This window comes from Pseudoliparis swirei, chromosome 6 (assembly GCF_029220125.1).
Source record: "Pseudoliparis swirei isolate HS2019 ecotype Mariana Trench chromosome 6, NWPU_hadal_v1, whole genome shotgun sequence".
Lineage (NCBI taxonomy): Eukaryota > Metazoa > Chordata > Actinopteri > Perciformes > Liparidae > Pseudoliparis > Pseudoliparis swirei.
The window spans coordinates 24,224,574-24,472,796 of NC_079393.1; the positions used below are offsets into that span (position 1 = coordinate 24,224,574).

The window sequence follows — 248,223 nt, forward strand, 5'->3', positions numbered from 1 at the left end:
GGTTGGTCTCCTCTCCTCCGGCAACTAGCCGGGAACATAGCAGAGGAACTAGAAACTTAGGAGCCACCTATTTCCCCTCGAGGAGTTGGTGGAGACCAAAGTATAGCTGAAAGGAGAGCGAATATGTCCCGATAGTCATGTCGACTAAATTAATTATTCTCGTGATTGTCAAAAACAAGTTTTTAAGGAAGTTTCAAACAAATTAATTCAGCTTTTTAAACAAAAATGGAAGGTGAACCTGTTGAACCCCCGTAATGCACTATTACATGCCCACATGTAACATTATCAATATCAATCTAATAAAAAAATGTTTTATTAGAATGGAGAAACTCCAGGATGGGGGAGGGAACAAACTAAATGCAGGTTTTATATGGTCATGGAAAACCTGGAGAAGTCCAAGAATTGTAAAATAGTTATTTCCAGGCCTGGAAAAGTCCCTGTGACAAATTAAATCCCCAAAGTTTGGAAAAGTCCTGGAAATTATATTATATTTCAATGTTCATTTCCGCAGTTTGATTAAACTAATATACATTTATATAGATATGTATTCTTTTACTCAACCTATCATGTATACGCCGAGATTTCACAAAATGTTTGGCCATGGACATTTGGTTTAAAGTCCTGCAAATCCACTGGTCAACATGTATATGAACCCTGTAAATAGACAACAAATCAAACCTTTGTGTCCTTTGCCCATCCATCACCAGGTGTTTGTGCAGACGCCCACCGCCAACTACACCGTGCTGGACTACGAGCGCCTCTACTCCGACATAGGCTTCCAGGAGGGCTGGATGATGCGGCAGGACACGGTGTCGCTGGTGGCCGACCTCACGCCGCCCGGCGTGGCCGTCCACTGCATGTACGGCAGCGGCGTGGCCACCTCGGAGGCCTTCCGGTACTCGGACAAGTTCCCCGACGACGAGCCCACGGTGGTGCTGGGTGACGGCGACGGCACGGTGAACCTGAGGAGCGCCATGCAGTGCGGCCGCTGGGCGGGGCAGCAGAAGCAGCCCGTGATGCTGATGGAGCTGCCCGGCAACGAGCACGTGGACATGCTGCTGAACTACACGACCGTGGTGTACATCAAGAGCGTGCTGTTCTCCCCGTGACCCACACCAAGATACTTAAGCACACACACACACACCTTCCCCCCTGCCTTTTTAACACCGATTGCCAAAATGTTGCCACATTCCTTGGGAAAAAGAATTGACAGATTTGTCAAAGTAAATTCATTTTAAGGACATTTTTATATTTGTAATTATACAAATGATGTTTACTGTCAGGCAAGCCTGCACACAAATACTTTTATATCGGTCTCAGCTTTTGAACAACCCGTGAATGTATCTACTTAATCCACGACATGATGATACAGGACGTGTGTGTGTTTGTACACGAGTCCAAAAAACAAACAGGGATATACTGTGTGTGCCACTTTCCTGAGTTATTAATCAAAGTCAGAGCTTTTTTTTTATTAATGTGAAATGGTTTTTGACTAAACAGTACAGCGCATGCAACAGGTCACATGGTTCAGAATACTATTTTATTTCTAGTGAAATTATCCTTTTTATTTTCATTGTCTTATGTCACGTCCCTGATAATCTGAGGGTTTTGTTTTAATCGTGTTCCGCTTTTTAACAAGTGTTGTGTGTTTCAGAACCAAACCTGAGATATGGAAGTTGATTTTAGTCGCGTTGAAATCACGCAAATTGAATTTAGGTTAAAGCCCTATGTTTACTTTTGTACTTTGTTTTGGAATCCAAACTAAATCATTTTAAATTTGAATGAGCGCCCATGTGTGAATTGATTAGCCGATGTATGAGACATAAAATCGGCTTGCAAGAGTATGGTCAACTTTGGCTGTAGCTTCATTTGTAAGCAATGTTAAATTATTATTTAAAAAGCCAGAAACGGGGGCCCTGGAGCATTTTCAGACACAAATAAGGGGAAGTTTTGTTTTAAGGTTAACTTTTTTTCTTTTTTTTACTGGAGTATAACGGTTTGAACTCGACTCCTTGTCTTTGTAAACATGTCGTCAGATGTCTGCCCTGGGTGATCGTACCGCTCCATCCAGCCCTCACGGGGCCAGACAAAGACCTCATATCTGTGAACTATCATAAGTGTCATAAACATGTGCGGCCTTCTAGTAAAAGTATTTTAAATGTGACATTTTGACCCGTGTCTTGTTTGCTGTTGCAGTAAATTCATCTCGTTAGCTTTTCACACTTAAAGACATCGAGGACATCAGTCTTGAGATTAAACGCAAGTCATCTTTACGGACGTGACCAATTCCCTCCTTTTGTATTAATGCCAGCGAAGTAAATGAAGAAAATTGTGGCGCTCTGAGATGTTTCACTACTGGTTAACAGCCACAACTTCCTGTTGGAGGCTTTGGTATATCACCCCATCATGAACAGTCTTTGAACACTGATCACTTGGCGTTAGTAGAAAACCATTTGAAACTTTATGTACAGTAACAAAATACAATTAATTGTCGTTTCAAAAATACTTTTTCCACATTGATTCTCGTGTGTTAAACCACAAACATTCCCACAGCGGTAAAGGTAGAGTGGTCAGGGTTGCACAGGGAAGTGGAAGGTCTTGTTTCCTGTCCTGCAGCGCAGCTCCGTGCAGTCCAACCTCAGCAGAAATGGTCCGTCTTCATGGTCATCAATCAGACTCTGGGCAGTAAAGAGAAATATATCAAATCAGAGATGTGTGAACAGAAATCAGCTAGTAAATTATGTGAGTCATTTGGGCAACACCCCTGTAACTGAGTCCAGCTCTACACGAGACATAGCTGCAATGAACTGCTAATGCATGGGTGGAGCACACTGGGGCACTTGAATGGGCCGAGGAGTAACAGCTGAGATGTCCCAGTACCTGCATCCCCAGAATGCACTCCCTCATCTGGCTGGTCAGGTCCCCGACACACCAGGCCAGACTCACATGGAAAGATGGATCCTAGAAAAACCAAGCAGTAGGAACCTTATTGTGAGCGCTACTTCTTGAGGAAGATATGTTCACAGATGTACAATCATTCATTGACTTGATAATTAGTTCTACAATAAATCAGAACTCTGCTGGGTATTTTAATGCGAGAACACACCTGTCCTTTACGATGAAATCAAAATGAGAAAAATAGTTGCGACAGCATTAACTCGTTTTGAGTGACTGTTTAGCCTGGAATCAACCACAACAGCAGAGACGGACGAAACAGAAACTGGTCGACCTATATACTTCAAGTGTGTGAAAATGTGTTGATTAGAACCTGATAGAAAGTCTCCAGGCGAAACTCCGTCATTGTTCTGTCCACTGCTTTGACCAGGTCCAACAGCTGAGCCTGCCCAGTACACACTTCCATCCCCAGAAATGTCCTGGAGGGGACAACAGACCGTTATTTTTATATCTAAATATATATATAAAACATTATACACGCACAGAAAGAGAGACCATGACTGTACCTCGTCCTCTCAGCGTTACAATAGACCTTCAGTCTCCCTGCAAAGCACACAAACCTGGCAACAAGAAACAGGGAAAATAAACATCTGAATCAATCATAACCTTCTGATGTAACTTTCTTTTTCTTTTTTCAACTATTCCAGTGCAAAAGATTCTCTTGGATGTTGCTGCAAAGCCAGTTCTACTCACCTCACTCTGAAAATTATTATTAAGAGTTATATTTGTGGTGCGTATATATTTATTATATACAAATGATTGCACTCTCTTTATTGCCAATTCCCCTTGCACAACCCTTTTTTTCTAACATTCAGAATTTTACTTTGTCCCAAACTCAATAGTGTGGGTGGGGAAACAAATCAAATACCATTAATACCCCCCAATGTACACGTTTATTCAAGCAAACCTCTTGCTCTGCACCAGGCCTGCCCGGAGGCTCCGGTTGAAGGGCTGGATCCAGTGGTGTCTGAGCACAACCGTCTGAGACAGGCTCAGGTGGAACTCCTCCTGTGGGGTCCAATCCACACCGTGGGCCCCGGCTAATGAGAGCAGCTCCTCCAACAGATCCCCAAACTCCTCCTCAGGGTGGTCTGAAGGTGCAGAGGATAAATATGCACATCAATAATCCAAAATCAGGGTTAAATAATTGGCAATCGGTGGTCAGCTCATCAGGAGGACAGTGGTGTTTGGTCTTACAAGGCAAATAGACATAGGTGGCCCAGTTGCCTTGCTCGTGTTTGAAGGAGCGGAGGCGTCCACCATGAAGAGAGCCCTCCTCGGTCTGTGAGCTCAAGTCCTCTGGAAACATGGCCAACAGGCAGCCAGGAACAGGCAGTCTGATGGAAACACAGCACAGAAAGACATTACCCTTAAAACAGGTGCAATAGGTTAATCATCATCTGGGATTACAGGTACATTTGAACTTAACATGAAGTTCAATAATAACTCTTGATCACGCGCTGCAATTACACACATGGTATTTTATTGTATTTTCTTCGATCTTCACGCAGTTGGTAATTCATGTTACACTCAGGCGAGGACGCCACCTCCGCGCACCTTGTTTTAGCAACCTGTTGTTCCTCAATTCTGGGTTTCTTCCTCTCTGAGCTGGCGTTGTCACCTCCATCTTCCTCTTGACACTTTCGAGAACAACTTTTGTTTCGGCCAGCGGTCGCCTCGCTTTCCTCCTCCGAGCTGCTGCTGTATCCGACCAACATCCTGTGGCAGGGTGACGCGCGCGGGCATTAAAACGACAACTAGACGTGATTTATCAACGTGACGGCGAGGAATCAACGTCGATATTTAAATAAATGAAGAATCGACATGTTTGCTCGGCTTCAAAAACGTATTTTCGAAGTAAACAGCCGACGTAGCTTCCACGCAATCCCTCGCTTCCGATGTAAACAACCTGGTGTAACGCTAATATGCGTCCCAGTGAAACGCAACCCCCCCTGGAAGTTGTTCCCCCTTTGGGAGGTTTGCCACAGGGCGCGGACGAGGCGTCGATGAAGAGGCCAGAAATTATCCCTCAAATGAGTCACAAATGCATTTAATCCAATGACATTTGGAACAGTGACGGGTTCAGATAAAACTGGAGGGATGTGTTATTATTTTTAAATAATATTTGTGACTTTATAAACAGTCACTGACACATTTATTCTTTTGGACATTAGAATATATCTGGTGTAAAAAACGGTTTGTTACATTAAAACCGCCATAGACGGTTCCCGGTGTATGTGTGTTTGACATGTGTGCGCGCGCGCACGCGTGTGTATGTTGTGAGCGTGCCAATTAACTATTGATTTATTCATGTTCCCGTGCGCGGGCAGGGGCTCAGATGCTAGCCGATAGCAAGCTAGCAATTTATATCAAAATGCATGTAGTCTCGACAGCCGGGAGGAAACACTAGTGTCCAAATACATGTCCACGTGAAGCGATACGGTTCGTGGGGGCGATTGGGGAAACCGCGGGAGAGTTCTTCCCCATTTTAATGACCCGCAAATCCACCAAATTATTTTTTTCCCCGGCCCCTGGAGCCAGAGCGCTCGAACAAGAGGCGCCCGAGCACCGTGTGCGGATGTGAAGAAGAAACCCGATGTTAACCGGGGGAGTAACGGCGAGCTAACCGACGGCGGACTGGAATCTACCGTGAAACACTAGCGGGCTTGGACTGACCCCTCCGGGTACGTGAATAGGTTGTTTTTCTTACTCGTAACTGTTTACACGCCGCTCCTTCACAAAGGTGTCGCTGCAGCTCGGAGGCGGTTCTAAGGCTAGCCCGCTAGCGTTGGCATGTGGCTAGGCTAACTAGCTAGCTAGCTAACCAACTCTGATTACAGTGATCTTTGCCCGCAGATGAAGCACGTTACGATGCGCGGATGCTGTTTTCCTTTTTTCTTTTTTTTCCTTAAAAAAACAACAACCGCGAATCCTTGAGCGTTTTTCGATTTCAGCATATAGATTGGAACTACATAACCAATACAATACTGATTTACATATCCGACTGCGTCCGGTGTTTTGTGTCCGAACTCTGTTAATGAACGATCACCGTCGCTCGCGGTGCACGTCTCCTAAAGTTGTTTACATTTTTCGGAAAAATTCGGTTACACATTCGGTCACGTTACATATCCATGTCGGGGGTGTTTTTTATACGTGACTCTGCCTATTGGGGTGATCGATGGGACTGATTGTAAACACGCCGAGTGCCTGCACAGTCTGGCACCTGCTAAAATTGCAACACCTCTCACGGTATTTCTAATCCCGAAAGTTTCCCTTTATTCTGCTGAGTTTAAACAGCAGCTGGAGCAACATTTCAAACGAAAATGCTGTTTTGAAAAGCATCTTGCTCCACAAAAATCCTTTTTTTTCTCCATCCAGGGAGGTTTGTCTGTTGGCCCAGCGGATGTTGGAGGTGCAACATAGTACACACTGTTGTGACTGAGAAACCTCCTTCCTGCCCTTTGATAAATTGACTTTCTTTGACTCTTTTTTTCTCTCTCCTGCAGATAGTGGTGATGTTCTGAGCCTGAGCTCCACGCAGCCGTTCTAATCTGAACCTTTGAATCCTGCTGTCACAGCCCCCTTTACCGAGCACCTTCTCCAGTTGTTCAGCGCCACTTGCTATAATGGAGTGAGTTTTTTTTCCCCCATTAGTCTTTTTTCTTCTCCGAAACACTCTGAAACCGTCAGCCCATTTCCTTAAATATCCTCCGATCTACCTTTCTCACCGCAGTTGGGCCACGCCAGCCGCCAAACTGAATCCCTACACCCGAGCCCGCATGTCCGAGGCCTGGCAGCAGCATGCGGTCGCTCCGCCTGCGGTCGTCCACACCCTCCCCCCGGGGGCGGAGAGCGCGCTGGGCTGCGCCGTGTACGGCATCGTGCTGCAGCCGGACGCCACGTCTTTGCAGCAGAGCCAGCACGGCCAGCAGCACAGCGGGACGCCGCAGCACGGCAGCGTGCAGCACGGCCAGCAGCACCCCGCCCAGGCCCAGCCGACCGCCCTCCAGGTCGGGGCCGAGGGGGGACACAAATGCGGGGCCTGCGGGCACGACATCTCCCACCTGGCCAACCCGCACGAGCACCAGTGCATGGTGAACCAGGACCGGTCGTTCCAGTGCACCCAGTGCATGAAGATCTTCCACCAGGCGACGGACTTGCTGGAACACCAGTGCGTGCAGGTGGAGCAGAAGCCGTTTGTGTGCGGGGTGTGCAAGATGGGCTTCTCCCTGCTCACCTCCCTGGCCCAGCACCACACCGCCCACAACAGCACCAACCCGATGAAGTGTTCCATCTGCGAGAAGACCTTCCGGCCCGGCTCCTCCGGCGACGTCACGCCCAACTCCAACAACGCCCAGCAGCCCACCAGCGACGGCGCGTCGGCCAGCAGCAGCTCCGCCGTCCCGCCCTTCCCGTCGGCGCGGGACCGGCCGTACAAGTGCTCCGTCTGCCAGAAGGGCTTCCGGCACCTGTCGGAGCTGACGCGGCACGAGCGCGTGCACACGGGCGAGAAGCCCTTCAAGTGCGACACGTGCGACAAAGCCTTCAGCCAGTCGTCCCACCTGCAGCACCACCAGCGGACGCACAGCAGCGAGCGGCCGTTCAAGTGCGCCGTCTGCGAGAAGAGCTTCAAGCACCGCTCCCACCTGGTGCGCCACATGTACGTGCACTCGGGCGAGCACCTCTTCAAGTGCAACCTGTGCGAGCTGCACTTCAAGGAGTCGTCGGAGCTCCTCCACCACCCCTGCCACCCGCAGGGCTCCCGGCCGTTCCGCTGCGCCACCTGCGGCAAGGGCTTCAAGCGGCCGTCGGACCTGCGGCAGCACGAGCGCACGCACTCGGAGGAGCGGCCCTTCCACTGCGAGGAGTGCCAGATGAGCTTCAAGCAGCAGTACGCGCTGGTGCGCCACCGCCGCACGCACAAAGACCCCTCCGACCGGCCGTTCAAGTGCAACCTGTGCGACAAGGGCTTCATGCAGCCGTCGCACCTCCTCTACCACCAGCACGTCCACGGCATGGACAACCTGTTCAAGTGCGCCTCCTGCCAGAAGGAGTTCAGCCAGTCGGGGGAGCTGCTGCGGCACAAGTGCGGCGAGTCGGCCAACTCCTCGCCGGACAAGCCGTACAAGTGCGACGTGTGCGGCAAGGGCTACAAGAAGAGCGCCACGCTGCAGCGCCACCAGAACTCCCACTGCCAGGAGAAGCCGCTCAAGTGCTCGCTGTGCGACCGCCGCTTCCTGTCCTCCTCGGAGTTCGTGCAGCACCGCTGCGACCCGTCGCGGGAGAAGCCGCTCAAGTGCCCCGAGTGCGAGAAGCGCTTCAAGTACTCGTCGGACCTGGGCCGGCACCGGCGCGTGCACTCGGGCGAGAAGCCGTACAAGTGCGACCACTGCAACAAGGGCTTCAAGCAGCGCGAGCACCTGGTCAAGCACCAGAGCACGCACTCCAGGGAGGGCCAGTTCAAGTGCGTGTGGTGCGGCGAGCGCTTCAGCGACTTGGGCTCGTTGCAGGACCACACGGCGCAGCACACGGCCGAGGGGGGGGCGTACCCGGTGCCCCAGGGCTGATGGAGCCGCCGAGACTTCTGAACAGACAAGCCCCCCCCCCCCAAACCCCCGTCTCCGCGCTTTGCAGTCCAGACTATTATCGTTGCGTTCATTCCCACCGGGTACACTTTACTGACCCGCCCAGAGCCCCCTTTTAATACCATGGTCGTGTCATTCCATAAGACCCTCCAGCTGCACCTTCCTTTTGGGGCCACCCTCTTCTTTTGCTTTTCGTCCCTCCCCCCTCCCCCCCAATCAGACAGTGGATGGCAGCGAAGAGGCCCCGGCTGCTCCGGCTCCCCCGGTCATACTTCCTCAGACGATGCAGGTGGATCCAAAAAATCCCTCCTTATTTCCTCCCTTTTTATATTTTGACTGACTGAATCAATAGCGTTGAGTATCCATCTGAACTGACTCGAGGGGCATCATTCACCTTGTTCTTTTCCCCCTCCTCCCTCTTCATCTCTGATCACTTCAGTTTCTTCCTCTCCTCTTTCTTTTGCTTCCTCAGTGTCGGATGCGCTGGGGCACGTTTTGACCAAACCCCTCAGACACACCTGTACTCTCATTCATTTGTCTGTAGTCGGGCGAAGAGTGATTTCGAAACGCTTTTGGATTTTTCATCTCCCTCCAGTTCCAGGGCCACGGCTCTTGTCCCGCGTCGACATCGCCGCGTTAGGAAGGTTCACATCGCTGGATGCTGAGAGCCACGTGGAGGCAAAAGATCCCATCTGAAGTTTTACATTTTGCGCCTTTTTGAACATATTTATACGGTCGTCAGTAAACCGCTCGGCGTGTGTGAAGGGAAAGGTGTGTGTGGGGGGCGGGATTTATGATCCTATAGTGAAGTAATTCCAATGATCATTTGTCTGAGTGTATGTGGGGGCCGTGCTTTTTAAGTGTGTCGACAAACCAGCAAGCCGAAGTTACCATCAATAAATACCCAGAGGATTGATGCTAATGTCACCCTTCAGTATAGACAAATATTAAATATATATTTCACACTAATATAATATTCGTATTCCTGCAGACGTCAGTGCTGTCGGACATCTTTTGAACTGAGTTTGTCCAATTTGGAACATTACACTCCATCTCTCAGCCTGTACATACTGTGTGTGTGTGTGTGTGTGTGTGTGTGTGTACACGTCGTCTGACGAGTTGGATAAGTCAGAATGTGTCTTTCTTAAAAACAATATGTGAGAACTGTTTTTGTATTCTTGCTACTTTCTACCACGTAAAAGAATAGTCCTTTTTTTGTAGTGATTGTATCGGTGTGTTGCAGGGAATCTCAAAGAGCAGCCTGTGTGTGTGTGTGTGTGTGTGTGTGTGCATGTGTGTGAATGGAAACGGTATTCTGTCAAACAGGGATATTCAGACTGTAGAGAAATGTCTTAGAAATGTTCACGCAGACCCTTTGTCTTTCATTTTCCGTTGTTCAATACTTCCCACGTCTTGGAAGGAATGTAACCGCCGCTCCTCGTTGCGTTGAGCGTGGCGTCACATCCGGGTCTTTCTCCCGGACTGAACGGCGCCGTCTCCTCCGAACGCCATGAGATTGTAGTCGCGCTTGGAGAAACCCGGAGAACAAGTTGGTTTATGATCAATACCTGTGATCAGGGGTTCCTTTTGGGCTGCAGCGCTGAATACAAGTATTTCTTCTTCTTCGGGCTTGCACTTCCTTTCTTTTCGTTTGAGCCTTAGAGCCTCTCCGCCTCTTTTCCTCCCCTCCTGCTTTCTGACTGAAGTCGGGTGGTTGGTGTCTCGTCAGCCGTCACATTTTTTATTTTGTAATCTTCTGAATCTGGCATTATAAGACTGAAAACAACTTGAAGAAGTACTGTCTGTGTTTTTTTATTTTTTATGTTTTCACATTTGTTTGTGTATTTCTTTTTTTATTATTATTATGAATCTATAAAGTGATATGAAAATCTGTATTCCTCGTCGGAGAGACCAGGGCCGTGGGGTAGGATTTGGGAGGGAGGAATATGGCGTGTTTTTTTAATTTAATAATCTTTTTTTAACTGCCTGAGTTGCGCTTCTCAATGTCCCTCGGCTTCTGAAGCCGACTCGACGTCCCCACAAAGGATTCTGTGAGGCGGTGGCTCAAAATAACCGTCATTGATTCCATATGACTTGACTTGGTGCTGACATCAGAAGTGTATGATATGAAGAAGAAAACAACAACAAGAAAGCAGCCAGTCACGTGATTGTCCTGTGTGTTTTACAGAGAACCAGTGAGCATCAGTTCTGGGTTCAAAAGCTCAAATCCCACGTCAGGGAAAGGAGAGGAACGTCTCCTGTATAAGCACAAATACAATAAACCCACCCCACCTGGGGGGGGGGGGGGGATAGTTTAGGCGCCACCCTCGCTGACCTCCTGGGCTCCGGGGGATGACCCCGTCGGACCCTGGTGTCTCTTGCTCTCTGCATGCTTGTTGTGTTAGTTCCTGTGTTCTGTCCCCGGGAACCGGTGCTCCCCCTCGCCCCCTCTTCACAACACTGTTCCCTCCTATAGCTTTTTTTATTTGTTTTAATTTTTTAATTTTTTCAAATTGTATTGTAGTTTATGTGAATGATGTTGGGGAAAACTTAATAAAAAAAAAAAAAAAAAACTTGTGGCGACGTACAGTACGTGTACGTTCATGCTAAGATTATCTCTATGTATGTATGTAGCATTCAATTACACAGCACTAACAAATAAAACTTTTTCATTTATAAACCAACACAAGTTCTGAGGTTATTTAAGCAGAAAACATGTGGTTCTTCTGATTTAAAAACATTTTACATATGTATTATTAATAATAATAATAATAGCTCTTTAAAAAGAGGACATCTGACGTAGCATCACTCCCCCATCATCATCATCATCATCATCAACCCCTCTCCCTCCGGTAGAACCCCCGCTACCCAAGGGTCTCGCCATGCCGGGTCCGGTGGTCGGTAGCAAGTCCCGTGTGTACGCAGACGCCAACACCCTGAAGAGCCGGGAGTACTGGGACTACGAGGCCCACGTGCCCACCTGGAAGTGAGGACATGTCTGTCCCATTGCATGCATGTGATGTCTGACCACAGCAGCTACTGGGCCCCACTGTGCATGTGATGTCTGGCCACTGGGTCCTGTTGTGTGCATGTGATGTCTGACCTCTGGGTCCCATTGTGTGCATGTGATGTCTGACCACTGGGCCCCACTGTGTGCATGTGATGTCTGACCACTGGGCCCCACTGTGTGCATGTGATGTCTGACCACTGGGTCCCATTGTGTGCATGTGATGTCTGACCACTGGGCCCCACTATGCATGTGATGTTATTTATATAGACTTCTATACAACCAGAGGAGTCGCCCCCTGGTGGCCATTAGGAAGAAGGCACGGCGATGACACTTAGCATTGGCTTCACTCTTCAGACCCGTTGGTCGGTATGCAATTCCACTGAACTCCCCCTGGAGTTGTACCAGGAGTTGACTGATTTTGATTGACGTTTCTATATGAACTACTGAAGGTGAGATCTTTGATTTCTCCTTTTCCCCATTACGTTGTCTTTTTAAAGAGTTGCGTCTCATGAATCAAACATTTTCCCACTAAGTCTATATTTTTTCCACGGTCCTGGGAATTAAAAAATACTGTGTAGGGCACATGCTTTTATATATTTGTCAGCTCTGATAATGCGAGTGTGTGTGTGTGTGTGTGTGTGTGTCTGCCAGGCTCTGGACTACTGTCACAGTATGGGAATCATGCACCGTGACGTCAAACCGCACAATGTGATGATCGACCACCAGTTGAGAAAGGTAGGCGGTGCCCCATATAGTCCTATGTTGTTTTAATGTAGTCTTCACACACTCTAAATATGCTCTCTCTCTCTCTCTCTCTCACTCACTCACTCACCCTTATTCGGCGACGCTGGAATGTATTCGAGTACAGTCAGAATAATTTCCCTCCATGCTAGTAGCCATAACGACTAACTGTTACTATAACTAGTCGGCGGTCTTGCTGCCGTAGTTTTTATTTTTATTTTTTACGGCACCAAATATAGTTATTTAGGCCAGGCCCGGGGTGGGTAATCGGGAGAAGAGAGAGTGGTGGGGGTGCTTCACTTCCTGGGCCGGTTTAGAATTTTGTTGTTGTTTTGTCGTATTTTCTTCATCTTCTCTCTGGGGCTACATGTTCCATGTTCTGACACCGCAGCTGCATGCATGGGTTATGGGGAGGAGGAAGTTTTGGTTCGGTCCTTAGCGTCTTTTTTCCAAAGTTCTCTCTACGGATATAGGGGCGCCCCGGCAGCAACGATACGCAGGGAGGAGGAAGAGGGCAGGGGGCTGAAAAAAAAAAAGAAAAAAAAAAAAAAGGCATTGAGAGGAGATGCCTGCCCAAGCTTACAGATTTATTTTTTATTTTCAAGATAAACACAAACTGGGTAAAGAGAGAAGAGAGACAAATGATTAAAGCAACATAACTATTCTATTCGGCTAGCCTTTGATTAATATTATTGTTGTTTTGTCAACCATTCCCAAGCAAAAAAAATATTAAATTTAAATTAAATATTTTTATATTACCCCAAATACAAATATCCATAGACTTTAAATATTTGCATATATAAATATTATTATATGATTGATATATTAGTATGCATATGACTTAATTTTTCTTTTTTTTCTTAGCAGACGCAGAAGTCTCCTGCTGAAAATGAAATGAGCCCATGAATGATGAATGAGGAGGAGGCAGGGACAGGACATAGGTAGACAGAGGAAGAGGAAACTAATATATAAGTTGATTATATGATATATAGAGAGAGCAGTATATGAGTATACTTGTTGGTCAGGAGTGCATTGTTTGCTCAGGGGTGGTGTAGTCACCATAATAATCACTATATAATAAATGATGAGAAAATGATGACCATGCCAATGACGGCCCTGATGACAAATCACCTCCAACAAATCTGGCCTACTCTGAGCTGCTGAGCCCCCTAATGCCTTTTTAATTCTTCCTTTTTTTTTTGTTTATTTTTTTTTTTGTTAACATATTTAATTATTGTATTATTTAATTGTTATTTTATTTGCATTATTCGTTGAACCATGGTATTAAAAAAAACAACTACAGGATAGTTAGAGCTGAACTGTTGCTTCTTCTATCAAATTTCTACTTCCATTGAAAAAGTGGGCCGGTCTTGGGCCTGAAATTCCCGGGCTGAAAAGTGGCCCCACTCCGGCCCTGATTTAGGCCATGAAAGCATGGTGCGCTACCAGCCTTGACCAGCAGGAGGCATCAGGCTAAAACAGATGTGGATTAAGCCCAAAGACTGCTTATGTCTCACACAAACACTGTTAATTTTCTTTATCTAACCAAACGTGGTGATACGTTTCACCTGTTAGGCATATTATGATTATGATTATTATAATTATTATAATTGTGTTATGTTCTGTGAAGTTGAATGAGGATGAATTGTGTGTTTCCACAGCTCCGCCTTTATAGACCGGGGCTTGGCAGAGTTCTGCCACCCATCCCAGGAGTCTAACGTCAGAGTGGCCTCACGATACTTTAGAGGGCCCGAACTCCTGGTGGACTACCGGGTAACACATACACACACACGCACACACACACACCTACATCTTGAACCAGCCCCTCTTTAAACACCCTTCATAGAAACACTAGACTAGAAAAACACGTGTGTTTAAAAAATAAAAAGAAGCTTTGCCAGTCACACACACACACACATTTGAGAACGCGTTGGTCAGCACACATGGATTCTTGTGACGACTTGTGTTTTCATCATCGGCTGTTTGATGATCTTGTGTTTCAGATGTCGGTCACAGCCTCGACGTGTGGAGCCTGGGCTGCGTGCCAACAACCTTTCTTCCACGGACAAGACACCTCCGACCAGCTGCGTCCTACTAGTGGGAGTTTTGTCAGCTTTTCTTATTGTAATATTACCTTTTTTTTGGTCCTGTTAGTTATTATTTTTTTTAAAGAAATATTTTTGTCAAAGAAACACTTTCAATTAGTGAAGTAAAGTTTTACTGCGTAAATTGTATATTTAATTCACACACGAGTGTCCACAATAGTATGGTTATTTAAAAAATATATTTACAGTGGAGGAAATAAGTATTTGATCCCTTGACGATTTTATCATTTTAATGGTTTATTTGAACAGTGAGAGACAGAATATCCCAAAAGAAAATCCGAGCTCTCGTGTTATAAAGATTACATCACCATATCCTTCAAGAAGTCTTCTTGTTAAACGTTTCAACACAAAATGAAATGTTTTTGGGAATGGATACCGGATCACAAAACATACTGCCTCCGTACTTCTTCTTTCTTACTCCCGCCAAACGTCTGCCTTGCTCCTCGGCCCGGTGACGCAGGGCATCCTGTGTCGTCTGTTGCATTATGTTTCAAACTCCTGAGTTTAATCTGTTTTTAAGTCTTATTCTTATTAGCTGCTGCGAATTGCCAAAGTCCTGGGGACGGACGAGCTGTTGGGCTACCGCATCGAACTGGACCCACGCTTCAAAGACCTGCAGGCACAGGAGGGGACTTGATGTGCGGAGGGGAAACGTCTTAAAGGGACCCCGTCCCATGTCCCCTGGAGACGCTGACGGGACAATTCACAAATACGGGATTGCGGCCAATGAGAGTTCGGCATCACTTGTAAGCGTTATCTACCCGTCTCAGGGTCCCCAAAAAATCCCCATTGAGTTTCCAAAACTAACTCCAACCATTAGCACCAACATAAGGATGGGACGATCGCTGCCGTGACACGCATCACGTGTGACCAGCAGCGGCGCGAAGACGCCTGATCTGAAGAGTCACGTGATCATATTTCTCCATTTGTCAGACGTCTGCATGACGCCTAGAGGAAGGAGCTAAGGAGGAAGAGGAGAAGGAGGAAGAGATGTTTGGTACCTCAGCTTTGAACCCCGACAGACACGTCAGACGTCTGAGCTCTAGCCCAGTTCTGAGCGTGGCGTGGTGGACTCTCTAGATAGAATGATGATGACATTAACGACAAATAAATGTTTTTTATTTAGAAGTCTGCTTGTGTGAATTATTGCTCCTTGATTATTTATTTCTCACAATACGATATTTTATTGATTCTGTGGTCAAAGCGGGGCTTTCTGGGCCGGAACCGTCTCGGACCCCCTTGTGTTCTCCTGACCGCCTGAGACCACTCTGTCCTCCTGCGTCATAGTATTACTATACTTCTACTTCCTTTTTTATTTTAGACACTTTAGTTTATTAAAAAATTGTGTTTGTGTGTTATTCGCTTATTCGCCTGTTGATTTGTGTGACTTGCTCTTCATCAGGCAACAAAGGCATTTATCAAACTGACTTTTTAATCAATAAATTACAGATAAATACAACAAACACGCTACATTGACACACATATTATTGTGGAGAGGAGAAGCATAAGAAGAGTAAGCACATTTCAATCCTTGAGAAAGAAAGAAAGAGAGAAAGAGAGAGAGACCAGAAAAATAAATATAAAGACTGACAGTAATCAAACAATTTGAAACTGGTAGTTTGAGTCATTTTTTGGTGTTCAATCAAATCGCCATCCTCTCCTGTCGGCTGACCGCCGTCCACCGATCTCTTCTATGGAGGACTCAAAATGACTTAAGTATAAATAAATAAATAAATGCATGAATAAATATAGAAATAAATAAATTCTTAAATAAATGTATAAATAAATAAGTAAATACAGGAATAAATAAAGAAATGCTTAAATAAATGTATAAATAAATAAATACAATAATAAATCTATAAATAAATAAATACAGAAATGAATAAATATAAGTTATAACTCAACAGGACATCATTAAATAAATGTATTTCAACTTTTCTGTATTTCTTCATTTATTTATATCTCTATTTGTGTCCACACGTATTTCTTCATTTATTTACGTGTGACATTTATGTGTCCATATATTCAAATGAACTGGGCGGTCCGAACCTCATTGTTGAACAGGATTGGTCAAGTCGGGGAGCAAGACAGAAGCAATCGATCCCTAGCACTTGGACCTGTAGTCGAACAGCGTTTATTATGCATTCTTGTCTGTACATTCTAAATACTACTGTTGTTGAGTCACGGAATGTAATTTAAGGATGTTTTCAGCCGAGAAGTTAGTAGTTTAAGCATCAAATCTGTGGTCGGTTTATCGAGATTCAGCCTAATAAGGATATGCGACGGAGATTTGAGGTCCTGCTCGCAGGACCACTAAGCTCCGGGCCCTCAGTGGGGCCTGTGTGGCTGCCGAGAGCAACCTGATCTCGGCAGGACTTTTTGAAATGCTCCGCTGGCTCTGACGTCTCCGTAGCGGCTAAACATGAGATATAATTAGGTTTTGGAGGATCTAAAGAGCACAAAGAGTTTATTATTTATTTAAAGATAACGTTAAGTCAAATTGACTGAGGGTTAAGATTCATAGCTTCATATTGTAGCGACCCTGGGTCAGGAAAGCTACGAGACGGTGTATATTTATTACCGTTTATTCGTAGCCTACGCCAAACAACAGTGAACACCGCAACACATTCTACTCCACTGTAAAGTATTTTACAGTGAATAATTGGAGGAAATTTATGAGCAAGAACAGTTGATGTGGTGACGTCACAAGACCAGAAAGACCGTCCTGCGTCCTCGAGAGTCTGGACAACCAAGACCAGACTCCAAGAAAACACGAGTCTGTACTCAGTGTACATGGAATTGATAAACGGCTGAAGTCAAAAAGCTGTCTAGGCTAACCTCTGCTAACGGTGAGCTGAGGAGCCAACTTCAGCTTCATGTGCCAGGCAGAAGTAGTAGAGCACAACACACCAGGTGCATTACACTCCTGTGACCAATCATGCTTTAGACAGAGGTTCGGACCGCCCAGCTCATTTGAATATACAGACACGTAAATGTCCCACATAAATAAATGAAGAAATACGTGTGGACACGTAAATAGAGAAATAGATAAATGAAGAAATACAGAAATGTAGAAATATATATATTTAATGATGTCCTGTTGATTTATAACTTATATTTATTCATTCCTGTATTTATTTATTTCTACATTTATTTATATTTTTATTTAAGCATTTATTTATTTATACATCTATTCAAGCATTTATTTATTTATTCCTATATTTATTCATGCATTTATTTATTTATACTTAAGTCATTTTGAGTCCTCCATACTCTTCGGCCGCACACCGACTTTCACAAATTGTAATATTGGGAGTGAACGTTCCCGTCGGAGCGCTGCTGATCCCCCGTGTCACAGAGTTGTGACTGGGCCCGGCGGGTCAGCCCGCCCGCTTGATGCTGCGCTTGTGTCTGAGACAACTGGGGACGCACTTCTTCTCAGGCTTGGTGGCGGGCGGCGCGGGGGGCGTGGCTGCGGACCCCTGCTTCCTGTTGGGAGAAACCAGACAACACCGGCAGAGAAATGAGAGGAGGAAGCGAGAGAGAGTGTTTGTTCTGAAGCGCCGGACTGATCACCGACCAGTTTGGCTGTCCTCTCTCAATTCATCAATAATATAATAACAATAATCTTAGCACGTGTAGGTCTTCGTTTGTGTTTGACTTGTTTCGTGTGTATTGTGGAAGTTGCATTAAAAGGCAAAACACAATTCCTCAAGTTGAGCACACAAGTGTGTGTCTCGTTTATTCCGTAACACAAAAACGAATGAACACAAAATGGCGCTGCCCAGATACCAAACCCGCATGGGGCTCGACGTCACAAACAGCAACACAACACTTAAAGGGACCGTGATCCCGGAACAGTCACACCGATGTGTGTGACACATTACTTTAATCATTGTGTAAAGAACTACACCAGGAACAAGGGTGAATTATGACATCACATTCACTACACACGTCCCCCCAGAATTCACCAAATAAGAAAAAGGTCATCGGCGAGGTGGTCGTAGTAACCGGCCAGCACGGCTGTGCTTTACAGGGGGTCGAGGAGACACTACTGTGGCAGGTGTACCACCATGACATGGGTGTGGGGCCTGGAGTGTGGGAGTTTTGGGAGGGAGGGGAGCAGGGGGTGGGTGCAGAGCTGGAGGACGCCCGCGTCGTGGGGGCTGGGCCAATTCAATGGGCCTAGCCACGTCCAAATGAGCTGGTTTGAGGCGGTCAATGGAGAGTCGCTCCGGTTTACCACCCATGTCCACCATAAAATGTTTGTCTCCCGTCTCCAAAACACGGAATGGACCCTCGTAGGGCGGGCGTAGCGGTCCCCTGTGAGCGTCGTGGCGAATAAAGACGTATTCAGCCGTCTGAAGCCCAGCGGGGATGTGCGACTGAGGGAGGCCGTGATGGGAAGTAGGGACCGGTGCGAAAAGCCTCGCATTGTCCCGTAGCGCGGCCCGCTGGAGAGTGGCAGACCAGGGAACGGTGGAGGCGGGAACAAAATCCCCTGGAACCCGCAGTGGCTGGCCATAGACGAGCTCCGCGGATGAGGACTGTAGGTCTTCCTTTGGCGCAGTCCTGATGCCAAGCATCACCCACGGGAGCTTGTCGACCCAGTTGCTGTCCTTGAGGCCGGCACGAAGAGAAGCTTTCATGGACCTATGAAATCGTTCACAGAGTCCTGCGGGTGGTATGCAGTCGTGCGGTGGAGTTTGGCTCCGAGGCTCTGGGCCACCGCGTTCCACAGCTCAGACGTGAACTGCGCGCCCAGGTCAGAGGATATGTCCGAAGGGGTGCCGAAACGGGCAACCCAGGTGCCGATAAATGCCCGTGTCATCTCGACAGATGCCAACGATGTCAGTGGCACAGCCTCGGGCCAACGGGTGGTCCTGTCAACCATGGTCAACAGGTAGGTGAAACCCTGAGAGGAGGGCAGAGGGCCAACCAGATCCACGTTAACATGGTCAAAACGCCTCTCTGGCACCGGGAACAACTCTAGCGGGGCTTTAGTGTGGCGATGTATTTTGGCCCGTTGGCACTCAAGGCAAGTGGTAGCCCAGTCTCTTACGTCCTTTTTGAGGCCGCGCCAAACAAACCGCCGCCACCAGCCTCTGTGACGCTTCGAACCGGGGTGGGAGAGACCGTGGATGGCATCAAAGACGCGTCGTCTCCACCCCGTGGGCACGATCGGCCGAGGACTGCCTGTGGAGACGTCACACATGAGCGTGGTGCCGGCTTCTCCAAAAACCACATCCTCTATTTTCAGACCTGTAGTCGAGGTCTTCAGGATGTGCACGTCTGGGTCTGTGGTCTGATCCGCTGCCATGTGGCTGTAATCCAAACCAAGATGGACTGCCCCTGCCACCGCCCGTGACAGGCAGTCCGCCACCTGGTTGTCCTTACCGGCCACGTGCTGTAAATCCGTGGTGAACTCGGAAATGTAGGACAGATGACGTTGCTGGCGGGCGGACCACGGCTCGGCTACTTTGGCCATGGCGAAAACCAGTGGCTTGTGGTCGACAAAGGCGGTGAAGTGTCGACCTTCCAGCAGGAAACGAAAGTGTCTGATGGCGAGGTAGAGACCCAGCAGCTCCCGGTCGAAAGTGCTGTACTTACGCTCGTTAGCGCGCAGCTGGCGGCTGAAGAAGGCAAGGGGCTGCCAGGCCCCGCCTACCCACTGCTCGTAGACAGCACCGACAGCGTAGTCAGAGGCGTCCGAGGTGATGGCGATGGAGGCTGTGGCTGAAGGATGTGCCAGCATGGTGGCCTGCGCCAGGGCTGCCTTAGTGTCAGCAAAAGCCTTGTCCCTGCCCTCAGTCCAGTCCACAGCGTGCGTGGGTTTACCTTTCAAGGCCTCGTGCAAGGGCTGCATGAGCTGAGCGGCTCGAGGGATGAAACGGTGGTAAAAGTTTACCATGCCGAGGAACTCCTGCAGGGCTTTCACGGTGAGCGGGCGTGGAAACTGTGTGACCGCCTCCACCTTTGATGGGAGAGGGACTGCACCGTCCTTGGTGACTCTGTGTCCCAGGAAGTCGATGGTGGAGAGACCAAACTGGCACTTGGCAGGGTTAACAATCAGGCCATGTTGGTTGAGCCGCTCGAAAAGTGTTCGGAGGTGCGACAGGTGCTGAGATTTGGACGTGCTCGCTACCAGAATGTCGTCCAAATACACAAAAAGAAAAGGCAGGTCACGTAAAACAGAGTCCATGAGGCGCTGGAAAGATTGGGCTGAGTTTTTAAGGCCGAACGACATCCTTAAGAACTCAAAAAGACCAAACGGCGTAATAACTGCTGTTTTTGAAATGTCCAGTGAGTGCATGGGCACCTGATGATAGCCCCGGACGAGGTCCACTTTAGAAAAAATCACCATACCGGCCAGGTGTGCTGAAAAATCCTGTATGTTCGGGACTGGGTATCGGTCAGGTGTCGTTGCCTCATTAAGCCTCCGGTAGTCGCCATTACATTACATTACAGTACATGTCATTTAGCAGACGCTTTTATCCAAAGCGACTTCCAATAAGTGCATTCAACCTAGAGTATAAACCAAGAACAACAAGAACACAGGAAGCAATACTTCCTCAACTCAGTCGAACCACAAGCACCACAATAAGTGCCATCCCAGTGCCACTGAAATGCAAATCTGTGTTTTAATCCAGATATAGTCGGAAAAGATGTGTTTTCAGTCTCAGGCGGAAGATGTAGAGACTTTCTGCTGTCCTGATGTCAGTGGGGAGCTCATTCCACCACTGAGGAGCCAGGACAGCAAACAGTCTGGATGTAGAGTGATTAGCTCGAGGTGCAGGAGGCACAAGACGATTGGCTGTTGCCGAGCGGAGCGAACGTGCCGGGGTGTACGGTGTGACCATATCCCGGATGTAGACGGGGCCCGATCCGTTTAGAGCACATGGGCGCCAGCCGCCACCAGATTTGGGGACGATGTGAAGGGGTGACGCCCACGGGCTGTCGGATCGGCGGACTATGCCGAGGCGTTCCATGTTGGAAAACTCAGCCTTAGCAACGGCGAGCTTGGTCGGGTCGAGGCGCCGAGCACGGGCGTAGACGGGTGGACCAGTAGTGGCGATATGGTGCTCCACACCATGCTTCACGGCCGACGCAGAGAAAGTGGGCTGAGTGAGTGCTGGAAAACTAGCCAGTAAACGGTGGAAGTCATCGGATGGTGAGAGCATGCTCGACAGTCGTATGGAGTCCGCACCGCTGAGCGTGCACGTTTACGCAGAATGTGACAGCGTCGATCAAACGGCGGTTCTTAACATCCACCAACAGTCCATGCGCACACACAAAATCAGCGCCAAGGAGGGGAACAGCGATTTTTGCCGTGACAAAATCCCAGCCAAATCGACGCCCTTCGAAACACAAGTCAATGTACCTCGTTCCATACGTGCGGATGGGGGTCCTGTTAGCCGCTTCCATCGGGGGGCCATGGCTGTCGGTCGCCATGTCCAAACGGGAAGCAGGCAGGACGCTCCTCTGTGCACCCGTGTCGCACAGGAAACGTCGTCCGGAGATGCTGTCCCGGATAAAAAGCAGCTTGCCTACGCGGCCGACGCTCATGGCCACTACTGAGCGCCGGCCCTGGCGTTTCCCAACCCGCCGAAGCTGCATGGCGAGCGGCATTTAAGAGCCTTCGGTCCAAACTTCTCGTGATAGAAGCACAAGCCTGAAGAAGACTGCTGTGGGCCGGAAGACTGCTGCCGACGAGAACAGGTTGCTGCGACAAGTGTGGAATCCGCCATTGTCACCGGAGCGCCGTGCGTGGGGAGAAGCGCGGCCATGACAGTGCTCTTGACTCGCCAGGAAAAATGTATCAGCCTCTTCAGCCAGTGTTCGACAGTCAGTGATGGTGGTGTTGGCCAGTGCAGCTCTGACTTGGGAAGGCAGCTGACGCAGGAAAAGTTGGGTGAAAAGAAAATCGGGTCTGTGCTCACCCAGGAGATCCAGCATACGGTCCATGAGCTCGGACGGTTTGCCGTCACCTAGCCCTTGGAGCGAGAGCAGCCTGCTAGCTCTCTCAGCGTCGGACAGTTCAAAAGTCTTTAGCAGGTGGGCTTTGAGCTCCGCATATTTCTCCGTGGACGCTTCAGGAGACTCACCACTCGGGTCGCTGTTGAGTTACCGAGAGCTGACACAACGTAGTAGTACCGTGTTGTATCCGTGGTTATATCCCGCAGCGCGAACTGCGCTCCGCCTGAGCGAACCATGACGACGCTGAAGATTCCCAGAATTCGGGAGTTTGAGGGTAACAGCATTCGCGGCCATGGTCGAGTCGTGTTTGCGAATACGTCCAGCAAACAGGCATCGAGGTCACCAGTGTGGAAGTTGCATTAAAAGGCAAAACACAATTCCTCAAGTTGAGCACACAAGTGTGTGTCTCGTTTATTCCGTAACACAAAAACGAATGAACACAAAATGGCGCTGCCCAGATACCAAACCCGCATGGGGCTCGACGTCACAAACAGCAACACAACACTTAAAGGGACCGTGATCCCGGAACAGTCACACCGATGTGTGTGACACATTACTTTAATCATTGTGTAAAGAACTACACCAGGAACAAGGGTGAATTATGACATCACATTCACTACAGTATTTTATTAAATTTAATGTTTTGCACTATCTGCACTTCAAGTCTGTAATAAAAGTTTGATTGATTGATTGATTGATTAAAAGCTTGAGTTTTGCCGGGTTGTGATGGGACACACCGTTTGGAAATGGCCCAACATCCAACCATGAATTACTTATGAAGCATTTATTAATGAATACTTACATTTATAGCGGCATTAGAATTATGAACAGTAGCCATCAAATATTTTTACAACCTGGAAACCCTAAACGTGTTGTTATCAGTGGTTTATAGTCGTTGAAGCACCGGTGAATTACTTAACCATTCATAACGCCAAAGATTACAGCTGTTGATAAAAAGGCGCCTCCATAGCAAAGCGGTAGTAAAGCGTATTTTAATATGCTCTTCTGCGTTTCTACTTTTTGACCATCACAAATTTATGTGCTGAATATATATATATATATATGTCTCTTGGCTACAAACGTTATTCACATATTATAATTATTATTATTATATTGGCGCTACCAGCAGGTCAAAATGCTAACTCTTAAAGCAAAGTATCTCAATATATCCAGAGAACGTATTAGCACAAATATTACTGCAACAGATGTAGAGTAATAACTTTTGACAATCATATTCATCATTTGTGATGCAAAACAAATACAAAACTGATGTAATTCCCATCGGCATCGGCTGTGCTTTGTTTGGCGCTAGCCGACGTTAGCATGCTAATATGCTATGCTAATATGCTAAACATAAAAGCCAACATCAACTCATGCTCCGGTGATTTGCCACGAGTTAGAGGCCCCTGAGGTGCTCCTCACCTGTTGGCGGCGGTGGGTTGGGGGCGGCGGCCTCTCTGTTCCTGACCTGCTTCATCAGCTTCAGCAGGCGGCAGATCTGCCTCAGGCTCATCCGGGGGGCGTGGCCCACCAGGCGGGGCCGCGGGGCGAAGCGGGGGCCGCGGTGGGCGAGCAGGAGCAGGTAGTTGGCCCCCCCGGGTCGAACACTGGCATAGCAGGACGCAAACTGGGGGACCGAATGGTAAACCGTCAACAATAACATTTTTGTATTAGTGCAACATGTTGGTTGAATAAATGTCAACAGGGGGACAACACTGGGTAAACGACCTGATGGCGACACAAGAATGTAGGTTTAATTATACAAAAGAGTGGTGAAACTATCCTTAAACACCATTTTAATTAGTGTACGAACCGCAGACTTAATCATCCATTCAATCAGAAACCCGACACACACACACACACACACACACACACACACACACACGCAGGAGCGATCACACAAAGAGAATTCAGTTGTGCAGATTCATTTACAGCAACGACACTTGATCTTGATCGTGGAGATTTGTCCAACAGTTGTCTGCGCACGCGCGCGCACACACACACACACACACACACACACACACACACACACTGACCTAGAGTGTTTACATTTTCGAGCGAAGACAAAACAATACCTTTGAGCATATCCAATAACACTATATAAAGTACATTCTTTTGGAGTCTGGAAACGGATCTCGCAGATCGCTGAGAACATCTAACACCTCAAGTCACACAGCGATGCATCACTCTGCACCGCTGACACAGCACTTAATAGCCGAGACAAGACACTTTTGAAAAGTTTGAGACACACACACACACACACACACACACACACACACACACACACACACACACACACAACCCAACTTCTATACGTGTGAGGACCCTTATTGACAACACATCTGCTCGCCCCCTTACCTAGTCTGAACACACACACACACACACAGAGATACTTACAGAGACCACAGTAGCCATGGAGAAGTGTCGGTGCTCTGCGGTAGAGAGAAAGTTCATCCCAATGGGAATCTTTGCCTTCTTATGCAGGTTGACGGGACCGGGCCACGGACCGTGGGCCAATCAGTCATCAGAAGAGAACATGGCCCGGCCTACTTCTGATATCACACACACGTTGTTTTTCCTCAGGTTACACGACATTGACACGCAGTCTATTATTGAGGACTCTTTTGTTTAGCCGGGAATATTTAGAAGCGACTGTAACATAGGGAAGGAAGGAGGGAAGGATGGGGTGCAGGGGGTGATAACTGAGAGAGGAAGAGAGACAGGAAGGGGAGTGTGAGGACAGACGAGCTGACAAAGGGGGGAGGCGTCACACCGTGTGCGGTGACGGGCCAGAACAAAGTGATGCACCGGTGCGTTGCGCGTCGTCGATCCGCAAATTATCACACGCCGCCGCCGGGAAGCGACACAAAGGGCGAGAAGCACTCCTGTGAAGGAAAAGGAAACCGGAGGAGGGCCGAGCGACCGACACGTCCAACTGGTCCAACTCATCGTCTCAGCATCACCATTCAAGTCCGCTGGACTCGACGTTTGATTGGATCGAGATGCTCGACGACGGGCATGAACATGATGCACAAGACATCTGAAGTTGCATGTTTTTTTATAATTAAATTGTTTCTTAGGATATTGATACTGAGGACCAGCAGGCTGAGGTCCAGCAGGCATCACCTGAGGGAATATGCACTGATGTAGTCCAGATACCATCACAAGGAGTGAGTTGGATAGGAGTAATAGTTTTCACAACTTGCTCTTACCAGATCACTGGAGAACTATAAAATTCAATTCTACAATATGATATTTGAGGCACTCCTGGGATTTGAACCCAGACTCTCCTGTTTACTGAACATGCACTTTAACACACTAAGCCACAGCACCATTTGAAAAAATCATTTTCACAGTACTTCAAGTTCTGATCTCTACCAAAATTACAAAATTCAATTCTACAATCTGATTCTTGAGGCACTGCTGGGATTTGAACCCAGGATCTCCTGTTTACAAGACAAATGATTCGACCAACTAAGCGACAGCACGACTATGAAATGCTTCTTCTTTAATTATGTTAAACTTCCTCTATTTTTGTGTGGCACTGCTGGCATTCCAAGTCAGACCAACTAAGCCACACTACAGTTCACCGACTCCAGTTCCCCGTCACTTCTGGGTAGAGATCCCCGCCCTCCGGAGTACCCAAGTAACACGCTCTCCGGATACTTTACTGCACGTCCGATCGCCTCACCAGCCGACTCCAGTTCCCCGTCTCTTCTGTGTCCAGATCCCGACCTCCCCAAGTACCACTCTCTCCAGAGACTTCACTTCTCCCCCGTTCCAATCCTCCGGCCCCGGCCAACCCCCGGAACTGCATCTGCGTGGCCCGTCGTCGCACTTTAGCACACTAAGCTACAGCACCTTTAAAAATATCATTTTCACAGTACTTCAATTTCTGATCTTTACCAAAACTACAAAACCATGAATTACAATTGGATTCTTAAGACACTGCTGGGATTTGAACCCACTAAACATGCACTTTAACCGACTAAGCCAGAGAACTTATGTAAAAATTCCTTTTCACAGTACTTCAAGTTCTGTTCTTAACCAAAACTACAAAACCATAAATTTTAATTCTACAAATTCATTCAAGATTCAAGATTCAAGATTCAAGATGTTTTATTTGTCACATACACACACAGGGTGTGCAGTGAAATGAAAGTGGCAATGCTCAGGCAGGAATATGCAAGGCAACAACTACACACTAAAAAACACAAAAAAAACACACAATATTTGTGTGTGTGTGTGTGTGTGTGTGTGTGTGTGGGCTGTGGGGGGGGTGGGTCTTGGGGGGTGAGACTGAGGGTCCTGGTCCCGAAACTCCGAAAACTCCCTCAGTCTTCTCTCTCTTCTCGTCATGTCAAGCTGATGCTCATGGAGGAGCTCAAATGACTAAATAAATAACCTCAAAATAAATAAAATAAATAAAAAATAAAAATAATAATAACATAAAATATAAATATATAAAATAATATATAAAATAAATATATATAATAAATAATAGATAAATTAATATATATAATAAATCAATATAATATATATAATTATGTACTATATAATTATTTAATACATTTATTTATTAATTTTTATATCTATTTATGTATTTATATCTTTTGTCCATCACGTTATTTATGTGACATTTACGTGTCCGTGATATTCAAATGAGCATTCAAATGACTGGTGGTATTGACCAGGAAGCAGCACATTCTGTGGTCAGACCTATCACTTGGATCTGTCCATTCGACATTAGTGTTCTTGTCTGTTTATTGCGCATTCTACTGTTTTCTTGTCTGTAATTTCCTAAACTTTACTGTCGAGTTCCGGAAAGGATTTTTGTTGTTTAAGCAGCGTTTATTGATTGTTTAAACATCAAATCTTTGCGAGGTTTATTTGAGGTCCTGCTCAATGACCAGTGAGCTCCTCCGCGCGCTCGCCGTGTGGCCGCCGAGGAGCAGCCTGATCTCGGCAGGACTTTTTGAAATGCTCGCTGGCTCTGGCGTCTCCGTGGCGGCTAAACATGAGATATAATTTTGTTTTGAGGAAAAGAAGAGAGTTTTATATTTATTATTTAGATAAATTACGTCAATAATACTGAGGTTAATATTCATATTCATTCATTGACCTGACCCTGAAGCTAAAAGGAAAGTTACGTTGTATATATTTTTTATATTATTTATACTCTCTACGCCAAAACACACAACACACACGCAACATATGTCTAAATTTCTTACAGTGAATAATTCTGAATAATTTGGTAATACTGAAGAAAATTTGGTGGGATGACAGAACAGAGACAGACCAGACCAGGGAGAATCCTCCCCCCCAAAAGACCACTACATGGAGAAACCAAAGAACACGAGTCTGTACTCAGTGTTCTTGTCTGTAATGGACCGTGAGTCAAAAATGAAAGAACGGCTAGTCAAAAGTTGTCGAGGCTAAGTGTGAGCTGGCATGAGTCCATTTCAGCGTCATGTGCCATGAGCCACAACACACCAGGTGCATTGTGACAGCAAGGCCTGAAGGTAGCTCATGTGATGGCCTGGACTTCTTTGGACCAAGGACTTTATAATGAAATTACATATAACAATGAAGAAATACGCACATATATAAAACATAAATAAATAATGAAATAAATAGAGAAATAAAATAATGAAGATAGAAATACAGAAATTTGATTTTATATTTAATATTTTATTTCATATTGTATTTATTATTTATAACTATTATTTATTCATTATATTTATTATTTATTTTAGCCTTTTATTAATTCTGACTGCCTATTATTATACTCCACTGCTGTCTTGTCTGTAGTGGGACATTTGCATGATCCTGCCAAGCCTGTTGAGATTGTGGCTGTCACTAGACGGTTCTGGACCTGCTGGAGTTCTGAGAATCTTTCAACAAAACCAGGGCTTCTGGTCAGAGCCTTCCTGTCCTGAGCGGATTTGAACCCAGGATCTCCTGTTTCCTAAACAAGCAGTTTAACACACTAAGCCACAGCACCTATAAAATTTATCCTTTTCACAGTACTTCAAGTTCTGATCTTTACCAAAACCATAAAATTCAATTCTACAATTTGATTCTTGAGGCACTGCTGGGATTTGAAACCAAACTCTACTGTTTACTAAACAAGCACTTTAACCCACTAAGGCACAGCACCTATATAAATTGTCCTTTTCACAGTACTTCAATTTCTGATCTTTACCAAAACTACAAAACCATAAATTTCAATTCTACAATCTGATTCTTAAGGCACCGCTGGGATTTGAACCCAGGATCTCAAAGGACCTTCAGGAGCCGCTAAGGCTTAGCGGCTCCTGAAGGTCCCGTCACTGCAAAATGTGACGATGATTAACCAAATGACTCATTATGAAGGAAACTGATAGAATGAAGTGCACCTACCTTTGAGATGAGGCCTCCCCCCACTACTGTCCACCTCTCCAGAGGAGCTGCCCCCAGCTACGCCCTCCATTATGGGCCTTACCCCTATTGTGCCGGAGTGCCAGCTCCTCAGCATGAGTAAAGTCTGGAGTCTTTGGTCCTCCCCCCGTCTTGACCATTTCAGCCCTTGTTATTGCTCTTTTTATTTGCTAAAATATGAAGGACATGACACTGACACACTGTTCAATACATTCTCATGGCACACATTGTATTGACTCACCATTCTGAGTCATGTTCTGGTGCTTAGTGATGACTCCCATGTCCTCTTGTTGTACATGGGGCTTGAAAGCACTCAGAATGATATGCCAGTGTTATGAGGACTCCACAGCACATGATTGAGAATAGAGACTCCCACACAATCTGATTATGATTAATATATGCATGCATACTGATCCGTCCACACACATATTCAAACTCCAAGTTCTATATGGTAATCTAAACACACTACCATTCAACAGTTTGGAGTCACCCAGACAATTTCTTGTTTTCCATGAAAACTCATACTTCTATTTATCCAATGAATTGCAAAATGAATAGAAAATATAGTCAAGACATTGACATGGTTAGAAATAATAAACGTCAAGCTCAAAGGAAGGCCAGTTTTATAGCTTCTCTCATCAGCGTAACTGTTTTCAGCTGCGCTAACATAAAATGGGTTTTAAAGGGTTTTCTAACCCTCCGTTAGTCTTCTAAGGCGATAACACAATGTGCCATGAGAACACTGGAGATGGGCCTCTATACACCTGTGTAGAGATTTCATTAAAAATCAGAGAAGAGTCATTTACCACATTAACTATTTAGAGAGTGTATTTATGATTCATTTAATGTTATCTTCATTGAAAAAACATTGCTTTTCTTTGAAAATAAGGACATTTTTAAGTGACCCCAAACGTTTGAACGGTAGTGTATATACACTCATATAGTACATGATACATAAAGTACATATATTTTCATGAGTATCTATTAATTTGTATCAATTAGATACTCTTTGGGCTTATTTGTATCTACTTATTCTGAAAGAGTTGAAAATAATCAAGATCTCATTGGATGAGATGCATTCCATTAAGCCGACCGCCAGCAGCATTTAAAGAAATATAATTGATTGATTGGGCTGATGAGGCACTTACAATTAAGAGTATACATTTCTCCAACACGTACACATTTACCTTGTGTGCGATATGTTGCCATACTTCTTGTTTCGCCCTCGCAGCGATGGCGGTGTTAGATTTTTGCCGTGAATACGAATGAGAGCCTTTTCTGAAATAATTAATATCTTATTAAAGTTGCAACGTGTCACTGTGGTTTGATGTTTTTTTAAATTTTCCCAGGGACTTTGTTACCACTTCTGGCAATAACTGCCAAACAGGCCCCAAAAAAAGGTGGAACAACCTGATGGACAAATACAAGGGAATCTGTGCTTTGCATACTGAGAGAGCCTCTCTATGATAACTACACTCACAGAAACCACTTGGTTTTAGTTGGTCAGGCCAGCTATGGAATGTAACATTAATAACAGTCCGTGTTCCCAGAAAATACAACAAAAGCTATTATTTTATATATATATATATATATATATAAATATATAAATAAATACCCCAAAACATGTAGCTGGACCTGAGCTAGCAACCTCTTCATGCATGCTCTTTATTTTTTGTTTTTCAAATGTTTTAATGTCTTAATTTCATAAATCATGATTTTTTTTTAATAGGATTATTATGATCATAATTTATTTGCTAATATATCGGTTTATTTGTTACCATTCACATTCAATGCATCTTTTTGTCCAGTAGAGTTATTCGCGCCACGTCGTTTTAAACTCCATATAAACTCCACATTTATGTCGAAAACCATAACATGAGATGATGTGATTTGCTTCATGTGTCATTTACGGCCCTCTGCTCCACGCAGCCTCCACCCTGTGGCGCTGCACTGCTCCCTACTGTTCACTCCGCCGCTCTACCTCAAAACAGCTGACACTAGTTGCATCTGTGTTGCACTCACCCCTCAGATAAGGCACTGTGTTGCATGCATTCATCATATTATATAGCACTGTTATACATTTTTATTGTGTGTTGTTCAAATATTGACCCTGGTGTTGCATGCTGATGCCAGCAGAGCAGTATATGAGTATAGTGGCTTACACCCTTCCTCACTTCCTTTGTTGATAAGCCTCTTGACCACCAAGGCATTTTAAACTAAATATAAACCCCACATTTAGTGGCACTTTCTACAAAGACTACAAAGTACTATGCTTTATAATATGTGTATAACAATAATTACAATATGAGCACTTGGTCACAATCCATAATGTTTTATAACAATAACCATCAGTCCTTAATATGCTTTTTTTTATACTTAGGGTCTAGAATACTCCATGCTGGTCACACAAGGATCAAATTATATTTGAGACTTTTCCAAGTAGTCAATGTTGTCTATCAAATGTCGGCATTTAAAAACATTAAAGATTACAGCTGAAGGTTAAGTTCCATATTTTGAGTCAACTGAGTGAATAGTGACTTATGTTACATTACTGAAATGAAATGTGCATAATTCCAGTGTTCATCATCAAGTCAATTTCTGTTTCTGCCTGCTAAACAAATTAATTAATCTTACAATATTGGGTGTGTTGTCCTTGCTTGAAGTTAATTATGTTTTTTTTATACTGACAGCAAACAATGCACACAGTCACTTATATTCAGCTTTAATGTATTGCGTCTGCCTATATCAATTACACAATAACCACAGAGAGTAATCACAATATAATGCACAGTGATTATAATGCGTTGTAAAATTAAACAGAATGTACCACAACTATAATTGGAAACAATGTTGATGAAACAATTATGAAGTATGTTGAAACTTGACCTCACACTCATTATGAATTGCTTTATGTTTGGGTTTTTTTCATAATGAAAACATGAGTATGAGTGTTTATAAGTACACATTGCCGTGCAGATTTTAATGACTTCTGTCATAGAAAAGTGCTTCAAATGTCGATCACTAAAACTTGTGTTGAACGGTGAGAGAGAGAGAGATGTGTGTTGTTGTAAAGCAAAATAAAGGGTAAAATAAAACCATGCAGCTTAACAGTAACGGAACAATTGATCTTTGTTATTATCTGAATTACATAATAATGATAATGATGATAATAACAATAACGCGTATACCATCAATAATCGCTGCACTTTTAAATGTGGATGATATTGAAAATTCGCACACTATTTTGTTACTTTTCTACTATCGGGGCTCACCTAAGGAAATTAGTATTTCCGACAACACGTGAATGCCCCAAATGAGCTCTTCTGCAGGGTCAAGATGAGAGAGAGAGAGAGAGAGAGAGAGAGAGAGAGAGAGAGAGAGAGAGAGAGAGAGAGAGAGAGATGCGTAAACAACAACACACCCCCTACAAAAAGGTCAGGTTCATGATAAATTTGCATTTAGATATATCTGAATTTGTTATAGTACATTCCTAATCGTAAGGGCAATGACCTCATCGTTATTTATCAGGGAGTGATGACAGATACACTGTAAAAAAAGATCCTAATTTTACGGAAAATAACTCTAAATATTTACAGTATTTTTCTTTTTTTTAAAATTACATACAAACTCTGTGAAATTACAGACATAATCTTTACATTAACAACCCAACTGTTAATTTAAGTTTTATGCTCATAATACAAAATAACATTTTTTTCCCATTTTTGTAAAGAAAAATGACTGTATTAATAGTCTTTTTACCGTTTTCTTAAATGACATACAAATTCATGTAAAACAACAATTATTACCTGTAATTAAATGTGGAGCTCCTTATATGAAGGTTTATGTCCATACTAACAATTTAACGATTTTCTTTGTAATTTTAAGGTAGATCATATTATATTTATATTAATGTGTACTTTTACATTCAAACTCTGTAAATCTGAATCTAAATGTAGCTAACTTTTGTCATTACATTAATTCAATTCAATTCAATTCAGTTTATTTGTATAGCCCAATTTCACAAATTACAAATTTGTCTCGGAGTGCTTTACAATCTGTACACATAGACATCCCTGCCCCAAAACCTCACATCGGACCAGGAAAAACTCCCAAATAACCCTTCAGGGGGGAAAAAAGGGAAGAAACCTGGAGGAGAGCAACAGAGGAGGATCCCTCTCCAGGATGGACAGATGCAATAGATGTAATGTGTACAGAAGGACAGATTTAGAGTTAAAATACATTCAATGAATATGACAGAGTGTATAAATAGTTCATAGTAGGCATATTCCACGATGGAGACCTCCACGATCCATCAGGCAGATGGCGGTGGGGAGGAGGTGGGCGGAGTCTCAACAGTAGGCGGAGTCTCAACAGGACAGTGGCGTAGTCAGGAGCAGGAATTCCACGACCCAGACCTCAATGATCCATCAGGCAGATAGAATCTATGCCGACTCATAGGGTCCGATGACCCCATGAGACGTGAAGTCAAAAGGACTCCGGGAGAAAGCAGAGTTAGTAACGTGTGATTGAGAGATGAAAATTCATCCTTAAGGAGAGAAAAAGAGGAGAGAGGTGCTCAGTGTATCCTAAACGTCCCCAGGCAGCTATAAGCCTATAGCAGCATATCAAGGGGCTGGACCAGGTGAACCTGATTCAGCCCTAACTATAAGCTCTGTCAAAGAGGAAGGTCTTAAGTCTACTCTTAAACGAGGTGACTGTGTCTGCCTCCCGGACTGAAATTGGAAGCTGGTTCCATAAAGAGGAGCTTGATAACCAAAGGCTCTGGCTCCCATTCTACTTTTTAAGACTCTAGGAACTACAAGTAGTCCCGCATTTAGTGAGCGTAGCTCTCTAGTGGGGCAATATGGTACTACAAGCTCCTTAAGATATGATGGTGCATCACCAATCAAGGCTTTGTACGTTAAGAGAAGAATTTTAAAAGTGATTCTTGATTTTACTGGGAGCCAGTGCAGAGCAGCTAGTGCAGGAGTGATGTGATCTCTTTCTTAGTTTTAGTGAGAACACGAGCTGCAGCATTCTGGATCAACTGAGGGACCTAAGAGACTTATTAGAGCAGCCTGATAATAAGGAGGTGCAGTAATCCAGTCTCGAAGTAACGGACCCGTGAACCAATGTTTCTGCATCTTGTTGAGACAAGATGTGCCTGATTTTTGAAATATTACGTAGATGAAAGAATGCAGTCCTTGAGATTTGCTTTACGTGGGAGTTAAAGGACAAGTCCCGATCAAAGATAACGCCAAGATTCTTTACCGTGGTGTTGGATGCCAGGGCAATGCCGTCTACAGAATCCACATCACCAGATAATTGATCTCTGAGGTGCTCAGGGCCGATTAAAATTACTTCGGTTTTGTCTGAGTTTAACATCAAGAAATTGCAGGTCATCCATGTTTTTATGTCTTTAAGACATGCTTGAATTTTACCGAGTTGGTTGCTCTCCTCTGGTTTTATCGATAAATATAGTTGAGTATCATCTGCATAACAATGAAAGTTTATGGAGTGTTTCCTGATAATATTGCCCAAAGGAAGCATGTATAAGGTAAATAAAATTGGTCCAAGCACAGAACCTTGTGGAACTCCGTGACTAACGTTGGTGGTTATCGGCGTCATCGTTTACAAATACAAGCTGAGATCGATCTGATAAATAGGATTTAAACCAAATTAGTGCCGTGCCTGAAATGCCAATCGACTGCTCCAGTCTCTGTAACAGGATGTCATGGTCAATGGTGTCGAATGCAGCACTAAGGTCTAACAAGACCAGGACAGAGAGGAGTCCTTTATCTGCTGCCATTAAGAGGTCATTTGTAATTTTCACCAGTGCTGTCTCGGTGCTGTGGTGTTTTCTAAATCCTGATTGAAATTTCTCAAATAAACTATTATGATGTAGAAAGTCGCACAACTGATTTGCGACCACTTTCTCAAGGATCTTGGAGAGGAAGGGAGGTTAGAGATCGGTCTGTAGTTAGCCAACACCTCTGGATCCAGAGTGGGCTTCTTCAGGAGAGGTTTAATAACAGCCACCTTGAAGGAGTGTTGTACGTGGCCTGTTAGCAGAGACACATTGATAATATCTAATAGAGAGCCGCCAATTAAAGGCAAAACGTCTTTAAGCAGCCTCGTCGGGATGGGGTCCAAGAGACAGGTAGACGTGTTCGAAGTAGAAACTGTTGAAGATAATTGGTCACGGTTGATGGGAGAAAAGCCCTCCAAATATACACCAGGGCATACAGCGGTTTCCAAGGCCATTCCACTTGAGGACAGATTGGCACTGGTTATGGGCAAGAGAATATTAATCTTGTCCCTAATAGTTAAAATCTTTTCATTAAAGAAGTTCATAAAGTCATTACCACTGAGGTTTATAGGAATGCTCGGCTCCACAGAGCTGTGACTCTCTGTCAGCCTGGCTACAGTGCTGAAGAGAAACCTGGGGTTGTTTTTTTCTATTATTGATGAGTAATAGGCTGCTCTGGCATTACGGAGGGCCTTCTTATATGTTTTAAGACTATCTCGCCAAACTAAGCGGGATTCTTCGAGATTAGTTGAACGCCATATGCGTTCAAGCTTTCGTCCCCTTTGCTTCAGTTTGCGGGTCTGAGGGTTATACCAGGAGCAAACCTCCTCTTCCTCACTGTCTTCTTCTTCAGAGGGCTATCGAGTCCAGTGTCATTCTCAGAGAGCCTATGGCACTGTCAACAAGATGATCAATCTGGGATCATGTAAAACAACAATTATTACCTGTAATTAAATGTGGAGCTCCTTATATGAAGGTTTATGTCCATACTAACAATTTAACGATTTTCTTTGTAATTTTAAGGTAGATCATATTATATTTATATTAATGTGTACTTTTACATTCAAACTCTGTAAATCTGAATCTAAATGTAGCTAACTTTGTCATTACATTAATTCAATTCAATTCAATTCAGTTTATTTGTATAGCCCAATTTCACAAATTACAAATTTGTCTCGAGTGCTTTACAATCTGTACACATAGACATCCCTGCCCCAAAACCTCACATCGGACCAGGAAAACTCCCAAATAACCCTTCAGGGGAAAAAGGAAGAAACCTGGAGGAGAGCAACAGAGGAGGATCCTCTCCAGGATGGACAGATGCAATAGATGTAATGTGTACAGAAGGACAGATTTAGAGTTAAAATACATTCAATGAATATGACAGAGTGTATAAATAGTTCATAGTAGGCATATTCCACGATGGAGACCTCCACGATCCATCAGGCAGATGGCGGTGGGGAGGAGGAGGGCGGAGTCTCAACAGTAGGCGGAGTCTCAACAGGACAGTGGCGTAGTCAGGAGCAGGAATTCCACGACCCAGACCTCAATGATCCATCAGGCAGATAGATCTATGCCGTCTCATAGGGTCCGATGACCCCATGAGACGTGAAGTCAAAAGGACTCCGGGAGAAAGCAGAGTTAGTAACGTGTGATTGAGAGATGAAAATTCATCCTTAAGGAGAGAAAAAGAGGAGATAGGTACTCAGTGCATCCTAACGTCCCCGGCAGCTATAAGCCTATAGCAGCATATCAAGGGGCTGGACCAGGTGAACCTGATTCAGCCCTAACTATAAGCTCTGTCAAAGAGGAAGGTCTTAAGTCTACTCTTAAACGAGGTGACTGTGTCTGCCTCCCGGACTGAAATTGGAAGCTGGTTCCATAAAAGAGGAGCTTGATAACTAAAGGCTCTGGCTCCCATTCTACTTTTTAAGACTCTAGGAACTACAAGTAGTCCCGCATTTAGTGAGCGTAGCTCTCTAGTGGGCAATATGGTACTACAAGCTCCTTAAGATATGATGGTGCATCACCAATCAAGGCTTTGTACGTTAAGAGAAGAATTTTAAAAGTGATTCTTGATTTTACTGGGAGCCAGTGCAGAGCAGCTAGTGCAGGAGTGATGTGATCTCTTTTCTTAGTTTTAGTGAGAACACGAGCTGCAGCATTCTGGATCAACTGGAGGGACCTAAGAGACTTATTAGAGCAGCCTGATAATAAGGAGTTGCAGTAATCCAGTCTCAAGTAACGAACGTGAACCAATTTTTCTGCATCTTTTGAGACAAGATGTGCCTGATTTTGAAATATTACGTAGATGAAAGAATGCAGTCCTTGAGATTTGCTTTACGTGGGAGTTAAAGGACAAGTCCCGATCAAAGATAACGCCAAGATTCTTTACCGTGGTGTTGGATGCCAGGGCAATGCCGTCTACAGAATCCACATCACCAGATAATTGATCTCTGAGGTGCTCAGGGCCGATTAAAATTACTTCGGTTTTGTCTGAGTTTAACATCAAGAAATTGCAGGTCATCCATGTTTTTATGTCTTTAAGACATGCTTGAATTTACCGAGTTGGTTGCTCTCCTCTGGTTTTATCGATAAATATAGTTGAGTATCATCTGCATAACAATGAAAGTTTATGGAGTGTTTCCTGATAATATTGCCCAAAGGAAGCATGTATAAGGTAAATAAAATTGGTCCAAGCACAGAACCTTGTGGAACTCCGTGACTAACGTTGGTGGTTATCGGCGTCATCGTTTACAAATACAAGCTGAGATCGATCTGATAAATAGGATTTAAACCAAATTAGTGCCGTGCCTGAAATGCCAATCGACTGCTCCAGTCTCTGTAACAGGATGTCATGGTCAATGGTGTCGAATGCAGCACTAAGGTCTAACAAGACCAGGACAGAGAGGAGTCCTTTATCTGCTGCCATTAAGAGGTCATTTGTAATTTTCACCAGTGCTGTCTCGGTGCTGTGGTGTTTTCTAAATCCTGATTGAAATTTCTCAAATAAACTATTATGATGTAGAAAGTCGCACAACTGATTTGCGACCACTTTCTCAAGGATCTTGGAGAGGAAGGGAGGTTAGAGATCGGTCTGTAGTTAGCCAACACCTCTGGATCCAGAGTGGGCTTCTTCAGGAGAGGTTTAATAACAGCCACCTTGAAGGAGTGTTGTACGTGGCCTGTTAGCAGAGACACATTGATAATATCTAATAGAGAGCCGCCAATTAAAGGCAAAACGTCTTTAAGCAGCCTCGTCGGGATGGGGTCCAAGAGACAGGTAGACGTGTTCAAGTAGAAACTGTTGAAGATAATTGGTCACGGTTGATGGGAGAAAAGCCATCCAAATATACACCAGGGCATACAGCGGTTTCCAAGGCCATTCCACTTGAGGACAGATTGGCACTGGTTATGGGCAAGAGAATATTAATCTTGTCCCTAATAGTTAAAATCTTTTCATTAAAGAAGTTCATAAAGTCATTACCACTGAGGTTTATAGGAATGCTCGGCTCCACAGAGCTGTGACTCTCTGTCAGCCTGGCTACAGTGCTGAAGAGAAACCTGGGGTTGTTTTATTTTTTTCTATTATTGATGAGTAATAGGCTGCTCTGGCATTACGGAGGGCCTTCTTATATGTTTTAAGACTATCTCGCCAAACTAAGCGGGATTCTTCGAGATTAGTTGAACGCCATATGCTCAAGCTTTCGTGACGTTTGCTTCAGTTTGCGGGTCTGAGGGTTATACCAGGGAGCAAACCTCCTCTTCCTCACTGTCTTCTTCTTCAGAGGGGCTATCGAGTCCAGTGTCATTCTCAGAGAGCCTATGGCACTGTCAACAAGATGATCAATCTGGGACGGACTAAAGTTAGACCAGGAGTCCTCTGTTATATTGAGACGTGGTATCGAATCAAAACAGAAGGAATCGCTTCTTTAAATTTAGCTACAGCACTGACAGCTAGACATCTGGTGTAGAAACTTTTGACTAACGGAGAACACATCGGTAGTATAAATTCAAAAGTGATGAGGTTGTGGTCTGACAGAAGAGGATTCTGTGGAAGACGCTCAAATGCTCAATGTCAACGCCATAAGTAAGAACAAGATCAAGCGTGTGGCCAAAGCTGTGAGTGGGTTTCTGTACTCTCTGACAGAAGCCAATCGAGTCCAACAAGGAGATGAATGCAGCACTAAGGCAATCATTATCAACATCCACATGGATATTAAAATCTCCAACAATAATAACTTCATCGGTCTTAAGAACCAAACTTGATATAAATTCTGAGAATTCAGATATAAACTCTGAATATGGACCTGGTGGCGGTACAGAATCACAAATCGAATTGGCTGTAGTGTTTTCCAGGTTGGATGTGAAAGACTAAGAACAAGGCTTTCAAATGAGGTGTAGTGTAATTTTGGTTGAGGATTAATTAATAGGCTCGATTCAAAGATGGCTGCTACTCCACCTCCTCGACCGGTGCCTCGAGGAATGTGAGTATTAATATGACTTGGAGGAGTCGATTCATTCAGGCAGACATATTCTTCATGGCTCAGCCAGGTTTCAGTTAGGCAACATAAATCAATGTGATTATCTGATATTAAATCATTTAGTAACACAGCTTTAGATGACAGAGATCGAATATTTAGGAGACCACATTTAATAGTCCTGTTTTGTTGCACTGCTGAAATAATGGTGTTAACTTGTATAAGGTTATTGTGTACGACTCCTCTTCTGCTTACTTTTGATTTATTTAATTGAAGTGGCCGTGGGACAGACACAGTCTCTACTCTAAAGTCATGGGTGGGTAACTGCTCGAATGGAAGAGCAGAGAAGGGTGTTAAACTACAACTCTGCTCCTGGTTCCTGATCTGAACCCTGGGTTGTCATGGATTATGTCCGGTCATATTCGCAGAAATGAGACGCGCTCCGTCCAACGTGGGATGGATGCCGTCTCTCCTCATCAGATCAGGTTTTCCCCAGAAAGTCTTCCAGTTGTCTACGTAGCCCACATTATTCGCTGGGCACCACCTCGACAGCCAGCGGTTGAAAGACGACATTCGGCTATACAATTCGTCTGTCTGCAAATTTGGGAGAGGGCCAGAGAAAATTACGGTGTCCGACAACGTCTTGGCATAAGCACACACCGATTCCACATTAATTTTAGTGACTTCCGACCGACGGGCTCGGGCGTCATTACCACCGGCGTGTATTACAATCTGACTGTATCTCCGCTTATCCTTAGCCAGCAGCTTCAAACAAGACTCCACGTCGCCCGCATTTTTTTTAAGAGTACAAAGTAGAAGAAATAATAGGTTTTGATACTTGTTCTTTATAGGAGCATTATAGGGCGACCGTGAGTATTTGTCCAGTGTCGGTGTCCCGGAGCGAGACATCTAACTTCTAACTGTAAGTCGCTTTTGGATAAAAGCGCCAGCTAAATGCATGTAACATGCTTGAAAGTTTCAACCTCAAGAGAGCAGTGCAGCAGAAACTTGCCATATAAGATTTAGTGTCAACTAAAAATAAGACCGTCACAACCCAGCTAAAAAGGCTGCAACAAACAGGGAGACAAACGAGCGGGCTGCAAACAAAATTGATTTATTTTGAACAAAGTAGAGGTATCAGTTATCAATAGTGAAGTGCATGTATGGATGTGTGGCAGTATGTATAAAGAAACATATACGTGCAAAGAAACATATACAAACTAAAGTGGCAACGCCAGCAACACAAAGGATCTCCCACACCCAGAGAGACCAGGATGCCAAATGCAGGTCTTCAAGGCCAGGCCACAGGTGTGGATCAAGCAGGTTGACGACAATCTAATCAGCACCTGTAACAAAGAATCAAAACAGTGACACCTAAGGTATGGGAGGAGGGTCGTCACACTTGGTTGCATTTTATTAAAATCTCGTGTACATCGCTTTAAATTAAAGCATAACCTGCTTTATTTTTTGTTTTATTCCAAACGAGAACATCATTTATGAATGAATGCCATGTCGCATTAAAGACTTGAAACTAGTGATTGAGATCATAAACTAATTTGGAAAATGTAATTAATCAAGTGAGACATTGGGTAATTTTTTCATAGACTTCTATACAATCAGACTTATTTTTTAAAGTAGTAGATTTGCCCCCTGCTGGCAGTTTTAAGGCACTTCTGCATTGGCTTCACTTTTCCAGAACCAGAGGTTGAGATAATGTTGGGGAGTGGTTACCATGGTTACCTACTGCCTTGCTGGAGGAAAGATCCTAAACATTCTGTGAGAAGTTGACCGTATACGACACCTCAAGTGAGAGTTTAAACACTCATAATTAGAAAATAGCAATATTAGCAACAACAAAAAAATAGATTAATATTGCTGTGGTTTTTGTTTATAATTCAGAAGTATATTCTATTTAAACTTGGTTCTCAAATTGAATGCAAGTGAATAAGAAGGAGCCTGACACCGGAGAGGAATGGTGGTTTTGACAGCAGATGACAGAGACAGTAGTGCTCATTTGTAGATTACTTTAGAGGTAAGACTGCTGACTTTTGTATTGAACTCAATTTCTGTTAGACATGTTAAACAAGTAAATTAACATTTTGTTTTCACTTTAATTAAAGCAAAAGATGACTACTTATAATGACTTATAACCAGCTTGTAATGTGTTAAATCAGCTTACATTGCATTATAACAGTGATTGCAATGTATTATAAAATTATAACATATTACAACAATGATCATAATAATACAACAATGATCCTTGCAAAAGAATGTCAGTGAGTAGCAGCAATTATGAAGTATTGTGATACTTGATAAGTCATTATAAACGTTTTGTAATGTGGTTTTATAAATATTTTTGTGCTTGAGTGCTTAGAACTATAATTGTAGCTATGAAGCAGATAAGGCATTACAAGTATCTTTATAATGCAATAGTATCTTTATAATGCATTATAGACATGGGCTTCATAGAAAGTTTTACTGCATTTTAATAGCCTGTTAAGACACTGATCACATCGCTAAGCAAACCATCACAACAGGACAAAACGAATCAACAAACAAACAAGAACCAGAAATCAATACTGCACCTTGGTTTGCTCTTGTTTCCAAAACTAACACAGGAGCTGGTTTGGACTGAACAATGTATATATTTATTGTCTGTTGATTGTGTTTGTTTGGTGAAGGAGTGAGCTTAACCGTTACTCTCCACTCAAAATTTGCGATAACCGAAATGAGGCTCAGCACCCTTGGGTTGACAGCATACTGACGGCCCTTTCCTTTCCGTGCAACTTTGGTCCCTTGATCTGGGTTTATTTTGAAGATGCATCTGTTGGAAAAAAAGAAAGAAAATTGTAACATAGGATATTCAGAGTAATTAGATAAGTAATTCTGGCATGACAAAGTTAGTGAAATAACATTTAGCTGCAAAGTTAACAATTAGTTTCTGGCAAACTGCTTTGAATTAACCTTTTCTCTTGAGGCACTCGCGCCATGGATCTGAAATTTGTAAAGGTTTGACTGCAGAATGTGACGTTTCAGAGGCGCTTTGACTGAAGTTGAAGCGTCAAAGGGATGAGGAGGGCAGAGGAGGAGCTTGTTTGGGCCGATACAGAAATTTAGCAATTGTATGGTTGAACGAAGACCCACAGGGATGACACATTACAAGGGGTCATTTTACTGTGATAAAATGCATTTAATATTGTTTTATGTGGCTTTAAGGAATACATGTTTTGGAATTCAACAAGTGAAAACTTTGCACACTTTGACAACAGCATTGTTGCTGTATAATCCTTAATCAGACTTCGAAATGCCATGACTTAATTACTTAAAGTAAAATTTATTTCATATCCCATATTGTGACACTTAAATTGAAAAAAAAGATACATTAAATAAATGAGAATCATGGGTGAAAATGAAGAAATATCTTTCAAGAAGGAAAAATAAGTAGGAAATACCGTTTGAAACTCAAAGATATATTATATTCAGCTCATATCCCTAGAATGAAGAATGAAAATTATCCAAAGACTCTGAAAAACTGAATCTATCTCAGTATCTGACATGTTCGTATTAACCTTAAGTGTCTCTTTAATCTTGTCGTTTGTGTGCTGATGGCAAATGTCATTTAAACCATTGATCTCTTCAACAATCATTTGAATAGTTGAAGATGGAACAAGATACTTTGCCTGGAGTTGCATGTAAAACAAGGACAGATTTCTCATGTACAAAGACCTAATATCAATATCTTCCGTGACCTGAGAGATTTTCACTTTGGACCATTCCAGTTTCATTGGGCTCAATCTGAGAGGATACAGATGGCTCAGAGTATGTGACTCTAGTATTTACATCAGTGTCATGTTTATGTGTTCTTGAAACATGGGATGTAAATGATGACTTCACTTGGAATGTCTTGTTACAATTGCTAAATGGGCAATGTATTACCTCATCCTTACTCAAATGTACTTTGAGGTGTGTAAGAAGATCTCTCAGATCAATGCATTGCTTTTTACAATAAACAGCATCACACACAAATGACCGTTGTGTGTCATCAAACTGTGAAACAGGGCTGTTGTGGGAACGATAGACATGAGCTTTTAAGGCAGTGTACTTAGTGAATTTTTGTTTGCAGTCTGAAAAGCAACATGGATAGTAACTGTTTGCCTCATGTCTATGCAGAATCTGATGATCAACATAGGTTTTGATACTTTTCAGTAACATACCACATAAGCGGCCTGTAAACTTTGGCATAACATATGCCATTCTAGCCGACTGTTGGAAATGTTGACTCTTCACAGACCCACGGTGCACACACCTGCCAACAGCCTCAAGCTGAGGTTGCATGTAAGATGTGACATACCAATGGCTGTGGTGGAATAACTGTCTTGGTCGTTGAAGGCAAGCCCGAGAGTGGCCTGTGGTTCAATGTCACCTGTAGCCAGAGGGAAAAATAAAGCACATGCTGTTTTAGAGATCTGCATAACCTTGAAATGCAGCAAGAAACTCGGCAAAACAAAAAAATGCCTAAATATTATGTTAGCAGAATAATTGATGAATTGTAAAGAATATATATTATAGCTTAGCACAGCCTAGTATTGTTTGCATATATATTATGTGTAAGATGGAAAACACTGAATGGAAGTTAAAATCTCCAGCGGAGCACTCTGGTGCCTGACTGATCTAAAGAAAGATAACAGTGACACTTGGTGAGGTTTTGTGAGCCCCCCTCCTCCGCATCCACACATTCCGGAGGTGATCACATACAAAGAGCTCTCTATACTCTCAGAGCATAGGAAGGGTCCAGATGTGGCCATTATTCTCCTTTTAGACACTCGAGGCCCATCACTGTCCCTCCTCACTTCCCCTCCTTCACCTATCCCCCTCACACGCTCACACACTCACACGTGGGAAGAAGCCCCCCGGTGTGTGGACGACCTTCGGAGAAGATCCAGGCCCCGTCCCTGAAGAGATAAGGCCCCGAAGGGAGTCTTCTTACAAGAGAGGGACTATTAAATCAACTATCTCCCCTTCCCACACTCTTTTTCACAACATATGCACTCATTGGCAGACGAGAAGAACCAATGAAGGAGCGACAACGGCGGAAGCAGAGGAGCAAGAGCCAATGAGAAAACCCCACCCCCTTATCTCCTGACCAATCAAAACTGGTCCGATCGGCTATTTAAAATGGCCGAACACTCCGAACCGGCGTCCTTTCTCCAGCGCTGAGGCCATCGGTCAGAGCTCAGGAGGGGGGTCCATGCATGATTGCCTACTTGTATCCTGATTTCTGAATAAACGCTTTATAGAGTTAAAGTAAAAGTCTACCGCTATTTTCTTCCAGTGAGTACCGTACAGGTGTGGTGTGTCGCTGTCCAACTCCAACAAATGGTAGCAGAGCGATGGTTGTGAAAACCGGTCCAGAGACCTGAGGAGGACAGCACCTGAGATCCCGGACGGTCCACTTGCTTCAAGGCCCACTCTAAGAAACTGATCGAACACCGGTGTCAACAAAAGGTAAGACTGAACCTGTTATTTTCAAATCAGTCAAATTGAACACTCTAAATTTGATCAGGAGTATTGGAAGTGAGTATTGAAACTGCAAATTGTTTTTTTTTTGGACTTGATTTAAATAATAAAATAAAGCGTAAAAAGGGAAATCAGGATACAGTTTGACATAAAAAGTCCTCAATAGGAGGCCAGTCTGGTTGAGCTGGAAGTCGAGTTCGACGAACAGAACCCGCATTAGGAGTCCTCAACAGGAGGCCAGCGGTTAAAGCTGGAAGACGACCCTGACGAAGTGAGGGCCGCAGAGTGAGTCCTCAAATTTATTGAGGCCAGCGGTTAAAGCTGGAAGACGACCCCGACGAAGTGAGGGCCGCAGAGTGAGTCCTCAAATTTATTGAGGCCAGCGGTTAAAGCTGGAAGACGACCCCGACGAAGTGAGGGCCGCAGAGTGAGTCCTCAAATTTATTGAGGCCAGCGGTTAAAGCTGGAAGACGACCCCGACGAAGTGAGGGCCGCATATTGAGTCCTCAAATTGATTGAGGCCAGCCATAAGACTGGAAGACGACCCGACGAACTGAGGCCAAATAGAAATAACAGAAGCTGAAGGAGCGAAGTCGGGTCAGGGGCCCGCACGTAGAAGACTCTACAGAGAGCCGGTCAGGGGCCGAAGTCGGGTCAGGGGCCCGCACGTAGAAGACTCTACAGAGAGCCGGTCAGGGGCCGAAGACGGGTCAGGGGCCCGCATTTAAAAGACTCTACAGAGAGCCGGTCAGGGGCCGAAGTCGGGTCAGGGGCCCGCATCAGAACACATGTGTATGCATAATCTGTGAATGAATGTTGAATACCGGTGGTGAATAAATGTTGTCAAAGTGGAATCAACAAAGCAGAGTCGAAACCTGACGGTGTCAACAAAAGCTCTGGTCTGTTGAATTGCACGAGTGATAAATGAGGATTTATTGTTCTGAAAGGCACGCTGCCGAGTAAAGAACACATTGTATGGCGATTATGTACTACGTTTAAGAGCAGGTACGAGTTTGAGATTGAGGAGGATACTGAGAAACAAAGAGGTAACTCCGCTTAACACGCAAAAATACAAGAGCAGAAAGGAGGGGGGACAAGCAGAGAGCTGCTGCGCGTCCCCGCTGAGGGCACGCGCCTTCACAGACAGAGCAGCCCCTCCCCTACCCACTTCGCTGCGCGCGTCTGTCTCAGAGCAGAGCAGAGTGAGAGCGGAGCGAAGCCATATAGTGACTGAATAATTCTTTTTGAAGATAACTATTAATTGATAGAGTGTGTGACCATCATCTTCCTTTCTGAAACATAGTTTTTTAATAAATACGTATTTAGACAATACTAACAGCAAACGGTCATTTGTAGACACCCAGATAAAAATAGAAATAACAGAGGCTGAAGAAGAGGAGCAGGTCAAACAATGGGCCCTCGAGGAACTGGAACGTAAAACAAAATCAATGAGAGACGACAGGGTAGAGAAAGCTCAGCAGCAGGACAACAGCTTAAACCCACACTAAAAAACCACTGATCTAAAAATAGACAGCAGAGCAGGCCCAACAGCGCCTCCCTCATATCATTCAAGCAACCCATTCATGCAGATGCCTGTAATAGAAGTGGCCGACGGAGGAATAAAGGCCTCCATCTCAGGCATAGTAACACTAAATGCAGTGCAGGGACAGGTGAATGCAGACTTGAAACCCAGAACCACAGGTGACAAAGAGAGACTAAGCAACTTGTCAGGGACAACAGGAGGACTGGAAGACATGACTACACGTACAGCAAAAACACTAAGCAACCAACAGGCACAAGATGAGCATAAACAAGAAGCCTCACAGCCCCCCAGCACGCCAACAGCAGTAGAGGTTGAGAGAGAACAGCTGGCCAAGAGTAGCAGAGAACGCCTCCAGAGGAGATGCAACTTAGGAGAGGAGCTCGATCTGAAAAGCCGTACAGAAGAGATGCTGAGCAGAGTGATAGAAAAACTTGATGGGCAGGAAAAAGAGAGAAAAATCAGACAAAAGATAGACAGACAGCAGAAATCAGATAGTGACGTAAACAGCAACAGTGACGAAACTGGTTCAGCGGAGGGAGGCAGTGAGTCAGAAGAGCATGAGGACCGGTCTAGAGCAGAGGACTCACCACTAGGTAATACCGCCAGCTACAATGTGTGCGGCAGACTTGAACTCTCCCCTCCCACTGACACCTCCCCCCTCAGAACCAGATCAGGTCATCAGTATGAAAGAAGACGCTCACAGGGCGCACCTGTCTGGAGGGACCCCATTTCACCTGACCTTTCACCTGTCACACAATTCCCATTGGTGCAAGCCCCCGGACACGCCGCTGGAGTGATGGATTATGTTCCATACTCACCTGTAGACACAACAGCAGTACTGACAACATTACCCCCCCTGATAAACGGGGCTGACGAGTGGATCGCAGCACTTAAGGTGACCACTACTGGAACATATTTGTCTCTAGGCGACTTTCGCCGCTTTTTGGCAGGATGTGTGGGTACAGCGGCCGCACAAACAATTTGGGATAAGATAGGGGTTACAGAGAAACACCCGCATAACATAAGTCAGAATAGATTCCAAGAAGCACTCTACGGAGCATTACGAGGAAAATACCCCAGTAAACACACAGCTACCGCAGTCGAGGATTTTTCCTGGAACACAAAAGAGTCCCCAGCTGCATTCATGGCGAGGAGTGAAGCTATATGGAGAAAGGCATTTGGAGAGGAACATGCACAAACACCCCCAACCAGAAAAATGTATCGAGCCATGGTCATTAAGGGACTGCCAGACACGGTGCAGGCTCAGCTAAAGAATGTAGTGGGACTAAAAAATTCATCCCATGAAGTGTGGACTGAGAATATAATGCACTTCCTAGAAAACGTAGCTCCAGAGGTCCCAGAGCCTACTAATGCAGAAGCTCTAAAGTTAGAGCTACTGAGACTACAGATTCAGAATGAAAAGAAAATCGCAGCAGATAATTCCAAAACAGCCAAAGATGACAAAGCCCAGAAGCAGCTGGTAGCCACACAAGAACAGTTAGCGAGCGTACTGGAATCCATGCAGGGATCAAAAAATAGCTCCAGTCGTGCAGGCAGTACAACAACAATTGCCCCCCCCCCTCCTCCTTTCTACCCTCCTCAACCCACATGGTCCCCACAGATGATTCCCCAGCCGTTGACTAACGGGTGGTACGGACAGATTGACGACACACGACACCATAACGACTCCAACTATATACCTGGTAGAGGAGGCAGGAGAACAGGCCCATACAATTGCTACAACTGTAATGAGCCAGGGCACTGTGCCAGAAACTGTAAGAGGAAGAGGAAGAGGAAGATACAGAGGAGGAAGTTATGGAGGACCTGGAGGTTATAGAGGACCCCAGGGAAACCCTGTTCAACCACAGCAGCAGCCTCCACAGCAGCAGCCTCCACAGCAACAGCCCCCCCTCTGCAGCAGACAGCAGCACAACCACAATACATCATAGTCTGTATCCAGCCCCTCCTCCAAATCCATAAGCACTGATCTATCAACAGCCACAGCAAGCCACGTGTGCACCGCTTCAAGCTTAGTTCCCTCAAACCTTATGTCCCGCAACAGGTGGGTCAGCAGCCCAAAAATGGGGCCCAACAACAGAGAGATAATATGCATAAAAGAAGCCCGTTCAGGAGTAAGAGGAGTAACAACTGGGGCAACGGAGGCTTTAGACTAGTATTAATAAATTTTTAATTATAGTCAGGCTGGACATTGGGCTAATTTTTGTCCTTATCCACCACAGGGTTAGCAGTCTCAGTCAGGACCGCTTCAGTACTCCCATAATGTCAACCCCGCCATAACAAGCACCCAACACACAGCCACAGCCACAAGGCAATAGTGATCCACGGCACCAGGCCCGGACCAGAGACACAAAATTAGGCGTGCCCAGATCCAACAGCTGACAGCGAACTGTACTCACTGAACAGAAATGTGCCACACCCACTCGTCACCCAATGATTCAACTGGAGACTAAAGAGACACTGAACAGGAAGCAAAGCGTCCGGTGGGACAGAGTAGATGATGATGACATCACACCTCTGCATGACAACAGCCAGCAGTGGAGACTTTGGTTCAAAGTCCTGCATCCCGACTCGCCACCAGGGGACCAAAGACATTGTGCCCTTAACTACACCTTGATACAAGATGAGATCTGAATTCCTGAGGGACTGCCGGCAACACAAGATTGAGGTTCGTGAAGACCCAGCTGAGGAGGCTTGGAGATCGATGCAGAGAAGCAAGGAGTAGCAGCGGCCTGTTGAATGAACACCAGAGTTGCAGAGTGTATGCAGTCGTTGACACCGCAGCTCCACATCACAGTGTTTGTCCAGAGTGGAGGCACAGAGAAGAACAAAGGTGAAAGCAGAGGTTGAGGCTACGGACTGGGTGCACACACAAAATTAACACTATCATTACTCCACATTTGAGAACATGAACAGAACTGCATACACATCGGAGGTCCAGTTAGTATTAGAGACACATGCTGAGACACATGCTTAGACACACACATGGTAGAGAGAACACTGATCATGGGGACACTGACAACATGCTTAGCTTATTACAAGACACTTTTAGGACTGAAGGGTGAACTGATGTGTGACTGATTCCGATAGCTCCCGTAGAGGTAGAGTTAAAACCGCGTACGATTCCAATTTAATCGTCACCAGCATCCCTTAAGGATGGAACAAACAGTAGATATATATTTTTTTAAATCATAGAATGGTTGTTATAGACAGGTGTACTGGAGAGGACGAGGGCTCCCTGGAATACATTAATTAATTAATTTCCTAAACCTGGAAAATGGGCCTTGATTTGGGGCCAGTAAAATAAATTTGTAACCTGTTCTTTACTAATTAGGCCGACTTATTATGACATTCCTTACCCAAGCACAATGATGATGCTGTGAGTTCAGACAAGACATGGTTCTCCTGCATTGATTTGACAGACGTATGCATTTTAATTTTATTTCTCTCTTCTTCTAGAGGTTGACTGTTTATTAAGATTATTATTATTGAAAAGGATTGATTCAGGAATTCCATCCTATTTCAAAAGAGGGGTATGTTGATGCCAGACTATTAAGAGGAGGGCCAGACAAGTACAGACTAATAGATCAGATAGCAGTAGGTTTAGAATCAGTGACTCAAACGAGAACCATAAAAATAATTTTTTGAAATCATAATATGCTTGATAAATGAAAAGATGTAATCTTATTTGTGTTCCTTCCATAGTTGTGGTGATAGTAGATGGGGTTCAACGTCGACTGATTCGAAGAAGAGCCGCCACTCCTGTACACATAACTTGCTAGTGTTTGATCACATCCCATATAGTGCACACACTCAAGGTATAGAGTTACAAGACGCATCAGGTCCGACAACGGAACACATTTTAACAACAAACTGCTGGGGAAAGTTGATATGCACTGGGCATAACCTACAAGTTTGGGTCCATATATCACCCTCAGTCTCAAGGATTGGTCGAGAGAGCCAATCAAATAATTAAGAGGATAATGTGCGAAGGCGCTTCCACTGGTACTGATGACCATGAGATCATTACCAGGGGGGAAGACATCACCAAGTGAGTTGTTAACAGGAAGAAGTATGCCAGAGCCACCCAGAGATGGAGGTCATATGCCACCTCTGGATGTCTGTAAAATTGAAATATCAGAATACATAAAAGCTCTAATCTCTCTCACCAAAGCTCTCTCAAACCAGGTTGTTCGAGCCCAGACGATCGATCAGGAGGCAGCAGAGCCAACCAAAGTAAAAGTAGGTGACTGGGTCAGGGTCAGGGTTCACAAGAGGAAGTGGACTGAGCCTAGGTGGACTGGTCTGTACGAAGTGAAGGAGGTTACTTCACACATGGTCCAGGTCAAGGGTAAGGCAGAGGCACCTTGACACCACCTGACACATTGTGCCCCAGCTACCTGTCCAACAAGGACATTGACAGAAACACGATCGGATCTAAAGATGTTGATGCCACAGAGGTCGTTCCGTAGGTGTTTCGGGGAGCCTGATAGCCCAGCTAGAAGGCCCCCCCCGCAAACCACTATAGGAACAGCTGGAAGTCAGACAAACTGTTCTAATGGTCATGGGACTGACTCTTGCCATTATCATAGGATTAGTCATGTGAGGTTTAGAGAAGAACCTGCCAAAAAAGACAAAATAGAAAAGATTAGGGAGAACATTGTTTTTAATGTATGTTGCATGAGAGTGACTGCATGTTAGTATTATAGATTGACGAAGCCAGTTGAATTACGTGAAGTGACTTAGAATAACAAAGACAGGACTTTTATGATGACAATGACTTTAATGTGGACAATAACAAGGACAGGACTTTTATTGTGAAAATGATTTTAATGCAGACAATAACAAAGACGAGACTCTTATTTTGAAAATACTTGGTTAGCAACTTGACCGGAAGCGACGTTTTGACCGTGGGTTAGTGACATTTGACCCCTCCATTGTTCTAGCGGAACTTTGAACTAATCACTAGGTGTTAAAGGCTGGACTCACCTTTGAGTGAGGATTGGCAGATTTTGAGTCTAAGACTCTGGGGATTAGAGATAGCGGGGTCTCATCAACAGATATCTCGACGCTGGAAGGCTGAGGAAGCAGAGGAGCCGGGAGCCAATGAAGAGCACGCTCTACCACCCACAATGCTGCACATGGGAGTCATGTCGAATCCAGGGCCCATGCGACACCAGTGAAAGAACAACAACAAGCCTGACCAGGACGATCCAGACGAAATCAAGTTCGAGACCACCGGATAAAGACCCCATCGACAGCCGGAGGAGACGCTGACGCGGACCAGAGGAGCAGAGGGACCAGAAGGACCCAGAGGACCCGAGGACCCAGAGGAGACCAGACTCAGACCGAGTTGAAGCAGACGAGTTGCAGAAGAGACCAGACCGGGTAGAAGCAGACGAGATCCAGGACCCAGCCAGGGTTGAAGCAGACGAGTTGCCTGACCACCCCCCTGCCTGACCACTCTCAATTTCACCTCTTTCCTTCGACACCTGCACACTACAGATTTAACGCACACAGACCTACTGACTTCCCTAGGATGGAAGATCTAAGAGGGTGGATCGGAGTATATTTTACACAACAAAGCTTTCAAGGATCCCTCAGAGCTTTGAAACATATTGAAGGATAATAAACAAACAAGCAAGCGTGTATCTACTGTCTGTTCTGTGAATGATCTCGTAAAAGCTCTGCCACTGATCTGATTTACTGCACAGCCACACTGCCCGGATCACTTGGCCCTTCCTGTAACACAACATGCCCATCATACTGATGAACACTGGTCCGTCAGATCAATAAGGAGGTGGGTGTACAATACATCAGCTATGGGACATGTTATGGTTTCTGGTCATACTCAGGAGGGGTTCATTTTCATGCAGGAGAGATGCTTTTAGCCACAAATTGTATGCGATAAAGTGCCCTTCAAGGTCCATTAGGGGGTCCGTTTTGACAGAGCCTGTTTTGGAAGCTCTTTCGAGGGCTGGGTTCTCTATCACTAACCAACAACCTAATCCAAAAACAGACGGCTTTACTCTGTCTCCAGAGGAGGTCCAGAGGAGATGAGGATTAAATAGCGGTAACCCAATTAAGACAAGGCTGATAGAGTAAAAAAAAAAAGGGATTTAAGAGAAAAAAAGGTTTAAGGTCGGGACACAGTGAGTGTTGTCCTGTTGCAAGATGCTACATGGAGAAGATTTTAAATTTAATTCTGTCTGTAAGGTAATCTGTCGGGGGAAATTATGTCAGCCTTTAAGAGAAGCAGTTGTGAAGAAACAGATTCACAGAAGAATTTGTACGTTTTATTATTCTCAAAATTGATCAAATTATTTTTAGAATCTATTTTTGTCCAATTAATTAACCCACGAATCTGTTGTTTAACTAATTCGTTCAGTTTCAATTATATGTCAGTCCTACAGTATAGCCTAAACCCTTACCTTAATGTTTCCTTATTTTCCCTTACTTTGACATGGACTATAATTAAAGTTGAAACAATTAGTCAATTAATAAATTGAATCAATCAGCACGGTTCCAGCTACTCAACTGTAAAGACTCACTGCATTCTCTGTTTTACATCTTAGTAAATTGCTTTTGTTTGGATTTTGGGAGTCTAGGTCTGAAAAAACAAGACATTTGAGGATGTGACCTTGGGCTCTCACAGACTCGGACGCACTGTTGAAGGGTGTAGGATTTGGTGGCATCTAGTGGGGTGGTTGCAGATTGCAACCAACTGCTCTGCCAACAAATGCAAAATGCCTCGCTCAGAGGCCACCATAACAACACTGCTCTCGGAGCAACAGAGGTCAGGTGGCGGCTGACGATAACCACAGTTTTGCACTCTGTGGTCCACGTTACCTCAGCTTCACAAGCGTATCAGACAACTACGGTGGCCTTCAGAAAGATGCAAAAGACTCTTGCTATCACCATTGTTTGGTTGTGTCTGTTCTGGGCTGTAGAAACCTGTCTGTGCACCATGGCAAAACTATTCTTAGTTTTGGGTGATTATACACTGATAAATGCTTAACACTGGCCCTTTAAATCAAGCCAGTAGCTTCACATAGTTTCAGAAATGACTCAATATACAACTCCTGACCCTAAAAGGTCATTGAGAGGAAACATATCCATAATCTTAAAATGAACTCAGACTGGTTATCATTATCCCACTGCTGTCCTGTGTCTAAAAACCTGCCTGCTCACATCACATCATATTGCTGGCTGGTTTTTGGCTGATGAACAGTGTTGGGCAAGTTACTGAAAATTAGTAATTAGTTATAGTTACTTCTTTTAAAAGTAATTTAATTACTTTACTAGTTACTGTATATCAAAAGTAATTAGTTACTCGGGAAAGTAACTTTTAAGTTACTTTTATGTCTGCTTTTTTAATGTAATGAACAGTACTGAACAGTCAAACACAATAAACATATGTTGTAGACCTATTTATTGCAATCAACAGGGCAACAGGCCTTCAAATCAAGCAGTAGTACAAAAGTCCCTATTAATACTTAACTTGATCCAAAATAACTGTCTCAGTCATTTAACAGTGGTTTTTTTACATTAGGCCCAATGAAATAAAAGTGATTGGCCTACAGTATTAACACTAATTAAAAGAGAAAACAAAGGTGCCTTGAGGTGCTGCATATAATTGAGGGGGGGGGGGGTGCTAGTGAGGCGTGTACGTGCTGATCTGGAGTCAGTTTGGTAGGATTTGGGTATAAATATATTATTTCATTTAAAATATGGATTTTTATTTAAAGATATTCATGTAATTTGCATGCAAAATAGGTCTACCCGAACCAGCGGACAAAAAATTCAACCAGCGGCAAAAACCGCGGACCTGGCAACACTGGAAGTGGCTGTCAATCAGTGTGGCACCGTGCGTGCTGGTCGAGGGGGCGTGCCTGTGATTGGCGGAGTAGAGGGGAGGCGTGCCTGTGATTGACGGAGTAGAGGGGAGGCGGGGTTAACCTGTTGTAAAACGGAAGTTACGGGTGGTTGACGGGTACCGTTGTTGTTGCTGTTCGAGCTGCTGAGCGGAGAGGAGCAGCTGTCTGTGTTGGTGGATGCCCAATAAAGGAAGGAATAATAACGTCGTCCCGTCTCCGTGTCATCAGTCCATAACGTTCGAGACGTTACAATATCATTGCGCCACCAAGGTCCTGCGATGTCAGATCAGAAGCAGCTAAAGTAGCCTAGCTTGTCTTCTTGTCTGCAAGTGTTCATTTTTCACAAAAGAGAGTAACGCGAGTAACGAACTCATTTAAATTTCAGTAACTGTAACTGCGTTAGTTGATTTAAAAAATACTTCGTTACACGCTCGTTACCGCTAAAAGTAGTGGAATTACAGTAACGCGGTACAAAGTAACGCGTTACTCCCAACACTGCTGATGAATAACAAAGACTCAACCCTCATCGTGAAGAGAGAACAAAGTTTGATCCTGCAGTATGTGGTTCTTCAGATGTTTTTACAACAGTCTTGTTAATCCTGTAATAACTTAACCGCGTGACACGTTTGTCAGGTGGAATTATATTTTTGATTTCACTACATTCCACAGTGGGATTATAAATGTTGAGCATATTTACAATAAAAAATAAGGTCAAAAGGGTCGTGTGCAAAGGAAAGACGGACAGGTTCTCCTCCCGACCCCGAGCGCGTCAATCACACATTTGTTTTCCATTCAACGGAGGGTGCTTTCAAAGAAATATGGAAACCTCCCGTTGGCAGCGCGTCGGTACGCTTTTCCTCTTTCAAGTCGTCTTATTTAGCGGATCTTATCCCCCCCACCACATCTGTAGCGTGGTTTGGTTTGGAAAGCAGGGAGAGTGATGGAGGGAGGGAGTGAGTGTGGGGTGAGAGAGAGTTAAACGTCTGCATGCAGCTCCATCACGTCTCCCCTGATCCCCCCGAGAGGCGTCTTCAAGACGTACGCAGGTGTGCGCTGAGCAAGATCTCAGAGGCGATGGAACTGCATTAGCGTGAAGATACGGGGACCCGTCTCACACCGGAGGCCCAAATGTGGTCTTGAGGGGAACATGGTTCCTCATAGGAAAGGGGGGGGGGGGGTCATGGCACGTTTCCTGGCCTGCTGGATGCCACTTTAAAGCATCTGAGCCGGAGGTTTTTGCTCATTTTTAGCTCATCCACAAATCCCATGCGACCTTCCAGAAACTCTCCCGTTTGTTTCCAACCTTTGGACGACTGCGGCCAGAAATGGAAACTCAAGGCAGATTATTTTTGGTTAACTTTGACCCGCCGGCTACACGAGTTGATCTGCTTCACGTCGCGGCGGCCAAGTACAAATATGGAAAGACACTTTGAATTAGTTTTTTCCTTCAAGGAAAGGCCAAATATTTCACAAATAATACTCTTGTATCTTCTTGTCTGCCTGATATGGGTTTAAACCTCGATGTGGCGTAGAAAAAAAGAGACGAGAGCCGAAAGACACATTGACAGGTTTGGGGTCATCACAAGGTCATTTTCCCAGAGAGGGAATGTGGGTCGTTGTTACGGTGGGATTAGGGTGGACCCAAATGCACGACTCAGGAGACAGATCATTCAAATAAAGATCCTTTACTGAGAGCCTCGTCAGGAACGGATCAGACAGAATACTCAAACACACTGTGGAACGCTCGAGGGCTCGGTCGGAAAACACAAGACAACCTGGCAGAGGACAAGTGAGGGAACCTGAGTAGACAGGGACTAACGAGGGAATGAGCAACAGGTGAGACGGGCATGAGGACCAGGTGAAGGTAATGAGGGACTAACGAGGGAATGAGCAACAGGTGAGACGGGCATGAGGACCAGGTGAAGGTAATGAGGGACTAACGAGGGAATGGACAACAGGTGAGACGGGCATGAGGACCAGGTGAAGGTAATGAGGGACTAACGAGGGAATGAGCAACAGGTGAGACGGGCATGAGGACCAGGTGAAGGTAATGAGGGACTAACGAGGAATGGACAACAGGTGAGACGGGCATGAGGACCAGGTGAAGGTAATGAGGGACTAATGAAGGAATGGGCAACAGGTGAGACGGGCATGAGGACCAGGTGAAGGTAATGAGGGACTAACGAGGGAATGGACAACAGGTGAGACGGGCATGAGGACCAGGTGAAGGTAATGAGGGACTAACGAGGGAATGGACAACAGGTGAGACGGGCATGAGGACCAGGTGAAGGTAATGAGGGACTAACGAGGGAATGGACAACAGGTGAGACGGGCATGAGGACCAGGTGAAGGTAATGAGGGACTAACGAGGGAATGGACAACAGGTGAGATGGGCATGAGGACCAGGTGATGGTGATGAGGGACTAACGAGGGAGTGACCAGAGGCAGCTGAAGGGAGCTGGACTGACGAGATGGGAAGCAGGATCTGGAAGGACGTGATAGTGAGACAGGATGAAAACCACTAATAAACTAGAACGGGCACTCGGTAGAGTGCATACCTTCGCATATCACAAGATTGGGCATTGAATTATGAACATTTTGGCATTAGTTGCATGCCAATTGGATAGAAATTGATAAAAATAAGATTTTGACCTTTTCATGACCTTGACCTTTGACCCGATCAATCCTAAAATCTAATCAAATGGTCCCCGGATAATAACCAATCATCCCACCAAATGGCATGCGACTCAAGAAGATGTTGACCTTTTCATGACCTTGACCTTGACCTTTGACCCGATCAATCCCAAAATCTAATCAAATGGTCCCCGGATAATAACCAATCATCCCACCAAATTTCATGCGATTCGGTTTAATACTTTTTGACTTATGCGAGTAACACGCATACAAATAAATAAATACACGGCGATCAAAATATTACCTTCCGCATTTTCAATGTGAAGGTAAAAAAAGGAAGGTGTGGAGCTGAACTGTTACAGTCGTTATCTCAAATCGAGAACAGACTTTTACCACCAAAGTATTCAAATGTTCACATGTAAAGATCATGAAAGGGAAATATGGAGCGCCGGCATAATCCCAAATGACAGCTGACTAGCGCGTACGTTCTGCACCTGCATGAGACGGTCTGTGCTTGTGATTCCAACAGGTACGCCAACAGGACTGCTCCAGGTACACAAACCACTACAATACAAACTAGAACGGGCACTCGGTAGAGCGCATACCTTCGCTTATCACAAGATTGGGCATTGAATTATGAACATTTTGGCATTAGTTGGATAAAAATTGACCGCGCTATGGTAAAAAGAAGATGTTGACCTTTTCATGACCTTGACCTTGACCTTTGCCCAAAATCTAATCAAATGGTCCCCGGATAATAACCAATCATCCCACCGAATTTCATATGATTCGGTTTAATACTTTTTTAGTTATGCGAGGAACACGCATACAGATAAATAAATAAATACACGACGATCAAAACATAACCTTTGCATTGAAAATGCGAAGGTAAATATAAACAATAACACTAATATAAACACATAAATAATCATATCATGTGACCGTCACGCTGCTGGTGGTTCACTTCCACACTGCGATCTGAAGCGTCAGCTTCTATCTTTATCATTTTGAGGACACATATTGTGAACCCTCCGGTCTGCTTCTCCCTGAAATAGCTTTTTGTTGTTGTTTACCAAACATTTGACGATATCAGTGCAGTTAGGGACAGTGTGGTCTCCATGGTAACAGAGCTCTGACAGCTGGTCAAAGCAGCAGCGGGGGTCAATTGACACGTATCAACGCAGGACGGTGATGCATATTAAAAAAGTTGATGAGTGTAAGTCCGCCGTGATGAGCGCGTGGGGATATATATATTCATAAAACAATTCTTGAAAGTTATAAATGTGATTAAAAACGTATTTATGTGGAAGATGTATGTTGAAGTGTGTCTGTATGTATGTGTATATGTGTATGCATATGTATATATATATATATATGTGTATGTATGTATATATATATATGAATATATTTTATTTATTTATTTTTTCTTTATTTTATATTAATTTTCTGATTTATTTGATTTTAATTTAGGATAGGAATTTATAAGCATTTTGTGCTTCTACCTATACCTTTTCAGTTTTTCTCTTTTGTATATTATAGAGAATAATATTGTATTTGATTTGATTTGATTGACTGAATAAAATAAAAGACACAAAAATACACACTATATCTTTTAAAAGGACGTAATGACGTTTTATCTCACATCCAGCCTCTAGCCCTGCTGTCCAGAGTTGAAGAATGTACCTCAGTAAACAAACACGATGCTGGTTTCACAACAGAACACGAATTCTGTCACTCCGCCTCCGTCGGCTGTTGCCGGGCGGACGTCTACGAACCCAGACTCTCAGTTCCCGTTTATACGAGACGAGTCAGAGCGAGAGCGGCTCCTTCTGTGCGGCGGTGTGAATTCACCATCGTGGTGATAAAATGCTGATGATGGTCCTTAAAAAGCGCTCAGAGAGAGAGCTACCAATTAGAGGGAAGATGGTGATTAAATGGGAACAATACAGCTTTATCTGCTCTGCCACACACACACACAGACATGCATGTTGAAAACAGGTACACATACAACGTTCAGAGAAGTATACACACACCATTATAACATTACACAGAACCTCAGACACCCACACAAGCAGATGTTTGCACTACTTGTGAGGGCCCATATGCAAGGCTCATTTTTAAATGCTGTATACTTTCTTTTCCTTTTAGCCTAAATGTCAAATGTTAACCTTCAGACGACTTGAAAAAACGATATCCTTGCTTTCAAAATCCTCTGTTTGCAAGTATCTCAGCATTTTGGCCGTCGCCATGTTGGTTTATCGCAGCCAGTGAAAGGAAGTGACCATATTTGGACTTTGGAGGAGGGGCCGTAGGGACCCATAAACGGCTCTGGTAGCGACCCGTCGATCCCCGCCCTGAAGCACACTCTGCTTTGTGAAGTATAATTACCTTCGCATTGAAAATGCGGAAGGTTATGTTTTGATCGCCGTGTATTTATTTATTTATTTGTATGCGTGTTATTCGCAAAACTCAAAAAGTATTGAACCGAATCGCATGAAATTTGGTGGGATGATTGTTTATTATCCGGGGACCAGTTGATTAGATTTTGGGATCGATCGGGTCAAAGGTCAAGGTCATGAACAGGTCAAAATCTTTCGCAGAACTCAAAAAGTATTGAACCGAATCGCATGAAATTTGGTGGGATGATTGTTTATTATCCGGGGACCAGTTGATTAGATTTTGGGATTGATCGGGTCAAAGGTCAAGGTCAAAGGTCATGAACAGGTCAAATCTTCTTGAATCACATGGAATTTGGTGGGATGATTGGTTATTATCCGGGGACCATTTGATTAGATTTTGGGATCAATCGGGTCAAAGGTCAAGGTCATGGAAAGGTCAACATCTTTTTTTTACCATAACACGATACATTTTTGTCCAATTGGCATGCAACTAATGCCAAAATGTTCATAATTCAATGCCCAATCTTGTGATATGCGAAAGGTATGCGCTCTACCGAGTGCCGATTCTAGTTCATTTATTTATTTGTATGCGTGTTATTCGCATAACTAAAAAAGTATTAAATCGAATCGCATGAAATTTTGTGGGATGATTGGTTATTATCCGGGGACCATTTGATTAGATTTTGGGATCGATCGGGTCAAAGTCATGGAAAGGTCAAAATCTTGTTTTTACCATAGCGCGCGGTCAATTTGTATCCAATTGGCATGCAACTAATGCCAAATGCCCAATCTTGTGATATGCGAAGGTGTGCGCTCTACCGAGTGCCCGTTCTAGTTGACCTTAATTTACTAAATGACCATCATGCTGTCTTGAAGAAGACTTGAAACAAGCAATTGAGACCGTAAACTCTCGTCTACAATGTTAACTGGGAGAATAAATCAAGTGAGAAGTCATTTTCTCATCGATTTCTAGACAACCGGAGGAGTCGCCCCCAGGTAGACAGTAGAAAGAATGCAGGTTTAAGGGTCTCGCTCGTTGATTCGCCTTTCAGAACCGGAGGTTTCCGTCTTGCACCCACTACAAACCTTCTCGTTCCACGATGACCTCACTCAGACCGGAAAATACGATCATCGATCCGATCAGATCTTTATCGACCTTTAGTGGGAGGAGACATTTGATGAAATGTCCTCACTCTTATTTATTTTAATTTTATTAGTGTTCAGAATCTCACATACACATATTTAAATTTTTCAGATTCTTTGTATAAAGAGAAGTAAAAAACAAAAAAATAAACACATATGCAAACTAGAATGGGCACTCGGTAGAGCGCATACCTTCGCATATCACAAGATTGGGCATTGAATTATGAACATGTTGGCATTAGTTGCATGCCAATTGGACACAAATGTATCGTGCTACGGTAAAAAAAAGATTTTGACCTTTTCATGACATTGACCTTTGACCCGATTGATCCCAAAATCTAATCAAATGGTCCCCGGATAATAACCAATCATCCCACCAAATTTCATGCGATTCAAGAAGATTTTGACCTGTTCATGACCTTTGACCTTTGACCCGATCGATCCCAAAATCTAATCAAATGGTCCCCGGATAATAACCAATCATCCCACCAAATTTCATGCGATTCGGTTGAATACTTTTTGAGTTCTGCGAATAACACGCATACAAATAAATAAATAAATAAATACACAGCGATCAAAACATAACCTTCCGCATTTTCAATGCGAAGGTAATAAAGAAACAAAAACAATACCATAGTAACAAAACTATAAATAAATGAAGCAGGGAGAAATCATTTTCAATAGAGTAAAGAAATACAGTCAGGCCATTTCACTCCAAAATGTGAGGGGTTGAAGCTCATGCGTGTGCAGATATTACTCTCGATGCACAATGCAATCCCCCCCTCCACACACACACACACACACACACACACACACACACACACACACACACACACACACACACACACACACACACACACACACACACACACACACACACACACACACACACACACACACACACACACACACACACACACACACACACACAGAGCTCCTGCCAGTGAAGCAGCAGTCGTGGCTTTTGCTTTCTCTGGTGTTTGTTCGTTGAACTCGGCGATGCCACCAGACATCGGCACCCGATGCGGCTCCTAACGAGTCTCTGCGGAGCGGCCAGCTGCGCAGCCGCCAGGAAACAAGCCTGTTTAAAAACCGTCATCTCATCCCTGACGCTCGCCCACTTCCCTCCCAGACATCCCAGCGCTGCGTCGGACCTCACCGCCGGCCAGACAACGCCTCCGTCTCCCTCCCTCCGCCCCCCCGCACTGAACTGTGAACCCGGACACGCGGCCAAACGCTCGGCCTCCCGGTACTTGAACGCATCATCTAGCATTTAAATTAAAAAACTCACTTTTGCGATGCACTCAGGGGTCCGGTGGTGTTTCTGCACGCAGGAGAGTCTGAGGTAAACAGCTGATTCTACTGGTTATATTATGTAAAGGTAAATACTTCAGGTGAACAGGGTAAATATCACCATGAAACGTCCCCACTTCATTACTTACATTAATAACTCGAATGGGCACTCGGTAGAGCGCATACCTTCGCATATCACAAGATTGGGCATTGAATTATGAACATGTTGGCATTAGTTGCATGCCAATTGGACAACAATTTATCGTACTATGGTAAAAACAAAGATTTTGACCTTTTCATGACCTTGACCTTTGACCCGATTGATCCCAAAATCTATTAATAATAATAAGCAATCATCCCACCAAATTTCATGCGATTCAAGAAGATTTTGACCTGTTCATGACCTTTGACCTTGACCTTTGACCCGATCGATCCCAAAATCTAATCAAATGGTCCCCGGATAATAACCAATCATCCCACCAAATGTCATGCGATTCGGTTCAATACTTTTTGAGTTCTGCGAATAACACGCATACAAATAAATAAATAAATACACGGCGATCAAAACATAACCTTCCGCATTTTCAATGGGAAGGTAATAATATTTGTTGGTATTACAAGTTTTATGAAATGTTATGTTTGAATATGCAAATGAGGCCTTATCTTGTCAAATATATTGTTTTAATTATTTCTTCATGATTTTAGAGATACAATGTTGTATAAATCAGGTTATAATAATAATAATAATAATAATAATAATAATAATACATTACATTTCTATAGCGCTTTTCAGAGTACTCAAAGACGCTATATGAACGATATATGAAGAAATCGCTCTGTAAAAAATTAAGAATATATACAGGAATGAAACTGGAAATAGGTTTTGTAAAATGACACACATGGTAAAAAATAAAATAGATATCATGGTGAAGATTATATCTCCCAGCTGGCTGGGAACGCCTCGGAATCCCCCAGAATGAGCTGGGAAGTGTTGCGGGTGAAAGGGGGCGTGTGGGTCAGCGCCTCCGCGACCCGACCCCAGATTAAGCGGATGAAAACGGATGGATGGATGAAGCTTACCCACATGATTACAGTCCAGAACGCTGCTGCCCGCATCATCACCAAAACCCCTTCCATCACCCCAACTCCACTGGCTTCCCATCAAACACTGCGTTGAATTTAAGATCCTCCTCCATGCCTTCAAGGCCCTCCACGACCTCGCCCCTCCACACCTGTCTCACCTCCTCCAAATCAGCATCCCCACCCGGTCTCTCAGGTCGGCCTCCTCCATCGACCTGACTGTCCCCCCAGCTCGTCTGTCCACCACGGGGTCAAGAGCCTTGAGCCGCTCCGCCTCTCGCCTCTGGAGCTCCTCCACCCCTGACATCAGAAACATCGACTCAATCTTTTTATTCAAAACTCACCTCAAAACTCACCTTTGAGGCCGGCCTATGCCTGACTTGTCCCTCCCTTGGTTGCTCTGCTTTTTTAACTGTTCTGCTTTTTAAACTGTGTCCATCCTTGAACTGTTTTTAATGTGTTGTACGGCGACCTTGAGTGCCTTGAAAGGCGCCTTATAAAATAAATGTATTATTATTATATTATTAAGTTTCCTGAAATGTTATTTTTAAATATCCAATCGAGGCATTATCTAATGCTAACTGTTGGTGAATTTAAAAGGAAATCTAGAAACACAAACAGAGAAATCAGTCAAATTAAAAGCTAAATGTGTATTTTGGTTGTTTTCTGTCCACGAGTCAGAAAGAAGACATGCTATGCAAGCAAATCAGACCAAAATCTCTCAATCGATCAGCTCATGATGCACCATAGTTGCTTGCATTGTGCCGCATATTGGTCACATCGATTCAGCGCTTTGACAACATTAGTAGTGAACACAACAGTCTCTTTCTCTGGTGGTTGCCGTAGTCATTCTCAGTCAATATTTACTACATGTCTGGAATAAAAATATCTCCCTTGTTCATTTAGCTCAAGCAGAGGAAAGAAACGGCACCACTGTGAGAAGTGTGAGAGCTTGTATTACCTCTTTAAAAAGCGTCTGTGTGTACTCGTGGTGAGGCCGCTCCAAGGAGTTCATCATCCCACCGCCGATACTGATCCCCCGTGAGCGACCACAGAGGCTGGGTGGCCCCGGTGATGAGCCACCCAGCCAGAGAGGAGGTTAAGTTGACGCCGTGATCGCAGAGGTCACGGGCGCCCGAGGAGATGGATGTGTGTTTTGGTCTGGAAGGGCCTGGAGACGCTCGCTCTCCCCCGACAGAGAGGCCTCAGTGTGGCTAATTCACACATAAAGACGTACTGGCAGGAAAATACCATCGACATTTACTCCTGCACTGCATGCAGGAAAGATGTCGCAGCATTACTTTACTGGCATGTCCTGCTTCTTCTTCGTCAAGGCTGCACATTTGTTCTTTTGAGAAAACACAAAGGGCCCAAAAATACTAGATGGCAACCTCCACGAGTGAATACAGAAGTGTCTTAAACGTGCATTCCCTCTACTGACCTGCAGGGGGCGATTCCTCTGGTTGGAAAACGATTATATAAAAGTCTATGAGAAAATGACCCTACTTCTCACTTTATACAAGTGCAGTAATTCATAAGTAGTAGCTAATCACAATATCAAAATAAAAATGCCTTTTGCTGGTTATTTTGTTTTAGTTTCAGTTTTAGATTAGCACAACAAAATGTGGCTGCCGTGTCAAAATCTTGTCCAAAATGTCACACTGAGATATTTTAGAGGGAGCTAATCATCTCCTTCTGCCGTTGTTTTATCATCGTGGTGTTTTTAAAGTAAAGATGTTCTTCTTCCAAACCACAACTTATTCGCCATATCCTGAATCGTTGGAGACATTTTTAAACAACCAATGCAATATGCATTTTACCAATATGACCCTAAATGACAAGTAACTACTCCGTCATAGATTCAGCCCAGTTTCATGATTTTCCATGAATGAATTAGGCTATAAAGAGCGGAGAGATTACATCATCACAGAGAAGTGTCTGAATGCCATTTAGACACAGTACAAAATAAACTCTCACCTGATGCGAAACTCTGTGTGAGGACAAATGGTTTCCTTTTCATTCTTTGTTTCAGACTTTGGTCTCAGCTCATTCATCACTCTTTCATCTGGACTGTCAGAACACAGTCACACACTGCCATCTAGTGGCCACACTGCCACACCCTCGGGTTGGGGTAAGGTCCCTTCGATATCATATTATACTTTGCGGTTGCTTTTCTTTCCCCTCCTCTCCGTTGTGCACGCTGCTAAGCTGCACGGAAGTCGCAAAGGAGCTCGGTCGTCGCGATCGCGCATGCGCAAGCGTAACCTGCTTACGCCGTAACCGTAACGTAAATATTGACACGTACTTTAGTAATACGTGAAGTTCTCCGCACTGCCCCCCCCCCGCCCCACCTGTTGGAGAACCACTGCGCCACTGTGAGGGGGAAAGGACGTCACGTGATCACAGTGCGTTGAGTGACGCTGTGACAAACGGAGCTTGGAGAACATGTCCATGTTGTGATGCAATCGCAGCGAGAGAGCGCGCGAGCGAGAGCGCGCGTAGAGCGAGAGTGAGCAAATAGAATGTGATGACGTCACAGCTGTGTAGACGCGTGATGACATCACAGCAGGCTTTGATCCCTTTATTGGCTTTAGTCTCTGAAGCTGTATATGAGGTATTTTGTAAACCTTACCGTTTCCAGTCAGTACTTTCCAGGATTCTTCTTTTTCTGCATCACTGAGAACACAATCTTCACACCATCTCTACACCATCTCTACAAAGGCCCGTTGAAAACACAGAGAACACAGAAAGTTCTAATTTTCAAATGGAGACAATGAATTACAGCAACTGCAACAAAAGACGGAGGAGGTTTAAGGGGGACATAAGCGTCACCTACAACGCCCCAAACCCTGACGATAACAGGACGCTTTGGCATATGAATGTCATTTCTGGGCCCCAGAACTATAATCCCCACAGAGGGGGTCCCTTTAGACCCGATCAAGCACAAAGGGCAGTTATCAGGGATAGGAAGGCTCAAGCAGAAGATGCGGCAAAGAAAGCTGCAGAAGATGCGGCAAAGAAAGCTCTTGAGGGTAACAAACCCTGTGGGGTGTTGAAAGACTCAGAAACCCCCAGTCAGGTCCCAGAACCCATAAAGGACGTTGAAGAGGAGGTAGACGAGGGCACCAGCCAGCTCCTCTTGATCAAAGAGAATGCACTTCAAAGAGGTAGAGTGGAGCTTTTAGAAAAGGAGGCCAAACAAAATGAGGCTCTCCAGACGGAGTCTTGTCTCAAGAATGTTGAAAAGATCAAGGGAAACCGAATTTCCACTCTCTGCAGCAAGAACAGGGTTCATCAGTCTGCAGAGGTCAATTCTCCCCGGACACAAAATAACCAAACCTCCTGGAGGAAACAGTGCCTGGTGCAGGAGAGCGCCCACCACAAGTAGCTCAGGGAGCTCGTGGGGGTGAACAAGCTGGTAGACAGGCTACCCGGCCGAGAATTGAGCCCACTAAACCACAAAGGATACCTCACCAGTGCAAAGGAAGAACCATCCCCACTGAGGCCCCAGAACCCATAAAGGACGTCGAAGAGGAGGTAGACGAGGGCACCAGCCAGCTCCTCTCCAAAGAGAATGCGATTCTGAGAGGTCAAGTGGAGCTTTTAGAAACGGATGCCAAACTAAATGAGGCTCTCCAGAAGGAGTCTCGCCTCAAGAAAATTGAAGAGATCAGTGACCTAGAGCTTCAACTCGAATTGAAGAAGGTCACTGAAGCTGAGACCGACCACAAATTAAAGCAGTTGGAGGAGGCCCTTCAGCTGCAAAAGGAGAGCCAGTGGGAGCTCGAAATCAACCTGACCCAGACCCTTCTGTTGCTGAAGAAGAGCCAGGAAGACGCAGAAATGAACTTGGCTCACCAAAGAGAGACGAGCAATCAGCTGCAGGCTGCGCTGACCGAGTCATTGACTCAATCCAACAGGCAACAGCTCCAGTGGCAAGAAGAAAAGGGCCATCTTCTCCAGGTCATGAGCGAAATCAAAAGCAGCCTGGAGGAGATAAGAGTGGTCCAAAAGCCCAAAAAACTCTCTTTGCGGAAAAGAATCGTTCAGTTCTTCAGGCGAACTGGAGGACAATAAACACGCTCGCCTTCCTGTGACGTGTGGAGTTTGCACATTCCATATTTAAGTTGGGTTTTTTACTCCGGTTGATCCGGTTCTCCCAACATAAAATATTTCAATGGAAACATGTCACAGGCGCACGGGGGTCACGTGAACCGGCTAGATGCCGGCTCACACACGTAGTGTTCAGGTAACACTACGTGGGCCCAGAAGCAGAACGCACAACCACGACTAAAGCTTTAAACAAGCCGCGTGAACCGGCTCGATGCCGGCTCACACGCGTAGTGTTCAGGTAACACTACGTGTGTGAACCGGCTAGATGCCGGCTCACGCGGCTGAGAATGGAGGTTTTAGAAATGGAGGCCAAACTAAATGAGGCTCTCCAGAAGGAGTTTCGCCTGAAGAACGTCAAAGAGGTGAGTGACCTAGAGGAGGAAAAATGTCTTTCTTCAGTTTGTCAGGCGAGCTGGAGGACATGTAGTGTTCAGGTAACACCGTGTGTGAACCGGCTAGATGCCGGCTCACACACGTAGTGTTCTGGTAACACCGTGTGTGAACCGGCTAGATGCCGGCTCACACACGTAGTTTTCTGGTGTGTGAACCGCCAGATGCCGGCTCACAGAAGCAGAACACAACCACGACTAAAGCTTTGACAAACCGCGTGAACCGGCTAGATGCCGGCTCACGCGGCTGAGAATGGAGGTTTTAGAAATGGAGGCCAAACTAAATGGCCAGGGGACGGGGCACAGGACTCTGGGGGGGTGACGGGACACGGGGAGCTGAAGTCGGCCGGGGCGGCGACGGTACACGGGGAATCGACCGAGTGTTCTGGTAACACAACATGGACCCAAAAGCAGAACTCACAACCTTAAACAAAACAAGGGTTTATGAAGACAAATATACAGCTGTTAAGGAGAAAATGGAGCTGGATTGGACACACACTACGAAGAAACACAACAGCAAGAACAAAACAGGCACTGACATGGAAACCACAAGGCAAACGGGGTCGAGGACGACCCAAAAACACCTGGAGAAGGAGCAGAGCAGGAATTCAAGAAGAAGAGGCTGACGTGGAAACAGCTGGAGAGGATGGAGGAGGAGGAGAGGAGGAGATGGAGAGGAGGAGGAGGAGGAGGAGATGGAGAGGAGGAGATGGAGAGGAGGAGACAGCCCCACCAGGCCACGGCAGAAACAGTGCAGGGAACGGGGCACAAGACTCCGGGGCGGCGGTACACGGGGAACCGACATCCTTAGGTCTGGAAATAAAAATAAAGAATCAAAGCAAACCGATAGAAACGCCCCTCACAGGCCGACCTGCAGCATCAGAAAAGAAAAAAAATCTCACTGCAAAGTTAATAGGTAGAAGGTTTTTGCTTTGGCATCTTCGGAGTAGGAAAAAAAAAAGAAAGAAAAAAATTTACAAAAGAAAAAGCGGCATTTTAAACTGTACAAATTGTCATTAAAATAGCCAATTTGCATTTTGGGACGCCGAAAGAAAAAGGCATGCTTTCAACAGATCGATGTCTAAATGGGGGTAAAAACAATTCATAAAAATATATATATATATAAAAAGCAGTATCAAAAAAAAAAAGCAGCTCACCATTTCAAGGTATTAAGTGCTTAGATGAAAGGTGGGACATGACACATGCAAAATAAAAAAAACATCCAGTGGGGAGAGGGGGGGGCGACACGAACACCGAGTTGATGCTTTTGCCAACCTAAAAAAAGTTTGAAAAGTTCACTTTTAAAGACGCTCGACAATCTAATGCATTGGAAGCTCGTGCGCTGCGGCGAAGGTACACTGGGAACTGAGGTCGGCCGGGGCGGGTTTCCCCTGGGGGGGGGGGGGACCGAACGACCGACACGAACACCGAGTGTTCTGGTAACACAACATGGACCCAAAAGCAGAACTCACAACCTTAAACAAAACAAGGGTTTATTAAGAAAAATATACAGCTGTGAAGGAGAAAATGGAGCTGGATTGGACACACACTACGAAGAAACACAACAGCAAGAACAAAACAGGCACTGACATGGAAACCACAAGGCAAACGGGGTCGAGGACGACCCAAAAACACCTGGAGAAGGAGCACAGAGCAGGAATTCAAGAAGAAGAGGCTGACGTGGAAACAGCTGGAGAGGATGGCTCAGGACAGACGAGGGTGGAAACAATTCATCAATGGCCTATGTTCCGAGAGGAATACAGAGGCCTAACTAACTAACATTAATAATAAGAGGAGGAGGAGAGGAGGAGAGGGAGAGGAGGAGGAGGAGAGGAGGAGATAGCCCCACCAGGCCACGGCAGAAACAGTGCAGGGAACGGGGCACAAGACTCTGGGGCGGCGACGGTACACGGGGAACTGACATCCTTAGGTCTGGAAATAAAAATAAAGAATCAAAGCAAACCCATAGAACTGGCCGACCTGCAGCATCAGAAAAAAAAAAATCTCACTGCAAAGTTAACAGGTAGTAGGTTTTTGCTTTGGCATCTTCGGAGTGAAAAAAAAAAAAAAAAAAAGTTACAAAAGAAAAAGCGGCATTTTAAACTGTACAAATGGTCATTAAAATAGCCAATTTGCATTTTGGGACGCCTCAAGGTATTAAGTGCTTAGATGAAAGGTGGGACATGACACATGCAAAATAAAAAAAACATCCAGTGAGGAGAGGGGAGGGGGGGGGCGACACGAACACCGAGTTGGTGCTTTTGCCAACCTAAAAAAAGTTTGAAAAGTTCACTTTTAAAGACGCTCGACAATCTAATGCATTGGAAGCTCGTGCGGCGGGAGCGGCGAAGGTACACTGGGAACTGAGGTCGGCCGGGGCGGGTTTCCCCTGGGGAGACCGACCGGCCGACACGAACACCGAGTGCTTTTGCCAACCTAAAAAAAAGTTGTAAAAGTTAACTTTTAAAGACGCTCGACAATTTCATGCATTGGAAGCAAGTGCGCTGGGGGCGGGGGGGGGACCGAACGACCGACACGAACACCGAGTGTTCTGGTAACACAACATGGACCCAAAAGCAGAACTCACAACCACGGTTAAAGCCTTAAACAAAACAAGGGTTTATTAAGAAAAATATACAGCTGTGAAGGAGAAAATGGAGCTGGATTGGACACACACTACGAAGAAACACAACAGCAAGAACAAAACAGGCACTGACATGGAAACCACAAGGCAAACGGGGTCGAGGTACCCAAAAACTGGAGAAGGGCACAGAGCATGAATTCCCTTAAAGAAGAAAAGGCACTGGTAACAGCTGGTTTACTGGGATGGGGTTCGATACCCTGAAGTGTCGGAGAAGAACTTATTGTATTTCAATGAGTTCTTATTATTCTATTTTAGGAATGTTGCCCTTTTGGCTTTATATAAGATGAGGATTTCGTTCAAGCAGCTTTCCAAATATGTCACTGAGATCATCAGAAATTATTCGGCAATAAAGAACAGATTCATGGCAAAGCAGAGCACACAAGTTCTTGAAGGACTTGTTCAGGCCCAAAAAAGGAAATTGGTTTATGAATGACTTTAGATTAGATTAGTTTAGATTAGATAATCCTTTATTAATCCCACAGTGGGGAAATCGCAGGATCACAGCAGCGGGTTAGATTAGATTAGGATTAGAGCATTAATAAAAAATAAAACAAAACACAATAACAATACTAAATACTAATACTAAAATACTATTAACCATATTAACCATATTTTAACCAATTTAACCATATCATATATAATGACAATGTTGATCTGTTGTAGCTCTGGCTGGTAGAAGGACGAGGAGCCAGGCGGCTGAAACTGGGGCTCGACCTCCCATGTAGCCCCAAAAAGACAAAAGGCACTGGTAACGGTACTCCTGGTTTACTGGGATGGGGTTCGATACCCTGAAGTGTCGGAGAAGAACCTATTGTATTTCAATGAGTTCTTATTATTCTATCTTAGGAATGTTGCCCTTTTGGGGGCTTTATCATATCCAAAAAGTTGTTCAATTTGACTTGCATATCAGGACTGGCGAAAAACAGCCAACTGTTTCTCTCATCTAGATATTAAAGAGTAGTTTGAAATCAGGACTGGAATGTGATGGATCAAGTTTAACAATATGTCATGGCAAGAAGTTTAACAAAAGTTTAACAAATGTAGCATAGAACCACATAGAACCTGAAGAGGTTCTGTGTGAGGAGGTTCTGTGTGAGGAGGTTCTGTGTGAGCATGTTGTGTGAGGAGGTTCTGTGTGAGGAGGTTCTGTGTGAGCATGTTCTGTGTGAGGAGGTTCTGTGAGCATGTTCTGTGTGAGGAGGTTCTGTGTGAGGAGGTTCTGTGTGAGGAGGTTCTGTGTGAGGAGGTTCTGTGTGAGCATGTTGTGTGAGGAGGTTCTGTGTGAGGAGGTTCTGTGTGAGCATGTTCTGTGTGAGGAGGTTCTGTGTGAGGTTAGGAGGTTCTGTGAGGAGGTTCTGTGTGAGGAGGTTCTGTGTGAGGAGGTTCTGTGTGAGGAGGTTCTGTGTGAGCATGTTCTGTGTGAGGAGGTTCTGTGTGAGGAGGTTCTGTGTAAGCATGTTCTGTGTGAGGAGGTTCTGTGAGGAGGTTCTGTGTGAGGAGGTTCTGTGTGAGCATGTTCTGTGTGAGGAGGTTCTGTGTGAGGAGGTTCTGTGTGAGGAGGTTCTGTGTGAGGAGGTTCTGTGTGAGGAGGTTCTGTGTGAGCATGTTCTGTGTGAGGAGGTTCTGTGTGAGCATGTTCTGTGTGAGGAGGTTCTGTGTGAGGAGGTTCTGTGTGAGGAGGTTCTGTGTGAGGAGGTTCTGTGTGAGGAGGTTCTGTGTGAGGAGGTTCTGTGTGAGGAGGTTCTGTGTGAGGAGGTTCTGTGTGAGGAGGTTCTGTGTGAGGAGGTTCTGTGTGAGGAGGTTCTGTGTGAGGAGGTTCTGTGAGGAGGTTCTGTGTGAGGAGGTTCTGTGTGAGCATGTTCTGTGAGGAGGTTCTGTGTGAGGAGGTTCTGTGTGAGGAGGTTCTGTGTGAGGAGGTTCTGTGTGAGCATGTTCTGTGTGAGGAGGTTCTGTGTGAGGAGGTTCTGTGTGAGGAGGTTCTGTGTGAGGAGGTTCTGTGTGAGGAGGTTCTGTGTGAGGAGGTTCTGTGTGAGCATGTTCTGTGTGAGCATGTTCTGTGTGAGGAGGTTCTGTGAGGAGGTTCTGTGTGAGCATGTTCTGTGTGAGCATGTTCTGTGTGAGGAGGTTCTGTGTGAGGAGGTTCTGTGTGAGGAGGTTCTGTGTATGTACCATGATCCAACATGGCACATACATGCATCAGAGCTAACAGAGAGGAGTCAGGAGCTTCAGCTCAGCTCCATTTCTTATCTGGTCCTGAACAGATCAGAAGCTGCTAGAAGAGACAGAACCAGAGAAGAAGTTCTTTCACTTTTATTTCACTTTTATTTCATGCGATATGAACAGCAGCGCGATCACAGAAGCTTCTGAACAACCCAGATGTCTCAGAGGTGTTCGGTTCTCCTTCGTCGAGAAGCAGAGTGTGTTACATCTTCAGACTGGAAGCAGAGCGGTTCATACAGGGGCGTGGCTTCACCAACACGGGATCTTTTATATTTGTAACTTGTTTTTACAAACATTTGTAAAGATTGAAATCTACTTTTTCCCCGTGTGAAACAGTTACGATGAGAACACATTTCCCATCGGGCTGTGTTCACTCCCAAACTTTCTCTCCGTCCTTTCCCGGCTTCCCATCATGTGACATCATTCAGACTGCGAATCGTTAACATGGCGTTGAACTCCAATCACAAGAAAATCAGAACCGATGAGACGAAACAGACGACTCCAAGATACTGTAAGAACACATCATACCACTGAGTAACACATACCATGCCAATGAGACATTATGAGCAAATCAAAAAAAAACATGAAAAGCCTCATAAACGATTGTTCAAACGAGAAATCCTAACTTCGTATTTAAAGTTTAAACCCACTGGTTTCTTTAACATTTCAGTCCAGTCGAAGGCTTGTTGCAATGCTGCTGCACTGATGCTCCAGAACATCTGAACGGAAACTCTGAACTTCCAGAAGAAATAATAGAAAACGTTACAGAACATAAGCATGAAGCACTGAGATGACATCAGCTGTGTGCTTACAACTTCTCCTTCATCTTGTTCTTCTTTCCTCCACCTTTTTCTTGTTCTCCTACGACTTCTCCTTCATCTTCTTCTTCTTCTTGTTCTCCTACGACTTCTCCTTCATCTTCTTCTTCTTCTTTCCTCCACCTTTTTCTTGTTCTCCTCCTACTACTTCTGCTTCAATCTTCTTTCCTCCACCTTTTTCTTGTTCTCCTCCTACTACTTCTCCTTCATCTTGTTCTTCTTTTCCTTCTTTCCTCCACCTTTTTCTTGTTCTCCTACTACTTCTCCTTCATCTTGTTCTTCTTTTCCTTCTTCTTCTTCTTCTTCCTGTTTCCTCCTCCTTTTTCTTGTTCTCCTACGACTTCTCCTTCATCATCTTCTTCTTCCTCCTCCTTTTTCTTGTTCTTCTTCTTCTCAGCACTGACGTGTTCGGGCTAACAGTCTGTGGGGGATGTTTCTCAGCAGCTTCAGCAAAACTCCCCCAAAATGTGACATTTACAACATGACATACTCGGGTATTACTCGGGCAATACTCGGGCATTACTCGGGTATTACTCGGGTATTACTCGGGCATTACTCGGGCATTACTCGGGCATTACTCGGGCATTACTCGGGCATTACTCGGGCATTTCCCTGATCCAACATTATGGATCTGTACCCTGGCATGCAACTAGATGGTTATGTCTTACGTCTCGTGAGCTCCTTCACTTATTTACATTCAAATGTCACTTTGAGAGAAGCCCATCGTCCAGTTTATTCAGCAGTTGGAACCTAAATATGCAATTTCGATGATGTGGATTTAGAAACACGTATTTTTTTGGACTAAATCGGAGCATCTCCGGTAAACATTTCATCTGGAGCCCATATTTATCAGACTTCTACGAATTACACTTTAAAATGTTCCAACCCGCAAACCAACATAAGATAATTCTGTATTGGATCTTTAGAAACATTTCCGAGTTGCAAAACCTTTGAAGCTTCTGTGAGGAACTTTATTTCTGTGTTGATTTTGGTTTCAGAGTCCCTGTGTTCGGACCTTTTCATCAAGAGAGCTAAATTAGTGCTAAGAAAGAGTCTTAATTGTTAGGCAGATGGGAAATGACAAATACATGTAACATGTTAATATGTTCCCTTCCCGTCTCAACGTCATTTACACTTCATGGGACAAAAGGCCCCGTAGACATATGGCTCATGACCTAAAATTCAAATCTTCCCTTTTTTCAATCTTGTAAACAACAATACCTCTTTACTTTCTATTTACAGAATATTTACTGTGCAAAAATGAAACATTTACTTTATCTTTAGCCAAGTACATCTCAACTTCTGAACGGTAACTACAAATATACTAAAGATCTAGAAATTGAGCTTGAAAGCTGAAATCATTTAGTTTCACGGTGCAAACATTATTCCTGTTTTTTGTGCATTTCAACTCACACATCCACACTTCACAAGCCTCATCTCAGGCATCATAATCTAAAGAATAAGAAGAGACTCAGGACCCAACAACATCCTGCACACACAGAGCTGTCAACATCTTCTCTTGGAGCTCTTTTTTCAGCCCCCCCTCTGTAATCTCTCTCTCTCTCTCTCTCTATGGGTGAGATGAAAAAACAGGACGAAAAGAATCCAGGATAATCTGTAATTTATTCCACACTCATGATTTCATTTTGTCGATGTTTCTTTATGAACGTGCTTTTAAAAAGAAGAAGAAAACTGAGACTTCTCATACATTCGAGTCAAGTTCAACTAGAATAAAGTCCAATCCAGTCATTTCTCAATCAAGATCTTTTGGATGACCCCCCAAAAAAAGAATTTGATTAAATAAATAAATAAATAACATAATGATCTCCAAACAAAACAAAAAACCCCAGAGAGGCTCATTTCTTAGCCTCCCGTATATAACGTAGTTAAACTGCAACTCGCTTCATCTTTCAAACGGAGATTTATCCTAGATTTCCGTCTCTGAAGTTTTTCTTTTAAAACGCCGCAGAGAGCCGCACCGGGTCCTCTTTCTGAGCGCGATGCGTTCAAGAGAGATCAAGATTCAAGATTTCAAGATTCAAGATGTTTTATTTGTCACATACACACACAGGGTGTGCAGTGAAATGAAAGTGGCAATGCTCAGCAGGAATGTGCAAGGGCAACAAGTACACACTATTTACAAATAAAAAACAACACAATATTTACAGTAAGTGTGTGTGTGTGTGTGTGTGTGTGCCTAAGAGGGGCAGTTGTGTGGGTCTATGGGGGTCCTGGTGAGGTCGGAGTTCACAATCCTGATGGCCTGAGGAAAGAAACTCCGTCTCAGTCTCTCTGTTCTTGCAGCGTGACTACGGAGGCGCCTGCCTGACCGCAGCAGCTGAAACAGTCTGTTGTTGGGGTGGTGAGGATCCTTCATGATCCTGCCGGCTCTGGTTCTGCACCTCCTGGTGTACAAGTCCTGCAGGGTGGGAGTGTAGTTCCAATAGTGCGTTCAGCCGACGCACTACTCTCTGCAGAGCGCTCCTGTCCTGAGCGGAGCAGTTGCCAAACCAGGCTGTGATGCTTCCTGTCAGGACGCTCTCTACAGCTCCAGAGTAGAAGGACTGAAGGATCCTCTGGAGAACTTTAAATTTCCTCAGCTGCCTGAGGTGGTAGAGGCGCTGCCTTGCCTTTCTCACCAGAGTGTCTGTGTTTGTTGACCATGTCAGATCCTCGGTGATGTGGACTCCCAGGTATTTATACCCGCTCACCCTCTCCACAGTAGTCCCGTTAATCCCCAGTGGTGAGTACGTCCTCTGTTGTTGTACCCTCCTAAAGTCCACAATCAGCTCCTTAGTTTTGGTGACATTCATGATGAGGCTGTTGTCCTGGCACCAGAGTGACAGATCAGCAACTTCCTCCAGGTAGGCCTTCTCGTTGTCGGAGATCAGGCCCACCACCACTGTGTCATCCGCAAACTTGATGATGGTGTTGAGCTGAACCTGGCCACACAGTCATGTGTGTACAGGGAGTACAGTAGGGGCTGAGGACGCAACCCTGGGGATCCTGTGTTCAGGGTGAGGATTTGGAGGTGTCTGCCCACCCTGACCACCTGTGGCCTGGCGGTCAGGAAGTCCAGGATCCAAGCACACAGGGGTGTTCAGTCCCAGCTCAATCAGCTTGCCGCCAGTCTGGAGGGACTATGGTGTTGAAAGCTGAACTATAATCAATGAACAGCAGTCTCACATAGCCCCCCCTCTGGCTGTCCAGATGAGAGAGTGTGGTGTGCAGTACCTGGGAGACAGCATCATCCGTGGATCTGTTTGGGCGATAAGCAAACTGCAGCGGGTCCATGGAGGAAGGGAGGAAGGCGCAGATGTAGTCCTTTATCAGCCTCTCAAAGCATTTCATGACCACCGAGGTGAGGGCCACCGGTCGGTAGTCATTCATACATGCTGGAGAAGCATTCTTGGGCACAGGGACAATAGTGGATCTCTTGAAGCAGGCCTCTCTGCTGTGTGAGAGACGACAGGAAGTGAAGACAGTTGCAGAGCAATGTGCATTATATGCGGGGTGGAGGGGTGGGGGGGGTCAGAGACGACAGGAAAAGGGAATGAAAGCGGAGGGGAAGAAGAGAAAGAAGCAGAGCGTCACGACGGGATGAACGAGTCGGTTTCTGCAGACCTGACCGAGGCGCCGCTCTCGAGGTCGATAAGTGGAAGACGACAGAATCCGTGAGCGAGTTTCATCGACTAACACACACACGGGCTGATTCTGCTTCAGTCTCCAGCTGCTCTTCTTCTCTCCTCTTCTACCTCGGGAGTAAACTCATGTACTTGTATCCCGCAAAAAACTTGCATTCCTCTAGTCGGGCGTGCAAAGAGCGAGGACAGTCCCGTAAACGACCACCAGGACGCCGCCGTGTCGTAAAGTGTGGATTCACTAGGAGTTTCTGGCAGTACAAGGACGTCTCTTTTAACGCTTTTGACAAATCAAACGCGCTTGAGCTGCCGCAAAAATTGAGAAAAGCATAAATGACTTCTTGCTTTAGATAGTTTTGTTCTTCTTATCACACGAGGTCCGCAGCTGTGTCCCCTCCCACCCCGCAGGAAACTTTGAGGACGGTTTAGTATTTATCGTAAGATCACAACACGCTTCTTCACACACACACACACACACACACACACACACACACACACACACACACACACACACACACAACTCTGCAGAGGACAGAAGAACCTAAAGCATGTTATTTATTTTTCAAAGCCTTTTACCAGCCCAGAATGGTGTTGTTGGCTAGTCAAGATCCACCTCATCAATTTTGGAGCAGAACAGTCCCAAACTTGGAGGATCTGTTACACTTGTATGGAGGAGAAAATACCACTGGATGGGGAAGAACCACTTTTTATGACCGATTTTGGAATGGTAATGGCTGGTTTACTGTTAAATATTTTCTACCTGTATCTTTGTAGGAACCTCCTGCTATGCCTCAAGGCAGTTCATGCTAAGTGTAGACGGCAAGGTTGTGAATGACCAAATCCCAAACTTTGTTTCTGCCATCTGTTTGATGTTTGGAAGCTATTATTGCTTCAATATCCACTATCCTGTGGTTCTGGGCTCCACACTTGAGTTCCTTCAGAGGTAAAGTAATATATATATATTTTTTAATTTATTTCCTCATTTAGAGCTAATCACTGTATATAGTGTTTGATTATGAATTATTGTGTTCACAAGGGTGTTTCTTCCTGATCAATCCAGAGAAGGGCACAAAAGTTGAAACCAAGAAAAACAAGAAGCAACTTTCAGTGAACTTGAGTTCCTTCAGAGGTAAAGTAATATATATATATATTTTTTTTAATTTCCTCATTCAGAGCTAATCACTGTATAAAGTGTTTGATTAGGAATTATTGTGTTCACAAAGGTGTTTCTTCCTGATCAATCCAGAGAAGGGCACAAAAGTTGAAACCAAGAAAAACAAACTTGTTATATCTTGCCAGAACAAACTTTTCAGATAAGCAAGGTAGGTAAGCTACTAGGAGGGACTTTGCAGAGCTTGTTGACTAGCCATGCATTTGATTTAATAAAGCTGTCCCTAAGGAAAATTCAAGCCTTTGTTTCAGTGCTTTTGTTGTTTTGTGGCATTTCTAAGAAGAATCTCCTTTTAAGGTAAGTAAATTGCACATATATGTAAATATTTAAATTAGTAGAAGAGCAGTTTGAACAGGTAATTAAGACAATGTACTCTTATCTTGTAACATTTAATGAATTTTCCCTTGCCACCTTTCAGACATTGCATTCAAACTTGAGGTGCTGGTTTTCATGACACACAGGAAAACGGTAAGATTCTAATCCATTTAAATGCCAAAAGCAAGCAGGTTTATCTTTTTTATTTTTACTTTTAAATATTTTTTTGTCATTTGTGTTTTATTGGACAACAGAAGTAGAGAGAGAGAGAGAGAGAGAGACAGGAAACACAGTGGATTGAGAGGGAATGATCTGCACCAAAGAGCCCACGAGGAATCAAGCCTTTGTAACGATATACAGGCTTAACCAGGTAAGGCATTGTTTTTGTTTTTGAGTGTGAATTTAGCCATTTCATTTAAATTTACAAAGTCAAAGTTGATGCTTTGTTTTTTTGTCCTCCGCTCATTCTTTATCTCCTCGTTCTTTATCTCCTTGGTTGTGTCTCCTTACGACGACACAACCACTTAAAGTAGTGGTTCTCAAACATCTTTTGTAAATCACATCATTTTGTGACTCCATCTGTGCTTTTATAAATACTAGAATAAAGAAAATATCAATCACTTTCAAGTAAACCAGATTGCTCCATCAGACCTTTAAAAATTGCAATCACTAGAACAATGAAAATAAAGTTATATTTGAGGGGAAAAAAACTAATATTTAGTTACAACTTAATAGCTTATTGTTGAAACGCAGATATAGCTGTCTGCTTTTCATGCAACATATTTTTCGATGCTCTCTGTCTACTGGTGTGAGTGTGCTCTGTGCTCAGTGCTCACCTGTGTGCGCGCACGTGTCAGTGCACCCCCCTAATATAATGGTAGGGGAAACACTGCATTTCATTTCTAAGACATCTAGAGATGCACCGATCAGGTTTTTGGTGCCGATCACCGATCACTGAAATCAGTATCTGCCGATCACCGATAATACCGATCACTGAAATCAGTATCTGCCGATCACCGATAATACCGATGACTGAAATCAGTACCTGCCGATCCGATAATATCGATCACCGATCACGGTGTCGATTGAAGCATTCTATTTATTGTGTAGCATTATTGCTATGAGGACTATGAGGAAATACATATATAAAGCAACTCAAACATTAAAGAAATTACCGATTTCTTTAAACATTTATGACTTACTTTGAAAAATGTCCTAATTGATACATTAAAATTGTTTGATTGCTATTGTAGGGGATTTCAGATATGTATGGAACACATCTGCATTATTCATTTCCTGGAACTCTTGGGGAAATCTATATACAGGACTTTTTTTAACATACAAAAGTCTGACTTATTTTTATAAACTCTTCCTTGGTCCAGTAAAAATGTTTTAATGTTAGCATAATTTAAGCTAAATCTCAGAAACGATCTCTAAAGATACAAAATCAGTTCATTGTTTACTTTGATATGTTCGTGTATGATTTGTTGACATCTTATTTTGAAAAACGGATGTTGTTGCACGTGGTTCTTTCCGCTAACTTTGCAAAACCGGATGTTGTCACATAAATCCTTCCGCTAACGTTATCAAAGCCCTCGCGCGCTCCTGATCGAATGTGTTTAGCGTGAGCATCTCTAGGGGCAGACATGTGAGAGTCGGCTGAGTCGACCCAGAGATTCAACTCGGGGGACGGGGACGCCGCTCGGTGCGTGAGGATCCCCTCTGACCTCTCACTCTGCGGTCCTCGCCGGGCGCATCGTCTCCGTTGCCGTGCGCGGCGATTAAAACGTCTGATAGTTCTCGCAGATGTTACGTCATCTGATCGGCCGTTTTGAGAACGCCGATCAAAACCGATAATGGGAATATCGGCCGATATGGATCGGCGCCGATCAGATCGGTGCATCCCTAAAGACATCTATCTTTCCCAAAATCAACCCTAAATAGATGTGTAACTGTGTCTTTGCACACAAGTGGTCCGTACTCTTATGCTCATTTAATGGTAAATGCAGGAGGGCATTGGACTGGATCTCCTTATTAACAAAAATCTAACTGTATGGCGGAGGCAGATATAATATCTTTTGTACACTGAGTATTTAAAAAGAATTCTAGGATCCGGACTCAGGCAATCAAGACCATCATCACATGAAACAGTCGAGGCATCTGTGTAGGCTGCAAGATGGCAGAAATTAAACACATGTTGATGCCTTTGTACTAAAATGTGTCCTTTTTTAACATTCAACCTGACTTATTAATTTTGATTAACTATAAGAGTGTTCAGAGTGCTGGTTTCTTCTAGGTCATTGAAGCTCAGTTTAACACCAGAAGGCAGTGAATGTTTCTCTGCTCGAGGACTGCATCAATCTAACTTTGCCTTTGTTTCTGTTTTGAGGCTGCAGAGAGGATCCTCCCAATCCACAGTGAAGATGGTCAACATGCGAGTCCTCAAGCAGAACTTCCTGAACAGCTCAGCTTCCTGAACTGTGTGTCCGTGTGAGACCCTATGACTCGTTATGATCAAGTGGCTAATCTTTTCATGTTTATTCATGGATATACCTTCATGTCCACATGCTGTTTCTTCAAGATCTCAACAATGCTTTGTGAGTATACGGTTAAGTTATTGGATCAGTGCAACCTGTTTCTCACAGAGAATGTTAGTTTCTTAAGGTTTATCAACGATGGTCTGTATCTTGATTTACAATAGGCGTTATTTGATATTTCCATTGTAATTTACAATACGTGAATGTTGACTGTAAAATCTATGCCAACCAATTGTAATACGTTGTACCATATTTTTTGCACCGGAATTTGGGCAACTGCTGGCCATTTACTTTGAACTTGGTAATAAAATACCGTAATGTATTATACGTTGTCACTTTACTTTTTACGGTGAATTTCTGGCAACCATAGCTGCCGGTAATTCACCGTTAAGTTGAACTTTTCAATAAAGTACCATAATATATGATACAGTTGTACTGTGTTTTTCACTGAGAGACTGAATTAGCTTTACAGTATAACTGCTGTTTTTACAAGAATTTACTGTAAACACGTTTATAACATAGCTGTTTTTTCTAAAGCAAATAACCGTAAACGGATTCATGATATATCCGTTTTTTTAATAGTAATTTACCGTAAACAAAAAGCAGTTCTCAACTGTGAATTTTACGGTTTCAAAAACGTATACCGTAATGTCTTTTACGTTCTTACTTTATTTTTTACGGTGAAGTTCTGGCAACCACAGCTGCCAGTAATTTACCGTATATTTCACAGATTCCTTTTTACAGTGTAGATCATATTATATTTATATTAACATGTACTTTTACATTCAAACTCTGTAATTCTAAATCTAAATTTAGCTAACTTCTTTCATTTCATTAAACATATACATATTGCAGTTTTTTCAAGAGTACAAAGTAGAAGAAATAATGATAAGTTTTGATACTTGTTCTTTAGAGGAGCATAGGGCGACCATGAGTATTTGCTGTTATTTGTCCAGAGTCCAATATTTGTAATCAGAACTGATAATAAATAAATTAAAAGAAATTCTGACACACTAACATCTTTTTAAACACACACATGCATACACACACACACACACACACACACATACACACACACACAAACACACTACTCTGCCAACTGACCCTTAACCTCCTAATTGTCTTTTAAAATTAATCTTACATATTATATTTACCTAAATATAATACATTGACATCATGGGGTGAAATCGCCTCTAGAATCTTTACAAGAGGAAAATCCTTAAAACCAAACTTTTAGTTAATTTGTCCTACTTTCAACCAACTTAGATATGTGGATCCTCTTCAGATTCAAAGAGGAACTTCTTAATATGAATACCCTAGAGTTTTGGACCAATAGCTCTGAGTTAAGGGCCTCAAAAAAAGGTCCAACGGGTCAAATTGGGCCGAATTCTCTTATATTCGCATATTTTTTGACAAGTGCAAAAATGGTCATAATCTCCTAAATATTAGTCCTGGATATCCAAGATTGAACACAGACACTCAGGACAGGGCCTACAATGAGGTGATGGGGTGACATTTCCCCCAAAACACCCACAAGAGTTAATTGTCTGTCTGAAATCCAGGACTTGAAGAGGGTGTGTGGCTTTACAAATCTGAGACCCTGTTAAGAGTTTGGACTGATTTTAGCTTCTTTTTTTCGAAACATGTCATAGCTTAGCTTTCTTTACCAGGTTGTAGCCACTCCCAAATGGGACCCAACCATGTAGGCTGGCAATATCTAGCACTTAGCATCCCTGCTTGGCAGCGGTTTAAAAACCGAGAAGAACAAAAAATGCACTCCTTCAAAGGTTCACAAGTCCTCAAATGTTTGTAATATGACAAATCTCAATTATGATGTTCTACCAGTCTGTTGGACCAGTGCTCTGAGATGTTGGTGATGTTCTACCAGGCTGTTGGACCAGTGCTCTGAACTTCTCCGTACTCTGCTGGGGGAGCAACATTGTAACTGGAGAAAACCAACCGACTCACTAAACTGGTGTGGAAGGCCGGCTCCATCATTGGCTGCAAAGAGGACTACCCGGAACAGGTGGAGAGGAGGACATGAAGAAATGTTTGTCCATATTGGAGAACCGGACCACCCTCTCCACCACCTACTGCAGGGACAGCGGAGCACGTTCTCCAACAGACTGCTTTAGCTCTGCTTCACAAGGACAGACCGGAGAACATTCCTGATACAGAAGAACATTCCTGATAGAGGAGAACATTCATGATACAGGAGAACCTTCCAAATACAGGAGGACATTCCTGAGACATGAGAACATTCCTGATACAGGAGAACTTTCCAGTTACAGGAGAACATTCCAGATTCAGGAGAACCTTCTAGAAACAGGAGAACCTTCCAGATACAGGAGAACCTTCCAGTTACAGGAGAACATTCCTGGCAACTATTAGACTTTACAATGAATCACCTCTGGCCAGATCCTCCTCAAATTGAACAACATCAATGAACATTGCACCGCTTTCACTTTATATACACTTAGATACACTGTATTTACTTTCATTTTTATTATTTTTTAAATGTCCTTTATTTTTTAACTTCTTAAATGTAATATGTCCTGTCCTGCTATTTTATTGTATTGTATTGTATTCTTCTAAGAATCTAGTTACTAGAGAAGAAAATAGCACAAACAGAGACAGACAGACGGCCTGTCCAACAGAGAGAGAGAGAGAGAGAGAGAGAGAGAGAGAGAGTTCAAAGGAGAGGCCAGGTGTCAGTGATCAGACTAATCACAGCAATCAACACAAAAAAAGCAGATTGAACTGTTGAACCCGGTTTCGCGCCACTTCTCCGCAGTTTGGGCTGCGCGCTGCTCTCCGGCTTCAGTGACTCAGGAAACGCCACAGAGGGAACGACAGCCTCCTGACATGCCAACTTAATTTAATTTCAGAGTAACGTTGTTGTATTGAACGAGCAACGTTTGTGACACTTTGAGGTTTCTACTCGGCTCTCCCATGAGGGGTTGAGCTAGCCTCATGTGAGCTAGCGGGTAGCTACTTTTGAATTCGAGGCATAGTTTTCTGCAGTTCTGTGTCGCCTTGGACATCAAGAGTAAGTTAACTTGGCTATCTGTTCAGTGTGAAGTGTGTTCACGTTTCTTTAACATCGTCGATGTAACGTAGGTTGTCGGTTTCTGTGTTGAAAGAGCCAACATTAGCTTACTTTACACATGTTAGCCCAGGTAATGTTTAGCTAACGCTCGTGTTATAGGTTCATTACTGTGGCAGGTGGATTAATACACCTGAGGGGTCACGTGCTACACACTTCATCTAATAACCACGATTTTATTGAAGTGCTTTGAAACTGGTTCCAAGCAGACATGTATAGACGAGCTCACAAATACCGGAGCGGTCAGTCCGGACAGTCACGTGACCAGACACGTTATTGTACAGGTCTGTTCACGTGACGTCGGGACTCTGTTCACGTGACCGCTATAAACTGCGCTGTGTCATATGCTGTCGGGACTCTGTTCACGTGACGCTCTTAACTTGATGCTGTTGACGTGGTCGGGACTCTGTTCACGTGACTGTTGTTAACATGACGCGTATAACTGCGCTGTGGCGGACATGACGGCTCACAGCTCCTCAGAAGCGCCGTGAGCTGTCCAGTGAGGGGATGGTTTCATGATCAAATCTTCATTTACTGTCCACATTATCAGATGAGGACGTCACCAAAGAGTGTCCTTTGAGTCAATGTTTACATTTATGTAATTAAGAAGTAGAACATTTAGTTACCCATGATCAGATAGAAGTTGTCAAGGATAAACGGAAGTAAGTTGTTTTAAGTTCAGTGTCTTAATTTAACAACAGAATACATCGTTATTGTTAGAACCACTTTTATGTTGTAAATGCTATTTAAAGTTATATTATTATTGTTAATCTTTTCTATTTTGTCTTTTTTCTGGCTGTAGAGAGAATCATGTCAGCCCACAGACAACCGGTTGACCTGTGAGTCTTCAAGCAGTAATGATGACTACGCCTGCCTTAAGTTCCAGTTTCCTGGACATGTCAGCATGAGATTCTGTCCCCACCTGTCTTCAGTCTGGACCCAATGATTCGGACACCAGTCTTGTCGAGGCTAAATTGAGGTAAGCGGTGATGTAGTTCAGTCTAGCAAATGATGGGTGCCAGCACAACTCAAACTAAAATATGTGGTGGCAGTTTTTTTTCTGATTCATTTTCACATTACCCTTTTCAACACTGATAATAACTAATTGCGCAAAACTTGCTTACATTTTTCAGATCAAGCATTGACGGGAAAACACCCAAAGTCCATCACTCGTAAGTATCCACTGCAGCATATATAAAAGATATTAGTCCATTTGAACCACTATTGCTAAACCTTACATCGTGATTAATATTAGATATTATTTCTTAAGTACTTTAATGATCTTAGCAAAGCACTTTTTTAAGACATTTCCCCCACTGGCCATAAAAAACTGGGTAGCTTTTCCTTCGGCCTTCCTTCTTTTGAGTTGTACGGTGGCCCTGAGAGGTCAGGGCACTGCAACTTAATGAAACATGCTAATAGACAAAACACAAGCAAATTAAGAAAACAACTTCATCAAATTGACAGCACATGTGCAGCATTTAGAAAAAGCGCTGCAAATTCAGACGACACAACGCGGTACAGAAAAGCGCTGCAAATTAAGAAAAGGTGTTTCAAGAGGACACTAAATCGTGATGAACACGGCTTGGACAGGCTTGCCGTTGCTATGGTTTGTGACTCATGAAGTTATTGAAATGTGTTTCTGATGGAAGTGCTAAGACATGCACTAGGTGCATCTTTAAATAGGTAAACATTTCATTACTATCATTCTAAAAGCTGACTGTGTTCAGATTGACAGGATGTTTCATAACGGCAACTGTTGGTACAGACAATTTCAAAATAGTTTGTTTAACCCTTGTGTTGCCTTAGGGTCATTTTGACCCGAATCAATTTTACACCCTCCCCCCGCCTTAGGATTAATTTGACCCCATTCAATGTTTAATGTCGGTGTTCTTTCGGTAGTCAACAAACAAACAAACATAAAGTGCCTCACACTTAAACTTGGAAAACAATATTAATTCTAATAATTTTCTGGAGGTTTTAATTGCTGGCGTCAAATTGAACCCAAAGGGTAAAATATGTTAGTAAATATAAAGGTAACAGGAGGGTGAAACATTGAATCGGGTCAAAATGACCCATAGGCGGGGGGAGGGTGAAATATTGATTCGGGTCAAAATGACCCTAAGGCAACACAAGGGTTAAGCTTGTTTAAAGGAATGGTAAGAAAACAAAGCTAACTTTCTAAGGACTTTCCAGTGAATTTGTTTGTCCTTCTCTTTTTTCCCCAGATGCACCGAGGATCTGGCTGATTACTGGAAATTTGGAAGATTGTTCTTTATCTGCACTGTCACTTATGGTAAATATTTATGGACCTTTTGCGGTATGTTTTGCTTTGACTTATCAACTGATGGTGAATAATTGGTTGATTTTGAAAATGTACATTAAATAAAATGTTTTAAAATCAATATTGGTGTGTACTTTCTTTGTAATTAAGTTTCTAACCCCTAGTTAAATTGAAACATTGAAAGTTTTGTAGATGTTTAAATGTATTTAGATTTTTCACAGTAATCTCAAAAGCTTATATTTCATAATAATTGAACACTTTATTGAAGGTGTTTGATTGTAATAATACAAGAGAAATCTGTAAAATCACAGAATTTCACTGCAAAACCTTTAGAAATATCACTTTATCGAAGGTGTTTAAAAATCTAGGAAAATCTGTAAAATTACAGTATTTCACTGCAGAAGCTTTAGAAATATCACTTTATTGAAGGTATTTGACTAATAATATAGGCAAAATCTGTAAAATTACAGTATTTCACTGCAAAACCTTTAGAAATATCACTTTATTGAAGGTATTTGACTAATAATATAGGCAAAATCTGTAAAATAACAGTATTTCACTGCAGAACCTATAGAAATATCACTTTAATTCAGGTGTTTGATTGTAATATTACAGGAAAAATCTGTAAAAAAACAGTAATTTCACTGCAAAATCTTTAATGAAAATTACTGTAAATTTATGGTTTTCGTCCTTTATTTGAAGTAAGGTATTTTACCTTAAATTTACGGTTTTTGTTTGGCAGCCGTAGCTGCCAGTCATTTGACCTTCTTTTTACGAGTTTTTTTCTTACAGTGTACACTACCGTTCAAAAGTTTGGGGTCATCCAGACAATTTCGTGTCTTCCATGAAAACTCAATTTTATTTATCAAATGAATTGAAAATTGAATAGAAAATATAGTCAAGACATTGACAAGGTTAGAAATAATGATTAATATTTGAAGTATTAATTTTGTTCTTCAAGCTCAAAGGAAGGCCAGTTGTATAGCTTATATCACCAGCATAACTGTTTTCAGCTGTGCTAACATAATTGCACAAGGGTTTTCTAATCAGATATTAGTCTTCTAAGGCGATTAGCAAACACAATGTACCATTAGAACACTGGAGTGATAGTTGATGGAAATGGGCCTCTATACACCTATGGAGATATTTCATTAGAAACCAGACGTTTCCACCTAGAATAATCATTTACCACATTAACAATGTATAGTGTATTTTTGATTAATGCTATCTTTATTGAAAAAACAGTGCTTTTCTTTGAAAAATAAAGACATTTCTAAGTGACCCCAAACTTTTGAACGGAAGTGTATGTGCTGTGTGGCGCTGTTTATTTGAAGTCGGCAATGAGGGTCAATCCACGTTTGTTTATATATAATGTCATCCAATAATAAGAGTAGTATCAGTTTGCTCTCCAGTATCTTCACTGTCACCCCGAGAGTTGTTCTTTTCTGTTCTTCAAAGCAACAGGTGCGTCCTGATGCCATGCTGCATTCAGGGGACATGTAGGAATCAGGTAGCTGTGAAAGTCTTTCTATGATAAGTCTTCTTTCTCAGCCTTGAGGTGGATCATACATCTAGACAGCTGACCTTTGTTTACTAAACAAGCGCGACCCTCCGGGGAGGCGCAGGCATTCAGACGTCTCGAGTCTCGAAACAACCGCAGCGCCGCTGCGACTGTCAATTAGTCGCATCCACGATCTTTATCTGAGGCGCTTGAACGCCTCACAGACCCCGCCTCTCATGAATAGTTGGGAGTTTTAATGCGCCTGGGTGTCAGCAGAGAAGTTGAACTTTCAGGCCAGTCATCAGGTCTCTGTGCTCCCCGCCTCTGTGCTCAGTCTTCGGTTCAGCATCTCCACGGTCAGCATGGCCCCGCGGCTCTTCACACAGAGGGACGTGGCCCGACACAGCACGGCGGACTCCTGCTGGGTGCTGCTGGGGACCAGGGTGTACGACGTGACCTCTTTCTTGCGGTTGCATCCCGGCGGGGAGGCGCTCATACTCGGGCGGTCAGGCGGGGACGTTCGCCGGGAGATGGAGGGACCCCCGCACCGGCACTCGGAGAACGCCCGGCGGTGGATGGAGCAGTACTACATCGGGGAGTTGGAAGCAGACAGCGGCACGGACGAGGCACAGGTAGAGAGGGGTGTGTGTGTGTGGGGGCTACATTTATTTTTTATTTATTTTAAAACGACATTACTAGTAACACATTATGTTGGTGGAAAGTTCATCGTTCCTTCAGTTTCCAGAGGAATAGAAGCAAAGGCTGGGATAAACCCTAATTTTCCATTATATAGACCTCATCATTAGATCATAATTAGCATTTTTGCAAGCAAGTCCCCACCTGTGTTTTTAACTAACTCAAACTTTATTTGTTTATTCTTTTATTTTTATTTTTTTACCATCGTCTTTTATATAGTAGCATCAGAGGAAGAATGTGGCCCTGTGAGCTAAATATTCCACACCCTTGACAGCTCTAAGCTGTGGTTTTTGAAAGCCGAGAGGGCCTGTCAGTAACAACAGGTGTATAATAATAATTGTCTCTCACTTTACTTTACTGGGCGTTTCTGTGGAGGCAGAGATAAAAGGAACTCCCTCCTCCTCCCCCCTCTCCTCCTGGAGTATTGATTTTATGGGAGGGAATGAGCAGTTAGTGGAAAAAGACACACAGGCGGGGTATCTGGCTCGATGCTTGTGTCATTTCTTTGGGGGAGGCGGGTGCAGGTGATATGGTAGAGTGGGGGTCAGTTGTGTTAATGAATGATTCGAGAGGTGTGTGAGCGCGCGTGTGTGTGTGTGTGTGTGTGAGAGGAAAAGAGAGAGAGGAACTGGTTTGTCTTGTCCCAGTAAAGACCAGAGGCGACTTCCACACTAATACTTTTTTAAAAACTGGATAAAAAAAAGAAGAAAAAAAAGAAGATCTAATTAAATTCAAATCAGTTTATTTTATATAAATAACTCAGTGGGCTTTATACTTCAGATCTTCCTCTATAAACAATATGAACAGACACATTTTGTGGAACGTTTTCAAAGTTAGATTTCTCCATCTCTGTTTGCAGGTTCTGTGTGAACTCAACAATATGTGCAGAACAAGACGAGCATCTCTCTATCCCTGTGTGTGTGTGTGTGTGTGTGTGTGTGTGTGTGTGTGTGTGTGTGTGTGTGTGTGTGTGTGTGTGTGTGTGTGTGTGTGTGTGTGTGTGTGTGTGTGTGTGTGTGTGTGTGAGTGTGAGTGTGTGTGTGTGTGTGTGTGTGTGTGTGTGTGTGTGTGTGTGTGTGTGTGTGTGTGTGTGTGTGTGTGTGTGTGTGTGTGTGTGTGAGTGAGGGAGGGAGGGAGGGAGGGAGGGAGGGAGAGGCCGACTCTGTTTGCATGAATCTCCGGCAGATATCGAGTTTACATTGCTTTCCCAGGGCCTGCTGTCACGTGTGTGTCAGTCTGTGTGTGTTTGTCTCAGTCTGTGTGTGTGTGTGTGTTCCCCAGCTGTCATTTTCATATCAGCACACAAAGTTGAGACAATTGCAGTAAAAAAAAAAAGCAATTTTCTTCTCTAGAAACTGTTTCCCCTCGAGCTTCATGCTTCAGTCTATTACTGCTATTAAATAATAATCCTCTTTTTTAAAAATGTGTTCTGTCAGTTGTTAGATTTCAAGCTTTCTGTATCGGCTGTATGTTTAATATGTTACCGGAATCTTTTTCTTTCTTCAGCGCCGACTGACGAACTTAATTCCCACGCGTGAAAAAGCTTCTTAATTGTCTGGTCACACACGCACACGCACACACACACGCACACACACACACACACACTCCATTAACAGTCACATCTGGAGGACGAGTGATGGCACCTCGGCCTAACGATAGTGTCGAACCTACTGTGGTGGAATTATTTGTAACTCCTATATTCAAAAGCTTTGGATGAGATGTTTAAAATAATAAGATCCAAACCATCAACTTTTAATCTTCTGAGTATTTATTCCTGCGCAGGAAAGGAACGAGTCTGCAGGACGATGGGCACTGATGCATCTTGGGAAAGGCCTCAGTTATGCCCTCTTCCCTCGGATGGTTCAGCGAGCACACGAACACGCACAGTGAGTGTGTGAGCGCGGAGGGAGAGGTATATTTTCCTCAGTGTATTTTAACAAGAAGGGAGAGAGAGAGCCGTCTCAGGGAGGGTGCGAGTTTACGGTTCTTCGAAGGCCGTTCCATGAGTTAAAGGTTATAACAGACGGATAAGAGAAAGGTGTCACTTATCGACGAGGAAGCAGGTGGGCGGGATTTGAGACAAGAATGTGTTAATATGTGGCCACCCATAACTCAGGAGGTTTAATGAGTGTGCTGAGGAGCTTCACAAAACAGGGTCCCCTAAAGGTTCTGGCCAGCCCAAACACAAGTTGATTATATTTACAGTTTTTCTCGATTGCTTAAACACATTTTTTGAAAGCATGTCTCGTTTTCTCAAAACTCTAAACACAAATCCCAAAACCACTCACACAAAATGCAAAACCCTTTATATCTCCTGCAAAATGCAACTTTGCTTTCAGAACAGTGTTATGTCACCTCAGAAGGGTATTTTGTTTTCAAATGACAAACACAGCCCATTATTTGAGTAGACATTCTAAGCATCGATTGAACACTGATGTGCTCAATGGAAAACACTACGATGAAATGGGAAAACACCAGTATGAAGGCCTTATCAGGAGCATTATGCCTTTTCATGTCCAGTGGTACTGTACGCTTTCTCCTGTTGTAAAATATTGTGAATGTATAATGTTTTAACTCAAAATATAAAACAGCACACATATACAACTAAAATGTTTCTTTCTTTTTCTAATTTTTCCACAGAACAACCAATAGAAACTAGACCACAACAGTCAACACCAAAAGAAAAGTGTAAATAAAAAAGGACAACAGAAATACTCCTCTGCCTCTCTGGTCTCCTCTACCTTCCATGTTTTCATCCATTCTTCTTCAAATCAGGAGGTCACCTGTGGCCCTTATGTTGTTTGAATCCAAATTGCACAAAAGCCATGGAAATGGAAGTTTTGCCAATTGAATAGCAGTGTGTTCTGTCTGGACACAAGGAGGTGTGGTATTGATGAAGTGTGCAAAGTAGAGAGGATGGTGTTTAGTGTTTTGAATAAAGTGTGGCTAACAATTGAAATCTGTGTCTAAAGCAGATAATTGTGCTTATAGTTTAGCAGACTTGGTTTAGGGAGTTGGCACATGAGTTACAGGTTGTGGTCATTGTGTGATAAGTTCCAGTTTTTGTGTGTAATCAATCGAGAAAAACTGTAATATCGTACGATATCGTCACCTTCCTAAAATAAAAGAGTCATTTTTACAGGTTTTTCGGAAAACACAACCAACTTGACCACATATTGATATGATATACTATACTACAGGGGGGGGGGGGATCACATGATGTGTTAAACTGAGGATGAAGGTGCTTTTACCAGATGGGGCCAGTATCATGAGGAGATCGAGGCAAAAACATATTTTTTTAGGAAGGTGACGATACGATTTTCAAACCTGCAACACTTAGAAGTGCAGTATTATTTTCCATTACACGATACCCCACATTTTCTTCTTTAATGATTGGCCGGCAGCGCACATACCAGGGCAGAAACAGGATGTGCGTCACAGGGTTTTGGTTTGCTCTTGGATGGCATCCAACTGAAAGGTCGGTCACGAAGGCAACGCCGTCTTGTCGAGTGTTCAGCGAGCAGCTTTTTTCCTTTGTGGTCGAGTTCCCGTTTGGATGCGTCATGGACATCGATTAGTATTTTTTTAAAATTTGCTTTATGAAATGTGTCCCAACAATTCCTGATTTACTATTCAATAAAACCAGCAAATCGTGTCTTTTGAGTTGTTGGGCGACGAGGGAACGTTTGAGGGTTTTGGTTTTTCAGTCACCGAGAACCGATCCACTACCAGTGTTGAATTACAGTTTTTCTCGATTGATTACACACAAAAACTGGAACTTATAACACAATGACCACAACCTGTAACTCATGTGCCAACTCCCTAAACCAATTCTGCTAAACTATAAGCACAAGTATCTGCTTTAGACACAGATTTCAATTGTTAGCCACACTTTCTTCAAAACACTAAACACCATCCTCTCTACTTTGCACACTTCATCAATGCCAAAGCCTCCTTGTGTTCAGACAGAACACACTGCTATTCAATTGGCAAAACTTCCATTTCCATGGCTGTTGTGCAATTTGGAATCAAGGCTTTAGCAATATAAGGGCCACAGGTGACCTCCTGATTTGAAGAAGAATGGATGAAAACAAGGAAGGTAGAGGAGACCAGAGAGGCAGAGGAGTAAGGGTAAGAGGAGGAGGAAGAGGAGGAGGAAGAGGTGGAAGAGGAGGAGGAAGAGTTGGAAGAGGAGGAGGATGTTGATGAGGTCCTGTGGCCAGACAGGAACCGACTACAGGATGAAGACACATTTTTTTCGGCCTTTTTTATTTACACTTTTCTTTCTTTTTTTGTTGACTGTTGTGGTCTATTTTCTATTGTTTATTCTGTGAAACAATTATAAAAAATAAAGAATTTGTTGTTGTTGTATATTTGTGTGTTTTATATTTTGAGTTAAAACACTATACATTTACAATATTTTACAACAGGAGAAAGCGTACAGTACCACTGGACATGAAAAGGCAAAATGCTCCTGATAAGGCCTTCATACTGGTGTTTTCCCATTTCATCGTAGTGGGACGTTGTGTGTTAACATTCGTAAATAATACAAAAACAATCCATCGTTTTGTTTAGAGGTATAGCTTGTCTGTTAAGAAAATGTAAGCATTGTGAAAATGTGTTCACTGACTGCATATTGTTTGAAAACGACATGAAATGTGTGAATGGTACGGCCACAAAACACCGATGCTGTGCTCATTGTGTTTAGAGTTTTGAAAATGTGACCACTGATTGGACAAACGCTTGGTAGCGCCTGAAAAAAACTAATGCGTTAGTCACATGGACATTATGTTTCTCCCACGACAATTAGAGAGGAGACAGAAGACTGCAGCCTCCGCTGTGTGTGTGTGTATGTGTGTCTGTGTCTGTGTGTGTCCGTGTGTGTGTCTGTCTGCGTGTGTGTGTGTGTGTGTCTGTCTGCGTGTCTGTGTGTCTGTGTGTGTCTGTGTGTGTGTGTTAGTGAGCAGGTTTACATTCAAACAGAAGTGCTTTTTATACTTCAACGAATGAAACTGGTGTGTAATCGATGCCGATTGCTTTCATTCTGATTCAGAGTCCTCGGGGGGCCACAGAGCCCTCCGTGACCTCTGGAGCGACCTTTGGCAGACACCGGCTGCAGAGACCGGTGTTCTCTGAGGCTACAGATGGACATTCCTGAGAAGAAACGTTGTGCTTCCCAGCTCCAAATGATTGCTGTTATACATTTCCTTTGAGTCCAGTACACCTGAGCTCTTTGAGGTGTTTCGTCTGACCTTTTGACCCCAACATTTACCTTCTTTGAGAGAGAGAGATGTGAGTAGCATGTTGCATTGTGGGCATTTTTCAAAGACCGATTTGCTTATTTTCTTAATCAGTGTGTCAGTCACAGGCGCACCTTTGTTTGCTCTGTGCTCTTACCTACCTCCGGATCGGATGTGGAAATACACTCTCGCTTGGCCTCGGCAAATTATATATTTATATATATTATATATTTAGTTTCCCACTTTGTCTCTCTCTCTTCCTGCACACCGTCCGTGAATGCAAACGAAGAGGCCTCATGTGCAAGAGAATGCCGCTACGTGGTCGTTAACTTGGGAGGATAGAGCGCCGTATTGTTAAATAAGTGGATCCGCAAATGAGTGAATGAACAGCTGTGTGTGTGTGTGTGTGTGTGAGACAAGAACAATCGCGGATTGAATTACAAAAAGTAGTTAAGTGAAACCCAGAGAACAAAATTAATCCCATTAAGGGCAGAGCCTACGTAGATGGGCGGGGGGGGGAGCACAAGAGGGCATTGTAAAGTGAAGGTGCGTGTCGATAAGCTGGAATGCAGACTTTCATTACGCATGGGCAAGGGGAGGGGGGGGTATAAAAGGACTCGGTAGAATATTAACAGTAGGCTCAATATTAACAATTTCAATGTGCAAAATGTTGCCACTGGTTAGTCATTTATACTTTCTTAAGCATTTTCCTTTCGCATACCAGTGAGGTGAAAACCCCAAAGTCAAAATGTTGTCGTGGTTTTATTTGCATAAAATAATGAAAAACAATAATGTATTTCCTGATGACTTGGCGTAAACACGTCAAGTCATCAGGAAATACAAGTGACTTTTTTTTCTCGGTCGATGCGCCGCGCGGAGCTCTGGCGCACGGATTGAAGCTCATTCGCGTGATGCGTTAAATGCGAAAACCAGGAAATACATTATTGTTTTTCTATTTAAATAAGTGCTTTGACTAAAACACCTCTTGGCATTATACATGTTAATCTAATGTTATGTATTCAAGTTTACATTTGAAGACGCCGTTATGAAGTTATACTTGACCTTCACCCAGTATAAATAGTTTAAATAGTTTTCCGATCTTGAACGCATTGTAATGGAACTTAACGGGACCGCCGGCCGCTAACGCTATCGAGCTCTCCTGGTTTGGGCTATTTATCAAAGACGTCGTGCCGTTACACGACCATTGTAACACGTGTTACTCCCTCTATCGGGGCCCGTCCAATTAAAAGCTTAGGTAGCTCTTTGTGTTCAGCTCCAGTCCATACCGGCGTGTCATCAGTTCTCTCCCTGACCGAGCTGTCGCGGCAAGCGTCCTCTTTTACAACTCTTAAGAGTTTATCACCGTGGCAACACATTACCTGGCTCATTGTTTTCCTTGGCTGCCATGGAGACTGCCAATGCGGCAATTAGCCCTCAGGTGCCTTGGGCCCCGGGCGGCTCCTCCTCATCGCTACGGTAACACCTGGGAGAGACGGGGGGACGGGGAAGAGAGAGAGAGAGAGAGGCTGGGCGGGCGGTCAGAAGGGATGGAGACGAGCGTATGCTGGAAAGGAGCAATTGATTTGAGCAAAGTGTCTCACAGGAGTGACGTTAACCCTTTGCTCCCCGAGCCCAGAGTCCTACGGTCGCAAAATGAATACTCCAACTACCGTTGGAAAAAAAATAATAATAAAATGTTTAGCTGGCTTTCCAATATTATGGATATTGTGTCATCAGATTTCAGACCTATTCAGGGACAGAAACCTCGGCTCATGTGCTCTTCTGGGGAAACACCTCAGTGTCAGGAGGAGAGGGAGAGAAGAGAGAGTAGAGGATGGAATCTCAAGTCCTGGTCATTCAGGTTTGACTGGTTCTTTTAGTTAGAGGGAGATGAGTGATATTACTCGCCACTCACACAAACACACACACACATACACACACACACACACACACTCACACACATACACATACACACATTCCATTTATAATTTATTTTGTTGTGTCCTCGGGCAAAAAGCACACGCACACACACACACACACACACACGACACGACACAGGATTGAAAACATCCGGTATCCGTGCCGCTGCAACAAGAGATTCAATTCAATTCAGTTTATTTTGTATCGCCCATTATCACAATCTGTACACATAGACATCCCTGACCTTTGACCTCACACCGGCTCAGGAAAAACTCCCAAGAAATAAAAAATAAACTTTCACAGGGAAAAAAGGGAAGAACCCTTCAGGAGAGCAACAGAGGAGGATCCCTCTCCAGGATGGACAGAACAATCGATGTCATGTGACCAGAAGGAATCATTACAGAGTTACAACACATTCAATGAATATGACAGAGTGTATGAATAGTTGGTAGGAGGCATGGACCACGATCCAGACCTCCATGATCCATGAGACAGAAAGAGGTAGAGAGGAGGAATGGGCGGGGCATCAGCAGGGCCATGGCATCAGACCCAGACAGGTCCAATGGACCCTATGAGACGTGAAGTCACAAGGACTCTGGAGAGGAAGCAGAGTTAGTAATGTGTGATGGAGAGATGTAAATTCATCCATAAAGAGAGAAGAGGAGAGAGGTGCTCAGTGTATCCTAAACGTCCCCCAGCAGCCTGTAAGCCTATAGCAGCATCTCTAGGTCTGGACCAGGTGAACCTGACTCAGCCCGAACTATAAGCTCTGTCAAAGAGGAAAGTCTTCAGTCTGAAATGAGGTGACTGTGTCTGCCTCCAGGACTGAAAGTGGAAGCTGGTTCCATAAAAGAGGAGCTTGATAACTGAAGGCTCTGGCTCCAATCCTAATTTTTAAGACTCTAGGAACTACAAGTAGCCCCACATTTAGTGAGTACCAATATGGTACTATAAGCAGGGGTGCACATCACTTTTTCAGTGAGTTACTCAGGTGAGTACCGGGAGATGGTGTTTGGTACTCACTCCATATGTAGCGTGCCGTTTGGCTTAGCGTGAGCCGCTGGTCCACGGGCGCCAGAACTTGCCGCTGCCGTCATTGTTTTAAAAATAGGAACAGCAGAGCAAGGCGCCAGCGTATGATTCAGTAATAAATAAACAACGTAAGCAATTTTTCTACTTTATCCCGCATGCCTTGTAATTGATACATGGAACTGCTGATTGCGACTGCGGATCTTCAATGAGTCAATAGCCAATCTCGATTATTTTTTTTGTTCTTGTAAAAAAAGTTTCAGGACAAAAAAACGCCCAAACATTTGACAAAATTACATTTAAACACATTGTGTATTTCTCGAAAAGAGCCTGAATGTGTCATAATGTAATTCAATTCAGTTTATTTTGTATATACTTTGTAACTGAATTGAACCTCCGCATGTTAGCGTGCTGCCAAGTCATTGAAACACGGTTTATTTTTCTTCACGATGTAGCAGTCAGGGGTCCTCGACAAGAACGCATTAATGTAGCACTGACCACATATTTGCTTTTACTGAGTATCTTCAAATATCGATGGGCAGTAAAGCTTATTTACATGATGACGCAGAAGGAACAAATGAGACTGAACTCACAGATCGATTGATGTGCCACCCATAGTCTCACACACCCACACACACACCCACACACAAACCCACACATACGCACAAACAGTTGTCACAATGGCCGGACAATGGCAGGATACAATGTGCAGGAACAAACTGCAAACTGACATGAACACATAACAGCGTTATTTTTCGGGTTAACTTATCATATCTTATCACTTTACTTTCAGGTTGAATCCCCCCCCCCCCGTCACACACACACCCCCGTCAAACACACCCCTTTAGTAGTCCAACAGCCATAACACATTTTTTAAAAACATTAAAAAAGGAATGACATGAAAATAAGGGGCACAGTCTTTCTGGTGAGAATACACAACCTTTACATTGTTGGACAAGAAACTAAGAGAAATACAAAAATGATGATTCCTTTTATACCACTTGCCTGATTTAAGAAGGGAGGTGTTCCATCCGCTCGCCTGATGAGGCATTTGATTGGCCCTGGACAAGTGGGCAAGCGCTTTTATTGAGCCCTGGGAGTTGTGTTATGACGAACACTACACAATTGCTCTATTTTAGATCAATTTCTCACGACAATAGTCAAACAATAATATTTGCTGTTAAACGTTGCCGTTTTTATTGGCTTTTGAGCCCTGGGACAGGAACAAGGGGAAGGGATCCTGGATGACGTGCTTAGAAATTACAGGAGATATTCCTGCAGAAGACTAGGCATATAAAAAGTTCCATGCTGTACAGATTCTAAATCAAAGTGGGAAAAAGGGAGGTCTGGTATTACGAATTAAGAGCTGTTACTTCAAAGGGCTAATCTGCACGGCACACCCATCGAGCCCGTCTATCGTTCACCTTTGCCTTAACCCATCCCCTAGTTATTAGTTCAGTATCTTTCCCGTTCAGCCCTTCGCCCTTTTCCATGTCATTTTCAACCCACAACCCTATTATGTCATGGAGACCATTCCACAGTTCAACACTCCAAATGGGTCCAGGGTTACGTCCGGTTGCAGTGCGATAAAAAGAGTCATTTCGTGAATGTGAGAAGCCAAAGTGATCGGCACTATTAGAGTCCCATTATAACCCATTATAACCCATCATTTCACCTTCCGACTGACAAATGCTTCCACACAATAACGGCAACACCGCGCAAGACGTGATCAAACAATTAGCCTATGCTCCAGACGGCTTTTACAACCAGGCCAATTCATTAATGGCTCTGAGTATAACTGGTTTGACTCAATGACATGGTCCGTCAGAGCTAGGTAAATAAAGGGCTTTACGGTACACTGCAATGCTTGAAGTTTGCCTCAGTGATTTGCATCAACTAACTTGAAACAGGATTAAGTTAGAGGGGCTGTCACATTTGCCAGCGCTTTTTTTTTGTACCTTAACCAGAATGATTTCTTCCGAACACTAATGGTCTCATCTCCAAATTGAATGTAGGCCGTCTCAACAGACCAGGTTTCTGGCTCAACAAATGCTCTCTGAGTTCATTGACGAACAAAGTAACGGGCACCGAAATAGAGGTCCAGATTTAGAGAGGCATAACGTTAGCCCTCCTAAATATCAATTTGATGGTCAATGACCGACGTAACGACCATTGGGTTCCTTCCCTTCCTCTTATCTTTGGAAATACAATAAATTGTTGACGAAATTAAACGGGGGGAACCGACATCCATCACGACTTCTTCGTATTCATCCACTCCATTCTCATCCTCCTCCTGACTAGTTCCTGTGTTGTGATGGTACCAGGCCACACCGCCGTCCCAACTCTAACCATCTCCTTTGTTTTGTGTTTTGTTTTTCCTCCTACTGGGACAGAGCGCTCCTTATGTCTTTCTCCGTGACTGTGACGCTCCCTATGTAAAATAAGCGATCCATGGAAGCAGAAACATGGTGATTCGGCAATAACCTGAAAACCCCTGTGGCACGAGAGGGTAAATTGAAGATTTAATAAATGTAATCAATGATCGAACTCAGGAGGGATGACGTAATTGAGGATTATTTTGGTTCCGGGTGTTTACGGAGCTTGTCGAATGCTCTTTATCACACACATGTAACGTTAGCTAGCGCAGCCTCATAATCATCGCTCCCCGTACTGCACTCCATAGGTGTCCTTCTCAACATGACAATGGGTCAAAGTAAGTGACAGTTGAGTCAACAGCACAGGCTGAGGCCTGGAGAGTGTACGCAGGCACTCCTGGATCAGCTGAAACAAAGATCAAGGCCAGCAATGAGTGACTGAACTCATTCTTTCTGCGTTCGGTGTTTCTTTAACAACTAGCTAACGGCACCGACTATTCATTTGTTCTTCACTGGCTGTGTACGAAGGCAGTAGCGTAGAGGGCGTCAGAGTGGGTTGATTGAACCTAAGCTGCCTATGACTTTGAATTCTCCCTCTTTGTCTGATTATATGGAAGTTTATGAGCAAATTACTTCTCACTTGTTTTATTACCTCACTGAACATTGATTTGAGTTCATGGTCTTAAGTTCAAGTCTTCTTCAGTCCAGCATGTTGTTCATTTACAAAATTATGGTCCCTTTTAGAGTCAAATAGACCATAAAGCAGAGCACTCCTCTGTAGTCCAAATATGGCTTGCTTGCCAAAATCCAAGATAGCGACGGCCTAAATGCCAAACTCAAGGCTTCAAAACCACAATATTAAATGTGAAACTAGCAATATATATATATAAAAATTAATGCTCATATATATATATATGAGTGTTAATTTTTTTCCAACTTTTTCCTTGTAGGCACGGGTAGTTTCCTCACCTTAGTGAACACCGTATACTCTCGCTGAATTCCCCTCATAAGCGTGTGTGTGTGTTTTTAACCTGTGCCTGTGTGTTATCTCAGGATGGGATTATTACATTACAACACGTTGAGAACATTTAGCCCGTTTATACCTTCATTTGTCACGTTTTGACTATAAGGAATCAGCGGTTTCCATCGAGTGTTGAAGGGTGGTTCAACAGCAGAAACCATATAACCATAACCTTTAGTGTCTAATATACTCGCAGTTACATTACATTACATGTCATTTAGCAGACGCTTTTATCCAAAAGAAGTGCCTTTTTACTTGCATTATCTCTGCTGACCAGCAGGGGGCAACTCATCTGGTTGCAAAAAGAAGTCAGATTGTATAGAAGCCTATGAGATAATCTCTACTACTCAGATTTGTCACCTCGGTAAACATTGTAAACATGCGTTTATGGTCTAAAAGGTTAATGGATGAATATGACTGAATATTCAGTGGGCCAAGCTGGAACACATTTGTGAGGGTGAGCCTCTGTATCTGATATTTAGATTTGTTCTTATGTGTTTGAAATACAAAAATAATTGAGTTGTGTAACTGTAAAAACATGTCATGAATTTAAAAAAACAAAGAAAGAGGAATCAGACATTGTTGATCACTTTCAAGCCAAATATTGTCACCAACAATAAGTTATACCGTAAATTGAATGAATTATCAATACTGATACGGATCACTTCTCACTTTTGTTCTAATGTCAAATGAAGCCCCAACACTGCACCACGTTTGTGTGATTACATATGAGACGTATAAAGTAGGACCAGCTTATTCATGAGCCTTCATGTCTGGCTCATGTAGGCCACGTCCACTGCTGATACAAAGGGTGTGTCCGCTTATTACTGTCACCATACTGGTTCAGTGTGTGTGTCTGTGTGCATGCGTGTGTGTGTGTATATGCGTGCGTGTGTGTGTGTGTGAGTAGCTGTGAGCCAAAAGAGTTTGCTGTGCCGCGCTGTGTGATTGTTTTGGTATCGGTCGGTATCACCAGGTACAGTTTCACCTGTATCGACGACAAACAAATGACAGTGTACAATATATTTATTTTACTGCCGCCGACATTGATCTGTCTTTTATCCAATCATATCAGTATTAATACTGCTGTTAATAGATCAAGAGCTACAAGAAGATGTTTCTTTTACCCGCTGCTACTTCTTTTTTTCAGTCTCCGCTCCGGTCATTTCTTAATAAAGTGTCCAAACGTCTCATACTGTGTCGGGACGATCGACAGCACAGTGTTAATATTGCGTGCAAGGCCGGGGTTATGGATCGCAAAAACAGGTTTCAAGTAAAGTATTGATCTCATATTACGAGACGCCCGAGTGAGTTACAACATCAGACGTAATGGTCTTTTCCGAGAAGGTCGAGACAGTTTAATGGTCCCTTTGTGTCTATTTTATATATTTTTTGGTATAGTGTGATAATTGTGAGCGTGGGGGAGGGGGAGGGAGTGTTATGTTGCCTCTGTAGGTGTTATATTGCAACAGTGATGTAAGTAACACACCACAGGGGAACTGGGAGTAAGGGTGTGTGTGGTTTTATGTACTTGTGTGTGTGTGTCTTAAAACCAACCAGCTGATGAATATTTCACTTGACTGACCAGTTAGAGGACGAAGAAGACCACGATGAGCTCGGTCTCTTCGTCAGCATCAGAGTTTCAGCGACTTCTGATGACGAATATGACAATATTCCTGCGAGGCTGTTTACACGGCTGAGGAAGATGGATTTTCCACTAATATTCCGGTATAAACGTCTACTCTGCTTTGCGAACACAGCCTCCCTCTTTCATTCCTTCAACCAGCTTCTTGAAAAGGTCGTCGCTGCGATATTTTTGCCGATTTTCCCGAAAAACCTGTTGATACCCAAGTCTTTCAAACTGTTATATAATAGAATCCGTGTCTAATTCAGCAGTAATGGTGGAATATCAGAGTAGAGCTCATCTAAAGATGGTTTCAAGTGGCTCCATCACAGAGGGCAGCAGCGGAGATCATAATAATAATAATACATTTAATTTATATAGCGCTTTTTGAGGTACTTATAGACACTTTCCATGTTTCATTCACACACCGTAGACTCAGCCACAGGGAGCTATTCAGGGTTAAGTGTCTTGCTCAAGGACACATCGCCGAGGGCGGGGATTGACCCGCCGTCCCCATGATTGAAAGACGGACCTGCTGACCACTGACCCGCAGTCACCCAAAACTCGGTGGTCTGTCAGTGTACTTTCCATTCTGCAATCATGACACTCACGTCTTCGCCAACACGCGTGAGACCACAACAGCTGCCGCCGCCTCGTCTGCGTGGAAGCCGCTAATGGTTCATTCAAATGAAGCTCCTCCGTTTCACCGGGGAAGTTTGTGAAAAAAGGTTTGGCTTTGGTGATGGAGAGGTGACCGTGCCGCCGCACGCTTTGCCTCCTCCACGACTGACACTTTCGTGGGCCACACTTTCCATCATCAACAACAACAACAACAACAACCACAACAACGACAACCTGGCCTCATATTCCGCTCACGTCTTGAAAAGCGTGCAGCGGAGTCCCATCAATGATTGATCGAAGCGCCGCGTTTATCACATCCAGCCATGAAAAAACGGTGTTTTTGTCGGCTCAAAAGGTTAAAAGATCGAAGATCGTAAATGTTAAGTGTCGAGGTGCACACGTCACACCGCGACCTTTGTAAGCGTACGACGCGGTAACGAGAGACAAGGGCGGTCCCTATGGAAAATAACTGGGCCGCGTGACTCATCGCACACACAGGCGGATCCCAGCCCCCCCTCCCCCCCCCCCCAATGTAAACTGGGAGCTACATTGGTTGTGGGTGAAGGCGTTCATGGCAGGTGTTCATCTCCTGCCATGCCTGCATTGATCTGGCAGCCCCACTATGACTCGGCACCCATGCAACCAAACACACACACACACACACACACACACACACGCACACCACGCACATAGACACACAGACACAGGTCCGTGTTCAAACCAGGTCCGTCTCCATCGATGACTTTTGTGAAATGGCCCGAGATTGGAAATTAAAGAGGCTCGTCCCAGCTCTGACCACGAGTCGACCGTCCCACAGGTCCCGCTATCAATCACGTTTTATTTCATTTTCATTATTTCCCTTCAGATTCTGAGAGAGAGGAGGAAAGCCATCGAGACGGGAGACGAGGCGACGGACGGGCACGCGAAGGAGGAGGACGAGCATGCCGATTACAACCGCTGCAGCTCCGTGGACCTGGATACGGTATGTGTGTGTGTGTGTGTGTGTGTGTGCTGGTCATGGGGTTGTAGACTAAGAATGAACAGTCATTGGGTTATTCACCCGGCCTCGTCCCGACCCCGTCCCTGTTTGTTCGGACTCTTTGAGAGTCTTTACTCGACACCGTCCCCATGAAGCAGCGTTGCCCGTCTCCTCTCGTGAGAGCGGCTCGTCTCGGGCTTCGCATCATGTGATCGAGCGGTCCGACAGGTGTGTCGCTCCTCGGCGGCCCGTCAGCACCAGGTCCTTGCGCAGGACATCACGAGGACAGATTCGACCCCGTCCGTCTCGCTCACTCCGTTAGCTGGGCGTCGCCGCGTCGAGCTGAAAGGCGACCCAGACCTCGAGCCGGCCTTCGAGAACCTTCCGGCGCTTCACAGCGTTTTCCGCCTTCGCAGCAAATTCCAGAACCCGTCACAGGTTTGAGTCCAACAATCAAATCCGTGTGGAGGATACATGAGAGGCATTTGTTGTGTTCTGGCTGCATTGCAGAGGCAAACTGGGAAAGCAGGAATCCCGATGTATCCCTGAATATAGAGATTTAAGGCCAGCATAATTTTCTTGAGAGAATTAGATCTAGAGCTACAAGCTACCATCACTTACAAGTCACCTCGTCACAACTCTGCATATCTTCATCACGATTTCACTTCTTTCTTCTTCCTTCTTTTGGAATAAACAGCAGATTTCGGTGCAGTTGTTGTTGTGTATTGCTCCTTTACTTTACTTTACTTATAACCCTATTTTTTTAAATTAACTATGTATTGGTATATGACTTTAGCGGTACAGACAACAAACCTTTGGCTCAGTGAGTAGCAACCTTTAAAAATACACTATCATACTACACTTACAGGTGAGAGTGTCAGTGTACTTAATTCATTATAATATATATATATATATATATATATATATATATATATATATATATATATATATTCACTGAGATCTCTGCAAAGCTGCTTTAGAAAAGTTTATTTCACATTTTTGCGTATTTTTATTTTGACCCATGTTGTTGTTTTTTTGCAGGCTGGGCATTATGTCATTATTATTATCCACTATGGGCGTAGATATTGCCTTATATTTTTGTGGATAATGTAATGTGGCACTATCGTATTCTCTTTTCCTGGTTTTAAATTACACATGAATGTCATTTTCTTAACGATACGCTTGCATTGCTGATGATTGTTTGTTTAAAAATCTCCAACGTAATATTGCACATGAAGACGTCTAAACATTTACTGCCCGACATTACTCGCTATCAGTGAAAAGGCAGAAACAAGAGGCCATCAGTTCGTCCCGAGGTAATAAATGACAGAGATGCAACTCTCGGTGTTGATAACTTGGCAACCCGACAGTGATGGCGGCGAGCGGACAAAGTGCCGCCGCACGCTGAACTGTCGCTGTGAGGCTGGCTGCACGTTGAAAGACCCTCTTTGTACAGTAAATCTCATAGAAATAACCATGGACATAGCAGAGGTCCTCGTGAAAAACAAACCAGTGGAAATGGAAAATAACCTTATAAAGATATGCTTTAATAACAGTTAAAATATTGGGAATTATAGAATATCATTTTTTTATTTGAGCCAAATTTGCCTTTAATTTTCATTAAAACTATATATTAAAATATCAAAAGAATATACATGAACATAGCAGGGGACCTCATGAACAACACTCCAGTGGAAATAGAATATAAGCTTTTAAAGGTATGCTTTAATAACAGTTCAAATATTGGTAAATTAAGAATATAATTTTTTATTTGATCCAACTTGTACTTTAATTATCACAAAAACTGTATATTAAAACCTCAGAAGAATAAACATGAACATAGCAGTGGACCTCATGAACAACAATGCAGTGGAAATAGAATATAACCTTTAAAAGATCTGCTTTAATAACAGTTATACTATTATGATATTATGAATATAATCATTGAATTTGAGCTGTACAGTAGTGTAACTTCATATGTTCTTATAATATTATTTCATATAATGTCCAAAATAATGTTGTTTTTCACTCATATCAAATTGGAGAAATTATTGCTGAGAAATGGGTCTCCGTGCTTTTTGGTCCGTATAAGCCCTCGTACCGTAACACCATGAATATTGGTGCATGACATTCCAAGCGGCGGCTCACGTGACCGTAGTTGTCATTTTTAATACTCTGGTTTTATGATTCAGAATCTTAAATTATTACAAACACAACACAAACATACACGCAGCCTCTTCCTGGTTTGACCAGAGCGCTTCATCCGTTTTATAACTCTCTGCTGCCACCTGTCGGAGGCTTTACCGCAGCGCATGCGCGTTCGCCTATAAAGAATCCGTTGCACCAACTTGTCGTTGGTTGTTTATTCATGCAGGATTTGGTGGACTGGCGGAAGCCGCTGGCATGGCAGGTCGGCCACCTAGGAGAGAAATATGATGCGTGGGTTCACCAGCCGGTCGACAGACCAATCAGACTGTTTGGAAACCCCTTCCTGGAGGCCAGCACCAAGACTTCCTGGTAAGTTATTTTACATTACAAAAAGAAGACATTACTTTTAAGGATTATTATGAAAATATACATACATAAATATAATATTTTGTTGTTGTTAAAACCTTTCATAAAATCCATCCCAAAATTAAAAAAATATATATAATTATATATTTATTTAATTTATTTATTCTGCCTGTACATTTCTGATATCAAGTAAATACATATATATATCTATATATATATATAGATATATATATTGATATATACAGGACTGTCTCAGAAAATTAGAATATTGTGATAAAGTTCTTTATTTTCTGTAATGCAATTAAAAAAACAAAAATGTCATGCATTCTGGATTCATTACAAATCAACTGAAATATTGCAAGCCTTTTATTCTTTTAATATTGCTGATTATGGCTTACAGCTTAAGAAAACTCTAAAATCCTATCTCATAAAATTTGAATATTTCCTCAGACCAAGTAAAAAAGATTTATAACAGCAAAACAAAATCAAACATTTGAAAATGTGTTTCCAGGTGTTTCGAGTTAATTAGACGATTCAAGTGATTTGTTTAATACCCTACTAGTATACTTTTTCATGATATTCTAATATTTAGAAATAGGATATTTGAGTTTTCTTAAGCTGTAAGCCATAATCAGCAATATTAAAAGAATAAAAGGCTTGCAATATTTCAGTTGATTTGTAATGAATCCAGAATGCATGACATTTTTGTTTTTTAATTGCATTACAGAAAATAAAGAACTTTATCACAATATTCTAATTTTCTGAGACAGTCCTGTATGTACTTGATATTCAATTCAATTCAGTTTATTTGTATAGCCCATTTTTACAAATTAGGAATTTGTCTCAGAGGGCTTTACAATCTGTACACATAGACATCCTGAACTTTGACCTCACATCGGATCAGGAAAAACTCCCAAATAACCCTTCACTGGGGAAAAGGGGAAGAAACCTTCAGGAGAGCAACAGAGGAGGATCCCTCTCCAGGATGGACAGAACAATAGATGTAATGTGTACAGAAGGAATCATTATACACACATTAAAACACAGTAACAACACAATCAATGAATATGACAGAGTGTATGAATAGTTGGTAGTCGGCATATTCCACGATCGAGACCTCCATGATCCATCAGGCAGATATCAGAAATATACAGGCATTATTCTATGTATAGATACTTCTATTGTTGTAGATAGTACAGCTGCACAGTGCAAACTCGGCATCCACTTCACTCCTTGATAATCTAATAGCCCCAATTAAGAAATAAATGGCATCCGGCATCTATGAATAGATAACTGCGAAGCGCACGACCGACTCACAGTGCATGCATTTTAGAAGTGCTCATCAATTATGTAGATAACAAATAAACAGTCTCATGTTGCCTGTTGCTGCCGTTTATAGTCTGTGGCGCTTTGCTGTGGGCGGGGCCCCGAACCTCTGCCACTGTCGTGCGTGTAAAAACACAACATAGCCGATACAGATCAGAGACAAAAATCTCGATATGATATGATATACAAGAGAGGAAAAGCCAAACCAAACGTGGCTTCTTCCATAAAGAAGGAGACATCGACCATCTTGCTTTCTGCTCTCGCTCTGCAGGTACTGGGTACCAGTGGTGTGGCTTCCTATTGTGTTTTATGTCAGCTGGCACTGCTACTCCACCCTGGCGAAGGGCACCACACGGCTCAACCTCACATCAGGTAAGACACGCACACACACACACACACACACACTGATAGCGCTGGTAATGAACACAAAAGTGCGTGTGTGTGTGTGTGTTCCCAGGCATCTCGGTGCCGATCCACAGGTACTTCTTCCCGCTGCTCTTCCTGCTGGGCTGGTTCTTGTGGTCATTGGTGGAGTACTGCATCCACCGCTTTGTCTTTCACATGAAGCCGCCGGCCCACAACTACTACCTCATCATGATCCACTTCCTGCTGCACGGACAGCACCACAAGGTACGCACACCGACAACTTAGTGTTCCTTTTGTGTTGTTATCAACAGTTATGATTGACACAGCCGTTGCTTCACGCCGCGCGCGACGTCTTGTCCCCACAGTCTCCGTTCGACGGCGCCCGGCTGGTCTTCCCCCCCGGCCTGGCCTCCCTGGTGGTGGGTGGTTTCTATCTCCTCCTCTGCAGGACGCTCCCGGAGATCCTCGGGACGTCGGTGTTCGTCGGAGGCCTGTACGGCTACGTGGTGTACGACATGATCCACTACTACCTGCACTACGGGTCGCCCAAGAGGGGCTCGTACATGTACGGCCTGAAGGCCTACCACATCAAACACCACTTTGAGCACCAGAGGGCAGGTGAGCGCCAGAAGCCTGTGAGACAGAGGGATTAACTGTCAACTGTCAACTGTCAATCTTAACGTGTCAACGTGATCCCTTTCCAGGTTTCGGAATAACCTCCACGTTCTGGGACCACCCCTTCAAAACAGTCATCCCCGGGGAGAAATTCTAACACACGGTGACAGCTCGCCTGAAGGGCCACGGGACTAAAATTAAATGACCCTCCGGCCAGCGACCCGCCCACGTGCCGTAACCACCCCGGACACCCGTATTTCAATCTCCGCCACCACAGCTTTACCAAAACCACGGAGGATCCGACAAGTCTATCTTACGCCATCTTTCTTTTTGATCCCAGATCGCCAAACATTCCCGGCCGGAGCTCGGTGGTGTGTGTGCGTCGCACCAGTACGCATCAGTACGCACCGTTTTCCTCTCGTCATTCCTGCACAGTTGCAAAGCCTTTCTGTGCCATTCTTAAACATTTTGTATGATCATTGTTATTAACCAAATCAACATCGACCACCACTGTGCTCTTCACCTTTGACCATTGCGTCGTACTTGAAATTGAAGGAATTAAATGATTCCATTGCAGCTGTAGAATCGTATATTGCACATTCAAAATCAACCCGGAGAAAACGCGCTGTGTTAGCGCAAAAAGGGCCGCGGTGGCACGCGCGCCAAAGTCGCATCTCCACTTTCGACTTTGGCGAATTCAAAACCGCTGACTGATGTTGACCCCGCCCACGTACAGCTTCGAATACCGCCTCCTGTGTGACGACGCCCTGACACCGAATTCAAGTCACTTTATTTTGTACAGCCCATTCTCACAAATTACAAATTTGCCTCAGAGGGCTTTACATTCTGTACACATACGACATCCCTGACCTTTGACCTCACATCGGATCTGAAAAAGAAAACAAGAAATAGAAAATAGAAAAAAACCTTTCACGGGGAAAATAAAGGGAAGAACCCTCCAGGAGAGCAACAGAGGAGGATCCCTCTCCAGGATGGACAGAAGAATAGATGTCATGTGACCAGAAGGAATCATTAGTGTTAAAACACATTCAATGAGTATGACGGAGTGTATGAATCGTTGGTACACACAGACACACACACACACACACACACACACACAAAACAAGATTCCCTCAGAGGAGCATAAAGGTAAAAGGAAGTGATATATGGTTGTTAAATGTGGAAGACGGAGAAGGAGCGGTATGTGACAAAGTGTGAATAGAGGTGTGAGAGAGAGAGAGAGAGAATAACCTCCATCCTTCCTCTGCACTTCAATGCTTCTCTCTGTTGGCCGCCGCCACTCGGCCACAGAGCTACTCTCTGTCGCGCTGCAGGTTAACCGTCTGTGAGGTTCCCTCCACCGTTCTCTTGACTGTACTTGTTTGGGAACAGCTGTGCACGGAGAATATTTGGTTTCAGACATTTTACCACGCTGACAGCTGGGATTTTATTTATTATGCAATGTCGTATAAAGCCGAGTCCCACACGTTTCTAACCACTAGAGATATATTTTTGAAAGTCTTTTGGAATACTTCGTCCGTTTTTCTTTTTTCGTCGTTCACTATACAACAAAGATGTCTAGACGATATTTTGTAAGATGCTTTGTATGAAAGAGGAGGGTGTTTATTTGCGTCGGTGTTTTTTTCGTTGCCGGAGTGAGCTGATTTTTTTAAAATTATCGGCGGGGCGCTAAGAAAACTAATGCGTTAAGCTGTAGAGATGGATGGATGTAATGTGTTGCCATGGCGTCAGAGGGGAGGAGCTGAAGGCATGAGGCCGGCCCGTCAGACTTCCTGCTGCAGGGATCTCGGGGTTCTTTTATTATTTCGTGGAGCCCGCAGACCCCAGCAGGATGACGATGGTCAAACCATTTGACCGGGCAGCAGGAGGCCCTGATGGAGACCGGTGGATCCTCACAACGTCTCCTCTGAACACTCCACGGCATCACTGATAACCAAGAGAGAACAAAACTATCACATAACATTCACATGAATAAGTAGAGCAGAGTGAGAAGATACCACAACTGCAGGAAATCATCTCTCATCCACTTTTCTCGTTTGAAGAGACTATTTACACAATATGTACATGTACATACATAATGCAAAATTACATGCAAAATCTATTTCAGAACATTTATGAAGAGGAAATAATAGCTAATGCAGTGAAATTATTCCATGCGTGTATTCTTTTTTCACCGTACTATTCAGTGCAGCAATAATAATAATGAAGTTTTCAGGTAAACCTTAAGAGGGCTGTGTCGCCAAAACACTGCTTCTGATGAATTAATACAAAAAGAGAAAACCAAAGATTCCTTTTGATGTCGGTAATGACAGCGGATGATGATGATGATGAAGATGATGATGAGAGTAATTATGCAAACTGATTGCGGCGGCTGCTTTGCGAAGTGGAGCGATTCTACCCAGATCTTATTTATGTATATTTAGATGATACAGAGGAAAGATGACAGCTTGTACGCCTACATTATGCAGCAGTAAATGATATTCCCTGAATCTGTTTACTTTAATAAATCCTAACCTTTATTTTCGGAATTGTAAGCGTGTATGCAAATGCATTTAAAAAAACGTATTTGTAAATAAATGCCTGTATATTTCTGATGTCAGTCTGTCTTGTTCTTTGATCGCTGTTTTTTTACATTTGGTGAAGGCAAGTTTATTTATATAGCACATTTCAACAAAAGGCTTCACATAAAACCATTAAAAGCATAAAATGAATGCTTAAATGGCATGGAAAGCCATCGAATAGTAATTGTTATATTAATAACTTGATTATAAGACAACATTGCCATTCCTAACCCTTCAGAACAGTTTGATGCTACAATAACGTAGAAATATACTCTAATTGTTTTATATTCATGGTACCCAGAAGATGACCCACACTTTTTTAGTGAAAATCCAGAGACTGCATTGGACGACCAGTAGCGTGACCTCTGCGCCGCCACCAGGTCTGCCGTGGACTTTGTCCAAGGCTTTTATTAATTCCCTTCTTTGCCAAACAAACGACAACACCTCATTAGCCAATTAGTGAATGTTAGCATGCTAACATGCTAAAATAAGAAGGGTGGTGGTGAACTTTACCTGCTATATACTAGTTTTGTTAGCATGCGCACATGCTAATATAAGAAGGCTGATGAACATTACCTGCTAAATACTAGCGATGTTAGCATGCTCACATGCTAACCAAAGAAGAGTGGTAAACGTTACCTGCTAAATACTAGCATTGTCAGCATGCTCACATGCTAATCTAAGAAGGGTGATGAACGTTACCTGCTAAATACTAGCGATGTTAGCATGCTCACATGCTAGCCAAAGAAGAGTGGTGAACGTTACCTGCTAAATACTAGCGCTGTTAGCATGTTAGCATGGGGATGTTAGCATCCATCTCCCTGCTGTTCTCTAGCCTCACAGGACTGCGAGCATCTCAATGACTCAATGAATGGCACGTTGCCTGTAAATTTTGAGAAGTTCATACAAAGACATCCAAAAACATCTAGGCCTACAATAAAAGATTAGAAAACATAATGCTCTATCCTCTCTCTCAGCCCCAGGTTAGCATGCTAACATGCTAATCTAAGAAAGGTGGTGAACATTACCTGCTAAATACTAGTATTGTTAGCATGTTAGCATCCATCTCCCTGCTGTCCTCTAGCACAACCTCACAGGACTGCTAGTGTCTCAATGAAAACATCTACAACTAGAATGGGCACTCGGTAGAGCGGATACCTTCGCATATCACAAGATTGGGCATTGAATTATGAACATTTTGGCATTATTTGCATGCCAATTAGATATAAATTGGTAAAAAGAAGATGTTGACCTTTTCATGACCTTGACCATGACCTTTGACCCGATCGATCCCAAAATATAATCAAATGGTCCCCGGATAATAACCAATCATCCCACCAAATTTCATGCGATTCGGTTTAATACTTTTTTACTTATGCGAATAACACGCATACAAATAAATAAATAAACTAGAACGGGCACTCGGTAGAGCGCATACCTTCGCATATCACAAGATTGGGCATTGCATTATGAACATGTTGGCATTAGTTGCATGCCAATTGGATAAAAATTGACCGTGCTATGGTAAAAAGAAGATTTTGACCTTTCCATGACCTTGACCTTTGACCCGATTGATCCCAAAATCTAATCAAATGGTCCCCAGATAATAACCAAACATCCCACCAAATTCCATGCGATTCAAGAAGATGTTGACCTTTTTCATGACCTTGACCTTTGATCTTTGACCCGATCGATCCCAAAATCTAATCAAATGGTCCCCGGATAATAACCAATCATCCCACCAAATTTCATGCGATTCGGTTTAATACTTTTTGAGTTAGGCGAATAACACGCATACAAATAAATACGCGGCGATCAAAACATAACCTTCCGCATTTTCAATGCAAAGGTAATAAATAAATAAATAAATAAATACACGGCGATCAAAACATTACCGTCCGCATTTTCAATGCGAAGGTAACTAGAATGGGCACTCGGTAGAGCGCAAACCTTCGCATATCACAAGATTGGGCATTGAATTATGAACATGTTGGCATTAGTTGCATGCCAATTGGATAACAATTGACCGTGCTATGGTAGAAAGAAGATTTTGACCTTTTCATGACCTTGACATTGACATTTGACCCGATCGATCCCAAAATCTAATCAAATGGTCCCCGGATAATAACCAATCATCCCACCAAATTTCATGCGATTCGGTTTAAAACTTTTTGTGTTATGCGAGTAACACGCATACAAATAAATAAATAAATAAATAACTAAATACACGGCGATCAAAACATAACCTTCCACATTTTTAATGCGAAGGTAACAATAAGAGATTAGAAAACATAATGCAACAATAAAAGATTAGAAAACATAATGCTCTATGCCCCTACCCTCCCTCTCCCCCGCTATGATAATCACATTGCAACCTTTCACATTCCTCTCACGGCCCCTTTTAGTGCTTCAACCCTCGGTCTGAGAACCACTGCGGTACGGTTTTTATGTGTGTCAGACTCGTTTTGTTTGGATACAGTAACGGTCAGCAGGGCTCCACTCTGGTTTGACCCCACATGTTTTTCATAAAGCCTCAAACCACAGTGCCGTTGCCCCGGAGCATCTTTAGGGGTGTGTGTGTGTGTTTTCTCACACAGCTGACACCGACTATAGCCGAGCCAGTTGGAGCAGTAGGACCCAGTGGCAGCAGTAAAGCAGAGCGCTGGCTGGAGGGAGGAGTCTGACGACAACCAAACAACCCTCCACACCCTGCAGTCTCTGGACGTTCCTCCGCATTCCTTCCATAATCGCACACACACACACACAGATATATATATATATACTCGCACAGAAAGCTGGGAGGACCCAGACACTGAGGCTGGGTAAGTGTGTGCAGAGAGTGAGAGTGTGTTGTGGGTGGTTTCTATTCAAAACAACTGAAGAGTTGTTGTCTTTGTGTTCATTTGTGTGTGTTGGAACAGGAGGAGTTGGGAGGAGGGGTTGTGGGCCTGCTGTAGGACCAGAGACCAGAGAACCTCATCATCACCGCTCCCCACCAGGTGCTGTATTTCCTGTACATGCCTCTCTCTCGATGTCATCGGCGCTTTCAGCATAACTGTCACTATAGGAGAGACAGAAATTACCACAATTACTTCCTGAGAGGCGGAACAGGGGACTGAAACTAGAGCTCCGTGTACAGTATGCAGACTCCTGGAAGACTGCGGCTGTCTCACACAACCAGCCTGATGCGGTTTTAATGTAATAGCTGCTGATGCAAATGCAGAAATGAAAGTCATAACGGTCAAGATATGATCAAATATGTAAATGAGGGGGTCATTAAAATGAAAAGAGTCATCTCAGAAAGGAGGTTAGAAAGCTTGGCACACTAACCGAGTCCTTAAACTGGGAGAATGGGAGGCATAGACTCTTTATTGCCTCGTGACTGGGCTCATAAAATGATGAATAAATAAAGCAATGACAGTGGAGCTCATGCTGATGTTAGGAGGGTTTAATGTTTACCGTGGACTTCCTCTGTTTATTCACACAAGTTTCAGCTGAATTGTACTTTGGCCCGCCATTAGTCTCGCAGGTGTTTGGTCACAAACCGTTGGCAATTAGAACTGACGATAAGCTCAGAAGTTTCATGTCTGAACCAAAGGACGTTAAAGTCCATCCAGTAAGATGAGGAGACGTCTCCCGAAAACATTTGTGCCAAATGTAATAGCAATCTATGCATGAGGTATTTCACTGGAAGACAATAATGTCAACTCTGTACACAATCTGTCCTTCTGTACACATTACATCTATTGCATCTGTCCATCCTGGAGAGGGATCCTCCTCTGTTGTGAAATTGGGCTATACAAATAAACTGAATTGAATTGAATTGAACTCACCGGTGGCACGATAGACAAAGTCCAGGTCCGCCAGCGCCAGAGGGATTTATTCAAATCAATTCAATTCAATTCAATTCAATTCAGTTTATTTGTATAGCCCAATTTCACAAATTACAAATTTGTCTCGGAGTGCTTTACAATCTGTACACATAGACATCCCTGCCCCAAAACCTCACATCGGATCAGGAAAAACTCCCAAATAACCCTTCAGGGGGGAAAAAAAAGGAAGAAACCTTCAGGAGAGCAACAGAGGAGGATCCCTCTCCAGGATGGACAGGTGCAATAGATGTAATGTGTACAGAAGGACAGATTTAGAGTTTAAATACATTCAATGAATGTGACATCCTCTGGGGACCATGTGTAATGCAATTATTTTTAGAGGTTCACCAACCCAACGGTTCTTTGAAGGTGATCACCCCCCTAGCTCCGCTTTTAGGATGGAAAACAGTCAGCGTAACGGCGGGCGGTCATGTGTCATGTTCACATTTCTTCACAGTCCCAGCATGAAGAGGGCAGACGGTGATGAAGACGGCGGCGACAGTGAATCAGCCGAGCGGCCGGAGGCCAAGACTCCAGCGAGCAAACTGGGTGCTGCCACCGTCGGATCGGACTGGACCAAAGTCAGTTGCCCCTGCTGCGTCTCGGAGCGGGTCGAGCCGTTGGTCCTGGTGAAGCTCGGAGAGAAGGTTCGCCCGGAGACGAAGAGGTGGCTCATCCGAGTGATCGGAACGCCTCAGAAAGATGGAGGTGAGGGCTCGGATAACGCTGATGAGCTGAGGAGTCCTGCAGAGCTCACTGGTCCGTCTGCATCGTACCGGAAGTCTATTGAATGTGGTCGTGGCCTGGAGGCTGTCGAGCATTTAAAGCATCTAGCAGTAACCCATTTGCAATATCAATATAGTTACATGAATACGTTAATGTACATTTTAATATTCAAACTACCGTATTCGTTACATCCTCATGTTGTCCAGTTAAATGTCGCTTCATAAACATAAAGCTCAAACTAACTAAGACAGAACTCTTTAACTTCTCAGTTTTTTTTAATAGTATATCAAATATATTATCACTGTCCCCCCCCCCCAGGCGCTGCATTGCTGGCCCACCCGGGTGAGGACGCCAGTGGTGACATCATCGTGCTCTCCGCCCCGCGCTGCACGTTACTTAAAGCCACGGAAGAGTTGGGTCTATGTAAAATGTACCACACCGAGGAATTGGAAGCCTTCTCCTACAACGACAGAGACAACTTTAAGAATGCAGGTACTGGCCCTGAAGGCACATTACATGAATCATCATGACAAAACAAAAAAAAGCATTTAAAATGGTATGGCAAGTGTTACTGCCTCCATGCTTCCTTTACCAGTTGCTCAGATTTATATATATTAAAATACAGAGTCACATGTAGCATTACTAAATTAGCATGGTAGCATTGCAAAGCACCTCTAGATAAATTTGAAGTATTATTATTATTGTGAGCATGTCAGCATGCAGATGTTAGCGTTTAGCTTAAAGCAGTGGTTCTCAACTCCACCCACCCCCCCCCCCCACCCCCAGATGTTTTTTAACAGCACTTAGACGTTGTCCATTGGGCTCCAGGCACTGTGGATGTTTGGTGCATTCTGGGACTTTTTATTCTCCCTGTAATCCCACGTCAGAAACTTTGACTCCCAGAAATACTTGTTAAAATATATTCGCCAATTATGTCAGTGGAACATGAAGTGAAAAAACAATCCCCGGTCTAAAATATGTTATTTTACTTTTCCACACACTTTTCCTGGCAACCCCCTGAAAGCATCTCCTTTTGGGGTTCCCCGAACCCCGGGTCCAGAACCACAGACTTAAAGCGTCCACCATGCCAATGAGCAGGTTCTCGTGTGCGTTTGTTTTCATACCCGTCTCCCTTCTCGTGTGTGACAGACAACATGGAGGTGTTCCTGACCCTGGCGGAGCGGCAGTACATCGTGAAGTACGAGCTGGACGGTCTGCGGGCGCAGAGGGACCTGAGGGTACCCGGCCTGGCCGACAACTACACGCTGCAATACCGCGACAACGTCTGTGAGTGCTCTCCCATGCCGGTGTGGAAGTCTCCATCAAGTGGGAGGAAAACATTTTTTTTTACTGGGAGGAGTTCTGTTTTTCAATTAGTGGCTTAATTTGACAAGGATGGAAACTCACTTGTTGCACTTCTCTTCACATTGCACAGACTCTCCTCCAGTTCATAGACTATGTCTTGAGCAATCTCATCAACAACTTGTTTTTATGACACATTGACAGCAATGTTGTAGAAACTCCACATTCAGCTAGTGTCCACATGCAGAATCTGCATCGATGTTCCGCTGACCTCAGCAGTTCTGCTCTCTCCTTTGCATTGGATCAAGAAATTGCTTCGGTCAGCATTGGCCCCCGGAGTGTGTGTGACGCACTGAGCGAGTGTGTTTTATTACCGTGTACGGTGTGGATTAGTCATCGCGTCTGACCCCTCTCGAGGCCACTCTGAGGTACTGTGTGTGTGTGTGTGTGTGTGCTCTTTCGTCGTGGGTATAACATGGAATGTTGTTGCAGGGCGGAAGCTCGAGTCAGCGGGTGTCATCGTGGACACACTTCCCCTCCACAACCCGGAACAACTGAAGGATCTCAGTGAGGCCTGGTATTCTGGGAATCAGCTGGCTCAGCCTCTGGGTAAATACAGCACACACACAAACACATGACTGCACACACACACACACACACACACACACACATGTATGCAGATGTGATTTGGCACACACAATATTCAAATATATCAGAATTTGCAATGGCTGCCTCTTGAATTGATGCAACCAGGCGTCCACTGACACCCGACAACCCGTCTGCTGCTCTGTCCAGATTCAGTCAACAAGTATTTTGGAAGCTCCGTGGCTTTCTACTTCAGCTTCCTGGACTTCTACACCTGGTCTCTGCTCCCGCTGGCCGTACTGGGCCTGACCATCACATACTTCTCATGTAGGTGTGCGGGTTTCCTTTATTTTTTGTGAATGTACACACACAGTCAAGTGTTCCCATTATAATGGAGACATGTGCATTTATTTTGCAAGCTACTTATAGTACCTGAAGCAAAAACCTGTTCACACCTTGAAAGGTGTCTTACAAGGCCGCTTGGTTTCAGCACATGTTACAAGGTGAAGTGACTCTGGTCTCCATGTGATGCTTATGTTGCACCCTTAACTTTAACTCTTCAATAACACTTCGTTCTTCTGTTTAGCAACATCTATTATACAAATTCCCTGGTTAAAGCAAGTATACAATGTGTTTTCTTCAGCCGGCTTATCACACCTGCCCTTCACACGGCCCTCTCTTAAAGAGACAGCGTCCCTCTCTTAAAGAGACAGCATCCCTCTCTTAAAGAGACAGCGCTCTCTTCCAAAGGGACAACGAGTACTTTCTTCCCTTCACAGATAGTATGTGCACAACACATGAATTACCTTTAACGCAAATTATAAGAAATGGACACCATTGAATTACATCAGTAAGATATATGAAATTACATTTCAGGGTGCTACATCTAACACCGAATGATAACAAAGGGACAAGAAAGGAAACAATAACACAGGTCTGAGAAGCCTCGAACGGTTTATGCGAGAATTTTTATTTAATCTCGTTATTTAAACAAATTAGATCACGAGCTAATTATCTTATCTTTTTGTTTGTTTTTTAAGATCGTCAGAAAAACTTGAAAAACTCTGTTCTCATGAGATAATAAGGTAATTAACTTATGATCTTGAGAAAATGTTTAACATTTCCCCGGCTGTTCTTGGCTCTCATCCTTCACTGCTCCTGGGAAAATGACTGTTTTTAGGTTACCTCTAACAGTGAAAGGTTTTGCCTGAGGGTGGTAGAGTAAAGACTGCTCGGTATGTGAGCATGTTCAATCATGCTGGCATACATATTTGTTATTGGAGGAATAGGACCAAAATGCTGAGAGACCAGGCGGAGGGGGGGAGGGGGGGGGGGTTCAGCTGTTTATTGGTAGGATAAGGGCACAGGAGCTTACTGGACAGGAACAATATATCAATAAGTAAATCAACCTGCCAGTTGAACACCGAGTTCTCCCCGCCCGTCACAGGGGAGGCCCAGAAGGAGATGAACGAGTCCGTCTCGGACTCGCCGGACACAAGTGACGAGGACTCGGGGCTGGCCGTCAGCGGTCACATGGTCCAGGCGGTCTTCAGCATGCTCTGGTCCACGGTGGTCATGGAGCTGTGGAAGCGCCGGAGCTCCTCCCTGTCCTACCGCTGGGGGACCATGCACCTCGCCGAGCGCTTCGCCGAGCCCCGGCCCGGCTTCCACGGCGACCTCGGGGTCAACCCTGTGACGCGTCGCGTGGAGCCGCTCTTTTCCGAATGGCAGCGGGACTTGCGGATGGCGCTGGTGTCGGTCCCGGTGGTGGGGCTCTTTCTAGGTACGACTGGAACTCTAAACTACACGTATACCTGAAACTGTGACCTTGCTGTTTGAAGAGGGCAAACCTCTCGGCTCCTCTCAGCTCTTCCTCAGCCTTGTGCGTCCCGCCCTCTGCAGGGTTGGTGGTCCTGGGGATGATGTGCTTCTACTGGGGGGAGGCCCAGGTGCAACAGCTCCACAGTGACTGGGACTCCCTGCTGTCTCAGGCGCTGCTCTACGCGCCCTCGGTGCTTCACATCGCCTACGCAAATGCACTGGGCACCGTTTACTGGACGGTGGCCCGATCCCTGACTGAATACGGTGAGAGAGACGGAGGGAGGAGACGCTGGTCTCGTATTGGTGATGGTTTGCGTTGGAAACCGATGTTGAGGCTGAGGTAGAAGGGAGATGGGAGGGGGAGACGGGGGACTCGACGGGAGTCATTCGGCCGATCGGGTCGTGCGAGCGTACCAATAGTTCATGATGTTTGTGATCGGCCAATAACTCCCCCTTGTGTGTCCCTTTAGAGAACCATAGGGAGGAGTCCGCCTACGAGAACCATCTGACGGCCAAAGTCTTGGTGGTGAGTTTCTCCTCGCACTGGTTCTCCTATCCGGCCGTCATAGCTCCATACCTCCTTTTAACCCAGGAGACGCTTTCACCCGGCTCTTGTCTCTCTCTCTCTCTCTCCCTCCAGTTCACCTTCTTCAACTGCTTTGCAGTGCTCTTCCACATTGCCTTCTTCAAGCAGGACGTGCCTTTGCTTCGTAAGGTAATAGCAACAAACCGTCCCCCGGTCTCAGTTGAGTGTTGTGTCTCCGAGCAGGGACCCCCAGTGGTTGAGCAACGCAATTCCCTAAACTTGGCCAACGTCGCTCTGCGTTCGGAGAATGTTCTCGTACCCCCGATCGACTTGCCACCGAGACTCTGAAGCTTCTTAAAAGTCCTCAGCGCCTGCTCCAAAGGAGCTCTCTTCAAAGGATAAGATGCCTTTGATCTTTACCGGGAACTTTACGTAACTGTCAGGAGTAAAATTCTTAAACACATTATCATTTCGAAGAATTGTGTTAAGAGTTTCGCACTTTGATCTAGGATGCTCCAAGAATAAGGTCCCTTGTGGCTAATGTGAGTCAATAGCCCCCCCAAAAAAGCTGGATCCCACAATTCCCATAATGCAACTTGATAGTGTGTCTCATTAGGCCCTCCCTGTACCTGTCTTTTGAACTTCACCTACCTTGCTTGTAAGACGTTCTGTTAAAATGTAGTTTCTCAACACAGGCTGAGAAAACCTGTTTGCCATGTTGAAGCTGGGGGGGGGGGGGTTCTCCTCTGTGTTTTCAGTGAATGAAATACAATAACATTCTCTTTGTCTGAAGCGCCTGGCGTCTCTGCTGATAGTGACCCAGCTGTTGAACCAGGTGACAGAGGTGGTCATACCCTTTCTGGTGGACCGGTTCATCAGCGCCCCCCACAGGACAGAGAGCGAAGACGACCCGCAGGAGGACCAATTTAGGAACCAAAGCACTCTGCCTGTTTTCCCCGTGAGTGTACAGCATGCAGATTAACAAAATTAATTAAAATGTACACGTAAAGACCTGAAAAGCCACTCTGGCAGCGTTCTGACGCGGCTTCTTGTTTTTTCTTCCCGCCACAGGGCTTGTTTGCGGAGTACATCGAGCTCCTGGTGCAGTTTGGGTATCTGAGCCTCTTCTCCTGCGTGTTTCCCCTGACGGCCGTGCTGCTGCTCCTCAACAACCTGACGGAGATCCGAACGGACGCCTACAAGATCTGCAAACTCTTCCGGAAGCCCTTCTCTCCGCCCGCGGCCAGCATGCGCGTGTGGCAGGTCGGCGGCAAAAACAACAACAACACAACACAACTAACCGCGACGTGAACGGGGGTGGGACGCGGCGGCCGATGCGTCACACCTCGAGTCATGGCGTCACTGTCCTGCGTTTCAGGTCGCCTTTGAGATCCTGAGTTTCGTCTCTGTGGTGTCCAACTGCTGGCTGCTGTTCCTGTCGCCGTGGTTGCAGAAGGTGTGCCAGGAGGGCGGGTTGAGTGGCACCAACCTCCTGCTATTGGCTGTTCTGGTGGAGGTAAGAAACACGTTATAATAGTGAAAAGAAAAAAAATCACAGAATGCCAAATGGTTGGTTTCACCTTTCTGTGTTAGAATAGAAAAATATGAAATTACTATAATTTTTTGTTTTCGTCGCCTTATTTTTTATTTTTGGTTTGCAGCACCTGCTGATCTTGGTGAAGTTGTTGATGGCGGTGCTGATACCCGATGAACCGGCCTGGGTCCGAAAGAAGAGGGAGCATATTGAGTTCACATCCATGCAGGCCCTGAGAGAGCAGGTTAACCCCTCCTTCCGCCATTTACGCTTCACTTTTCTTTTGTGTTGGATGTTTCGCTTCATCGGCGTGACTCCCCCCGTTCTTGTGTTCCAGAAGCTGCGCTGAGAGGGGGGGTCTCGATCGCGCCCACCGAAGCGGCGAGCCGTTGCTTGTGTTGGCGCCGCTTCCACGAGAAGACGGTACCGGCCTCAGCGTTGTGTGGACCCGCGTCGGAGAAGAGCCTCAGACCTTCAGCGGGCTCCCAAACACTGCCCCCTGTACCCGTTAGTGGTTCTGCTGCTCGCATTAATGCACTGTTTTTAAGATGCACACTCATATTACACGCACACTGTAAGTGCCACTGAAACAGCAGCCAAAGAGTGTTTCATTTTAAATATTAAGACTGCAAATGGAATGTATGGATTATGTGTGCAGACGCCCGCTAAAAAAAGTATTTGGCATGCTAACGGAGGTTTTCACAGGGTTGGTCTAGATTTAATGGGGATGTTGAATCCCTTTTGCTACAGTACGTACAGTCAGTAGTTACAGTCGGAAGTATTCGATGTTACCATCAGAGTCCGAGGCAGAAACAATAGAATATGTTTTGGGTTTCTTTGTCTGGAGTAGTGTTTTTGCTCACATCACCTATAGTGATGAGCCATAGTTAGTGTCATAATAAGAGGAGAGTATTTATCGCTGCGTACCAGTTGCAGTAGAAAATACCAAACAAAGCAAGTCTTTAAGACAACAAGAAACGTATCTATCTCCTTCAAGCTGCTCTAACGGTTCCCTCGTCAACATGCAGAGCATTAATATACCACCAAATAGCTTTTTGATAGTGGAGTAATGACTCCCTCTGCGTGCTGTAATCCGAGCTTCTCCTCGCTTTGTTACACAGTCGTGCCTGTTAGCACGTAGCGTAGCGCTCACCCCGCTGGTTATCACTGTTAACTTCTTCAGCACTGTTAGTGCTGTGAAGCACCTCTTAGATGCGAGCTGCCAGCATATCGAGAGGCAATAGATGAGCTCTGCATCTTCACTTTTGGACAGCTTTAACTATAAAACCTTATAATAATGAAACCACAGAGAATTATCACCCGCCTGTGGTCGACGGAGCATCACTGCATCTCTGAGCTCATCTTTTGGTTTTTATCGTTGCCGTTTCGATCGACTCGCACTGAATTGAGTTGTTTTCCAAAAAGTAAGAACCACTAAGATCGAGGCTGAGGAGCAGGTGGATACCAAACACCAACAGGAGAGGGAATATTGGACCGTGGCACATCTGTGACGCGCCATGAACACAGCAAATGATGAACCGACATTTGATTGGCTTCGAAAGTGACGGAGAGCTACCAAAGAGCCGCTGTGTGCTTTTATTATATTAGAAATGTAAATATTTCTTAAATGTGTGTGGGTTTCCGTCTTCTACCTGTTCTGTGCCTCTAAGAACGCCTGCTGTGCTGCGACAACCAATTCTGCTGTTATTCTATATTTGATATACATTTGATGAATCCTCCGGGGAAGTCCACCATTTCTTCCACACTTGCCTGTCGGTGGCATATTGCTTTTTCCTTATTAAGTTATTGACTTTAAGAGTTATTATTATTCTTTCCAGCCACCAGGAGGCACTGTAAGCTTTCCATGTCATTCCACGTGCAGCTTTTCACAGTAGATGCCCTGGTGGCCTCAGTGAAGATGCAGAAGTGAGGTGATGCTTCCTCATGCGGTAGTAAATGTGCACTCCTGACATTAATTATACGCCTGTGTGTGTGTGTGTGTGCTCTTTTTTGAAGGGTTTCTGAAGAGATAGTGAAGGTTAAAACTTTTAGATAATCTGGTTTCAGGTCAGAAAACGGAGGTTTAATGTTTTGCCCTTTCAATAAACTCACAGAATGAAACTGCGTGTCTCACTCTTTGAGTGGATTCATTCATTTGACTAAATGAGGAGTGGATTCATCATTTAGTCCATCAACACAAACCTATTGTCATGCTACAACAATATAATACTAAGGTATTTGTTCAATAATGTACTATGCATGGCTTTTTATGACTTATACAACATTTTTCGACATATACTCGACTTTTTTTTGACATGCTCTACTTAGTGTACTCTTTCATTCTTTCAGGACATACTTCATTTAGACTGTAATCCGAGCTTCTCCTTGCTTGCATTTTTAGTGCCTGTTAGCACATAGCGTAGCGCCCACCCTCTGGAGAACACTGTTGACTTCTTCAGCACTGTTAGCGCATGACATTCTTAATACTATTGTTTTTTTAATGACTTTTAATGATACTTATTTAGCATTCTAGTCTCCTCCAGTCTTTTTTCCCCAACATTTACAAAAACATGTCTAAATGACGACCCTGGCTCTTCGTTGTAAACAAACTGTTATGTTGGTACTTGTATACGCTGATGACCTGATGATGTCCTCACAATGTAATGAGGACCAGCAATTTCCAAAACTGCGACGCCATTGGTCGCAGTCACCATAACTAGGTAACGCGGTTAACCCAAGTTCGTAGCATTTGCTAAATCAGACGTGGCATACACCCCCCAACAGAAAGATAAAATAAGAGAAAGTTAATATATGAATATGAAAATGATCTTGCATGAGGTCCAATGATCCATCTCTGGTTGTGTAAATCACATCGAATAATGTCTTGATGTCAATGTTTATCATAGAAAACTATAATATACATATTTATTATAATTGTGTGAGTTTTTCAAGAAGTTCAGATAGAAGTTAAAGATGCCACTGAAAATAAGAATATGTTTTATGTACTCTCAATATTCAACAATATTAGACAGCAGGTATGAATACAATATCTTACCTCTGAGAAGATCTGTTGGTCTGAATGAAGTTCTTCTGAGATGATGTAATCTGTTTCCAGAAGGGTTTGTGTGTGGGGAAACAACACCACCACTTCCCACGTTCTCTCTCAAATCAGCCCAATGCGCGCGCGCACACACACAGTTGATTTAATCAATTTTAATAAATAAATACAGAAAAATAACTTGAAAGCACGGTCCTCGTTAGAGTCAGTAGACGCGACCACACTGAGGGCAGACAGGCTGCAGTCAGGCAGGAACAAATAATGGGATTTAAAAATATATATAATAATTATGCGGCTGATGAAATATGAGCGACAAAGCCAGTTGGCACACACAAAAAAAAAAAAAGAGAAGACAAATCCAACTAGTTGTACCCGTGAGGCTGCAGACCGACTGAGGAGGAGGAGGAGTCATCTTATTGTACAGCTTTGGCTTTCTTTAACCTGACAAGCACTTTTCACTTCTGGTCTCAGCATATAAAAAAAAAAAGAGGGAAAATAAATATACAGTATGATAAAATGGAAAACCACACAGAGGCATTGTAAGGTATAATAATACCAAAGAGGGGCTACATAATAAGGTATTTGGTCTAAATGGCCAACACGTCTAATCCATCAGGGCAAAGCTTTGCATAAAGCTGTGTGCAATTCATCATTCAGTGGATTACCTCGAGGTACGGGAACTATGACCCGTCAGATCCAAGACACGTGGAGGTATATTGTGATAAATAACAAGTAATAACATGCTCAGTCACGCGTCTCTGCAGAGAAAATCTTTTGACAGTCATTTAAAAACAGAAGAAAAGAATAAAATATCCAAAATAAATCTGTCCTGATCGAATCCGATGACGTCGTGAATAAAAAAAGAAACAAGTCCGGGTACGATGGAAGACCTGCATCCCGACTGGTGATCCGACCCGTGGGCTTCACACGTTAGGCCACGCCCCTCCCATCAGGTAGACTTTGAGGATCACAGAGTACAGAGAGTCATCAGCTCGGTCTTGGGGCGTATATCACACGGTATCAAACATCATAGCAGTCTCAGTCAGCCTCTCAATGGATCTGATAGCGAGAGCTTTTCTTTGAACCAATGAGCAGCCGGCTGTGCAAAAGGGGGCGGGGAAAACTAAAGCGGGTCCGCACGACGTTCTGGTTCGCCTGGAACCATTCGGACTTTAAAAAAAAAATGTTTACAGTCAGAAACCACAATGACGCCGAGGCCGTGCCCGTCCAGTGTGAAACCCATTTCCGTCGTTGTGTATCGGCACCGGTTTAAACAAAACACAAAAACAGACTCTAGCTTATTCGATCACATCGGTCACGCCTCGTCTCTGTACGCCGCCGCGAGCTTAACGCGGCGTCCGTGGAGGCGTTTGTGGGTACGTAGAGCTGTACACGCCCCACGTGCCGGCGGGGGGGCGGTTGGGGGTTTCCTCCACTCACAGCACGTGGCAGCAGTTGTACTGCGCCAGCGGCAGGATCTTGGGCTTGTTGTGCGCGGGCATGTTGAAGGCCAGCGCCTTCTCGCACAGCGGGAACTGGAAGAGTCTCTCGCGCAGCTTGATGCTGTGCCGCTTGCCCGACGCGCCGTGGGGCCGCGGCCGCTCCGCCGCCGGGGGGTCCTCCCTCTCGCCCCCCTCCTCCTCCTCCTCTTCTCCTTTTTCCTCCTCCTCCTCCTCCGCCGTCTTCCTCTTCTTCTCACCTCGCTCCTCCTCGTTCGCCGCCAGTCCGGCGGGGCACGACTCCGGGAGGAGAGGGGGAGGTTTGTCGCCTGTGTTGTTGTTGTTGTTGGGTTCCGTCTCCTGGGCGGGGCCCGTGGCGTCCGGCGGCCCCCGGCAGCACGGCACCCCCAGAGCGGGCGGAGACGACGGGGGGACGTCGGGCGTCTGAGCGGCCGGCTCGTCCCCGTGACTCACCGGCTGGTCTGAGATCACACACCCAGCGCCTTCCTTCTCCAATTCTTCCTGCTCTCTCTCTCCCTCTCTCTCTTCCTCTTCCTCCACAATCTCCACTAAGCCTCCCAATTCTTCTTTTCGGTCGTCTGCGCCGTCAGACATCTCCTCAGCTTTTCTTTCCGGCTCACCCTCCTTGACCAAAACACAGTCCACCTCTTCTTCCTCTTCTTCCTCTTCTTCCTCCTCCTCCTCGCAGATCTGCTGCAGTGCGGGGAGGTTCTTGGCGATCGGAGGCTCCTCGGCCGGCGGCGGACGGAGGGCGAAGCTGATGCTGGGCTGCCAGGGCCCGGGGAAAGCCTGCTGAGGCGGGGGCCGCGCCGCCATCAGGTCGCCGCACTCCGGCGCTCCGCAGCGGGGCGAGCTGGGAGAGAGGGCCCCCGAGAGCCAGTGGGGCGGGGCCTCGGGGCTGAGCAAGGCGTCGTCGAGCCCCTGCAGCCAGTCGTGAGCCTCGATCTGCTGGAGCGAGGCGCGCTGGGACGGGTCCTTCTGGAGCATCCTGGAGATCAGACTGACGGGGAAACCACAGACAGGCTTATTCTGGTTGTCATGTTGTGTGAAGAGAACAGAAGAACGGATCGCAGAGGTCATGACCCGGTTAATACCTGGGAAAGGTCATCGCTTTCAACCTGAATGACTTCATAACGTCCGCGCGGTTGTTCTGTTCTCGTCGGCTCCTTATCGGAGAAGCGTCTGACCGTCATGTGACCTGCAGCCAACCTCATGACGAGAGATACTCGGCGTATGAAGACGTTTGTTGATTTCATGCTTTGCATTCTGTGAAACACTCTGACGTGTTTCTGTATTTTTAAAGTGCAGATTCCCTCCGTCTGAGTTCATATCTGCTCAGTTTTTAAATGGGACGAGGTTGGCGTGGTTCGGAACAAGACTTTCTCACTTTGCTTCCCCGTCTCTGGTCCTCTGGTTCTGAGCCCATTTATTAAAAATGACTCACAAATACATCATTTAGATACATATTTAAAGGCTCATTAAAACTGTTGATTTGACTAAACATCATTCGGGCCATTGCTGCTTTTGATCTTCTTGTCATTTGATTAGTGTGAGATTATTTTGAAGAAGCTTATTAGTGATTTCATCCGTCCAGAATGTAGAAAATCCAGCAGAGAAGATATGTCAAAAATATTAATTAATTAGATTAACACAGGAGCAGAACTCAGGCGGAGGGATTAGCCGATTTCAAATGATTAATTCATTGTGAGCGCTTTAGGTCTGAGGGGCGTCGACTGAAACGCCTCCAAACAATAACAAACACACTACAATGAAAAGGATATTGACGACGTTTGTAAATGACTTTTGAAGATTTCTCAAGATTTAGTTTTTAATTACAAAATGTAAAAAAGAAAGTAAAGGAGAAAAGGGGCGAGTGCCTTCTGAATGCAAATCTGAATTTCATCTTGATGAAGCTGGACTTTTATGTGATGTAGTGCTTTGAAACTCGGCGCAGTGTGTGTGTGTGTGTGTGTGTCGTAAGGAGTGAAAGTGAAGAGAGAGAGAGAGAGAGAGAGAGTCTGTGGGCCTCAGGTGAGGTTAAATCACAGTTAGATGTTTTGTCATAAAGAATAGAAAAAAAGAGATATACAGCTAGATAGATAACGCTTGTTATTGTTTTTGGCCAAGAAAGATTAACAAATAAATGTTTCAGCAGGAAGTGCATTTGCAGCAGGGGGGAGGAGCTTCTGGGATAACTAGGGCATCATGATTATCCAGTGAAACGCACAGTAATGACATGATTTCACGGTCAGCAGCTCCTTAACACACAGCGCATGTCCCGAGGCCGAGTGAGCCGAGGAATTAATCAATTTAAAATATAGATATAAATATATCTATATTTTTTCTTCTGTGAAACTTTTAACACATTTTTAAACTTTCTGCGTTCAGCGAGGTAAAGCCGTGATCTGATTGGCCGAGTGCGACTCGCCGGTACCCACTCTCTGCAGCCGGCGGAGACGTGTTCGGGGACGCGGTAGCGGCAGTCCAGGATCATGACCAGAGTCTCGCTGTCGTTGGTTTCCTGGAAGGGGGGGGCCCCACACACCAACATGTACAGGATCACCCCGAGGGACCAGATATCTGGAACACACACACACACACACACACACACAGGAGAGAGAAGAACAATAATTATGCTTTAATATTAAATCATGTCAGGCATTAAACATTTTTTTTTTAAAAGCCCACAATCCCTCTATTTTAGAATTCTAACTAAATGCCTGTTTTTGGGGTTCGACTCGAAAAAGAGAAACAGAAAAAAACACCCCTGGAGTCATATGGATATGAGATGAACAATCAGATTCTGCCCAACAAAATATGCATAAAACATAATCGCATTGTTTATCTCATCTCTTTCCTCCACATAGAGGTCAGAGGTCGGGCTGACCAACAGAGCGGGACGTAACGTCTAATTAGGTTATTCCTCAACGGAGCGGAGCGTGTGTGTGAGGGCTGCATGACCGGTTCCATGAGGCATGAGGCCTAAGCTGGAGATGGCTTGGCCCGGACTCACACACTCATCCTGGTGCTGACCGACAGTGCTGACAATGTGTTCTTTTCCCATCTCCTCCCTTTCCTTCCTTCCTTCCTCTCTCCCTCTCTCTCTCCCTCCCTTGCTCAAGGAGGTGGAGGCGCACACACACACACACACACACACACACACACACACACACACACACACACACACACACACACACACACACACACACACACACACACACACACACACACACACACACACACACACACACACACACACACACACACACACACACACACACACACACACACACATATATTGTGGCGTTGTGCTATTCTGAGAATGATCTTGCTTTCCCACTTTTCTTTCTTCTCCTTTGTTCTGTCTCTCCTTCGTCTCTCCCGAACACTGGGCGCAGGAACAGTGACCACTCTGTTCACGTTGTGCGTGCGCCCTGATGCAACACTCGTAAATAGAGCCCGCTGGCTAAATAAAATGCCCATCTCGGCAAATATCACATTTGTTTACTCGGGTCACTTAAAGGTCAGTTCCAGTTATTGTCGAGCGAGGTCTTTTAAATTTTTTTTACCCCCCCCGGAGTTTTTGCTATCCGTGTTATCGTCCCCGGAGAGTTTCACCGGGACCACTGCCTACCACACACGGGAAGTGGAGAAAGTAGCACATTAAATCGTAAAAAGATGGTGGCCGATTCCTATATTTGCGCTTTTGGACCGTCAGTTTGAACATTTGTAGATTTCTTTCCTCTCACATATTGTTTGTCTCTCTGCTGGCTGCTGAACTCGGGTCAGATCAGAAGAAGAAAGAAGATATCTTTCAATACAGGAGAGGTTCTTTTGCATTTTCTCCACAGCGTTTTGCATCTGCACGCCCGTATTTTCTATATGACGTTTTTTATCTAACCATAATGAACAGCACACACGTAGAACTCTGTTGGATCGACAGCATTCCTGATGTCCAGAGGGTGAGCCCTTTTTTCAATACCTAGAAACTTTACCGGGCCTCAGTAAAGTCTTAAAAGAGTGTGTGTACAGCTCATATCATTCTTTAAATGTTTTATCTCGGTGGACAAATATGCAAATCTTGCCATTTGTGGCACAAAAAAAAAATTTAAAAAGAAAAAGTTGACGATCACATCTTTTTTCTGAGAAGCCACACACACACACACACACGGCATCAGATAAGATGAGAATGCGGCAGCGCTGCTGAACATAACGCGTAGGGGTGCGATGTGCGCACGCAGACAGAAAGATGCAGATCGTCTGCAGCTTCATGAAACTTCACAGTGAGATTAACGAGCAAAAAACGTTGAATTAAAAAAGGCCAGATGACGTCCAAACACCTGCTTGTGTAAGTGAGCTCCAAAGCAGAGGCAGATTCGTAGATTCTCACACGTACCACTCCCCATGTGGGATAAGCATCCAGCCATTGTCCCGCATCTCACGCACGATGGTCCAAACAACGGCCCTCAGTCCGCGCTGTACAATGTACACACTCCACGTCCAGAGTAGTGTTATGCAACCGAGGAGGGCGAAGCCACTAAGTGCTGGGAGTGTTCTCTTCTCCGCTGGCTGGGGAATATCACACGCTCCCACCACTAGTGCGGCAACGCTGGAGAACATGGCTGACGCATGCCCGGCCTCCGTCGCTGCTGCTTGCAGCTTTCACACAAACAAAAAGAAATTCACTTACACTCGACTATGACAGACACACACACAGACACAGAAAGCTCCAAACCACTGTGGATTCATCACGATGTTTACATGTGAAAAATATGTAGTTCAGATACTCTGGTACCTCGTCCCTCGCCCGCCCCCCCCAAAGAAAATACTCTGAAATATGTAACGGAGGCCGAGTACTTTTACTTCAGAATACACACAGAATATAGCGATTCCGATACGGTGCGTTGTTGTAGCGTCGTAGCCGATGTTAACCTGTTGGCTCAGGGCCTCTTGATGGTGAAGTCCCGCCCTGACAACACCGATTAGAGGTCGTGGTTACTCAGGAACGGCGTTGGCGAAGGTGATTTCCATCCATCCATCCATTATCAATACCGCTTCATCCTCATTAGGGTCGCGGCGGCGCTGGAGCCGATCCCAGCTGAAATAGGGTGAAGGCAGGGTCACCTGGACAGGCCGCCAGTCCATCTCAGGGCACACATAGAGACATACAACCATTCACACCTACGGGCAATTTAGACATCAATTAACCTGAGCTGCATGTCTTTGGACTGTGGGAGGAAGCCGGAGAACCCGGAGGGAACCCACGCTGCCACGGGGAGAACATGCAAACTCCACACAGAAGGACCGCCCCGACCGGGAATCGAACCCACGGCCCTCTTGCTGTGAGGCGACAGTGCGAGCCACTACACCACCGTGCAGCCCAGAGCGTGGATTTGATGGTATTTTGCTGGCGGTAAAAAAATTTTGGTGTCAAGGGTTTGTGTCGCAGCGCTTGCTTTGAGGTTAGACGTGAGCACGACGGACATTTGAGCCGCAATGGCCGAGCGCCGGTTAGGGTTAGGGTCTTCACTCGCGCCGCGTTGTGACATCATCCAGCGTTCATGAAGCGTTGGCAGGCAAGGAGCCACAAAGGGTTGTATGGACATGTGCTGTACATCTATCCTGCTCCCCAGACTGTGTATCGTGCGTTTAATGTTTGCATCCAGGGTTTAGCGCCAAAAGACTGGACCCTAAAATTCCCATCATGCAACGATGGGACTATTTTCTCTCAAACTTCAGAAAGAGCCACAGGAGACATTTTTGCGTGACCGTTTTGGTTTCACAGGCTGAAGGGGACAGACTTTATTTTGCAGTTGGGGATTTCGTTGTGTGTGTGCATGTGTGTGTGTGTGTGTGTGGGGGGGGGGGGGTTCTGGGCTTTGCAAGCTTTGGAAAAGTCTGTGTTGATATAAACAGTCCAGCGGCCTTGAGGTTGATATGAAAACACTGACAATGAGGTTTCAACCCCTCCGGTTATCCTGTTTATCCATGTTTAGAGGGGGACAGAGGAATGAGTTGTGTACGTGTACCAGAGGACGCACTACTCTGTAAACAAGACCCTTGGCTGCGCTTGGGAGACGTCCCGCCCTCTAAAAGGACGTCGGACGAGCACATCAGAGAACGACCCGGTGACCGTGTCGGACTTATTCTGAGCTGTCTCCCCCCCACCCCCACGGCTCGATGACGGTTGATTGGTTTGCCAGGGAGGGTCATAAGTGATGAGACCGATTGCTTTTGGAAGAAGTCGATACATTGTCTGCGTACCTTGAATGCGCTTTAGGGCGGATATTTTATTTTAAAAATAAATAAATATATATATATATACATACTATAACCACATGTGTAGCTGACGCCCAGAGAAGACTTACAGAACATAGTCCACCCCTCCTTTCGGCCCCCCTCCCTTCTTATCTCGTCACTGTTTCCGTAACTTTATTGCTAAGCAAACTCAACAACAAATGTAGAGATTGTGTTCAGGTGCTGCGTACAAAGCTATAATTGTTTTTTTTTTAAAGCCCTGCTGACCCAGTTCTATTCAAATCTTCAGTTCATTCAATTAAAATAAACATTTAGCCAAGAAACAGGATAGCATGACTGAAGATTAACCGTGAGGCCTCAAAAACACACATACGGGCTGCTATTATGTAACTGCACACAGTGTTTATCTTTGTGAAAAGGGAAGGGGCCCGATGGACCCTCGTGTCTCTCCTCCACATCATAGGACATGCACACACACACAGTAAAGACTCCCAGCAGCGAAGGAAGCACAGTGAATTAAACAGCCGTGAGAGAGAAATAGACGTGTGTGTGTGTACAGAGAGATGGGTTTATGAGTCACCTTCCGAAGCTGAGATCACTAAGGGACATCTCTTCCTCTGTGGAGCACAGGATTATCACACAGCGGCCTACACATGCATTTATTGATGCGTTTGTTTGTGTGTGCGTGTGCTTGGATGATGGAAGTGTACATTTCTAACAAAGCGATGATGTCACCGTGTGCATCCGCAGGCTAGAATTGTAGGTAGAATGCACTCGGGAGTGGAGGTTTAAATATACACGGCCCCTTCGTGTGGACGCTTTTAGAAACAGGAAGTCAAAAAAAAAAAAAAAAAAATGAAGAAGTAGAACCAAGGCAACACGAATCACATCCGAGTTGGAGCTGCGTGTGAGAAAGTGTCTCCTTGTGACTGCTCTCTGAAACTCTGAACATGAAACTTTCACATCAGACGCTGGAGCTCCTGCAACAACATCGGCGCCCTTGGTCACCAGAATAAACAGCCGAAACCCAAAATCCTGCCAAAAACCCACCCTGATAGAGTGGGATCCAGTGGGATCCAGTGGGATCCAGTGGGATCGGGCCACCGACCTCCCTGAAGTCGCCATCGCGTCACATCCTGCATTCTATCGGCCTCCTTGTGTCACACAGATCCACAGCCTGCCTGCTGTGGGTGAACCGTTGATGCATGGCCCTTTCTCTTTCTGCTGCCTATCTCTGTCTCTCTCTCTCACACACACAAACACACACACACCCACACACACAAATGCTTGCTACGCAGTGTGAGAGGCCGGTGGTGAGCTGCAGTGTTTGGTTCCACTGCAGAACGTGCCCCGTTGGCTCAGGACTGGCTGGCTTGCTTCGACTGACCCAGATACACACACACACTAATCCGTTATGGACATTGCACACACACACAAACACATATGTACAAACACACACGCACACACAGATCTGCACGTACACCCGGTCAGGCACAAACAAATCTAAGCACATATGGAAGGGGTGTACAGTGAAGGAACACACAAGCAAACACCCAGGGTCAAAGGGGACTAGTTAATTAACTGTTCACACTTTCTTTTTCTTTTTTGAAATGCGGTCGATATCAGAATCCAGTGTGAACCTTTTCCCTCTTTTTGGAGAGCGAGCGAGGTTACGATGCTCAGCCAAAGAGTGATTACATTTTTCCCATCACGAAAAAAAGCCAAAAGTCCCCAAAACATTCACCTGATTGGACACAGCACACGCATATATTCTGTTTGTCATCTTCCCACCTCTCAGATTTCTCTCCTGACCCCTGACCCCCAGGTCGGGAGCCATTGATCGAGACTACAATTTCAGTTTCAACACTCCCACGTGCCAAAAGAACTTAAAATCTCGTAGAGTTTCTCACCCACAGCCGGAGCGTCGTACTCTTCTCCCAGCAGAATCTCCGGGGCGGAGTAGGCCAGCGACCCGCAGCTGGTGGCCAGCATGGTCCCGGGTTGGAACAGGTTGCTGAACCCAAAGTCCGTCAGCTTCACCGTCCCCTGCTGCGGGAAGAACACCACGTTCTCGGGCTTCAGGTCCCGGTGCACCACGTGGAGCCGGTGGCAGTACGCCACGGCGCGCACGATCTGGGCGAAGTGGCGCTTGGCGATGCCCTCGGCCACGCCTCCCTCGTGGCGGAGGATGTAGTCGTAGAGGTCGCCCCCTTCCGCCAGCTCCATGATCAGGTAGAGGGTGGTGGGCGTGTCGATGACCTCGTAGAGGCGCACCACGTTGGGATGCTGCACTAGCCGCATGCACCTGGGAGGGATGAGTTGAGGATGATCGTCAGGGTGGCAACTAGGAACTAGGAACCAGGAACTAGGAACTAAGGAATAAGAACCTGACGTATCAATTTTGTTTTTCCCTACGTGGTTCCATGTTTGGCTCCGATGGACCGCTCATGCTGACCTTGCAGCCCGTTTGAAACCCCATTAAAACATAAAAATAGCGACAAAGCTTTGTGGTGTTTTTAAACCCTTTTCCTAAATCCTTTCTTCCCAAGCGTTCGGCGCTCAGCAGCATTTACCTCACTTCCTGTAAGAGGTGGCTCGCCGCCATCACGTCGAGCTTCGTCTTGTCAATCATCTTGACGGCGACCAGCTGCCGGGTGCTGACGTGACGGGCCAGCTTGACCACAGCGAAGTGGCCCCGGCCCAACGTCCGACCCAGGTGGTACAGCCCGCTGAGGTCCGAGCGGCCGGGGAGGCTCCTGGGGTCCAGGTGTCCGTCCTGGGCGCTGGTGCTCTCTCCAGAGGCGTCCATGTTTGAAACCCCAAAGAAAGATGGGGGGGGAGTGAACGAGCTTCAAGAGAGAAGGACAAAAAGGAGAAGGGGCGAGATGGAAAGGAGTTGTTTCAAGGTGTCGGAGTGGGTGGAAGGAGAAGGGCCTCCTTCTTTCAGGGCCGCGGAATTCTTCACTGGCGGTCAGTTGCCTGGCAGGACAAAGAAAAGACAACATGGTGAGAGCCTTGATGGTTTTGCCCCCCCCCCCCCCCCCACACACCTCCCAAAGGGAAACGGACTTCGGCGAGGTCAGCGAATGCCACATCCCCTTTCAAGCGCCGGCCCCGGATTGACATTTTTGCATCTTTGTGTTCAAAGTCGAGCGCAGTGACAAACTGGATCGCCGTGGATACAAAAGGTCGCTCTCCAGCGAAGAGGCCGGTAGAGGGTCAACGAGGATTCTTTATTTCTTATTATCTGCGATGTTGAAGGGCTGCGTTTGGCTCAATCTCAAATAACAGCCATCCAGCACAAATGGCACGCCAAATCAATACGTAACAGGAAACCATAATGTGTGTGTGTGTCATTAGTTTCTCTAAGAGGGTCAGAAGGTGGCATTAGACCTGATGATGTCATCATCAGACCCCCACAAACACCCATCGGGAAACAACTTCAGCTGCCGTCATCATCTTCATCACCATCATCACTCCCATTACCACAACTTCATCACTGGTACCTTCATATTATTCATCCTCATCACCCTCAGGTATTGTTCAAAGAACAAGTGATGGTGACACGCACGCACGCGCACAAAGGGGTTAATATGCCCTGATATCCTTGGCTGTGCAGTTTTACCCCCCCCCCCCCGCCCCGCCCCTTTCCCAAACAACAACACTGCGTTACGTCCATGCCTGCGCGCTGCTACACTTGCGGTAAGGCCAGCTGTTCTCCTACTTGGCCTCCACCGCGGTCCCGAGTCGGCACATACGCATGTCGTCCCAGAACAAACGCTACCGACAGCCGCCGCGGAGCTCCGACGCCCGCAGTAACCTCCGCCCCCCCCCTTCCTCGGGTGAACCAACTTACCGTTGTTGCGCAAATATCCCGCAGCTGCGAACTGTTCCGCCGCGCGCGTCCTCCTGTCACTCCGCCGCCGCGCCGCGCCGAGCTCCGGCTGTAGGAAAGGACGGCGCCGCATCCTCGCTCCTCGCTCTCATGACGCTCATGTTCGCGGTCCGTGTGCGTGCACATACTTTTTCTCTTCCTCATGAAGCGTCCTGTCCGCCCGCGCCGCCTGTATCCTCTCCTCAGTCTCGAGCTGCGCGAGCACGCGACCGCTCCGCTGAGAGAGAGAGAGAGAGAGAGAGAGAGAGAGAGAGAGAGAGAGAGAGAGAGAGAGAGAGAGAGAGAGAGAGAGAGAGAGAGAGAGAGAGAGAGAGAGAGAGAGAGAGATACAGTGGGACGGGAACTTGCCAACGTGCGCGCGCACACACGCGCACAGTGTCCAGCTTTCCTTCTGACGTCAATGCATTCCGACTCGCTCCCGCGGCGCAGCAGCAGCGGCCGCGAGCCTCTTGTGCTCACGCGCAGCGGAGAGAGCAAAATGTCTGAATGAATGAAAGAAATTATATAACTGACTAATGAGTGTTTAAAAAAAAAAGAGGAGCACAATGAGCTCTGCCAGAACCTCCTCGGTGACGTACATTCCTGAGATGCTCTAGTAATGACTTTATTCATACGGCTTGACAGAGATAACACAAATGAGGACATACACAAAAAAAGTTGTTTCCATTAATACCCCGTGTTGTGCTTCAGATGTTGACATGTCTTAAGGAAAATGCACATAGCATTATTGTAATATCTCCAAAGGGAGGAGCTATACGGTGTGTCAAATAGGACTCTTTGAGATAGTAGATGTACCACTGACGTCATCACGTGCTCTTATTGTGTGTATTATCTGCAGATTGTTAAAGTTCAAGCCTTGTCACATTGAAAAGTCTGCACTGTTGATCTCATCCCAGCTGCTCTTTGTTTCCTCAACCAGCCAACCTGCAGCAGGATGGCGCCACCTAGCGGCGCTGTTCTTTCTTTCTCTTGTTGCAATTTAGCATCAGGTGTCAAATGTGCAGATCAGGAAAGTTCAGGGCGCCTCAGGTTTTTTCACAAACTACAAACAGAAGGAATATATATTTATCTTTTATTCTTCAAATGTAATCAAACTTCACATTTTTATTAAAGTGAAAAGGGTAGTTATGTTGTCGAGTGTTTTTCAGATTTAAAAAATATATAGATCATGATAACATGTTCGGAGGTACAAACAAAATATAATATATACAAAATGTAATCGTCACTATGGCGGGGATTAAGTCGTTGAACATTCTCTAAAAAGTCACCTATACCGTACACACAGCGGTTGGCTTACCCGACTGTATTGACAATATTTTCTCCAGCCCCATTTACACCCCCGTTAATATACAGTTCAAAAACTACAACCTGGATTAACATACGGTTTAAATAACACATAATCATCCAAATCAAGATGCATGGAATGCATTAGAGTAATTAAGGTGCTACTTAATAAAGTGGCAAAACACTGTTTCGTTTATCCCCAACAAATTAAGACTTCCCGAGAAGATGTAAAACCGATGAAATATAAACATAAAAAGCCTAAATGATCAGATGAATTATGTTCCTGTTACACTCAAAGTGCTCTGCTGCACACCGGAGTGACATGTGTTTACAGGGATGTTTGTTTTTTTATCCCGAGGTAGCACATGCAAATAAAAAATCAGGCCCAGAGCCAGTCCAGCGTCACATGGAGAATCCTCTCTCCTTTATCAGGGCCGCCGTCAGCCGGCCCCGCAGGAGCTCCTTGGACGAGTACAAGGGCAGGTACAGAATGGAGTGGCACGTCAGGGACTCGGGTAAGAGCTCATCGTGGCGGTGCTGACCGCTCTCGACTTGCGGGACTTGAACCTTCATCTGGATCTGGTCCATGCCAAGAATAGGAACAATCCGGTACCCAGTCACGAACACTGCAGAACAAACAGCGTGGAGGGAACTCCAAGTCACTCTTTGGGCACAATCACACCAGATGCGACTTTTAAAAGCGCAGCCGCACCAAAAACGCCTTGGCAAAAACGTGCCGGGCAAAGCAGCGCGGTGCGCCTGTGGAGCGGACCTTATAAAGCTCTTCGTTATCGTCGGGAAAACCGGAAGGAAAGCCCGCCTCCTGCTTCATCCTATTGGCTGCCTTGGCCGAGTGTGACATTGACGAGCGGCGCGCCTCCGCGCCTCGCGCTTGAAGTTGAGAATATTTTAACTTTTAATCGCGCCTGAAAAACGCAATAAAACGCGCCGCGCGGCATTTAAAAGGCGCGTCTGAAAGCACCAGAGGGAATCAATGGTTTTGCTAGCGACGCGTTTCTGGTGTGATCGTGCCCTTCGCCTGTCACCATCTAAGCATCGTCTGCTTATGCACTTCTGGATGTGCGCGATGTAAACGATAAACATGGCTTTTTTTGTTTTGTTTTTTAGACGATGTGTAAATAAAGCACTGACTCAGCCCCCTACTGTTTATGTGCGAGCTAAAAGCACAAACAACCCTAAAAGCGAGTATATCTCCGGCTCTAGAATGACCATCTTATTGGACCGTGCTCAAGCACACAGCATTGATTCAGACAGTTTTTCGTTTTTTTTCATTTTGTGGGAATTAATTGTGTGGAGGTAAAGTGAGCAACTGGCTCCGGGGCCCCAGATGTATCTTCCCCCCCCCCTCCCCCCCATAAAAAGACCATATATGGGGTTCAACAGCTCACACGGCCTGAAAAGCTGTTGACTCGAGGCTCAGTACTCACAAAAGAAATCTTTCCTCTGGTCCTCAGTCAGTTCGTCAAAGATCTCCCAAAACATCTGCTTGGTGTTGTCGTCAAAGTGAGGCCCCCACACTGTGTTCTAATTGAAATAACATGGGGGGAAAAAGAGATTGGTGCCACCGCTTTGACGGTTTATTACAAGCACGTTGGAGATCGGAACGGGCTTCACCTGTTTCAGTTTGGGCCAGTCGTAGACGTCTTGGCCCACCAGCGCCCCCCGCAGCTGCTCGGGCAGAAACAGCTTCACCAGCGTTCGCTCGCACACCTGGAAGAAGCCTCGCTGGAACTCCCCGAACACGTCCACCACCGACGCGCTGAGGGCGTGTCTCACGTAGGAATCCACAAACTCCTTCCTGTGGCGGCAGAGTGACGTTACATAAACTTCCCGTCCTAGGGGGGAGCGGAGCTCGGTGCAGGTGACACATACACACACACTCTCTCACACATGCACACACACACATACATACACACGCACACACACACATACACATGTATACACTCACATGCACACACGCACATATACACACACAGATACACACGCATGTACACACACACACACATGCACACACACACATCCACACACACAAACACACATACACATGTATACACTCAGATGCACACACGCACACACACCCATACACACAGATACACACGCATGCACACACACCACTACACACACACACACACCACACAAACTTAGATTTACATTTTTTTTAAAGTCTTACTTATTTTGAACTGTCAGCGGCTTTAGAGGATTTTGGGGGTCGAGGTCAACATCTGTCCCACCCCAGTTAATCTGTCAATCAATCATGAAAGTGGAGGTTAGTGGTATTGCAGAAAGAACGTTAAAAGAAGCACATCACTTGAGGTTTAAAGAACTTGGTTCGGGAACAAGGACCACGTTCTCATTTCCCGTGCTCTCTAAGTATTTAGCGCAGCGGACCCGTCCACTTCCTGTTTGACGCAGTTTCCACATCCCTCCCCATTTGAAACCCAAATCGTTATTCCTGCTCGGGTAAAACACCAACCTCAAAGTCCAGGTCCTTTAGCTCCTCCTCTTCATAGCCCAAGATGCACTGCAGTCTCCTGAAAAAAACACAAGCGAAACAAAAAAGTTATTATAAAAGAAATACTGAATCTTCTACACTGAAGTCACAGTATTCAGGCATCGATTTAACACGACAAAATGTGTTTTACTAAATTGAGAAGATGAACACTGACTTTCCAACAGCCGGGCTGAATTCCTTTAAGTCGTCCAGCGTCGGCTCGACTCCGAGCAGCTTCTTGAACAGAGCCAGCGGGAAGGGGAAGTGTATGAGGCTGTGGTTGTACAAGGCCAGTCCACACAGAACACCAAGCAGGAAGAAGTTGGTCTTACCCTCCTCTGTAGTCTGTGTTGAGAAACAATTACACACTTAGGTTGAATGTTGCATATTGACGTCTCAGAGGGTCCATTGGACCTGGCTGGGTCTGATGCCTCCTGCCATGGCTAAAACTATTCATACACTCTGTTATACTCATTGAATGTGTTGTAACTCTGTAATGATTCCTTCTGGTCACATGACATCTATTGTTCTGTCCATCCTGGAGAGGGATCCTCCTCTGTTGCTCTCCTGAAGGTTTCTTCCCCTTTTTTCCTCCGTGAAAGTTCTTTTTCTATTTCTTGGGAGTTTTTCCTGATCCGATGTGAGGTCAAAGGTCAGGGATGTCGTATTTGTACAGATTGTAAAGCCCTCTGGGGCAAATTCATAATTTGTGATAATGGGCTATACAAAACTGAATTGAATTGAATTGAACCCCAAGCCTACGTGATCGATGGTTTTGAAGTCTTACCGTGGAGGGGAACCATGCCAGCGTTTCGGAATCGTTGAACATGAACATCCCGGATGCAGTTGTCATCATTTCCCCAAACAAGTGGTGGAAAAGGTCCTTTTCGAAGACGTGCTTGACCTCTGGGTTCTCATCAAAATAGACCTGAGAGGTATTATTTAAAAAAGTCATAAATATGCTGAGATCAGGTTAAGAAAAATGTTGTATTAGATTCAATGATACAAAATAAGTATAACATGATTTGCCTGGGCTTTGACCATCAGGTTAAATCTGAATATTTACCACCAGTTGCTTCTTGAAGTCACTGGGATGAGCAGCAGCCAGTTGTTTGAAGGTGCCTTCCAAAAGTGACGCTCGCTTCAGCTTCAGTTCAAAGAATTGAATTGACGGTGGTATTCCAAACAGGAACCCCATGTTGTGCAGGTGTTTTTGCTATAATACAGTTCAAAATGACATTTAGTTAAATGTTCCTATCTTAATTACATCTTTTATTGGATGTGGGGTAATGCATTTCATTGTCAAAGCTGCATAATTGTTTTTGACCACTTGGTGGCGACGCAACAACAGGGACATACAATCGCCTCATAAAGTAACAACTAGCCAACAGTCGCCTAAGTTGTTTTTTCTGTCCACCTGATGAACGTGAGGGCAATATTCACTCTGCTTCTAGCTCAAGTTTTAGTCTCCACCGAGTTCTGAGCAAAGTATTTATATTATAAATATAAATGTTTTATATTAGAGGCCAATTCTTAAAGCAAACTGGTAAAGCAATGGGCCGTCAAACCAAAACAAAGAGCTGAAAGACGCTCGTTATGAGGTTCCCTGTCATTCCTTCAAACCGTCAATAGGTTGAGGTTAAGCATTTAGCCTCTGTGTTGAACTTCAAAGGACACCTACTTGCTAACGTTAAAACAAATGCATAATAACACATTTTTCCCCGACGGCCCTCGCTGTATTGCCCGTACGGTTTAGTTCCAGGCTCAAGTTACCTTTGTGTATGAGGCGTAGATGTCAAAAGCCATTTTCTTCGATTTCAGATCCATCACAAATGGGAAGTTAAAAATGACCAGCAGCTGATCATCCAAATCCAGAAGAGAGAACACATAAGCAATTTAATTACAAAAATGTACACTTGATGACCACGTTTTTGATTTCGTGAACAATTTTTTTACCTCGATACTGGACATCCGACACCAATGCTGCAGCTCCGCTTGAAGAAAGATCGGACTAAACTCCAGACCGAAAGCTTGTTCCGAGATCCTCTGGCGTCCTGCAACCCTGTGGTTGGCCTTTAAAACAGATATATTTTAGGTATAGACTTTGAGGGATTCGGTCGTGAAATTGAATGCTTTTTCTTTTGTAGAAAAGGCCGAGTAACGTGGTTTGAAATTCACAGGGGAGAAGAAAAAAAAAAGATGACGGATACTAACGTTGTACATCATTTGGAGGACGAGCAGCAGGTTTCTGACTCCGGGGCCACAAGGGACAGTTGACTGTGAGGACAGGCTCTGTGAGAGGGCCTGCTTCCACACCTCAACGTGCTCCTCCATGGTGGAGGGCGGCAGAGAGGACCACCAGTCCCCTGAGGAAGACGTCAACGCCAGTGAGCATTTTGACAGCAGAGCCGATGTTCTACAACTAAAGCCCGACCTTATGATCTCTGGGGGGGGATTCGAAAGCCTTTTATTTAGGAAGAAGAGATTCCTTCTGCATTTGATTCAATACCACGTCTCAATATAACAGAGGACTCCTGGTCTAACTTTAGTCCGTCCCAGATTGATCATCTTGTTGACAGTGCCACAGGCTCTCTGAGAATGACACTGGACTTGATAGCCCCTCTGAAGAAGAAGACAGTGAGGAAGAGGAGGTTTGCTCCCTGGTATAACCCTCAGACCCGCAAACTGAAGCAAACGTCAAGAAAGCTTGAAAGCATATGGCGTTCAACTAATCTGGAAGAATCCCGCTTAGTTTGGCGAGATAGTCTTAAAACCTATAAGAAGGCCAGAGCAGCCAATTACTCATCAGTCATAGAGAAAAATAAGAACAACCCCAGGTTTCTCTTTAGCACTGTAGCTGACAGAGAGTCACAGCTCTGTGGAGCCGAGTATTCCTATAGACCTCAGTGGTAATGACCTCATGAACTTCTTTAATGAAAAATGTTAACTATTAGAGGCAGGGTTAATAATCTCTTGCCCTCAACCAGTGCCGATCGGTCCTCAAGTGGAGTGGCCTTGGAAACCGTTGTATGCCCTGGTGTATATGTGGATGCTTTTCTCCCATCAACCGTGACCAATTGTCAATAGTTAAATTACACAATAGCATCCTGCCCTCCTCCATTCAGTCTCTATTGTTTTACAGTCACATGACTGGACATGGACACATTTCCACCCCTTGTGGTTGCTGCCGTGCTGATGAGCCCATCGTCCCCATGTCCTATAAATAATGTTAAATGAAGCGTCGCGCTAACTCAAACAGCTTCCTCCCATCGTACCTAAGACATGGAGGCTATCGGCACAGAGCCTCCGCACGGCGGTGGCGACCGCCTCGGCGAGCTCCTTGCTCTGGATGGCGCGCAGGAGCTCGTTGAGAAGCAGGAAGACCCTCAAGCCCTCCACTCCCATTGGCATCTCATCGAGAGCGGAGAGCATCTGCAGGAGGGCGGCCTCGACCTGCAAGAGAGCATGGAAACGCAGCAGCTGAGCAGAGCGCCACCGAGAGGGGTTTGCGGGGAAAAAGTGAACGCCAACGCACACAACGCCGGTCGCTTGCCTCCGCCGAAACCTGATCCTTCTTCGCCAGGTTCTCGAAAGCGTGTCGCGCAGCTGACAAGTCCAGGCCGGAGTACTTTGACGAGGTCTGGAAATGTTTGTCTTCGCTGCAGAGGTGGAAGAGACCAGAGAGTGGATGTGCAACCGACACGCGGAGAGCGTGAGCGGAGGGCGTTTACCTTTGGTCGAGGAAGATTTGATTGACAGCGGACGCGGAGGAGAACGTCCTGCGGATCTCCCTGCACGGGTTTTCACGTAGGTTAGTCAACGGCACTGAGCATCGGGTGGTGATAGATGTAACAGCGGTTTGCGATAACTGCATCTTCTCACCGTTTGATCTTTTTCCACGACTTTGAATCACATACAGAGACCCATCTGTCGATCACGTCGCCGGTTACGTCGCCGACGCCGGCGGCGTTTGACTCCTTGTGCGCTTTCTGTGAAAGACACAAGAAAGAGCTCATGTTCGGTGTGTCGAAACGCCTCCACACGTAATTGGGGTTAGGGCTCGAACACACCAGACGCGCCTCTCAAAAACGCGTCGCCCGCAAAACCATTGATTCCCTACGGTACGGCGCGACTTTCAGACGCGCCTTTTAAATGCCAAGCGGCGCGGTTTTCTTGCGTTTTTCAGGCGAGGTTAAAAGTTAAAATATTCTCAACTTTAGACGCGAGGCGCGCCGCTCATCAATGTCACACTCGGCCAATGCAGCCAATCGGATCAAGCAGGAGGCGGGCTTTCCTTCCTGTTTTCCCGAGGAGAACCTCATATTAGCGGTATTTAATGACGAGGATCTTTATAATCCTAAATCTAAACACGACTCAAACTGACTCCTGCTCGGTCGGAAGTGCAACTGAAAGCCTCGCCATCGAGACAAAATTGGCGGAATAGATGGTGGTGTTCGCCGTACTCTTTCCTTTCTTTTTTTAAATATCTTGAACCCAAAATTAACGGTTGGTTGCGCACGCAGGTCCGTTCCACAGGCGCACAGCGCTGTTTTGCCGGGCACGTTTTTGCCAAGGCGTTTTTGGTGCGGCTGCGTTTTTTAGAGTCGCGTCTGGTGTGTTCGAGCCCTTAGGGAATATTAAATGTCTCTAATTGGGGTTACGGTATACTACACCTCCCACGATGATGTAGTACTGCGTGTATTCGCGTCGGTACCTTAATGGGCGTGCGCGTTGCAAACGAACAGTTTCCTCCCGCGTAGATGTTTTTAATTTGAAGATCATTTCTGGCGTCTGGAGCGATAATAGAAATATAAAGTTATCTCTGTCTCTGAAATACAAATGGAATCAATTTGAAGGTATTTCATAAATGTGGTCACCCCGTGGCAGTCGAACGGCTAGCGGCACCGACGGATGGCTCTCCTCTCCGCGTCCCAGCTGCCCCTGCTCTCCACACCCGAAGGAGTAGACCCTGTTGGAGTCCGTCAGCGCCAATGTGTGATGCCTGGTGGAGATAACAGCGTTTTAATTTCAACAAAGATGCATTTTTAGGAGTTTTTACACCCTCCAAGCCAATAGGTCCTCGCTACTAATCCCGGTAGCCATTGAGCGAACGGCTGTTCCATAGTAATCGGTCCACAGCGAGAGGAACGGGGAAGGTCTCTGTTTTTTAAGATGTGTAACAATCCGTTTGCAAATCGGCAATCCAAAGAGAGTAATACATGTACATTGATTCACACCATGACCTTTAACTTTTGGCATAAGCAAAAAGGGGTCACAATTAGAAGACGCAAAAAAATAATTAAAAACATGCTGGAAGTGTTCACAATAACTGCCTGAGAGTTTAGAATTGTAGTCTTTGATGAAGTGAAATCGCATTATGAAAAGGTGATTTAATGTACCGTCCACATGCAACCTTGGTGACCTTTGCCCCCCAGAGCTCCACAACAAGCCGAGGTCGTAGTTCATCGGCGAATGAGTTGTGCCCGAGCTGCCCGTATTGACCAGAGCCGAATGTGAACACTGCCCCATTCTGAGGAAGCAACCCCAAACATGGTTTATTGTTACATATTTACATTTCTGTGGGATCTAGGAAGTTAGTGATGCATGTTTTTTTATTTTTTATGTTGTCTAACCTTTGTCAAAATGGCAGTGTGGTCCTTTCCACAGGAAATGTAAATAGTTTTCTTTGCGTTCAGGCAACAAACAGGAGTTGCCGTCAGTCTGTCTATTTGGGGAAAAGAAATAACAAAAAGCGTTACATAAAACCCCCCCAAAAAAACGAGTTTTAGATATAAGGATAATAAAAAAAAAAATGTATACCCGTTGTGTCTCCCAGCCCGAGCTGCCCGCGGTTGTTCCCGCCCCAGCCGAACACGCCTCCGGAGATGGAGAGGGCGAAGCTCTGGTCTCCCCCAGCAGCCACCTGGACCAGGGGGAGCGCCGACAGAGAGAGGAGGTGTTGGGGCGAGTCGGAGCGCCGCCCGCTCCTCCCCAGACCCAGCTGGCCCCTGGAGTCCCGGCCCCATGTGTACACCTGACCCCCTGTGGAGAAACGCAATCGTTTTGTTGTGCTAAATAAACAGATGTTATTGGACATTCATATCAGCCACCAACGGACTTTGAGTCAACTTTTCCCGCCTCAACACAACGAAGGGTTTACAAGAGGCAGTAGTGGGACGTTAAAGCGTGTGATCAGCTTGAGGTCAGTTCATTCCCTTTAACTGTTTGAGAACCCAGGAAGAGTTCCCACGACTTGAAGCTTGGACTTCACTGGCAGGTCAAAGTCGACTTCACTGTACCTTGGGTGAGGGCCACTGAGTGCCGGCTCCCACAAGCAACCTGAGACACTGCTATGTTAGAAAAGGCTTCCAGGGGCCTGAAAGAAAAAGAGACAGACATTTTTTTTAAAGCAAAGTTGCCCTGTTTGACACATTATTGTTCCAAATTCAAGACGTTGATCGATATCACGAGGTGAGTTTCTCCTTACTTTGGAATGTAAGTGCCAGCTGTTGTGTCCACACAGAGAACCGTTCCTCCCTTAGAAAGCAGTGTGACCTCATCATCATCATCATCATCACCACAAACCACGGCCTGAATCTTCTCTTTACACTTCACAAACTCTGTAAGAACAAAGCAGGTGTACTTCAAGTCAGGGGCGTGTTTGTAGGATTGAAAGAGAGAGGGGGGGGGGGGCTGAATTATGTATGGGGGGTGGGTATGCCTGGATATGTTGAGAGTGAGACAGAACTTCATTTGGACACTATCACTGAGATAAAGATGAACTATTTCAGTGTCAAATATACCATTCAATGGAAAACATTAGAATAATAATGTATATTAATGCAAATAATTATATATACACTACCGTTAAAAAGTTTGGGGTCACTTAGAAATGTCTTTATTTTTCAAAGAAAAGCACTGTTTTTTCAAAAAAGATAACATTAATCAGAAATACACACTATACATTGTTAATGTGGTAAATGACTATTCTAGGTGGAAACGTCTGGTTTCTAATGAAATATCTCCATAGGTGTATAGAGGCCCATTTCCATCAACTATCACTCCAGTGTTCTTATGGTACATTGTGTTTGCTAATCGCCTTAGAAGACTAATATCTGATTAGAAAACCTTTGTGCAATTATGTTAGCACAGCTGAAAACAGTTATGCTGGTGATATAAGCTACACAACTGGCCTTCCTTTGAGCTTGAAGTTTGAAGAACAAAATTAATACTTCAAATATTAATCATTATTTCTAACCTTGTCAATGTCTTGACTATATGTTCTATTAAATTTTCAATTCATTTGATAAATAAAAGTGAGTTTTCATGGAAGACACGAAATTGTCTGGATGACCCCAAACTTTTGAACGGTAGTGTATATATATATATGTATATATATATACATATAGGACTGTCTCAGAAAATTAGAATATTGTGATAAAGTTCTTTATTTTCTGTAATGCAATTAAAAAAACAAAAATGTCATGCATTCTGGATTCATTACAAATCAACTGAAATATTGCAAGCCTTTTATTCTTTTAATATTGCTGATTATGGCTTACAGCTTAAGAAAACTCTAAAATCCTATCTCATAAAATTTTAATATTTCCTCAGACCAAGTAAAATAAAAGATTTATAACAGCTGAGTGTGTGTCAAGGCTCAGGAAACCCTTGCAGGTGTTTCGAGTTAATTAGACAATTCAAGTGATTTGTTTAATACCCTACTAGTATACTTTTTCATGATATTCTAATATTTAGAGATAGGATATTTGAGTTTTCTTAAGCTGTAAGTCATAATCAGCAATATTAAAAGAATAAAAGGCTTGCAATATTTCAGTTGATTTGTAATGAATCCAGAATGCATGACATTTTTGTTTTTTTAATTGCATTACAGAAAATAAAGAACTTCATCACAATATTCTAATTTTCTGAGACAGTCCTGTATATGTGTGTGTTTGTGCTAAAGTGATGAAACACTGAGAGAGGGAGAGAGAGAGAGAGAGAGAGAGAGAGAGAGAATTTAATTGGATTTTCGAATTAATAAAGTGATGAGACACTTATTTTCTGAGGAGGAAGTTACAGGACTGATGCTCACTCTGTTTCCCTCGGACCCTCTGGCCATCTGTGCCCTCGTGGGTGCGCATGATGGCGACAGCATCCGCGTTGCTTTTGATGAAGGCGAGCACGCAGTGGCCCGCGGACAGGTCAGTGACGTCATGGCCGAGGTTAAAAAGGTGAACCCCGTCCCCGCCTGGTGAGATGTTGGGGCCGTCTCGCGATCGGGAGCCCTGCCGGTCGTTCTCTCCCCAGGAAAACATCTCGGGTGTGACTTCGGAAGAACCGTCAGCTGCTTTTTATCTGCGCTACCAGAATCGAAACTTGATTGTATCATTGCGCATGCGTGGGCGTGAGCGCAGGAAAACAAAACTTATGACCAGATGAAACGAAAGTAACGCTAACACACAGTGAGTCAGAGGCTACTGGGCTCATGTTTAATGAGACGTTCACATGCTCAACATTAGTCAGAATACAACCATAATAAAAAAGCTCCTTATGTCTATTCCCTTCTTCTTTGCAAACTAATCAGCTCAGCTGGAAGAAACCACATACCCTGTCCACAAATAGGGGGTTTACTGTTCAGATACTGACAAAAGAAACATTGGTATTTCATATTTAAAGTATGTTTGATAATGTAAAGTCTACAATAGCCAATATTGCTACATGTGTGCTCCCCTGTTTCCCCCCTCCTGTCTGTTTTCTTGTTGCGGGCCATGTGCTTAATGTTTTGTTTTTGTCAGCCGACAGCTTCCAACCCCCGGTTCCCGCCCACTGTCACGCCCACTGCCACACCCAGTACCACGCCTCTCTCAGTTCAGTAAAGTTAGAAAGATATTCACAGATTCGGACTTCCCGGCTCAATAGCTCTCTGACGAAACGGAGTTAAAGCACAAAAAACACCTCTCTGTGATCGTAGTGATGTCGACAACAAGCTACAACCTTAATTTTACCAAAAAAAGCCGGTCTCCGAGATCGATAAATAACGTTGGTCTCAATGTGCGATCAGATGTGAGACCTAAGCCCAGGGACCGTCTGCAAAAAGCAATCCAGGAAAAACATATTCCAAAAATATTCAATATATCCACTGAAAGATTGTGAAGGCTGACATAACTTATACCATACGTCAAATGGCCACCCTGTGTTGTACTACAGCTGTTTTTTGGGGGGGAAAATCATCTTAAATAATTATTATGAATTATATTTAATATTTTATGGGAAAAAACTTCAATAGCTTCACTGTTATCAAGTGTTGGATGAAACCATTCATTTCCTACATCAATGGGCTCCACATAGGTGGACTACACCTCTTACTTTGGAGAAATGTGTTTTTGAAAAATTATTATGAATATTTTGTCATAATTTATGGAAACAATTTTCAATAGCTTCATTATTATCAAGTGTAGAGTAAAATCATTCTGTATCTACATCAATGGGCTCCACATGAGTGGACTACACCTATGATTTTGAAGAAAAAAGATTTAGAATAATTATTATGAATATTTTGTCATAATTTATGGAAACAATCTTCAATAGTGTCACTGTTATCAAGTGTAGAGTGAAATCATTCAATATCTACATCAATGGGCTCCACATGAATGGACTACACCTCTTACTTTGGAGAAATGTGTTTTTGAATAATTATTATGAATATTTTTTCTGATTTTATGGGAAAAAATCTTCAATAGCTTCATTATTATCAAGTGTAGAGTAAAATCATTCTGTATCTACATCAATGGGCTCCACATGAGTGGACTACACCTATGATTTTGAAGAAAAAAGATTTAGAATAATTATTATGAATATTTTGTCATAATTTATGGAAACAATCTTCAATAGTGTCACTGTTATCAAGTGTAGAGTGAAATTATTCAATATCTACATCAATGGGCTCCACATGAATGGACTACACCTCTTACTTTGGAGAAATGTGTTTTTGAATAATTATTATGAATATTTTGTCATATTTATGGAAACAATCTTCAATAGCATCACTGTTATCAAGTCTAGAGTGAAATCATTCAATATCTACATCAATGGGCTCCACATGAATGGACTACATCTCTTACTTTGAAGAAAAAAGATTTGGAATAATTTTTAGGAATATTTTGTCATAATTTATGGAAACAATTTTCAATAGCTTCACTGTTATCAAGTGTAGAGTGAAATCATTCAATATCTACGTCAATGGGCTCCACATCAGTGGACTACACCTCTTACTTTGGAGAAAAACGATTTGGAATAATTTTTAGGAATATTTTGATATAAATTATGGAAACAATCTTCAATAGCTTCACTGTTATCAAGTCTAGAGTGAAATCATTCAATATCTACGTCAATAGGCTCCACATCAGTGGACTACACCTCGTACTTTGAAGAAAAAAGATTTGGAATAATTTTTATGAATATTTTGTCATAATTTATGGAAACAATTTTCAATAGCTTCACTATTATCAAGTGTAGAGTGAAATCATTCAACATCTACGTCAATGGGCTCCACATCAGTGTACTACACCTGTTATTTTTGAAGAAATATCATTATGAATAATGAATTATTTTAAATATTTTATGGAGACAATATTCAATATTCCCAATGTAGTAAAGTGTTGGCTGACATTTCCTACGTCAATCCTTTGTTGTACTAGATCAGCTATATTGATGTGCTTTTGCATAATTTTAAATAAAATGATGTTTAACCACCAATCCTGTGTTGGTAAAACTACAATACTTTCTTCAGAAGATCTCTTTTAATCATCTGTTTCGTTTTTAGGACAAAGTGGAGTGTCACCATTTTCTCGTCAGTCACCACCAGGATATTGATTATGAAAAACCAATGTGTATTTAAGATAGTTTGTTCAATTTGGAACCGAAATGTGTTTAGCATCGATACAATGTAATACGGTGTCCCATTTGCTTTCCAGAAACCAGCATATTGGTTAAGGAGCACTTTCATGATTTATTATACATACTCAAACAAACAATAGATCCTATATTAACCAATTGCTTCTTCTGAGAAAACATGTAACCCAGTGGTCATTACTTAAAGTCTGGTAATATCAGTGTTTTGGGCTAATTAGTGCAATTGTAAACCTATTCTTCGTACATTATACGTCTTGAATTAAAAAATAGTACCACACACATTATAATAAGAGCCATCATAGTAGTCAAGTAGTTATTCTTTATGAATGATCAGATACCAATATATACAGTGCATCCGGAAAGTATTCACAGCGCTTGATTTTTTCCACATTTTGTTATCTTACAGCCATATTCCAAAATGGATTAAATTCATTATTTTCCTCAACATTCTACACACAAAAACCCATAATGACAAAGTGAAAACTGTTTTTTGCAAATTTATTAAAAATAAAGAACGAAAACATAACATGTACATAAGTATTCACAACACACAATACCAATGTTGTTTGGTAGTTGTGCTGCTGTCATCCCAAGGCACTGCGTGTGAAACCATCTTGAGCAAGTTCCACACTGTATCTACATGGGGATAAATAACTTAAACGTATTTAAAAAATGGAAACTTTCGCAAACATGTTATGCATACAAGTTAACAAAACTTGATTACTAATGTTATTCCTTGAAACTCACTCCAGGTTATCTACAGATTATCCACAACTCAGATTGTCTAAAAACAAGTCTCACCCAAACAGCATCAATAGCAGTTTTGGGCAGGTCCTCAATTCCACAGAAGGAACAGAGCTCATCCTTTGAAACTAGAAATAAATACATGTATATTAGTGTCAATTATGTATTAAGTCAAACAAATATTGATTACATATTTTGAACAAAACCTGATTGTTTCAGAATGTCTTCAGCCATGTTTCTTCTTAGCTTTTCAATAGATTGTTTAGATGAGTTGATGCGAAAATGCTGCGGAATCTTTGGTAGTTCCATCACCGTCATCTTGGCCATCTGTCAAATGGCAAAACAACACACCTTGTATGAATTTACATAGTAAAACAGCATATTGTTTGATCTATCAGAAAGACAAAAGGTTGCATTAAATAACCTGCATGACAAAGATCCCACAACTGCTGCCATCTTTCTGGCAGGTGTGGATTATCTGGCCCGGCTGCCACTTGATGTGAACCCAGTCCTCCTTTCCAAGTCTGTTCTGGCGCATTTTGAAATACTGTCTGCAGGATGAAAGGAAAATAATTTTGGTTTACATTTGCACTTATTCTATAGCCTTACTAAAGATGTGAATGACATTATATATTTCCCATAATCTAATTAATATTACCCACGTCTTTGGCCAGCCTTTCTGGAGTCGTCAACTTCATTTGTGTAAGGGTTACAGGTACTGGAACCCAAAAGCACGACAAACACCGGAATGCAGGAGGAGGCAGTTTACTGTATGTTTCAGGCAGGGTTAAAACCAGGTAGTCAGTCCAACAGGGCAACAAATCCAAAAAGGGGCAGGCAAAATCTTGAGTCAAATAAACAGTCAAACAGGGTCGTAACAGGCAGGTCAGGAATAAACTCTAATAACGCTGGAAGGTTTGGCGGTGACACACAAGAAAATGTGGCAGAGGACAAGTGGAAGTGAGGGAGCTAAATAGTGAGGGACTAATGAGGGGATGGGCTGCAGGTGAGAAGGGCGTGAGGACCAGGTGAAGGGAATGAGGGACTAACGAGGTGATCAGAGGCAGGTGAGAAGGGCGTGAGGACCAGGTGAAGGGAATGAGGGACAATCAGGTGAGGATGACAGGATCTGGAATGACAGGAGAGTTAATTAAACATGTAAGCAGGATGAATTTAATTAGGAAGGTGGGGAATTCGTGACAATTTGACCCTTGCAGAGGATCAACCACAAATATGCGGTTTAAAAGGGCATGGAGATACTGTTTTAAAAAGTAATATAGTGTTAAAGCATGCCATATTTTAAACGTACCAACAACAGCAACAATAATAACATAATACATTTTATTTATGTAAAACCTAAATGAATGAGCAACATTGGAAGTATATTTATTGTACACAAGATAATCACAACTGTGAGTAAATAAAGAAACAAACCACGTTAAATAGGCATATTTTAACATTTTACTTGAAAGTACTGAATATTAGTCTGAAAATAAGATCCACAATATGGGGTCATACTCAATCAAAGAAAACTCAAATTGTTAGAGTAGCAGTGGGGACTACCAACGGGATCCTGTTGGATGATTCAAGTGCTTTGATTGGACAATAATCAAAGATATATTTTTCATTAAGATAGGGATGACGACCATGAAGACATTTAAAAAGAAAAGAACAGTCTTAAAATCAATCCACATGCTACAGATGTGCATGTACACAATGCAGCTACATTAGATACAAATATACAATCTCATTGTCTCTTCATTTATTAATGACAATTCATGAAAAATTACATTAACTTGTAATAAAACTTGTATTTAACATTAAATTAGATTGAGTTATATTGACTTGATTGTAGGTTGTTATAAATATTTTAAGCAATTTTAAGATTGATAACCTTAAAATACACTCACAACAATGAGCCATACATGAATGCTGTAAAGGCATATTGTACCACATGACCAGCTGCATACTCACCACAAACTTCCAGTGCACATTTCTTATGTTGACAAATCCAATGGCTCCATCATAGTCATCAAATGTGACCTGACAACATGCGTAAAAATGGAAAAATAATTGTATTTTGCTGCAAAACTCAAATAGAATGTACCCAGTATGCATTATGTATTTTTCCTCCAATGGAACAACCAAAAAACTAAAGCTGCTTTTTCAAATGGATTGTTTCAAAACAACTTGATGTTAACATTTATAATAATAATATAATTACTCACCTTTTTTAACCCTTGCCTGGCCATTTGCTCTCTCATGCCGTACAAGATTAAACCCATGGTATAATGATTCATGAGGTATAGCCGGCCAGGTGTAGCACACTTATGTGGAGCCCATTGATGTAGGAAATTAATGGTTTCATCCTACACTTGATATCAGTGACGCTATTAAAGATTGTTTCCATAAATTCTGACAAAATATTCATAAAAATTATTCCAAATCTTTTTTCTTCAAAATAAAAGGTGTAGTCCACTGATGTGGAGCCCATTGACGTAGATATTGAATGATTTCACTCTACACTTGATAACAGTGACACTATTGAAGATTGTTTCCATAAATTATGACAAAATATTCATAATAATTATTCTAAATCTTTTTTCTTCAAAATAAAAGGTGTAGTCCACTGATGAGGAGCCCATTGATGTAGATATTGAATGATTTCACTCTACACTTGATAACAGTGAAGCTATTGAAAATTGTTTCCATAAATTATGACAAAATATTAATAAAAATTATTCCAAATCTTTTTTCTTCAAAATAAAAGGTGTAGTCCACTGATGTGGAGCCCATTGACGTAGATATTGAATGATTTCACTCTAGACTTGATAACAGTGAAGCTATTGAAGATTGTTTCCATAATTTATATCAAAATATTCCTAAAAATTATTAGAAATCTTTTTTCTCCAAAGTAAGAGGTGTAGTCCACTGATGTGGAGCCCATTGACGTATATATTACATGATTTCACTCTACACTTGATAACAGTGAAGCTATTGAAAATTGTTTCCATAAATTATGACAAAATATTCCTAAAAATTATTCCAAATCTTTTTTCTTCAAAGTAAGAGATGTAGTCCATTCATGTGGAGCCCATTGATGTAGATATTGAATGATTTCACTCTAGACTTGATAACAGTGATGCTATTGAAGATTGTTTCCATAAATATGACAAAATATTCATAATAATTATTCAAAAACACATTTCTCCAAAGTAAGAGGTGTAGTCCATTCATGTGGAGCCCATTGATGTAGATATTGAATGATTTCACTCTACACTTGATAACAGTGACACTATTGAAGATTGTTTCCATAAATTATGACAAAATATTCATAATAATTATTCTAAATCTTTTTTCTTCAAAATCATAGGTGTAGTCCACTCATGTGGAGCCCATTGATGTAGATACAGAATGATTTTACTCTACACTTGATAATAATGAAGCTATTGAAGATTTGTTCCCATAAAATCAGAAAAAATATTCATAATAATTTTTCAAAAACACATTTCTCCAAAGTAAGAGGTGTAGTCCACCTATGTGGAGCCCATTGATGTAGGAAATGAATGGTTTCATCCAACACTTGATAACAGTGAAGCTATTGAAGTTTTTTCCCATAAAATATTAAATATAATTCATAATAATTATTTAAGATGATTTTTTTCCAAAAAAACAGCTGTAGTACAACACAGGGTGGCCACTTGACGTATGGTATAAGTTATGTCAGCCTTCACAATCTTTCAGTGGATATATTGAATATTTTTGGAATATGTTTTTCCTGGATTGCTTTTTGCAGACGGTCCCTGGGCTTAGGTCTCACATCTGATCGCACATTGAGACCAACGTTATTTATCGATCTCGGAGACCGGCTTTTTTTGGTAAAATGAAGGTTGTAGCTTGTTGTCGACATCACTACGATCACAGAGAGGTCTTTTTTGTGCTTTAACTCCGTTTCGTCAGAGAGCTATTGAGCCGGGAAGTCCGAATCTGTGAATATCTTTCTAACTTTACTGAACTACTGAAGTGCCCCTCTCCTTTGGCCCGTACCACCAGCTGATTTAAGGACTACGGTGTGGCCACCAGTCTGGTTCTTCTCGTGAGTTGGAACATCTAGTTTATGTCCATCCCGATCGTGGCCCCAGGAACAGTGTTCGGTCGAGTTGCCCTCGGCGAAGGAAAGGAGTGTTCTGGATTCGCCGGTTCTGGTCGTTGTTTTGTTTGTTTTATTCCCTGTTGTTTTCCCTCACTTTGATTTTCAAGCTGCTGCACGAGCGTGTGTTTGCGTCCTCCACACCACACACTCTGACACAGTATAAAAACAGGTGTATTTTCGCCCCACCAAAAGAGGAGATGGAAATTCGTACTTATTATATATCTAACATAGACGTTTATCTCTTATGAGTTGCGTTATTTCCCTTCAATTTATATAAACCCAGTTGACTCTTCGCAACGAGAAGAATGGGGCCAGCGCTTCACGTCGCTGTGTACTGGTGAACACATGTTGCTTTTCTATCTTTGTTATCAGCGTGCGTCCCCTCAACAACGGGCTGTTGTGCTCAACGTTTGAGTGTCTGGAGTAATGCAAGACGTGCTGCAGTTCAATTTCCTTTTCCTTTTTAATGACATGAAAAACATGACATGGAACAAACATTTTCTTCTGTTAATGTTTACTTTGCTGTCGATATTTATTTTGTATGGAATACCTTATGTGCAACTTGGCCCCAAAATGACAAACTCTATCACACTTTTTAGTACTTGAGATGCAACACTTGTAAAATCCCTTAAGATTACCCAGCAACAGATACAGTTTATACACACTATCTACACCCATGTTTTAATGCATTTTTTATGTACATCCACCACACAACTTCATTATAAAGATTATAAAACTCCTAACATTTGCATTAGTTACATTAGCAGTAGCTCAACGGCTTCTTGTTCAGCCATTCACAAAGTGCTCGATTACAAAGTGAAGTCCTGTGTTCAGTACAGATACAGACCCTCAATCACTTGTAGGATCTTCTGTTTTTGCTCAGGGCCTCTGTGAGCATGGTTTGCATGATCTCCTTGGTTGAGTATAAGGGCAGCTCCAACGTAGAGTTACATGTATGCGTCTTAGGGTAGTACTGGTCATAGGACAGGTCGTACTGGTCATAGGACAGGTCCGGAACTTTTACTTTCATTTTGACCTGTTCCATGCCAAGAATGGGCACCCCTTCGAAGCCAGTCACGAACCCTAGTGGAGGGGAAAGTGGTCACCAGTGAGTTCTTTACCTTTCCATTTATTTTGTGTGATATCCTTCGTGTTTCAACCCTTCTCTGAAATCAGACTGTTGAGTTAGACATAGTGTTATCGCTGATCACGCCAACTATAACTGTTGATTTATTAACTCTAGACAACCAAAGTTTCTGCTAAAACATCATCTACTGCGCAAAGGCATTTTACAACAGAAGACTTACCAAATACGGAGTGTACAGAATCAACTCAATCTCATAGGAAGATGTATTAATAGAACAACATTAAGACATTATTATTACACTTTTTAGGCTTTTCTCACCGTGAAATGCAGTTATTTTCAGGAAACACAACCACGGTAACGGACACATTTAGATTTAAGCAACAAAGCCACTCTGGTTAGGTTTAGGAAAACAACATTGTTCGGCCTAAAATAAGTCTGGAATTTGGAAAATGAGAACATGTAAAACGATTGTTTTTACATTTCAAAATCAGGTACAATACTTACAAAGAAAAGCTTTCTTCTGATCCTCACTTAGTTCATCGAAAACCTCCCAAAACATCTGGATGGTGGGATGTGGTGGTGTGGCACTGTACACCCCCTTATAAACTGTGTTCTAATTACGGGGAAACAGACTTGTTACACTTCTGTTAAATATAATTTTACGTATTCAAATCAAGCACAATGCATGGGATGAGGATGCAATAAATCAACTTAAATCAAAAAATGACTTCTGGTTTTAGACTGTACCTGTTTCAGCTTGGCCCAGTCATGGAGGTCTGCGCCCACCAGCACTTTCTGCAGCTCTTTTGGTCGGAACAGCTTCACCAAATCCTGGTCACACACCAGGAAGAAGCCTCGCTTGAACTCCTGGAACACGCCCTCCACTGATGTGTTGAAGGCATGGTTCACGAAGGCATCCACAAACTCCTTCCTGTTTAGCAGATTAAAGTTTCACGTCAACGAAAATCTCTCTGACGCGGATTATTCTGCATAACTCAGGTACATTAGTTATCTTGTCCACAAAACAAACTTGTGGTATGCCTCAAGGATTAATTATGGGCCTCATTCTTTTCTCTTTTACATGCATCCCCTTGTTCACATAATTATTAGATATTATATATCTTTTAATTTCTATGCAGATGATACACAGTTATACTGTCCTGTCAACTCTACTCATACTATCAGTTTGGTTTTGCCCTAATTGCTTTGAGGTATATTAGGACTGCATTACTTTCTTCACCTAAATGAGCATATTAAGACTGTGTTTATTTATTTATTTAAAGAAGTTAGTTAGTTTAAATAATATATTTAATCACATGCTATAATATTTTTGAAGTACCTGCCCTTTTCCAAACAGTTGAGTGACAAACCATCTGCTGTGTTAAAACCTTTGACTTGTACTCATTTATTAATGCTGATTAAGTGTTCCAGTCTTCAATTATTGTCAAATAACAAAGCACACAAGAAAATCACAAATGATGCAGAGTCCGTACTTATTTTCCCCTGTCAGGGGCTTTTCAGGACTTTTAGGATCAAGGTCAACCTCTGCACCATCCCAGTTGATCTGTTGATCAGTTAAAAGAAAGAAGACAGAGATATCACTGCTTTGAGAAATGATGACAAAAAGAGGAGGAATGACATATGTTGTTGACTATATGTAAGGCACATACTACAAAATCCTGCTCGAGGTTTTTGATGACATCATCTTCGTAGTTTTCCAGGATGTTCAGCAGACTCCTAGAAGCAAAATACAAAAGGAATAAGATATCAAACGGGCTGTTTATCGTCTGTTGTGACCAGAAATATGCACCTGAAACCAAAAGTTTGTCATCTAAATATAAATCTATTTCCTCTTACTGTCCAACACATGGGCTGAATTCCATCATGTCCCCCAGGGAGGGCTTTACACCGAGCAGCTTCTTGAACAGAGCCAGCGGGAAGGGTAAGTAAATGATGTGCTGGTTGTACAAAGCCAAGCCGCACAGAACCCCAAAGTGGAAGTACCTCTGGTCCTCCTCTGTGTCCTGGTGTTGATGGGAGACAACACTTATATCAGAAAAATATAAACAAAATAGGATGATTACCATGAAAGATATAAATTGAATATGTGTTTACTTTGGGGAACCATGCCAGTCTTTGGGAGTCGTTGAACATGAACATCCCAGTTTCAGGTGACATCATCTCGTGAAACACTTCATGAAAAAAGTCTTTTATGTAGAGATTATTGTCATCGGTGTTTGTGTAGTCTTCATCGAAATTGACCTGGAGGACAAAATGGCACAAACTAAGTTTTCCTCCTGTGACAGTCGCTGATACAAAAGTACCTCTACAACAACGAGTCTTAAAAGTGTGACTTTAACATCAGATCAAAACGACATGTTTACCGCAATTTGTAACTTGAAGTCCTCGTGATCAGAAGCCTCTAGTTGTTCAAAGGTGTCGTCCAAAAGTGATGCGCGGCTTAGGTGCAGATCAAGCAGGTGTTCCCATATCATTGGCCACCCTCTGCAATGCATTGCTTCCCACTGCAATACAGTTCAAGATGTTATTTCTCATAGCCCATTATACCAATTGAAACTGATTTATTCACCTTGACGGTATTGAGTGTACAAGCTTAAGGTTTTAGTTACCTTGCTGTACTCCGCATTCTGGTTAAAAACAAATAGCTTTGAGTTCAGATCCATCAGAATTGGAAAGCTACACAGGATAAGCGGCTCAGCATGGATATACTGGGAAAAAAGGGGGGGGGGGGGCGGGGGGATCACAGATCATCAAATGTGCGTAAAAGTGTTTTTCTTTCTAAATGGTCTAAATGGATGGCGTCTGACAAGTGACAGACACAAAGGGAGACGGACGGAGGGACGGCATCATAACATAAACTATTTCACCGTGAGTTATTTTCACCTTTCGCCAACGCTGCACGTCCTGATCGAGAAGTTTTTTGTCAATCTGCAAACAGAAGTTGGTTTCTGGCATCCTCTGGGCTTCTGCACTCCTGCTGTTGGCCTTTTAAACACATATTTATTCGGGGGAAAGTTCATCAAGTTAAGCAGCTGTATTTTGGCGTATCAGTGAGGAGGATTATGCGGTAATGTTCAGAGAAAACGCAACAGATAAACGTAACTAACATTGTACATGTACTGGAGGACGAGCATCAGGTTTCTGACTCCAGGGTTGCGAGGAACAGGCTCTAAGGACAGGATCCCTGAGAGGGTCTGCTTCCACACTTTAACGTGGTCCACCATGGTGGAGGGCGGCAGAGCAGACCACCAGTCCCCTGAGGAAGACGTCAGGTCAGTGAGCGTACGTTTGATGGATCACAATGTTCTCTGCATGGGTTATTGAAAATATATACATACACATGTCATACATTTTTATGAATGACACAAAATAAATGTATAAAGGCGGAATAAACAGTCTTTTGGATTTTTTCCCCCCACTATCAGAATGACAAACAGAATGTACACCAGCCTTTTATATTAGACTTAAAGGTATGGGTAGGCTTTTTGGTCCGTCGCCATCTTGTTCTTTTTTGCATCTCGTGTCTTAGGTGGACTGAGAACACACTTTGATAAGATCAAAACACGGAGAAATAGGCCGTGGAAGCGACCTGTCAATAACTGTCAATCACAGTAAGCCCGCCCTAAAGCACACTCTGCTTTATGGTCTATTTGACTCGAACTGGACCATCATTTACTAAATCAACACCATTCTGTATTGAAGAAGACTTGAAACTAGAGATTGAGACATAAACTCATGTTTACAACGTTTACTGAGGGCATAGATCCCCAATAAGTCCCCATGCTCCGGTGGGTGTTCTGAACCCAGCACGGGAATGGCGGCTTCTGCCACTTCCAATGAGAACAAATGTCATGGAAACATTCATAGATTTTAACTCGAATGTACAAAGCGTTGTCATGGACAACTTTTTGCTGACTGCACCTATGACCCGGAGACTGTCAGCGGACAATTTGGCGACAGCGGCGGCGACCGCCTCAGCGAGCGCCGTGCTCGTTCGATGGCGTGCGTGCCTCTGGACCGCGCGCAGGAGCTCATTGAGGAGCAGGTAGATCCTCAGGCCCTCCACTCCCACCGGCTCCTTGTCAAGGGAAGGAAGCAGGTGCAGCACAGCGGCCTCAACCTGTTGGTTAGAAAAGGACAGCGATGGAGAAACAACGGGATTTGGTCTTTTTTAAAAACTGAAATGCCTTTAAAATACCTTATAAAGCGTTGAGAATTTTTCCCGCGAGTAGATCCCATGGAAAGTCAACGTACAGACGCAAGTAGCTGCGATTGCCGTGAATTTGTAACTTTTGCAAATGACACAAGGACGTTAGATGTTCCAACGTTTGTGGGATGTCCTCAATAAGTATAGCGTAGAAATAGTGGTTAGTTATTTCATGGTGGATGGCGGAAATTATAATAGTTTCCACGGTGTAAAGCCACAAAGATAAGCCACGCCCCCTCTAAGGTGCGAATGAAGCGAGTGAAGCAAAAAGCCACAAATAGTCAAGCGAGTAAACTAGCGGGAGTAAATCGCAACACTTTTGGTGTGATCGCAGCATTAGACAAGTTCACAGCCGTATTATGAACATGTTTTGAGATTAATTATAGAGTAACAGCAGCACACACGGGATACTCAAAGTAGATAACGTTGAAACCCTTCATGCACATTGAACACATTTTAGTTCCATACCTCAGTGAAAACATCGTCCCTCTTCACCAGTTTCTTGAACGCGTGTCGTGCGACCGACAAGTTCAAGCCCGAGTACTTTGATGAAGTCTGGAAGTGTTTGTCTTTCCTTAAAGACACAAAGAAAGGAGACTCCGCTTACATGTAGACCAGCTCCTCAGGCACAGTGGTGCGTGTGGCCATAAACCAATATTGGGATTATTGAAATGTCATAATACTGCGTTTACCTTTGCTCAAGGAAGCTTGCATTCACACCGGATGCAGAGGAAAAGAAGCTGCGGATTTCCCTGTCAACATTTAAAATGTTTTAGTCTGTTGCACTGAGAAAAACAGGCCGTTTCGACAAATATTGAAAATAAATGGCCAGTGCAATTCGCTTACTTTTGGATCTTTTTCCACGACTTCGGATCACATTCGGCGGTCCATTTGTCAATCGCGTCATCGAGGCGGCGCAGCGCTTTGTTGTCCAGACCGCCGGCGTTCCTCTCCTCACTGGCATCCTGCGAAATAAACGGGTTTGAGTCGATGCGTCCCACCGCCGCGCTCTGCGCTCTGCGGTTTTATGTCGGTACCTCGGTGGACGCGCACGTCGCAAACGAACAGTTTCCTCCAGCGAAGATGTCTCTAATTCCAGCGTCAGCCGTGTCTGGAATTAACAAAATGAATTATGGAAGTATAATTACCTCCGGGACACCTTTCCTTGCATCCAAGGCATTATTTTGACGTTATTTCATCAAATTATTTCATAAATGTGGTCACCTCGTGGCAGTTGAACGGCTAGCGGCACCGACGGATGGCTCTCCTCTCCGCGTCCCAGCTGCCCCTGCTCTCCACACCCGAAGGAGTAGACCCTGTTGGAGTCCGTCAGCGCCAATGTGTGATGCCTGGTGGAGATAACAGTGTTTTAATTTCAACAAAGATGCATTTTTAGGAGTTTTTACACCCTCCAAGCCAATAGGTCCTACTAATGATCCCGGTGGCCATTGAGCAAACGGCTGTTCCATAGTAATCGGTCCACAGCGAGAGGAACGGGGAAGGTCTCTGTTTTTTAAGATGTGTAACAATCCGTTTGCAAATCGGCAATACAAAGAGAGTAATACATGTACATTGATTCACACCATGACCTTTAACTTTTGGCATTTCGAAGCAAAAAGGGGTCACAATTAGAAGACGCAAAAAATAATTAAAAACATGCTGAAAGTGTTCCCAATAACTGCCTGAGAGTTTAGAATTGTAGTCTTTGATGAAGTGAAATCGCATTATGAAAAGATGATTTAATGTACCGTCCACATGCAACCTTGGTGACCTTTGCCCCCCAGAGCTCCACAACGAGCCGAGGTCGTAGTTCATCGGCGAATGAGTTGTGCCCGAGCTGCCCGTATTGACCAGAGCCGAATGTGAACACTGCCCCATTCTGAGGAAGCAACCAGAGTTAATTATACAGTATATAGTTAATTATTTACACATCTGTGGAGAACTAAGAGACAGCCTGTAACGTTACTGAGTTGGTTCAGTGCTCTCAGCAGCACTGCTTTTGGCTGAAGCAGGTTGATGTTGTCACTAACAAAGCTCTATAGATTTTATATATATTTATACGGGTACTTTTGAAGGGTTTGCCGTCCCTCCGCACGTTGAGGCAGATATTATTAACGACAAAGTATTGTCTCTTGCACCTTATTGCTTGAATATATATATATATATATATATATATATATATATATATAAATAAATATATTGTTAGAGAGAAAGAGAGTCGTAGTTACTTCAATGAAAGATATTTAAAAACGATCCCATCATTCATTTGGTGTTATTTGGAGAGTTGAATTTGAATTATTTGTATTATTATTTAGTATTGACTCGTGTCTATTGTCGAGGAAAGAAATGCTCTTTTTACAATAATGAAATGTTACCGAGGCAGAGAAGGGGTTGAGTCCTTTGGTTGTATAGTAGTAATAAATCTCACTTGATTTATTACTTACTCAGTGAACATTGTAACAAATTATAAAGTTGATGGTCTCAATCTGTAGTTTCTAGTCTACTTCTTCATAGACCATAAAGTAGGGTATGCTTCAGGACGGTGCCAACTTGTGATTGAGAGGTCGTTTACTACAGTGTTGGTCTGGTAGTTGTCCGTGTCGGGTCACAAAAAGCCAAGATGGCTACAGCTAAAGACCAAGATGACGACAGCTAAAGGCCAAGATGGCTACAGCTAAAGAGTTGTCCAAAATGCTTCGAGGCTTCAGATCAACAGTTCACAAACCGATTGGGTGACGTCATAATGACCTTGTTTACCTCTAACATAGAGCCTATGTATACAACATCTTACGATATGATAGCCTACTCAAATTTGTGAGAAGTAACCTAATAGGTAATGAGCGGGGAAAGAGTAGAAAATCTAACCTTTGTCAGAATGGCCGTGTGGTCCTCTCCGCAGGAAATGTGAATAGTTGTCTTTGTGTTCCAACCATCAACGGGAGTTGGCGCATGTCTATCTACAGAACAGAAAACAACATTCCAGTTTGCGTGACGTGAAACTAGGTGAGGTTGTTATCGCTTGTAAAATCTCATCTTTAAAGGAATTATTATTCAATTATAATTGAAGTGAAGCAGATGGAGATCCAACTTGTTGCCGCGGTACCTGTTGTGTCTCCCAGCCCGAGCTGCCCGCGGTTGTTCCCGCCCCAGCCGAACACGCCTCCGGAGACGGAGAGGGCGAAGCTCTGGTCTCCCCCAGCAGCCACCTGGACCAGGGGGAGCGCCGACAGAGAGAGGAGGTGTTGGGGCGAGTCGGAGCGCCGCCCGCTCCTCCCCAGACCCAGCTGGCCCCTGGAGTCCCGGCCCCATGTGTACACCTGACCCCCTGTGGAGAAAGCACCAAGATCTTGTTTCCTGTTTCTCGCTACCGGACAGAGTCAATTAATGAGCTGCAGTGAGGAACTCCTTTCTAACTCACTTGTTAATAAACTCTTAAAGAGTCAGTCCGCCAAAATCGTACACACACGCAAAAGAAACAAAACAACTTTCAACATTGAAAAGTTTCCTTTTTTAATCTGAAAAAAAGAGAATCACACACAAACATATCAACAGCAGTATATACAGCCTGTGCTTTAGTCACTGTGGACTTCACTGTACCTTGGGTGAGGGCCACTGAGTGCCGGCTCCCACAAGCAACCTGAGACACCACTATGTTGCACAAAGCTGCCAGAGGCCTGAGAGGAAGAAACACAGAAGTACAAAAACACAGACGACAGAATGAATTGGGAGATTTCACAAGACAAATTCGCACCATTTTACACATTTTGTTGCATTATTGAGGACACCGACTTGCACCGAAACCTTCACTTCTCCTTACTTCAGATTGCTGGTGTGAGTCGTGTTCACGCAGAGGACGTTTCCTCCCTCGGACAGCAGCATGACCACATCATCATCGTCACCATCATCACCATAGCAACCCACAGCCCGGATCTTCTCTTTACACTTCAAAAACTCTTAACAGAACAAACACAGCATGAGAGATTATCATCATCGTCATCACTAAGAAAACATTGCACAACTTTGCAAAGTAAGAAGTTGATTTAAAATAAATAAATGAACAAATGTATTTATTATTACTGGAAAATAAGAAAACGTTCGCATAAGTTTGAAAAGTAAGACATTGATTTATTTATTTTTAATTATCAACAAATTCACTACGGTGTAAAGAGATCATCATCATCACTGAGAAAACAATTGCATGACTTTGCAAAGTAAGAATTTAACTTAAAATAAATAAATATACAAATGTTTTAATTATTACTGCAAAATAAGAAACCTTTTGCACGACTTAGCAGAAATGTACATTTGTTATCAACACATTATTTTAATTAATTAATTACTATTTTGTGTTTTTTGTTCCTATTTTTTTATTATTTATAAATAAAGGAATTTATTTTAGAATAATGAATAATAAAATAAACACTAAGCCGCTCACTCTGTTTGCCTCGCACTCTCGTCCCGTCTTTGCTCGCGCTCGTGCGGATCACGAACGCGTTCCCATTTGTTTTGACGAACGCGAGCGCACCGCGGCCCGCGCACAGTTCCGCCACGCGGTAACCGAGCTCCAGGTGCTGAACCCGGTCGTCCGCCGGCGGCCCGCCGTCCACGGTCGCTCCATCTTTGAGCCGAAAGCCCCGGAGACCGTCCTCTCCCCAAGAAAACATCGCTGTGCCCTCAAGTTACTGCGCGCGACCGGTCACCGGCTGCTTCACGGGGAAACGAAACTTTAAAAGAGTGGTTCGCGGAAATGTCGCGCGAACGGCGGAAAACAAAAGCGAAACGCGGCGAACGAAACCGCGTGAAACGAAACGCGGCCGTGACGAAGAGGCAGCTGATGTGTTTGTTTACCTTGAAATGAAGATAAAAACGAAAGTGAAACGGCGAATATCACAGTTTGAGAAGGTATTTGTCAAGAACGTCGTCATATTTAGACTTTGAAGTGGCCTTTGTGTACAAGTGTACACGTGTACATAAGTGCTTATATGTATACATTGATGTTAAGATGCCTGTTTATCGTCAATGACATCCACACTTGATTGTCTTAACTCCAAAAAATTAAATTAAAATACAAAATAAAATAGTGTTAGCAGACTGGACGAACTTTGGAATCAACATATGTAAAACCTGGAATTTACATTATCAATACATTCATAATAAACTGGTTGGATTTAATGGAGAAAAAATAAATAAAAATTATTATTATGTATCTATATATATATATATATATAATATATATATCTTGATCATTTCAGAACCCAAAACTAAAATGGGATTCTCCTCTGTATTCAATGGTTAAAATACAGTTCGATATGCTGCATACCATCAACCACAAGGGGGAGCTAGAGACTTCTGCTTCGCCTCTTCGTTTAAAACCATAAACGGAAAAAACGGAAAAAACTTTTGTTTTCCGTTTCTGTCTGAATCCAAAAACGATAGAACGGAAGACCTTAAAATGAAAGTCCAAATAAAAGCCAGTGATATATATTCGTATTTACAGTCTTCTATAATGCAAACACATAGCAGGGTAGCGTTAGAAGAATATTTATAAATCAATATAAATAATAAATAAATAAACCTGGATATGTTAGCGACAGTATAGTGACTACAGGAAGTTTAATATTCATGTATTTATGTACACAGAAAGAATCACCTTGTCACTTAATCGTTGCATTGTTTAATGAAACACAGTTCCTAATGTAGATGAATCAAAGTAATGTGTCTGAGCAGAGTTGTTGTTGTTATCATATTTATATTTCCATCTCATTCTGCTGTTTCTTGGGTGAACACCGCAGAGTAAAGTGTTCACCTTTATACCACTAGACGGCAGTATACCTGTATGTACACCATACATTTAGTTAAATGTACCCGTGTCTCTGTTAATTATTAACAGTAGTGTATAATAACGAAGTAGAAATACTTCGTTTCTTTACTTAAGTCGTTTTTTTGGGTATCTGTACTTTATTTGACTACTTATATTTCTGTATACTTTTACTTTTACTTCACTACATTTTGCAATGAAAACTTGTACTTTTACTCCGATACATTTCCCCTGAAACACAGTGGTGTAGTCCAGGGCATACGCAGGTATACGGCGTATACCCACTTATTTTTCAGTCAGCATTGCGTATACTCACTTTTCAATCACCGCTGGTGCCTGGTGCGCATTGTTTATAAAACAGGGCGTTTATCCTTTGCTGTATGGCAGGGCTCTTCAATAGGCGTCCCACTCTACCTGCACCATCAGGGTCTGTGAAGCTAGACACACTCTACCTGCATCAGGGCCTGTGAAGCTAGACACACTCTACCTGCACCAGGGCCTGTGAAGCTAGACACACTCTACCTGCACCAGGGCCTGTGAAGCTAGACACACTCTACCTGCACCATCAGGGCCTGTGAAGCTAGACACACTCTACCTGCACCATCAGGGCCTGTGAAGCTAGACACACTCTACCTGCACCAGGGCCTGTGAAGCTAGACACACTCTACCTGCACCATCAGGGCCTGTGAAGCTAGACACACTCTACCTGCACCAGGGCCTGTGAAGCTAGACACACTCTACCTGCATCAGGGCCTGTGAAGCTAGACACACTCTACCTGCACCATCAGGGCCTGTGAAGCTAGACACACTCTACCTGCACCATCAGGGCCTGTGAAGCTAGACACACTCTACCTGCACCAGGGCCTGTGAAGCTAGACACACTCTACCTGCACCAGGGTCTGTGAAGCTAGACACACTCTACCTGCACCAGGGTCTGTGAAGCTAGACACACTCTACCTGCACCATCAGGGTCTGTGAAGCTAGACACACTCTACCTGCACCATGTGAACGGCTCTTCAGCATCGCAGGACTCGTCTTCAGCCCCAGAAGAGCGAGATTGACATCTGTTCATTTTGAAAATCAACTTCTTTTGAAGATGAACAGGAATTTGTTCAGTTTCAAGTGATGATTCTGGTTGTTACTTTTGGTGCTGCTTTTTTCTGTGTTAATCGTGTATTTATATTTGAGTAATTTCATAGTATTCATATATTGCTAAGTTCATCCTAGCTCATACTCCTTGTTCATGGTGGCCGAAACAAATAAACTTCATAATTCTCACAATTCTGACCCTTTGTTTTTTTTATGAACAGCATTTACTTTTACTTTCAATACTTAAGTACATTTAATATCAGAAAATTACTTTTGATACTTAAGTACAAAACATATCAGATACTTTAATACTTTTACTCAAGTAGTATTCTCATAGGTGACTTTTACTTTTACTTGAGTAATTTTCCCATCAAGTATCTTTACTTTTACTCAAGTATGACTTGGGTACTTTATACACCACTGCCAATACAGCACTCACAACAAAATAAAACCAAAATAAATAACCTGCAGCGGGCTTAATTTGACGCCGATCTCACACCACCACGATCAGCCAAGTCCAGAGATGGCAGAATATCTATGAAGGGGCCCCAGATTTTTCCAAAGGCTGCCTGCTTCCCTCTCACATTATATAATATCTTTTCAGGTGTGCAGTAGGACACAAGCTCATTAATCCAGTGTCTTATTGATGGTGATTTTTCGGATTTCCAGTTAATCAGAATACATTTTTTCACTGCAGTGCTCGCAAGTAAGATAAAGTATTTATTATAGTAGTTTGCATTGATAGAGCTTGTGTCCCCCAGAATACATATCTTTGGGTCCTGTTCAATTTGAATTCCTATTATCCTTGAGGTTAATTCAGTGGCGCGTTTCCAAAGTTCTTCTATCAATGGGAAACTCCAGAGCATGTGTAGAAGATCACCGTTTGTCACTTTACATCTCTGACATCTGGGGGAAATGTTGCTGTCCATTTTATGTAACCTGTAAGGGGTGTAGTATGTCCTATGGAATATATTAAATTGAATTTGTCTGTGTTTTGTGGAGATTAATACCGTCTGTGCCTGTTCCAATAGGTGATGCCAGTCTGCCTCCTCGTAAACACATCCTAGGTCTGTTTCCCATTTCCCTTTTGTAGATGTTTTATCATAAACAGGTGACTTTCTGTTGATGATACCGTATTTTGAAGATATTATTCCTTTTGTTGATCTGCATAATTTGTTACATATAGGGTTTCATGGGGAGTTTCTTTTGGGATATCTGATAATATTTCTTTAGATTTCTCCTTAACCCAGTCTCTAATTTGTAAGAAGTTGAAGAAACTATATTTGGGAAGGTTGAATTTATCATTTAGTTGTTGGAGGCTAGCAAATGTATCATTAATGTATAAGTCAGCAGCTGTTTTAATTCCTCTATCCCTCCATCCCCGCAACACCGACTCAGCTATGTGGTGTGAGAGGTTGGGATTACCCCACAGCGGTGCCCTTCAAAGAAAAGAAATATTTATATCCAGGAGTGAGTGAGATTCCTGCCAAGCAGCAAATGTGTTCAGTATTATTGAATTATTTGTGAGTGTGGCAAAAAAAATGTTTTTACCGCTGAATGGTACGTCCTTTAACGGCTTAGACTTCATCTCATGTTGTTCTATTGAGACCCATCTAACTTCACTGTTCTCTGCATGCAGCCAGATCCAGATTGGTCGGTACTGAGAGGCAAGATAATAATTTCTCAAATGTGGTAGGTTAAGCCCTCCCCTTGAATATGGAGCCTGCAGAGAGATGAGTTTAACCCTGGGTTTTTTCCTTTGCCATATAAAAGGGTTATAATTTTGTTAAGCTCTTTGAAGAAACTCTTTGGAACATTTACAGAGAGACATTGAAATAGGTAAATAAACTTAGGTAAAACATTCATTTTAACAGTATTAATTCTGCCTATGAGAGACAGAGGGAGATCCATCCATCTTTGAAGATTAAGTTTGGTTTGTTCCAATAATTATATATAGTTATATTTAAATATATGTTCATCCGATTTGCCAATTTGTATACCCAAATATTTGAAACCAGTGTTGCACCATCTCAATGGGTCAGTGAGAGCTCTAATATTGTTGTCCTGTATATTTAGTGGTAAAAAGTAATACATTTGATTGTATTCTGTTTGATATCATATTGTGTGGTAAAGTTTTCACATCATTCATGCTCGACTCAAACCAAATAAATGATCTAAAATAAGGTTTTCCACTCTGACCAACTGTGAATATTGATGTTTTCTTATTTTAACTTGTTAATCCGAACTTCGATGAGTTCAGTCAATTCATCCTGACTAGCGTGACTAATGTTTTCCTTTTCTTGACTTTCCTTCCAGCTGCTCTTCCTATGCCAGATGACGTCCTTCAGCTGGTATTTACCAACCTGAGGAACTGTCCTCTGAGCGAAGACACCCTCGACTCCATGGGGGGATCAGTGATGAGCTTTTACCACAACCTCATCACAGGCTGCAAAGAGTATCCCGTCATTTCTTTCAAGGGTTCTACACAGGCGCGTGCACAGGTAGAGCCCTAGTGGTGCTCAAGCACCTGCCCTTTTGCCCTGGATGAGAAAAGTGCCCTCTCTGTATTCAAGTCAAATACACATTATTGTGGTCGTCATGCTCCGGTTTATTTGTTCTGTTTTTTAGATGTGAGACGGGAGTTGTTCTTACAAAAAGTCCGTCGACCCAAAGATGAACGGGACGATTAAAGTCTCCGTTTGATTCCTTCTTCAGGTTGGACCCGACATGCCACGTTCAACGAGTCCAGAAGGCTGAGCCCTGTGTCCGGCTGCTGGGAGGCGAGGAGCTTCCAGACGGACTCTCCAGGAGCTGGTGGACGAGGTGCCGGCTCATGTCTCCTGTCCTCAGCCTCCAGAGGACGTCATTCATGCTGCCGAGGTCCAGCGGCTGTGGAGACGTCCTCCTCCATGTTGTCTGTTCTTTGGATTTGTTTCAATGTTCTCCATCCAGTTAGGAGTTTGGTATAAAAGCATCATTTCATAAACTGCTGTTCCTTACTTTCCTATTTTCGTCAATGAAACTTGTAAATATAAATGAGGCATTGCTTTAGTTGGATTATTTAGAGTGAAGATATATGTTGGTATTTGTTACTGATTGTTGCCAACTGACATGACGCATGTTGACGTTTTGCCATGTCGGATGTTTTGTACGATAAAATATCTTTGTGGTCATTTAAGCTATTTTTGGCAAAACAAAACAAAAATATAATTTTTGGTTTAATCATTTACCCGTTATGAAGATGAAGAATTAGCACTGGCATAAACTAACAATATATTACTGACATTAATTATTAAGAATCAACACAATAACTTAATATAAAAACTATAACATTGTAGTGCATAAGTCTCAACCATTAAAGTTGATTTATAACCCAATATGAACATCATAACAGTGTTTGCTGACCCAGTAGTTTTGAATAAAAAGACATTTCGATGTTGTGGTAAATGTATTCATTAAAATCAGGAGATAACAATCTACATACTGTACACAGTTTACATGAACATACAGGATTCCATGTGACAAATGAAAGAATTATGATGTCTTGTTCAGGCTGAAGCGTCCGTCTTCTTCACAGCTGCTTCCTGTGTGGGCGGGGCGGGCGGTGTCGGGGGTTTGGGTGGACGGGCGGGGGGGGGGGGTCCTGATTGACTTGTGTAGTGGTCTGCTGAGGGTGACGGGTTAGTTGACGTCCTCCTCCAGCTGGGTGAGAGACAGAGGAGTCCTGCCCTGTGAGACACAAACACCAGACATGAATACGTTTGAACTGAACTACACAACCTTTACATTATTGGGTTGGATCTGGCCTCCAGTGATGGGATCGTATTACTGATACTTCTGTCGTCTGAGTGAGGGATTACTTACTCCGCCCACTAAAAGAAAGGCAACCGCCGCTCTGCTTCTGGTCCTGTAGTCCTTCATCCTTCTCATGTGGTCCTCCCTCGTCATCTTCTTCGTCGTCATCAAGGAGATCCTGGAAGTTTCTTCTTGTATCACAGCAATCGATACCTAAATAAAAAACTTGGAGACTTTTCTTAATGTTAGTAAGTATAACCATGCCTGGCGGGGGAAGGCTGGTTGGCACTTTATCAGTCCTGCCGGGCAGTCGGGCTCCTCTTCCCTGCTGCTCCTGGTGGACTCTTCTGGTTTCTGGGGGGCTGGGGCCGGAGCTGCTTCAGGACGTTCCACAGCTAAAGAGAGGGTGAGAGGAAAGGAATACCAAAGGACAGACACGGGAGAACATTCCTGCCAACTGCTAAAAGACTTTATAATAAATCACCTCTGACCATATCCTCCTTAAATTGATCAATAACCCTTGAACTGAAAATACACTCTATAGACTTTGCATTTTCTTTGTCATTTAATTTTCTAAAATTGAATATGTCCTGCTCAAATATTTTATTGTATATATTGTGTGTTTTACTCTGTAACCTTGCTTCTACAACCAAATTTCCCCCTGTGGATAAATAAAGGATCTGTTCATTGCTCTATCTATCCGTCCATCTGTCTGTCTGTCTGCCTATCTATCTATCTATCTATTGTCTCTCGGTCTGTCTATTCATCTATCTATTGGAAACTATATTTTCACATACAAGGAATGTGTCATGGCGGGTGGTGCAACATTAGACAACATTAAACAATCAACAATCAACAATCAACAAAGTGCAAGAATTGTAACATTTTACATTTACAGTTGAATATAAAATAAAGTGCACATACAAACCAATAACAGTACTTTAAACAGTGTAGTGTAAGTTTAAAGGGACAAGTGTATCACTAACCTGATAACTTACCTGCGGGCCAGTCCGCGTCTGGCCTGTCGAAGTTGGACGCGTCGGGCGCGTCGGAGGAGTCGGCGGAGTCGGCCTCGGACGGGTCGGAACCGAAGGTCATCTGCTGGGAAACGGGCCAAGAAGAGCAACAAATCCACATGCACATGGTTAAACTCATCTTGTGCAACGTTACCTTCCTGCACTAACCTGATGGCCGTAGGGAGGCCAGGAGCTCCATCGTAGTCGCCACCAGCTGGAGGGAAACATTTAAGGATTCTTCATTACATCAAATAGTTCAGGATTACATTGAGCAATAATAGATTCAGATTCCAGCTGCTAATCAATCAGTTAGCAGGTCATTATGCAACTGTTTAGACTCGTGAGCCACACCTTCCAGACTAAACAATGTTTCATATCTTCTCACGTTCCCCCTATGTAAACCTTTATTTGTGCCGTGCTCTGATTTCTTACCTCCGTAGTCGATGCCGATGGCTGCCGCCGGGGGGCTGGGAGGGGGGGGTGGCGGCGGAGCTCCAACGAAGTCGCCAACAGCTGCAGGGAAACATTGAAACAGGATTCTTCATTACATAAAATAGTTCTGGATTACGTTGAGCAATAATAGATTCAGATTCCAGCTGCTAACCAATAAGTTAGCAGGTCAATATACAACTATTTAGACTTGTGAGCCACACCTTCCAGACTCAACAATGTTTCATATCTTCTCACTTTCCCCTTTATAAACCTTTAATTGTGCGACAGGAGGGTTAATTGTTAAATAAATAGTTTATGGGATAGTATTAATTAAAAGGAGCAGATGTTTGTTGAATAAGTGACGTTTCAGTCAAACAGTCAAAACAAACCAACTCATTGTCTCAATCAGATGCGCCTCTAACACACCTGGTGTGATGACGTCACACTGACGCATGATTCAATTTCAGAATTAAGAATTAATTAATTAATTTTCTTCAGAAATGTAAATGTAAAATCTGTCATATTTGACACCCTCTAAATAAAATAACATTATTTTAAATACACTACACTAATAGTTAACACATACCACAGATATCCAGCGACTTTTAAGACATTCCGGTCCTTAAATAATCATTTTACACGGAGAAACATCCACCACATCTGTATTTTTCAAACAGGCCCCTTGACATTGTGAACTGTTCAACTATAAACTCAAAAGGTTTCACTAGTTTCTCAACTGAGAAAGTTTTAAATGGTTTTAAGGTAAGTACCAATAACAAAAATGCTAATATAAATATAAAACTTACCTCTGGCGTCGCCCCGTGCGTACAGGTGGTCCTCCATTCTCAGGCTTCTCGGGAGGAAGTCAGTCACTAGAACGAGATTCAAGGATAACTTTCAGCTAGCGGTCAACAGCTCGAGGAGTTAGCTTCACAGCTCTGGTCAACGAGAGGGCTCAAGCTCGGGTTGAGGTCAAAGTACAAAGGAGCCGAGGCTCAACGTTCGGCTGTTCATGCAGCCTCGGCCAGGTCGTTACCATGGCAATGCGCGCGTCTTGCTTGCGTGCACAACTTAAATATCTGAATCCTTTTCAAATTCAAAGAAGGGCATCTGAATATGAATACCCTAAAGTTTTAGACAGATAGCTCTGAGTTAAGGTCCCCAAAAATAGGTCCATGCGAACTTTATGGTATCCGGCTTGCAGGAACAAAACAGACGGGAACAGATAAATACACTTTGTAACGCTGGAGGGCTTGGTCAAGAACAGGGGTCCCCAAACTTTTTCCTGTGAGGGCCACATAACGTTTGCCTTGTCTGCTGGGGGGGGGGGGGGGGGGGTGCTAGTAAGAAGTGAGAGTGCGCTCACCTGTGCGCGCGCATCACGGCTGAGTGGTGCGCGCGCATCACTCACGCTCGCGTGCAGACAGCATTTAACGGAGCAGCGTGTGCGCTCTGATCGCTCTTTTAATGTAGTATCGATACTAAAAATATGGGGGGGGGGAATTACAGAGTGGGGGGTGGAGATTTCACCCTATTATAATAGTAGGGATAACACTGGAGTAGATAAGCGTGTCTTCTTGTCTGATCAATACGCAACTGTGAGGTGCGCGAATGGACCGAGCGGCCAGCTGCTGATCACTCACTCAACAGACCGACTTGCACGAGTAGACGGTGCACCGAAGACTCATTTTGACCCAGGAAAAATCCTGGATGCGCGCGCCACTCGCTGTGAGTGCATGCACGTGCAGACAGCATTTAACGGAGCGAAGCAGCGCGTGCGCTCTGATCGCTCTTTTAATGAAGTATCGATACTAAAAATATGCTAAATCACATCGTTTTTAACGTACGGGTACTTTGTTAGTATCGCTACACCGTGCAGCGTGACGGCAGCAGATGTAGCGGACTAACATCCAAGCTAACCTAACTTCCCAAACGCTGTGGACATCTGAACGCTGATTGGCCGAGACGCGACACGTCCCATCAAAGATGTTCTATTGCAAAGAGCACCACTCCACATTTTCTCCGCGTCTCACTGCAATCTCAACGGCAGCGGGCCAGGTGACAAAAATAATAAATCGGAACGCGTCTCTGGTATTGTTCCGGGGGCCGGTCCAAATGGGGAGGCGGGCCGGATTCGGCCCGCGGGCCGTAGTTTGGGGACCACTGGTCAAGAAGAACACAACACAATCTGGCAGAGGACAAGTTCAAGTGAGGGAACTTAAGTAGACGGGGACTAACGAGAGAATGGGCAACAGGTGAGATGGGCATGAAGACCAGGTGAAGGTAATGAGGGAGTGATCAGAGGCAGGTGAAGGGAGTTGGACTGACGAGATGGGAGGCAGGATCTGGAATGACATGATCGTTAGTGAGACAGGATGAAAACAACTTATAAAAAAGGAAGGTATGGAGCTAAACTGTTACAAAAATGACAGAAAAATAACAAGTAAATGCTGCAAATGAACCATAAACATTAAATATCAGAGGGAAAAAACGGCATTAAATACATATGTATCAATAAACTAGTTAATTAACAGAGACATGGGTACATTTAACTAAATGTATGGTGTACATACAGGTATACTCCCATCTAGTGGTATAAAGGTGAACCCTTTACTCTGCGGTGTTCGCCCAAGAAACAGCAGAATGAGATGGAAATATAAATATGATAACAGCAACAACTCTGCTCAGACACATCACTTTGATTCATCTATATTAGGAACTGTGTTGCATTAAACAATGCAACGATTAAGTGACAAGGTGATTTTTTCTGTGTACATAAATACATGAATATTAAACTTCCTGTAGTCACTATACTGTCGCTAACATATCCAGGTTCATTTATTTATTATTTATATTGATTTATGAATGTTCTTCTAACGTTACCCTGCTATGTGTTTGCATCATAGAACACTGTAAATATATATATGCTGAATAAATATCACTGGCTTTTATTTTGACTTTCATTTTAAGCACTTCCGTTCTATCGTTTTTGGATTCAGACAGAAACGGAAAACAGAAGTGGTTTTCCGTTTTTTCCGTATTTTAAATGAAACGAAAATCAAACGTACACGGACCGAGAGGTTCACGTCGTCTTCTTCCAGTTTTGTGTCTTAGAGAATTAAATCCAAACAGCCACACAATGAACACCCCAGAGGGTAGAGCTGAAAACATCATAAGTACTTTATTGATGATGAAACAGGGTTGTTGAAATGAAGTAAGTCCTAAAACAAGACGACTTCTGTTTACGCAGCACTTACTTTTGTTTACAAGCTCTCATTTGCTGAACTCATGGCAGATGATTATTTTATTATTTTATTTCTGTTATCCTCTTGAAGCAACTTGAGTCAGCATGTGAAGGAATGCAGCCTCTCGAGCTTATGTGTGTGCGCGCGAGCTTGTGCGTGTGCATGTGTGTGTGTGTGTGTGTGTGCAAACTCGGGGGAATGGGCTGTGCTGAGCCGTACCAGGACCTAAACATCCACACCAGAACCATCTCCGTATCACAGTTCATAACATATGATGGCATGCAGAGGACGTCTCTTTTACTCTTTCCCCCATTTTCTTATCTCTCTCTCTCTCTCTCTCTCTCTCTCTCTCTCTCTCTCTCTCTCTCTCTCTCTCTCTCACCAAGGTGCCGTTTCACCTTTCACAATGTCAGCTTTCTTCCCCTTTTCTAAATTGTATTGGGCAGACAGCTAACATTTGAAACATTTTGATAATAAACACATTCATTCATTCATATTATACACAACTAAAAACTTTAATAATCAGACACCTAAAGGGCCTTTTCCACATCAATCATTATGACACATTCGGGAGAGTACATCAATTTATGTTTCCAATATTCCCTGAGGGAATAAATCAAGTGAAACGCATGGTCATTTTCATCATAGACTTCTATGCGATCAGACTTCTTAATGCGCCCCCTGGTGGCCACTAGAGAGAACGCAAGGTTAGGGCACTTCTGTATCGGCTTCACTTCTCAGACCTGGAGGGTGCTGTCAGTCGTTGATGCATGACGACAACGTCCAACCACAAGTGATTTAAATCTGCACGACCCAGTGTGTGGCCACCAGAGGGCAAAATGACTCCATAACATCCTGACAACCTGAGATATATATATATATATATATATACATCATTTGTTTTCACAATCTGTTTTCTTTTTTTTTACACATTTTCTTTATATATATATAAATATTTACTTCTTTTGACATATATATATATATATAATATAATTGCTGAAGACGGTATAAATATATATATATATATATGTATATACATATATATACTATATAGTTGCTGAAGATGATATCTATATATATATATATATTTATATATATCTATATATTTATATATATTAGTGACCTAAACTTGCTTTCTTGCTTTCTCTCTCTCTCTCTCTCTCTCTATATGTATATATATATATATATATATATATATATACATACTTACATACATACATATGATAGTGGCTTTAACATGGTTTTTGTGATTCTCTTTAGCAAACAGGCTACATAACTAGCACTAGCAGCTACTCTGTGGCTCAGCAGGGAGTTTGGATTGGCTGAGCACCAAATACAATGTCTTTCTTTCCCTCTTCTTTTTTCTTCTTTTTCTTCTCAGTATTTTTCAGCAGGCCTAATTCATGTAGTCCATATCTGCTCTAAGTAGAATATTTTGATATGTGACTACTGAAAGTGGACAAAACTATACGGTTACACTGAGCAGCTCTCTTGCTTCAAAGGCCTCCAGTGACATGAGGCTGGGACGAAGATGAAACACACACATGCACACACACACACACACTGACACACACACACACACACGGAGCAGAGAGAGATGAGAGATATAGGCCTTGTCCGACAGCTGAGATATAGCACCAGAGCCCTGGGGAGTTTCAGGGGATTTCCACCGAGGGAATCGGACACGTTGTCTGATTTACACTAACACTTTGGCTAAACTTATGATAAAAGTTCACAAAAGAAACATCGCCGTATCTGTCTTTATCCATCTCGGCCTCCATTCGTCTCTGTTTTCTGCTCTGCTGCTCTCTCTTTCTCTTCATAAATACTGCAGTGGCCGTCGGTCGAGCACATTTTAAAGTCGAGTTGTTGTTTTTTGTGTGCGAGTCTCCTTGATGAAACTGATGAAACTTACCCGGAAATCAAGGATTTTCATAAGTTGTTGTGAAGCTGAAGGCTAAGAAAGAAATAACTTTTAAAAAAGCAATTTTTTCAACTTGATAAATAAAGGAGGAAATCAAATGAACAGCATGAGAGAGTGAAAAGAGTGAAAGAGAGGCTGAAGGAAAACACGTTCACTTTTATCGGCCTTAGCTGCTCCCTTTTTTTTCACTGAGAGGAGCCAAGGAATGCAATGAGGAATCTAGGGAGAGATAAAAAGAGGAAAGTGGATGGTACTGTAGTGTGTGTGTGTGTGTGTGTGCAACTATTTGTGTCTATTAGAGTTGTTTCCTTCTTTTTTGTCAGACTTTCTCCCTTTGTCTTGTGAAGCTGCTCTTTGATAATGTTTAAAATGTGCTTTTTGAAATGAATATGTGTGTTTCTGGTCCCAAACAGAGCCGGGGCATAACTCTGCTGTACTGTGTGTAAAGGGAGGGAACCTCGGTCAAGGTCAGCTTGATGTATGGATGAGGTCTTTGCACATATTCTTTATGGTATAGTCATAATGATGGAATCACACCCAATGAGGCCCACAACATTTAACGGGTGTACCCCTGTCTGTGTGCGAGGAGGAATAAAACTATTATGTGATTTCATGATGATATCTTTATTCATATGACATCACCGGGAAAAAAAAGAAAGAAAAAATCATACGCGGATGTATTTTGAGATGTTGTGCTCCCGCGACGTGTTTTCTTTCCTGCCTCATCTACTTTGTCTATTTGCGTCTCTTGAATTCACCGACGGTTTGCATTCAAAACATTATCCATCTGCATATTGTCAAATAACAATTCTGAATTATTTGTCTTCATGTGAGGAATCAACGGGGGGAGTTTCATGGTGATAAGTCTGTTGCCCTATTCACCGGTATTGGCTCCAAAAAGTATGTCATTTTACAAAACACATCTTCAACGGTTGTTTTCTAATATATATATATATATACAGGACTGTCTCAGAAAATTAGAATATTGTGATAAAGTTCTTTATTTTCTGTAATGCAATTAAAAAAACAAAAATGTCATGCATTCTGGATTCATTACAAATCAACTGAAATATTGCAAGCCTTTTATTCTTTTAATATTTAATAATTTTTTTATTGCATTACAGAAAATAAAGAACTTTATCACAATATTCTAATTTTCTGAGACAGTCCTGTATATGTATATATATACACTACCGTTCAAAAGTTTGGGGTCATCCAGACAATTTCATGTCTTCCATGAAAACTCACTTTTATTTATCAAATGAATTGAAAATTGAATAGAAAACATAGTCAAGACATTGACAAGGTTAGAAATAATGATTAATATTTGAAGAATTAATTTTGTTCTTCAAACTTCAAGCTCAAAGGAAGGCCAGTTGTATAGCTTATATCACCAGCATAACTGTTTTCAGCTGTGCTAACATAATTGCACAAGGGTTTTCTAATCAGATATTAGTCTTCTAAGGCGACTAGCAAACACAATGTACCATTAGAACACTGGAGTGATCGTTGATGGAAATGGGCCTCTTTACACCTATGGAGATATTTCATTAGAAACCAGATGTTTCCACCTAGAATAGTCATTTACCACATTAACAATGTATCGTGTGTATTTTTGATTAATGTTATCTTTATTGAAAAAACAGTGCTTTTCTTTGAAAAATAAAGACATTTCTAAGTGACCTCAAACTTTTGAACGGTAGTGTATATACATATATATATATATATATATATATATATATATATATTCTTTTGGACTCTGAGCCATACATCTCACTTACTGAATACGCCACACCTTCCAGTTTCATTCCTATAATCTGATGGTTTTTGCTGAGGGGTTGGTTCAGATATCATTCATAGCCTGATTTATACAACATTTTATTCAAAAAAAAACATGATGAAAATTGTTTCAACTTTTTTCAGAAGTGCTTTTTTTACTTATTCAGATCTTTTGGACGAACCTGGCTTTATTGATTTCTGCTCTGCAAAGTTATGCAAATGTGTACGTATAATAATGCATCATTTGCATATTACATAACATTTTTAGAACACTTGTTATGCAAATAATAATTGTCTTAGTGTAAAAGTAATCAACTGGATGTTTTATGGTTTTTTTAAAGTTCAGCCAAGTCCCCTGTCGAGTCTCCGCTTCATATCAAACAACAGTTGAAATGAATAACTAAAAGACCACAGAAGCAAACTGTCTCAAAACAGTCACAATACATTTAAAGAGAGGGAAACCATCGTGTTCAATGCACTGCCATTTGCTGTTTGGTGACTGAAATATGAATACACATGGAAATGAAGAAAATGAAAAGTATAAACACTTCCTGGATCCATCCAAAGACAAGTCTAAAACATATCATTTAAGTTACATATTTTTGCCCATGGAGAGAGTTCGATTCCCACGTTGAACGAGTATTATTTACATCTTGACCGTAATGTCCCGGCCACAGAGCCAGTGTGACCAAACAGACATATTTTAGAGTCTAACACACTGCCAACATGCAGCAATATTTACACACCGCAGAGACAAGAGACTCTCAGGAGCGCTGCCTGAAAAAGAAATTAAAATCCAATCCTCATATTACTCAAAAAACAAAAAAACATCAGCTTTGTTTAAATATAGAGAGTATTTAAGTTTACAATGTTTATTTTAATGCCGACCAGACAAAAGACCAACATTTCGCATTGCAAACACACTGCATGGGTTGTTAGATGCAAGCACTTCACTTAATTTGGATGTCTTTAAATAAAATAAAACCCCTTTATGGCGAGAGTGTGAAAACTACCACCGCACAGAGACGGAGCGGCGCCTCGCTCCCTTTAAATCCCTCCAGTGAGATCAGTTGTTTATAATAAATAAGCCTTTCCCAAGGTAGTTCCACATAAAGAGATATTACCAGCAGAGAGGCGCATATCTGACCTTTGACCTCACTGTACACACGCTGGTGGAATGACGGCAAGAATACAGTCAATAACTTGGGGGTGAATAACATATTGATGACATGATCCATTTGTATGCTTATGGAACAGAATCGACTGGTAAACAGGAAACATATTTTCTGGTTATCCAGAAATGAAATTGTAAACTGTATACTATAGTAACGACTAAAAGGAACCCCGGAGTAGTAACTTTAAGAAGCGAGAGAGCCGGAGAGGCTACGTAGCTAACTAGCGGATAGCTGGCTAGTTAGCCCGTGTGCTCATTCCACCACGCTTTCTTCTTCGACACTGGTTACAGGCAATGAGCCAGACAGCCGGCTGGTGTCCATGCGTCAGGAGAGGCGACATAGCTAAGAAGTGTGCTCTGACCACAATAAATAACGACGGCGGCCATTTTCTTTTGACCAACAGAGAACTGTTCCAATGAAAATGACTCTGAATGGATCCTACAGAACAAGTTCTGTCACAAACCTCAATGCAGTTGCCCTCCACGGTTGCCCAACAATTATTATAAGCAACGAGCAATGTTCCTCCCGTACAACATGGACACCATCATTTATTTTGGACTCAAACCCACTCATGTTGCAGCTGAAAAATAGTCCCAATCAAGATTGTATTATATACTATTTACTATTTGAGGAACATTTTCTGAAAAAACAACAAGAAACATATTCACTTAAAGTAAATGTTTGTGACCCATTGTATCAGATTGTCAGCCGGAGCAGATTCTGGGCCTGTTGTGATTGGGATTGGTGGGACGATGAGTTTAAAGGTCTTTGAGACAGCGAAACATTGAACACTGGTTTTTTTTCCACAACTTATCATACTGAATCTATGACACTATGACTCTATGCTCATTTATTGGTTGGCACAATTAGCTGCTTATCTTTAGTCCGTGACTTGTGTCTTTTATGTGAACTTTTCAAGTTGTACGTTTTCTTTCTTTTTGATACTTTCTCCCTCAGTCTGTTATTTGTGCTTTTATGCTGCCGTCTTGTTCAGCACAGCCTCGAATACAAGAGGTTTTATATTTCATTGGGACTGTCATTGAACATGAAACGAAACAAAATGAAACTAAACAGAACTATTTTAAGGTAAAGTAAGCAGTAGAAATACAACGTGATCGACCAGGAATGCAGGCCTGCATGTGATTGGCCAAACCCAGCACCTGACCAAATATTGCGTATAACTTTTGTCTGGAGGCCTCTACGTCGGCACCGCCACATCCCAGTCAACGGATTGAAGGGGAGCTGCGGCTATCACGCAGTTTCAGGATTTGTTTCTCAATACAAACGTAAAAATTATTGCCAGCCTTATCTTTTAAATCTCACTCCCGGGGCGAATAGAGACTGTTTTTGTCAAGACTCTTTTGGCTTATAAGTGTAGACCGTGGTATCTATTTCTTTACTACTATTCACTTTCTAACAGGACGACACTGGTTCCCACACAGGGTAGTTTCCGGGGGGCAAGCGGGGTCCCCGGCTTTGCATTAACAGAGGAACAGACAAGCAGACGTAACCCCGGGTGTTTACGGGCCTCAGATGGCCAGCTGGAGCTTGGTGAGGTTCCTCTGGTGCATGTTGTGGTGTCGCACCAACTCATCGCTCCGGGCAAACTTCTTCTGACAGTTGGGCCACCGGCAGTTAAACGGCTTCTCGCCTGCTCGCGAGAGAGAGAGAGAGAGGAGGAGGAGGAGGAGGAGAAGGGGGATGGAGGGTGGGCGGGCGGGCGGATTCACAGGTTGGAGGAGGAAGCGGAGACGATGGCAACGACGAGAGGTGGAGATGAGAGAAGAAAGAGGGGGGAATGTGGGGGGAGGGCGGGAGAGAGATATTAGAATATTATGCTGATCGTGACCCAAATAGGAAGATTAAATGGACTTACTGCAGTCAAGTAAGAATTAATACATGTTGTGCTGTACAAACTGCTATACCTAAACATCAAATGGATGAAGAAGAAATGGAAAAAATAAAAGTTTACGCACTTGTTTTACCTGTATGAGTCCGGGTGTGTGTCTTAAGGTGGTCAGACCGAGAGAACTTTCTCTGACACGTCTCGCATTGGAAGGGTTTAACTCCTAAACACATGTACAGTATGCATGCACACACATACACACAAGCCCAAGTTCACACACACACACGCACAGAAAACACATGTTCAACATCATACACACACACACACACAGAGGGAGAAAAATACAGTAGAGTAGAGGTTTGCAAGGAAGCCATTCCAAAGTTTGACCAGCCTTTAGCGACTTTATCTGATGGGGAGGGGGGGAGGGGGGAGGGAGTCAGTGTGGTTACCACTGTACACAAAATGCAAACTGTGCGTTATAACAGACTGCATCGTCCACACAAAATGTCTGTCATGCAAACAGCGGCGGGAAAAAAACCAAGTGGTGAGAGAGAGAGAGAGAGCAAATGCGAGGACCTGGAAGTGGGTGGGTGGGGGAGGGGGGGGGGAAGCCAGAGAGGACAGTCTGAGTAAAAGGGATCAGACCTGTGTGTCTCCTCTGGTGTCGCTTGAGCTGGTCAGAGCGAGAGAACCTGCGGCCGCAGTCTGTGAACTCACACTGGTAGGGTTTCTCCCCTGGACGAAGACAATCGAGAAGACGCAGAGCGTTAAATGCAGCCACATTGAACACGATCGCATCATCGACTTCCCGGACACCGATAGGAACATTCACCAGCAGGAACATCTGGTTTCTAATGTCGGCTCGTTCTAAACTGCGTCGAGGATCTTTTTAATTGTTGTTGTCGATTTTGGCGACCCCCTGTGGACAAAGGTGGCGGTGCGTCCGAGTTCCAAGAGCCTCTTTAGAAAACCGTCCCATTTCACTGCAGCAGGTCCTGGTCCTGGTCCTGGTTCTGGTTCTGGTTCTCCTGTGTCTCCTTCCCTACAGAGGGGCCCAGCTGTTCGGTCTGGGGTCTCCGGCAGCCTGGTATCGGCTCCCAGTATAGGGACCAGCGAACCACAGCTCAGCTCCTGTCCGCGATGGGCTGGTCACTGCTCGAGGCCCCGCCCCCCAATTGATTTGATTGACTGGCCCATTAAAAGAAAGTGAAAAGGGCCACACCTCATTGTAATCTTTTAAGTGAATGTCAAAACGTTTTTGCTAGTTTTTCTTTGTATTTTATGCCAACGGAATATCTTTGCGGTCTCTTGATGTTAGATGACGTTTCATGTAGCTTATATAAATAAAACAAAACAAGCCAAGAAGTATTTTTTCGGGCGATAGCCAATAAGGTTAAAACAGAAAAACCTTGGCCGAACAATGGCAGCCGTCATTAGATACATAATAAACATATAACATCACATGTTCCGGTGTCTCGTTGGCTTCACCTGTGTGTTTGCGACTGTGCATCTGCAGGTGGGACAGCTTGAAATATCGCTTGTTGCATCCTGGGTAGGCGCACATGAACGGACGCTTCTCGCTGCCCTCTGACCGCACGATGGCCGGAGCGATGCTGGGCACCCGACGCACATCCTGCACGCACAGACACGCACAGACACACACACACACACACACACACACACACAAACACAAACACTTCTGATTTGAAGCCAAACCACTGAAGGGCAGATGAAAAAAAAGCCTCACCAGTAATTGAACCAGTGAAATGTAATTTATAAAACAGGCAATAAAATCTGCCCCGTGTGTAAATAAGTGCATGTGATGCGTCTGGCTCACGGGGATCATTTGAATAAAGTGCTTGTATATTCATTAGATGGGAATTAGCAGTAAAATTCCCCCCCCTCCCCTCCTTCCGAGATTGACTGCAGCCCAGAGGGAGCTGTTAGTCACGGCCTTTTAAACAAGCCCCGCCTTCCAGAGTGCCGCGCTCGCCGCTGAGGAGAACAACAGGAATTACGCCACTTCTGTCCATCCTAGAGAGGGATCCTCCCCTGAAGGTTTCTTCCCTTTTTTCCCTGTGAAAGGGTTTTTTCTGATCCGATGTGAGGTCAAAGGTCAGGGATGTCTATGTGTACAGATTGTAAAGCCCTCTGAGGATAATTTGTAATTTGTGATATTGGGCTGTATACAATTAACTGAATTGAATTGAAAGAGTCCAGGGCCGTGTGATTGGCTGAGAGGAGTCAGTGTGATGACATCAACGGATGTTATGACATTTTGAGAAAAAAAATCACAGGTAATATTAGAAGTTTAATATATTTATCATTGGGAAAATTGCTATAATGAAGACAAATTAAATAAAGATGTTTTTTAAACTACCGATATTCTAAAAACAACAATGTGGAACATGAAACATGTCACAATAATAATGATAAAAATAATAATAATAATATAAGTTCATTTAGAACTTTCTCACAAATTGTAGATTCATTATTGTATTTTACACAATTTATTCATGGTTTTATATTTCACAGTTCCTCATTTATATTTGTTTATTAATGCGCACTCTAAAGTAACGGACACTAATCCAGTCTAAGAAGGAGGAGAAGGAGGAAAAGAAGAAGAAGAAGAAGAAGGAGGAGAAGAAGGAGGAGGAGAAGAAGAAGAGGAAGAAGAAGGAGAAGAAGAAGAAGAAGAAGGAGAAGAAGAAGAAGAATTTTTTTTTAAAGTCCTGCTGCGGACTAAGAGCAGGTCTGGAGAATCTCTGCCTCCTGTCCTTTAGAGTTGCTGACAGATAACAATTAAAATATAATGATTTATTAACATGCTGATCCCCGTATGGAAACTGAATCCTTACCCAGTGTGTGTGTGTGTGTGTGTGTGTGTGTGTGTCTCCACTGCTAATGGATTTGTGGAAACAAATTCCTCATGGCTTTTGGAGCTGTCTTTAAAAAAATATCTGCGTATGTATCTGTGTGTGTGTTTGTGTGTGCGTGTGTGTGTGTGTGTGTGTGTCTATGCATGTGGAGGCACTTCTGTGTGTGTGTTTGGAAATCTCTTCTGCTATATTTCAGGGGGCGGGGGGGGCATCAGACAATCTCCTGCAGTGCAATGATTCAGAAACATGTTGAAAAACCACATGTTCTTATTTGTATTAGTTTGTAATGTCCACTGGCAGCAGTGTGAGTCTTACCTGAAGGCCCGTGAAGACTCCATGTGTGTGTGTATGTGTGTGTGTGTGTGTGCATTGTAATGTCCACTGGCAGTGAGTCAAACCTGAAGGCCCCTGAAGACTCCGTGTGTGTGTATGTGTGTGTGTCTGTGTGTGTGTGTGCATTGTAAAGTCCACTGGCAGCAGTGTGAGTCCTACCTGAAGGCCCCTGAAGACTCCGTGTGTGTGTATGCGGTACTGCGTGCTGCAGCTGTACAGCATGGGGGTGCTGGGGTCGCTGTCGTAGCCCGCGGCGTGGCTGCCGAGGCAGGAAGAGGGAGAGGAGGGATGAAAATAAAATAGAAACGGTCACAATCAAATACACATTTAGTTTAAAAGACGAAGAAAATAAAAAAATCATTCAGTCCAAACTGTTCCGCTATGTATGGATTTGGAAATTCGGTGCATGTGATTTGACCCATGTCAGCGTTTTTCCTCGTCTCGAAGGTTTTAAATGTTTTTTTCGGTTGGTGTAGTTTGTTGTTCAGCTCTGTTTTAGCTTCATTCGCTCCTGCAATCGCATTCCTACCTGGAAAAATCATGACAGCGGTTTTCATTTGTGAAGATCGTCCTGCTGAACAAATGAGAACTCATTTTCTGCGATAATCCAAAAGCTTTCTTTTTCCTTTCTTTCATTCATGCATGAAATGTTATCATCTGACAAGGAAAACTTGATTAGGGTCAACCCGCTAATCTGCTATAATTCCTTGAGTCGAAAGCTTTTTATCGTTATCAAGGAATCTATTGAAGAAATGTTGGCAGTCCAAAACCAAACCACGACATTAAGAGCGGTGAAAAACTCATCTTCAAAAGGCTGAAACCAGGAAATATTTGGCCTTCAGGTGTGTGATATTGCTTAAAGTATTCATGTAAACGAAAACATATTCAACACACAAAATAATTGATGTATTTTCCACACATAAAAAGTTCCCTGTTGACCAATTGGACTAATCATTTCCCCATTTTCTACCAGAGGAACACTCACAGCAATGTTAGACAAAAACAGCGTTTAATATTTCCCTCTGACCTAAAGAGCAGAACAGAACCGGCTTTGTGTTCGTCAACAGCTGCCCCGCTATCTTCTTATGATAACAAGAGAAACAGAAAAGCTCTTGTCTGGCGTTGTATTTAATGTTGGTCCGAGCGAGGAGGAGGAAGAGGAGGAGGAGGACAGGCGTTTTGGGAACGCTGCGCACGCGGCCGAGCGGTCACAAGGTGCTCTTTGTTTTTGACTCGCTACTTCCAGGACATCGGCAACACGGCCCGCCGTGTGAATCACGCGGGACGCTCCTTAGGTCACGCCCACTTTTAAAGTAGCAGGTAATGCACAAGTTAGGACACATTAGTCAGGGGTCGTCGACCTTCCACCGAAACCCCTCTAACTCCAAGTCCATCACTATGATGAAGGGGCGACTGCGGGTCAGTGGTCAGCAGGACCGTCTTTTGATCAGGGGGTTGGCGGTTCAATCCCCGCCCCTAGTCGATGTGTACTTGAGCAAGACACTTAACCTTGAATTGCTCCCGGTCGCTGTTCTATGGTGTATGAATGAAACATGATTCTAAGTCCCTTCGGATAAAAGCAATGTAATGAAAGACGGGCTCCACACCTGACCTTATGTTAGAAAACCAAAGGCCACAAAACTGCTGAGTCATGTTTGGGCTCAAAATAACTACGCTTCGGTTACATTTTAGGCAAACGGTCACCACAACCATGAAACCACAACGCTGTGTCCACCGCCGGCGCCCTCCCGCCTGAACACTCACAATTCACTTGCGATTTATTTGTGTCGTCCACAAAGAAGAATCCTACACACGGAACAATAATGGTTCCTAAATGGTTCTTTAAAAGGCTTTGTGGTTCTACGAAGAACCATCACCTACTGAAGAACCATTTTTTTCATTTGCGGCCCCATTATAGGTTCTTTAAAGAACTCTTTCAGGGAATGGTTCTTTAAAGAACCCTGCTTTCAAGGTTCTTTGTGGAACCAGACATGGTGCCTTAAAGAACCATTTTTTGAAGGTTCTTTGAGACACCTTTATAGGTTCTTTAAAGAACTGTTTAATGAAATGGTTCTTTAAAGAACCTTGGTTTGAAAGGTTCAAATGTTCTTTGTGGAACCAAAGATATTCTTCTCTGGCTTCACTCTGAAGAACCATTTTCAGTTCCACATGGCACCTTCATTCTTCTGTGTGCAGTTGACTTTCCATTGGCATTGTTTTCATCCTTAAAAAAAGTGGACAATTCCATTTGACGCGAAACCAATGGGTCGCGTTTCGTGACTACACGACGCTCCACGACACTCGGCTGAACTACATTAAATACAAGTTGTGCCAGGGAAACTACGAATACATCTGAAGAATGACAATACAATATTACAGCGATCTACACCCACAATGTATAGAGCAGTGTAAGTTTCTGTATTAGTCCTTGTGGAAAACAAACAATGAGACGCTTTGCTGTCCGCAGTCAACACCTCTCCGTCAGCTGACGTGTGCGTCTCGACATATCTCTGCCCTTCCTCTCGAAAAGCTCAACTCCCTCACACACTTCCTCTTTCCCATCTCCGGCTCCTCGTCCCCCATACCTCTTTATCTCCCCGTCTCCCACTGACTCCTTGCTACTCCCTCACAACCTCCTCCAGGCGAGTACAACGAGAGAGAGAGAGAGAGAGAGGACCAAGGCCATGCACAAATGCCCCGATATCAACCTTCTCTTCATCCTTTTCAGTGCTTGTGAACCAGAAAACACAAAGGTCTTAATTTGTCTCGACTGTAACTCATTTCAATATGTTCAGGAGGACCAACCACAGCTTCGATATCCCAACGCATGAGCGCTTTTCTGCTCGCCACCACCCGTTACACGTCCCCCGCACACACGCACTCATCCGCTCACTCTGACGGATGCCTGTTGGCTCGGGGTGGAGAGGGATCTGTGAGCCGGCACAGATGCTGACCAGCGAGCATCTCCGCGGGGTCACTCTGACATAAAAGTACAGGGCACCGAATGTTTCTTTTTCATCTGTGTGCGGACAGGGGATGTCGACGCCGCGCCGGGACGCCATCCAACTGCTTTCTGATGTGTTTGTGCTGTTAATTAAGCCGAGGTTTGGTAGAGTGTTAAGCAAAAGATCAACATGTTACAATCGTCCATGGTGAGCTGAAAATACACTTTGAAAAGGTTTAAAGTTCGAAGACGAAAAACTCGGACGACTCTCAGGACGGACTTTGCGTGGGTGCCACCTGTCAATCAAAAGGTAGCCACGCCCTTAATGGTCTATTTGACTCTAAAATGGAGCATCGTTTACTAAATGAACATCATGCTGTATTGAAGAAGACTTGAAACTAGAGATTGAGACCATTAACTCATGTTTACAATGTTTACTGAGGGAATGAATCAAGAGAGAATTAAAGTAATTTTCTCATAGACTTCTATACAATCGGACTTCTTTTTGCAACCGGATGAGTCGCCCCCTGCTGGCCAGTAGACAGAAGGCAAGTTCCAGGCTTCCCTTTTCAGACCCGGAGGTTGCCGCCTTGTGGACACATCCGACTCATTGGTCCAGAGTAAGATGACTCTACAATTACAAATCAGATGAACTAATATCCATCTTGATCTGTCGTCCAGCTCCACGAGTCTGAAGCACTTCGCTCCTAAGAACACACATTGGTTCGGGACAGATTTTTCTAGTAGTAAAAGATTTACAGATTTTAACAGATAGACTTTCAGCTTAAAAGTCGTTTTTTTCGAGATGTTATGAAAAGCTTTATTGTTCCATCTGTGGCTTTTTGTTGACCTTATAAAAGAAGCACTCTCGAGAAAAATGCCAACTGGCGCACACACACGCACACTCACACACACACACACACACACACACACACACACACACACTCACACTCGTTGCAGGTGGGAATGAGGTTAAAAAATGTGCCTCAGACAGACATTAAGAAAGCCACTTTTCATTAAACACAGCAGACTCCACAGTCATTAGTCAGAGCTGCCATATGATAACATACATTACACACACACACACACACACACACACACACACACACACACACACACACACACACACACACACACACACACACACACAGTGGATTTATAACTCTCACCCCCCTAGCACACCACCTGCCGGCTCGCAGCAGTGTGGGCGGGGCTAGATGTGGTGCCTGGTACCCGGCTCGCTACGCGCTGCTTCTGCTGAAGTTTTGTTGGATCAAAAAGCCGAGCGCAAGATTTAAAGTATATGATCTGTGACATTTTCAAATAAATACACGTCTGCTTCCTTTAGACCCAGTAGACACATCGCTCTGTCCTCAAAGGCCTAATGCTTACAGTCGGCCTCTCCGCTTCCGGCTCACGACGAAGCTTGTGGCAGAATAACACTCAATTAAAAAATTATAATAAAAGATATATATATATTAATTACCAAGAGGAATGATATTCACCATGGATGAACAACAAAAAAGAATAACTTTGGAAACATTATTAACAGAAAAATCTGAGGTGAAACACATAGCCAACTGACACACACATACACACACATGCACACACACATCATTGCCAACTGACACACACACTCACACATCATAGCCAACTGACACACACACACACATACACACACACATATATACACACACACACACAGTTTTGTGACGTACCACTACTGACGATAACTGTAATATATATAAAAAACAATACTAGAATGTCACGTAAATACCCCAGCATCTATTAATTCACGATTTTGTAGTCAGGTTAAAGCCTTTCTTTCAACCTTCCTATAGACCTTTGAACTTTTTATAAACCCGCTATAAATAAGGTAGAAGAAACATTCCAAAAATAACCTTTTCATAATATCGCTGTCACAAATTATTTTGGCCACAATACTTGTTGTTAGGGTTCATCTGACTGGAACCATGAATATCTACAGAAGCTCTTTAAGCAAGCCATTGTTGGAGGCAGATACCTCAAGTACACACAGTGTGTGTGTGTGTGTGTGTGTGTGTGTGTGTGTGTATGTTCCTCATGTTGTTCCAGCGGGCCGAGCTGATGGCCTCCAGAGTAAATACAGTCCTGTTGGTACCAGGACGCAAGATTAGACAACTGACTCAACTCATATGAGTCTTCCCAGCCCCAGTCTGTGTGTGTGTGTGTGTGTGTGTGTGTGTGTGTGCTGAGCCGATATCAATTATGTTTATGACAAAGAAGACTTTTGAGACAGTCTGCACTCCACATCTCTCTCTCCCTCTCTCTCTCTCACGCACACACAAACACTCACACACACATACGCACACACGCACACACACACACGCACACACACACTCACACTCCCATCCCTGTTCTGCCATCGCAGGCAGACAGCATAAACGGTATGTGAAGAATGTTTCATTTAGAAATATAACAACAAGCAAACCGTTCCCTTTATTACAGGAGGAAGGGAGGAAGGGGAGAGGCAGGGAGGAAGGAGAGGCAGGGAGGAAGTGGTGAGGCAGGGAGGAAGGAGAGGCAGGGAGGAAGGGAGGGGAAGGAAGGAAGGAGACGCAGGGGGAGGAGAAGCAGGGAGGAAGGGGAGACAGGGAGGAAAGAGAGGCAGGGGGAGGGGAGGCAGGGAGGAAGGAAGGAGAGGCAGAGAGGAAGGAGACACAGGGAGGAAGGAGAGGCAGGGAGGAAGGAGAGGCAGTGAGGAAGGGAGGAAGGGGTGAGGCTAGGAAGGAAAGGCAGGGAAGAGGCTGGGAGGGAGGAGAAGCAGGTAGGAAGGGGTGAGGCAGGGAGGAAGGGAGGAGGCTGGGAAGGAGGAGAGGCAGGGAGAAAGGAGAGAGGCAGTGAGGAAGGAGAGGCAGGGAGGAAGGAGAGAGGCAGTGAGGAAGGAGAGGCAGGGAGGAAGGAGAGGCAGTGAGGAAGGGAGGAAGGGGTGAGGCAGGGAGAAAGGGGTGAAGCAGGGAGGAAGGAGAGGCAGGGAGGAAGGGAGGAAGGGGTGAGGCAGGGAGAAAGGGGTGAAGCAGGGAGGAAGGAGAGGCAGGGAGGAAGGGGTGAGGCAGGGAGGAAGGAGAGGCAGTGAGGAAGGGAGGAAGGGGTGAGGCAGGGAGGAAGGAGAGGCAGGGAGGAAGGATGCTCGGATACATTAAACATCTGATTTTGTTTCTGTTTCTTGTGTCTCCTAAAGCTTGAGGATCAGAGTCATCGTAAAAGTTTTCAGCAACACCAAAAGTTAACGCAGACTTATTTCAATCTAACGTTTCAATTGGCAACATTCATCACAAACCCGTCGTCAGAGAATAAATGAATAACTTTCCCACGAACACCTTAAATAAGAATGCAGTCTGAAGGTATGTTTTTAGGAGACAGGGTTGTCTGAATATGAGTCAAAGTCAAAATGTCCACTGTAAAAGGAACTTAAATGTACATATATAGATATATAGATATACATATATACAAATATATATATAATAATATTAATCGCCTCTTTGCACTTCATCTTGTCATCAAGGACCAATAGAGCATCAGTGGTAACAATGATGGATAATAAACAGTCAACTTTAGGCTTCTTATGTTCTACATGATTTGTCTTGTTTTTCAATAAAAAATCTGCATCTAAAACACGATTAATTAATTTATTATCCACTAGAAAAAACAATTCAAGCCCTTAAGGTGACACATTTAAATATGGTTTGATCCATTCAAATAAATCAATTACAAAAATGAAGATATATATATTTAATGGATGCAACCCAAAATGTAGGAATACTTTCATTTATTAGATGTAATTAGGTTGTATGCTGTGCATATCAACGCAAAATAAATGTGTTTCATTGGGGATTACCCTGCGCTCTTATAGTCGTCTTTCCTCCTTTTTCTTGAGTGTGACCGCGCCGGCTGCAGCAAGATTAACGCCGACTCATACCAACCTCAGGCAAAACGAAATTATTTGGTAAGTAACATATATTTTTTTCATTGCAATTACCACAATATATGGAATAGCCGTGATAATTTAGCCAGGCAAGCTCCGAATTGGCAAGCTAGCTCGCAAGCTAGCTAGTAAGCTAGGTAGCTGACGTGGTTAGCATTATAGACTGGTCATTGTTGGGTCATTGTCACGGCTCGGACACAGCGCCGCAGAGCTTCCTTATGAACCGTCTGCACACAAAAACAAAATGGAGAGCCGTTAAACGAGGAGACAGCTGACTACGCCATAATGTAGTCCGGCAGAGCAGCCGCAAGAGGCTTCTGGCGGCTGGCACCTGGCGCATGAGCTCACAGAAACACGGTTGACTTACGTGTAGTTTTTGGGAAAAAAAGATTTTGAAAGCTGCATCAATCTGAATTCATGAAAGTCACACATTACGATGGTGACACACTAAAGTTTAGGTATCCAGGCAAAATAGATATCAAAATATCGATATGAAAAAGAAAAAAACAACACTAATAAACTCAAAGCTTTAGAAGAACAGACCAATGGAGAATGAGAAGAGTCAATGTTGTGACTATTTCCTCCAATCAGTAAATCAACCCACTTCCTGATTCCCGTCGTTTCGCTTCCTCCCGAGACACCGTGACTTTTGTCGTAAGTACACGCCTACGTCAAAAAGAAAAAGAAACGGAGCGCAAAAAAAAACGTCGTCTAAAAATAGTGTTTGAGGGAATGCGCGATTCTCACGCCGGAGCTCGCGTGGCCACCGAGTGACGGCGAAGAAGGAAGCGGCCGTGGCAGACAGACCTGTGCTCAAGGTGAACATCCTGTCCGAGGCCGGGGAACAATCAACAATGGTTTTCTGAGACGTTTCCAGCTTTTAACTGATTGTGTATGATGAAAATAGATTTTATTTCGTATTTATTTGATGTGGTGCCGAGCGCGTGAAAGGTGTGTGTGTGTGTGTGTGTGTGTGTTACCTGTTGTATGGGTTTCTCATTAGCAGAGCCTGGCTGCCTGTGCAGCTGTCCGAAGGCGTGTGGCACCCGTAGACCGGTGGAGGAACAGGGTACTGCTGCTCCGCTGTGGATGCACACATCATCTCAAATATTACACCACACACGCGTTTCTATGCGGCCACGAAGATGAAGGCCCCGAAGATGAAGACGAGCTCATCCACGATGCCCTCTGCACCTTTGTATCTCTTGTTTTGCTCCAATCTTTCCGTCCCTGAACCCTCGGCGTCACGTTTTCTCTCCCAGAGTTCCCACAGCGACAGCGAACGGGTCCCTCGACATTTCTCCGCATTCCAAGACCCCCGCCCCCCCCACCCCCACCCACCCGCCACGCAACAGTTATCGTCGCTGCTCAAATTGGGGTAGCAATTTCCAGCAAACATTTACATTTTGACCAATAACAATAACAGCAGAGGAGGGGAGAGTCGGGCGGATGAAAGAGGGGATGAGAGGGAGAGGAGACGAGGGAGTTCTTCTCCCCGAGTCAGGATGTGGCTGATTTATACCTTTTCAAAAGGTCACGGCGGAGATGTCAGGATAAGGGACAAGGCACTCCCTAGGTGAGGGCCACGGAGCTGCCGTCCACACGCAGCTGTGCAATCGCACACTGGCTTTAAATAGAGGTGTGTTACTTTGAAGAGAACAATGTTGTTGTTTTGTTTTTATAAGGAAAGTGACTGCTGAAATAAAGAAAGTTTAAAAAAAAGGGGTTTTATTTTTAGATTTGCGCAGGAAAAGCTAGCAGCTCACGCGACTTATAACCCCAGAGAAAACGCAGCAGCTAAGGTAAATATGTGGTTAAAAGAATTATCTGAATGCAACTTTCTGACATGAATTACGCTGTTGAAAATGTGTACAATACGGTGAAAATTTACCGTGACTACAAAAACCGTAACCACAGAGTTTAGGCTGAAGAACAAGTGTAGGTTAGCTAGTGAGCTTATCACTAGCTAATAGCTAATCATTATTATGTTTTCTTTCCCAATAGCGATGATCTGTACTATAGAACATATATATGTATATATACTGTTCATATATATGTATATATATATATTCACATATTTATTTCTATATATATATATACTTATATACATATATAATATATATGTATATATTTATATATATACATATAATATGTATATCTATATATCTATGTATATATACATAGATATGTATATACACATATTTACTCATATATATACATATATAATATCTATGTATATATTTATATATTTACATATATATATATTTATTTCTATACATATACATATATATGTATATACATATATATTTACTCATATATATACATATATAATATCTATGTATATATTTATATATATATATATTTATATATATACATATATACATATATATGTATATATACATAAATACTTATAGCTATATACATATACATATATATGTATATATATATTTATATATATGTATACATATGTATATATATGTATATATTTATATACGTATATATGTATATGTGTACATTTAATAACTGCTAATGTTATTTACCAGGTACAGCCTGACACTTTTTACAACTCTGCTGCCGATCGTCGTGCAAAGGGAGCAACAGGTTGTGCGCTCTGACACACGAACACACTTACCCATGGTGCTTTGCTGGGTTAGCGCGTCTTCGTGCTTGAAGGAGTGGTTGGAGAACTGCGAGTTGTGGTGTGTGGGAGTGTGGCCGTAATTACCGGCCCCGTCGAATGCGACCGCGCTGTAGCCTGAGACACAGAGAACAACACAGAGTCACAGGAAGGTATGTGTTCAGGGATCACACACCACTTTATGGTCATTTTCATTTCCACATCATTTAAAAAAGGCGTTTTACATTATCCCCGATTACGACCCTTAAAACTACTTCAAGACGGATTAAATGGCCTTCTGTGTTATCACTTGCTTTAAATCTTTTTTGTATTCTTCTCTGCTCTGAGGACAAATGTTTCATCAATATTCCAGGAGTCACAATAAAGTTTGGTTGCTTCTTCACAGGAAACTCAAGAGAAAACTCAAAACAGCGCACAAATAATTCCTTTATGCTCTTCTATGTCAGTATCAGATTTTGGAGTTGATGCTTCAGATTTTCAGAATTCACAAACACTTTGGAGTCATTTAAAAAGATTGATTAACTCAAAATAAGCAAATAAAACAAGGATCCTAACAAGCTGACAATCACACATTGATTTAACGCTGATCGCCAACGGTGGAAATCTAATAATGCAACAAAGACATTAAACATATGTCGTCTTTGTTGCTGGCATATCCGCCTCTACTAAAAAAATATGATTGCTTTCACTTGTTTTTTTTAAACAACATCAAAAACACACATTCACGCACACACACACACACACACACTTGTTCTGAGGAGACTAGATCGGTGTCTGATATCCCGGACCCAGACCTGACTCAAGACTTAGTCTGACCTACAGGGCACAATGCACACATCAATCAACCACATGCACGGACACACACACACACACACACACACACACACACATTCTTGCTATCTCTCACTCTCACATACATGCCTCATTAATTAAAATGCAGCACTTTCACTCACTTTTCTCAGTGGATCATCGGGTGAGGGGAGGGAGAAGAAGGTGTGGGGGGGGGGGTGAAAACCTCATTAAACATTTCCATTTATCTTCCACTCACCCCTGTCTGACTCCTGTGTGTGCGTGTGTGTGTGTGTGCGTGTGTGCGTGCGTGTGTGTGTGTGGGGGGGGGGGGGGGGTGATACCATTGTTGCCTTCAAGTCCACCACTGAGGTGACAGGCGATGAGGTCAATTTATATTCAACTGGAAATACCCCGAGACACTTTTCTTTTTTTCCCACAAACTGCGCTAAAATATCAGAGAATATAAGATTTAAAAATGGTTTGTCAATTCCACAACTTTATAGCTTCCTTCGTATACATCTTACTTTCATCCTGACACCTTGTTTCATGTCTTTACTGACTCTTTACGGACTCTTTACTGACTCTTCATGTCCCTGTGAACACGACAAATGACTTCTGACTTGCTCCCGTTGGGCCAACAAGCCCACAGTGAAATATCATATGAAAATGAAATGGGGGGGGGGTCCCAGTGACAGTCTCTGTGACCCTGCTCCGCTATCAGGGACCCGCGTCCTGCTGTGGGTCTGTTTGTCTCTGCTCGTCCAGCCACAGCGGGGAGCAGATAGAACAGGTTAGAGGTCGGCGCGGCTCTTTGATTATAATGTTATTGCTAAATTATCTGCTTGATAAGCATGTTATTATTAATTAATCTGTTGGGCGGAGGGGGGGGGGGGGGCAAGCACCGCCAGACTCATTCTCTACCGGGGACTGGAGAGAAGAACCGAGATCTTCAGCATGTTGGGATCACATGAGTCCCGTTTATTGGCCTTTGACCCTCATCCAGAGCACTTTTTAAACAGAAGTCACATCGGATGACTTTGGTGTATAATGTGACGCTGCAGACGTTAATAATACATGAAATAACTTGATTAAACACGATTATCTCAGTGTCATTGAACAGAAAAAGAAGGGGGAAAAATGCGGAAAAAACGATTAGATGTGATCTAACTCTACAAGCGAGTGTCTTAAACGATTCCATCTGTTCAGTAACAGATACAACCGTTCTAACTCTTTTTTTTAAACAACATTTAGCGGGTCATTTTTCAAAACAATGGATCGAGAGTTGTGTTTTTTTTTTTGCTGAAGCGTACATATGCATGTGGAATATACAGGACTGTCTCAGAAAATTAGAATATTGTGATGAAGTTCTTTATTTTCTGTAATGCAATTAAAAAACCAAAAATGTCATGCATTCTGGATTCATTACAAATCAACTGAAATATTGCAAGCCTTTTATTCTGATTTATTGCTGATTATGGCTTACAGCTTAAGAAAACTCAAATATCCTATCTCTAAATATTAGAATATCATGAAAAAGTATACTAGTAGGGTATTAAACAAATCACTTGAATTGTCTAATTAACTCGAAACACCTGCAAGGGTTTCCTGAGCCTTGACAAACACTCAGCTGTTATAAATCTTTTTTTTACTTGGTCTGAGGAAATATTAAAATTTTATGAGATAGGATTTTAGAGTTTTCTTAAGCTGTAAGCCATAATCAGCAATATTAAAAGAATAAAAGGCTTGCAATATTTCAGTTGATTTGTAATGAATCCAGAATGCATGACATTTTTGTTTTTTTAATTGCATTACAGAAAATAAAGAACTTTATCACAATATTCTAATTTTCTGAGACAGTCCTGTATAACGTGAGAAATACCTGACTCCAGTAGCCACGCTGACACATTAGGATTACCTCGGCAATGTTTTAATAACTGTATCTTTTTTAAATATTTCAAAAAAAAATTCAGACGTTGTTGTTTCCGTCACATTAATTTCGCATCAGCAGTTTCGACACAGGCAGCGCTCCAGTCAAACAAAAGGGATTTAATCTTCGGTCCTCCCCTCCGTCATTAAAGAAGAGTTCCACATATAGCGCTGGGAATTTTTAGAACATGTATAGATAGAAACATTCACACATGTGTCAAGTAGTAATACAAATTTTAAAAAAGTTAAAATAGCAGGATGAAAACAGAGAGCATCGTTACGGTGACTCGGGTTGAGGGTCAAAACAAGTTCATGAGTCCTGCTGTTGTTTCTCTCTCTGGTCTTCACTGGTCCACTTTCAAATTTAATAGTCATCTCCCATGACTTAACGGTCACTGAAGGCAACACCTCTCAGCCATACTCATATCATGTTTTTAATATGTTTAATAATGACAAAACGGTATGTCATTAGATTGACATCACGTCACGGTTGATGACCGACGAGAGGTATATGAGTTGAGATGAGGTCTACATTTAATTTAATCTGCCTGTCAGTGTCGTCCTTCAGAAAAGGATGAGTGGAGGAAAGAAAGCAGTAAAAAAAAAGAGAACTGCAGAAGACGATGCATTTCAAGATTTGGGGCCTCATTCGCCGATGTAAAAATAAATGTATTGTCAAAACTGCAGTTTCTGAGTATTCAGGCGTGTTTTTCTCCAAAATAATTGGATTATTGCATTTTCCTTAATTCTACATTCTTATATAATATATTAGGATTTAAATTACAATATTTCTTTTAAATGTTGTGATACTTATTCCCAATTTTTTTTTTTAACGGTATAGTCTTTTTATCATTCTAAAGAAATATATATCTATAATAGTTTCCGTTATTTTAAAATGTTCCTTTCAATGTTATTAAACGGTTTGTTTTCACCTCCTTCAGGAGTCCTTTAGGAGTCTAACTGGTCATCAGCTGACTTCCCTTTTTGTGGCTTGGCCGGGCCGTTTACTTATTACCTCATTAGCTCATTATGGGATGGTTTTAAGACCACAGGCGTGAACAACTGCAGTTTATAGGAACACGTCGGGAATCTGACGAAGACTTCCTTAAGAACTTTTCTGAAGAACAAATAGAGAAAAGGAAACCCCCGAAAGATATCGGTGAATGAGTCCCACAGTGAAGCTGACTTACTGAAACCCAGACAGATAACCAACATGGCAGCATGCCTCGTGACGGCAATGGTCCCGAGTTTGATTCCACCACGGGACCCCTTCAGGGACCCCTTCAGGGACCCCCACATGTGCCTGGTCACAGAGAGGTCAAAAGGCCTCAAGCGCCCCCCGTGGCCCTACCTGTCTGGTTGCGTGCCGCCTGCTGCGTGTCCATGCAGTTGGTCAGGTACGGCGGGTTGCTGAACATCCTGCCGGGGGGCTGGTGGTGGTGCGGCGCGGCCACCGACGGCGGCTGAGTCGAGGGCGGCGGGGCCCCGAAGGCCCCGTACCTGCACGCCCCCGTGCCGGTGAACTGCCCGGAGAAGTGGACGGTGAAGGCGCTGAGGCCGCAGTGGGAGTCGGCCTCGTGGTGGTGGGGGTCGACGGCGGACCCCCAGCTGGGCTCCTGCTTGATGAAGGAGTGCGGCCCCAGGGAGGCGTGGGGGGCGGCCAGGGAGGCGTGCGGGGCGGCCAGCGATGAGTACGGGGAGGCGCCGGTGTGGAAGTCCAGCACGGGGGCCCACTGGGGGGCCGTGCTGACGGGCAGCGCCGGGCAGCCGGGGCTGGGGCACGACGGGAGCGGCGGCAGCAGAGAGTTCAGGTCACGTACGTCTGAACCCATCGCGGGCCAGGGGACGAAGCTGGGACAAAGGTCGGCTATGTTTAAATCGGACGGGTCTCCGGCTCGCCAAAAACCCAAATCAGCCTCTGGATCCCCGAGAGCCTCCAAAGTCTTTCTCTCACTGACACAGCGGCTTCTTCTCTGTTTCTCACTGGCTCTGTTTCTCGCCCATCGGCCGCTCGGCTGCGGCTTCACCTTCCGATCTGGAAGAAAAAAGCCCTTAAGTCCGAGAGAAGTTCATGGCCGACACGAGGAGCCCACCTGGCAGCAGAACGAGGAGTGACCACGAAGTGGAGCGCGGCGATCAGCGGAGGTCTTTAGCAATGAGAAGAAAGAAGAAAAAAGGTTCTCGGAGAGATGGGAGTCCATTCACGGAGGAGAGAGAGAGAGAGAGAGAGGTTCTGCTCACAGCTGTCCTCAGTGAATGGAGAGAGAGGAGTGTGGAGGAGTGAAGGAGTGAAGGAAGGAGTAGCCCTCTTTTCCCTCCACGCTCTCAGCCCCTGTATGTGCATGTGTGTGTGTGTGTGTGTGTGTGTGTGTGTGTGTGTGTGTGTGTGTGTGTGTGTGTGAGAGAGAGAGAGAGAGAGGAGGGTATAGGAGGTGGAGTCAGGAGGTGATGAGAGGGACATGGAGCCCTCTGACTTCATTCATTTACTGTATGCAGAACACACACAAACACACACATTTGCAGGAAAATAAATCACGATTCTGACATCAGTGCCTTAAATAAAAATCCATCTCCTGATTCTTCTCCTATATATAATATATAATATATAATATATATATATGTGTATATACATATATATCAAAAACAAAAATCCATCTCCTCATTCTTCTCCTATACATATATATATACATATATGTATATATATATATATATACATATATGTATATATATACATATATGTATATATATATACATATATATATATACATATATGTCAAAAACTAAAAATACTATATATATATATCCTCATTTGTCTCTCAGCTGGTTGAGGAGAGAAAATAAATCCCATGACCTATACTCTGTTGTTTCATAAGGTTATAGATCTACTTTATCACTGAGAGGAGGATGTGCTGGATATTATTCAGGTTAATTCTTTCAGGGTCATAAACACCTGCATGGCGTTTATAATTTTTAATGATAAACGATCACATATGCAAATTTAAGACAATCGGGAAAAAAACCATTTAATTAATAATGTCGTTATAGTCACAGACTATATTATTGTGATTATTTAAGACCTAAAAAAAAAATTCACCTGGATGCAAAAAGAGATGAGAAATGAGATCCGCCGCCGCGCAGGAATAATGAGCAAACAAATCAAATGAAATAGGTCCTCTTACCTGAACACACCGTCCCCGCCCCCCACAATCTCGTTGTCTGATTGGACGGTTTTTTCTAATTATTATGTATTTATTGCTGACTGTAAGGGAAAATAAAGGATTGTGGGTCAGATAAACGGCCCGCGAGAGGACGCGTCTGGCGGACTCGGGCTTCAAGGCCTTCGGCTCCTTTCGTTTTTTGTTTTTTTAACATATTTTAAATATTTTTATACTAAAACTGAGCCAACAGGGAGGATGATTACCTCTACACAATACCAGAGACAATGGCCCGTTGTTCGCTAACCCAAATGATAAAGACCTCCGACATTATCATTTCTTGCATACGCGGTGAAACGAATCTCAAAATTGTAAAAAAAAGAAAGAAGAAATAGTACATTTATTTATTTTAACACGCTCTGTTATTATAAACTAAGTTATCATTATTATTATCAGCCGAATATAATTTGTTGTGTTATAATTTTATTACAACTCAGCTCGAGGCGTCGATCCCGTGCTGTTCGTTATTAATATCTCCTCTGTTACAATCTTCTTACGCGCGTGTGCGCGCGCGCGTGTTGAAAAGAGGACAACGGATCATTTAAGATCATATTTTACCAGCAGCATTAAAATACATAAACATACGTTCAGACTTTTCCAGTTCTCCTTTTAAAACATAACAGCCACCCGAAATAACAACATTCATTAATTATTTAATAAATTAAACATTAAAGAGCGCCAGCTTTTGCTTTTGGTAAACTTAAAAGGCTTTGTTTAAAAAAAAAAAAAAAAATCTTATTATTTGTAATAATTATTCGTCCGAATTAAGTATACGACGTCAATAACGACCGAAAATCAGCTTTATTAATGTAAAATAAATATCTGGTCAATTCTAAATGACTGATCATTATTTAATTGAGCATTGCGTCAATTATGGCGTTATCTATAATAATATTAATAACTGATTGATCTTTTCTTGTTCCCGTCTCTCTTCCCCCAAACCAACACGTTACAGTCGGCTGACCCGAGACCTGTTCACGACCTGCAGCCATCACTTACGAGACCACCTGAAAACAGAGGGGGGCGGGGCGCTATGATCAAGCATCTTCACGCTGCAACAGAAAAATAAGCTGCAGCTAACATAACACACACACACACACGCACACACACACAAACACGCACACACACACACGCTCATACACACACACACACTCTGTAAATAGATGTATCTTAAAACGAAAGGGGGAAAAAAGCCTTTCCATTTCTTTCCAAAAGTTCAATTGCATTTTGAAAAGAGAATGCCATCAGATATTTATTTTATTTGAATGACAGGGCTCACCTCACATCATATTTCTATGAATTCAAAACGCGTTGTCCGTGATGAACAGCGTCCTAGTAAACAAGAGCTCTTCCAGCCCGATAAGAGAGCTCTGCTCCCGGAGGAGGTCACAGTGACACCGGCAGCCTGAGCGCCTCACTTGAGACGAGTCAGCTCTCCGGATGAGGTCACGTGACTGTGGTCCGGGGACTCGAGACGGCCTGGACGTCCAAATGTGGGCAGAAAAGAGCTGAGCTGCGATTGGTTGAGACACCCGTCAATCAAGGCCATCGCCCCCACCCCCATCTCTTCAAGTCTCTTTTCATTTTTTTATCACCTTATAATAAACAACCGTTTTTAAATTAACTAAAGACAAAACAAATGTGTAATTAATTTTTGGGACTAAAATCTTACAAACTTTAAAATTGCTCCAAAGTGAGATTTTATGACCCGTTGACTTTTATGCAGTCTGAAAAGTTTTATTTCTGTCCAACTGCATTTTTAAAAAAAGTGTGAGTGCTAAAGCGAAAGCTTAAATTTGCCTTAAAATCGGCTGGAAAAAAGGAAGAAAATATTGCAATTGAGTGTTCACCTTCAGGCTGACAGGGGAAAAAGTTATTGTGCCAATGAATAAAGAAGGTGCAATGGAAACCGACCGGGAGGATAAATCACAACGAAGAATGCAGCGTTTGAGCTCAGGAGGAAGAACGGCGTCAGATCTGAGCGACGGGGGAGGCCGTCATGAGTCACGTATACTCTTATTGTTTCTTATTGTTGTTATTGTTTGTGAGTACACGGCGCTCTGATCACGAGGCTCATTCTGTCCTCTTCGTCTGGCTCACGATAGCCGGCTGAAGATGTAATCCACACAGAAATCAGACTTTTTTTTCATGTGCAAACTTTATGCCAGTTCTAAATGGAAACTCAACTGAGTTTTCTTAAAGTCTTCCCCTTGTGGCCGTTAGATGAACTGCAGCTGTTCAACACTGTTTTTAACATTAAATGCAAATCATTTAAAAATATTTCATTTCCGGATTACTTGTCAAATAAATATCTTTATATATATATATATAAATATATATAAAAAGACAATATATATATATGTGTAATCATTATGGATTATAGGCAAAGTTAACATTAAGTAAAATAAGAATAAATAAAAAAATGTATAAGAGACAGAAATCAAATAAATAAACAAATGGGTAGGTGATATTGGGGATAGCTTTGATAGATTTAAAACATGTTGTAAATGGAAGAAAAACATTTTTATGAGGAGACACTGGGCCAAACTGCCAGCTTATAACAACGTAATAGTATCTAGCAGTATATAACTGGGAGAGTGAGACCAAACAAAGACGGTTAAACAAAGAATCACATTATTGTTTTCTGACCTCTCAGTTCCTGTGTTGATATCTTCCTCTCATACATACTTTCTGTGTGTATGTGTGTGTGTGTGTGTGTGTGTGTCTGCGTGTGTGTGTGCGTGTGTGTGATGTCCTTGAGCAATGCCACTGCTTCTGATCTCGTATTTAAGCTTATCAGTCTCTCTGACTGATGCTCCCGTTTTTTGTCAGTTGTCTCATGGCCACGGCAACCACCAAACACGTGCACACACACACACACACACTCTCACACACACACACACACATACACATTCACATACACATGCACACGCATGGCAACCAAACATGTGAACACACACACACGCGCGCACACTGCACGTTCCCATACATGTACACATACACACACACACACATAAACACACATATACACATACACACATACACAGACACAAACACATACACATAATCACACACATACACATACATAAACACATACACATCATCACACACAACACATACAGTACATAAACACACACACACAAACACAAACACAAAAACAAACAGATACACATACACATACACACATTTACATTCACACACAAACACATACACCAACACACAGGCACATACACCAACACACACACCTACACACACACACACACACACACACACACACACACACACACACACAAACAGTATAGACACGTTCACTTCGCATGGGAAATGATTTCTTTAATAAAACATCAACGGAACCCAGCGTTGTCCTTGTCATCGGGTCCAAGAAGATCTCATCAGGAGAGAAAGCCAACAGCACTGAGACAGAAACCTGCAGAGCCACCGGGACGGACAGATGTTTCAGAGTCAGCAACAGCTGGACACATTGTGTCTGCAGCGTTATCCACAGAAACCTTCTGGGAGTCCGCCGACTTGAACATGAAGTCCTGATTCTTTGTTTTTGGGACGCATTAGTATTTTCACCCTGAGCTCGTATACGCTGCGTTCAAGACAGATGGACGTTCAACAGGCCAGAAACGCTGGCGAGCTGCCGGCGGCGGACGCCACCACGCAGACCGGCTGCAGCCGAAGTGGACTGAACGGAAGTGTCCACTCAGCGCTTTTCTTCCCATGATGCTCTTCGCCCTGCAGCCAATTACAGCCGTGACGCGTCTCAATTTGTTTTACATATTGACCCACAAGTAGTCAGAGGAAGCAGGGCAGGTATACGGGTAGGTGTGTGTGCATGTTCGTGTGCGTGTGTGTGTACACGCAAATATGAGTTTCAGTGTATCTAGCGGAGATAAATGGTGACTTCACCATCTGGAAATCCAGTCTGTCTGTCTCTCTTTCACTCTCTCTGTGTGTGTGTGTGTGTGTGTGTGTGTGTGTGTGTGTGTGTGTGTGTGTGTGTGTGTGCAAAGAACTGCTGACCCATGATTCAACTCTTCAACTCCGCAAGGAACAGAAAGAGAGAGGTGAGGAGGAGGAGGAGGAGGAGGAAGGCAGGAGGCACACCGTGTTAAAAGAAGTCAGACTACTTTGTTCGACCGTCAACGCACACACACAGACAGACACGCACACGCACATGCACACGCACACACACACACTGACAGTCTGACACACAAACACACACACACACACATTGCGTCTGCTTGCTGTTTGACTCCGAATATGACTTATGTTGTTTCCCTCGGAGCCAGACGGTGGCCGACATGTGGGGAATGAAATAGATGTTGTTTTAATGAAGTGTGAGCGCGTCTGACTGACATGCAACTCTCTCTGCACTGCACGCCGCGCACAACGTGCAAGTGGAGGTACAAACAAAAAAGTGCACGTGTACAAACGTGAATGCGCCACAACCAAGTCGATGAAATCGCTCCAGTCTGAACGAGAAGGGCGAGGACTCCAGTCCAACAAACACGGTTCAGACCGCTGTTGGCTCCTTGTATGAAACGGGAAGTCAACATAGATTTATCAATTTTATTATTTCCCCAAATAGGCGCTTTTATTGCTGGACTGCATGCAGGTAACAAGCGAAACATTGACCCGTGTGGCCGGCTTTTGTAGTAAAAACATTGAAGTGTGAAGCTCATGTGTCTGACAACGTGCATTCTCTCTGCTGACCAGCTGGGGGCGACTGCAAAAAAAGTCGGATTGAATATACTTCTGAGTTCAGTCTTATAGGAAAGAGACTCAGATAAACATTGTGAAAATAAGTGTATGGTCTCAATCTCGAGTTGCAATTCTTCTTCAACACAGCATGAGGTTTATTTAGTAAATTATAGTCTATTTACATTCAAATAGACCATAAAGCAGGGGATGCTTTAGGACGGGGCTTACTATGACCATCTGTACGTCACTCCTCCATATTCAAAATCCTTCTATTTGGGAAAATGCACAAAAAATAAAGAGCGACTGATTATAAAACATCATACAAACTATTTAAAGGTGATACCTTAATCAGTTACTCAATGTATATCGACATCCCTGTCCGGGGACCTCACCCCCCCAAAAAAACTTTTAACAGGGAGAACAATGGAAGAGACCCCAGAGAGAACAACAGAGGAGGATCCCTCTATCAAGATAGACATGAGTACAACACATGTCATGTGACCAGAATATACAACATACAGCACATTCAATGCATAAGACAGAAATTATTCAAATAATGAGAGTATGGGCACGATGAAAAAAAGTTACAACTTCCAAAAAAGACAGCAACAGTGGAATTAGTACACACATAATGATAATAAAAGCTGTAATGGTATTGGCAATACTTGTAGCAATGCAACTAATAACAACAATGATAATAACAGGAGGTGTGGGGCAGGACAGCGGGTCCAGATAAAACCACGATCCATGGAAACTTGCGAGGAGAGAAAGCAGCAAAGTTATATTGTGCATTCATGGGACATGAATTCATACCACACACGATTAGAGTTTGACATATGTGTGTAATAATTCTACATCGCATGTGGTTAGAGGTCAAAACTGGCATTTTGGGAAAAACCTGGATGTATATGCTTTTTTATATTGGGCTCTGAAATCCCCCAATATATTGTAATTGTTGAGGTGTAACTACTGTTTCTGGGTCAGTATGCCAATGGATACTTTTTATGTTCACAAATTGATCAAATGTCAGCGTGGAATGTAAAGGAAGTTGAGTAATTCTCAATTTATTTGAATTAATTAGTTAATTTATTCCCAATAAAGTAACCCTTTAGCTCTACGGAGGTTTTTAGGACCATAAGTTCATATTCGCTGTGGCGGAGACCAAAACAGAGCTAAAAGTAAAGTACATATTAGACCTACATTCATCAGATGAAAAGAAACACGTCTCCGAATGAATACTAACGTTGTTCTTTAAGGATGGAGTTGGAGTCAGGACCTGGTTAGCCTAGCTTAGCATTAAGACTACAACAGCTAGCCTAGCAAAAACATTCAGCGTCCTGAAAGTATAGGACTTGTAAAAAGTCTGATATATTCCTCATTAGCAGGAATATGTAAGTAATAATTGCCATTCACTGAGGAACTTAAAGGGCCAGTGCGTAGTGTGAAACTCCTCCCATTGTGCGAAGCATGTTGAAGAGCCAGTGGTTGGTTTGTCCGTTGTGGGCCACCGTAGAAATGTGGCTAACTCAAGTGGAGAGGACGGTTCATTCTTAAGGTAACAAAAAAACACAACACTTCTTAGTTTCAGGTAAATTGACACTTTGATTATTTTATATTCTGTTTAAATGCTACACTGGCCCTTTAAATGGATGACTGGAGCCGTGGTTTTATCAGCAACGATTTTAATGAGAATTATTCAGTAACCTGTTGAACACAAAGACGTGTGTGTGTGTGTGTGTGTGTGTGTCTTTGCGTCCCTTGTGTTCTCCTGATAAATGTACACTGATCCATCATGATAAGCCGTGTGATCTCTGAGAGGCCTCTGATAGGCTGAGAAATAAACCAGCAGCGTACAGACAGACGGCCGCGGGGACGCGTTGAAGTCGGCCTGCTGTTCCTCTTTCTTCAACTCTTCCTTTTTCTCTCTTCTTTTTCTTATTTTTCACACACACACACACACACACACACACACACACACACACACACACACACACACACACACACACAGGCACACAGGCCGTTCCTTTCCTCTCCATATTAACGCGGCTGCCTTCCGTCCCGGAGGAGCACTAAGACATCTGACCAGTCGACCAATCTGCTCTCAAAGATTGATGGCTCCCACGGCCGATGGAACACATTCCTGCGGAATGAACAACAAATTATCTTCAAATGAAAAGCCCACTCACTACCTTACCCCCGGTGCTTTCTCTAGAAACACAGAGATCCCAGTGACCCGGGACATATTTTGTGCTTTAAGCACACTCATGTTCGAGTGGGACTTCTTTAAACTAAGGACTGTCACCAGGCCTCTTCGTGTCTTTCCTCTCTACTAGTCCACGCACACAGACAGAGGGAACATATGTATTTTATATATAAATATCTATATATATGCACACACCGAAAAATGAAGGTGCCATCTTGAACCGAAAATGGTTGTTCAGAATGATGCCAGAGAAGAATATCTTTGGTTCCACAAAGAACCTTTCAAACCTTTCAAATCAGTGTTCTTTAAAGAACCATTTCCTTAAAGAGTAATCAAATAACCTATAAAGGTTTCTCAAAGAACCTTCACATTTTTTTCTTTAAGGCACCATGTCTGGTTCCACAAAGAACTTTCAAACCAGGGTTCTTTGAAGAACCGTTTCCGTAAACAGTTCTCCAAAGAACCTAGAAAGGTGTCTCAAAGAACCTTCAAAACGGTTCTTCGTAGAACCACAAAGCCTTTTAAAGAACCATTTAAGAACCATTATTTGTCTGTGTGTAAGTTAGAGTTCACCAAACACCGTCCATGCAATAAGATGCTTTAACTGCGCGTCTTGAATTCTAAATATTGAATTACTTCCAATAGTACTTGGCATTCCGTAGATGTTTTTACACACATGTTTTAATATTGTAAAATATACATTCTGCACTTATTTATAATGTGAGAAAACATGCATTAACTAACGATCCGATTAATTTTGAAGGACAGGTCTGAGCTATCTGTGTGTGTGTGTGTGTGTGTGTGTGTGTGTGTGTGTGTGTGTGTGTGTGTGCGACCCTCCCGTCTTAGCTATTTATTGATCGGAAGGAGGAAGGATGAGCTGTTCTGCAGACAGCTGGCTCATGATATGGCAACCAAGAGATATTTTTTTCAACATTAATGTATCTCAACAAAACTTTGAGTGACTTCCACAAAAAAAAGAACGAGCATTTGTATCTCGGAAGACGGAGCAGCAGCAGAATACAGCAGGCTACAACTCCAAAGAGAGTCTCCAACACATGAGAAAACACTTATGTCGCGTTCTGTTTTTTAATTCTCAGAGGAAAGAGAGGAACATTTCTACGAACTGTCCAAAACAAAACGCTCCGTTCAGAGGGAGGATGGGATTATGAAGAAAGACGAGCTACCGGCGTTACGATAAAAAAGTGAATCAGCAGCAACTATTTTTTAGACGTGGTTGGACACTTTGCAGATTAAAGTGACAGCAAGAGTCCAAATTCAAGAGTAGGTCGTTAACCTTTAAACAAAAAGCTATTTCACACATTTATTTGCACCGACTATGATAATTAATGGTAGTGAGGGAGCTAGGTGCAGCTGCTTTGACCTTCAGCCTCCAAACAATGTTTTTCTTTGGTCAATGTTGGTCTCGACTGCACAACCCCGCACACACAGGTGTGAACTGGAATGGCATATATAAAATAATATGAAAGGGAGTCTAAGAGCGCTCGCTAAGCGGATATGGGACGACCTCCGAGAGAGGAAGCGATGGAGAGAGCTGGTCCCACCAGCTGCAGTCTCAGTTGTCCTGACACTCAGACAATCAGACAACCTTGAACACACACACACACACACACACACACATATGACGGCGAAAGATTCACGGCTTGAAATAACTGCTATTAAGTGAGATGAATCATAAATACTTTGACTCTCCATTGAACAATTACTTTGAAGATATCCGACTCCTCTGGTTGTATAGAAGTCCATGATTCATGTGTTAAAGCTGAATTCTCTCTACTGACCACCAGGGGGCGACTTCTCTGGTTTTATAGAAGTCTACGATTCATGTGTTAAAGCTGAATTCTCTCTCATCAGGGGTACACGTACCCCCATTTGAGAACCACTGTTCTAACTTAGCCAAACTTAGGGTTTAGTCTAACTTTTGAGACAAACAGGATTCAGGACGTCTGGTTACCCTAATCGGAGCATTTCTTTGCTAACAACAGCTGCCGGCTTTAAATAAGATTGATGAGAGCCGTGAGAATGAATGAAACAATTTTTTGACTATAAAACCAAAATAATGAGGCGAAAGATGTGAAAACACTTAGTAAAGCTAAGGGGAACTGTAGAGTGCTGTGACGATTGTGTTTGGGTTTGATGGCTCAAGCTAATTCATTCATTTTGCACGCTGTCATTAGATCCACTGTTGATTAAATTATCTTTATTATTGCTGCTTTAATGCACAGAATGAGAATAATATATCTCCTCATGTAAGTATTGGAAGAAAGCATTTAAAAAATGTTTAGAACTTTTCCTATGGCAAGTAATATAAGAGTAAAATCATTTATCAAATGTGTTATTAATCATTTATAAACTATGTTTAAAGGTCTCCTTTTCCATCGTACATATCTCATTTTCTTATGAAAACGATCTGAGCGAATAAAATGGAATAATAAATATCCTCCCGCAAAAAGACAACAATAACTCAAGTATTCACGTGAACATGACAGAAATGTCCCGTGGAAGTGTTGATTTCCGAGAACAAACGAGTCGGCTCGTACAGATGTTTCGGTCCGGGCCAGATGTGAAGGAGAGGACACAGAGATGGTCAGGCACACTCAGACGCTGGCTCGCTATCGGCTGCGTGAAGTAAGTTATGTCCTGGCTGTGGCGGACGATTCCTCAAAGATACTATCTCTGTCTCTTGAGTGGACGGCCGAGGGGAAGAACTTCTAAACCCGTTTCAGGATATATGGCGGAACACTGGAGCCACAAATCACGACTCTCTCCTTAATACCCAGCGCCAAAGAACCCACTGACACCAATCCGAAGCTGCAGAAGAGTTAATATGCATCTGAAAATAGATCCAAACATCTGACCCAGTCGACGGGCCTTCGATTGAACTCAAACAGCCCCGTGATTGGCCGATCATCTTCAAACCGTTCGACCCACGCGTCACTTATGTGGGTTATCGACACTTATTCCAACTTTGGGAAACATGTTTGGTCACAGGAAGTGCCGACATCGGTGGGGCAACACTAAACGGACTTCATATAAACACCAGGATTGACTGCTATCTGATAAGGGGTAAGTCTACTGGTAAAACAAAGGCTATAAATAGGAGGAATAAACAGAGTGAGAGCAACCTCTTTTTGCCTTGAGCCAACACCTGACCTTTCCCAAGTTTCTCCACTGATGACTGATAACAGCCGGAATTAATGACGCCACAGGAAAGGAAAGTAGTTCCTCATCTCTGAAATCTTGAGCTACAGTAATACGATAAACAGCTAAATACATATGTCCAACAAATGCACCATGTAGAAAGCAAAACAACATGTATTAATCTGACAATGTGGGCCCTCTGGTTTCTGGCTACTGGCCCGTCCTATTGTCATTTAATTTATGGATATATTGTACTTGTGTGATGTAATGACTGTTTATTTTCTCTGTAGAGTGATGCAGGTGTGTCTACAGACAGATGTCCCGGATATGTGTGTGTTTAGGTACATATGTAGATGCCTGGCTTGGCGATATGAGGTTCTTTGTATCTATTTTTTATGTATTTATGTTCCTGTATTCTAGGTGGGTGTACCAGTGGGTGGGATGGGTTTATTATCTGTTTGTATATGTCAACAGAAAGATCAAAAAACAATGAAAATAGCAGTTAAAGTTCAGGTTTACTGTGTTATATACACTAGCAAAAGTTTGGGGTTGTGTTTTTCATGAAACTCACACTTTTCTTTATCAAATGAATTGCAAAATGAAAAGAAAATATAGTCGAGACATTGACAAGGTTAGAAATAAGGATTTTTATTAGAAATATTAATTTTGTTCTTCAAACTTCTAGCTCAGGACATTTTTATAGCTTCTCTTATAACTGTTTTCAGCTGCGCTCACATAAAATGTGTTTTAAAGGGTCTTCTAACTCTCCGTTAGTCTTCTAAGGCGATAAGTTATCAAGCTCCTCTTTTATGGAACCAGCTTCCAATTTCAGTCCGGGAGGCAGACACAGTCACCTCGTTTAAGAGTAGACTTAAGACCTTCCTCTTTGACAGAGCTTATAGTTAGGGCTGAATCAGGTTCACCTGGTCCAGCGCCTTGATATGCTGCTATAGGCTTATAGCTGCCGGGGGACGTTTTAGGATGCACTGAGTACCTATCTCCTCTTTTCTCTCCTTAAGGATGAATTTTCATCTCTCAATCACACGTTACTAACTCTGCTTTCTCCCCGGAGTCCTTTTGACTTCACGTCTCATGGGGTCATCGGACCCTATGAAACGGTATAGATCCTATCTGCCTGATGGATCATCGAGGTCTGGGTCGTGGAATTCCTGCTCCTGACTACGCCACTGTCCTGTTGAGACTCCGCCCACTGTTGAGACTCCGCCCACTCCTCCTCCCCACCGCCATCTGCCTGATGGATCGTGGAGGTCTCCATCGTGGAATATGCCTACTATGAACTATTCATACACTCTGTCATATTCATTGAATGTATTTTAACTCTAAATCTGTCCTTCTGTACACATTACATCTATTGCATCTGTCCATCCTGGAGAGGGATCCTCCTCTGTTGCTCTCCTGAAGGTTTCTTCCCTTTTTTTCCCCCTGAAGGGTTATTTGGGAGTTTTTCCTGGTCCGATGTGAGGTTTTGGGTCAGGGATGTCTATGTGTACAGATTGTAAAGCACTCCGAGACAAATTTGTAATTTGTGAAATTGGGCTATACAAATAAACTGAATTGAATTGAATTGAATTGAATAACACAATGTACCATGAGAACACTGGAGATGGACCTCTTTACACTTGTGTAGAGATTTCATTAAAAACCAGAGAATATTCATTTACCACATTAACAATGTAGGGAGTGTATTTATGATTAATTTAATGTTATCTTCATTGAAAAAACATTGCTTTTCTTTAAAAAATAAGGACATTTTTAAGTGACCCCAAACTTTTGAACGGTAATGTACCTGTCAATATGATATGATATGATATGATATTCCTTCATTTGTCCCACAGTGGGGAAATTTCAAAACATTTTCTAAAGTAAAAAAATACCGTAAAAAATAAACCTAAAACAAAGAAAGCAAACCAGCTGTAGTCCTCCTACCCTCCCATAGTGGACTAACTTCTTGACTCTCGGGCTCCTGTGATCTAAGGCAGCCCTCTGTCTCCATCGTGTCGTTGTCACCTGCTCATAATGAGCCAGTCGGCCATTCGACCGGCACAATAAAGTAGCGAGCGGGGAGTCGGAGCGGCATGGAGGGCTCTGCTTTGGCAAGAAAACTGAGAGCAGCAGATATCAGACGGAGGAAGGGCTGCGTGTGTCGGGTTCACCGGCTGGTCAATCGAAAGTGTTTCACAAAAAGGGGAGAAAAGAAAGAAAGAAAGAAGAGAGAAAAAAAGGGCAACATTCTTGGCTCGTCCTCACATAAGAAGAGGGGGGTTTCTCCACAAGTAAAGGTTTTAATCTCGCCAAGCAATGAAACCTTGTCATTTTCTTTTGCTCCCTACTTTTTCGGGACAGGATTTAAGTTCTTTCCATCATCGGCGTCTCTAGCGTCTTACGACAATCAATAAAGAACAGCCAGGTTCATTTCCATCTCCGAGCCGCTCCGTCAAAAGTCTCCTGAGGATCCATTGCTCTCTTCAGATAGACAGGACTCACCGTGACCTCGGAATGACTTTAAGGTGCATTTCTTATTTTCTGTTTCTGTGTAGTAGAGTAATGTACAAATCGGATGCAGGTCGGGAAAGGGATTTCTACACCATACATTCACACTCCAAAACTCCTCTTAAAAACACTTAAAAGGTTGATGCTGTGTCCAAGTTTTAAAGTCTCCATCCAGCGACCCGATGGAGTTATTGGGTGGACAGGCGGGTGCAATAGGCGTGCCGCATGACTCCAGCTAGAGGCCGCAGGTAGAACGGATACCTGCTGCCTTCAGATTGTAGTAAAGAGAGTCGCCACGGTAAAATACATGGCCTCGATTCTTGCCTCGTCTTGAAGTCAATGTTTTCTTTTAGTTGTACGCTGTAAACATGGTCCGTGGTTGATGCAACTTTCGAGAGATTTTAATGTTACGTACATCAGCGCATGGATCGCTTTTTTTTTTTAAAGGCGGTTGCTAACAAGTGGCTATGACGTTAGCTTCATGGTGGCTACGTGAAGTCATGCTTCCGAGGTAGAGACTAACGTTAGCTTGTTACTTCATTCGTGAAGTTTCCTCCTGATCCAAACGTGTAAATATCACAAACTTTTTGTTTGACATGGGGCCTTTTTTCTCTCTCTCGCAATAATCCAAAGGAAAAATCATATTTCCTTTTTTTGGAGGGAGCCAATGCGCTGCTAACTTCCTGGTTGGCCTCCAGAAATGCTTATATCTATATCTATCCATCTATATCTAACAATGACCCTGGACGTGTGTATCTGTGTTGTTTTATAGCGTGTGTGTGTGTGTGGTGGTGGGGTGGGGGGGGTCATGAGGACGTAGCTCAGTCATGCGGCCTCCTGCTGCAGAGTGACCGCTCAGCGCTGCCCACCGTGATGAAGTACCAGACACATTCCAGCACTTTAATAACAAATGAGCTGACAGGGAATGATGAAGGTGGAGAATGAAGAAGAAGAAGAAGAAGAGAAAAAAGAAGATTATTTCAACATTGTGGTTTTGGTGCAATGGTCTCATGTATCTCACGCTGTGACAACGCTGTGATGATGGCTATGCACAATGCATTGGACATTTGTGTTTTATTTTCAGCGACGCTGTGCAGCCCGGCGGGAGATTGTTGTACTTGTTCTTCTTTTTCTTTTCAACATCTCTATCTCCTGTTTTCTTTCCATCAGGACTCCCTTGCAAAAATCTCAACCTTCTATTTCTGGTTGCACATGTTGCTCTTGGCCGACGGCCCGACTTCACTTCCGACATGAAGAAGCCACACGAAGAAAATATACACTGTTGGTACTTATCGCAGAGGGACAGATGACCACGGCGGCAGTGTGGGCAGGAGCTCCGCTGATCTGAGTCCGATGACTTCTGACCTCATTTTTCCCGCCATGTGACAGGTCATTAAGGGCTAGACTGAACGCCATCCATCAACCGCCAACAGATTACCATCGACTCGCATTATTACCTCCCTCCGAATAGTTATTTGAAAAGCAAAAACACACTATATCCGTCGGTTATTTATCATTTAGTTATCAAAAAGGCTATTTTCAAAAGCATATATAGCACATGAAACACTACACTTAGGAGTGGACAATTATTATTAATTATTTTATTAGTATTATTTGTATTTCATTATTTTGTATGCAATCTATTTATTATTTTCCTTATTTCCCCTCTTCTTTTCTTTTCCTGGAGTGAGCCCCATTTGTTGTTTGTTGTTCTTTGTGTGTTGTACACTGTACCTGAATATCACGCGTACCAAGACATACAACTGGAACATTGACAAAGAAAGTGACTGTATGAAAATACATATTGTTCTGTTGTTGAAAACTAAATAAAAAAAGTTTTTAAAAAAAGAATGCTATCTTCAGGAAGAAAGAAAAAGTACCTTCAGTTATTCAGCATTTAACCTTTGACCTTTATCTTGAGCCCTCTGATGTCTGGTTATAATTCCCAATTTTCTTCAAGAAGACTCTAAAGTTAAATAGTTATGAATGAGCTATAAGAGGAAAAAGAGTTATCTACAACGGAAAATGTTTTCCCTTTATGAAAAACCATTAAGAGAGGGAAAAAACCACTGGAACAAATAGACAGGCATGACAGGAAGTGAGTAAATCAAAGCGCTGACCTCTGTGTATCAGTAAATCAGCCACTGGAGCCGTTTCTAAAAATGACCGGTCAACAGAACGTGAACATTAAGCCTCAAAATAGACAATTTAACCGTGGCTTTAAAACACTAAAGCACAACCTGGAGAGAAGTCGGCTTCCTGCAGCAGTAAGCGACGCACGTCACACAGCTGGAGATTCTATCAACAGGGAGATTTATGAATTTAAAGACAGGGGATGAGACCAACTGTAGTATTTTGATGCAATCGTTAACAGTTTGTTGAAGTTGGTGAGAGTAAGTTTGCGTTAAGTGGTTTGTGGCAACCCTTTGGCAACCATGACAACCCGCACGAGGAGCTGAGGTCAAACGGGCTAAAGGCAACAATGATTTGAAAAAAAATGTTTGCGTCTTCAAGCATCATTTATATATATTTTTTCCACGGATGGACAAAGACTGTGCTGTGGTTGAAAAAAACAAAAAACAACAACAACAATATGTTAAACCTTTGGCTCAAAACGTTCAGATGGTTGTTTTTGTGTCATAGTGACTGTATTAAGGATTTTAGGACAAAGGGTTTAGGACTGAAGGACTCTGAGCTTTACATTGGACCACTCCCGTGGGACGCATCGGTTATTGAGAATTTACTCCGGACTTGTCGGTCTTGAATCGGGACTCGGCCTCGACTCTGAACTCTTTGCAAGAGAATTGACTTGTTAGTCTTGACTTGGGACTCGTTAGTCTTGAGTTGAGACTCGTTAGGACTCGTTAGTCTTGACTTGGAACTTGTTGGTCTTAACTAGAGAATTGACTCGTTATTCTTGACTTTGGAATCGTTATTCTTGACTTGGGACTAGTGTGGACTTGTTAGCTTTGACTTGGGACTCGTTTGGACTCGTTATTCTTGAGTTGAGACTCGTTAGGACTCGTTAGTCTTAAGTTGAGACTCGTTAGGACTCGTTAGTCTTGAGTTGAGACTCGTTAGGACTCGTTAGTCTTGAGTTGAGACTCGTTAGCACTCGTTATTCTTAACTTAGAACTTATTGGTCTTGACAAGATAATTGACTCGTTATTATTGACTTGGGACTAGTGTGGACTTGTTAGCTTTGACTTGGGACTTGTTTGGACTTGTTAGTCTTGACTTTGGACGCGTTGGTCTTAACCAGAGAATTGACTCGTTAGTCTTGACTCTGGACTTCTTAATGTTGACTCGTGACATACAAATGTGAGACTTACTTGTTATATGTGAGGACAGCTGTATTCCATCCAGCTCCAGGGTGAGTTATAACAACGACAAACCCTGGTTCACAGCGGAGCTCAGGAAGCTAAGACTGCAGAAGGACCAGGCATTCAGGAGTGGGGACAAGGACCTGTACACAGAGTCCAAATACAGGTTTAGCAAGGCGGTGAGAGATGCTAAACGTCTGTACTCTGAGAAACTGCAACAGCAGCTCTCAGCAAACGACTCTGCTTCTGTCTGGAGAGGGCTCAGGCAGATCACCAACTACAAGCCCAAATCACCCCACTCCATGAACAATGTGCTTCTGGCAGACGAGCTAAATGAGTTCTACTGCCGCTTTGAAAGACAATGGAGCAGTCCTGAGACCATCCCCACAGCCCCATCAACAAGCCACAGACCATCAGCCCACCCTCCCCCAGCCCATCAGGGGCTCACACCTCTGGAGCACCCTCCATCAACTCAGCGACGACCCTCGTCATCCTGGAGAGAGACGTCAACAGGCTGTTCAGAAAGCAGAACCCCCGCAAAGCAGCGGGCCCGGACTCCGTCTCCCCCTCCACCCTGAAGCACTGTGCTGACCAGCTGTCTCCGGTGTTCACCGACATCTTCAACACCTCCTGGAGACATGCCACGTTCCAGCCTGCTTCAAGGCCTCCACCATCATCCCGTCCCAAAAAACCCAAGATCACAGGACTCAATGACTACAGGCCCATCGCCCTGACCTCTGTGGTCATGAAGTCCTTTGAACGCTTGGTCCTGTCACACCTCAAGACCATCACCGACCCACTCCTGGACCCCCTGCAGTTCGCCTACAGAGCCAACAGGTCTGTAGACGATGCAGTCAACATGGCCCTTCACTACATCCTCCAGCATCTGGACTCCCGAGGAACCTACGCCAGGATCCTGTTTGTGGACTTCAGCTCTGCTTTCAATACAATCATCCCGTCCCTGCTGCAGGACAAGCTCTCCCAGCTGCACGTGCCCGACTCCACCTGCAGGTGGATCACAGACTTCCTGACCGACAGGAAGCAGCACGTGAGGCTGGGGAAACACGTCTCAGGCTCCCGGACCACCAGCACGGGTTCCCCCCAAGGCTGTGTTCTCTCCCCTCTGCTGTTCTCCCTGTACACCAACAGCTGCACCTCCAGTCACCAGTCCGTCAAGCTCCTAAAGTTCGCGGATGACACCACCCTCATTGGACTCATCTCTGGTGGGGACGAGACCGCCTACAGGTGGGAGACTGACCACCTGGTGACCTGGTGCAGCCAGAACAACCTGGAGCTCAACGCTCTAAAGACAGTGGAGATGGTTGTGGATTTCAGGAGGAATGCAGCCCCACCCGCCCTCTCATCCTGTGTGACTCCCCCGTCGACGCTGTGGAGTCCTACCGCTTCCTGGGCTCCATCATCTCCCAGGACCTCAAGTGGGAGCTGAACATCCGCTCCATCACCAAGAAGGCCCAGCAGAGGATGTTCTTCCTGAGGCAGCTGAGGAAATTCAACCTGCCAGGGAGAATGATGGTACAATTCTACACGGCCATCGTTGAGTCCATCATCTGCTCCTCCATCACCGTCTGGCACCCTGCAGCCACAGCCAAAGACAAGTGCAGGCTGCAGAGCATCATCCGCTCGGCCGAGAGGGTTATCGGTTGCAATCTGCCTTCCCTCCAGGTCCTGTTCACTTCCAGGTCACTGAAGCGGGCCGGAAAGATTGTCGCTGACCCCTCCCACCCTGGACACTCCCTGTTCGAGTCCCTCCCCTCAGGGAGGAGGCTGCGGTCCATCATGACCAAGACCACCCGCCACACCAAAAGCTTTTTCCGACGGCGGTCGGGCTCATCAATGGACCCGGGACTGACTGACTGTCACCCCCAGGACTACCACCTCTTCTTCCACCTTCCTCTCTCCTCCTTCTTCCCGCTCCTTCCTCTTCCTCCTCCTCACTCCTCCTCCCTCCTCCTTCTTCTTCCCTCCTCCACACACGTCACTTTAACATGCACTTTAACTAAAACACACCACTTGAAGCACACACCCAAACACTTCACATTATTTGTTGTCTTTCTGTCGTGTTGATTGTTGTTTGTTTGTCATGTCCAAATGTTGCACCTTCCACCAAAAAAAATTCCTCGTTTGTTTGTGAAAACATTCCTGGCAATAAAACTGTTTCTGATTCTGATTCTGATTCTATATACAGAACAGTGACTTTGCCTCACCTCTTGGATTTACAAATAAGTGTAACCTCATGCCATTTGCTGGATCCTGTTCCGGTTTAAGATTATGGTGTTATGCAAAACTAAATAATGTAATAACTCACTTTCTACATCTGTTGTCCGGCCCTGCCAACTCTCCTCTATATTATCCCAACAAAACATCTCATTTTAACCAGACAACCTTTTTGAAATATATCTTTTAATCCCACGTATCAGTTGCTCAATACTACTTTGCAAATGGTTATGCCAAAGTGAGAGGACATCAACAGTGAGCTCACTATTCCACCATTCTTGGAGTCACGCACACAGAGGAAATTAAAAATGTTCTCATCGGCCCACTGCCCTGTTATTTCTATATTTGAACTTTTGACCTTACGGTGGCATGTGAGGACACACAATGGCCTTCTAGTGAGAGCTTTGGTTTTGACTTGTTTTGTCCTCTGACTTGCTCTCCATCTCCTGGGTCTCGCCCCTCGAGCGCAGGGGTGTCCCCCCAGTTGGGGAAACCATTTTCCGGGTCTCAGAGGCAGAACATGGAAACCCTCAGAGGCCAGTGGGCCGAAGAGAGTGGGAAGACGACACCGTCTCTTCTAATGAAATCATAATAGAGAAGGACACTCATCTGCGTGCCCACGGCTTCACTATCAAAACAAACAGACCTGAGAAATATCTGAAGGGTTAATGAGCCGCTCAGTGGAGATTACTTGACCGTTTTTAATCAGCAGCACCGAATGTCACCAGATTTAAAAGTGGCCGGTAAAAAAGGTAGGCGGCCATTCCTCATCTTGGACAACTGATGAACCAAATCATGAAAGAGTTAGTCCTCTCTTAAATTCTGCCAGGACCCTCCCTTCTGGTAAAAAAGACAAAAGACAAAAGGAAAAATGCAACAGAAAAGTTGGCGAGGTGGTACGTGTTGATGCGGGAGAAGATGCTCAGTGTGGCGTGGAGAGAGCGCCGTGCACGGCTACGTGCGCTGCTAACCGGCGAGGGGATGGGGGAGTAACGGAACACATAAAACGGCATTACGTAATTGGGATTGCAAAAAATATATACAAAATCCGATTAACGATACATTTAGTTAAAACAGGGATGGCAAGCAGGATTACAATATTAAAATACATCTTAGAGTAAACAAACTGCCACGTACACGCACACATAACGAGACTTGGGGAGTGAATAACAACAACCACGATATCAATAAATCAATCAAACTTTTATTTCAGACTCAAGGTCCAGATAGTAAAAAAACATTAAAAACTAGAACGGGCACTCGTAAGAGCGCATACCTTCGCATATCACAAGATTGGGCATTGAATTATGAACATTTTGGCATTAGTTGCATGACAATTGGATAGAAATTGACTGCGCTACGGTAAAAAGAAGATTTTGACCTTTTCATGACCTTTGACCCGATCAATCCCAAAATCTAATCAAATGGTCCCCGGATAATAACCAATCATCCCACGAAATTTCATGCGATTCGGTTAAATACTTTTTGAGTTATGTGAGTAACACGCATACAAATAAATAAATACACGGCGATCAAAACATAACCTTCCGCATTTTCAATGCAAAGGTAAAGAATAAAATACATACAACATTTCAAGTAAAATACATAGAAGAGAGAGAATACTCCCCTTTTCTTAAAATAAAAGAGTCTCGTAGGCAATACCGGGTGGCGAAAAGCACCGCCAGATTGTACAGAGTGTGTTATGCGGCGGCGGTTGATCTGAACTCTGAGAGCACCTTTGTGTCGTTCTCTGAAGTTATTAACGGTTATTATTACTTCTCCGCTCCGCGCCGCACTGTAGAGCTCCAGCTCACGCGCTACGTGACCCTCTGTTTATTGTTTCTGCCTCACGGGTCTCGTCCGTTTGAAACAAAAAACCTCGGAGAACGAGGTCAAACATGTCGGCCGCTATCGACGGGTTCAAGCTGCGGTTCTACATCACAACGTGGACACAGCAGAAGGGCGTCGAGGCCGGTCACTGAAGACATTTGTAGCGTAATGGAGCTCGGCAGGTCAGTGTGGGCCTGTGATTTAGAGTGTGTGTTTGTGTGTGTGCGTGTGAGACAGAGAGAAAGAGAGAGAGAGAGAGAGAGAGACGGTGAGCATGTGAGGCCTCCTTCTTGGTTGGGCGTTCAAAAAATGCAAAGCGGGCATCTCGAGACGGACCAAAGATAACCGGAGAATTAGACGGAGATCATTGTCGTGACAGGTTTATGGGATCCCCCGGAGAGAAGAAGAGTTCTCCATCATAACGACCGCCAGCGACCCGCTGAGAGGGGGAGGAGGGTGGGGGCTCACACACACACCAACACCTCCTGTAGTGTGTGTGTGTGTGTGTGTGTGTGTGTGTGTGTGTGTGTGTGTGTGTGTGTGTGTGTGTGTGTGTGTGTGTGTGTGTGTGTGTGTGCATTTGTGTGACCTCAGGTTTCAGGGCCCTACTCCATCAATAACAAAATGGCTTCATCTTCTGGACACACGCACACACACACACACACACACACACACATTCCTGTGGATATATAGGCATCAGTGACAGTGTTGGTGCGTGGGAGGACCGTGTACCCATAAGAAGCTAAAGCCTTCCCAGGAAATCAGAAGCGTATGTTTCTGCCGGCCCGGTGGTCCTGTGGAGGATAATTCAGAGCGTCACGTCTCTCTCTTTCACTCCATATTTCCCGCTCGCCTTCGGCTTATCCTTTACCTGCATTTTGCATGTCAGACAATTTTTTTTGAAGGGGTTCACGAAGCGTTTCTGTTGTCGTTTTCTTTTTTTACAACGTCGACCCCTTTACTGTATTCACGTTGAGGTCACAGAGCCCTTTTAGGTAACACGTGGCGGAAGGAGATCTGTCATTAATATCCCTGTGTGACCTCTACGGTGAACAATGAAACCAAAATCTTCTTTTTTTCTTTTTTTAAAGCAAAATTCAATCAAAATATCCGTTTACAAACTTTCACACAACTTCAGGCGGTACAGTCTCAGCCTCGTTTGCGGCTTTGCTGTCCAACCTGGCAACCTCCATTCATGTCAATGCATCAAGACTTCTCTGCTTTCCTCTCTCTGAATGTCTCTAAGCTTTTCAAGGTGTCTGGTGGATTCAGTTTTTTCCCCTTTTTTTTCCTTATTGAAAAATGTAAAATGGATCCATTAATGTATAAATGCTATTGTCTTTCTAATTGTGTCCAGCAAGGAAAGTCCAAAGAGTCATACAGATGTTCACAGGTGGGGTGAAACATCTTCAAAAGGTTGAATATGACAAATGCTGAGGAGCACAAACTCAGACGTATCCTCGTCTTCATCGACATGAAATGATGATGTTATAGTATCGATGCCATAAAATGCCAACGAGCAGCAGACGGACAGGACCGCGGTCCGTCTTCGGCTCCGTCTTTTTGCTGCGTTTGTTTTCTTTCCGTCTCCCTCTTGCATCTTTTCTTCTTCCCACAATGCTCCCTTTCTTTCTCTTTCACCGCTTCCTCAGACATGATAATTCATAACTTGCCCGAGTCCGATAACTGCGTGAAAAAGGGGAAGAGTTGGCAGGAGTGTGAGGCCTGGGCTTATTTAAGATCCTATTAATGATGTGTGTGTGTGTGTGTGTGTGTGTGTGTGTGCGTGCGTGTGTGCGTGCGTGCGGGGGATGGCACCTTTCAACTCTGCTGACCTTTGACAGCGAGGCCACGTTTTCAGGGATTATCTACTCTGCTCCTCGCGGAGCGAAAGATTAACGCACGGTGTTTGTGTGTGTGTGTGTGTGTCGAACACAAGTGATTCACAGCTGAGGACACACTCTCAGAGAGACTGTTGCAGCGCAGTCAGTCATGCCGAGCCCCGCGAAAGAAAAGGTGAAACCTGTTATTTATCAGCGTCGTGAGGTTTCACCGCAGTAAAAATGTGCAGAGAACGAGACAAACGGCACCACCATGTCTCAAACCTGAGAATAGCTATATGTACATATATATATATATATATAAATATATACAAGAAATAGGTTCTTTTAAAGGTTTTTTAAGTTGCGATGTTACCTTTTCTTTTCTTTTAATTCTACAATGTGTTCAACGGTGAGTTAAATGGTTTACTGTGTATCAACTCCAATGTTGTGGGTACACATAGTACAAATAGTACACATAGTACACATTACTTTTGTACTGCAATTGTACTGAGTAGCTTAAGGCCCAGATCACCTACAAAACCTTTAGTTTCCTATAATATTTTTGCTAGTGTTTTTTAGAAGCGCAAAAAAAGTAACATTTTCTCTTCAATGGCACGCTTGGCCCAGGCAGCCAATCGAAATCAAGCAAGAGGCGGGCTTTCGGGACTTTTCCACTAACTTCCTGTTTTGATGCCGGTAGACGTGGTCGGGCCAGCTAGTTAGCGGTCGGACTGCAAGAGGGAAGGGGAGGAGGGGAGGGGATGGGCCCTAACCTGTCATTTTGCCACTCAAGAAATAATCAATATAAATATTGCTTAATATTAAAACAAGGGTCGCCGCTCGGGTTCACGGAACAAAAAGTTGTTTAAAACTTGTTAGGCTGTCTGCGTTTAGCTCCGGTAGCCTCTTGGATTTTTACATTTGCTTGTATTGAAACATTTGTAAAGGGCACATTGCGTCTGTCACTCCCGCCGCCATTAGCCTGCAGAGTCACGGACGCTATGCGATGACGTCAGAGTAAATAAATGCACCGGCGTACAGCAGGGCAATACCACCAACGAGTAGCTTGGCCTCCCCTCCCCCCTCCAGTGGGACCGGGGCTGTGCATGTCGCTTAGTGGACGAGAGGGCAATAAAACAAACAGAATGATCGGTCATCGTTATTGTGCAGTTCACATTAGTTTGAATGCCGCCAAAGAATGCGTGGCGGGAAATTAAGAAACTGTCGGCTCCATCTGCATTTCAGATACGAACAACTACTTCATTGCTGCTTCTGAACATCAACATATTCCCTGTTTTTGTTTGTCGACAAGAAAACTTGAAAGGACCGGAATTACGGAATTACGGTATTACGGAATTACGGAATTACGGAATTTGACAAAAAAGGTTTTGTCAAACCATGCCACTGCGATTTAAAAGTGTACTTCTTTGCACCGATAGCGTAACATCGTAACGGCCCTCACACAGCGGTTCGTACGTCGTCTAGTGAAAAGTTACGACGAATTTGTATGCGTTTTCCTACAAAAGCAGACAGTGTTTTACAAATATGCTCAGTGAGGTTTCGGCCTCAGCCTTCATGATTACATGGATCACGGACAGAATCATTTTGCGGGATTTCTACGAAATGCGGTGCATTCTTTTCCTTTTTCCTTTTTTTCTATAGGTTCAGATATACGAATGCTGGATGAGACCGGCCTGGCCATCCAGCGCAGGACAGGAAAACAATACTTGCACGTTTCAAATGTCTTCAAATGGATTTTTTCATATCAGACAGAAAATGAATGGAAGTCAACGTGAAGCTCAGAACGGCAGCAGAACACATGATATGCACGCATACACCATAATGTGTCTTCTTTTGAGGTCATTTAGTCTCGGGACCAATAAGAAGTGGTGTTTTCACAGCTATAAAAGGCATCTATACACATGTTTAATGTCTGGATCCAAACAGGAAACGGCTCTTCAATCTAAATGCATTATACTCGCTGAATTAATACGCGTCACAAGGATTTCCAGATAAGAGGGGAAGCAGAAAACGGCGAAAGGTAAGAGGAGCGGGACTCCGCGCTCTCTCTCCCTCTCTCCCCATAATAATCTGCTCGTTTAAGTATTTTTACGGGGCCAAAGCAGCAGCTGCGCTTCTTCACTTTAAGACTGCAGAGTACACTCGGAGTGCCAGGATTGCACTCAGCCTCCGTCTCGGGAAGACATCCACCGCGGCGTTTAATACGACTTCCCGGGGCCAGATTTACTGTGATGGCTTTTGAGGCAAAGAGGTATAATATGACAAAGCGTGGCCCCCGTAACCCCGGGATGTTCCGCAATGTTTAGTGGCGAGACCCATTTAGCCGGAGGATTGGCAAATATATTGCTTTTCCTCCCTTCTCGTGTACAGGATTTCAATAAAATGGGGCTGTAAATCAGGCTTGAATTCAAACTTGTGACTGTGAAGGCCTCTGTATTTTAGCTAGGGGGTGGGGGAGTGTGTGTGTGTGGGGGGGGGGGGGGGGGGCTGTTCTTTACTGCATTTTAATGTATCTCCATTTGCATATTCTTATCGATGAGACTAAATAAAGTGTAAATACTGTAGCATCATTAGATACAAATAAAAGATACAGCAGGCGATTATATAGACGCCTCATTCCTCTGATACATGTTATGTATGTCTAACTTTTCTTTCTATTTCCTCCCATGGTGCCCACCTCTGAACAGGGGGTTATTTTTACATCAAAACACACACACACACACACACACACACACCAGAGTGTGTGCTGGGGGACACGTTGATGGAATGTGAATGTCAGCGGTCTCTTTATTTACTCTCCGTATATAAAACACTGAGCAGTAATTAACAGCAGGTACCCTCCCTAGCCGCTGGGTAATTGACTGTTTCAAAGCACCAACACTTCATAACACAGGCTGTGTGTGTGTGTGTGTGTGTGTGTGTGTGTGTGTGTGCGTGTGTGTGTAAGAGACAGAAACTGAATGTGAGAGAGAAACCAAATGCCTTTTTGTGTGCTCCAGAGTATTAAAATCAACTCCTTTTTTATACCCCCCCCCCCCTCCTCCTCCTCCTCCTCCTGCCCCCATCTCTCCTCCCTCCCTTTTCTCCCAATAAGGATACGGGTCAGCGGCGGTGGGCAGAGCCTCTCCACCGATGCGGGATTTCTTTTCTTTACGAGCGCATTAACATTCAAGCGTATTCATAATCAGTAAGTGTAGTAAGATGAACCAGGGAGGCAAAAAATATGTGTTCATCGGAGAACGTGAGCGGAATGTTTGGAGAGATGTTGGCGAGCTTTAGAAAATATCGTTTTGCAAAAACACTAAAGTGGTCGTATTTCTATTGACTTTCATACTTTTCACAATTCTGTTTTTGTTCTGCACATTGACGGAAACCCCAACGGGCCGAGCCAAAGCCCGACTGGGCTAGTTAGCCCCAAACCGACCCCTCATGTGGGGGATATACGAAGAGGGCTTTGATCCGCTGACACAGCGTTCTACAGCTTTAAAGTTAGAGGATTAATATATAGTTATTCAATTCAATTCAGTTCAGTTTGTACAGCCCAATATCACAAATTACAAATTTGGCTTTACAGTCTGTACACATACGACATCCCCGTCCCAGGACCTTTTAAATCATGTGTACAAAGTGCTATAGTAATAAATAAATAAATAATGAAAAGCAATTGCAATACTAGCGGTTATAAGGTGCTAAAATTAGAATTTACATGATATCTTCGTCCTCCACACGTCTGTCCACATGGCGGCGGCGGAGCAGGCGGTTTGCACGGCGCCTTCAGCCGCTGGGGCTAAAAAAGGTTCCAGCAGCCGAGAAAACACAGGAGACATATGCATAGCAGATAGTTCTACTCTATTAATGCTCTGATTGTACAGCCCACATGGACAGGCCGCTCATTTAAGAGTAGACTGAAGACTTTCCTCTTTAGTCTTATAGTTCGGGCTGAATCAGGTTCACCTGGTCCAGACCTTGAGATGCTGCTATCGGCTTACAGGCTGCTGGGGGACGTTTAGGATACACTGAGCACCTATCTCCTCTTCTCTCTACTTAAGGATGAATTTTCATCTCTCCATCACACATTACTAACTCTGCTTCCTCTCCGGAGTCTTTGTGACTTCACGTCTCATAGGGTCCATTTGGACCTGTCTGGGTCTGATGTCATGGCCCTGCTGATGCCCCGCCCACTCCTCCTCTCTACCTCCTTCTGTCTCATGGATCATGGATGTCTGGATCGTTGTCCATGCCTCCTACCAACTATTCATACACTGTCATACTCTTGAGGAACGTGGGTATTGTTCCTTCTGGTCACATGACATCTATTCTTCTGTCCATCCTGGAGAGGGATCCTCCTCTCTTGCTCTCCTGAAGGTTTCTTCCCTTTTTTTGACCCGTGAAAGTTTATTTTTTATTTCTTGGCAGTTTTTCCTGATCCGGTGTGAGGTCAAAGGTCAGGGATGTCTATGTGTACAGACTGTAAAGCCCTCTGAGGAGAATTTGTAATGTTTGATAGTGGGCTATACAAAATAAACTGAATTGAATGTAGCACTCTAACTCGTGCCGATGTTTGTGGTCAGCTGCTCGATGCTCACACCGGGCCACATGTGCTCTCCTCCGTCATCCTCAGAGGGAACATAAAGTTAACGAGTCTCGTTAGTCGTGTTAATTAGCCGGCGTGTTTGCTAATTGATTTCATATTTAAGAGTTGGGTTGGCTGATTGTTATGTTTATTCATGTTAATAGGCGTTAAAAGGATTCCGACCAGGTGTTTCCTCACAACAACAGCAGTATACACAACATGGTGTCAACCAAAAGGTGCCGTCACAATTAGAGCTCCTCTGAGACACACGCGCCTCTGATTGGCCGTGACGCTAATTAATGTTAATTGCCTTATTAACAGTTACAGGCCTGTTTCTCACCCACGGCGTCGCGTGGCCTTTCGCTGTAGAGTTCCATCCGGCTGACATGCCGGGAGCACCATAAACCCGTTGGAACCAATTCACTTCACTTCTTTTCAATAAATGTGCCTGTAAAAATAAACAAATAAAAAAAGGCTGCCGGCTGTTTGATGTTGATGAGTTCTGCTGCGCGGCACCTGTTCTTCAAAAAGGTACTCGAGGGGAGAGAGGAACGTGTCAGCAAGAACCAAAAACTATTTATGTCAAATATTTAGAAAATTCAAAATGACAAAATGTATATAATAAATATTTTATTCATGTTAATATGACAATGAACGAAAATCAACGGACCTGTTTCACCGGGAAAATGTAAAGTAGTCTCAGGAACATTAACGTGAATTGAGCCTCCAACTGGACCCATTGACTCATTTGTCTGTTTCTTTCACAGCTGAGGTTCTACAACAGAACCGGACACAGTGGAACCACTTTGTGGGTTCAGTCGTCCGTTCTTCGTCTTTTGGTCAGCCGGAGCCTCTCCGTGTTGAGGAAGTGCTCGATCTTGGAGATCTGGGCCCTGAATGAGGACTGTTGGTCCTCCTTCTGCTCGGAGCTATAGGGCTCCCAGTTGGACTCTGAACTTGGACCTGCAGCTGAGGAAGGAGGTAAGGCGCTAAGGAGACGAAAACAAATGAAAAAAGGTGTCAGCTCATCAGCTCGTCATGTCATGTTCACATAATCAGTGAAAACCGGAATGTGGAACTTGTTTTCGTTGAAATACATGTTTTGTGGTGCAGCGGTGTTAAGAGACGCCGATGTGTTCACTGTCTGTCTGCTCCGTTATTCTCTGCTTTGCTTTGAAACTGTTCTGTAAAAACCACAAATGTGCAAACTGATGTGCAAAACCAGTTTGCATGATGACGGGCGACCTCTGTCGTAGATCCAACATCATTGTCTTCCCGGTGATGTGCACAGAATCTGAGCTTTCAAGGAGGGTTCCCCGCCCCACATTAAAATTATAAACAAATACTCCACAGTGGAGCATCTACACCCGGGTGGATGGACTCACCCGGGGGCGGTTTGCCACAGCAGCCGGCTGCCTGGAGAAGACGTGATGGACGAAGGCGTTCCGCTCGCCTGCGCAAAGGAATGACAACGAAGCTCAGAACACAGACTCTTCCCAAACCGTCTGACGGAGCAACAAGGAACGTTGACCGATAAACAAACTCGGGGCGGACAATAACCAGCGGCAACTGATATGTAACAGTATCCGGCCCCTGAGAAAGGAGCCAGGCCCAGACTGAACTCTGTGTGACGTTCCCAGTGTTCCCAGTCTGCAGAAAAATAAAAAAGGCTTTGGCCCTCACTACAATTTGTTCCACTATCAGACCGGCTTTATTCCCCCCCTTCATACTCGAGGCACCGTGCGCTCTATCTCCCTCAAATTGCCAGCACATGGATCTTATAAACGTGCAGAGTGGCAGCTCGCGGTGGTGGTGACAAAAGAGAGTCAGAGTGTGTGGGAGTAAAATAAAAAATGTAAAAACTAAAAAACTAAAAACAAAAACAAAAACGGCAAGCGGGCGGATGGAGGCAGCTAGTGAGTGAGAGACGGATGAGGTGAGAGAGAGAAAGAGGATAAAGACTGAGTAAGTGGGAGAGGAGGGGTACCTAAGCGTCATTAGGTGGACTTTCTATCACAGGTCGTTCATTCCGCCTGTCTGGCTGTCTGCACATCGGCTTCGTGCTTTCACTCAACACCCGGCGCAACATTTGTCAAAACTTTTACTCGTCTTTCTCCAGATATTCCACACGGTCTGCTGAACGCGTTGGCCACGCTGTGCTCGCGCTCGCATCCTGAGCCTTTAGGACCGCAGGAATGTAGAGAAGAAAATGTACCAAAGAAAAGGTATTACAATGCGTAGTTCTTATGAGGACATGTCGAGTTGATGTAACAGACATATTTGTTAGGCCCGAGCACAGATTTCCCCCGGGGGCCACACTCGGGACACGGTTTATGAAATGATGGAGCTGAGAAATCGGTGGAACGCCGATGACCTCAAACCAATTTATTTGATAGAGAAGATATTTTATCGGAGTCACTGTAAACTTCCTGTGAGGCCGGGGGCCCATTTCCTGCTGCTCAGCGTCAAGCAGAACAATGTTGCTCTGGTGAAATGGGACTTCAACGCTTCAGATCGTATTTAGAGATCGCTCTGATGTCACATGACATATGGGGGGGGGGGGGGGGGGGGGCAGGTAAAGCATCAGTGCTGCGTTCCCTCGGCCACCTGTAACATCGGGTCAGCGTCAAGCTAAAGGTCGCTCCGTGTACGACGGCGTGCTTCGAATACTTCTCGTTTGGCGAGAGGCCACGCCCCCCACAGAGCGGCTTCCGTGACTCACCGCGTCCGCCGCCGCCGTCTCCTCCCCCGGAGCACCTCGCCCTCCCTGCCGCTGTCTCACCGTGGAAGCGGTCGCCCCGGAGACGTTCATCAGATCCGACGCCCCGGTGACCACCGAGGGGACTGGGAGGGACGGGGGGGAGAGGGTGCGGACGAGTGAAATACAGACGTATATTGACGATGGCGCAATGACAGTTATGTATTTATATATTTGTCATGGAACGGATGGCAGGAATGTAACGGCCACCTTTGCTGTGCTTGCTCTTGAGGAACGTGGGTATTGTGCCGGGAGGACGTCTGAGGCGTCCACCAGGACCGCTTGTGATTGGCTCGGACGCAGGAGACCCCTGAGAAAAATACTCATCATTTACTTTATCCAACACTAATAATTACATTCAGCCATTTGTTTGTGTTCTAATAAATTTATCGGGATGCTTTATCATCGTAGACACAGAGAAGCACAATGAGCAACTAGAATGGGCACTCGGTAGAGCACATACCTTCACATATCACAAGATTGGGCATTGAATTATGAACATTTTGGCATTAGTTGCATGCCAATTGGATAAAAGTTGACCGTGTTATGGTAAAAAGAAGATTTTGACCTTTTCACGACCTTGACCTTTGACCCGATTGATCCCAAAATATAATCAAATGGTCCCCGGATAATAACCAATCATCCCACCAAATTTCATGCGATTCGGTTTTAAACTTTTGTTGTTGTGCGAGGAACACGCATACAAACAAACAAACAAATAAATAAATACACGGCGATCAAAACATAACCTTCAGCATTTTCAATGCGAAGGTAATAACACCATCGGATGAGTTTCACGACTAAAGATGTTAATGCAAACTGCGTTGGAACTTAGAAAGTTAAGGAAATAAAACATAGCGTATCGTTTGTTGGAACACAGAATGCTAAAGCTTTCAAAAGCTGCATCCAGACAGTTCACCCCAACATTTAAAACACATTTTCTTCTCACTTTTAGTGTAGATTGTATTTATCAATCGTTGGTTTGGTGCGAGTTGCCGAGTGTTGGAGATGTCGGCCTTCTCTCCAATATAATAGAACCATCTCAACTCTGATAAATAGAACAATTTGTTTGTGTACTGTCCCTTTAACCCTCCTGTTGCCTTAGGGTCAATTTGACCCCATTCAATGTTTAACCCTCCTGTTACCTTTATATTTACTGACATATTTTACCCTTGGGGTCAATTTGACCCCAGCAATTAAAACCTCCAGAAAATTATTAGAATTAATATTGTTTTCCAAGTTTAAGTGTGAGGCACTTTATGTTTGTTTGTTGACTACCTAAATAGCCCTTTAAATATATTAAAAAGTTGATATTTCTTATATGTTTGACACAGTGAAAAACAGCCTGGGGTCAAATTGACCCGAAAGAACACCGACATTAAACATTGAATGGGGTCAAATTGACCCTAGAGGTAACAGGAGGGTTAAGGCGTTAATGCCTGGCATGTTTGAACCGTGTTACCTGAACAAACTGACGTGGGACGGAGGCGTTGGCCGTATCTCTGGAGCTTCCCGTTCTTTCACGAGGGGCGCGCCAGTCAAACGACGACCTGCACGTCGTATCGCCGTGCAACGTTTCCTTCGCTGGAGACCGCTCGAAGCATTTCGTGTCGCCGGTCTCCGGCGTCGCATCACTCTCGTGAGACGGCAGGACGGGCGGCTTCGAATCAGCATCTTTCTTCGTCACCTTTGCGTCTCCTGCTCCGTCTATTCTGTTGGCCGTCGCCGCCTCCCGACCGCTGCCGGTCTCGAGATCCGCAGCATCGGCTTCCTCCAGAGTGCATTCGGCCGTAGGTGTCTGGGTCTCAAGAGCATCGTTTCCATGCGTGTCCGAGTTTGCCAGGTCTTCCCTCTCTCCGTACGCACTAGAGTCATCGTTGATTTCCGGACATGGAGGTGATGCGTCCATGCGCTTCATCTCGCCGGGGGGAGTCTGCGCTGTCGCCAACTCTTGGAGGCCGGCACCATCCGACTTAGCAGCCGACGGTGCTGGATCCCGAGATCCAGAGAGTTCGGTCGACATATTGGCTGCAGATTCCATAAACGGTTCCTCTTCCGTGGGTTTCTCTAGAGCGTGATGGATGGGACTCGGAGAAGCTGACTCCGCGAAGGTTTGGACCGCATCATGACGGAGGCTTTGCGCCTCTTGAGCAACACAGTGGGGCCCGTCATCGACACCTCGGCGCAGACCAGATGGCGTCTCATGTCCTTCCATCGCGAAGCTGGGGGCGTCTTCCTCCTCCTCCTCCTCCTCCTCACCGACGCTCTGAAGGAGACTCTGCGAGCGGCCAGAGGGCTCGCAGGCGGCCGGCGGCGGCGGCTCTGCGTCCAAGAGGTCGACGGCCGGCTGTGTGCCGTTCTCCTCGGCCGTCACATCAGTGGTCGTCTGGGTTTCTGCTCCGTGCGTCCCTTCCCCTTCGCCTCTATCTTCTCTTGCTGCTTCGGGCCGTTTGGGGCCCCCCGCATCCTCCGCTGACCCGGGGCCACCCTGTCGTCTGGCTGCTCCCTCCGTCGCTCCTCTCTTCTCTGCAGCACCTCCTCCTTTCTTCTCATCTTCCCCTTTGCCATGCCGCTGCTGCCCCTCGTCTTCGTTCCAGGCCCGCTCCCTCTCACTCCTTCCTCCATCCCCTCCATCACGCTGTTCTTTGCTCAGCAAGTCCACCGATTCATCAACGCACACGTGGTCACGGCTTAAAACAAATGATTCTGTCGGAAGAAAAAAAAAAAAAAAAAACTTTCAACAGGTCATAAAAATATGTCATAGCGTCATAAATAAAAGCTTTACAATTTGGTGTGACGATCATGTCGCCTGTCAATGCAGAGAACAAGTCCCAATATATGTGTATGTACTGCATGTCTGTATTCGGCTGGCTGACCTCCAGTTGCTCCAGTGGCATCTCGCTCAGTCACAACCCCCGCGTCCTCCAGACCGTCTGGGCTGCTGGTCGGAGCGCGGGCCAAGTGCTGCAGCCCGCCAGAGCTGGAGACGGGTTCAATAAGAGTTCCCTCTGCTCTGATGTCCTCCGTCGGAGCACCAGGGCCCCGACCGCCGACTCTCATCTGCGTGGAGAGAAACATGGAATGTTGTGTGCTCTTTCTTTGTTCCACAACACCAGCACATGGATGGTGAGCAGCACTGGGCTGAGCTGGTTCTCTGCCATTGAAACTCTTTTCTGAGCTGGTACCAGCGTTGTCGAGTGTTTTCGGCTCTCAACCACGCAGGTTGGATGCCACTTTGCTTTTATTCACACGTTTGCTCCAGTGTGTGACGCCATTCACTGACACTGACCTCTCGCCGGAGGCTTTCCTCGGTTCAACTGTCAAAGGAAGGCAAATGGGACCTCTGTCTGCTAAATGTTTACATTTTTCTTGATATAAATACAAAAATTAAGATTCAGAAGGTCACAATTGAGGCACCATGACCAATTAGTTTCAGCCAGGAAAAGAAATGTCTGAAATATGTGTGTTTTGGGTACACTTAGGCCACTATATGTGTGTGTGTGTGTGTGTCTCACTACCTCCAGTTCATATATATGCTGAGCCTGCACTTTGGCCTGCAAGGACAGCTCGGCGTGTTCCCGCTGGAGCTCGGCGTGAGCCTCTTTCACCGCTTCAAGGTCCTGCCGCTCGCTCTTGATGCATCCCAGAAACATCGACTTCTGTTTGAAACAAGCGTGAAGACAAATAATAAAAAAACAGACATGATGGCCCATTTTTTGTCACTTCCGTTGTATTAAAATGTCAACCGCCGCGCCGCCTTCTCTCACACGACAGTTTCTCCTGCACCTCTTTGTCCCAGCTGTGCTTGGAGGCGGCGGCGCTCTGCATCAGTCGGGCCACCTCGTCCTCCGCCGCCTTGCGCCGCTCTCCCATCACCCTCTGTTCCTGCTTAAGGGCCTGCAGTAAAAATTAATCACCCGTGGGATTTTTAATGCAATACTAAATTTTTATGTCTTTATTTAACGTGAACAGGGGGCTCTTAAACAGAGCGGGGAGAGAGAGAGAGAGCGCTTCCTCGCTAATACAAATCAGTTGGCTTGTGTAATTTTAATAAATGAAGGAATGGGTGAATTAAAAAGAAAAAATATAAAAAGGGGGTACAGAGAGAAGTAAGGGGGAATAATAAACTAAATGGAGAATAAACACACTTAACTATCATTCAGTCGCGGAGGGGATTATATTCACTAATGTATATGTTGTGATGTACAACACCGCATTCATCACTTTTATGAGAAGAAGCGACGGACGTTATTTATTTCGGTCCTGGTGTAAATTCACTCCATAATCATATAAATAGGCTCCTGGTCCGTGTTGTGGGCCAAATGGCGGTTGAAGGATTTCACCTGAGAAATGCACCACCATCCTCCATCTGTTTAAGCATACAATGGATGGATCTGTGCAGCCAAGGGAATAAAAAAACAACAACAACACCACAAGTACTCAGTAATTGCTCAGAGCAGTTGATCTTCTGAGGCGACAATTCTCTTTTGTATTTTAGTCGCATTTTACAGAGACACATTTATACAGCACAACGTGATGTATTTCAGCCTCATCTGTACTAAAAGATGAACTAATGTGTCACCAGATGACTGAAAGAGAGGAGTTTTCATTCTGTGTTTTCTTTTACACGTGACAGTATAATTGGATTTATTCGTAGAGCTCTTTGCATCTTTTAGATTTACCCCATCCCTTTCTCACCTTTACACGATACATGGTGTCTACTTGTGTGTGTCAAAACTTCCTTTTAATCCAAATGACTTTTGAAAGTAAATTAGGGGACTTTTCATGATTTGGGAAGAGTTACACTGTAAGCTGTGTTCCTGTTCTTTTATTGTTTATCATCTGCTTGAATAAAATAAAGGAAACAATATCTAGACTAACACATCAATAAACTAGAACGGGCACTCGGTAGAGCGCATACCTTCGCATATCACAAGATTGGGCATTTTGGCATTAGTTGCATGCCAATTGGATAAAAATTGAAAAAATAAGATTTTGACCTTTTCATCCCAAAATCTAATCAAATGGTCCCTGGATAATAACCAATCATCCCACCAAATTTAATGCGATTCGGTTTAATACTTTTTGTGTTATGCGAGTAACACGCATACAAATAAATAAATACACGGCGATCAAAACATAACCTTCCGCATTTTCAATGCGAAGGTAATGATCTGGTTTGGGACAAGACAACGTGGTCTGAATGTGGGCTCAGGCGGAAAGACCAAAAGGTTTGAAAAATAAGGACATTTAGTGTGTTGGAGAATGGAGGCAAAACATGAGCAGATGTATGTTCAGACATTTTTTAAGACGGTTATGTCCATAAACCGACAACGAATACTCGTCTCTGACCTGGTACTGCTCTCTCTGGGTCTGCAGCGCCAGCTCCACTCTGCTCACCGTCTGCGTCTGACTCAACAAGAGCTGCTGGCCGTGCTGCAGAGTCCTCATGACTTCCTGTGCACAATACAGAGGTCCACGGTGAAGTGGTTCAGCGTCACACTCCTCGTGCCCTTTGAAATCATGAAGAGCTCGCACAATGTCATCGAGTTTACGGTTGTGGTCCCTATTTCCTAACCTGCTTTTCTGCTCTCGCCGACACGTTTTCCTCCCGGAGTTTTTCGTTCATTTCAGTTTCCTAAACAAGCGAAGAATAAATATATGGAGAAAAAAAAGAGAGCAGGATTATGCTGCGTTCACACCAAAAGCGTTTCACATCTTTACTCGCAACGCTTTACTCGCCCGACTATTTGTGGTTTATTCGCGCCATTCGCACCGAAGAGGGGGCGGGGCTTATCTCTGTGGCTTTACTCCGTGGAAACTGTTCTCATTCTCGCGCAAAAACAAATGCAACACTTTTGGAGTTTACGCAGCATAAGACTTCTATTTTATGATGTGACAGAGATGATCTATTATTATTATTATGCTATTTATTGATCGTTCTGTACCAGGCTCAGTTTCCGGTGCAGCTGCTCACAGTGCTGCTCTCTGCCTGTCGCGCTGTGGGCCTCGCCGTGTCTCACTGACGACATCTTGGCCTTGATGACGTTGTGACTGACCTCCTCCAACTCCTGAGAAAGCACCAAATAGTCATAATAATAATCACTTTATCGGTTCATTAAATACTTATTATGTATTATATCTGAATTCAGATTTCTGAGGAAACTATGGATATTCAATGGCTGCGGTACGGTCTTACAAACTGACGATTGGGGGCAAACTTCAGCAGCATTTTGTCCGACCCAGTCCGCGATATTAAACACAACGTGACCACACGTACCTTCTTTAGTGACACAATGGTGGCTTCTTGCTTCTCATTCGCAGTAGTCAGCTTCTTTTGAATTTTCACGGCTTCGTCAACTGCAAGAATTACACACGCGGCGAGACACCGTCACACATGACGCCGTCACACATTACTGTTAATGAGGCGGTCACGAGGGAAGAGAGGAAGGAATTAAGATGAGCAACAATAACTTCCATATTCTTTAATCTGATTGTTCTCTGTCCCTGAGAGGTAAATGATGAACACATGATATGTCAGTGTTTTAAAATAAAAAATAAAAAGTCAGCTGTATACCTGAATCAAGCCTTTACGTAAACGGAGAGAGTGAAGTAGATATGGAAATAGAAGAGAAGGGATAAGTCTGCTTTTAGATGAGTTATGTAGCTGGCTAAAATTTGAGATTGCATTGGTCATACACGTTTTATATTCACATTGCCCCGAAAACAATAGCAGGCTAATGTCACTTCCAACGCAGTATACAGCGCTGTAGACGAAGCTGCTATCTACTATTGTCAGCATCCACGACCAGACGTAAGCACTGAGAAAGCCTACAGTCTCACTTCCGTCTCCCTTTAGAAGTAAACATGGTGCTGCTCTACATGGTGGCTCACACATACTTTTTGAAAACTGAGTGCAGAGTTTTGTTTCCTCTTTTTACCGGACCATATGACGGACAAGACGTATTCAATTTCAGCAGCTTTGAAAAACGCCCAGAGCTAAAGAAACCAGGCCAAAAACAACCCGATCCTGGCAAACGGTCATCTGAGAACACACCGCTCATTGAACCTGGGCGGCAGCGGCAGAAAACCTTGTCTGGTTGCTCTACGGTCTGTAATTTAACGGCAGGATGCATATTTGTTCTCCGCAGCATGGAGCCGTGTCAACGCAACAGGCTGCTCGTATCAATGTGGCTTTGCTTTTTGACCAGAGAGATCTGGCCGTAGCCACAGTTTGCTCTTTATCAGAAGTCCTGGAGGAGCCGTTAAAAAGGGAACATGACCGTTGCTCGTTACCCGGATCTCGACCCCAAAACGATATCTTAGGGGATGAAGTGAAACTGGATATCTGTAGGAATCAAGGTGCTGTTAAAAACTCCACGTTACTCCATCAAATGAGTGCGGATAGAGATCTCTGTGAGTCGTTTCCAGCACCTTGTTACATTAATACCCGAAAGAATTCGGGCTGTTCTCGGAGCCAAATATGGCCTCCATTAACCTGTAAAACTGCAGCTATCACCACAGGGAGAGCATCTATAAATCTCAGTGTGCATCACAGACTGTATACATACTCATCCATCCATACAGCCATTAATTACCGTTTTGCTCTAGTTTCTCGTGGGCCTGCTTGACCACGGCACACTGTCTGGACAGAGCGGCGAAACGTTTCTCAACCTCGCCCAACTGGTTCAAGTGGCTGTCCTTTGAGCGGCTCTGCAAGGACAATTTCTGTTCCTGCGAGAGGGTGAAGTTAAAAACAGACAAAGAAATGAGCGCCATCTTCTGAGACAAGAAAACAACAACCCCAAAAGTACTGGACAGCGTTGGACTGGCACGGTGCACATCACAAGTTCCTAATGCGGAAATGTTGCGAGAATGAATCGATTGATGATTGCGAAGAGGAAGAAAGGTTTAAAAGGTTTATTTTCTTACAGCGATATTTTAACATATGGGGGAAGTACACTTCCTTGCTGGGAGTTTGATGGCGTGTAACAATTTAGCTCCACACCTTCCTTCTTGTATTAGTTGTTTTCATCCTGTCTCACTAACTATCATGTGATTCCAGATCCTGCTTCCCATCTCGTCAGTCCAACTCCCTTCACCTGCCTCTGATCACTCCCTCGTTAGTCCCTCATTACCATCACCTGGTCTTCATGCCCATCTTACCTGTTGCCCATTCCCTAATTAGTCCCTGTCTACTTAGGTTCCCTCACTTGCACTTGTCCTCTGCCAGATTGTCTTGTGTTTTTCCGACCAAGCCCTCGAGCGTTCCAGTGTGTTTGATTGTTCTGTCTGATCCGTTCCCGACGACGCTCTCAGTAAAGGATCTTTATTTGCATTATTGTCTCCTGAGTCGTGCATTTGGGTCCACCCTAATCCCACTGTGACATGGCGAGACTAACACCACTCTCTTGTCTGTCTTGGAAGCTTTAAATTGAACGCCAGCAGCTGGTTGGCTTGGCTCGGACTCAGCGAGCGTGGCTCGGTCAGAAGGGACAGAAGTGAGGTCAAGGCTCCAGGAAGTCACTGCTAAGAAATGGTGTTGTGTAGCTGGCAAACGTTGGTATTTATATGAGTGAAACCAAAATGGTATCACACTGAAGAGGTTCTGGTTGGCTGATTTGTTTTTACTTTCAGTCAAGCTAAGCTCATTGGCTGCTCTCTCCGTGTCCGCACACAGACATCAGTTGTATTGATCTTTGCATTCACATCCCAGCAACCAAAAAAAAAAGGAAAGAAGAAAAAATCCATTTCCTGAAATGTCAAGACGAACGCTCAGGTTTAAAAAGGCGTGCAGACCGATGTCAGGTGATCGAGAGACTGACGGTCCAACACTGATAGTAGCCCGTCTCTTTCTGCGGGATGAAAGAATCAACTCAGCGCGCGCCCCGCGGAGCTTTATCGCTCTTCAAACTGCCATGCTAGTTTGATTGTCTGTCTCTTCTTTTGGGCCTCACTCTCCTTTCCCCCCCACTCCCTCCTCTTCCTCCCCCTCTCTCTCTCCTCTCCGACACACCAGCTCACTTCGACTCCCCTCTCGCTCTGCGGAGCCAGCGTTATGTGAAGAGGGTTAAACCGAGCGAGGCCCGGTTATAAAGCATTTTAATAGAGATATTTTCTCTGCTGTGCTGGCAGTTCAAAGTGTCGCACACTCCCTATCCGTTACTCCTGATGAGCGCTTCCCTCCGAAACGCGGCACTCCTTAGCGCCGTACCCTCCTCTTTTTTTTCCTTCTCACTCCCCCCCAATCCTACAGTCAACAGTTTGTAGAAAGTACAAAATGCTTCCTCACCAGCTCACTGGATCTCTTCTCCAAGTTGTACTTCAATAACTGTGAAACAGCAGCAGAATAGAATCAAACGGGATTAAACAAGTTGAACGTTTGAGGTTTTCCAACCTTCTCAGGATCAAACAAGATTTTCTGCACATTAACTCAAGGTGAAAAACAGGCATCATGCATGCAAAATGTGCTCCCTTGGTATTGATCTACGGTTTCAACTCGTGTTTTTGCTGATTATTGACTTATCTGTTGATCTTTTTCTGTATTTTCCGATCAACCATTTTCTCTATTGAACAGTGAACGATGTCCACAGTCTCATATCGAATCGTTACTTCGAGACTAGATTACTGCAACTCCTTATTATCAGGCTGCTCTAATAAGTCTCTTAGGTCCCTCCAGTTGATCCAGAATGCTGCAGCTCGTGTTCTCACTAAAACTAAGAAAAGAGATCACATCACTCCTGCACTAGCTGCTCTGCACTGGCTCCCAGTAAAATCAAGAATCACTTTTAAAATTCTTCTCTTAACCTACAAAGCCTTGATTGGTGATGCTCCATCATATCTTAAGGAGCTTGTCGTACCATATTGCCCCACTAGAGAGCTGCGCTCACTAAATGCAGGACTACTTGTAGTTCCTAGAGTCTTAAAAAGTAGAATGGGAGCCAGAGCCTTCAGTTATCAAGCTCCTATTTTATGGAACCAGCTTCCAATTTCAGTCCGGGAGGCAGACACAGTCACCTCATTTAAGAGTAGACTTAAGACTTTACTCTTTGACAGAGCTTATAGTTAGGGCTGAATCAGGTTCACCTGGTCCAGCCCCTTGATATGCTGCTATAGGCTTATAGCTGCTGGGGGACGTTTTAGGATGCACTGAGCACCTATCTCATCTTTTTTTCTCTCCTTAGGGATGAATTTTCATCTCTCCATCACATATTACTAATTCTGCTTTCTCCCCGGAGTCCTTTTGACTTCACGTCTCATGGGGTCATCAGACCCTATGAGACGACATAGATCCTATCTGCCTGATGGATCATCGAGGTCTGGGTCGTGGAATTCCTGCTGGCAACTACGCCACTGCCCTGTTGAGACTCCGCCCACTGTTGAGACTCCGCCCACTCCTCCTCTCTACCTCCATCTGCCTGATGGATCGTGGAGGTCTCCATCGTGGAATATGCCTACTATGAACTATTCATACACTCTGTCACATTCATTGAATGTATTTTAACTCTAAATCTGTCCTTCTGTACACATTACATCTATTGCATCTGTCCATCCTGGAGAGGGATCCTCCTCTGTTGCTCTCCTGAAGGTTTCTTCCCTTTTTCCCCCCTGAAGGGTTATTTGGGAGTTTTTCCTGGTCCGATGCGAAGTTTTGGGGCAGGGATGTCTATGTGTACAGATTGTAAAGCACTCCGAGACAAATTTGTAATTCGTGAAATTGGGCTATACAAATAAACTGAATTGGATTGAATATCAATGATCATTTTAGCTAGCACCAGAACAATTACAGTTTTCTTTACGAAACAACTCAAATAATTTAACTGAAATTGTTGCAGATACATTTTCCATCAACGATAAACAAAATATGTCTCTGTGTAAGAGCTCGATTATTTCTTTTTTCTCTCACTGAAAGGCTAACATGATGGGCTGCCCTGGGCGTTATCAGACTTTGGGGATCATTTATCAGACAACCAACACTTCATTAACAAGTGTCAGTGGGGTTCTCATGCTGGGGGTCCAGACCCACAGGGGGGTCATCAGATAACTTGTAAAGGGCTGCAAGTTGATTCATGGGTTAAGGGAGAAAAGATATTCAGATTTTGTTTATGTCGTTTTCCTTTTTTATGAAATATGTTACCACCTCTTCTGATGATTAATGAAATAACACAATATGCACATGCAGCAAGTGTTGTAGGCTGTCACATATTTTTAGTTTAATGTCTTAAAAAGGGCTCAGATTGAGAGGCACGGTCTACATGTGCTAGCCTGCCTTCAAAGTATTGCCACCAAGTATTTTACGAAATGATGACCTTCCTAATTAAAGAGTGAAATATTGAAAATCAAAAGATAACATGTGCCTTTTATCAGTGCAGTTGTGGGCAGTTTGACCCTATTATTTCTTTGATTTTGAGAAAAATAAAAACGCAATTATATTTTTATATACAGTCTATATATATATTTTACAACAGAGAATCAGCCAGTTTATTTATTGAGATTAAAATACTATGCTGTTAATCAAATTTAATTAAAGGTTAGTTGAACCAGACTGTTCCAATGGAGCTCAAATTTGTAATTTAGCGGATCGTCAAGGTGCTGCAATTAAATCTCTTCAATCCCAACTGGGAAAGCGTGGTAAATTAAAAAGGAGACCACCAGACCGCGTCGCAAGAATTAACACACGACCGGGCCTCGCTTTACACCACAGTCGGTATCTCCCAGATAGAATATCAACAACAGTCTCTATTGTCTCTGTTACGCGGCTGGGCTGTTAAAGTGCAGCGGAGCGTGGAGACGGCCGTATATAACCTCTGGGGTGTCAAGCCTGAAGTCTCGAGCCTGGGCTCGAACACCCGGCGCCCTTGACTCTGGTTGGGCATGAGCTTCCTTTATTTACTTCTCTCTTTGGTAGAGTTTTCTCTCTCTCAGATTTTTAAGTGATGGGACGAGTGGGAGGGCTGGTGTGTGGGTGTGGGTGTGTGTGTGAGAGAGACAGAGTCAAAGAGAGAACGCTGTGTGTCTGTGTGTGTTACACATCTCAGTACCTGTAGTGACTTCAGCTCTTCTTTCAGGTTGTTAATCTCCTTGTCTTTTAACTCAGCACTGACCTGGTACTTCCCCTGAATTGTTAAGATTATTATTGCAAGTATCAAAAAAGAAAAAGCAATAAATATCAAAGCGCATGACTAAAGAATCCACTCAGAGGGCCAAGATTGTGCAACGGAGCCGAGTGAATTTACTACTCTGCTAAAAAACATGAATTGAAGAAGATGTTTTGGAGTTTTTGAGCCAAGCCCTTTATACCTTCTGCTCCTCGATGTTTGTTATTTTGTCCTGAAGCTTGAGAAAAGAAAAGATATTGGTTCAAATGGGTTTTTATTCATTGTTAAACGTCTTTGTTTAGATCTACAAACTGCAACCGAACAGCACAAACATACCTGCTTCTTAACCTTGATGAGTGAGTCTGTGTGCTGGTCTGACACCGTTTCATTTTGATGCTGCAGGGACTCCTGTCACACAGAAAAAGACTCAACCAACACATTATAAACTAGAACGGGCACTCGGTAGAGCGCAAACCTTCGCATATCACAAGATTGGGCATTGAATTATGAACATTTTGGCATTAGTTGCATGCCAATTGGATAGAAATTGACCGCGCTATGGTAAAAAGAAGATTTTGACCGTTTCATGACCTTGACCTTTGACCCAATCGATCCCAAAATCTAAGCAAATGGTCCCCGGATAATAACCAATCATCCCACCAAATTTCATGCGATTCGGTTTAATACTTTTTTAGTTATGCGAGTAACACGCATACAAATAAATATATAAATAAATAAGAACATCCACCCATCCAACAACCAAAATAAAGACATCAAAGACGCTGATGTGGCGCCAGCGGGACCCAGCTGTACCTTCTCCCACTCCAGCTCCTGTTTCTCCAACACCAGTTTACCGATCTGGTCCTCAAACCGCGTCTCCGCATCCTGCACACGGGAACAAATCTTGTTTACACAACAGCTGATACGCAACCACTCCAAGGAGTAACTGACAATCAGACACACAGACACCGGCTGAATTAAATAACAACGCAGTAACTTTAGAAGTGGCAATGACGGACGGTACAGGGCACAGACTGACATTTTTTTTGAAAAAAAAAGAGATCGGTTGGAGTTGAGCCAGAACTGCAAACTGCAGCAAGTTTCCCCGGTTCATCCCTCCGTATCGTTTTGCAGGAGCAGGCGAAGAAAGAGGAACATTAGAGGGGAGGTGATATTTGTGGAAAGCCATCCCTATCCTCCCTCTTCCCGGGGAGAAGGCAGGTAAAAGTCAATGGCGCTCTATATATCCATGGGACTTTTTTATGTGCACGTGGGAGCTGGTTAACTCATCGAGTTTATTTCATAAGTTCCAATTAAACTATGCTACCAGCGTGGCGGTGCACTTTAAAAAAAAAAAAAAAAAAAAAAGAGAAAAAAAGGAGTGCACAGGAGATAAAGCTTTTATTTTTTTCACGGAGGAATCATTGTTGGTGTGTGTGTGACAGAGAAAGAGAGTATGTGTTTCAAAAGACACTGAAGTTGGGTTAATAATAAATGTTATAAGTAAAATCGGTAAATGCAGCTTAACTAAGAGCTGAGGGCACTAAAAACGCTTCACATATATTTTAGCAAATAATATATGATCTTACGTATTATGTGAAGATTCACTTTTGTTAACATTATATCTTTGCAATGGCTTTAAAAAAAATCTCTTTACTGTTTTATTGCCGTTCTGAATGAATGCTTTTTACTGAGCATTAAAAAAAGTATCTGGGTGATGATGAAAAAGTGATGGATTATTTAATAGTCAAGTTGAAAATAGTTATACATAGCGTTCCCTAAAGTTTTCTATTATAAATATATATTATTCTATTGTGATAAGTCAAACTGTGTCTTCACATTTCACTTTGAGGAATTAGCATTTATTTGAACACTGTAAAAAGCTTCTCAGCTCGCACTAACTGTCACACATTAGCTTTGACAACATCTTTTCCGACATGAGGCGCCTTCCCATTTAGGGTTAAGTCTCCCAGTGTACCACATCCTCACTAACGAAAGCATTGGGTTGTAAAGCATATAAAAAATAAAAAACATTGGAATTTGACCTGCTCAGGAATGTCCGGCACCATCATGACATCCTCTCACTTCTTAACCTCTCCACCCCACGAACGCCAAAACACCAACATGCTATTTTGATAACGCCAGTGCCTGAGGAGGATCACACTGATACACCATCTCATGCTTGTGTTCCAGTCAACACGACTATAACAATAAAAACTAAATGGCAACAAACGACCAACATCCCATTTCTGCTCGCCTAACCTTTAAGCACACTCACAATGTGTTGTCGTGCTTGAAAGTACTTGCTGGAGGGGGAAAAGCTTTCTTATTTGATTTTTTTTCCTTATTTATCTTATTTATTTTGTGTTACTTTTTCAGAACCAAACAAAGAGCCGTTAGTGTCCGACTTTGACTCAGTAGTTAGTGATGTGACGCAGAGGTACAGAGGAAGTAAGCGTTGCTGAAAACAAAACAAAGTGACATAAACGTCACCTGACATGAACGGAACGTGGGGTGAATAATTAGTGTAAAGTCATCAGTAATGTAAATGTAAAACCAACTGAGCCAGGTCAGCTGACCTTAAGAAAACTAGTTGAATAAACTTGAAATATTACAGGAAGATTTGCTTCCTGTTGACATTTTCTCAGTGTGAAAAGTCTGTTCTTCATTTGGCCGGAAACTTACAACTTTATCTCGTCCTGTTGAACCCACTTTGTACTAGTTACCGCAAAGACGATGTGTGCGATTGAATTTTGATTTTAACCATCATTATGTATCGCATTGTTTCCATTAACATGAAAAGAAACAACAGTGACTTCATTTGACATGTATTAAAGACACACAGCAAGTTTTGGTTGTTTTTAAACTATAATCTTTAGAAACTTGATGCAATGTATTTATTCATAAATGCAACAATCTGTTTTTGATGAACTGATCAGAATCGGTGGAAAAAGCAGAAAGCAGTGACAATGGGACACACACACACACACACACTGCATAACTTCTAGGGATTACAAAAGAGCCAGACACCTGCTGGTTGTCACATTTGGTACAATCAGAGACTTTGAACATCGTTTCTTTTCCAATACGGCATCAAATAAAAAAGACGCACACTGACGGAAATGTTACTGTACCCTCCGAATGTGCAGCTCCTCAACAGCTTCAAGCAGATGGGTTTTAAATTCCAGTAACTGTAGTAAGATGGTGCCTCCACTTTCTGTTAGACAGCGGGTGTTAGACAGAGACGGCTCCTGCTCCATCGCAGGTCCTCCTCCCTGCAAAAGAGAAATGCACACTTCTAATTTAGCTAGATACTAAATACTTTGTAAGTAGTCAGTTTGCGAATTCTAAGAGATACAGCATTGTGTTACATGTTGAGGCTGGAGGGCAATGCATGTTCAACGTAATTTCCTCCTGCATACAAAAGGAAAAAGTGTTTCCAACTAAGCGCAAACTGTTCTGCAAGTGTCCATATTTAGTTTATGAGAACAACACTGTAACAAATGTCCAGTAATTATTCATATGAAAGGTTTAAATCTAATCCTAAACTAAATAAACAAAATCAGCTAGTCAATGCTATTTTCTTTGTCCTCTATTGTGAGAAGTAGTAACTTACAGCGGTGTGGGTGGGGAGTGTCCCGGAGTCAGCACTGAGATCCATTGAGTTATTTCAGGGCAGTCCAAGGTCCCACTGGGCCTCTCCTGCCTGTTAATCAAGGGAGAAAAAAAGAGAGCATTTAGTTGAAAGAGGTTAATAGAAGTGTCTGTTTAATAAGCAGTGACACTGTGCCTTTCCACTCGCATGCTTATAATGACTTCCTCATCTGCAATTTTTACTGCGAAAGGATTTTATTAGAAATAATATGCGAGCACATTAAAGCCCTGTAATGTTCCTCAATCACTATAATCCAACCTAATGGCTTTCAAATGACCATTAGGGTTTTTTTCTTCCTTTGTTTTACACCACGTCTATTGCGGCGGGAAGATAACACCTAGATAAGCCATCTAGGTTCAAATGAACCAGCCCATTGACACTAATACGGGTCAGCGCAATAACACTGAATGGACAAATTGCACTGTCAATGCTTTTTAAATTATCTTGGTTATTCAATTTGACCCGCGGATGGTCCTCTGCGACAGTCTCTGTCCCCTGAATATAACCAAGAAACTGAGTGACACACACACACACACACACACACACACACACACACACACACACACACACACACACACACACACACACACACACACACACACACACACACACACACACACACACACACACACACACACACACACACTTAGGGGTAAATATGACTATTTAAGTGGGAGGTCTCCACTAGCCACTGATCTCTTAATAGAACAGACCTTTTTTTCTCCCATTTAACCTGTGCCGGTATCAATCACATTGCAGAATTAAATGATCCCTGCTAGAATTGGCTACTATCATAAAATGACAGTGTGACCCCCCCCCCCCCCAGGCTGAGGCGGGAGCGCAAACGTGCGTTAGTGTGTCAAAGTGATGGTGTGCGTCCGTCTTATGTGCACGCTGCGAATGTGTGTGTGTGTGAGACTGGGAGTGAGGGAGTAGACTGCAATGTCCTTATTTTCTCCTGCTGTGCTTCAGTTGAGCAGGTATTAACCACCATCTCCGAGCCATGAAAAGATGAATTCAAAAGAAATGCCATCCATTAAATGGAAGCATTTCTATCACGCAACATGATGCCTGTATTACCTTGGCTTGAGTTATGTTAGTTACTGTTTCGTAGTGCACTGAGGAAAATAAAGTTAAAACCACAGCCCCGGGATTGTAATACAAGTATTCGCGTTACAGCTTTCAGCAATACAATGACAGGACTACTGAAATTACTCGTGTTGAAGTGTAGTTATAATAGGCCTTTTTTCCACTGAAGACATGTTATCATGTCACAAGGAAAGTAGGGGTGGGAAAATAAAAGGAATGATGGCTAAATGTTATTTTGATACTTCAGTTTCAGAGTGCAGGTATTGTGCTGGCTTGATGTTATCAGTAACACCTGTGCTTTTCCCACTAAGACAAGACGCATTATTATTAACATATCTGCTTTGAAAAAAGCCTATTAGCCGACCACTGGTGGCTTAATGCCCATTGGTTTTTGACAACACGTTATCATTTAGGACACCATTGACCAACAATATTGCAACTACCTAAAATAAATAATATTCAGCCAATTATGAATACAAAGATTTTCTTTAAAAGGAGGTACTTTGTTTTTGTACTTTTTCATTAGAAACACTAAAAAAACTGTAATATTTTTTCAACAATGTTTATTGTAATTCTTAATGGTACAATTGTGTACTCCTTTATTGGTAGGACAGTAAAGGAATAAGTGTACTCATCAAACTGTTTCCAAGTTTCAATTAAGAGCTTTAGCTAATGCTAACACCTGAGCTAACACCCCTTTTAATTCAGAATTCATTAGATATATTACAAATAAATTTGATTGCGTTACCTATTACTAGAAGTATTCTAAATTAAGACTTACATTTAAGAAAAGTTAACTACAATGCAGTTTCCTCTCAAAATTACCAGTAGACCTAAAACATATGCCTTAACCAAAAGCTAACTTAATGCTAGCTAGCTACGATGAATGTTAGCTAGCTAGCACGAGCCTTCAATGTACAGAAAACCGAAAATAAGTTTTTCCATTCAACTGAAGATAATATTGTTTTAAAATGTATTTATGATTGTAGGAGGTAAAACGAAATGTCTCTGTTGTTTTAGGATAATTATTCTTGTAAAATGCTGATTCATTACCTTTGGGGAGGTTAGATAGCCAGAGAAAATGGTTCCAAATAGCCCACTATGCGCATGCGCAGTGTTGGCCTGCCAGCAGAGGGGCGTTCAATGTTTTCTCCCTTTGCTCGTACTTTGCAGCCCCAGCACAGTCTCTGAAGGTTATCCCTAGAACGATAGAATCGGACGACATGTGT

At 43.7% G+C, this 248,223-nt stretch overlaps 11 protein-coding genes and 5 long non-coding RNA genes across 27 annotated transcripts in view; 7 read left to right on the top strand and 9 right to left on the bottom strand.

Moving 5' to 3' along the window:
• Positions 1 to 2,164, top strand: part of pla2g15 (phospholipase A2, group XV) — an 8,660-nt gene extending 6,496 nt beyond the window's left edge. Inside the window, exon 7 of the mRNA XM_056417746.1 lies at positions 708 to 2,164. Within this exon, the coding sequence (XP_056273721.1) occupies positions 708 to 1,109 (402 nt within the window). The 3' untranslated portion in view covers positions 1,110 to 2,164. The remainder of the gene's footprint in view (positions 1 to 707) is intronic.
• usb1 (U6 snRNA biogenesis 1) lies at positions 1,455 to 6,057 on the bottom strand. Of its 2 annotated transcripts, none has more exons than XM_056417749.1 (8): positions 6,041 to 6,057; positions 4,513 to 4,674; positions 4,153 to 4,292; positions 3,863 to 4,046; positions 3,462 to 3,515; positions 3,269 to 3,374; positions 2,881 to 2,961; positions 1,455 to 2,678 (listed from the first exon to the last, which is right to left on the bottom strand). In XM_056417749.1, coding segments are annotated over exons 1-8 (837 nt in total). In that variant the 5' UTR covers positions 6,043 to 6,057; the 3' UTR covers positions 1,455 to 2,570. The 2 variants fall into 2 exon arrangements, with proteins under 2 accessions (XP_056273724.1, XP_056273725.1); XM_056417750.1 differs by lacking the exon at positions 6,041 to 6,057 and adding an exon at positions 5,666 to 5,961.
• On the top strand, positions 4,676 to 11,220 carry znf319b (zinc finger protein 319b). Its single transcript, XM_056417739.1, has 3 exons — positions 4,676 to 5,639; positions 6,462 to 6,586; positions 6,689 to 11,220. Exons 2-3 carry the CDS (start codon positions 6,582 to 6,584, stop codon positions 8,520 to 8,522), a joined length of 1,839 nt encoding a protein of 612 aa, XP_056273714.1. The 5' UTR covers positions 4,676 to 5,639; positions 6,462 to 6,581; the 3' UTR covers positions 8,523 to 11,220.
• A 28,961-nt stretch (positions 11,221 to 40,181) lies between these two features.
• Positions 40,182 to 65,688, bottom strand: LOC130195944 (uncharacterized). 5 transcript variants are annotated; one of them, XR_008832137.1, is made up of 4 exons: positions 64,565 to 65,688; positions 62,749 to 62,887; positions 43,435 to 43,506; positions 40,182 to 41,907 (listed from the first exon to the last, which is right to left on the bottom strand). It is a non-coding gene; the product is annotated as an uncharacterized LOC130195944 (long non-coding RNA). The 5 variants fall into 5 exon arrangements; XR_008832136.1 differs by having other exon boundaries at positions 40,182 to 40,429; positions 41,669 to 43,506; XR_008832138.1 differs by lacking the exon at positions 62,749 to 62,887.
• A 51-nt stretch (positions 65,689 to 65,739) lies between these two features.
• Positions 65,740 to 66,951, top strand: LOC130195661 (uncharacterized). The gene is made up of 2 exons (XM_056417333.1): positions 65,740 to 65,754; positions 65,936 to 66,951. The coding sequence occupies exons 1-2, from the start codon at positions 65,740 to 65,742 to the stop codon at positions 66,662 to 66,664; spliced, it is 744 nt and encodes a 247-aa protein (XP_056273308.1). The 3' UTR covers positions 66,665 to 66,951.
• Positions 66,952 to 77,461: 10,510 nt separating this feature from the next.
• LOC130195995 (uncharacterized) lies at positions 77,462 to 77,821 on the top strand. Its single transcript, XR_008832143.1, has 2 exons — positions 77,462 to 77,541; positions 77,636 to 77,821. It is a non-coding gene; the product is annotated as an uncharacterized LOC130195995 (long non-coding RNA).
• Positions 77,822 to 83,327: 5,506 nt separating this feature from the next.
• LOC130195569 (uncharacterized) lies at positions 83,328 to 85,946 on the top strand. 4 transcript variants are annotated; one of them, XR_008832092.1, is made up of 4 exons: positions 83,328 to 83,484; positions 84,344 to 84,520; positions 84,675 to 84,713; positions 85,770 to 85,946. It is a non-coding gene; the product is annotated as an uncharacterized LOC130195569 (long non-coding RNA). The 4 variants fall into 4 exon arrangements; XR_008832090.1 differs by lacking the exon at positions 83,328 to 83,484 and adding an exon at positions 83,760 to 84,203; XR_008832089.1 differs by lacking the exon at positions 83,328 to 83,484 and having other exon boundaries at positions 84,217 to 84,520.
• A 1,705-nt stretch (positions 85,947 to 87,651) lies between these two features.
• fa2h (fatty acid 2-hydroxylase) lies at positions 87,652 to 110,272 on the top strand. Its single transcript, XM_056416817.1, has 7 exons — positions 87,652 to 87,958; positions 102,718 to 102,834; positions 105,206 to 105,348; positions 106,943 to 107,043; positions 107,129 to 107,301; positions 107,403 to 107,655; positions 107,742 to 110,272. Exons 1-7 carry the CDS (start codon positions 87,689 to 87,691, stop codon positions 107,807 to 107,809), a joined length of 1,125 nt encoding a protein of 374 aa, XP_056272792.1. The 5' UTR covers positions 87,652 to 87,688; the 3' UTR covers positions 107,810 to 110,272.
• A 2,655-nt stretch (positions 110,273 to 112,927) lies between these two features.
• ano10b (anoctamin 10b) lies at positions 112,928 to 122,726 on the top strand. Of its 2 annotated transcripts, XM_056416091.1 has the most exons (16): positions 112,928 to 113,056; positions 113,156 to 113,233; positions 114,564 to 114,814; positions 115,151 to 115,324; positions 115,982 to 116,119; positions 116,627 to 116,743; positions 116,930 to 117,046; positions 118,167 to 118,502; positions 118,622 to 118,804; positions 119,011 to 119,066; positions 119,181 to 119,255; positions 119,860 to 120,024; positions 120,138 to 120,329; positions 120,445 to 120,582; positions 120,728 to 120,844; positions 120,938 to 122,726. In XM_056416091.1, exons 3-16 carry the CDS (start codon positions 114,571 to 114,573, stop codon positions 120,947 to 120,949), a joined length of 2,064 nt encoding a protein of 687 aa, XP_056272066.1. In that variant the 5' UTR covers positions 112,928 to 113,056; positions 113,156 to 113,233; positions 114,564 to 114,570; the 3' UTR covers positions 120,950 to 122,726. The 2 variants fall into 2 exon arrangements, with proteins under 2 accessions (XP_056272066.1, XP_056272065.1); XM_056416090.1 differs by lacking the exons at positions 112,928 to 113,056; positions 113,156 to 113,233 and having other exon boundaries at positions 113,242 to 114,814.
• A 1,072-nt stretch (positions 122,727 to 123,798) lies between these two features.
• On the bottom strand, positions 123,799 to 135,473 carry snrkb (SNF related kinase b). The gene is made up of 5 exons (XM_056416092.1): positions 135,233 to 135,473; positions 133,950 to 134,355; positions 133,287 to 133,681; positions 127,557 to 127,698; positions 123,799 to 126,118 (listed from the first exon to the last, which is right to left on the bottom strand). Exons 2-5 carry the CDS (start codon positions 134,183 to 134,185, stop codon positions 125,095 to 125,097), a joined length of 1,797 nt encoding a protein of 598 aa, XP_056272067.1. The 5' UTR covers positions 134,186 to 134,355; positions 135,233 to 135,473; the 3' UTR covers positions 123,799 to 125,094.
• An 853-nt stretch (positions 135,474 to 136,326) lies between these two features.
• LOC130195380 (probable E3 ubiquitin-protein ligase HERC4) lies at positions 136,327 to 147,571 on the bottom strand. The gene is made up of 23 exons (XM_056416872.1): positions 147,163 to 147,571; positions 145,555 to 145,687; positions 145,367 to 145,443; positions 144,888 to 145,109; positions 144,701 to 144,792; positions 144,467 to 144,597; positions 143,945 to 144,069; positions 143,782 to 143,858; positions 142,950 to 143,056; positions 142,799 to 142,858; positions 142,621 to 142,726; positions 142,343 to 142,520; positions 141,282 to 141,433; positions 141,024 to 141,140; positions 140,841 to 140,924; positions 140,134 to 140,283; positions 139,855 to 139,995; positions 139,243 to 139,412; positions 139,050 to 139,107; positions 138,747 to 138,817; positions 138,191 to 138,374; positions 138,004 to 138,100; positions 136,327 to 137,181 (listed from the first exon to the last, which is right to left on the bottom strand). Exons 1-23 carry the CDS (start codon positions 147,383 to 147,385, stop codon positions 136,958 to 136,960), a joined length of 2,979 nt encoding a protein of 992 aa, XP_056272847.1. The 5' UTR covers positions 147,386 to 147,571; the 3' UTR covers positions 136,327 to 136,957.
• Positions 147,572 to 150,476: 2,905 nt separating this feature from the next.
• Positions 150,477 to 153,097, bottom strand: LOC130195720 (uncharacterized). Of its 2 annotated transcripts, XR_008832114.1 has the most exons (7): positions 152,954 to 153,097; positions 152,700 to 152,768; positions 151,388 to 151,493; positions 151,150 to 151,276; positions 150,932 to 151,052; positions 150,783 to 150,853; positions 150,477 to 150,617 (listed from the first exon to the last, which is right to left on the bottom strand). It is a non-coding gene; the product is annotated as an uncharacterized LOC130195720 (long non-coding RNA). The 2 variants fall into 2 exon arrangements; XR_008832113.1 differs by having other exon boundaries at positions 152,700 to 153,097.
• A 2,225-nt stretch (positions 153,098 to 155,322) lies between these two features.
• LOC130195336 (probable E3 ubiquitin-protein ligase HERC4) lies at positions 155,323 to 164,866 on the bottom strand. The gene is made up of 23 exons (XM_056416814.1): positions 164,629 to 164,866; positions 164,011 to 164,146; positions 163,791 to 163,867; positions 163,297 to 163,518; positions 163,059 to 163,150; positions 161,942 to 162,072; positions 161,418 to 161,542; positions 161,231 to 161,304; positions 161,040 to 161,158; positions 160,886 to 160,945; positions 160,662 to 160,767; positions 159,908 to 160,106; positions 159,094 to 159,242; positions 158,870 to 158,971; positions 158,596 to 158,694; positions 158,350 to 158,490; positions 158,081 to 158,227; positions 157,823 to 157,989; positions 157,636 to 157,702; positions 157,459 to 157,529; positions 156,713 to 156,896; positions 156,470 to 156,578; positions 155,323 to 155,961 (listed from the first exon to the last, which is right to left on the bottom strand). Exons 1-23 carry the CDS (start codon positions 164,855 to 164,857, stop codon positions 155,732 to 155,734), a joined length of 3,036 nt encoding a protein of 1,011 aa, XP_056272789.1. The 5' UTR covers positions 164,858 to 164,866; the 3' UTR covers positions 155,323 to 155,731.
• A 5,671-nt stretch (positions 164,867 to 170,537) lies between these two features.
• LOC130195419 (uncharacterized) lies at positions 170,538 to 174,398 on the bottom strand. Its single transcript, XR_008832058.1, has 5 exons — positions 173,987 to 174,398; positions 173,150 to 173,215; positions 172,344 to 172,424; positions 170,965 to 172,125; positions 170,538 to 170,829 (listed from the first exon to the last, which is right to left on the bottom strand). It is a non-coding gene; the product is annotated as an uncharacterized LOC130195419 (long non-coding RNA).
• A 4,975-nt stretch (positions 174,399 to 179,373) lies between these two features.
• Positions 179,374 to 199,942, bottom strand: LOC130195158 (Wilms tumor protein homolog). 2 transcript variants are annotated; one of them, XM_056416498.1, is made up of 8 exons: positions 199,140 to 199,942; positions 195,065 to 195,187; positions 193,413 to 193,515; positions 185,684 to 185,783; positions 183,801 to 183,945; positions 182,958 to 183,047; positions 182,452 to 182,535; positions 179,374 to 182,117 (listed from the first exon to the last, which is right to left on the bottom strand). In XM_056416498.1, the coding sequence occupies exons 1-8, from the start codon at positions 199,618 to 199,620 to the stop codon at positions 181,996 to 181,998; spliced, it is 1,248 nt and encodes a 415-aa protein (XP_056272473.1). In that variant the 5' UTR covers positions 199,621 to 199,942; the 3' UTR covers positions 179,374 to 181,995. The 2 variants fall into 2 exon arrangements, with proteins under 2 accessions (XP_056272473.1, XP_056272472.1); XM_056416497.1 differs by having other exon boundaries at positions 182,443 to 182,535.
• Positions 199,943 to 228,007: 28,065 nt separating this feature from the next.
• On the bottom strand, positions 228,008 to 245,911 carry LOC130195662 (eukaryotic translation initiation factor 3 subunit A-like). The gene is made up of 20 exons (XM_056417334.1): positions 245,867 to 245,911; positions 245,385 to 245,525; positions 243,064 to 243,135; positions 242,587 to 242,658; positions 242,453 to 242,488; positions 242,194 to 242,268; positions 239,445 to 239,483; positions 237,751 to 237,886; positions 236,433 to 236,512; positions 236,101 to 236,223; positions 235,731 to 235,790; positions 235,505 to 235,609; positions 233,939 to 234,049; positions 233,671 to 233,811; positions 233,029 to 233,212; positions 231,615 to 232,858; positions 230,363 to 230,462; positions 230,117 to 230,238; positions 228,780 to 228,847; positions 228,008 to 228,383 (listed from the first exon to the last, which is right to left on the bottom strand). The coding sequence occupies exons 1-20, from the start codon at positions 245,909 to 245,911 to the stop codon at positions 228,209 to 228,211; spliced, it is 3,129 nt and encodes a 1,042-aa protein (XP_056273309.1). The 3' UTR covers positions 228,008 to 228,208.
• Between the last annotated feature and the right edge of the window lie 2,312 nt (positions 245,912 to 248,223).

Coding starts and splice junctions, on each gene's coding strand:
- usb1 (XM_056417749.1), bottom strand. Junction 4,293..4,512: donor CAACAGGTTGCTAAAACAAG/GTGCGCGGAGGT, acceptor TGTTTCCATCAG/ACTGCCTGTTCCTGGCTGCC. Junction 2,962..3,268: donor GCCTGGAGACTTTCTATCAG/GTTCTAATCAAC, acceptor TGGTTTTTCTAG/GATCCATCTTTCCATGTGAG.
- fa2h (XM_056416817.1), top strand. CDS start 87,689: ATGGCCCCGCGGCTCTTCACACAGAGGGACGTGGCCCGACACAGCACG. Junction 107,302..107,402: donor TGCACGGACAGCACCACAAG/GTACGCACACCG, acceptor TTGTCCCCACAG/TCTCCGTTCGACGGCGCCCG. Junction 107,656..107,741: donor CTTTGAGCACCAGAGGGCAG/GTGAGCGCCAGA, acceptor ATCCCTTTCCAG/GTTTCGGAATAACCTCCACG.
- ano10b (XM_056416090.1), top strand. CDS start 114,424: ATGTGTAATGCAATTATTTTTAGAGGTTCACCAACCCAACGGTTCTTT. Junction 114,815..115,150: donor AACGCCTCAGAAAGATGGAG/GTGAGGGCTCGG, acceptor CCCCCCCCCCAG/GCGCTGCATTGCTGGCCCAC. Junction 120,583..120,727: donor TATTGGCTGTTCTGGTGGAG/GTAAGAAACACG, acceptor TTTGGTTTGCAG/CACCTGCTGATCTTGGTGAA.
- snrkb (XM_056416092.1), bottom strand. CDS start 134,185: ATGGACGCCTCTGGAGAGAGCACCAGCGCCCAGGACGGACACCTGGAC. Junction 127,699..133,286: donor GTACGACGCTCCGGCTGTGG/GTGAGAAACTCT, acceptor TGTGTGTTCCAG/ATATCTGGTCCCTCGGGGTG. Junction 126,119..127,556: donor GTCTCCGCCGGCTGCAGAGA/GTGGGTACCGGC, acceptor TTTCCCCGTCAG/TCTGATCTCCAGGATGCTCC.
- LOC130195380 (XM_056416872.1), bottom strand. CDS start 147,385: ATGTTTTCCTGGGGAGAGAACGACCGGCAGGGCTCCCGATCGCGAGAC. Junction 145,110..145,366: donor CTCAGTGGCCCTCACCCAAG/GTACAGTGAAGT, acceptor GTTTCTCCACAG/GGGGTCAGGTGTACACATGG. Junction 138,101..138,190: donor ACTGGCCCAAACTGAAACAG/GTGAAGCCCGTT, acceptor TATTTCAATTAG/AACACAGTGTGGGGGCCTCA.
- LOC130195336 (XM_056416814.1), bottom strand. CDS start 164,857: ATGTTTTCTTGGGGAGAGGACGGTCTCCGGGGCTTTCGGCTCAAAGAT. Junction 158,491..158,595: donor AGAATGCGGAGTACAGCAAG/GTAACTAAAACC, acceptor ACTGTATTGCAG/TGGGAAGCAATGCATTGCAG. Junction 157,990..158,080: donor GACTGGCATGGTTCCCCAAA/GTAAACACATAT, acceptor CATCAACACCAG/GACACAGAGGAGGACCAGAG.
- LOC130195158 (XM_056416497.1), bottom strand. CDS start 199,620: ATGGGTTCAGACGTACGTGACCTGAACTCTCTGCTGCCGCCGCTCCCG. Junction 195,188..199,139: donor GGCGGCACGCAACCAGACAG/GTAGGGCCACGG, acceptor TCTGTGTCTCAG/GCTACAGCGCGGTCGCATTC. Junction 193,516..195,064: donor AACCCAGCAAAGCACCATGG/GTAAGTGTGTTC, acceptor GTGCATCCACAG/CGGAGCAGCAGTACCCTGTT.
- LOC130195662 (XM_056417334.1), bottom strand. CDS start 245,911: ATGGATCTCAGTGCTGACTCCGGGACACTCCCCACCCACACCGCT. Junction 239,484..242,193: donor AAGAGCTGAAGTCACTACAG/GTACTGAGATGT, acceptor GCTGTTTCACAG/TTATTGAAGTACAACTTGGA. Junction 228,384..228,779: donor CTGTGGCAAACCGCCCCCGG/GTGAGTCCATCC, acceptor TCGTCTCCTTAG/CGCCTTACCTCCTTCCTCAG.